Source organism: Schistocerca americana, chromosome 8 (genome assembly GCF_021461395.2).
Source record: "Schistocerca americana isolate TAMUIC-IGC-003095 chromosome 8, iqSchAmer2.1, whole genome shotgun sequence".
Taxonomy (NCBI): Eukaryota; Metazoa; Arthropoda; class Insecta; order Orthoptera; family Acrididae; genus Schistocerca; species Schistocerca americana.
Genome location: NC_060126.1, coordinates 407,254,312 through 407,510,582, shown reverse-complemented (window position 1 = coordinate 407,510,582; position 256,271 = coordinate 407,254,312). Strand labels below are relative to the sequence as shown.

General features: G+C 42.3%; 1 protein-coding gene across 1 annotated transcript; it reads right to left on the bottom strand.

Annotated features, from left to right (window-relative positions):
• Positions 1-15,698: 15,698 nt before the first annotated feature.
• Positions 15,699-186,866, bottom strand: LOC124544769 (UDP-glycosyltransferase UGT5-like). Its single transcript, XM_047123446.1, has 6 exons — positions 186,706-186,866; positions 77,562-77,820; positions 65,121-65,701; positions 44,735-44,957; positions 27,126-27,345; positions 15,699-16,059 (listed from the first exon to the last, which is right to left on the bottom strand). Exons 2-6 carry the CDS (start codon positions 77,818-77,820, stop codon positions 15,765-15,767), a joined length of 1,578 nt encoding a protein of 525 aa, XP_046979402.1. The 5' UTR covers positions 186,706-186,866; the 3' UTR covers positions 15,699-15,764.
• Positions 186,867-256,271: the final 69,405 nt, after the last annotated feature.

Genomic DNA, 256,271 nt, shown 5'->3' with positions numbered 1-256,271 from the left:
TTCCCTGATATGCCTAGGTTGCCATCTTGGGTTGTGATGTCATACATACTGTACCAGTATGCTTATTTCGCCATCTTTGATTGTGTCATCATACAGATCGTCCTAATATGTCCAAGTCGCCCTCAAGGGTTTTTAAACTTCACATCAAGAGGGCAATTGGCGGTCTCGCATTTTTTAAATTTCCTGCATTTCACACTCAGAAAAACTGCCCTACTTCCGCAGTGATGCCAGAGGGGTAGGGGGATGGCCTACTTTGAGTTTCCAATCATATTTTGAACTTCACACCCACATGCTGCGAAGGTGGATCGACCACTCTGTGTAAGTTTCGCTGGAAAGCCCATACACATCCTCCACACAGTTCCAATATCTCCCCATGTGATTTCCATATTTTTGTAGACCTGAAGAAAGACATTCATAGCTGTCGATTTCCTTTCTATGAAGAGGTACACGTATGGTTCTGAAGACCACTGCAAAAAATTTTTCATGAAGGCAATGGCTGTCTTCTCTCGTAATGGGATAAATGTATTAACAGTTACGGCAATTACTTCTGAAGTAGCAAAAAGTGTACTTACCTTTTATCCATCTGTCTCGTTTTCATTTGACTGCGGCTTATACTTCCACAAACAGACTCAAACTATTATGAACTGAACTGTGAGATGCTATAATTCCCTCACCATCCACTCAGTGTTGTTGACACATATTCCAATATTAAGAAAAATGTGCTAGACATAAAATGCCGCTCACCAGAGATGCGAATAACTGAAAAGTTAAAACAAATTCTCGAAGCTTGTATAAATCTGCATGTCAGGATACCAAAATCTCACAATTGCGAAAGAAGTGTCAGAAAGTCACAATGATATATGCCAGAGCTAGCTGTACAGCAATAAATTTGTCGAAATGTTCGTTCATTGGTTCTTTTTCCAGCTTTTTTCCCTCTTACAGTTGCTGTAACTTTGCAAAGTCAACACATGAACTACCTGAAAATTGCACAACAGGAATTTGGTCTTGTAATCAAAATGGGGTTCAATATTTTAGTACTTAGTTAATGTTTGTCCTGCAAATTTGTGTTAAAGTCGTTCAGGTTGTGTTAAAGTCGTTCAGGTGCTTGATCAGTTCAGTTAGAAATGCAAGTCTTCAGTCTTTTGGTTGGATTTCCTTTCATATCCATGATCTGCGCTTTGTCTCTATCCACATGTTGAAGAAAAACTTAGGAAACAACATCTCTATTCAAGCAACTTGCTGCACACAATCATTGTCACTCTCGAGATTTTTCTGGAAAGATGTGAGCGACCTGTGATTATGATTTTTGATTTAGAGCTACATCGATGACGCCATTTATATTGTCACATTTTCCTAGCAATAAAGAATGCAGTGTATTTCCTACTGGATACCAACTTGTTTCAAGTTTAGTCTAACCAAAGAGACGATACTAAACTTGTGACTAATCATTCCAGGAGATCCATAAATCGCAATCGAAGAAAACTTTTTCCAACAAAGGTCATGCTTGTCGATATGTTTTCTAAGCAAGAAAATATATATTAGGTCGTTGTTATCTAACGTACTGTGACCACATCAGTTTGAAGCAGCGTCAACACCTGTAATAAACACGTTCAATCACATTAAATACATCAGTGGTTGGTCCAGATCAAAGAAGAAGAAAATAAATCTGTATTTCTGTCTTTCAGCCGAGCTTTTTAGTACGCCTGCAAACTGCTCACATTGAAATAGAAACTATTTCGCAAAGAGGAATTTTCTGTGGACATAAAATTGTGGTGTGCTGAAAGGAGACCCTACTTTTACTATTTTGTGAGATATGCAGTAGCTTAATGTTATTGCAGCACCACTATGAATCGCATAACTTTCTTCCAGTAAGAATGTTGCAAGGAGGAATTACATCATGGGTGACACCACATATTGCGTTATTAGTAACGATAATAATTATACAAAAAGTGGTATTTACCTACTTGAATACTTAATTCTTTCTCTTTGGTTTGTCTTAGCTCAAGAATTTTGGATTTTCGTTTTTCAGCATTGAAACTAACTACTTATCTAGCAGTTGGAAATGTCGCATTATACTGCTTGGGCTCTTACAGTTTTATATCATAAAACAGGCAGAGAACCACATTATATTTAAATAAAAAAAGGAATTTCAGTGTAGGTTGAAGAATAAGGACTAATTAGGTTTTCATTTTGGGATTTTTCACTTGTCGTAGATGGTTTTCTTCTGGAACATTCTTTCCTATTACCGAAAACAAGACCACACGAGATGATAGCAACCAAAAGTCAACAGATCGCGTGGTCATCCGAGGTGCTAGAATGTTATGGGAGTGTAGGGGAATCGTTGCTGGTAGAGTGGAGGGGGGTGGGCGGGGGCGCAGGGAGACAATAACTATGTAGGAGTTGAGGTGTGATAACTGGTCATAACCGTCTGCAAATTGTCACTATTGTGTATGTGCAGCATCCTGATCGACATGATACATTTGTTCTCTTGTAGTGCTAGTTTACAATGCAAAAATGCCTTCAACGCCATGCTGGATTTTATCGTTACTAAGATAAAGTCCATTATTTGGTAAGTAAAATACTATATCATAACATGTAAGCTTTCATGGCTGGCGTCTTCATAAATTAAAACTACCGGTCTGAATTGCCGTGGTTCATATACAAAACTTTTTCTCCTTCCTGACGTGTCGTTGCCTACTGCCTGCAACATCTTCTGAGGTGAGTCGGCGACTGGCTGCTAGGCGCTGGAGGTCCCGCTTATGTAGAGCGCTTGGATGGCGCCACCACTCATCACGTGCTTTCGACTTTAAAACTATCTCTGGCTAGTGCCATCTCTCTCGATTACAGTTAATCGATTGTCACTTCGTTGGTACAAAGTCGACCACCAGACTTTGTCTAGTTTTAACCCTTCTTCTTTTTTATTAAAATTATTTTCATGCTTGTAGATCTCCAGCGCCTAGCAGCCAGTCACCGACTCACCTCAGAAGATGTTGCCCGCAGTAGGCAACGAAACGTCACGAAGGAGTAGAAGTTTTATACACTCCTGGAAATGGAAAAAAGAACACATTGACACCGGTGTGTCAGACCCACCATACTTGCTCCGGACACTGCGAGAGGGCTGTACAAGCAATGATCACACGCACGGCACAGCGGACACACCAGGAACCGCGGTGTTGGCCGTCGAATGGCGCTAGCTGCGCAGCATTTGTGCACCGCCGCCGTCAGTGTCAGCCAGTTTGTCGTGGCATACGGAGCTCCATCGCAGTCTTTAACACTGGTAGCATGCCGCGACAGCGTGGACGTGAACCGTGTGTGCAGTTGACGGACTTTGAGCGAGGGCGTATAGTGGGCATGCGGGAGACCGGGTGGACGTACCGCCGAATTGCTCAACACGTGGGGCGTGAGGTCTCCACAGTACATCGATGTTGTCGCCAGTGGTCGGCGGTAGGTGCACGTGCCCGTCGACCTGGGACCGGACCGCAGCGACGCACGGATGCACGCCAAGACCGTAGTATCCTACGCAGTGCCGTAGGGGACCGCACCGCCACTTCCCAGCAAATTAGGGACACTGTTGCTCCTGGGGTATCGGCGAGGACCATTCGCAACCGTCTCCATGAAGCTGGGCTACGGTCCCGCACACCGTTAGGCCGTCTTCCGCTCACGCCCCAACATCGTGCAGCCCGCCTCCAGTGGTGTCGCGACAGGCGTGAATGGAGGGACGAATGGAGACGTGTCGTCTTCAGCGATGAGAGTCGCTTCTGCCTTGGTGCCAATGATGGTCGTATGCGTGTTTGGCGCCGTGCAGGTGAGCGCCACAATCAGGACTGCATACGACCGAGGCACACAGGGCCAACACCCGGCATCATGGTGTGGGGAGCGATCTCCTACACTGGCCGTACACCACTGGTGATCGTCGAGGGGACACTGAATAGTGCACGGTACATCCAAACCGTCATCGAACCCATCGTTCTACCATTTCTAGACCGGCAAGGGAACTTGCTGTTCCAACAGGACAATGCACGTCCGCATGTATCCCGTGCCACCCAACGTGCTCTAGAAGGTGTAAGTCAACTACCCTGGCCAGCAAGATCTCCGGATCTGTCCCCCATTGAGCATGTTTGGGACTGGATGAAGCGTCGTCTCACGCGGTCTGCACGTCCAGCACGAACGCTGGTCCAACTGAGGCGCCAGGTGGAAATGGCATGGCAAGCGGTTCCACAGGACTACATCCAGCATCTCTACGATCGTCTCCATGGGAGAATAGCAGCCTGCATTGCTGCGAAAGGTGGATATACACTGTACTAGTGCCGACATTGTGCATGCTCTGTTGCCTGTGTCTATGTGCCTGTGGTTCTGTCAGTGTGATCATGTGATGTATCTGACCCCAGGAATGTGTCAATAAAGTTTCCCCTTCCTGGGACAATGAATTCACGGTGTTCTTATTTCAATTTCCAGGAGTGTATATGGACCATGGCAATTCAGACCGGAAGTTTTAATTAATAAAATACTATAGTTTGGTGCTAAGAAAATGCCATACTATGTTGCACTAACGCTTAAGAGAAGTATTGAAATCACGTTGTTTTTCTTGCAACATAATGTAGTAAACGTAGGGAAATGCCACGTCGATATATAAACGAGATAGCTACCATGTATTTCCGTTTTCAGATCCAAATTAAGCTACTTTTGAAGTTGTAAGGCATGAATCCTGTGCTTGCGTGGATATAATACAAAATAGCTACAGAAAGTATGTCCAGCTGAAGCACAGAAACCGGAAGACGGGAGACGAGCTACTGGTGGAAGTACAGCTGGGAGAATGGGCGCTTGAGTCGGTCAATCGGTGTACCATTAGCGATCGAAAGCCGAAGGTTCTAAGTTCTAGAGTCGGTCCGGCACACAGTTTTAATCTGCCAGAGCGTTTCCACTAAAGCAGTTTTAGTTGTTTGGAACAATGTTCAAAAACGCATTTTTCCTGTACTGTTATTTCTGTTTTGTTTATCCCAATTATTTTCCGAAAAGTTATGCAGATCTTGATGTATCAGGTACTGCACCGATGTATCAAGTTGCAAAGTCCCACTCACCTTGTGGTGAATTTCTTCTCAGACTCACACCTCCTTGAAGTTACTGAAATGAAGTCCTCAGCTGGAAAAAGCCGTAGAAAACAGCTGTATACCTCGTACCCACAAGTCACACTAAAAATTGTTTTGGAAGTGGAAGGAATGGTTAAATGACAGTATTCAAGTGCGCAAAATTACACTCTATTACGGCAGAATTGCACACACCATTGACTACTAAGCCTTACTCTAAGGTGTACAAAGTCTGAAAAGTCCACATGCACACATCATTCATAAACATAGCTACTTTATGCTAATTACTATCTATCTTTCACCGAAGTTTACACCGGATTGTTTCTTTCAGAATATCTCGCTGAAATGTTGCTATAATCAGTTTCGCGTAACAAAATGTTTATGTTTTTGAATACGCAATAGGCCACACGGAATTTAGAAAGTGTCACCAAGTGTTTTGAGTTTCACGTCGTCCATGAAAACGTACCCTCTTCCACACTTTACGGCAGATCTGACACATTTAGTACTGAAATATCAGAATACATATCACTAAGATATCCAACCCCCGACTCTCCTCCTCTCTCATTAAAAAAGAAATTTTTGGTTCTCACAATATGTGCGAATATGTTAATTTCCGATTGGCAGAGAAACATCACAACCATTCAGAAAACAGCAACCACGTGGTCTAAGGCGCTCGAACCAGCATCAAACCCACTCAGTTCTACGCATATATACAGGGTGGTCCATTGATAGTGACCGGGCCAAATATCTCACGAAATAAGCATCAAACAAAAAAACTACAAGGAACTAAACTCGGCTTGCTTGAAGGGGGAAACAGGTTGGCGCTATGGTTGGCCCGCTAGATGGCGCTGCCATAGGTCAAACGGATATCAACTGCGTTTTTTAAAATAGGAACCCCCATTTTTTATAACAAATTCGTGTAGTGCGTAAAGAAATATGAATGTTTTAGTTGGACCACTTTTTTCACTTTGTAACAGATGGCGCTGTAATAGTCACAAACGTTTAAGTACTTGATATCACGTAACATTCCGCCATTGCGGACGGTATTTGCTTCGTGATACATTACCCGTGTTAAAATGGACCGTTTACCAATTGCGGAAAAGGTCGATATCGTGTTGATGTATGGCTGTTGTGATCAAAATGCCCAACGGGCGTGTGCTATGTATGCTGCTCGGTTTCCTGGACGACATCATCCAAGTGTCCGGACCGTTCACTGGATAGTTGCGTTATTTAAGGAAACAGGAAGTGTTCAGCCACATGTGAAACGTCAACCACGACCTGCAACAATTGATGATGCCCAAGTAGGCGTTTTAGCTGCTGTCGCGGCTAATCCGCACATCAGTAGCAGACAAAATGCACGAGAATCGGGAATCTCAAAAACGTTGGTGTTGAGAATGCCTCATCAACATCGATTGCACCCGTACCATATTTCTATGCACCAGGAATTGCATGGCAACGACTTTGAAAGTCGTATACAGTTCTACCACTGGGAAGAAGAGAAATTACGGGACGATGACAGATTTTTTGCATGCGCTCTATTTAGCGACGAAGCGTCATTCACCAACAGCGGTAACGTAAACCGGCATAATATATACTATTGGGCAACGGAAAATCCACGATGGCTGCGACAAGTGGAACATCAGCGAACTTGGCGGGTTAATGTATGGTGCGGCATTATGGAAGGAAGGATAATTGGCCCCCATTTTATCGATGGCAATCTAAATGGTGCAATGTATGCTGATTTCCTACGTACTGTTCTACCGATGTAACTACACGATGTTTCACTGCATGACAAAATGATAATGTACTTCCAACATGATGGATGTCCGGAACATAGGTCGCATGCGATTGAACCGGTATTGAATAGCATATCTCATGGCAGCTGGACTCGCCATCCAAGCACCATACCATTTCCCGCATGTTCACCGGATCTGACGTTCCCGGATTTATTTATGTGAGGAAAGTTGAAGGATATTTGCTATCGTGATCCACCGACAACGCCTGACAACATGCGTCAGCGCATTGTCAATGCGAAACATTACGGAAGGCGAACTACTCGCTGTTGAGAGGAATGTCGTTACACGTCTTGCCAAATGCATTGAGGTTGACGGACTTCATTTTGAGCATTTATTGCATTAATGTGGCATTTACAGGTAATCACGCTGTAACAGCATGCATTCTCAGAAATGATAAGTTCACAAAGGTACATGTATCACATTGGAACAACCGAAGTAAAATGTTCAAACGTACCTACGTTCTGTATTTTAATTTACAAAACCTACCTGTTACTAACTGTTCGTCTAAAATTGTGAGCCAAATGTTTGTGACTATTACTAATCGGATGGTCCTTTTTAAGATAAACACTTTTTAATCCTGAGTGTAAGCTAACATTCACCCTGTAACTGTTCTACTATATTTTGGCTTTCTTCTCAAAAATTGTGAAATCTGGCGCTGTTCTGTTAAAAGTACAGAAATGGATGCTCTCGAGTCCTTCACACAGCATACAAAAAAATAGTGGAGCGAGTGTCACCAACGTCAGACAGGTGGCTTGTCTTTGGCGGAAAACCTGAGAGGCAAATTCAGAGATGTTTTCTTATATCGCGTAAACTCGCATATTTATTACTAAATAACGGTGTAATATTTTATTTTAGACAAAAAACAAGTACTAAATTTATGGAATCTTTCGAACCATACAAGCATCTAAATTATTGACGTAAGAAATTAGGGTGAAGGACGACCAGCAAGATTGCTTCTTGGTGCGAGCAGAAGACTGTGTGCTTGGTGTCAGAAGCAGGGAAAACGTTACCAGAGGCGGCAGCTCGCCACTGTGTGAGAGTGAGATACGAGTTGTCAGTAGTAGCCAGCATTGGATCGATGCCGACGGAGGACATAACACCTGGTCCACTCAACGCTGACGTCATAAGCGAGCCATCCGCTGCCGTTTTGGAGACACCATACAGAATTAGCTGCTAATTCAGCACGTAACTCTCAGGCAGCAAGGATTAGAAAGGTATCAGTCTCGAAAGTAAAGCTGACCGCCATTCGCTGCGTCACATGTAGGAAGCGACAGCTGCCATCTTGTAAAACGACCATGTCTCTTCAATCTTGCTGGAAGGACGCTTTATTAGAATGATGTACTGATGTTTCAGAATTTCATTTACCAGTTGATGAAAAAGTCAGTATAAATTTGAAAACTTAGTAAACCACGGAATAATGTAGATAGAGAAGTAAAAATTGACACACATGCTTGGAATGACATGGGGTTTTATTAGAACAAAAAAAAACACCCCATATTGCTAGATGCGTGAAAGATCTCTGGCGCGCTTCGTTTGGTGATGATCGAGTGCTCAGCCGCCACTTTCGTCATGCTTGGCCTCCCAGATCCCCAGACCTCAGTCCGTGCGATTATTGGCTTTGGGGTTACCTGAAGTCGCAAGTGTATCGTGATCGACCGACATCTCTAGGGATGCTGAAAGACAACATCCGACGCCAATGCCTCACCATAACTCTGGACATGCTTTACGATTCTGTTCACAACATTATTCCTCGACTACAGCTATTGTTGAGGAATGATGGTGGACATATTGAGCATTTCCTGTAAAGAACATTATCTTTGCTTTGTCTTACTTGGTTATGCTAATTATTGCTATTCTGATCAGTTGAAGCGCCATGTGTCGGACATTTTTTGAACGTTTGTATTTTTTTGGTTCTAATAAAATCCCAAGCATGTGTGTCAATTTGTACCTCTCTATCTACATTATTTCGTGATTTATTCAGTTTTCAAATTTATACTGACTTCTTTTTGATCACCTGGTACATTAATTGCTATTTTAAGGAGACGTCATGCATAGAAGTTATATGAGTCTGTGAGTTATCGCACTAACTCATTGTTAATTACTTGTGCTGTGTCCCTATTAGCTGAGTGAGTGGTAACGTGTTCGCCTACTATATAGTAGGCCCGGATTAAATTCCCGGCCGGGTTGGAGACTTTCTCCGCTCGTGGACTGGATGTTGTGTTGTCCTCATCATCATCAACGAAGCGCAAGTCACCCAATGTGCCGTCACCTGAAATAAGACTTGCAACCAGGCGGCCGAACTTCCCCGGTTGGGGACTCCCGCCCAACAAATCCCGAAAACATTTTTAGGGAGAGATATGGAAATGGAAATGAGCGTTTGGCGTCATTGGCCGGGAGACCTCTTGCGGGGCAGGTCCGGCCGCCTCGGTGCAGGTCTTATTACATTCGACGCCACACTGGGTGACCTGCGCGCCAGATGGGGATGTAATGATGATGAAGACACCCAGTCCCTGAGCGGAGAAAATCCCCGACCTAGCTGGCAATCGAACCCGGGCCCGTAATACGGCAATCCGTCACGCTGACCACTCAGCTATCGGAGCGGACAGGGAGAAATACAAGAGTATGTAAGGAGCTACCTGGTATCGCCTCGCAGAACTGATTGCTTTAAAACATCGCTAGTACGTGGATTTTCCGGCCACATAGAACTGTGACATGTACAATTTCAGACCATAGATTTAACTGCCTGGAATACCTTTTGCTTGATGAACTCGGTCACTGTTGTCTTGTTGCTGGAATGCATACTTTCCCTTTATCAGTTGCAAAATTAATCAAAAACTCTTTTCATCTTATTCATGCGTAATTGTAGGTCAGCTTCTTCCATGAGGCTGAGAGTCGCCTTTCAGCCTTGTTGGTCAAAGGAAGGTGTTCAAAGCTGAGGTGAATACAGACTAATCGTATGACTATAACAAGTTCTACTTTGTGACGAGTCGGTTTCGTCTACAAAGGCGCAATGTGTGGAGGGTAGATCAGGGAGGCCAAAGAGAGTGAAAGTTGGTTGGTTGACTGATTCAGGAAGGAGGGGAGTGTAATGTTATTGGATTTCAGATACTTAGCATATGAGATATTTGTCATAAAAGAAAAGGACAGCCAACGAGCTGTAGTTCGTAAAAATGTTGCATCACAGCGCGAGAGTAAAGAGACGAAATATTTTTATAATGTGCGCCTACACCAAGACGCGCGACCAGCGTTTAAATACTCTAAATTAGCAGTATGACCCACTGGGCGCAGATATTTAAAATCATTGCCGCAGCACTTGATAGCAAGAAGCTGAGAAACAGAAGAAAGAATAATCTATCTTTTGTTAAGAAATATTCTAGAGACTTCATTATCCCGGGTACTTTTGGTCACTGACGTGTTAAGACGTACTACATAGCATTGCTACAAGTGTCAAGTTGTATTTTTATTTTGTGTAAAAACTATGTGAAGCAACGAACAAACGTTTCGGTAACTCGGGTGAGGATATCATGTACTTACGCACACGCAAGGACATTTAATTTTAAGAAGGAACGGACTGACAAAGCAGCGATTATTGGACTGCGCCATGTACAAAAGAAATATCAGATGTAAATCATGTATTTATTGTGTATTTGGTTCAAATGGCTCTGAGCACTATGGGACTCAACATCTGAGGTCATCAGTCCCTTAGAACTTAGAAATACTTAAACCTAACTAACCTAAGGACATCACACACATCCATGTCCGAGGCAGGATTCGAACCTGCGACCGTAGCAGTCGTGCGGTTCCAGACTGAAGCGCCTAGAACCGCTAGGCCACCGCGGCCGGCTGTTCACAATATATTATCTTACGATGCAGTAATTTTCTTCTTATTCTTTTCTTTCACTAACCATAAATGATCTTCATATTGTATATGAGCTTTGTTACAGGTTCGCTCTTTATCGCGGTGTCTCGATTGTGTTTGGGAGACCACTAATGTGTTCAACTTCCGATCTATTAATCTTTCTCTTACGAAATTCCACTAATTTGCTTTCATTTCCATTTTTATATTCAGATAGGTCCCTTACGTATTTTCATCGAAGATTCTGATTGCTTGAAGGCAATCTGGGTCAAAAGATCAATTAAGAAAACCCCTTGGCGTAATCAATCCGTACGTCTCCTGAACATAATCGAGAACCGACGCATCGGTGATCAATCAATAATCTCTCTTTCCCTTTTTAAGTCGTACTAAAAAACGGCCACACAGGATAGCGTAAGTACGCAATCTAGCGTTAGGTTGCATTTTGTCAGTAAATATTACAAACCAACAGTGACACCATCACTATTATTATTTACTACTATTTCTTGTACAGAGTAAGCAAGTTCCTAACGCCAGAGGGCCAAACAGCGAAGCCATCGGTTCCATCGGATTAGGGATGGATGGGGAAGGAAGTCGACCGTGCCCTTTCAAAGAAACCAGCCGGTCATTTCCCTGAAGCGATTTGTGGAAATCACGGAAAATATAAATCAGGGTGGTCAGATGCGGGTTTAAATTGTTGTCCTCCTGAATGCGTGTCCATTGTGCTAACTATTGCACCACCTCGCTCGGTGAGAGAGAAAGCAGTGATGGTGGTTGCGGCCCAGTTTGTTGCAGAAAGTTTTTAGGAGGTGCATTCACGATCGCAACGTCGTAGTGGAAGAGTGCCAGATGTGTGCACAGAATGCACATTTCCATCGTCGATAACTTTTGCCTTGACTATATAGACGTTATAATATTAAAAGGCTCAATACTTAACTAGAACAAAATGCAATAGCTGAAAAATTGTTGTGACCTGAAGGAAAAGGCAGTTTTTGTGACAACTATTGCATGGCGGTTTGTAGAGTCGCGGTTTAAATGTCCTACGTGTTAGCAAACTTTGCCGTCCCAACATTTTAGTTGCAACGCGATCCACACCGTAAATATCTTTTATGAAGGGTAATCTATCATATTTTCTGTCGTAACTTTGGTTAGAAGGTCCTCCTGTGTTTTGTCTTTTACACTACTGGACAGTTTCGACTGTCTAGTCATTTTCAAGTATCTGAAATATGTATCATAAGTAACAGAGCTAAAAAAACATAAGACACTTAGCAATTTAGGTACCAGAATAAAAACTAAAATGAATTCAAGACAATTTAATTGTACAGCCTGAGATTTCATTTGGCTTGCCGTGCTGCGTTTTTCGATCGCCGCGACATTCTTCATTTTGGCAGAATCGTGGTGTCAGTGCAGTTTACCCATTGCTATTTGTTCATGACATAAAAAGTTCACAGGTATAAGGCCTGTTTGCACAAAAAGAGGCAGTCTAGCGATTTATCGTCAAAACCTTTAAAAGTGAGTGGGAATGATAGAAGAGATGGATAAGCATTCTCATTATCTATTATGTGATGTACGGTCTCATAAATTTGCAATGAAACGACATTATAATAGCAATACAGGAAGAATTTAAAGATTTAATGATGAAACACTAAAAATTTACAAAGATCAACTGACGGGATTAATCCTTTTGTACATAAGAAGAACTTTGTGTTAAATTTGTTCGTTATGGAATTGGTGGTACGAGAAGTAAGTTTTCTGAATTCGCACGCTTTATTCCATTGTCAGTTGCTACAGTATTCGATGGAACTGAACGAAGAGCGTGGATATTTTATATATTACTGCAAAGTATGTTGGTTAAGTCAAGGGGCATGCTTTGTTGGAACTGATTTGCGATTTAAAACCCGCCATTGCTAAATTCATGAAGGAAATAGAAAAGCAGGAAAGAAAATTGGAACATTCGGAATGGATTGTACACCTCGCACTTTAAGTGGACTTGGCTGCACACTGCCCACGGTAAGTCATTGCAAGGTGAGAAACAACTTATTTCTGATTTGATGGGGATGCTTTTAAAAAGAAAATCTTATTGTGGAAAGGGCCAACTTCTGACGCAAAACACTATTTCCGCACGTACACCGACGTTAAAAAAACGCAAAGTTTGAAAAATTGATTGTGGCCTTGAAAGAATTACAAGCATAGTTTTCTAAACGTTTTGAGGACACTGCCAATCTTACATACGTTCTCAGTTGTTTTCGATCCAATTTCCCGTGTCAGTTGAAGGCGCAGATGGACGTGATTGATCTGCAGTGTAATTCTCACTTAACAGAGAAGTTCTTTTATGTTAACACTTGCCGACCAGCGACACCACAGTGGTGTCGTGTGCACAGTATCGCGCAGTGGCCGGTGACAACACTTCAGTATCTTTTTCATTCTGTTGGTGTTTTTTTAGATAACAGTAAGCTACACGCGTCAACAAGTTTTTTGTTTTTATAAGTACTTGTGCACCTTCATCATGGCAGACGAAAGAGACGATACGATTATTTAGATGAATTCGCGGTCGTCTTGTCTGACGTTCCGGACGTCGATTGGGAAGAAGTCATGGAATATAAAAAAAATGAAAGTGAAGCAGAATCGACACAAGATAGTGAAATACATCCAAGAAGAATTCAGAATTCGGCGAACTCTACGGTTGCCAACTGATTCGGATGAATGAGACGATTTACTGAGGACCAATAATAAATTTGAAGGATCTCCGGGTCGACACGTATTTCCCAAAGATACGCAGAGCGTCGTGGATATCGTAAAAGTATATATTGGGAACGATGTATTTAAATATATTAGCAACGAAACCAACAAGTATTACAGTCAAAATTGCAATAGAAGGAAACTGGATGAAAAAGAAATGCCAAATTTGTCGACGTTACGGGCCCCGAACTTAGAAAATGGTTTGCGATTGCTATCCTTATGGGAATTCAAGAAAAAGTAAGGATCGATGATTACTGGTCAACAAATCTGTTGATAGACACATCGATATTCGCAAAACGTTGTCCCGCAAACGATTCAGACAAATATTATAATTTTTACATTTTTCCGATAACAACAATAAAGCAGAAAATGTCGACCGGCTTTTCAAAGTGCAATTCGTAATTGATTATTTTCCAAAAAGTTTAAAGAAACATTTAGCCTAAGTCAAAACATCTCAACTGATAAAGGAATGATACCGTGGCGTGGACAGTTAAATTTTAAAGTTTACAGTCCGTCGAAAATTACGAAATATGGCATACTCATTCGCATGCTGAGTGATTCGAGTACAGGATACATTTCCTCATTCAAGATATATTCCGGCGTTGGACAACCTTTAGCAAAAACGGAGATGGAACTACTGACACCTTATGGAAAGTGGCATCACATCTACATGGACAATTATATAACAGTGTAGAACTTGCAGAGAAGTTACTTGAAAAGAAAATTCGAGTTTATGGAACGATACGGAAAAATAGAGGATTTCCAGAAAAATTAAGGGGCGCAAAAGTCAATGTGTTTGAAGCTTGTCATCAACGGAAAGGTGACAAATGGCCGGCGACAAGCCAAGTGATCCGAATTGAAGCTGCCGGCGTTAAGTGAATAAATTTGTACGAGACGTGCGGACGGCAAAGTGTTAAAACTGTCCAAGTGTTCCAAGTTTTCTCAAAGAGAATTTCCACGTCTCCACAATGAGATTGCAAATACGACAACATATTTCGATAAACATGTGAAAGGGTTTTTTGGATTATGAAACTAAATAAGTCAAAATTAAGTTGCAACCTGATGTCGAAAATTTGTGAAATTGTCTGCGTCGGCACATAAGCCGACAGTCTATAGCTGATCAAAATTATACTACGTCTTCAGAGCACCACAAATAATTAAATAATACTGAAAAATCATTTTGTTTGTTATCTGTGTTGTTGAGAAAAGTGAAATATGAAATGAAGTCGTATGCACTGCGACTGAATTACCCTCTGTCCACCTCCACACCCTCCATCTCCTTCATCAGGGCAATTTCCAACGCTTCCTCCTTCCCGATGACGAACTTCCCTGTGATATACAGCCTTCCTTCCAACTATAACCTGTCCTTGTCCTCCCCCCCTCCCCAGGGTCCCCTTTTTCCTCTCCCCTCCTTCTCCCAGAACGTATTTTCCTCCTTGCTTCCCCCCTGAGACCCTGCACCCCATCCTTGCCTTTTTCCCTCCCACATCCCTTCCTACCTGGCCCTCTTCGGAGCGCCCCCTGCCCATTTCCCCCTCCTCTCTTCCCCTCCCTCCCTTCTTCCAGTTTCCCTCATCTCCTTGCACCTGGCAGATCCCCCATTTTGATCATCGTCAGTGTGCCACGTCAGTGTTGTGTTTAGTGCTGTTTCTCCTGTGCGTCGAGAGGTGCGACTTTAATTGTGTGCTGGTCTTGAACTTAGTGTTACTGTCAGTGTTTGTAATGTGCTACGCCATCTGTCGATACTTTTATGTCCCGATCATACTGCGCCTTGTGTTCTTTTAATTGTCCCAGTGGTTTTTTGTGTGTGCTACTTTTTTACGGTTTTTATCTCCATTTCACAGTCACCCCTTTTTTGTCTTTTGTCTTCCATGATGTTCCCCCTTTTTTATATCTATGTTCACCATGTTTTCTCCTTTGATATTTTTAAATGTCTTCTATTGTTTGTTCTATGTCTTTCGGCTGAAGAGCAGCGCATATGCAGCTGCCAGCTCGCCCCGATGGGGAATTGAAATGCAATAAAGGAAAAAAAAGTTTATCCTTCTTCCACTGCCTCGTGCTCAGACAGCACGGCGTGCGGTGGGTGGAGCGGTGGGTGGAGCGTGCAGTCAGGCGAGGCAGCTGCGGCATGTTTACCAGGCCACTGCTTGCGTGCCAAATTTTTGGCCGTCCCTGCTTTAGGAGCTTGGATGAAGTCATTGGTGGAAGAACAGGAGTAGTCGCATATTGTATAAATAACGATATATTTAAAAATAACCTCAGGAATTTTGTTCTTATTTGGTACAAGTGTTGCTATTTCTTTTTGAGTTTCTTCTTGGGGCTGTCTGGCCCCCGGCCGACAATCAGCCTGTGGACAGTCCGCAGGGCGACCTTGAGGACCCAGAGGACTGCAGCGGCAGCGGCCAGCGCCGCCGCCAGCACGTCCAGTAGCAGCCTCTGGTACCAGCACAGCTCCAGCGCGGCCGACCGCATGTGTGGCGCTCCCTTGTGGCGCACCACGTACTCCGTCCAGTACACCACCTCCTGCAGCGGCGTGCGGGGTCTGTCGTGGAACAGGCGCGACAGCTGCTGCGCCTTCATCCGGTAGCTGTGGACCAAATACTTCCAGTTAATGGTACATTGTGTAGATTGAGAATGTGATTATGTTAAAAGGAAATAGAGGTAATAATTTAGTCAATCAAGGAACACTTCACAATGTTAACTGGTACCAGCCTACACCGTTCGCCATCGAACAAAAACAGAAATTGGAGGAAAACGTATACAATATTTTGATTTGGCCAGCTGGAAAGAAAAAGACAGATCGACAGCTGAAGACGGGATATTAGTTGAGATGTGGAAACTGGGAGGGCAACGAGCAGCTGAAACTTGTCCGCCCCCAGTAGCTGAGTGGTCAGCGCGACAGACTGTCAATCCTAAGGGCCCGAGTTCGATTCCCAGTTGGGTTGGAGAATTTCTCGGCTCAAGGACTGGGTGTCATGTTGTCCTAATCATCATCATTTCATCCCCATCGACGCGCAAGTCGCTGAAGTGGCGTCAAATCGAAAGACTTGCACCCGGCGAACGGTCTACGCGACGGGAGGCCCTAGTCACACGACATTTACATTTAGCTGAAACTTTTTATGATGTTATTAAAGATTGCTGGAATAAATGAAGAAAACGGACGACTGGAAACAAGCCATGGTCCATCCAATAGTAAGAAGGGAGATAGTACAGAAACCAACAATTACCGAGGCATATCTTTGCTTTCAGTCACCTTCAGAACTGTGAGTGGTGATCAAATGAAACGGTATGGAATAACACTGTGGGTATGAATGTAGTCTTTATTCAAAAGTAATTACCAGAGGCCTGAGCACAACTATCCCACTGTTTCATGGGGCGAAGAATTCCCTGTTTCCGGAATTCCTGTGGCTGTGACAGGAACCAGTCCTCAACTATGTCCAACTCGTCGTCAGAGCTGAGGCGCTTCCATTAGAGACGTCTTTTTAGCGGGCCAAACACGTGTCAGGACGACGTTTCTGGGCTATAGGGCGGGTGCTCAAATTGCTTCCACTTGGACTTAGCCATCACACTCCTACATTTATATACATCTGTATCATACTTGGCAGTTCACAATTAACAGCCTGGCAGAGGGTTCATCTAATCTCCTTCGAGCTATTTCTCTACCGTTCTGCTCTCGAACAGCGTGTGGGAAAAACGAATACCTAAACCTTTCTGTGTGAGATCTGATTTGTCTTATTTTATCACGCTGATCATTTCCCCCTACATAGGTGGACACCGACAAAATATTTTTACACTCTGAGGACGGAGTTGGTGATTGAAATTTCGTAACAATATCCTGCTGCAACGAGAAACACCTTTGTTGGGATGACTGCCGCCCCAATCCACGTATTCCGTGGCGCTCTCTACCCTATTTCGTGGTAGTATAAAACGAACTGCCTTTTTTTGAACTTTGTCGACCTTCTCCGTCCATCCTCTGATGCGGATCCCACAGCAATACTCCAGAAGAAGACGTACAAGCATAGTGTAGGCAGTCTCTTTAGTAGCCCTGTTGCATGTTCTCAGTGTTCCAAATCTAGTCTTTGCTTTTCTTTATCCACAACATGCCATCTTTCCAACTTATATTATTCGTAATTGTAATTCCATAGTATTTCGTTGAATTTACAGCCTTTAGATTTGAGTAACAGAAATTTAGCGGATTCCTTTTAGTACTTATTTGGATGATTTCACACTTTTCATTGCTTAGTGTCGGTTGCCATTTTTCTTACTGTACAGATATATTTTCTAAATAATTTTGCAGTTTGTTTTGATTATCGGATGATTTTATGAGAATGTAAATGACAGTATCATCTGCAAACAATCTAAGGGTGTTACTCAGATTGTCTCCTAAATCGTTCACGTAGATAAGGAACAGCAGAGGGCTTATAACACTTCCTTGGGAAACGCCAGATATATCTTCTGTATTACTCGATGACTTTCCGTCAGTTAGTTCGAACTGTAACCTTTCTGACAGAAAATTACGAATCCAGTCGTACACCTGAGACGGTAATCTATCGGCACGCAATTTAATTAGAAGTCGCTTGTGAGGTACGGTATCAAAACCCTTCTGGGGTCTAAAAATATGGAATGAATTTGACATCCCCTGTTAATAGAACTTACCACTTCAGAAGATAAAGAAGTAGTTGTGTTTCACAAGAACGATATTTTCTGAATCCGTGTGGCTATTTGTCAATAAATCGATTTCTTCGAGGTAACTCATAATGTTCGGACATAATATATGTTCCAAAATCCTACTGCAAATCGACTTTAGCGATATTGGCCTGTAATTAAGCGGATTACCCCTATTTCAACTTTCGTGGTCCTGTCCTCCTCAGTTGCGCGTAATACTACGGTATGTTGATGATTTTCACTTATGGACCGTCTGACAGCAACTGAATAAAACACAATTTTAGTGCCATACGCGTTTCGCCTTTATTTTCTGCAAGGCATCATCAGTGGCAGGTTGCGTAGACAGTTTCCTACATATTACGCTCCTGTTGCATTTTTGGTCTTGTTCTTCTTCCTATGAGCGCCAATTTGCTGTTTTTTCCGCATTCCACAGCACTATGCACTGAATGCTTGTTTTAAACAAGGAATGTGTCAATAAAGTTTCCCCTTCCTGGGACAATGAATTCACGGTGTTCTTATTTCAATTTCCAGGAGTGTATATACAAACACAGAAACTTCAAAAGAGTTGAAACTTCCTGGCAGATTAAAACTGTGTGCCGGTCCGAGACTCGATCTCGGGACCTTTGCCATTCGCGGGCAAGTGCCGATTCGCAGAAGAGCTTCTGAGAAGTTTGGAAGGTAGGAGACGAGGCACTGGCAGAATTCAGGCTCTGAGGGCAGGACGTGAGTCGTGCTTTGGCATCTCAGATGGTACAGCACTTGACCGCGAAAGGAAAAGGTCCCGAGTTCGAGTCTCGGTCTGCCAGGAAGTTTCATATCAGCGAACACTCCGCTGCAGAGTGAAAATCTCATTCTTCAAAAGAGTTGACAAGTTTGACCCTAGAACACTAAAGAGGAAAAATGTAAATTTTACTATTCCATATTTTATCCAAGGGAAGTCAAAATTTATAGTTTATGCACTAGATAATTACAATGATAAGGTCAAAATAATTACAAAGTGTCATGTTTTATACCCTATACTGACACTACCAGATTTGTGGGAACCAAGAAATGCTACCAACTACAATTTTAAATTTTACGAGGATTAGGAATCTTGGTTTAAGTATTTGGGAGAATTGACGCCATCAAACGCGGGCAACATGGACTTAAGTAAAGAAAGATTAAAGAAAATGGAATCAGTATACAAACTCACCCAAAAGTGATTTACACTACTGGCCATTAAAATTGCTACACCACGAAGATGATGTGCTACAGACGCAAAATTTAACCGACAGGAAGAAGATGCTGTGATATGCAAATGATTAGCTTTTCAGAGCATTCACACAAGGTTGGTGCCGGTGGCGACACCTACAACATGCTGACATGAGGATAGTTTCCAACCGATTTCTCATACACAAACAGCAGTTGACCGGCCTTTCCCGGTGAAACGTTGTTGTAATGCCTCGTGTAAGGAGGATAAATGCGAACCATCACGTTTCCGACTTTGATAAAGGTCAGATTGTAGCCTATCGCGATTGCGGTTTATCGTATCGCGACATTGTTGCTCGCGTTGGTCGAGATACAATGACTGTTAGCAAAATATGGAATCGGTGGGTTCAGTAGAGTAATACGGAACGCCGTAGTGGATCCCAATGGCCTCGTATCACTAGCAGTCGAGATGGCAGGCATCTTATCCGCATGGCTGTAACGGATCGTGTAGTCACGTCCCGATCTCTGAGTCAACAGTTGGGGACGTTTGCAAGACAACAACCATCTGCACGAACAGTTCGACGACGTTTGCAGCAACATGGACTATCAGCTCGGAAACCATGGCTGCGGTTACCCTTGACGCTGCATCACAGACAGGAGCGCCTGCGATGGTGTAGTCAACGACGAACCTGGGTGCACGAATGGCAAAACGTCATTTTTTCGGATGAATACAGGTTCTGTTTACAACATCATGATGGTCGCATCTGTGTTTGGCGACATCGCGGTGAACGCACATTGGAAGCGTGTATTCGTCATCGCCATAGTGACGTATCACCCGGTGTGATGGTATGGGGTGCCATTGGTTACACGTCTCGGTCACCTCTTGTTCGCATTGACGGCGTTTTGAACAGTGGAAGTTACATTTCAGATGTGATACGACCCGTGGCTCTACCCTTCATTCGATCCCTGCGAAACCATACATTTCAGCAGGATGATGCACGACCACATGTTGGAGGCCTTGTACCGGCCTTTCTGGATACAGAAAATGTTCGACTGCTGCTCTGGCCAGCAAATTCTCCAGATCTCTCACCAATTGAAAACGTCTGGTCAATGATGACCGAGCAACTGGCTCGTCACAATACGCCAGTCACTACTCTTGATGAACTGTGGCATCGTGTTGAAGCTGCGTGGGCAGCTGTACCTGTACACGCCATCAAATGCCCAGGCGCATCAAGGCCGTTATTACGGCCAGAGGTGGTGGTTCTGGGTACTGTTTTCTCAGAATCTATACATCCAAATTGCGTGTAAATGCAATCACATGTCAGTTCTAGTATAATATATTTGTGCAATGAATACACGTTTATCATCTGCATTTCTTCTTGGTGTAGCAATTTTAATGGCCAGTAGTGTAATAATAACTGTTAATTATCGTTCCAGGCAGAAACTAAACATTATGCAAGAGTAATTAAAACTGAATCACTATAGGGATCTGAGTGCCTTATACTGAATTAAAGAGGTGAATAAGAAGAACTGGAATGCAAAGAAATGAAAATACTAAACAAAAAATTTATAATCACAAAAGAAGAAAGATAGCAACTGATGAAGAGAAGAATCGAATATTTATACAGAAACATAATCACAGACAAAATAAGGAAGAGGATATTAAAATTTTACGGTCGTATTGTGGTGTAACAGAATTTAGCGGCAGTGTGTGCAGGAGAGAAGATATAATGGTACGATAGGTATAATTATTGGTTTCCGAATTTTTTTTCCTTATTTAAAAATGTCGTTCTGAAATTTTTTTTACATTTATGTTTGTTTCTGTTTGTTTCATGCCATGAGGAAGAGTGCTACAATGCGCCGACGGCAGCATCTTCGTAGATAACAAATCGACCATAGCCACAAACTAATCGACGGCCAGCTTGGAGAAGAAGATTCTGCCGACGAGTATTACCGCTGTACCGAGCGAAGTATCGCAGTGGTTCTCACACTGCGCGACGATTCAAACCCACGTCCGGCGGTCTACATTTTCGTTTTCCGTGATTTCCGGAAACCCTCCAGGCAAATGGCTGGACTGTCCCTATGGAAGGGCACGGTCAATTTTCTTCTCCATGCTTTACACAATCAAAGTATGCGCTCCGTCTCTACTGGCCTCGACGTCGACTGGACGTTAAGCCCAATCTTCCTTACTTCCTGCTGCTCTGGGCCGTCTATTCAATTACTTACGAAAATAGTGAATATCGTTATGTTAATTGAGCTTCATGTATGGAGATTATGTATCAGTATGCTTGTTAATGTCTTGCTAGCAAGAACTGTTACGAACATCTGTGTGTTTGCTTCGATATAATAAAATCAGAAAGGAACGAAGACTATTTTATTTGATTTCTCATCCAAGAAGCTTACAGTAATTATTGATATTGCAAGAGATTATTGAATTTTTTTTCCTGCTGATGCTTAATGCAGAAATTCAAAATTTTCGACATTTGAGATTTACGGAAATTTGACAGTTCATCTACAGATCATTTAAGCGTTGCCCATTCCAACGATAGGTTTTAACAAATTCAACAGTTCAAATGTGTGTGAAATCTTATGGGACTTAACTGTCAAGGTCATCAGTCCCTAAGCTTACACACTACTTAACCTAAATTATTCCAAGGACAAACACACACACACATGCCCGAGGGAGGATTCGAACCTCCGCCGGTAGGTTTTATCATTTACAATTTTCGGTGAAGTTAATATTGTTATGAGGACAATTTGCTTTTGCTCAAGGTAGAGTCTGTCAAAGTACTAACAGGCTAAATGCTTATCAGAAAACTTCAAAGATTTAGTTGTAACTTACATTCTTTGGTAACAGAAATTCAAACATGGTCAAGAACGATTAAATCAAATATTTAGTTGAGTGAAAGACTGATTAACTGAATACTGAACAACTTTGCTACATCCATACTTCAGTACCAGGGGCGCTAACACCGCAATATTCATGGAATGAATGACAGTAGGCAAACCAAGATAATTCTCGATTTTCAGTCATAAACACAGGATAGCTGGAAGAGACAAGACGACATCTGATAAGACTTAACATCACAGAAAATACCATACAGAACAGGGAAAATTTCAGCCTACTGATCAATACTGAAAAATTTCCTGCCGGCCGAAGTGGCCGTGCGGTTCTAAGCGCTACAATCTGGAACCGCGCGACCGCTACGGTCGCAGGTTCGAATCCTGCCTCGGGCATGGATGTGTGTCATGTCCTTAGGATAGTTAGGTTTAACTAGTTCTAAGTTCTAGGGGAGTAATGACCTCAGGAGTTGAGTCTCATAGTGCTCAGAGCCATTTTTTGAAAAATTTCCTATACAAGAAAACTGCAACCTAGAAGAGTGATGTCAAATGAACAGAGACAAGCACTAGCCAACACATGGAGAAGTTGTAGGAAGATGAGAAGAAAAAGAAGGATGTATCATAGTCTTAGGTTCTAACTGGTCTAGAACTGGATAAATTCTGTAATTAAAAAAATATTATAATTTTGTAAGCTTTCCTGGCAGAGTAACTTCTCGTGTTTGCTGCCGGATCTTCACCTCAAGCCGACAATATTTTTGTCATTCACTTGACAGTTATCTCCAGATGATACGAAAACGTTGCTCAGTCTCGACAGACTGTTGCTTCTCGGAACCGGCGGTCCTATATAGGATGATTGTATTGTAGGTACAAAGGAAAAGGGCGAGCAGAGGACAACAACAAAGTAAATAATCCTAATAAACATAGTTCTACAAGCCAATGGTTTCCGTGATATGACACTCTGTGACTGAGAACATGAACATCTTCTAACGTAGTCCCCAACGATCCAGTCTGCTTATGCACACTTATGGAACATCTTTTGTAATGTGTTTATCCTCATGCCCACCCATCACGTCGAGGCATGCGTCAGGACATCTCCTAATCGACTTCTGCACACATTCAAAAAGCTCGGGTGCTTTGAAAACGCACTGACAGCCTCTCACAATGAATTCCAAGAGTTAATCGAAGCTCTCGAAGGGCCTGGAAAACTCCAAAGCTTTTTAATATCGCCCAATGAAAACAGCCAATAAGTAAGAGTCGGAGGACCTGTGGAGGCCATGATATTGACGATCCACAACCGATACTCATTTTATCGAAACGCTATTAACCACCACATAGGCATCCAGCACGAGAAAATCAAATGAGGGGTCTCTCCTTCCTCTGTCTGCCACCTCATTCTACCACCTTCACCTGTCTACCTCATCCTCTCTCTCTCTCTCTCTCTCTCTCTCTTTCTTTCTCTGCCTCTTCCATATATTCCTCCCTCCTCCTTTGACTATATCCACCTCTCTTTTCACTATCTCAACCTCCCTCTCTTCCTACTCTACCTGTCCACTACCCGTCTACACCTTACACCTGCCTCATGCATCTCTCCCTCCTCTCCTCTGCACTGTCCATCCCCTCATATCAACATGTCCTCAGCCACACTCATCGGCACTTGCAGCCTCTGTGTAGTACAGCTCAATAAGCAAGCCAATACTACTCCAACACGTCTGTCATGGACGGAAGTCTACATCAGGGGCTCAAAAAATCATTTATTTTCCCCTGACAAACAGACTACCATGCAAATCAGGTCTGTAAAGCAGGTCCTACTGTTACAGCACAACATACAGTGTCTGTTACACATGGAGGCCTACATGTCGAAACCTGGGAAACCACGACATGTAGATTGCCCTGCAGAGCACGTTGATTTGGCAGGCTGATACTGTCTCAACGCAACATGCCTGCTGTGCAGGACTGTCTATATGACAGGGGCTGGAAAAACACTTATTTGCCCTGTCTTCACTTCTGTTTGAGTTGGGAGGTTATAAACCCGACAGTGGTAATACTTATGAGGCCTACCAAATTTCGTTGAAATCGATCCAGGAGTTTGAGAGGAGATCCCAGACATACACTCATACATATCCTCTGTTTTGTATATACAACAGATTTCATTGTCGTTTATTCATCCCCTTTTGTTTGTACTCATAATATTCAAACACCCTCTACAGACCAGCGGAGAGCTGCCCCCACTGGTGGAAACCCTGGCAGTACCAGCACTGGTGAAGATCAACAGCTGTCTGCTGGCCTAAATGGGGGTTGCTGGAAGCAGAGTATCAACAGTTCGAAGTGACTCAGCAACTGCGATGTGTCACGTGAAGATGACGTCCAAATGGACCGTCAAAATATTGTGTGAACAACATTTTAAGATCCGACTGCAAACCTGAGAGAAATACCACAGTATATTTATAATTCTACGTGTGGATGTAAATGATGCGTCAACAAGTTTTTTGGCGTTGCTGTTTTCCACAGTAAGAGCATAAATATTCAAACGCCTTTCTCTTACTGCAGTATAACATTTAATATGTTTCAGTGTTTTATAATGAAGGCAGTGGAGTTTTCCAGAATCACATAATTTTTACATAAATTTTCCAGTAACATGTCTACAACGCCAAAATCTGTGTTTCGCTCCTATGTCTGCAGGATGAGAGTCATACTTTCATTTAACTTACGGTAATTTGGCATATATTCCGGCAGAAATCTTCATTTTATATTAGCACATTTTTTTTAGAGTAACCAAAGAGTAATGTGAAACACTTCACTGCCTAATCTGGCAACAATATAAGATTTGTAGTATGAGAATTTTGGCGATTAAAGAGGAGAAGCTATTGCCAGATTAGCGGTCGCATGTTTGACATTTAGTTACAGAGAAACAAAGCGTGAGAATATGAAGGCCAAAAGTTTCGACTTGAGTATGTGTTGAACTTCCATAAATGACGTGAAGATCGGATTGAATTCTGACCACATGATTTGAGACACTGACGTTGATGGACAGACAAGTAATTAAGAAATATTTACGTGAAAAATATAGAGTTAACTATTTCGAATCTGTATTACATGTAAAAAATTATAATTTTAGAGAAATTCACAGGAGATATGTATTTACTATAAAAAGGCGAAACGCTCCTGGACATTAAATAGCATATTATAGTACTGCTGCGACTTTAGAATTTAGAAACATATGTAAGTTAATTTTTCATAGAGCTGTAAAATGAAAGACGCAAGTAACGCTCACAATGACACGTAAGGGTTTATAGTCTACGTTGAGTGACAAAGATAGTGGCATTAAGTAGTGCTCATATTCTAAGTCCTCTAGTCATGCAGCAGACTTTTTGACAAAAATATAATAATACCTACTCCATTACAGAAAATCTTTTAATTAATAGTTACTGAAAATTTAAAGATGTTTCATATGAAATAAAATAGAGATTTTACTTGGACAATATAAAGCCCAAACTTCTTTTTTTATCTAACTGAGCCATAAATTCCCTTTTTTCGGCGATTCGCCACATTACAGTAACTTTATTAGTTACATAGTCTATCCACGTAATCCTCAGCAACCTCATGTTACACTTTTAAGCACATCGTATCCACCGGGCAGCACGTTCTGTGGAAGACGGCCATATGTTGAGTATATTTGTGTTGGGACTGCAAAATTTTTGATTCGAAAGGAAGTGCGTTTTCATGTAGTCAGTGGACTAAAGACTCTAGTGGCGTCAGAGTTACGCTGAATATTAGTTAATATGAAGTATGCAATTAATGTAGACGACAAGTAAGTAGTGGGAAGGTGATGAGAGGAAGAATCTTGATTGGTAACACGTAAAAAAATCTGGTAATAAGGTGTTACTAAGGAAGTACCGTTAGAGCTCAAGGTGGCTGAAGTGGTAGGGTTATTTGTATTATGAACGATAAACAGTGACTCTCCTATATGATGATTCATCAGAACTTCAGTGACTTTCACTGGGACTTTACAAAATAGCACTAACCAGAGTTTAAACGCGAATCAATCGACATATTGCATCCTGCTACAATTACCTCATGAAAATAACGTGGAAATAAAATAAGTGTTTCGAGCTCACATGGAAGCTTCCAACAGCCTTCTTTCCAGTGCACAATTCCAGTTGGAACAGGGTAGGAGGAAAATGACAATAGTAGGCCAAGTGATCTTCGCCGTACATCGAAAGGTGGTTTTCAGATTATAGTTGTGGATGTAATGCACACTAAATGGAAACAGAACAAAGCCATGAGTAAATAACGAAAAAAGGCTAGGAATCAATGGGCTTGTGTTATGCTGGAGCCAAAGTAGCCCCTGAGGGCCAGCAACCCATATTACACCACAGGGACAGGGTTGACTATGTCGAAGGCGTACCAAAAGCACCATAGTAAACACTGGCTATTTACGTAAAAAATAATGGAAACAGACATTCCGAGCACTATTTCCTGCTGGGGGAGCTCAAGCCACGGCCTGCAGGAAGTATCACTACGCCAAAGCCTGACTGGCTGGAGACAGCTATTTAGGGGCTAGAACCAGCCGACCTCGTGGACTTCGACCGCCGAATTGGACTTTTAATAGTGTGTGTATGTTACCACGAACCTTTGTGGAAAATTAGAAGTGAACTTCTTGTTTGCCTCAACTAGGAAACTTTTACTGTCATCCTTATTGTCACTTTCTTTTGTTGCTCAGTCATCAACCTTGTAAACATAAATAAAAGTTGTGTTTTGTGAAAAATCGCGAATTGTCAGTCACTGCAGTTTGTTAAATAAACTCTGCTCTATGTGAAGCTTTCTGGGAAAGCCGTGTATGAACCAATATGACAGAATGGGGTTTGTAGTCACTCTCCAAAAGCCTGCCAGCAAAGGCGCTCCAGCACTATACTGTTTTCTCGATAACTGTGTCGGATACAAAGTGGGACGTTCTTTTACCTGGGGTTGTGGAGCACTTCTGTGATGGCCCAGAAGAAGGATTCCGCCGTGAGGTTGTTGAACTGGAGCCTCAGCGCGTAGCCTTTCTCCTCCGCCCTGATCATGTTCAGCTCCTGGTCACCAAACACCGGCACCCCAACCACGGGAACGCCATGATACACAGCTTCAAATGTGCTCAGCAAACCGCCGTGAGTTATGAACACCTTCAGGTTCTTGTGTGCTGAAAATTCACAGGAAAAACGTATGCAGTAAATGGCACCGTAATAAATTTTCCAGCTTTTAGTAACATAGAGTTTACACAATACCCAATAAAGCTTCATCCACAATTCTTTAGAGAATCGAACTCCCATGTACAAAACGTCACATACCCCACACTATGTGTCGTACAGTAATATTATTTTGCAGATACATTCAGTGGTACGAGGTATGGCTATAAAATAACGGCACTGTAGCTGTAAAACATTTTATTTCAAAAACATACATATTTAGTTATTGTCGCCCTCAATATACTCTCGTCCTCTATCATTAGAACGGTCTACGTGAATTTTCTATTGACGGAAACAGTGCTGGAAGTATTCCTCTGCGAGCTAAGTGATGACGCGTGCGGCTTTTCCTTTCATTGCTTGAAATGACTGAAATCTTGTTCCTTTTAATGGAAATTTGTCCCTGAGAAATAGGCAAAAGTCACATCTACATCTACGTGATTACTCTCCCACTGACAATAAAGTGCCTCGCAGAGGGTTCAATGAACCACCTTCAAGCTGTCTCTATACTGTTCCACTGTCGAACGGCGCGCGGGAAAAACGAGCACTTAAATTTTTCTGTGCGAGCCCTGATTTCTCTTATTTTATTGTGATGATCATTTATCCCTATGTAGGTGGGTACCAACAGAATGTTTTCGCAATCGGAGGAGAAAACTGGTGATTGAAATTTCATGAGATGATCCCGTCGCAGCGAAAATCGCCTTTGTTTTAATGATTGCCACTCCAATTCACGTATCATGTCTGTGGCACTATCTCCCCTATTTCTCTGAACTTTTTCAATATCATCCGTCAGTTCCACCTGATACGGATCCCATACCGCACAGCAATACTCCAGAATAAGGAGGACTAGTGTAGTGTAAGCAGTCTCATTAGTAAATCTGTTGCACCTTCTATGTGTTCTGCCAATGAATCGCAATCTTTGGTTTGCTCTACCCACAACATTATCTATGTGATCCTTCCAAATATTATTTGTAATTGTAGTCCCTAAGTATTTAGTTGAATTTACAGCCTTCAGATTAGTGTGACTTATCACGTAACGGAAATTTAGCTGATTTCTTTTAGTACTCACGTGAATAACTTCACACTTTTCTTTATTCAGGGCCTATTGCCACTTTTCGCACCCCACAGACATCTCATCTAAATCATTTTGCAATTCATTTTGGTCATCTGATGACTTTACAAGACGGTAAATGACAGCATAATCTGCAAACAATGTAAGAGGGCTGCTCAGATTGTCTCCTATGTCGTTAATATACGATCAGGAACAATAGAGGGCCTATAACACTTCCTTGGGGAACGCCGGATATTACTTCTGTTTTACTCGATGACTTTCCGTCTATAGCTACAAACTGTGACCTTTCTGACAGGAAATGACGAATCCAGTCGCAAAACTGAGGCGATATTCCATACTCACACAGTTTGGTTAGAAACGCTTGTGAGGAACGGTATCGAAAGCCCATTTGAAAATCTAAAAATGTGGAGTCCATTTGACCTCCCATGTCGATAGCACTCATTACTTCATGAGTTAAGAGCCAGTTGTGTTCCGCAAGAACGATATTTTCTAGTACTAGATCAGGCCAATAATGTGGGTGACCTAACAGTGGGATGCTATGCTTCGCTAGAAACCGTTTAACAGACAATGCGGCATGGGCCAGTGCGTTGTCTTGAGGCAGAACCCATGACTTTTTCTCCCACAATGGGATAATTTTTCTCTTATTTTTTCACGGAGCTGAGCAAGAACCTCAAGATACTAATGTTTTTATTTATTTATTTAATCGTGTCTGAGCTACATCTGTAAATAATTATTAGACTATATCTACTAGGTTACAAATACAACTAAATAATAGTTATGCATTCACGATCTTTGTAAGTAGGCTGTTTATGTTTTCTTATTGGCAACGTTACGTAGCGCTCTGTATGAAAATCACTGGCTGTGCTGTGTGCAGTCTGTGGCTAGTTTTGCATTGTTGTCTGCCACTGTAGTGTTGGGCAGATGGATGTGAACAGCGCGTAGCGTTGCGCAGTTGGTCAGCCGCCAGCAGTGGTGGATGTGGGGAGAGAGATGGCGGAGTCGTGAAATTTGTAAGACTGGATGTCATGAACTGCTATATACATTATGACTTTTGAACACTATTGAGGTAAATACATTGTTTGTTCTCTATTAAATTCTTTCATTTGCTAACTACGCCTATCAGTGCCTTCCGTAGTTTGAATCTTTTATTTAGCTGGCAGTAGTGGCGCTCGCTGTATTGCAGCAGTTCGAGTAACGAAGATTTTTGTGAGGTAAGTGATTTGTGAAAGGTATAGGTTAATGTTAGTCAGGGCCATTCTTTTGTAGGGATTTTGCGTTGCGCTAAAAATATTGTGTGTCAGTTTAAGCACAGTCATGTACAATTTTTCTTAGGGGACGTTTCATCTTCACATATCGTAAGTCGTCATTATTGTCTATAGCAAGGCTCATATTTCTCTCCAGTGTTCGGCACACTTCACTGCAACGTCGTTGGCCAACCACAGGTCTTGGAAAGTGCATGGGGCCAGCAAGGATGTACAAGTCAACAGGTGTGTCATCGTTTATTTTCCTCCACATTGGCTCATTGGGAGGGCTCACTTGAACAGGTTACCCTTTGCTCTTCTTATCACACACCTATTTAAGCTCTTCCAGACCCTCCTTTCCAATTGTGATCCAGCAGGAAGCTTTTTTAATGTTCCAACTTTTCAAGCTGCCTTTATCCTATTTCTCTTTCCACATTGATTCTCTGGTTATACATTGATTTTCGTTTAGTGGACGTTCAACTTTTATGAAATCTTTCCTAGATTTAAGTCTTGCCAGCGCCGGCTGATGTGCGTACAGGGGATGTCTACTATCTTCACACTGCCTGCTTCGTTCGGCCACCGCCAAAGTTTGCCGTCTGATCTGTGGGAGGGGAGAGGGGGGGGGGGAGGCTATTCCAGAACACATATAAAGGAGATCACAGTTTGTAGGCTTCAGGCATCCCGTAATTAATCGACGTGAGTCATTCAGTGCTGCATTTAGCCTCTGGGCATGTGTCGATCTTCTCCATACGGGGCATGCATATTCAGATGGAGCAAAGCGCAGTGCCAGGGATGATGCACGTAGAATTTCAGAATTTGATCCCGAGCGTGAGTTGGTAAGTTTGTGGATTATACCTTTCGGTGTGTTGATTATCGCTTCAGTTTTTTCTATATGTTTCTTGTAAGACAATGTTCGATGTAACGTGACACGTCACACATATACTACGCTCTGTTGGCTATCACAGGTCCTACCTCGTCTAGCCCACTCACACTGCCTCAATCGCAGCCCCTAAAAAGCTATCAAACTGTCTTTGGCAAAAATCGCAAAAATGTCTTGTTGCTACTATGAGTACTGCAACTACTGAAACTAGGTACCTAAGTACGTCAAAGAAAGCGCTGATTCTTCTGATATTTTAAAGTAAATTTTCATTCGGTTTGCCTTGGACATCTTTAGTGTATCTTACAGCCATTGCGTAGGGACTTTTAACGAAAATAATATTAAAACTTATTATTTTACATCAGTCTCGAGGGCAATATCACTAACTTTTAACGTGTTTCCTGCTGAGAAACTCACTTTTTTCCGTTTTATTTTTCTTAATCAATCAAAGCTTACTCTTAAAATGCAAGACAAACAATAATTCAAATTGAATTTAATTAACAAAAAATCTGGCGCTCTCTCTTGAACGCTGTCAGTGGACGCCCATCCGATCATCTAAGAAGATAGTTTGAACAGTGGTAGTCTTGGAACCCGTGGCCTAGGGGTAGCGTCTTTGATTAAATTTTGATTAATAAACAGCATTGGTGGCCGAAGACTTCCGGCATAAGAAGTCACCCTCGTTCTGCCAACGTCCTTGTCAAGAAAAAAAAAAAAGGGCGGAGAGCGGACAGAGGTTCTGGGCACTCTCTTATCCTGGGGGTGGGAAACTGCCCCTTAAGGCGGAACAATCAGCAGGGATCAACGGCATGAAAAATGAAATGATCGTATGGCATTTATTGGCCGGGATGTCCCGTCTGAGGTTCGGCCGCTGTATTGCAAGTCTTTTAGTTGAAGTCACTTCGGCGACTTGCGTGTCAATGATGATGGACACACAACACCCAGTCCCCTGCCGGGAATCGAACCTGGATCCCCTTGCATGGTAGGCGGTAACGCTACCGCTACGGATGTGGAAGGCAAGGGAAACCACTGCATTAAAAACCCGATACGTGTATCCACAGGACATGTGGCCTGTAGCTGGAAAGTGCCATGATGATCTCTGTATTGGCAAAAGATTCCGGAATAGTCCCTCATTCGGATCTCTGGGAGGGGACTGCCAAGAGGGAGGTGACCATCAGAGAAAGATTGAATAATCAATGAAAGGATAACGTTCTACGAATCGGGGCGTGGAATATCGAAAGCTTGAACATAATAGGTAAACTATAAAATCTGAAAAGGGAAATGCAAAGTCTCAATCTAGATACGGTAGGGGTCAGTGAAGTGAAATGGAAAGAAGACAAGGATTTCTGATCAGATGAGTGTAGTATCCACAGCATCAGAAAATGGTATAATGGGAGTAGTATTAGTTATGAACAGGAAGGTAGCTCGTAGAGCAGAGAGTGTGTTACTGTGAACAGTTCAGTGATAGGCTCGTTCTCTCAGAATCGACAGCAAACCAACACCAACAACGACGGTTCAGGTAGACATGCCGACGTCGCAAGCTGAAGATGAAGAGATAGAGATATTATGTGAGGACATTGAAAGGGTGAGAGATCTGGAGAATATGCTGTCCAGGGCAGCAGTCGAATATTTTCTGGAGGAGGAGATTAGTGTTTAACGTCCCGTCGACAACGAGGTCATTAGAGACGGAGCGCAAGCTAGGGTGAGGGAAGGATGGGGAAGGAAATTTACCATGCCCTTTCAAAGGAACCATCCCGGCATTTGCCTGAAGCGATTTAGGGAAATCACAGAAAACCTAAATCAGGATGGCCGGAGACGGGATTGAACCGTCGTCCTTCCGAATGCGAGTCCAGTGTGCTAACCACTGCGCCACCTCGCTCGGTCGAACATTTTCTGTATCCAGAAAGCCCCGTAGAGGACCTGCAACATGCGGTCGTGCATTATCCTGCTGAAATGTAGGGTTTCGCAGGGACCGAATGAAGGGTAGAGCCACGGGTCGTATCACATCTGAAATGTAGCGTCCACTGTTCAAAGTGCCGTCAATGCGAACAAGAGGTGACCGAGACGTGTAACCAATGGCACCCCATACTATCACGCCGGGTGATACGCCAGTATGGTATGGCGAATACACGCTTCAAATATGCGTTCACCGAGATGTCGCCAAACACAGATGCGACATCATGATGCTGTAAACAGAACCTGGATTCATTCGAAAAAATGACGTTTTACCATTCGTGCACCCAGGTTCGTCGTTGAGTACACCATCACAAGCGCTCCTGTCTGTGATGCAGCGTCAAGGGTAACCGCAGCCACGGTCTCCGTGCTGATAGTCCGTGCTGCTGCAAACGTCGTCGAACTGTTCGTGCAGATGGTTGTTGTCTTGCAAACGTCCCCAACTGTTGACTCACAGATCGGGACGTGACTGCACGATCCGTTACAGCCATGCGGATAAGATGCCTGTCATCTCGACTGCTGGTGATACGAGGCCGTTGGGATCCACCTCGGCGTTCCGTATTACCCTCCTGAGCCCACCGATTCCATATTCTGCTAACAGTCATTGGATCTCGACCAACGCGAGCAACAATCTCGCGATACGATAAACCGCAATCGCGATAGGCTACAATGCGACCGTTATCAAAGTCGGAATCGTGATGGTTCGCATTTCTCCTCCTTAAACGAGGCATCACAGCAACGTTTCACCAGGCAACGCCGGTCAACTGCTGTTTGTGTATGAGAAATCGGTTGGAAACTTTCCTCATGTCAGCATGTTGTAGGTGTCGCCACCGGCGCCAACCTTGTGTGAATGCTCTGAAAAGCTAATTATTTGCATATCACAGCATCTTCTTCCTGACGGTTAAATTTCGCGTCTGTAGCACGCCATCTTCGTGGTGTAGCAATTTTAATGGCCAGCAGTGTACAATATGCACAAGAGCAAAGAGGGAATAATAAGAGTGGTCGACCAAAAACGATGTGCTCGGATAAAAGAAATGGTGTAAGACATGAATGTAGCCTTTCCCCCTACTGTTCAATATGTACATCGAAGAAGCAATGATGGGTATAAAAGAAAGGATCAGGAGTGGAATTAAAATTCAAGGTGAAAGGATATTAACGATACGATTCGCCGGTGACATTGCTATCCTGAGTGAAAGTGAAGAAGCATTACATGTCTACTGAACGGAATGACCAATCTAATGCGTACAGATTATGGGCTGAGAGTAAATCGAAAAAAGACGAAAGTAATGAAATACAGCAGAAATGAGAACAGTGAGTAACTTAACATCAGGATTGGTGGTCACGAAGTAGATGAAGTTAAGAAATTCTGCTACCTAGGTAGTAAAATAACGAATGAAGGACGGAGCAAGGAGGTCATCAAAAACAGACTAGGAATGGCAAAAAGTGCAATCCTGGCCAAGAGAGGTCTACTAGTATCAAACATAGGCATTGATTAGGTAAGAAATTTCTAAGTAAGTACGTCTGGATTTGGTTTTGGTTTGTTTTGGGGGGAAGAGACCAAACAGCGAGGTCATCGGTCTCATCGGATAAGGGAAGGATGGGGAAGGAAGTCGGACGTGCCCTTTCAAAGGAACCATCCCAGCATTTGCCTGGAGCGATTTAGGGAAATCACTGAAAACCTAAATCAGGATGGCCGGACGCGGGATTGAACCGTCGTCCTCCCGAATGCGAGTCCAGTGTGTTACCACTGCGCCACCTCGCTCGGTAAGTACGTCTGGAGTACAGCGTTATATGGTAGTGAAACATGGACTGTGGGAAAACAAGAACAGAAGAGAATCGAAGCATTTGAGATGTGGTGCTACAGGTGAATGTTGAAAATTAGGTGGGCTGATAAGGTAAGGAATGAGGAGGTTCTGCGCAGTATCGGAGAGGAAAGGAATACGTGGAAAACACTGACAAGGAGAAGCGACAGGATGATAGGACATCCGTTAAGACATCAGGGAATCATTTCCATGGTAGTAGAGGGAGCTGTAGAGAGCAAAAACTATAGAGGAAGACAGAGGTTGGAATATAGCCTCCAAATAATTGAGAACGTGAGTTGCAAGTGCTACTCTGAGATGAAGCGGTTGGCACAGGAGAGGAATTCGTGGCGGGCCGCATCAAACCATCAAACCTATTTTGTTAGTTACGTGTTCCATAGATGATTTGAACGATTTTTATGGACATTATGTGGAAAGTGTCAGTTTACAGGATATGCATACATAATTAATTTCAGTGGGCGGCTACATATTGGCTATTTTAAATTCTTATATGGCACACTGGGCTTAATTCGACATTAGCCAACGTCTTTCAGTGCTGTTCATGCAACTACATTTAAAACTTAGTCGTTTTTTCAGGCTACCGGTGCCAGTTATTAAATAAAAGCTTGTGTGTGGGATAAAAGTGGAGTTGCCTGGAGGAAATGATTTTAAGTTGGGTTTTAAACGTGAATTACTACCTTCCAGGCGCTGCTATTCCATACTACTTCCTGACGCACTGACAGCTTTAATTCTGAGTAGCGAAGGTCGTTTTTTTATTGTTGCAGGTATAGACTTCGCTATTCCTTACGAATTGTGAAAGAACATTTATGAAGAATTAATTTCATTATATTGTAAAACTTGGAATATTCTACCATGTTTATCGACTTGTCATGCGCTACACGAATTGCACGTATGACTATGTTGTACAGAACTAAATATAGTTTGATTTCTTAGACGTGAGGGACAGTTCATTTTCAAAGATCACACGTTGACTCTTTATCTTTTGTTAGTGTCTACACGTCCTTCCTCGTCTCTTTTTCATATATTACTCTTGCCTATTTTGTAACTACTCTGCTTTTAAGCTTGCAGTAGCTGTGAAATAAACCGCAGATACCTTGATTCCTGCCATTTCGGCCGCTCAACCCTCGCACCTCCTACAAACAGCCACTACCCTGACAATTTCACACGCACTAACTCTTCAGTTTACTTGTTGCCTTACTAACCCTAGAAACAGCCTCTGTCACTCCGCGGACGGTACGACCCGCCAGTAACAGTGGCTCAGTTTTTTTTTTTTAAATGACAGCTGCGACACGCCATCTCCAGAGTCTATCTACCCTGTCTCGCGATTTACTTTCTATCAAACTAGAGATTAGAGACGGAGCGAGTAAGAGTCAAGAGTCTAATATGCCGGTTCGCACACTTCGAAAATGAAGGCGTCCATGTTACATCAGTGTTGCTACCTTCGTTCCCACTGTACAAATTTCTGTTTGAATTTACCCCCCCCCCCCCCCCATATCGCAGTTCCGCCGGAGCTCACGAGCCGGCCTGAGTGGCCGAGCGGTTCTAGGCGCTTCAGTCTGGAACCGCGCGACATCTACGGTCTCAGGTTCGAATCCTGCCTCGGGCATGGATGTGTGCGATGTCCTTAGGTTAGTTAGGTATAAGTAATTCTAAGTTCTAGGGGACTGATGATCTCAGTGCTCAGAGCCATTTCAACTTTTTTTTTTTTTTTTTTTTTTTTTTTTTAGGTCGCGGTTGGTGTTTTTGAAAGCCATAGACATCTAGTAAATAGTCAGAACCTTAAAATGACTGAGATGTTACAGACAACTGCGGATTACAACCAAAGAACCGTGATTTCGAAAGTCTCCTCGGTGGGCGTTTGCCCACTGAAATAGTTCGATTCTTCGGGTACCCGAGATCAACTGTTTATGATACTGTGGCCAAGTATAATGCTTCGGAGAAGTCTGGGGAAGGTGCCGCTAACCCGGCGAGGAAACTTCATTCGAGGAAACGCCTGCCACGAACTGTGGCAGTCATCGAAAAGGCTCTGGCGCCGATTTCGTGGGACCCGGGGCAATCGCTGAGGAAATAGGCGTCAGTATTGAGTGTCAGCGAGCGAACAATGCGTCGGATAGCAGAGAAACTCATACGAGCCATTTAATCCAAAACTGGCTCTCGGATAACGTTGACACGTTTTGGTCAAATGAGTTCTGGCCACCCGAGTAGCCCGGATTTGAACCCCCTTGACTAATATGTTTGGAGTGTAGTCGAAAGAGTTACCAATAAGAGGAGGCACTCTAATGTCGCATCTATTGAGACAGCATTCCTGATTTTTTCCCGTTTATTGTTGTTTTTCATTCTCCTGTCCCATGGAGGCAGGGGTGGCCTGGCAGCGACACAATTCGTCGCTCTTCAGCCAAGAGATTACATAAAATATCACAGGAGAACAATACATGTATAAAACACAGGGATAAAATATGAAATTTGCACACGAGAAGAGGAATAAATTGGAGTTAAAGTATACAAGAAAGAGGTAGTTTGGCGAGGCACGTTTACATAAAATCCAAATTCAGTTAAAAAGGCACTCGATGAAGACATAGCACATAAACACTGGCGGCACGAATAGCACAATTAAAAACGGCGTTCACAGTATGGGACAATGACACTGAACACACACTGCACTTATGTTACAAACACGGCGAGCACCAAAACGTGACGAAGCAACTGCATTAAAATTTGAAAGGCCTGCCAAGGGAGGGGAGGTCAGAGAGGAGGGAGAGAGGAAAGAGAGATGAGGGTTGATGGAGGAGGCAGAGCAGAAACGGGGGGAAGAGGCGGAGTCGGCAGTACACCTAAGGGCAGGATATGGGGAGGCAGTGCAAGGACTGGGAAAGGAGAAGTGAGAAGGACAGGGGGAGGGGGAGGAAACAGCAGAGGGGAGGGAGGGAAAGGAGAGGGAGCCCAAGGGAGGAGAGGAGGGGGAGGGTCAGAGTTGGAAGGAAAGATAAATATCGGGGCAAAGAACCTCATCTGGGATGGGAAGACATTAGAAGTACCTTTGGGAGAGGAGATGGAGGGTGTGGAGATTGAGAGAAGATAGGTGACGTCAGTAAAGGCGCGGCAGCAGATGGGGAGTGAAGTGGATAGCAGACACTAGAGGGTGAGGGGGATCGAGGTGGCGGTTGGTGTAAAGGATACAGATGTGAGAAGGGGATGAGGTCATTGAGGAGACGGGTATGGAAAGAGAAGCAAAGTGCATAGCGTTCAAGGATTTGGAGGGCTTTATAGAATTTAGGAGGAACAGAGATCGAGGCAACCCTGGCACATCAAATGATGGGATGGATCAAGGATGGTGGAAGGGTGCAATTCCCATGTCGAGCCGGACCGGAGTTTCAGGAGCTGGGCTTTGCGTTGGATGGTAAGCAGATGGGGAGTCCACGTGAGGTGACAGTCAAAAGTGAGCCAAGGTATTTCAAGGTGGGGTAAGTTGGTTAGGGTGGTCATAGATGCTGAGGTAGAAATTATGGAGTCGGAAGGAGGGGCTGGTGCGTCCTATAACGATTGCCTGGGTTCTGGAAGGATTGATTCGAGCATTCGCGAATATGGACAAGATTGGTGGCGGTCATTGTGACTGAAAGTGGTTACATCAAGTACTTGTACTCTTGAAGGGTTCCACTACTTATACGTAAAAGGATAATCATTTTCTTTTGCATTTTGTTTTAATAAATCTACTTTTAAAAAAAATCATTTGTCCAGGTTTAAGCGCCGCACCCTGTAATTCCGTGAATGTGACGAGTCTCGTCGACACGTTCTCCCTTAATGAAGAACGTAGAAGCATGAGGTTAGCCGTGACTTATTGTTAGTACGAAGGATGAGTACACGATCTTGCTGCTGTGAAGTAGCACAGACAAGGCGAGATGACTGACTGGATCAGATGGCTTATAACGAAGCTGAGTTCTGTGAGCCAGTGGAGGGTGTACGTCGAAAACAAATTGATGCAGTGTTCACAATTGCAAATGTGTTCCGTTAGAGTAAGAGTGACGTCTAGAACAAGTTTTATACTATAGTCGAGGCTTGAGACAACAAAACAAACAAATGTCGTCCAACGCAAAGAAAATGATTGTATTCTTGTTTATTCCACCCCCATCATGAGAGAATATACAAACATCAAAAAAAGTTTTGCATCACCTCGGTTCAGAGAGTTCCGGAATCTGTACAGAAAACTGGAATATAGATCAACATAAACATCATTTCCTCCATTTTTATTGCTCATAAAAACCACACATTGCATGTTGTACCACCATACAGCGAGACCTTCAGAGATGGTGGTCCAGATTATTGTACACAACGGTACCTCCAATATTCAGTAGCACGTCCTCCTGCAGTGATGCATGCCTGTATTCGTCGTGACATACTATCCACAGGTTCATTAAGGCACTGTTGGCCCAGACTGTCCCACTCCTCAACGGCGATTCGGCGTAGATCCCTCATAGTGGTTGGTGGGTCACGACGTCTATAAACAGCTCTTTTCAATCTATCCCAGGTATGTCCGACAGGATTCATGTCTGGGGAACATGCTGCCACTCTAGTCGAGCAATGTCGTCATGTTGAAGGAAGTCGTTCACAAAATGTGCACGAATGGGAGCGAATTGTCGTCCATGAATACGAATGCCTCGCCAATATGCTGCCGATATGATTCCACTACCGATCGGAGGATGGCATTCACGTATCGCACAGCCGTTACGGCGTCTTCCATGACCACCAGTGGCGTACGTCGGCCACACATAATGCCACCACAAAACAGCAGGGACCTCCACCTTGCTGCACTCGCTGGACGGTGTGTCTAAGGCGTTCAGCCTGACCAGGTTGCCTCCAAACACGTCTCAGACGATCGTCCGGTTGAAGAGATATGCGGCACTCATTGGTGAAGATAACGTGATGCTAGTCCTGAGCAGTCCATTCTACATGTTAATGGGCCCATCTGTATCGCGCTGCGTGGTGTCGTGATTGCTAAGATAGACCTTGTCATGGACGTCTGGAGTGAAGTTGCGCATCATGCAGCTTATATGCACAGTTTGCGTGGTAACACGACGTCCTGTGGCTGCACGAAAAGCATTATTCAACACGGTGGCGTTGCTGTCAGGGTTCCTCCGAGCCATAATCCATAGGTAGCGGTCATCCACTGCAGTAGTTGCCCTTGCGCGGCCAGAGCGAGGCATGTAATCCACAGTTCCTGCCTCTCTGTATCTCCTCCATGTCCGGACAACATCGCTTTGATTTACTACGCCTGGACACTTCCCTTATTGAGAGCCCTTTCTGGCACAAAATAACAACACGGACGTGTTCGAACCGCGCTCTTGACCGTCTAGGCAATGTTGAACTACAGACAACACGAGCCGTGTACCTCCTGGTGGAATGACTGGAACTAATCGGCTGTCGGACTCCCTCCGTCTAATAGGCGCTGCTCATGTATGGTTGTTTACATCTTTGGGTGGGATTAGTGACAGCTCCGAACAGTCAAAGGTAGTGTGTCTGTGATACAATATCCACAGTCAAAGTATATCTTCAGGAGTTCTGGAAACCGGGGTGATGCAAAACTTTTTTTGATGTGTGTGTGTGTTGCGTCAAACTAAAACTGGTCACAGAGAAATGCCACTTCTATATTCCTGCGACCTAAAAGCGCACTATTTTTGGATTCTTCTGGTCATAGCCATTTGCTTTTATGAGTGAGTTGCGTAGCTTTGCCTATAATTCGTTTCTGTATGTTTTTCAGATTGTTACAAATTTATTTTAATAATTAATCACCACTTGAAGATTGGACTTCATCCTCATTTGCTGGAATCAACGATTAGTAAATATGTTAGTACCTAATTTCAGCAATCTTTCCTAGCTCATGTTCACCGACGATCTTTAGCGAGGCGAAGAGTTCTACAAAATTGGAAAAGGGTACAGAATTTGATGAAGAGAATTACAGAACAGTATCACTGACTTCTATCTGTTACAGAATCCTAGAACATGTTCCAAATTCATATTTCGACCTTGTAGGGAGAAAAAATTGCTCTCAAAGAATCAGCATGGATCCATGACATACCGCTCGTCTGTAACACAACTTCGTTATGTTTAGACACGTAATTGTACAAACAATACATACATGTTGAAAACTAGATTCCATCTACCGAAATTTCTGAAAGGCGTTGAACACCTTAAGACATGATCGGCTACTAAACAAGCTGAAATCGTCGCAGATATGGTTTGTTCCATGAATATTTAAAGGATTTCACACAAGAGCTATGGGTCGCAGCGATTCGTCGCATGAGTGACCGATCACTCCGTAGATCAGATGTGTGTGGGGGCAAATCCCAGCGATTGGTCTCTGATCGCTGGTCGCATGGAAATCCCAGGTAATCTAGTGGATCGCATGCGATTCGTGCACGCAATATGGCTGCCTGGCTGGTTAGCATCGGTGTGTGGCAATATGACTCCGACTCGTTTCTCTATTTATCAAGCATGATTGTGCAGTTTTGTTTAGTTTCATTTTGCCCACATTGCGCAAGAAATTTACGTTAGAATTTATAGCTACAGAGGAACCACTTACTACTCTGAGAAGTGAAGTTGGAGCTACGATTGCCATTCATATTAAGAAGAAATACAAAATATGCCCCCAGATCTTGCAGTGATTAGCATTTTGACTATTGTGCTACCAAAGTAGAACTGGTGGAAAGTTATTTATGAAATAGTTGTATGTGTTATTACAGTTATAACTTCTAGATAGAATGACATACGAACCTACTGAAATGTCAAAAGACATTTTAATGTAAATGTTCAGGGCAAATCTATTATACAGCTATACCCAAATTTATTGTCATATCATATAATGTAACTCTTCTTCATACAATTTGTAGCAAGAGTTACGGCAATCAGCAGTGCTGCTACTGACAACATTTTTATAGAAACATCGAATAAATTGTATAAATACTTGCAGTTAGAACTATAAGACTAAAAAATAGAAAGGGAACTGAGGACTAATAAACGTAAAACGAACTGTACTTTGCAAATCACTAGTGTGTGTGGTGTCAAGGTGGGCGACCGATTGCAGGCCATATCGCTAGGTGGGGCTCTTAACTAGTATAACCTACTACGAAGCACTGCCCGACGTATTCTACACAAAGTAACGTCGGTGTTCCCCGTAGAAGCACAATATGGGGTCTATAATGTTCTCAGTATACACTCAAAAAAAAAAAAAAAAAAAAAAAAAAAAAAAAAAAAAAAAAACCCGCAAAAATGGCTCACCGCGAAGGAATTATTCGAATGTGACGGAAATCTGCAGATGTTATGGGCGTGTACAGACATGCAAACGGTTACAATTTCAGAAAAATTGGGTGATTTATTCAAGAAGAAGAGCATCACAAATTGAGAACGTCAATAACGCGTTGGTAAAAATGCGTCTTTGTCAAACTATAGTATAAAATTTCTCTGAATTCTGGTAGTATTAATATCAGTACCGGTCATTTGAGTGAGGTTTTCGAAAATTACAGCATGCAACCGGACTTGCTGTGTGATTAACGTTTATCGTATTCTTTACGTAGCAATACACAAATTGAATTTCCGTTTTCCAAACCTGATTCAGTGATCATTTTTATTTTTCACTGCTGCAGTCAGTGTATGCTGCTGGTATTATATACTACGATACTCGCTAATTATTGATTCCAGCTATTGTAGCTAAGTACCCTATCGTTCGTTTCAACTAAAGCATTAAATTTATGTACGGACAATGGGACATCTCAAGGCACATTTTCAAAACCGGAAATGCTGCGCTGAGAGGAAACGTTAATTCATTGCTTAAGATCGCAGAGCGTAGTCCATAATACACAATAATTAGTTTCATGTCGTATGAAGTGGTTAGATGGAAACAATCAGATACTATTTAATTTATACTAATGTAAAGGTTGCAGTAAGTACTGGGAGATGAAGAAGTTTGCACAGGATAGAGTAGCATGGAAAGCTGCATCAAACCAGTGTCAGGACTGAAGACCACAACAACAACAACAACAATGTAAAGGATGTTCAGCGTCAACAAAATAATAATTTTGTGCAATAAAACTGGCTCAGAAGGACGCACTCAATAGTAGAAGATAATTAAATGTACAACATTCTTACGGCTCCATTCATCTTTACGACAATAATAATAAAGCGATAGTATTTTCTGCTTTAGGAGCACGTAATGCACAGGAAAAGGGCTACTTTGGAATAGTTTCAAAAGTAGAAGGGTGGGCAACATTCAGCGCGGTATATTTGAATAGAACCGACCAAGACGTTTATTTACTCACCTTACACGTTACATAAAATAAATCGCAAAAGTAAAATGATTTAAGGTAATTTCGGTTATGATTAACTCATAGGCTGAATGAGTACTGACTATTATTTATGAAATCTTTTACCATAAGCATTGAATTTCAGAATAACTGTAGAACAAAACATCACAGTATGAAAAAAAAAAAAAAAAAGAATAATTTCGTTTAAGTTCATAGGTTTCCACGGCAAATGACAACATCAGTAAAATCATTTTGGGTATTAGGCAGCATAATTATGAAACAATTAAAACAAATAGTCGCCTTGAAGAGGACCGCTGTAAAAGCGATCGGAACGTTGGAATTTTAGTTGGTTTTGTTTCATAATGATTCGGACTAATACTCAAAATGATTTTACTCAAATATTACCGAGCGTTTCACGGAAAATTATCTCACTCCCAATTTCAAAAGTACAATATACCCCCGTGTATTTCTGCAGATCTGTAGCTACTACACCGCTGACAATTATAACACGTGGTGAGGAAGTAATAACTAGAGAATAAGTTTCAAAATTTTTAGGTTCTGTGGTGGTATTTAAAATGGAAACATCTATTTCTGAGTTCATAATTTAACTCAGTTCAGCCACATTTGCGCTCCGAATTTTCACTCTTGGAGAGAGGAATCTGTAAGTCAAAACTATATTTCATCCATTAATGTCCTGAGGTTTCTCATATTTAGTGAAGAACATCTTCATTGCTCAAAAAGTGCTGTAAGAATATTATGTAATGCTCACCCACGTTCATGTAATAGGCATCTGATTGAAGAGTTGGTCATTCTGACTACTGCTTTACAGTATACGTATTTCCTCATGAACTTTATTGGAAATAATCCACTACATTGCAAAGGGAAAATTGATGTACATAACTACAACACAAGACAATCATCACCCCACATTAAGATTGTCGTTAGTGAAAAAAGGGGTGCATTGCCACCAAAATGTTTGATTACTTATAGAATGACATAAAATGCCTGAGTGACAGTGAAATTATATTTGGAAACAAATTAAAGTTTCTCCTTGACTACTGTTATCCCGTAGAATTAATTATTTTCATACTACTTAAAATGTGGTGGATAGGAACTACTAGTCCACTACTATTTACATATGAATGTAGTGGAGCTGATCACTGCACCTTCCTTCGTCATGTAGCGGAGAATTCAATACATACTCGTTCACAACACGAGTCAACAGTGCACAAATGGCAAACTTAATTTCAGCGTGGTTTAGGTGACATAACTAAAATGACGTTTTTTATAAACAGAAGTAGAAGGTGATTTTTTTATTTTCGTTAGTTGTACATTTTTCAAAATTTAGTGACCGATTTTAAAATTATTAGGATTATGTTTAATTTTTCTGCTATTGTTTTGAAAAATAATTGAAAAAGACATTTGAAATGTAAATCATTAATCGTTTGCAAATTGTTCTGAACGCACAATCGATATTTAAGAATCAATGTATTTCTATTTCAAGATATTCATCTTTGGTCGCTTTTGCGTTATCTTTGTTTTCATCGAGTTAGTTGTGTAGCAATGTGTTATGAGCTGAACGTGATTGTTGGAAGCACTCGGTGAGAGTTTGTTAATATATTTGTTCCTAAGTATTTCCAAAATACGGAATAAAATTGTTTCGAAGAGAATTCGGAAGCTTATATCGACATATTTTTCATTTGATGTATGGTATCAGTACACCAGGAATCGACTTTTGAATCCAGACAGGAGAATATTATTCACCAACACTGCCGTACCAACAATAATAGATACTGGTGGAGAAGGAAGATAAATTAAAATCCTTATAATGACTTTTACAAATGAAAATAATTTACTGAGCCCCTTCCCGCATCTTCAGAGTAATTGAAGCTGAGGATAATGAATTCCAACGTAACCATGGTGCGAGAGAACTTTGGAAAATAATTTTTTAATTTTCGAAGATTTTTTAATAGCGTGTGAGTGAGGATGATCTAGAAACACAATTACGATCTATCGTGCAAATGAGTCATGAAACACGAAACTACCTAAACTAAACGTTAAGTGGAAACATATTAAATCTCTAAGAATTACATACCGAGAATGTCGGCCTGTGGCAGCCACTTCTTAACCATGAGGTTGTCCGGTTTTCCAGGCAGTGTCTCTGTCTCCCATTTCCAGATAACGCGCTGCTTTAACTTGGAGAAGGCAGTCAGTATGGCCGTCCTCTTGTCTTCCCCCAGGTCGGCGCTCCGCAGGTTCGAGCCGAGGCTGAATACAACTGCCCCATCTTTCGCGCCGTCCAAGAATTTCTGGAGATCCTGCAAATTAAAATCCACCTCAAATACAAAGTAGTGTCTCCAGACTAAGGATTATAAAAGAGAGACATATTACCTCTTACAGACAATCTCAAGTAACTTCTCTGCTGGGCCTGCAGCTTGCAAAAGCTCATAATATGACATCTTCTTTATGCTTTTACAAAATTAGCTGCAAATATTTTATTTCTTGTTATTTTTACAAACGTACGGGACGAGCTTGTTTGTATATCATTGTCATATCCATTTATGGAGACGAAAAGAAAGGATATACGAACAGCTCATCAGCAATTAAACAATCTGCACCCAAAAATAAAATTTGCAGTAGACCTAAAGATAAACAATGACAATAACCAACACAAATTTACAATTTGCAGAAAACCTAAAACTACAGACATCATCATCAATAAAAATTCATCCCACCTCAAGTCGCATGAGTATGCATAATTCAAATCAATGATCAACAGAATCATTAATTTACCACTTGAAGAAAAAGTAATAAAATAACGAAATTGCAACACTACAATAAGCAGCATAAGAAAGAAATTACGATCCAGATATAATACTCTGAATCTACCAAGTTCATACTAAATCTAAAGCAGACAACATACAAAAAGAAATAACATTGAAAAGAGATAAGAAACCAAAGTCAAACCGATATATGTACCAACAAAAATATTGGCAACATATCACACAAAATAAATAAATCGTTCAAAATACGAAAATTCAACAAGCATTTCGAATTAGCAACAACTTACAAATAACGCTGAGATCAGGAAAAAGTGACTTCATTACCTTTTCTAATCCAGATGTATACAAAATTTCCTATAACGACCGCAATAGTTTTTACATTGGACAAACGGGACGAAGCTTTAGTATAAGATTTAAAGAACACACAAAAGACTGCGAAAGCTTCCTGTCTAGCTTTTACCTACATCTAAAAAATAAAAACCACACAGTGAACACAACGGAAAACGTTTTGGAAATTCTACATGACCAAAGGGTGAAACTAGGAACATTTTGGAAGAAGTAGAAACTTATACACACACGAATAGATATCTGAATGAAATCCTAAACGAAAACGTGGATCTCAAACATAAAAATTATCGGGTACACTTTATTATCATAATAGAAAAAGAAAAGCGATGAACACACGCTAAACAAAAGTTACACAACATTAAGATCACTTATCTACATAATGCAAAATTATCTCTGGCAAAAAAATCTGACTACCTAAGATATAATTTATTTGTAAACACAATGCATCAGTAGAACGACCTATCATTTGTTAAAGTAGCTCGATATTTCTATAGAAGGTAAATACGTGATCTATATTAACAAAGCAGAAAACAAAAGAAATTACGTTCCAAGACGTAAGTATAATATAAGACAAAAATCTCATATAACTGTTACATAGACGTAGAATAAAATGATTTATAAATGTAATGTCAACAGGAGTTGAAAATGGCACAAATGCCGAAACAAACTTGTCGTTTACCTTCGTAAAATCAACGTGAAATAAAATATTTGCAACAAATTTTGTAAAAGTATAATAAGGGATTCTCAACTTTCTTGGCTACGAAATTAATTTACTTTATTTTTTATAATTATTTGGAAATCATAAATTATACCGCATATCTAGGAGTAAGCTATGCTGACAAAATGTGCAGATAAATTATTCAAACGTAAATCATCAGTGAGGGGGAAAAACAGGAAATTTAGCACGGACGTTGGCACTTAAAGTATAATCGGCAAGCAGCGCTTTAACGCATTCGTTGGTGCGCAATGCGGCCTCCTGTCTAAAACTACCAGTGATATTTTTTAGTTAAGTGGACGGATGTTTTAGAGCTCACAGAATTGGTTTTTTAAACTTACTATACTTGCTATAAACTTGTGCAAAAATTTCTATGAACCGTATATCCATATGCAACTACTCGATCTTGTTAAATACTCTACCGTACTGAAACTCTAACAGAAACCTTTACTCTTTGTAGGCCAATCCATGGCAGCGTGAAGAGAGTTATCGAGAAACGCCTTGTGGTCATTTGTGCGGTGGACCCTTCAACAGAATTAATATTGAACTACAGCCAAAATTTGGAATTTAACGCTTTGGCAGTACATCAAGAAAACGTTTGAATGATAGCACCAACGTGACGAGCAGCGAACCGCCAAACAAAACAATTCTGTTTTCTGAGGTTAATTTTCGTCAGAATTCTTAAAAGGGATAGGGTCGCTAATGAAATTATATAATTCCTCTTCACTACCACAAGTTTCATTCTTCTAGACTGTTATGTCAAAACTGTTGGACTATAATTATGCGATAATTTTTGTTCAATTAGGAAGAGGAGGGTGCGTAGAAGAATGCTTTGCTGGACTGACTATGACGAGGCACGACATATTACTGGAACATACGATTTTATATCACTGGTGAATATATTTTTGTTACAAATAAGGAAAAATGAAATCATTCTTACGCTATTGGGCTTAGTGTTCTTGCGATTTTCTCCCTTGTATCGAAGTCCTTGAATACGCTGCATGTTAAAGATTCTGCTGTGACTTAACTTAGATATTCCGCAGATTTAATTGTTGAAAAATCGAAATATGTGCAAGAAATCATCACATATGACCCTTAGTTCAGAATCCTAACTCCAGTAAGTGATTGTTTGGCATCAGCGATGATGAATCACGCTTTAACACACAGAATCACGTTGTGTTTGTTGCCATTTGCATCTCAGCTCTAACATCTGATGCAAGTGTCTGCTTGTTTCAGTGTTTGTAGTTTGTATTAATTCAGAAGATGAAAAGGCTCGTATCTGTGTTAATAGTGTAAATACGATTTCTTATATCTGTGAAGAGCTAACAGCGAATTTTCAAAAAAGAAAACATGATAGTCTTTGTAACACTAACCTGATTTCGGGTATAAGGTTTAGATCAGGACAAGAATTGGATCCTCCCCGTATGCCATTCACATTTACTACATTCTTGGCTGGACTGTTGAAGATTACGTCATTTGTCTTTTGCTCTTGCGCGATTTGTAGGTTATCAGAAGACCATACGAAAATAGATTGAATTACCGCAAAAACAACGAAAATTGTGTAACATTCTACAAGGCTACAAGGCTTGTATGTCACAATGAAGAACTGACGATGTCAGTGACCCAAGAGAATGTGACATTGAGTGAAGACTCATACGGTGACGAACACGCAAACGACAACAAAGGAGATATGCATGCCGACAACGTTTCAAGACTACTGTGAATCATATAGTCATACCTTTTCTCAAGAGTATTTCAAAGATCATGCGCACAATATAAATTTGTCGAAGCAACAGGAGGAGCTTTTAGCTTCGGGAGTGACGGGGTTGACTCTTCTTCACGACAGAAAAGTGTTTATCTTGGTAGCCACATTGCTTTTTTCTTTACGTTTCTCCAGGAAGATGACACTGTTTTTTTAATGATAACGAGTCCTTTATGGAATCTGTTGATCGGTCAAGGCTGGTCGCAGAAACTTTTCGAGGGAAGGGGGAAGGAGGAGGAAGGGGCAAAGTGGGAGAGGAAGGGGGCGAGAGGGGGGGGGGGGAATGAGGGGAAGAATGTTAGACAGGAGGAGGAAAGGGGAAGGGGGAGGAAAGGGTTTATATACAAGCTCCTCACAGTTCGGCTATTTTATTTCCATAGAATGTTAGCGCAGCATATGGCAACATACCGCATTCGCACTCAATGAGTTGGGAAGAAAGCTCATTTTGCATCAGGAGATAAAAAACGTAGGTGATCCCACGTGGAATAAAAGAACGGTAACGCAGACTTCAACTGGAATATAAACAACTTATTTAGATTCCTATCTTCTCTTTATTTTACAAAAAGTCAGACTTTTGTTGTACACATAAAAGTTAAATATTTCGCTCCTGACTGAAGAGTACAGTTGTTTTTTTTAGATTCAGAACTAGATGCTAGAATTCCACAATATAATGGGTTAAAATCTTGAAGCATTATACTTCTGTAATTCTGCCCAATTGGTTTCGTGCCACGTACGCATTTACAAACGTTGACTAAGTATATTGGTCCAGGAAGGAAGTGACCAAACAACTCAAACGAAAGTTGGATACGCAAGCGAGGTTCAGTCGGCCTCGAGAAAGGGACGCGCATGTTTCACGTGTGCCACAGTATTTATTCGAAACTGAACGGGAGTCCACTTCGCGGAGTGTATGCAACACATCAAACAGGAAAGACCCTTGGAGTGCAAGGGGGGCGGGCCGGTATATTTTTAAAAAAATCTTAGTGACAAACAATTACGTTTATCCTTTCCTTCCAACAAAGAAGGTGCTGTTGATCTGGACTGAATTTCGTCCAACGTCGTTCGGTCGACGACTGTGAAACCGCCGTCATACTTTTAGCGTTGTTTGAAATGGGTCGGCCGTCGGCAGAATCGCCCGTTGTCGGCTGCACTGTGACTGTGTTCGTAACTAAAATGCGCAGTGCGAGCTTTGGCTCGTGTACCTCGACGTCTCCTCTTCACAGCCTTTCCGACTTCGCGAGGAAGACTTGACCGCAGCATGAAGCGCTTCCTGGTTAGTGAACGAAATGAAGACACCAGTGGTCCGTCTGCCGGTGGTGGGGAGGTATATACTCCGAAGGCGAAAACAAGAAGGGGCGACGCGAAAACGAAAATTTATGATGAGAACCGCTTATTGCTAGGCTTCACGTAAACTACAATGAGTGTCGACGAACGTCCCCAATGTTTAATTCGTTTAACCATTTTAGCTGCTAACGGCATGTAGCCTAACAAGTTAAAGACATGTGCTTAAACCAAACATCCTCTGTTAACGGTAAAACCAAACTAAATGTTTTATTGTCTAACCAGAAGAGCTTAGCTAAAATGACGAATGTGACTTCTAAGTTAGCCTGTTACCAGATTTCACATAGGACTGATAAATACAAGAAACCACACACGGTTACAGAAACTCTGGTTCTCCTAGCAGCGACTGATGTAGTTATTAACGGTGTTTGGCGATTCATTTGGTCAAGAGCTGAAAAGTATTCCTCTCCTTAATGACATAGTGCGTAGAAGAATTTTAGACTCTTCTGACGATTTACTCGAGCAGTTAATTGATAAATTGCGTAATAATTGTTTTGCACTTCAAGTGGGCAAAGCGACTGATATTCATAAAGATCCTCATTTGATTGCTTATGTTCATTTCGTTGATGACTTAAACATTCGAGACGAATTGCTTTCCTGTGACTCGATACTGCAAGCAGTTACAGCTCAAAACCTTTCTTACATTATCAATACTCTTTTTATAATCAAAACAGGGCAACATGGGATAGGTGCATTTGAGTATGCACCGATGGAGCTCGCTCAGTATCTGGAATACATGGTGGGTTGCAAGTGAAAGGTAAGGCTGCAGTTCATGTTGCAGTACAGACTCACTGCATGAAACATCTGGATGCTCTGGCTGCTAAAGAACTTCCCACCACTTCATGAAGTGCTGCAAACGGTCACAGACTCTTTTAATATTACTGAGGCAAAATCTATAAATTTAAGGCTTTGTAAAGTGCCATGGGAGGAGATGGTTCCACATCACACTCACCTGCTCTGTTTTAGTAACGCCCGATAACTTTCAAGGGATATAGCACTAAAAAGAATGTTTGTACTGAGGAATGAGGTATTCTGTTTCACAAAGGCGAAAAGTCACTCTATGGCAGACGGTTTCAGTGACGCCTATTTTCTGTTGAAAACTGCTTAACTTCATGAGAAAATAAATATTCTTAACTCTTCAAGATAATCAGGCAATTATCTTATCTTGAAACGAAAAAGTTAAGGCGTCCATAAAAAAATAGAGCTGTGGCAAACTCGAATGGGAAGTGGCATACTAAATTTGTTCTCTACTCTAGTGTTACTGTTAGAGGACGCACATAATCCGATATTTCCATGAAGATAAAAGCTTGCGTTCTCCATCGCCTTGCAACACTCAAACTTCGCTTCGAAAAGTATTTCAGCGACGATTTTGATAAATTTAATTAGATTAAAATCCATTCAAAAGGTCAGCTACACCATCAGGTCTAGAATATAAAGAAGTAAGGACAAATTACTGATGTCATTCGTGACACTTCACTGTAGAGTAAATTCAATAAAGTGTCTTTTTTTGGAGATTTGGATACACATTAGCAAGGAATTCCCAACCCAGAGCCAAAATGCAATGAAGATTCCGATTCCTTTTGCGACAACATACTTTTGCGAGACTGGATTTTCAGTTTTGGCAGCTCTGATGTCGAACTACACTTCAAAGCTAAAATTAAGCAAATAACTTCGAGGGGCTGTTCCTGCTATTGCACCAAGTGTTGAAAAACTTTTTTCTCAAAAGAGCGCTCATCCGCAACGACGTACTTTGTAATTTAAATTTTAATGCTCTTGAAATCCTTGTCTGATGAACTGTAAGTATTGTCCATTTCATAGTTCTTGATTGAATGAAAATTTGATGAAAGTAAACAATTTTTTCCGTCTTTTCATTATAATAATTCATGTAGTTTTGGTTTCTGTTGCGTAAAATCCTTCTAAACAGAATTTTGTAAAACAGAGAATAAGGCAAAGAAAATATAAAAATGGGTATTTTTGTAATTGAAAAAGGCTGCTGGGCTGTCAAATTTTTCCTCGCGAAGGGGGACCCAGAGGAAAAACGTTTGAGAAGTTCTGTGCTAGGTGACTCATCACTGCCAAGATCATCAACTTCTGCAAGTTCGCTCACGCCAGACATACTTGGCAGTATTCCAAGGCCATCGCCACGTATTGCATCATAAGGTACATAGAAAGTACATATCAGAAACAGCAGGGGTCCAAGCACTGACGCCTGAGGCGCATTGCCCGTCGTAGTCTTTCTCATTACTATAGGCAATGACTTTTCACTGTATATTCTTAAAATCGGAGAGGAACAAATTTTGAACTGCTGCTCTTATTCCATAACGCTCTAACTTCTGGAGTAATATTCTGTGATCAACACATGCAAACACCTTAGTCAAATCGGTGAAGATTTCTGATGTTCACATCTTTTCATTTAATCCACCCATTGCCTTACAGAGAAAAATATATAAAATTTTCAGTTGTTAAACTTTTCTAAAACCATGTAGCAAATCATGTGAACTGAAATGATCTGTCACTCTGATGCATACAGCCTTTACAATAGCTTCAGCAAATTGATACGGCATACTAATATGTCTAAAATTGTATATATTACCCCTTTCTCCTTTCTTCTAAGGCGGTTTCACTCTTGATTACTTTAATCGCTCATGAAGCTGGTCACTCCTAAAGGAAAAATTACAGATGTAGCTAAATACAGAGCTAACATATGCAGCCCAGTGCTTTAGTATCCTGCTTGATACTCCATCGTATCCGTGAGAGCCCTTGGTCTTCGGTTATATAATTATTGATTCAGTCTCCCCTCGCCAGTATCACGGAGGTATATTTCAGAATGCTGTCTTGGAAAGCCATTTTCTAGGAGATATGATTTCCTGTAGGAACTAAGTATTTATTTCGTTTACCTGCTATATTCAGGAACTCTACACACATCTCACTTACATTTTTACTACATACTGACTTTATATCCTCCACATTGTGCTGTTGGCCAGACACTTCTTTCACGACTGGCCATGTTGTTTGAATTTTATCCTGAGAATTAGTTATTCAGTTTACATAACACATGCTTTCGGACTCGCTAATGATATTTTTAAGTAATTTACAGTAATGTTAGTAATAGTCTGCTGCAGCTTTCAACGTTTCGATATAGTTCCCAGTTTTTTCTACATGATATCCTTATCTCAATCATCATCCACCTAGATTACTCGTTAAAGCATATTTATCATGTATGAACATCCTGCCACTCATGTTCTTTAATGAGGTTTAAAAAAGCCTCTGCTGCCCCTCGATTAAGTAGTTACTGAAAGCTCTCGTCCTCTGCTCGTAACCTTGTTTTCATAGCACAAGTTACGTTGTCATCGTGTTTAAAGTGTTTCCCACAGGGAATTCTAAACTGGCTCAAACGGTAGTCCGAGAGAGCCAGGTCTGGGCTGTAGTATAGACGAGACAATAACGTCGAACCAAATTCCCTGGTTCTGAGACGTACATGGGGCGCTGTCGTGTTTGATAAAATTCCTTTGGGATTCTTATCAGACGGTAAGGTTTCTTGAGTTTGTTGAGAGTGTATACATACGGTTCTGAATCAGTGGTTGGCCCTTTTAGTAACACTTCGACTAGAATGACAGCACTATTATCCCACAACTCTGTTGTCATAGCTTTACCAGCAGAGGCAGCTGAATTTCTTCTTAAATGGTGACTGCGGATGGTGCCACTTCGGTGACTGCATTTTTGTCTATGGCTCAAACTGATGCACCCACGTTTCGTTACCTGTACCGAACTGTGACAGAAGGGCTTCTCCATTGGTGTCAATATGCTCCAGCAGTTCAGTTGAAATGCCTTTTCTTTGAATCCTGTGGTGTGGCGTGAGCATTTTCTTTCAATATACAACAGTCTCGCCGCGCGGAGTGGCCGCGCGGTTTGAGGCGCCATGTTACCTCCCGTCGGAGGTTCGAGTCCTCCTTCGGGCATGGGTGTGTGTGTTTTGTTCTTAGCGTAAGTTAGTCTAAGTAGTGTGAAAGTCTAGGGACCGATGACCTCAGCAGTTTGGTCCCTTAGGAATTCAACACACACACACACACACACACACACACACACACAAGAGTCTCAGTCATTTCACGTGCGCTTCGAATGCTCACAGATAGCTGTAGAGCAAAGTTTCCCAAACTGTGTTCCTCGAACCAATGGTATTCCCTGGGAAGTGAATACGTGTTCCGCGAGAAACTGTTAATGGTACAGCGTTTTTCCGACTTTTGGCGATACTAATTATTTTTTAGTTTTATTATGATTTGTGAATTATTAGTTTTGATTTAAAATGGAAATAATCACTGAATAAAACAAGGTTTTTTTTACTTTTTAAAATTTTATTTAACTTCAAAATAAACGAGGTGTTGCATCAAAATACCTAGATTCTAAAAGTGTTCAGAGAGAGAAAAAGCTTGCGAACCTGTGCTATGAAGCTAACTGTTCAGTCGTGATGGCCCAGTCTGTGCGAATAATGGCATCCACGCGATTCACTATTTTGGAGCAGCAGCTGTGAATTAACATTCTAACAAGGGAACCTCCCCATCTCACCCCCCTCAGATGTAGTTATAAGTTGGCACAGTGGATACGCCTTGAAAAACTGAACACAGATCAATTGAGAAAACAGGAAGAAGTTGTGTCGAACTGTGAAAAAATAAGCAAAATATACAAACTGAGTAGTTCATGGGAAGATATCCAACATCAAGGAGACTGGAAATGCGAGAGCGCTGTGGTCTCGTGGTAACGTGAGCAGCTGCGGAACGAAAGGTCCTTGGTTCAAATCTTCCATCGAGTGAAAAGTTTAATTTTTTATTTTCAGTTTATGTGACAAACTTATGTTTTCATCACTTTTTTGGGAGTGATTATCACATCCACAAGAAAACCTAAATCGGGCAAGGTAGAAGAATCTTTTTACCCATTCGCCAAGTGTACAAGTTAGGTGGGTCGACAACATATTCCTGTCATGTGACGCCATGCCGTCACCAGTGTCGTATAGAATATATCAGATCTGTTTTCCTGTGGAGGAATCGGTTGACCTATGACCTTGCGATCATATGTTTTCGGTTCCCATTGGAGAGGCACGTCCGTTCGTCTACTAATCGCACGGTTTTGCGATGCGGTCGCAAAACACAGACACTAAACTTATTACAGTGAACAGAGACGTCAATGAACTAACGGACAGATAATAACTACGCAAAAATAAAGAAAGTAAAATTTTCACTCCAGGGAAGACTTGAACCAAGGACCCCTCGTTCTGCACCTGCTCACGCTACCACGGGACCACTGCGCTCCTTGGCCCACATTCTCCATGATGGAGCCTATGTGTCCCATGGACTACTCAGATTGTATATTTTGCTTATTTTTTTATAGTTCCACACAACTTCTTCCTGTTTTCTCAATTGATCTGTGTTCAGTTTATCAAGGCCTATCCACTGTGCCAACTTATAACTAAATCTCAGGGGGGTGCGATGGGGAGGTTCCCTTGTAAGCGTGGCCGATCACTGAGCTCAATTTCCCCACTTCCTGAATCGTTAACTCTCTTGACCCATCACCCGACTGTACTGTCAACTGCACCATTTGTACACGCTACACGCTACACACTGACGCTTATGGCTGTTCACTACGATTTCTCTTTCCGTTACCAATAATTAAGTTACAGCACGTTGTTTCTAAACAGGTGTCTTATGTAGACGCCGTTTTAGTGGCTCACTAAAGCTCTGCCATTTACCTGAATTCCTCGGAACTTCACATACGTGCTGAAAAAACAGCTTTAAGCTCCTAAACAGACGTCCTCTTACATACATATTAACAGCTGTAAAAATATGTGCATTATTGAAAGACCATCCTGTAATACATAGGCTGCAGCAAGCGTTTACAGAATCTCTTATTACAGTGAAACTAAGTTTGGTACACAACTTTTAAGACTATACTTGAATCCAGGAATGAATTGTATTACAGAAACGGTGTATATTGTTCTTGTAAATAAAAAAAAATATTTTTTTTTCGCCTAGTATAATCATGTAGGTATCAACGTGCGCTCAAAAGGATTCGTAACCAAATTTGAAAGAAGTGATCTCAGCATGGAATAAGAAGTGTGATATATAAATATTCTCATGATCACTATGCTTTGATATTCCCTCACTGCTTGCAAAAGTTAACAGTAACGTCCTTTTACTTAAATGTCCGTATATACTATGAATTAAGGAATTTTTGTTAAAACGAAAATACCCTCTTTCGATATTTTCTAAGAAATTCAATCATTCTCCTCCATGCAACGTTATACTTCTGGGATCAGACGCTATTCACCTGTTTCAGAGCCTCCAAACGCTTCCAGATGTGAAGTTTGCTGATAAGGTATACTTGAGGCGCAGTAATTGGTATACGACAGCTTTAAAATGTAGAGATGTGCCGTTTACTGTCGCATAAAGACAGAAATTTATATTTTGCTGCAAGGAGAATCCAATTTATTTGAAGAATTGGAAGTTAATCTGATGTAGGGTACTGTATTCGATTGGCCCACTTTTTAAGACTGACTTACTTCAGCCTCGATGAACCAGTCAACAGTCAACTTGTTACAGGTTGGTTTGTACTGAAATAACAACATTTGTGACTATTTTGGGGAATCTGGTTTCAGCAAGGCAGGGCAGCAATTTTTTTTTTTTTAAGTCATCGGTCTTCTGACTGGTTTGATGCGGCCCGCCACGAATTCCTCTCCTGTGTCAACCTCGTCATCTCAGAGTAGCACTTGCAACCTACGTCCTCAATTATTTGCAGGATGTATTCAAGTCTCTGTCTTTCTCTACAGTCTTTACCCTCTACAGCTCGAGTACCATGTAAGTTATTTCCTGATGTCTTAAACGATGTCCTACCATCCTGTCCCTTCTTCTTGTCAGCGTTTCCCACATATTCCTTTCCTCTCCGATTCTGCACAGAACCTCCTCATTCCTCGCGCTATCAATTCACCTAATTTTCAAATCTCGTCTCTAGCACCAAATATGAAACGCTTCTATTCTATTCTATTCTGTTCCGGGTTTGAAACAGTCCATGTTTCACCACCATAAAATGCTGTTCCAAACGTACGAGGGCAGTTCAATAAGTAATGCAACACTTTTTTTTTCTCGGCCAATTTTGGTTGAAAAAACCGGAAATTTCTTGTGGAATATTTTCAAACATTCCCGCTTCGTCTCGTATAGTTTCATTGACTTCCGACAGGTGGCAGTGCTGTACGGAGCTGTTAAAATGGCGTCTGTAACGGATGTGCGTTGCAAACAACGGGCAGTGATCGAGTTTCTTTTCGCGGAAAACCAGGGCATCTCAGATATTCATAGGCGCTTGCAGAATGTCTACGGTGATCTGGCAGTGGACAAAAGCACGGTGAGTCGTTGGGCAAAGCGTGTGTCATCATCGCCGCAAGGTCAAGCAAGACTGTCTGATCTCCCGCGTGCGGGCCGGCCGTGCACAGCTGTGACTCCTGCAATGGCGGAGCGTGCGAACACACTCGTTCGAGATGATCGACGGATCACCATCAAACAACTCAGTGCTCAACTTGACATCTCTGTTGGTAGTGCTGTCACAATTGTTCACCAGTTGGGATATTCAAAGGTTTGTTCCCGCTGGGTCCCTCGTTGTCTAACCGAACACCATAAAGAGCAAAAGAGAACCATCTGTGCGGAATTGCTTGCTCGTCATGTGGCTGAGGGTGACAATTTCTTGTCAAAGATTGTTACAGGCGATGAAACATGGATTCATCACTTCGAACCTGAAACAAAACGGCAATCAGTGGAGTGGCGCCACACCCACTCCCCTACCAAGAAAAAGTTTAAAGCCATACCCTCAGCCGGTAAAGTCATGGTTACAGTCTACTGGGACGCTGAAGGGGTTATTCAGTTCGATGTCCTTCCCCATGGTCAAACGATCAACTCTGAAGTGTATTGTGCTACTCTTCAGAAATTGAAGAAACGACTTCAGCGTGTTCGTAGGCACAAAAATCTGAACGAACTTCTCCTTCTTCATGACAACGCAAGACCTCACACAAGTCTTCGCACCCGAGAGGAGCTCACAAAACTTCAGTGGACTGTTCTTCCTCATGCACCCTACAGCCCCGATCTCGCACCGTCGGATTTCCATATGTTTGGCCCAATGAAGGACGCAATCCGTGGGAGGCATTACGCGGATGATGAAGAAGTTATTGATGCAGTACGACGTTGGCTCCGACATCGACCAGTGGAATGGTACCGTGCATGCATACAGGCCCTCATTTCAAGGTGGCGTAAGGCCGTAGCATTGAATGGAGATTACGTTGAAAAATAGTGTTGTGTAGCTAAAAGATTGGGGAATAACCTGGTGTATTTCACTGCTGAATAAAACAACCCCTGTTTCAGAAAAAAAATGTGTTGCATTACTTATTGAACTGCCCTCGTACATTCTCAGAAATTCCTTCCTCAAATTAAGGTCTATGTTTGATTTCTCTTAGCCAGGAATGCCCTCTTTTGCCAATGCTCGTCCGCTTTCGATGTCCTCCGTGCTCCGCCCATCAACGGTTATTTTTCCGCCTACGTAGCACAATTCCTTAACGTCATCTAGTTCTTGACCATCAATCCTGATGTTAAGTTTCTCAATGTTCTCCTTTCTGCTACTTCTCATTACTTCCACCTTTCTTCGATTTACTCTCAATCCCTGTTCCGTAGTCAGTTGATTGCTCATTCCATTCAGCATATCCTATGTTTCTTCTTCGCTGTCACTGAGGATAGCAATCTCACCAGCGAACCTTATAACTGATATCCTTTCACCCTGAATTTCAGTTCCACTCGTGAATCTTTCTTTTATTTCCATCATTCCATAATTGCTTCTTCACTGTGCAGATTGAGCAGTATGGGCAAAAGACTACGGCCCTGTCTTACACCCTTTTGAATCCCAGCACTTCGTTCTTAGTTTTCCACTCTCGTTATCCCCTCTTGGCTCTTGTACATGTTGTATATACCTCGTCTCTCCCTATAGCTTAATCCAATTTTGCTCAGAATTTCGAACATCTTGCGCCATTTGATATTGTCAAAGGCTTTTTTCAAGTGGACAAATCCGACGAACATGGCGTTATTTTCCCTTAGCCTTGATTTCATTATCAACCGCTGTGTCAGAACTGCCCCTCTGGTGCCTTTACCTTTTCTAAAGCCAAACTGATCATCATCCAACACATCTTCAATTTTCTTTTCTATTATTCTGTATATTATTCTTGTCAGCCACTTGGATGCATGAGATCTTAATCTGATTGTGCGATAATTGTTGTACTTGTCAGCTCTTGCAGCCTTCGGAATTGTGGATGATATTTTTCCGAGAATCAGATTGTATGTCGCCAGACTCATACATTCTACACACCAACGTGAGCAGCTATTTTGTTGCCACTTACGACAATGATTTTAAAAATTCTTCTGCCTTATTTGGTCTTAATCCTCCAAAAATCTCTCAAGTTCTGATTCTAATATTGGAGCACCTATCTCTTCTAAATCGAGTTCTGTTTCTTATTCTATCACATCAGACACATCTTCTCCCTCATAGAGGCTTTCGATGTATTCTTTCCACCTATGCGCTCTCTCCTCTGCATTTAGCAGTGGAATTCCCGCTGCACTCTTAATGTTACCATCCTTGCTTTTAATTTCACCGAAGGTTATTTTGATTTTCCTATATGTTGAGTCAGTCCTTCTGACAATCATTTCTTTTTCGATTTCTTCACATTTTGCGTGCAGCCATTTCGTCTTAGCTTCCCTGCATTTCCTACTATTTTTATTCCTCAGCGACTTGTATTTCTGTCTTTTCCTGAACATTTTTGTGCTTCCTTCTTTCATCGATCAACTGATGTATTTCTTCTGTTATCCATAGTTTCTTCGCAGTTTCCTTTATTCGTACCGGTGGTTTTCTTTCCAACTTTTGTGATTGCTCTTTTTAGAAATGTCCATTCCGCTTCAACCGATCTGTCTATTGAGCTATTCCATGCAGTATCTATATCTTTAGAAGTATCAATCATATCTCTTTATTCCTTCGTACATCCGTATCCCATTTCTTTAAACTTCAGCCTACCCTTCATCACTACTAAATTGTGATCTGAGTCTGTATCTGACCCTGGGTATGCCTTACAATCCAGTATCTCTATCTGATCATGATATAATCAAACTGGAATTTTTTCGCATCTCCCGGCCTTTTCCAAGTATACGTCCTCCTCTTGCGATTATGGAACTGAGTATTCGCCATTATTAGGTGAAATATGCTGCAAAAATCAACTAATCTTTCTTCCCTCTCTTTCCTTGTACCAATGCCAAACTCTTCAGTAACCCTTTCTTCCATTGCTTCCCCTACAACCCCGTTCCAGTCTCCCATGACTATTAAGTTTCCGTCTGCCTTTACATACAGAATTACCCGTCAATATCCTCATATGCATTTTCTGTATCCTCATCTTCTGCTTGCGACGTCGGGATTTATGCCTGAACTGTCGTTTTCGGTGTTGGTTTGCTGTGGGCTCTGATAAGAGAAACCTTATCATTGAACTATTCACAGTAACACACTCTCTTCTCTATCTTCCTATTCATGACGAATCCTACTTCCGTTTTACCATTTCCTCTGGTGTTGAAATCACCCAATACTCATCCGACCAGAAATCCTTGTCTTATTTCCATTTACCTTCACTGACCCCCACTATATCTAGACTGAACCTTTGCATTTTCCTCTTCACATTTTACGTTGTCGAAGGCTTTTTTGAGATCGACAAAGACTATGAACAGGCCTTGATTTTTCTCTAGTCTTGCTTCCATTAACAACCGCAATGTTGGAAATGCCTCTTTGGTGCATTTATCTCTTCTAATGCCAAACGCATCGTCACCTAACACATCCTCAATTCTCTTTTCTATTCTTGAGTATACTTTTCCTGAAATGCATGACCAATTAAGCTGACTGTGCCATAATTCTCGCACTTGTCAGCTCCTACAATGTTCGGAAATATGTGGGTGATGTTTATCCGAAAGTCAAATGGTGTATCGCCAGACCCGTATATTCTACAAGCCAACTTCAATAGTCATTTTGTAGCCAGTTCCCCCAATGATTTTAGAAGTTCTGATGGAATGGTATCTATGCCTTCTGCCTTATTTGATATCAAGCCTTCCAGACATCTTTTAAATTATGTTTACATTACTGGGTCCCCTGTATCATCTGCATTGACTCCTGTTTCTTCTTCTGCCTCATCAGACAAGTCTTCCTCCTCAAAGAGGCCTTGAATGTACTCTTTCTGATATGGCGCGCGCCGCTAACCTGTGATCTTGTTCAGAGCGCGCACTGTAATCTATAGTTCGCTGTCCTAGTGCGGGTGGCGCTCCGGTGGCGATTTGCTATGACGTCGCTGGCGTGTTTTTGCGGTGGCCGGCGGAAAGCGAGAGGGTAGTTGGTTTTCCGGGGGCTGGACGGAACGTGAAGTTCGCTCTGCCTGACCTGCTAGTGACTAGCGCTAAGGGTGTTCTGCCTCGCAATATGAGCAGAGTGGTCTGGGGCGGAGGCGACTCGCCGCTGTGCTGGCCATGCGATGGTGATTAATTGGAGTCTGCGTACTTGTTCTTTCTGCCTGTCTGATGTGGAGGTCCGGTGGGGTCCTGAGATACTCTGGCCCGGAGACAACTAGTTGCTGAATTTTGGAGTCGTCTGCCAGGTTATGGTGTGGGCTCGGTTGGCTCTTCAGATTTTCCTATGGAAGCTCCAGCAGCGTTTTCTGAACTTTTCTGATGTGGGACGGTGTTGTTGGAACCTTTTGCTGTGTGTGTGGCTCGTTACGATATTTGTTGGTACTAATTTATTTGCTCAACTGGAGTCCTGCCCGGAGTTGCGTTCATGTATGGTACATTTGGCAGTCGATGTGTTAGGTAAAGTCTGCCCAAGAAGGGCGGTTTTGTACAGTATATACATAGTAAATTACTGCTGCTTGGTATATGGGGTCTTCTGGGACCTGAACAACACGATCTAGTCAATTTGGTTGTGTAAAAGCATTTAGTGGTATGTTCTGTATTTTTTTATTGTGCTATTATTAACTTGGTGGAATAGTCGCGTTTGGTGTCGTTAAGGCACTTATAAGACTGTGGTTTGACTATTCTTGTGCGCTTGGCTTTTATTGTTTCGTTTTAGGAAGCGAGAATTGTTTATTAAGATTTGTGTGTGTTGGCTTCCGGCACTTGTTAAGAGCGCCCGAGTTAGCGGCGCTGTGGTTATCATGTGCTGTCGGGATGTTATACTGTATTATTTGAATTTTATCTTGTGTTGATATTATCTGTCGTGTGTTACAGAACATAACCAAGGCGCGTAAGTGATGGACAGTTGTGGGCGGCATGTCGGGGAGCTCTCAGCGGTTTATTTCGGGGACTGTTTCTAGTGGGATGGTTCCGAAGTGTTGAGAGCTCGCTCTTCTGTGATTGCGTTGGGAGTTGCCCGCGCCCTTTGGTTGTATCAAATTATTTTGTTATTATATTTATTGGTTGTGTGTTGCGCTTCTTTCATTTTATGGTGCCAAGCGCCATTATCTTAAAGTTTTTTGTGTACATCATTTTAAATTGTAATTCCAAGTTAACTTATTATTGGATTTTGTCTTTTGGATAAACTCTAAAATCACTATTGTAAAAGGTTCCTGATTTTATGGTGGCAAGCTGCCGTTATTGTTTTTTTTAAAGCTCACACTTTAGCTATTTGTTAAGTTTTGTAAGTTATTTAAAGGAGATTAGTACTGGTAATTTAATAAATTGTGTACAGAGTCTGCTGTTTGGATATTATTGGGTGGAACTTCTTGGATAGTTGTCCTATAAGAATGCACATTTCACTTTCCACCTATCTGCTCTTTCCTTTGCATTTAACAGTGGAATTCCCATTTGACTCTTAATGTTACCAGCCTCGCTTTTAATTCCACCGAAGATTGTTTTGACTTTTCTGTATGCTACATCACACCTTCCATCCAGCGCAGCAGTCGGACAGAACGAGTGGCAGCCTACCCCTCAGGAGGACACCCAACATCTCTGTCAATTCGATACTAATTGTAAGCCGAATACTGCTTGCATGAGGGCAAGAGGAAGACCAAAACGCTATTGACTTGCTCGATTTGTGAAGCTCTTTCTCTTGAATAAATTACCCAATTTTTCTGAAATTGAAATCATTTGTTTATTTCTACATGTGCAGAATGTCTATCGATTTCCGTCCAGTGTGGATAATTCCTTGGTGGTCCATCGTTTTTCCTGTCTTAGAGTGTATTTCACAAAACATTTACTGGAATATATTACGTATGTGTTCGACGAGAGACGAATTGGGAGAGGGTTACCGATGTCATTGGAACCTCTGACATAACCCTTTCTAAGTTCTGATCTGATCCAGTGATAACACACTAAGAGAACCAAATATTAACTGAGAACACCAAATAACTGGGAATCTGAACGATCCTGTATGCAATGCATTTGTTTCCAACATTCCAGCAAAAAGGGTAGAAAAACTAATTCTGCGGTCAGGTCCTGATGACTTCTCTCAGCGTCATTTAGGAGAGGCACGGATGGGCATGTAGTCAGCACTCCCCCCCCCCCCCCCCCGCCCCCTCCCCCCTGCCCCCCCCCCCCTGTAGTTGACTGCTTTACGATCTCTGAACCGATACGTCTCATTCAGGCTGCTTCCCAACTGGTCGTACGAGACTGGAAGAAAACTGTTCCAATTCTACTACAGAAATATCGTAGAAAGTATAGGGAATCGAAATATGATACAGTGCACTATGTGATCAGAAGTATCCGGACACCTGGCTGAAAATTCCTTACTAGTTCGTGGCGCCCTCCATCATTAATGCTGGAATTCAGTATGGGGGTAGCCTTGATGACAGTTTCCACTCTTGCAGGCATACGTTCAATCAGATGCTGGAAGGTTTCTTGGGACACGGCAGCGCATTCTTCACGGAGTGCTGCACAGAGGAGAGGTATCGATGTCGGTGGGTGAGGCCTGGCACGAAGTCGGCGTTCCAAAACATACCAAAGGTATTCTATTGGCTTCAGGTCGGACTGTACAGGCCAGTCCATTACAGAGATGCTATTGTCTTGTAACCACTCTGCCACAGGCCGTGCATTATGAACAGGTGCTCGATAATGTTGAAAGGTGCAGTTGTCATTCCCGAATTGCTCTTCAACAGGGGGAAGCAAGAAGGTGCTTAAAACATCAATGTAGGCCTTTTCTGTGATAGTGCCACGCAAAACAACAATTGGTGCAAGTCACATCCATGAAAAACACGACCAAACCGTAACACCACCGCCTCCGAATTTTACTGCTGGTACTACACAAGCTGACAGTTGATGTTCACCGAGCATTCGCCATACCCGCACCCTGCCATCGGATCGCCACATTGTGTACCGCGATTCGTCACTCCACACATCGTTTTTCCACTGTTCAATCGTCTAACGTGTGCGCTCCTTACACCAGGCGATGCGTCGTTTGGCATTTACCGGCGTGATGTGTAGATTATGAGCAGCCGCTCAACCATTAAATCCAAGTTTTCTCACCTCCCACTTAACTTTGATAGTTCTTGCAGTGGATCCTGATGCAGTTTGTAATTCCTGAGTGACGGTCTGGATAGATGTCTGCCTATTACACATTATGACTCTCTTCAACAATCGGCGGTCTCTGTCAATCAACAGGCGAGGTCGGCCTGTACGCTTTTGTGCAGTACGTGTCCCTTCACGTTTCCACTTCACTATCACATCGGAATCAGTGGACCTATGGACGTTTAGGAGTGTTGAATCTCGCATACAGACGTATGACGGAAGTGACCACGTCCGAAGTCCGTGAGTTCCACGGAACGCCCCATTCTGCTCTTGGTTGATTCAAACGGCTCTGAGCACTATGGGACTTAGCGTCTGAGGTCATCAGTCCCCTAGAACTTAGAACTACTTAGACCTAACTAACCTAAGGACATCACACACATCCATGCCCGAGCCAGGATTCGGACCAGCGACCGCAGCAGTCGCGCGGTTCCGGACTGAAGCGCCTAGAACCGCTCGGCCACCGCGGCCGGCTCATTCTGTTCTCTCATGATGTCTAATGACTACTGAGATCACTGATACGGAGTACCTGGCAGCAGGTGGCAGCACAATGCACCTAATATGAAAAACGTTTGGTTTTGGGGGTGCCCGGATACTTTTGATCACATAGTGTGTATGGTAGTCAGATGTGATACGGGGTACGCTATGCAAACAGAATCGCTAGCTTTGCCGGGTTGATTTCACAGCGCTTCTGTAGGATAATATCACTGCTTCATGTACGCAGGTCGTATAGGGTGAATGGCACTTAAATCTCAGCTCAAATATACGTGTGGCCTTCTCATCATACACACGCTCTTGGAAGAATACTTCACACAGCTGTCTATTAGGTAGATGGGAAGTAACGCCACTTTTTGCGTAAACGATACAGTGAAGTATCAAAGCTAGGATTTAAGTATGCCAACATCACTAAAGGGACATCTGGCATTTAATTTGTCACTCACCTCTGGCAGCTTCTTGGGAGGGCTGACATGCATTCCTCCGACCTCGACCATCGCTGGAAGGAGCGGCCTCGGGTGCAGCACACTGAAATGGCTGTTCGCCAACACCATCGACGACTTCCTCTCTATCTCCAGCAGACTGGGTAAGGTAGGATCATCCACGTACCGTCTTACGATGGCGTCCTGGCTGGGCATGTAGTACAAATTTCGAACTACCCTGCAGTAAGTGCTGAACACCGTGTTGTGCAGCCGCTGGAAGAAAGTCATGTGGTCGGAGTATTCCAGGAATGGTTCGGGGACGTAGGCGGGCGGACTTGGATTGCCGACGACGTCGCCCATCCACGCAGGTGGAGAGAAAGTGGCGAACTGGATCACTGGTATCTTAAATATGTGAGACAGGGCCAGGAAGCACTCACAGAAGAATATTTCTATGATCATGACATCGTACTTTTCGTTGGAGCTAAACAGTTTCTTCACGTTCTCATGTTGCAGAAAAGTTTCACAGGAGTATGTTCCGAATTTCTGCAACTTGAGGAGTACTGCAAAATCACTGGCGGTGCCAAGGTCAAACAGGCCAGCTGTATCTGGAAAGACAAATAGGAAATCAGTCGTTTGTAATAGGCATGTCAGTTAGTTATAGTATACAAAAGACACAACGTCCGGCACCTAATAGTGACATTAATATGGAGTGTGGCTTCGACTCTGCTAGCGACTCTATGATGTGTCAATGTCTGAAAGTAGAGTAGCCCATGATTCTACAAGAGCTGACACCAGAGGAGGTAGTGATCTTGGGCGCTGTGGTCTGTAGAGAAGTCGACGTTCTAACTCATCCCAAAGGTGTTCCATTGGGTTCAGGTCGTATCTGTGGGCAGGCCTGTCAGTTTAAGGAATTTTGCTGTCCACAAACCATTGTCTCATAGACGCTGCTTTGTGACTGTTAATACAATCATCGTCTCCAGACTGTCCCTCTACTGTACACAGTGCAAAGTGCTGTAAAATGATTCATATCTTTCAGCATTTAGTGTTTCCTTAGCCACAGTAAGGGGACCATCCATCTGGATAACCTGTGGAAATACCACGTTTGTGGATTATTGCATTAAGTAGATCTTTCATTGGACGAACGAGATGAGGTGTTGCCCCATCTTGTATCGAAACAGTGGTTTTCGCACCGTTGCACTCTTCCAAAGCAGCAGTCACATACTGTACAAGGAGGTCTTGATAACGTGCAGACGTCGCAGCATACTTGACAGGCACTATGGGTGAATTCTCTTCAAGGAAGAACGAATGAGAATAAAGGTGCTTGCGAATACACACCACACAGTCACGTCCAGCGAGTGCAATACCTCTTTGTGCAGAACAATTCGGCAGTTCTGACAAGGGGAGGCCACGACGTTTGGGACGCGGATTTACTGTAAACTTCGTACACTCGTAGTACTCCATGAGGGCAACAAAATGTGTAAGCAGTAGCGCGTACTTCTCAAGCGTTATTGAGAAAACTGCAAGATAATTTAGGTCGTCAAATATATACCCGTGCGTGGCCATTTTTACCAGGAAGCGATCGAGCGAGGTGGCGCAGTGGTTAGCACACTGGACTCGCATTCGGGAGGACGACGGTTCAATCCCGTCACCGGCCATCCTGATTTAGGTTTTCCGTGATTTCCTTAAATCGCTTCAGGCAAATGCCGGGATGGTTCCTTTGAAAGGGCACGGCCGATTTCCTTCCCCATCCTTCCCTCACCCGAGCTTGCGCTCCGTCTCTAATGACCTCGTTGTCGACGGGACGTTAAACACTAATCTCCTCCTCCTCCTCCACCAGGAAGCGGCGACATCCGAGTGGTTAGCGTTCAAGCCCCGTAATCGCTGGATCGCAGGATCGAGTCCCTTACGTCAGTCTTTTTTATTCCTAACACAGTCATTTTCTTTACTATTTATATTACAATTGATATAATGGGAAAAACACGTGTAATCGGATGAACTTTTATTAAATTTACAATGTTATTTGGCAGTCTACAATTTTTATTATCACAAATAATATAATATTCATAACTATCGACTAGTAAACGACGAAACGCATAAAGTGATACTGAAAATGTATGCTTGTTCGTGATTTGAGAAATTCCTTATACCTGGAAGGAGCCCGAAACGACTTGTTACCTCCAAGTTTTGGCCGGCACAGACGGCTTTCGAAAGATGTACAATTAATCGTCGCTTTCGACATTACGAGTACAAGTTGCAGGATGGTATTTTTCGTAAAAACATGGAAAACAGAAAAGTTGAACGGCTCCAGCGGCATTGAATAAATGCTATGTTTCCGCATATGCAAGGTCTTTTGAGGTTTTCCGTGGAAAAACAAACCTCGTTAACATTTTCAAAAACCTCTCTTTCAGCCGATGATTTGGAAGCAAATCATGCATAACGCAGCATTTCCTTAAATATCGGCGCTGATAATGGGTCATGCAGCATCGAGTGTATTTTAATAGCGCCTTCACGAGAAGCAATTTCTCGTTCTCTTTCGATTAAATAGGAACAATTTTGAAGACACGGACAAGCATACATTTTCAGTATCAGTTTATGCGTTTGGTCGTTTACTGGTTATAGTTATGAATATTATATTATTTGTGATAATAAAAATTTGTGGACTGCCAAATAGCATTGTAAATTTAATAAAAGTTCATACGATTACAAGTATTTTTCCCATCAGATCAACTGTAATATAAATAGTAAAGAAAATGACTGTGTTAGAAATAAAAAAACTGACGAACGGGACTCGATCTTGCGATCCAGCGATTACGGAACTTGAACGCTAACCAGTCGGCTGCCGCCGCTTCATGATGATAACGGCCACGCACAGGTATATATTTGACGACCGAAATAATGTTGCGATTTTCTCAAAAACGCTTGAAAAGTACGCGCTACTGCTTACACATTTTGTTGTCCTCATGGAGTACTACGAAGTTTGCAGTAAATCCGCCTTCCAAACGTCGTGGCCTCCCCTTGTGAGTATTCACTGCACCCTCTTAACTCCATAGAATAATGCCCGGCTACATGTCATCAACTTCGATTCGTACCAAAAACCAAAGACAAAATTTAAAACATTGCTGCCGATCATGAGGTTTCAGTTGCTGCACCATCTGGACCTTGAAAGGGTACCATTGTAAAATCGATCGCATAACTTTCTCTACTGCTGAACCTAGGATGGACAAGTCTCGTAAACTGTGTAGTCTCTAGCTCCACTGCGGCGCGTGCTGCACGGTCAGTTACAGCGAAAGTATGCTCATCAACAGGTAGTGCGCCTTCCTCTTCCAGCTGCCACATCAAGCTCAGCCATGTCTTCTCTAAACCACTCCTGTCGTCAGGCCTTTCAGTCGGCGATGCTCTCTCAATGCAGCACTGTAAAACAGACTCAGTAACAGCGCACGGTCTCTCTTCTCGATAGCCATACTGCTCACTGATGTTACGGCCTGTCAAACGACAGCGCGGTATCGTACCGTCATACAAACAGTGTACAGTACCAGATTTGCGCCTGACGTAGGCCACAACTGGAATTTGTTGTCCAGCGTAGAGCGGTTCCGCATTAACGCATTAGCGTATCTACCATTTGACAAGCCATAACGTGTGTGAACAGTATGTCCATGGAGAGGAGGGTCTGTACACTGTTAACGAAACTGTTTCATGCGAACGGCAGTAATTACGGTGCTGCATTGAGAGAGAGTCGCCGACTGAAGAGGCACCCGAAAACATTATAGTTTAAGGGGGGACGTTGATGAAAAACACGCTCTATTTAAAAAATTGTCAAAATCCACAGTTTTGGAAACATCGCAATGAGATTTTGTACCACGCTTTACATAAAAGTAACAAATTTACATATAAAATCCTTTCATTATACATATTCAACTTTTTTTGAATGAAATTTGAAGTTTCATTTTCAAAAAATAATGTATGTTACTTTTTCTCAGGAAGTATTCAAGAGATTTCTACAAAAATTTCTCTGTTTCATCTCTTTACATGTTGTAAGCTTCTCTTATGAGGTTTTTGGGATAGGTCAAATAAAAGAATTTTCATAATTTTTAAATTATAATTCCACAAGTACAATTTTAAATTCATGCAAAATTCCGAGCACTTTGCTCCATATCTCAGCTTGTAATCAGAATTTCAAAATTTTCTCTTCAGACAACGTTTATTAGGTTTACAGAAATATGTACTCTGGGTCGTCTTTCCCTTCAAGACTTCTCTTCTGGTTTCTTGTTGTCTGTCTTCTTTCCTTTACCCGGTCTTCAACTGACTTTTCAGCTGCAGAGACGCGCTGTAAATCTATTTTTCTCAGAATATCTTGAATAAAATTTCCTATCTTGAAGCCCATTCTTTCTAATGCCTCCATCATCCCGACGGTCGCATCATTAAATACAATAACTGCATCATAAGTTGCAATTCTGGCAACTGTAGAATATGCAAATGTGTTTTTAGGGCATCGTTTCCATATGAGTGAATTTAGAGACTCATTTGGATTTTGAGTTTTGCCATGAACACACTTTTTGAGAAGTGCAGGCTCGGCGAGAAACCTGTAAATGGGCTTGATGTATCCCGCACACGTTTGGTTGAAAGTAATACACAGAATCGTTGACCACTGAGCTTTTATTGAAGTGCTGCTTCAAAACGTGGGCAGTGAGGCCGCGTCACACTTTTAATTAAGTTTCAGGCACTTCGGATGCGATTTCAACATTGGAACTTTGGGAACTTAATGTCAATGAGTTGTACTAACAAATAAAAACTAAATCGAAAATTGACATTTTTTGGTCAATTTCACCAACGTCCCCCCTTAAAGGAGATGATAATGAAATTCGAAAAGACGGGTGAGTTTGTTGTGCAACTGGAAGAGGAAGGCACCCTATCCCGGTCGAAGTTACTGACAACGTTGCTGTTGCTGTAACTGACCACGCAGCACATGCCCCAGGTAGTGCTAGCGCTCCTGCAGCGTCGCAAGACTTGTCCATCCCATGGTTCACAGTACACGAAATTTTGCAGTCTGTATTATACTGGTAGCTATGCCTGTCCAGACGGTGCAGCAACTGAAACCTCATGATCCGTAGCAATGTTTTAAATTTGCCCTTGGGTTTCTGGCATGGCCTGAAACTGTTGACATGTAGCTGGGCGATATTCCATGGAGTGAAGAGCCACATTTTACACTACAGGGTGCAGTGAATTGTCAGAACTACAGTATTTCGGGTACTGTTCAGTCATGTGTTGTGCACAAAGAACCACTGAATTCAAAATGACTCTGAGCGCTGTGGGACTTAGCATCTGAGGCCATTAGTCCCCTAGAACTTAGAACTATTTAAACATAACTAACCTAAGGACATGACACACATCCATGCCCGAGGCAGGATTCGAACCTGCGACCGTAGCAGTCATGTGGTTCCGGACTGAAGCGCCTAGAACCGCTCGGCCACAACGGACGGCCCATTGAATTCGCCGGATGTGACTGTGTGGTGTGTAATCACAAGCACTTTCAGTCTCGTCCTATCTCCTTTGAAGACAGTTCACCCACAGGGCCCGTCAAGCACGCTGTGACGGCTGCGTGTTATAGAAGCCTCCTTGTACAGTGTGTGATTCCTGTTTTGAAACAGTGCAACTGTGTGGAAACCACTGATTTCATGCAGGATGGGACAGCACAACATGTCGCTCGCCCAGTGGAAGATCTCCTTAATGCAACCCTCCACGAATGTGTCATCTGCACAGGGTATCCAAAATGCATGGTCCGCAAGATCATCTACCCTGAATCCACGATACTTTAGCTCTTGGGATACCTAAAACAAGGCGTTTACCAGGGGACACGTTTGGCCTCTAACTGACCTGTAGGCCAATTTACAGAAACACGTTGCTCAGACTTTACTGGAACTGCTGAGAGCGACTGTTGATCACCTCGTTTTATGGATGCAGCATCTCATCGACTTCTCTGGTGCTCAGATTGAACAAAGTATGTGAGCAACGGTTGATAATAAAATCAACATTATACCTTAGTCACTTCTTTGACCTTTTCTGCCCACTTCCTTTTCCTAATCCGTTACATGTGGAATCATTTCTATACTTCTTTCTTACATTCACAGTGCCAGATTTGCCCCTGGTGTCCAAAATTGGAACTAACTTTCATGTGGCCTAAACAGTATTGTGAAATATGTTCATGATTTAAAAAATCATGATGCTGCGCCACGAATAAATACAGACGTGAATTTGTGGAATTCTTGTAAATTTCGCACAGCACACGCGGCGACCACTTAGCCGTCGTGTGACTAGGAGTGATGCGTCTGCAAGGCTCCATGACCAGACGACGATGCGCAAATTCCGGCCATGGCATTGGCGCTGACCCACGTATGCACGCCGCGCAGCTCCATCACCGGGATCAAGGGAAGGCCGATTATGTAGCTGCGATGCAATAAAGTCAGTGACAAACTTGCCGGTGTTTCTCTGCATGCTTGGGCGTGAGCCACTCCTCTCTCCCAAACCGTACCTGTCAGTCGTTCTGATATATTACACTACTGGCCATTAAAATTGGTACACCAAGAAAAAATGCAGGCGATAAACGGATATTCGTTGGACAAACATGTTATACTAGAACTGACATGTGATTACATTTTCACGCAATTTGGGTGCACAGATCCTGAGAAATCATTACCCAGAACAGCCACCTCTGACCGTAATAATGGCCTTGATACGCCCGGGCATTGAGTCAAATACAGCATGGATGGCGTGTACGGGTACAGCTGCCCAAGCAGCTTCAACGCGATACCAAAGTTCATCAAGAGTAGTGACTGGCGTATTGTGACGAGCCAGTTGCTCGGCCACCATTGACCAGACAGTTTCAATTGGTGAGAGGTCTGGAGAATGTGCTGGCCAGGGCAGCAGTCGAACATTTTCTGTATCCAGAAAGGCCCGTACAGGACCTGGAAGATGCGGTCGTGCATTATCCTGCTGAAATGTAGGCTTTCGCAGGGACCGAATGAAGGGTAGAGCCACGGGTCGTAACACATCTGAAATGTAACGTCCACTGTTCAAAGTGCCGTCAATGCGAACAAGAGGTGACCGAGAAGTGTAACCAATGGCACCCCATACCATCACTCCGGCTGATACGCCAGCATGGCGATGACGAATACACGCTTCCAATGTGCGTTCACCGCGATGTCGCCAAACACGGATACGACCATCATGATGCTGTGAACAGAACCTGGATTCATCCGAAACAAATGACATTTTGCCATTCGTGCACCTAGGTTCGTCGTTGAGTACACCATCGCAGGCGCTCCTGTCTGTGATGCAGCGTCAAGGGTAACCGCAGCCATGGTCTCCGAGCCGATAGTCCAGGCTGCTGCAAACGTCGTCGAACTGTTCGTGCAGATGGTTGTTGTCTTGCAAACGTCCCCATCTGTTGAATCAGGGATCGAGATGTGGCTGCACGATCCGTTACAGCCATGCGGATAAGATGACTGTCATCTCGACTGCTAGTGATACGAGGCCGTTGGGATCCAGCACAGTGTTTCGTATTACCCTCCTGAATCCACCGATTCCATATTCTGCTAACAGTCATTGGATCTCCACCAACGCGAGCAGCAATGTCGCGATACGATAAACCGCAATCGCGATAGGCTACAATCCGACCTTTATCAAAGCCGGAGACGTGATGGTATGCATTTCTCCTCCTTACACGAGGCAACACAACAACGTTCCACCAGGAAACGCCGGTGAACTGCTGTTTGAGTATGAGAAATCGGTTGGAAACGATCCTCATGTCAGCACGTTGTAGGTGTCGCCATCGGCGCCAACCTTGTGTGAATGCTCTGAAAATCTAGCATTTGCATATCACAGCATCTTCTTCCCGTCGGTTAAATTTCACGTCTGCAGCACGTCATCTTCTTGGTGTAGCAATTTTAATGGTCAGCAGTGCATATTACAACCCTTGAGCTCGGGGGGGGGGGGGGGGGGGGGAGGGGGGTAGTAAAAACGTACTACGAATAAGATTTGTGCGATACTTCTTTGAACAATTTATTTGCTAGTGAACTGTTCGGCAGGTTTTTTTTTAAATATTATCACAAGCTACACTGAATCTACATCTACATATAGATCTACACACCGAGAGCCACCTTGCGGTGTGTGGCGGAGAGTACTTTACGTACCAGTGTCACGTTCCCTCTTTCCTGTTCCAGTCGCGAGTGGTTCACGGAAGCCTGATTTCCGATAAGTCTCTGTGTGGGTTGCAAATCTCTCTAGTTTTGTATTCATGGTCTTTCAAGGCAATATATTTGATTCCTTCTAGAAATATACTCTGTCGCTACTTCAACAGTAAACTTCTGCGAGATGTAGAATGATTCTCTTCTAGTGCCTTCCACTGGTATTGGTTGATAATTTTCGTGACGCTTTCATGGACACTAAACGAGCCTGTAACTGAAATGTGCTACTCTGCTTTGGGTCCCGTATCAATCCTAACTGATACAGATCCCAAACCGACGAGAAATATTCAGTTCGAACGACGGTCTTTTATGCTGCATCCTACAGTTCACTGCAGGCCTGATAGTGAACTGCAGGAACAGCCCAACATTCAAACTCAACAAAATGCTCTTCAAAATTCTCAAAGAAGCATACACATTCAATAATGGGAGAACACTTAAAAAACACAGTAGAATTTATACTTGTTAAAAACATGTAAGTACCTGATTGAGCCACACTTGTTTCATTTGACATACAAAACCTTTATCCCTCTGTGCGAATAGATCCCACACTACAGATAATCAATGGCAACCTACAAAAGCAAAAAGAATTCCCTTCAACTCACATTACTACTAATGGGCCAGCTCGAATTCGCACTTTTACACAACTACAGGGTGTTTATAAATCAATATCGGAGTTTTAGCGCTTTATAATATTTGTTACATTACATTACATCGCATGGCGTTAGGTCGGGTGAACGTGGAGGCCATGCAAAGCAAGCCCTGTCATTGCGCCCCTTGCGGTCTATAAAGCGCTTGGATACAATGAAGTTCAACCAGTCACGTACTTCGGCATGCCAGTGAGGTGGTGCACCCATCTTGCTGGAAAATGAAGTTCAACTGAGGGAAGAGCCATTGCTCATGGTAAGAAGTGCCAGTTACAGTAGGTTCACCAAAAAAGAAAGACCCATAAAATTTCCGTCGGGATACGGCACAAAAAAACAGTCACTTTAGGGGAATCTCGTTGCACCTGTACCACCTCGTGAGGATTTTCTGAGCCCCAGATGCGCACATTGTGAGTGTTAACATGTCCACTAAGGTGACAGCTCGACTCATCACTGAAGACAACATGATCCAGAAAATCTTCATCGTGATGAAACAACATTTCGTTACCGAAGTTGGTACGTAATCGATGGTCTGCCGGCTTTAGAGCCTCTAATAACTGTACACGGTAAGGACGTAGTTGTATGCGTTTTCTTAAAACTTTCCAAACAGCGACTGGTGGAAATTCACTGTACCCAAGCTCTGGATAGGCCGCAAGGGGTCCAATGACAGGGCTTGCTTTGCATGGCCTCCAAGTTCACCCGACCTAACGCCATGCGATGTTTTCCTTTGCGGCTTCATCAAGGATCGTGTGTTCGTGTCTCCGCTACCAGCAAACTTCATTGAATTAAGAAACCGGATTGAAGCAGCTGTTGCTACAATCACTGAAGACACACTTATCAACGTTTGTGAAGAACTCGGCTATGGACTTGATGTGTGCCGTGTGATAAATGGTGCTCACATTGAACATTTATAAGGTTCTTGGTAAAACTGTTTGAGTTGCTATTTCATTTGGCATATCATTTTATCTGTAAGTTTAATGCAATAAATATTATAAAGCGTTAAAACCCAGATATTCATTTATAAACATCCTGCATTATAAATTTAACAATAAAATCTACAAACAGATGGCCTCGCAGTCGGCTCAGACCTTTCTGGATTGTCAGGTGAAACATTTGTAAGTAATTTAGTAGACAAAATCCTGAATTCCAATCACAGCCTCCTCAAAAATATCATCTACTACTACAGACATGTAGATGATACCATTATTTTAATCAGAGGCACAAAAGATAACATCAATGAGTTGAATCAATTATTCAAGAACTCACATGAAAACATAAAATTCACATAATTGCTTAGGCTTCCGTGGCCAGAGTCAGTCGACGTAAAAGTTTTCTGGATGTGGTACCGCGTCATAATGCAGCGGCAGTAGATTTATACGTTATGACGCGGTACCACTCCCAGAAAACTTTTATGTCGATAAATTCACAGTTGAGCACCAAGTAGGTGACAGTATAAACTTTTAAAACCTTACCATTATAATAAAGAATAACAGACATCAGTTTGAAGTTTATCGGAAGCCTACTACAACACATACTACAATTCACAACTCCTCTTGTCACCCATAGCCCACAAAATGGCAGCATTCCGGTACATGATCAATACACCGATCCAAGTGCCACACTCAGAAGAGAAATGTGAACTAGAAATTGAAATAATAAAACAAACAGCTATGGCAAATGGTTATAACAGCTCCATAGTAGACACCCTAAGCCACTCAATAGTGGCAAAGCAATCATATCACAAGAAACAAAAAGAAAACATCTTCCACACAATCCCATTTTTAGCTAACATTTTATATCAGATTGTCAATGTTTTCAAACGAAAAGGCATAAGCACATCTCTACCACAGACAATAAGATTGGACAGAAGCTACCCCACAATATTAGCACACAAAACCCACTTCATCATACAGGTGTGTACGAAATCGAATGTTGGAACTGTGACTGCTTCTACATAGGCCAGACAGGCGGATCATTTAAAATTAGATTCAGAGACCACTTGGTAGCACTAAAAACCAGAAAATACCACATATCAGCAATAGCCATCCATCTGCATGAAACAAAACACCACGGTAACTAGTATCAGCATCCTTCACATCCAACCAAAAGGCAAAAAACTAGACCTTCTTGAGACATTCCAAATATACAAACACCAAACAAAACAAATGACATTATTTACAATAGTATCATCTCTGTTTTCAGCAACTGCCGACGTTATTAAACTCTCAATGCACACACTCTCTCTCTCTCTCTCTCTCTCTCTCTCTCTCTCTCTCACACACACACACACACACACACACACGCACACACACCTTAACATTTACAATAAATATTTAGTCATACAAACAAATGTAAATTCACCTGATCATACAGGCTTAACCCTTTGAAACACGTTGTGGAGATAAATAAACAGTGAATGGTAACACTAAACTATTTGTTTCATTTAAAGAATTAGATCAAGTTATGCTGAAGGAATTAGATTAGGAAATGAGACAGTTAACGTAGTAGGTCAGTTTTGTTATTTGGGTAGCAAAATAATCGATGATGATCGAAGTAGAGGGGATATAAAATGTTGGCTGGAATGGCAAGAAAAGCGTTTCTGAAGAAGAGAAATTTGATAACATCTAGTACAGATTTGAGGGTCAGGAAGCCTTTTCTGAAAGTATTTGCATGAGTGTAGCCTTGCATGGGCAGGAAACATGGACAATAGACAGTTTAGACAAGAAGAGAATAGAAGCTTTTGAAATGTCATGCTACTGAAGATTAGATGGGTAGACCACATAACTAACGAGGAGGTATTGAATAGAATTGAGGAGAAGCGACATTGTGGCACAACTTGACTAGAAGAAGGTATCGGTTGGTAGGACGTGTTCTGAGGCATCAAGGGATCATCAATATAATATTGGAGGGCAACGTAGAGGGTACGAATCGTAGAGGGAGAGCAAGAGATGAATACACTAAGCAGATTCAGAAGGATGTAGGTTGCAGTAGGTACTGGGAGATGAACAAGCTTGCACAGGATAAAGTAGCATGAGGAGTTGCATCAAACCAATCTCTGGACTGAAGGCCACAACAACAACAACTTTAGACAAATGACTTCACAAAACAGTCACCAATTTTTTCAGTTTTTTTAGATGTTTTAACAAAAAGTGATTGCCTTTTGTTTGTGTATGCACACTTGGTAGTGACCAGTAGTGTCCAAATAGCCTCCATAGATATGTGTACGTGCTTCACTGTACTGGATATTCAACCAGAACCTTTTAAGTCTTCTAACTCTTAATTTTCTCCATAACCTGTTCTTGATGCATTAGCAACCATTGCAGTGTTTTCGATGAACGTTGCAGGCCAATGTGATACTTTGCACACTGAAAGAACATTGGGGAACAGTCTACTGAAGACTGTCCCTTTACTGTACCACGCAGTTCTGAAGAAAAATTCTCGCAACGAAATAATCTAAGCTACGTTCTTGGTAAGCGGCCTCTGATGCTTCGGTTTAATAGGCTGGTAACGGAAGGAGGTGAGGAGGAGGAAGAGAAAGAGAGAGAGAGAGACAGGCAGAATTTGGTAGCTAACAACATACTTACGGCCAAAGAAAGACATGGTGTTGGGTAGCGCGACATCTGTCCAGTTATTTGGCGGTCCTTGCCCAGGGAAGGGCGTGACGGCGGTGATGCGGTGCCCTTGTGCGTGCAGACCCTTGGCCATAGCTCGTCCCAGATTCCAGTGGCTGGGCGAGCCCACGGGAAACACCATCAGCACGTGCGCAGCACGTGTAGCCTCTAGCAGGCTCAGCAGGAGCAACAGCGCGATGGCCGCCATCTGCTCCCTCCGCGATGCTCCCATCTGAAAAAAATAAAAACCTATACAGTAATGGCTTCTGCAAACGAAACGTATTGCATCCCTTGATAACATTTTAAAATGCTGGTTAACCGGCTCGTTACAGAAGATCTTGTTTGCCTTATTTTCAAAAATGGTTCAAATGGCTCTGAGCACTATGGGACTCAACATCTGAGGTCATCAGTCCGCTGGAACTTAGAAATACTTAAACCTAACTAACCTAAGGACATCACACACATCCATGCCCAAGGCAGGATTCGAACCTGAGACCGTAGCAGTGACGCGGTTCCGGACTGAAGGGCCTAGAACCGCTCAGCCACCGCGGCCACACCTTATTTTCATGAGCAACTGAATCACTTATATCTGCGTAGTAGTGAGTGGAACACCCTGACGATGGTTGCATGGATTTTCCGGATTTATTGACAAGGCCGTATCATCCATTCGTTTTGACCAATGACGTCATCAAATTTGACTAACCGCTGATCGAAAACCAATATGCGTAAAATAAAACGTCTTCGGTTCATTGGTAGAATTTTGGGAAGATGTGGTTCATCTGTAAAGGAGACCGCTTATAAAACACTAATACGACCTATTCTTGAGTACTGCTCGAGCGTTTGGGATCCCTATCAGGTCGGATTGAAGGAGGACATAGAAGCAATTTAGAGGCGTGGTGCTAGATTTGTTACTGGTAGGTTTGATCATCACGCGAGTGTTACGGAAATGCTTCAGGAACTCGGGTGAGAGTCTCTGGAGGAAAGGAGGCGTTCTTTTCGTGAATCGCTACTGAGGAAATTTAGAGAACCAGCATTTGAGACTGACTGCAGTACAATTTTACTGCCGCCAACTTTCGCGGAAAGACCACAAAGATAAGATAAGAGAGATTTGGGCTCGTACAGAGGCATATAGGCAGTCATTTTTCCCTCGTTCTGTTTGGGAGTGGAGCAGAGAGAGAAAATGCTAGTTGTGGTACGAGGTACCCTCCACCACGCACCGTATGGTGGATTGCGGAGTATGTATGTAGATGTAGAAATACTCCAGAAGTATTTGGCAGAAATGTAGTTGATGGACACGATTCCTGGCAGCGGTGGTCACGAGGACGTACGCTCGCAAGGAGACCGAGTTCCGGAATGCCACGTGTCACTACTGGGAGGGAGACCGTCTGTTCGGCCTTTGGATCTGGCACACCGTACTGCATGTACAGCAACAGTATGACCAGCAGATGGCAGCACAGTGGCGCGACCAACTGTTACCAATCGGTTACTTCAAGGACAACTCCAAGCCAGACGTCTCCTGGCGTGCATTCCACTGATCCCAAACCGCCGCCAATTACGAATTCAGTGGTGTCAAGCGAAATATCATTGCAGGAAAGGATTAAGGTCTGTTGTGTTTTCTGATGAAAGCTGGTTCTGCCTCGGTGTCAGTGAAGGCCGTGTGTTGCTTAGAAGGAGGCCAGTTGAGCGCGTGCCACCAACCTGTCTGCGGACTAGGTTCAAATGGCTCTGAACACTATCGGACTTAACATCTGAGGTCATCAGTCCCCTAGAACTTAGAACTACTTAAAGCTAACTAACCTAAGGACATCACACAACACCTATGCCCGAGGCTGGATTCGAACCTGCGACCGTAGCAGCAGTGCGGTTCCGGACAGAAGCGCCTACAACCGCCGCAACGGTCGGCTGCGGCCTAGGCACACTAGACCTGCACCTGGAGCTATGGTCCGGGCTGCTGTCTCTTATGACAGCAGGGGCACTCTCGTGGCTGTCCCTCGAACTATGACTGCAAATCTGTGCGTCAGTGTGGTGGTTCGAGCTGTTGTGCTGCCATTCATTAACGGCATTCCAGGCGGTGTTTTCCGACAGGATAACGCTCAACCACAAGCCGCTGTTGTAATCTGACATGCCCCACAAAGTGTCCAAATGTTGTATCAGCCTGCTCGATCACCAAATCTGTCTCCAAGCAAGCACATAAGGGACACCATCGGACTACAACTGCTACTTCATCTGTAAGCAGCATTAACAACCGTCCCAAGTGCAACAGGCATCGAACTCCATCCCACAAACTGACAACCACCACTTGTACAACAGCCGGCCGGAGTGGCCAAGCGGTTGTAGGCGCTACAGTCTGGAACCGCATGACCGCTACGGTCGCAGGTTCGAATCCTGCCTTGGGCATGAATATGTGTGATGTCCTTAGGTTAGTTAGGTTTAAGTAGTTCTAAGTTCTAGGGAACTGATGACCTTGAAGTTAAGTCCCATAGTGCTCAGAGCCATTTGAACAATTTGAACTTGTACAACGCAATGCATGCATATTTGCATGCTTTCATTCAACATTCTGGGGTTTACACAGATTATTAATGTGCCTGCATCTCACATTTACAATGGCTTATCTCGCACGTACATCAACGTTTGCTAGTGTAATGGTAATCACTTACTCTGCATGAAATGTTTTTTGGTGCTGCGACTTTTTCTTCCGTCTCGTATTTTGCTATCACGGGTAACTGCCAGATACATTCTAATACTACAGTCAATTTTTTAATAGTTATGACTGGTAATATGAGAAAAAAAAAACATCTAGAACTAAGGGTGCAACGTTTCTGGCAGTTTTCACCATCTGGCATTTCTTGTTCCAAGGAGAACGGTAGATAACGGCGAAGGAGTTTTGTGTACCCCATATACACCATAACTGACAGAGTAGTTTTTCCATGTTAGAGGGGCAAAGTGTCACATAATTGTCATTCTCGTATCTCCTGACTGATAGCGCGGTATCATTTCACTGATTCTGATTATTGTGAGAAGTCTTCAGAAACATACACGTATTGTAATAAACAGAGGTAGGAATCGATTAGAAGAAATAATTACTAATCAAATTGTAAGCCAAGAGTGTGGACTATCACACACTCTTCTTGACATTTACATTGACTTCACTCTTTGTAAATGGAAGTGGAAAAAAAGAAAGGAATTGTGATAACGAATAAGGAATATCTGAAGGTATTTCAGTTTGCATATGATATTGCTATTATTCAAAAGAAAGAAGATGATCTCCAACGACTAATCTACCAATTGAACGAAATATATGCTATAGATACAACTTTAAAATTTGTAGTAGTAAAACGAAAATAACGGATTTCTGAAGAGAATATCCTGTCGGATTAAAAACTCTTGGATAATTCAGTCTTAGAGCAAGTCTCTCAAATCTCTTATTTAGGCTGTGCTATAAGTTTTGATTTCGAGTCTGGTACTGAAAATGAGATACACAAATTCCAATCTGTCTGTGTCACCATTAGCAGAACGGTAGGGCATAAAGTAGAAAAAAGAGATCTTCATGAAATTCTATTAAGTGATGGCGGCTCCTGTGTTATTCTATGGAAGCCGGAGGCTGGGTTACGAAAATAAAGAAAAAAAAATGGACAAAAAGCGACACGATTAGAAATGAAGACACTGAAAGTGAATTATATAGTTTCAACATGAATGAAACAATTCAAAAATGTATTAAAGATTGGAGACGACAGCTCATGAGAATGCCAGGCCATAGAATTCTGCTGAAGAGCTTGAATTATGGGAATGAGTTAGTTTGTGAGTTGGGGACAGGAAGAAGCCTGATCCTTGCAAGGAAAATAATGGTAATGATGATTGTGACGATTCTGTGTGTGTGTGTGTGTGTGTGTGTGTGTGTGTGTGTGTGTGTGTGCGTCTGTGTGTGTTTGTAACAAAATATCTGTAGTAACAATAATAAAAGTTAGCGCTAAAGGAAAGCCATGCTACATACATTTTTGTAACAATATATCTCTTCTTCCATTCTTGGTGCATCTTGTACCACTGAGATACCAACTGGTATCGGAAATTTCCACCACAATAATTTCTTCGTTGTTGTTGTTGTTGTTGTCTCAGGGGATACGGAATCGGATTTTGGGTTAAAAAATCGAATTTTTTTTTATTGGCGTATTATATTCTGCCATGTTTCCTCTTTAAAATGACGTATCATACATAGCTCTACTACAATTATAACTATTTTATTTTTATATATTTGTGAGATCGGGTATTGCGCTTTTGTTATACACGTCTCTCGTGGCTGACCATGAACTTTTTGGCAGTACCTTTAAAGTGACATGAATTCAAATATCCCGGTTTCCAGCGACTATTTATACACTAGTTGCCCGAAAATGTTTCTCTCTGGTTTCCTCAAGTTACTCTTTGACTTTGTGGCGGGACTGTTTTGTAAACAGTGTGATATAAGAAAGTAGTTGTTGTTGAGTTATTTCGTATTTAGTGCTTCATTTTTCGCAGTGAAAATGCCTAGAGCTAAAGCAAAAGTATTTAAAAAGCGTGTGAACTGGCAAAAGAAAAGAAATAATGATTCATTAGCAAAGCAAAGCAGTTCATCATCATCACTGTTGGAAAATGTGAATCCACTTATTACTGATTTGCCGAACGAACTTACACCAAATGAAAACAGTGCTTCTCATAAAAAACTAAGAGATTTGGAAGAGAAATATAATTTACTTGATAGAGGGAATGAAGTTTTTGAACTCATTGATACGAATATATTGTGTGAAGCTCTTGAAAACAGTTTGTGCTGCAAAAAATGTCATGGAAACGTTTCTCTGAAAGTAGAATCCCATGTTGGCCTGGCTGCCCAGTTTAATTTAATATGCAGTGTTTGTAAATACAGCTGTAAGTTTCCAAGCTCGGTTTCAGTAACTGTAAATAATGGATACAAGAAAACTGAACTTTATAGTGTAAATATTAGGTTAGTTTATGGATTGCGAGCAATTGGTAAGGGCAAAGCAGCTGGTGATATGCTATGTGGTGTTCTAAATCTTCCAAGTGCACCTTCAAAGTTTGAAGCTTACAATTATGTACTAGGATCTGCAGTTGAAGATGTAGCACAGAAGTCAATGCAGGTTGCTGTGGAAGAAGCAGTGGAAGAAAATGACGGCAGTCGTGACCTCACAGTGGCGTTTGATGGCACGTGGCAGAAAAGGGGCCACACCTCCAACAATGGTGTTGTAACAGCAACTAGTGTTGATACTGGCAAGGTTATTGATGTTGCAATAATGTCTAAATACTGTAGGTGCACAGGCAGGCTGAAAAATGAACACAGTGATGACTGTATTGCTAATTATTATGGTAGTAGTGGTGGCATGGAGGTTGCTGGGGTGAAGAAAATTTTTCATCGCTCTTCACAGTGGTATAATGTTCGCTATGTCAAATATCTGGGAGATGGTGACTCTAAAGCATTCAAAGAAGTTTTGGAAAGCAAACCATATGGGAACAGTGTAAATATAAGCAAACTTGAATGTATAGGACATGTGCAGAAGAGAATGGGTGCCAGGCTGAGAAGGTTAAAATCAGTTATGAAAGGGAAAAAACTAGATGATGGGAAAACCTTGGATGGCAGAGGAAGATTGACTGATTCCATAATAGACCACATTCAGAACTGCTATGGCCTTGCAATCAGGCAAAATACAGGCAATCTTGAAGAAATGAGGAGAGCTATATGGGCTTTATATTTCCACACCGCATCCACGGATGAGCATCCACAACATGGTTTGTGCCCCAAAGGTGAAAACAGCTGGTGTAAATACAATAGGGGACTAACAACAGGAGAGAAATACATTCACCACCACAGTCTACCATCAGCCATCATGGCAGAAATAAAGCCCATTTTCAGAGATCTGGCTGACAGAAGTCTTCTGATGAAATGTCTTCACGGAAAAACGCAGAACCCCAACGAGTGCTTGAATAGTGTGATATGGCATCGTCTCCCAAAAACAGTGTTTGTCGGAATTAATACACTACATTTTGGTGTGTATGATGCTGTGGCAACCTTCAATCTTGGAAATATAACTAAATGCCAGGTCCTTCAAAAGTTGGGTATGTGTGTTGGTTCCCGTACGGTACGTGCTATGTTCTTTTTAGATCAGCACAGACTAAGGCATGCTGATAATATAATCAAGACATTAGTGAAAAAAGCAAGACAGGTGCAGAGGGGTGCCAAAAGAAGACTTGAAGATGATTATGAAGACTGTGAAGGGGGTATTAGCTACGGATCAGGAATGTTTTAATCTTCTTTCTCCGTTTCCCGTAAGTTTACTTTTTACTTCATCTAGGAACATTATCTCAGGTACTGGTCAACCTAGAAGTCTGAAATTTTTATGACGTAGTGACATAGGTCCCTATTACATACTGAAACAACGATTTTTTAATTACTTGATTTACAAAAGACTTAGGGGTGATAGTCTAGTAAAAAGCGATGGAAAAAATTTACTTAAAAATAAATGTACAATATCTCTGTAAGAAAATACTTTGACAATAAACTGTTGTTTCAGTATTGTTGTAACATATGAATGCACATACAGTAAAATTTTTACCTCTCTGTCTCCAGTAGTTTGTGAGAAAATGTTCCCTATAGTAGGCATATATTAACATTGCGGGGATAGGTGATTCCGTATCCCCTTCAGTCCTGAGACTGGTTTGATGCAGCTCTCCATGCTACTCTATCCTGTGCAAGCTTCTTCATCTCCCAGTACTTACTGCAACCTACATCCTTCTGAATCTGCTTAGTGTATTCATCTTTTGGTCTCCCTCTACGATTTTTACCCTCCACGCTGCCCTCCAATGCTAAATCTGTGATCCCTTGGTGCCTCAGAACATGTACTACCAACCGATCCCTTCTCCTTGTCAAGTTGTGCCACGAACTCCTCTTCTCCCCAATTCTATTCAATGCCTCCCCATTAGTTATGTAATCTACCCATCTAATCTTCAGCATTCTTCTGTAGCACCACATTTCGAAAGCTTCTATTCTCTTCTTGTCCAAACTATTTATCGTCCACGTTTCACTTCCATAAGAGGCTACACTCCATACAAATACTTTCAGAAATGATTTCCTGACAGTTAAATCTATACTCGATGTTAACAAATTTCTCTTCTTCAGAAACGCTTTCCTTGCCATTGCCAGTCTACATTTTATATCCTCTCTACTTCCACCATCATCAGTTATTTTGTTCCCCAAATAGCAAAACTCCTTTACTACTTTAAGTGTCTTATTTCCTAATCTAATTCCCTCAGCATCACCCGACGTAATTCGACTACATTCCATTATCCTCGTTTTGCATTTGTTGTTGTTAATCTTATATCCCCCTTTCAAGACACTGTCCATTCCGTTCAACTGCTCTTCCAAGTCCTTTGCTGTCTATGACAGAATTACAATGTCATCGGCGAACCTGATAGTTTTTATTTCTTCTCCATGGACTTTAATACCTACTCCGAATTTTTCTTTTGTTTCCTTTACTGCTTCATCAATATACAGATTAAATAACATCGGGGACAGGCTACAACCCTATCTCACTCCTTTCCCAACCGCTGCTTCCCATTCATGCCCCTCGACTCTTATAACCGCCATATGGTTTCTGTACAAATTGTAAATAGCCTTTCGCTCCCTGTATTTGACCCCTGCCACCTTTAGAATTTGAAAGAGAGTATTCCAGTCAACATTGTTAAAAGCTTTCTCTAAAACCACAAATGCTAGAAATGTAGGTTTGCCTTTCCTAAATCTATTTTCTAAGATAAGTTGTAGGGTCAGTATTGCCTCACGTCTTCCAACATTTCTGCGGAATCCAAACTGATCTTCGCCGAGGTCGGCTTCTACCAGTTCTTCCATTCGTCTGTAAAGAATTCGCGTTAGTATTTTGCAGCTGTGACTTATTAAACTGATAGGTAGGTAATTTTCACATATGTCAACACCTGCTTTCTTTGGAATTGGAGTTATTATATTCTTCTTGAAGTCTGAGGGTATTTCGCCTGTCTCATATATCTTACTCATCAGATGGTAGAGTTATGTCAGGACTGGCTCTCCCAAGGCCGTCAGTAGTTCCAATGGAATGTTGTCTACTCCCGGAGCCTTGTTTCGACTCAGGTCTTTCAGTGCTCTGTCAAACTCTTCACGCAGTAACGTATTTGCCATTTCATCTTCATCTAAATCCTATTCCATTTCCATAATATTGTCCTCAAGTACATCGCTTTTGTATAGACCCTCTATGTACTCCTTCCACCTTTCTGCTTTCCCTTCTTTGCTTAGAACTGGGTTTCAATTTGAGCTCTTGATATTCATACAAGTGGTTCTCTTTTCTCGAAAGGTCTCTTTAATTTTCCTGTAGGCAGTATCTAACTTACCCCCAGTGAGATAAGCCTGTACATCCTTACATTTGTGCTCTAGCCATCCCTGTTTAGCCATTTTGAACTTCCTGTCGATCTCATTTTTGAGACGTTTGTATTCCTTTTTGCCTGCTTCATTTACTGCGTTTTTATATTTTATCCTTCCATCAATTAAATTCAATATTTCTTCTGCTACCCTAGACCTCTTCTTGTTACCTACTTGATCCTCTGCTGCCTTCACTACTTCATCACTCAGAGCTACCCATTCTTCTTCTACTGTATTTCTTTCCCCCATTCCTGTCAATTGTTTCCTTATGCTCTCCCTGAAACTCTGTACAACCTCTGGTTTAGTCAGTTTATCCAGGTCCCATCTCCTTAAATTCCCACCTTTTTGCAGTTTCATCAGTTTTAATCTACAGTTCATCACCAATAGATTGTGGTCAGAGTCCACATCTGCCCCCGGAAATGTCTTACTATGTAAAACCTGGTTCCTAAATCTCTGTCTTACCATTATATAATCCATCTGATACCTTCTAGTATTGTAAGGTGTCAGGCAAATCCAACACCTTCCATGAAAACCCTGACATGATAAGCATCCAGTAGCATGTCACATAGCTCCGAAAAAATCGTGACATTAAATTAACCAAAGTAATACGAGTAACAAGTGAGCAATGGGATACCACAGACTAACACAAGAATGCCTAAATGCATATCATACCTTTCCACCGTGAGACAGACGCAGTTCCGAGGGGAGAAACGAGAACAGAAGCCGAGAGCAGAACCGTGTTAAGCGAGAAGGCCCTACGATAAGGGACGGACGGACACCCACGTCGCCAGCTAACTGCTAGGACCACACCACCCGCAAGTTTTTTAGCGTGAGACTTTTTCGCGTCTCTGTTACGTCAAGACCACCCCCAGCCCATGTTAAAAGCTGGAGCCCTCCAGAAGAACAGTATAGATCTTACGATAACACAAAAAGGTCTACACCACCCCCAAGTTTTAGCGTGAGACCTTTTTCGCGTCTCTGTTACGTTAGGACCACCCCCCAGCCCATGTTAAAAGATAGAGCCCTCCAGAAGAACAGTACAGATCTTACGATAACGCTGAAAGGACCACACCAGCTGCAAGTTTTAGCGTGAGACTTTTTCTCATCTCTGTTACGTTGCACACTTTAAAAACATTGCCCCACCACGAAAAGTATAACGTTTCTCATTGGTTAGACAGAATTTTTGTAGGTGGAGTTTAAGGTTAACATTGAGACCCTGATTGGTCAGATGAAAACACAGCCAGATAGTTTTTTTTAAACCAACTTCGTTAAATTGTAGTAAGGAGAAGTAAGGAGAGAGTTGCTTCCGAGACGGCGAGGTGAGCGGAGCTGTGCTGTCTGCCGCCCCGTGACGAACACCGACAAGGTAATGAACGCACGCGATGCCGCATTTTTGAGCGCATAAGGCTTCACTCAGAACTGCAGAAGTCTCATCTGTTACATTCCCTTTTTGCGTAATACTAGTGTCGATCGTCAATTAAAGCTCATGGTGTTCACATTTGCCACTTGAAGTAAAAATCTGAAACGCGATGATTTTTCTGTTTTATAGTTATTGAGAAGCCACATCAGCCACTGTAATTTTCGACAAGTTAGATAAGTAATTAAAGATAATTGAGGGTCACTGTAGACCATTTTGATAGTTTTCTCTCTTGTGAAACTTAATTTAAACCTAGATTGTAGATGTGATATGGCATAGGTCATCCTTCGATCCATTGTAGAACTTGGAAACCCATTCAGGGAATATTCGTTCACATTTTTGTTGAACGCAGTTGGTTTTTACCATCCTGTATTAAAACATTTCCTTTTATCAATAGTGCAATTTATAAACGATGTTTTGTGAGTAGAATAAAATTTCCAATCGTAAACTTAACTGCTTTTTCGACGTTATTTTACCAGCTAACTAAAAATAGGAAAGCCTTGAACCCCTTCCACTAAATTTAGTTAGTATTAAGATTCCTTTACAGGGAGTGCAGTGGAGCTGACACTGAAATCATTAAGTATTTGGTTATATCATCGCTAGTCTCACTGAACTCTTCTGAATTCTACATGTCATGTGTGGTCTGACGTCTCCTTACCAGCAACAGGTCCCAGGTTCAAACTAGTCAATTCCCTAAAAAACACGCTCAGAGCGTCGTTGCGCGAAAGTGGTAGGGAGACACGATATAGAACAAACAGACACCATGCAGAATGTTTAGAAAATGGCGGCCCTGCCAGGATGGTAAAATACCATGATTGAAGGTCGACCACATGACTAACTAGGTCAGAAAAATATCCTGTTGAAAAATTTTCGTAGAAAAATTTTTTTTTTTCTTAAGTTATACATAGTCGAAAACAGTAGCTGCAGCGATAGATAGTAAAAGTATTCAATAGAAAGTGGGTCTGGCAGAAACAATAGCATAATTAAGTTATGAATTTTAAAAATTGTTAGCATTAAGTTTAGTCCACAGCTCGTGGTCGTGCGGTAGCGTTCTCGCTTCTCACGCCCGGGATACCGGGTTCGATTCCCGGCGGAGTCAGGGATTTTCTCTGCCTCGTGATGACTGGGTGTTGTGTGCTGTCCTTAGGTTACTTAGGTTTAAGTAGTTGTAAGTTCTAGGGGACTGATGACCAGAGATGTTAAGTCCCATAGTGCTCAGAGCCATTTGAACCAGTTTTTAGAATTAAGTTTTCTCCTCAATGCATGCGAACAGGTGGCGGATACATCGTTGACAAGTTGGTTCTGACCCAACAAGTAAGTGAATGGATTGTCAGTCTTGGTAGTGTCAAGTCGTGTGAACAAAAAAGTTTATGAAACGCGTGAGATCGTATGAGCGCATGTTGACTCGAAGTAGGGCGCGTGAATTGCTTTTAAAACAGAAAATAAGGGATTCGGAAAGATCAGCAATGGCAGATCGAGACCTTGACCGAATTGAGGTAGAGACCCAGCATGAAAATGGACAGAGAATAGAGGACAGTACAACAGACGATGCAGTATCGCGAGAAATAGGACATATAACGCACCATAACGAGGATAATTTACGTCAAGGCACAGAAAACTTAGGTCAGCATACGACAGAGGAGCAGGAAAGTAGAGAGACAGTCGATGAGGATTCTAACTTGCGTCTTGAATACGTAGAACCCATAGTACAAGTAATCAGAGCTCCCTCACCACAGAGTACAAGGAATGCGAGCAGAAACGCGTCACTGCACAGTGCAATGCAATCGGTTGCGAACCAACACTTGGCCGAAAACACAGAGCGTAGAATGTTGGAAGAAAACGCAATAGGACACACCAGTCTGGCAGAATTATTACAAAAAATTACGGAAACCATGACAAGGCAAAATAAAGACATAGCGAACCAAATTCAAATTCACATTGTAGAAACCACGAGACAAATGCGTGAGTTTAAAGAACAAAACAAAAAAAATCAGTTACACCTAAGTCATACTGAAGACGAGACAAAATAATCTCGAGAAGTGATAGGAAACTTAATAACAGGTCACAATCAATTGAGAACAGATATTGACAAGGTACAAGCGGACGTACAAACATTGCTTAATGGTATTCAGTACGAGATCAAAACATTACGTAACAACACCCAGGGAGAAGTCAAGAAACTAGAGAAACAGATAAACGTAATTACTAGACAAGCAGCAGGTACAGCGCGTGAAGTTGTTGAAAACAGTGTGTTACACAAACGTATCACAAAAGCAGCGCTGAAAAGATATGATAACCGCATAGTCAAAATAGAAGCGCAAACGAAGCGACAATTTCAGAAATTGCGAACAGAGTTGTTGCAAACAATTGAAGAGCGTAGTGAACAGGATCGAACAAGCACAGAGTCTGCAACCACATCCATATCTGTAACAGCACCGGAAAAACAAGCAATTGACTAAGATATTACGCATTTGCGATTCCAATCACAGGCGGAAAGTAACATACGTGACAATGGAAAGCCAGGTCGCGAAGAGTACAGTGCAATGCATTCAGCTACACGTTCACAACCGATGGAAGAAAATTATTGCGTACCACTCCAACGATACTACGCAAGGGTAGGTGAAAGTTACAGTGGACAATATCCAATGGATCTACCACAACCGGAAAGAACGACGGGAGAAATGATCAGAAACAAAAGTGGCGAAGAATCGCGAATTTCATATGGAACTATGACGAAGTACGACAACGATCATTTCCTCACAGTCAGAAAATTTCAACACTTTCGAGAAGGAAAATTACATCCACGAACTTTTATTGATCAATTCCGAGTAGGATTACCAGAATACTGGACGCTAGCACACAAATTAGACTTTATATGTGCACACATGTCAGGAACAGTCGCAAAAACCATGCAGAATGTTGCAGCGACATGCCGATCGTACGAAGATTTCAGAGAGAAGTTTCTCTCACGATATTGGTCCAGCGAAGCACAGAACAGAGTGAAGTACGAATTATTACAGAACCCATATTTTGAAAATTCAGGAGAGAAGAGTCCCGTAAAATTTTTCGAATTAATGGCAAAGAAAAATCAATGCTTAGATGTACCATACAGTGACGGAGAGTTGATTAAATTATGCGCGATGGAGCTACCATTGAAATACCAGCAATCATTAGTAGGTCGCGGAGGCAATGACGTCGAAGCATTTAAAGGTATTCCAAGGGAACTAGAGTTCATATTTTTGGAAGATGACGCAAGAAAAAGACGAAGCGCACATGAAAACGAAAGCAAAAAGCAGTGGAATCCACAAGACACAGTACGAAGAAACTATAATTACGAACCATGTGATAACTTCACACCAAGAAACGACAATAGATTTCAACAAAGAACCGGTTATGGATTTAGAAGAGAATATGGCAATAACTATAATTCACCCAGGAACGGCAACAACTATTACAGAGGGAATAACGACAACCAGAACGGGTACTGGAGAACCAATAGACCGACAAATTATCAACAAAGAAACCACTATCAACAAGCTGAAAAAGAAAAGAGAATAAAGATAGAAGAGGTGGAGGTAAGACCACCAAACCCCGATAAACGTTCGAATTGACAGCTAAGCGCCCATGCCAAAGAGAATGACGCACCGACCCAGGACAATTGTAGCGCCTTGAACAGAGAAGTAAAAATCTTATCACGAGAAGAGATGTAGTAAGAAACAAATCCGCAGGGACCAGATGAAAACGAAGACAAGAAAATAACAATATCATGTTGGGACGAAATTAATTGGGAGAATACTGACGAGGAAGATGAATTACCAGAGGCATGCACAACGAATGTAGGAGGAAAGGACGAAGTAATGAGTATTGCAGAGCTATTTGAGATGGAAACCAGGGAAAGCGAATTCAATGAGGATAATGCGCAGTCGACAGAAGTTGAAAATAAGTTACGAATGGGCACACAACCCAACGTATATAATGAAGGAAGTTATGAAGCGATAATTAGAGCATTTAGATGCGATTATGTGGAAGTAGCGACGAAGAAGGAGAGGATGTTGAAGAAAGCGTAAATGAAGGAAGAAATAGAGAAGAGGAAATACAAGAGAGACGAGTAGCAGTCGACGCTTATCCTACAGAAAGTTCGAATTCACAAGGGAAATTCCTAAAAAGACTCATGTATGATTCAGTGGAGGATTCGTTGATGCAAGAAGAAGAAGAACAGAATGAACCCTTTCAAATTCAACCAATTGTGAAGGCCATGGTAAAGCATATCCCAGTCAATATTGTAATTGATAGTGGAAGTGAACTGACTGCAATCTCAGAAAATTTAATCATGCAGTGTAATGCCAATGAGGAATTGCCAGTTCTGAAAACACGTAAGATTAAAGTAAGAGGTCCTATTAGAAACAATGCTGCGGAAGTTACGAGACAAACAAGGTTAACTCTTTCGTGCCAAGGTCAAAAGATCGAAGCCAGCAAGGACGAGATGCAACGACCCACAAGTTGCAACGCGAGAAGTATCAAGAAAGAAAAGGATGTAATTAGCAAGACATGATTCCTACAAGGCAGAAGCATCGAGAGAAGGGAAAGGACAGTGAGACCAACAGAAGGCCCTTGTAACTGAAGTGGGCAATAAATTTGCCCACTAGGCGGAACCCTGCTGGGACGGAACACCCTGCAGTGACGCGACGGGATGCCGAACGCCAGGTCTCCGATCGCCCCGAATGAACGGAGCGAGCAAAAAGCGGCCCAACGAGAAGACCACTTGGGCAAGCCACCACTGGCAAAAAATGTGTAAAAGTCACACTACTGCTATTAAAGAGCACGCTGATGCACGAAACTGGAGGAAATGTCCACAAAGTAAAAATGACATGTCCAAACAATTTATCAAACTGTTACTAGGAGGAGAACTTCAAAGCGACTAGTTATCAATAAATATTTCCATATCCTGCCCAGAGAAGAACCAAGAATCAAGTAAGAAGCAGAGAAAAAGCAGGAAGAACAGAAGTTGAAGATTCGCAAGATTGAGATCAAGAAAGAAGATGGGTGAAAAATAGATGACATACCTTCCCAAATCCCTATCCTATTGTAAACTAGTCGTCTGCGGAGTATTACAACGAAAAACGACCGCTTTCAGTGACACATAACAATGACTTTCACGCATACAAAGCCAGTAAACCACGAGATTCTGCACTCACAGCTCCATTCCATTATGGGACCTCCACAACAGCAACACATACTTGCAAAGCCAACAAGGAACGACGAACGAAGCTGTACATCAAATACTTGCCCACATCCATCTCGCTCAAGCCCATCACCTTCGTGCAAAAGCATTCGCCAACCTCATGCTTGAACATTCATAGGATTGTGTGAATATGAGAAATCAAATTATGCGATGTAGGAATTGTGTAAAAGAAACATGTGAAAAACTAAATAAGTTAAGCACACCAGACAGCTAATAAACTACAAAATAACAGTCATTGACTATGGACTTAAATAAAAAATAGACTATCGATAAAAATAAGTCATTAGTTCTGAAATGGACAGTATATAAATAACAAAAGTAAGGCATAATAAACACTAATACTATATGCCACTTATTTTCTCCTCATAAAAAATAAAAGAATAACTATATTTTACTTATTTTCTCCTTACAAAATCAAAGAATAAAAAACTATCTTGTTGGATGTTTTCCCTTGTTTTTTTTTAACATTTGTACCATTTGCTAGGATAATATCTCAATACTTGTGTATGTATATTTCTTTGTCAAAGCAATTCTTGGAAATAATTCTTATTTGTTAGTGTCACAATGTTGAAATTAGTGTCAAGAAACAAAAACATTTTACTTGTTTATGGTATTTAGAAAATGTGTTAGGAATAGATTTTACTTAATTACTACATTTATAAAAAAAATATATTTCTAAGAGAACTTCTTAAAAAACAAACTTCACACTTAAATAAAGAAAGAAAATAATTAAAAATTAATAATAGCATAAAAATATTCTTCTCTTGTCATTTTTAATTATTTTGTGGAAGAATATAAAAATATAAATTAGTAATACAAACTAGCATAGAACAGAATAACGTGGCTGCACAGTAGGCAACAAAATTTAGATCAATTAATAATTTTTGACTGACTTAGACAACGATTCAATCATTGCCTAACTTCAGTGCAAAAATTAAGTTCGAAGGGTGGTGATACGTAGGGTGTCAGGCAAATCCAACACCTTCCATGAAAACCCTGACATGATAAGCAAATCCAGTAGTATGTCACATAGCTCCGAATAAATCGTGACATTAAATTAACCAAAGTAATAAGAGTAACGAGTGAGCAAATGGAATACCACAGACTAACACAAGAATGCCTAAATGCATGTCATACCTTCCCACCGCGAGACAGACGCAGTTCCAAGGGGAGAAACGAGAACAGAAGCTGAGAACAGAACCGTGTTAAGTGAGAAGGCCCTACGATAGGGGATGCACGGACACCCACGTTGCCAGCTAACTGCTAGGACCACACCACCCGCAAGTTTTTTAGTGTGAGACTTTTTCACGTCTCTGTTACGTCAAGACCACCCCCCCAGCCCATGTTAAAAGCTGGAGCCTTCCAGAAGAACAGTATAGATCTTACGATAACACAAAAATGCTACACCACCCGCAAGTTTTAGCGTGAGACCTTTTTCGCGTCTCTGTTACGTTAGGACCACCCCCCAGCCCATGTTAAAAGATAGAGCCCTCCAGAAGAACAGTACAGATCTTACGATAACGCTGAAAGGACCACACCAGCTGCAAGTTTTAGCGTGAGACTTTTTCTCATCTCTGTTACGTTGCAAACCTTAAAAACATTGCCCCACCACGAAAAGTATAACGTTTCTCATTGGATAGACAGAATTTTTGTAGGCGGAGCTTAAGGTTAACATTAAGACCCTGATTGGTCAGATGAAAACACAGCTAGATAGTTTTTTTTAAACCAACTTCGGTAAATTGTAGTAAGGAGAAGTTAGAGGGAGTTGCTTCCGAGAGGGCGAGCTGGACGGAGCTGCGCCGGCCGCCGCCCCCAGACGAACACCAACAAGGCAATGAACGCACGCGACGCCGCATTTTTGAGCGCATAAGGCTTCACTCAGAACTGCAGAAGTCTCATCTGTTACATCCCCTTTTTGCATAATACTAGTGTTGATCGTCAATTAAAGCTCATGGTGTTCACATTTGCCACTTGAAGTAAAAATCTGAAACGCGATGATTTTTCTGTTTTATAGTTATTGAGAAGCCACATCAGCCACTGTAATTTTCGACAAGTTAGATAAGTAATTAAAGATAATTGAGGGTCACTGTAGACCATTTTGATAGTTTTCTCTCTTGTGAAACTTAATTTAAACCTAGATTGTAGATGTGATATGGCATAGGTCATCCTTCGATCCATTGTAGAACTTGGAAACCCATTCAGGGAATATTCGTTCACATTTTTGTTGAACGCAGTTGGTTTTTACCATCCTGTATTAAAACATTTCCTTTTATCAATAGTGCAATTTATAAACGATGTTTTGTGAGTAGAATAAAATTTCCAATCGTAAACTTAACTGCTTTTTCGACGTTATTTTACCAGCTAACTAAAAATAGGAAAGCCTTGAACCCCTTCCACTAAATTTAGTTAGTATTAAGATTCCTTTACAGGGAGTGCAGTGGAGCTGACGTTGAAATCATTATGTATTTGGTTGTATCATCGCTAGTCTCACTAACCTCTTCTGAATTCTACATGTCATGTGTGATCTGACGTCTCCTTACCAGCAACAAGTCCCAGGTTCAAACTAGTCAATTCCCTAAAAAACACGCTCAGAGCGTCGTTGCGCGAAAGTGGTAGGGAGACACGATATAGAACAAACAGACACCACTCAGAATGTTTAGAGTATCTCCAGGATTCTTCCACGTACACTACCTTCTTTTATGATTCTTGAACCAAGTGTTAGCTATGATTAAGTTATACTCTGTGCAAAATTCTACCAGACGGCTTCCTCTTTCATTTCTCTCCCCCAATCCATATTCAACCACTATGTTTCCTTCTCACCCTTTTCCTACTGCCGAATTCCAGTCAACCATGACTATTAAATTTTCGTCTCTCTTCACTATCTGAATGATTTCTTTTATTTCATCATACATTTCTTCAATTTCTTCGTCATCTGCAGAGATAGTTGGCATATAAACTTGTACTACTGTGGTAGCCGTGGGCTTCACATCTATCTTGGCCACAATAATGTGTTCACTATGCTGTTTGTAGTAGCTTACCCGCACTCCTATTTTTTGTTCATTATTAAACCTACTCCTGCATTGCCCCAATTTGATTTTGTGCTTATAACCCTGTATTCACCTGACCAGAAGTCTAGTTCCTGCTGCCACCGAACTTCACTAATTCCCACTATATCTAACTTTAACCTATCCATTTCCCTTTTTGAATTTTCTAATCTTCCTGCCCGATTAAGGTATCTGACATTCCACGCTCCGATCCGTAGAACGCCAGTTTTCTTTCTGCTGATAACGACATCCTCTTGAGTAGTCCCTGCCCAGAGATCCGAATAGGGGACTATTTTACCTCCGGAATATTTTATCCAAGAGGACGCTATCATCATTTAACCATACAGTAAAGCTGCATGCGCTCGGGAAAAATTACGGCTGTAGTTTCCCCTTGCTTTCAGCCGTTCGCAGTACCAGCACAGCAAGGCCGTTTTGGTTAGTGTTACAAGGCCAGATCAGTCAATCATCCAGACTGTTGTCCCTGCAACTACTGAAAAGGCTGCTGCCCCTCTTCAGGAACCACACATTTGTCTATCCTCTCAACAGATACCCCTCCGTTGTGGTTGCACCTACGGTACGGCCATCTGTATCGCTGAGGCACGCAAGCCTCCCCGGCAACGGCAAAGTCCATGGTTCATGGGGGTTACGAAAACAATAAGCTCCACAACGAGAATACATTAGTATCACCATTTCTTCCAGAAGACGTAGGAGGGTGTAATAAACTTCCAAGTTTGTCCCGAATCAAAATGACCACTACTCTTCTCACAAAAAGTTCTCAAAAACATGTGCTATATATCTGCGTAATGTAAATTTGTTATTGTGTTGGAAATAGAATATGAGATAATAATAATAATAATACAGATCGTTAACACGTCAAACGGGTCTTACAGATTATAATTCTGTAATAACTTAGATTCTTTTTAAATACACTATATAAGACGTAGGAAGTTTGGAGTTTAACTTGTAGAGGATTTGTAGGCCATTGAACATGAATGAAACAACCATAATATTATCAATGCATCTCATTTTCCTTGACGTTGGCAGAGGTCTTCCCTCTTTGCTGCTTCAGTTCTCCTGCCTATCTTGTGGGACTAGCACTTAGAAAAGTACGGATATTGCATCGAAATGTCTTAGTCACAGCCTAAAGGATTATTTGCAGAATGGAATTTCACTCTGCTTTTAATCTTCGTGGAATATTAAAATCCTGTGTTAGCTCCGCACAGTATGCTCAACTTCTGCAAAGGAGAGGCGTACCGAGTGAAGCAAAACTGAGGGAGGGCTAGGATGGCGCGTGGATAGCTCAGTAGAGCAACTACCCGCAAAAGCATTTTCCAAGTTAGGTTAGTTTTCAGGATATTCCTGAACCAACACATTGTTTTAATCTACCACGTTCATCATAGGGGTACCTCATCATTAGTGTCGTCATCAGAGTATATTTAACGGTAACATCAGAAGCACGCAGACATAACTGATGGGACACAGGACTCTCTTTATTTCCATCGTTTGAGATTATCCAGCTAGAATCGAGTTCCAACCTAAAATCTTCCTTTTCTTTTTCTTTCTTTCCTACGTTACCAAACTATTTTTCATCTTTTCATACGCTATCATCTTTACTCTGCTTCCAAATTAATCTCAGTATCTTACTTTTACTTCTTGGGGATTGTTCTACGAGGGACAGAGACAGAAACAAACTGACAGAGAAAAAAGCTGTATTTTTAGAAAATTAGACTTACTACTTTTCAACACAATCCTCACCAATATTAATATACTTGTCCCAACGATAAACTAGTTTCCCTACATATGATGCAAAGAAGTCTTTGTGTTGTTGTTTGAGCCACTTTGCCCCAAGTTCTTTGAGGCCCACGTTATTGTGGAACTTTTCTCCATGTAATACTTCCTTGAGTGCGCCAAACAAAGGAAAATTCGAGGAAGCCAATTCTGGACAGTAGTCAAAGAACTTGAGGCCCACGTTATTGGGGCACTATTTTCCATGTAATACTTCCTTGAGTGCGCCAAATAAAGGAAAATTCGAGGAGGCCAATTCTGGACAGTAGAGGAGGATGAGGTTGTATGTCCTAACCCATTTTTTCGATGGTTTCTCGGGTCAGATTGGTGTGGGAGGGGGGGGGGGGCAAGAAATATCACGCCTTTTCTTTGAGATCCTCGTCTGCCCCGGTAAGCCGGCACGGTAGCTCAGTGTGTTCGGTCAGAGAGCTGGCTGGCCTCTGTAATTAAAAAAAAAATAAAAAAAATAAAAAAAACTGAGTGGAGGGATCAACAACGAACTTCAACGGATGTCATGTGACGTCCGCTACGACGAAATATAACGAACCATAACGAACAAAATGAAGAAAAAAAAAGATAGCTGAGTGGTCAGCGCAACAGGTCGGGGATTTTCTCCGCTCAGGGACTGAGTGTTGTGTTGTATTCATCATCATTTCATCCCCATCCGGCGCGCAGGTCGCCCAATGTGGCGTCGAATGTAATAAGACCTGGACCAAGGTGGCCGGACCTGCCCCGTAAGGGGCCTCCCGGCGAATGTCGCCAAAGCTCATTTCATTTTATTTTTTTGAAATCCTTGACGTTTGCCTCTCGTTACTGGCTTTACTTTGTTCATCAGCATGTCTGAGTAATAGGCACGCTGATGTTCCAAATAATTAAGAAAACGACACCTTGGGCAGCCCAACAGACAGTCAGTATGACTTCCCGTGCTGATGCTTGCGTTCTGACTTTGTTTGACAGGTGCGCTGGTGTGCTTCCATTGAATGCTTTGTCTTCTTAACTCTAGTTCAAAATGGTGAACCCAAGTTATATCGGTCATTAAAATCTTGGAAACGGATCACCTTCCCTTTTGTACCGTTCTTTCACGTCTGTAACCATTGTTGCCTTGTGTTGTGTTGTAAAGGAAGAAACGTAGTTGAAAAGTGCTGAATGTACTCAGTTATTCCGAAAACAAATTATTTGGAGTCGGGATCACAGTAGGAGCATGATAAAGAAAGATAGTATGTCAATGCGTGGTGTCTGTCCTTTCGAATATGTCTGGAAGAACGGAGACCACGTGGAATTCGCATATTATGTAAACTGAAAGGGGAGGGGGGCGGGAGGAAGGAAAGGAAATGGAGGGAACTAATGATATCAGTTGCATCGGTACTTTATGCGTAATCAGCGACGACATGTGAAAATGTGTACCTGAGCGGGACTCGAACCAGGATCTCTTGCTTACTAGGTATTCCCACACATCTTCAACCATGAATGGTTTGGGTTCTCGAGCTGTCCATAACGGTTTTATTGATTTGAGACGCGTGCAGGGTGGATTGAGCAGTATTTCCTGGGCGGGCAGCCTTTGGGGAAGCTTTTCGTCATTCATCTTTTCCCGTTCGCGGGCCGCTGCTTCTTGTCATCTCAAATGAGGTGGGGCGATGCTACTGAGACAGCCAAGGTAGTGGGGCTGATCTCAGGGTGCCCGTTACAATTCTCGTGGTGTCATTCAGCTGAGCGTCTACCTTACTGGCATGCACACTCCTCTTCCAGACAAGTGCACAATATTCAGCCACAGAGAGATAAGGCCGCTGTACGGAGAGCATCAGCTTGTGCACCCCAGGAAGTTCCAGCTAGTTTCCGGATAATGTTGTTCGTGGTGTTTAACTTTTCTACTACTGATGTGAGGTGAGTCCTGTACGTAAGTGATCTGTCCAGTGTGACAGCAATATGCTTAGGATGGGTGTTGGTTTTAACTGATTTGTTACAGAAAGTTACGTTTAGTGGCTGGTTTGCTAATCGGTTGTTGAGGTGGAAAGCTGTCACTTCAGTTTTTGTAGGGTTAGGGCACAATATCCAATTGCTGTAATAGTCACCGAATATTCTAAGGTCGTGTGTGCGCACATTTTCTCCCTCCTCTAAGTGCTTACTTTGATACCCAGTGGCGGTATCGTCAGCGTAGCAGAACTTCCTAGATATAGTTTCTGGCATGTAACTTATGTAGAGGTTGAACAATAGTGGGGCCAGGACTAATCCTCGTCGCAGGCCGTTCTTCACTTTATACGACCTGCTAGTTTTGTCATGAAGACAGACTCGGAAATATCGATTTTTCAACATGTTGGACAGCAGTGTTGCTAGTCCTAAGCATGGAGCTGTTCGCTTTAGCTTTAACATTAGTCCTCCAGCCACACTCTGTCGTAAGCAACGTGTAGACAATGTCAAAGATGATGCATCCAATGCAACGGACTGTTAAAGGCTACCAACGTCGAACTAGATCTCGTATCTCTAACGGCCAAAATGACATGCAGCGACCCCACAACGGCACTTTTAAGAGCCAGTTTTGATTAAACTTCCAAATCAAAATGAAAGTTTTCCGTTGTCTGATTTTTTAGCGGTCAGGTTCAGATTCGTTGTTGGGGGAGCAGATTTGCTTGGTGACGGTGGGCCTTGATAGTATAAGTACAATACGGCAAAATGTTTTGCGTTATACAAAAAACATTGATCGGACTTCGTGACAAGAAATATAGACTTCACAGTTCGACTTTTAAAGAATGAAACTCTGCATACAATGGCGCGTGAATGGCACGCTAATCGACATGGCACGATAATCGACACGTCACCAAATCAACCGCTTCCCAACGCAATTTGAAACAGAGATAAAATGCGGACATATAATGAGTAACATTGGGATACTATAAAATAATGATTCAAATACATCCGAATACTATTGTTATTGTTTGTAACAGCATAAGTAACAGGGAAATGCGTTCTTACGTGAAGGTGGGCGAAAGAAGAAAGACAATATTCAGGAGTATATGAGTGCTTCACTTATTTTTTAAACTGAACAACGAAAATAAATCAAGGATTTTAAATAGGCACTGACATTTCCCACCCGCTATTCGCTAATGGAACTGTGTTGGAGGTCTCAGTAACTGGCCACCATTAGGTGGCTTGCGGAGTATGATGGAGATGTACATACATGGCACAAATGGATCTTCGGTTTGGCACATCAGATTAATTTATAAACGTTTTATTAAATCTTTCTGGACCCATCTGGTTATTATTTCACTGTACATTAGCTTATTACTATTAACGTTGTGAACTGTGCCTACGCTTACAGCAACTGTTTTTTCTCTATTTCAACTATAATAGTCCTACTTCAGGAATAATGTCGTCAACGCGGGTTTCAAGCAAAGGAGTTGACACTTCAACCGGGCGACCAGGACGTTGCCCGTCGATCACTGAGGTTCGACCGTTTTTGAACTGTTCTACTCACTCGCGGAAGCTTTCATGGTTAGTACAAGTTTCACCATAATGTTAAATCATTCGAAAAAGGATTTTAGCCTCTTTTTAATCTTCAGAAACAAAAAAAAGAACGGATCACTGAACATTGTTCCGTTAATGTGGAAAGTTCAAAAGGAAAATTCCTTCGTAAAATGCAATATTGGATAATGAACAAAACAGCTTTTAACCTTCAGCTGTTCTCAGTTCATCCCAGTGACGCCAACATTAAATCATGAAAGTACAGAACAGCTCATACAAATTGTTTCATTTCTACATCAGTTTGTATCTTTAGTTACTGAAGTTCGCTTCGTAAACACAGTATTCTGCACCTGAAAGTAAATATTCTTTTATGTAAGTCTTGAATAAGATTTTCTACCGATAAGTTCTAAGTTCTTGATTCCTGTACTCCAAAGAAATTGAGAATTTTAGTCAATTATAGTGTGAATGTGTCAATAGATGAGATAAACCTTGCTGTTTCTTCCTATGTTGCCTGTGTAGTTCGTTGATCGTGATAATATTAAGTACTTTAAAAGGTTGGCCTTAGCATTCCATTTCAGCACTTTTATCCGTCAGCTGTTCTCAGTTCATCCCAGCAACGCCCATGAAAGTGCAGAACAGGTCATACAAATTGTTTCATTTCTACATCAATTTGTATCTTTAGTTACTGAAGGTCCATCATAAACACAGTATTCAGCAACTAAAAGTAAATATTCTTTTATGTAAGTTTCGAATAAGATTTTCTACCGATAAGTTCTAAATTATCGATTGCTGTACTCCAAAGAAGTTGAGAATTTTAGTCAATTATAGTATGAATGTGTCAACAGATGAGGTAAACCTTGCTGTTACTTCCTATGTTTCCTGTGTAGTTCGCTGATCGTGATAATATTAAATACTTCAAAAGGTTGGGATTAGCATTCCATTTCCTTCGAGGGCACTAATAGTGAGCCAGCAAGACCTAACGGCGCCACCGACTATGTCAGGCAGGCCCAGTTCTGTACGAAATGCGGGGAACCGAGAAGTTTCTTGGATCACGGCCACACAACCCGGAATACTCACCGTTGTTGTTGTTGTTGTTATGGTCTTCAGTCCTGAGACTGGTTTGATGCAGCTCTCCATGCCACTCTATCCTGCGCAAGCTTCTTCATCCCCCAGTACGTACTGCAGCCTACATCCTTCTGAATCTGCTTAGTGTATTCATCTCTTGGTCTCCCTCTGCGATTTTTACCCTCCACACTGCCCTCCAATACTAAATTGGTGATCCCTTGATGCCTCAGAACATGTCCTACCAACCGATCCCTTCTTCTAGTCAAGTTGTGCCACAAACTCCTCTTCTCCCCAATCCTATTCAGTACCTCCTCACCGAGCGAGGTGGCGCAGTGGTTAGACACTGGACTCGCATTCGGGAGGACGACGGTTCAATCCCGCGTCCGGCCATCCTGATTTAGGTTTTCCGTGATTTCCCTAAATCACTCCAGGCAAATGCCGGGATGGTTCCTCTGAAAGGGCACGGCCGAATTCCTTCCCCATCCTTCCCTAATCCGATGAGACCGATGACCTCGCAGTCTGGTCTCCTTCCCCGAAACCAACCAACCAACCAGTGCCTCCTCATTAGTTATGTGATCTACCTATCTAATCTTTAGTATCCTTCTGTAGCACAACATTTCGAAAGCTTCTATTCTCTTCTTGTCCAAACTATTTATCGTTCATGTTTCACTTCCATACATGGCTACACTCCATACAAATACTTTCAGAAACGACTTCCTCACACTTAATTATTTACACGATGTTAACAAATTTCTCTTCTTCAGAAACGCTTTCCTTGCCATTGCCAGTCTACATTTTATATCCTCTCTACATCGACCATCATCAGTTATTTTGCTCCCCAAATAGCAAAACTCCTTTACTACTTTAAGTGTCTCATTTCCTAATCTAATTCCATCAGCATCACCAGAATTAATTCGACTACATTCCATTATCCTCGTTTTGCTTTTGTTCATGTTCATCTTATATCCTCCTTTCAAGACACTGTCCACTCCGTTCAACTGCTCTTCCAAGTCCTTTGCTGTCTCTGAAAGAATTACAATGTCATCGGCGAATCTTAAAATTTTTATTTCTTCTCCATGGATTGTAATACCTACTCTCAATTTTTCTTTTGTTTCCTTTACTGCTTGATCAATATACAGATTGAACAACATCGGGGAGAGGCTACAACCCTGTCTCACTCCCTTCCCAACCACTGCTTCCCTTTCATGTCCCTCGACTCTTATAACCGCCATCTGGTTTCTGTACAAATTGTAAATAGCCTTTCGCTCTCTCTATTTTACCCCTGCCACCTTCAGAATTTGAAAGAGAGTATTCCAGTCAACATTGTCAAAAGCTTTCTCTAAGTCTACAAATGCTAGAAACGTAGGTTTGCCTTTTCTTAATCTAGCTTCTAAAATAAGTCGTAAGGTCAGTATTGCCTCACGTGTTCCAACAGAATCCAAACTGATCTTCCCCGAGGTCGGGTTCTACCAGTTTTTCCATTCTTCTGTAAAGAATTCGCGTTAGTGTCTTGCAGCCGTGACTTAGTAATCTGGTAGTTCGGTAATTTTCACATCTGTCTTAGCATTTCATTTCCTTTGAGAGCACTAATAGTGAGTCAGCAAGACCTAACGGCGTGCACCGACTATGTCCGGCACAGTTCTGTACGAAATGTGGGGAACCGAGAAGGTTCTTGGATCACTGCCACACAACCCGGAAGACTCACCAACAAATACAAAGAGTGAGCGTTGCGTGTTTTCCTGGGAAACATATTAGGATTCACACACGAACAGGCGCCGGACATATTTACACTCTGCAAGACGGCGTTCAGCGACAAACAGGAAGAGATGTCGCGGCGCGGTCGGTCTTGGCCCCGTTCGACACGTGGGCAGATCGGATAGGTCAGCCTTGAGCCTCCCAAGGGCTCGTGGCGGCAGGGCAGTGTCACCCGGCGGGCACAGGTCAAGGCGCAGCAGCGGATCGTGTGGCGTTCAGAGCAGCGCCGCAAAACGCTCGCAGCTGCAGCGCCCTGATCCTGGGTCGCTCCGGCTGGATGCAAAATTATGTTACTTACAAATCCAAGAAAAGGCATATGACCGGGTTCCTAGGAGGATGATATTGTCTGTTCTACGGGATTATGGAATAGGAGGCAAACTTTTGCAAGCAATTAAAGGTCTTTACATGCACTACTGGCCATTAAAATTGCTACAACAAGAATAAATGCAGATGATCAACGGGTATTCATTGGGCTAATATATTATACTATAACTGTCACGTGATTACATTTTCACGCAATTTGGAAGCATAGATCCTGAGAAATCAGTACCCAGACAACAACTTCTGGCCGTAATAACGGCCTTGATACGCCTGAGCATTCAGTCAAACAGAGCTTGGATGGCTTGGCTGCCCATGCAACTTCAACACGATACCACAGTTCATCAAGAGTAGTGACTGGCGTATTGTGACGAGCCAGTTGCTCGGCCACCATTGACCAGACGGTTTCAATTGGTGAGAGATCTGGAGAACGTGCTGGCCAGGGCAGCAGTCGAACACTTTCTGTATCCAGAAATGCCCGTACAGGACCTGCAACATGCGGTCGTGCATTATCCTGCTGAAATGTAGGGATCGAATGAAGGGTAGAGCCACGGGTCGTAACACATCTGAAATGTAACGTCCACTGTTCAATGCAAGGACTATGGTATGAAGATTAGCATCTCCAAAACGAAAGTAATGTCAGTGGGAAAGAAATATAAACAGGTTGAGTGTCAAATAGGAGGAACAAAGTTAGAACAGGTGGACGGTTTCAAGTACTTAGGATGCATATTCTCATAGGAGGGCAACATTGTGAAAGAACTGGAAGCGAGGTGTAGCAAAGCTAATGCAGTGAGCGCTCAGCTACGATCTACTCTCTTCTGCAAGAAGGAAGTCAGTGCCAAGACTAAGTTATCTGTACACCGTTCAATCTTTCCAGCAACTTTGTTGTATGGGAGCGAAAGCTGGGTGGATTCAGGTTACCTTATCAAAAATGTTGAGGTTACGGATATGAAAGTAGCTAGGATGATTGCAGGTACAAGTAGATGGGAACAATGGCAGGAGGGTGTCCACAATGAGGAAATCAAAGAAAAACTGGGAATGAACTCTATAGATGTATCAGTCAGGGTGAACAGGCTTAGATGGTGGGGTCATGTTACACGCATGGGAGAAGCAAGGTTACCCAAGAGACTCATGGGTTCAGCAGTAGAGGGTAGGAGGAGTCGGGGTAGATCAAGGAGAAGGTGCCTGGATTCGGTCAAGAATGATTTTGAAGTAATAGGCTTAACATCAGAAGAGGCACCAATGCTGGCACTGAATAGGGGATCATGGAGGAATTTCATAAGCGGGACTATGCCCCAGACTGAACGCTCAACGGCATAATCAGTCATAAATGATGATAATGATGACGATTACAAGTTCAGAGTACCGGAGTGACAGAATGCTAAACCAGATTTCCACTCTGCCTCTTTCACAACTGTGTTTTGGCTGTGCGACATTGACTTCTCCTCAAGAAAAGCGTTTTTCCTTACTGCTACTTGAAACCATGAACTCTTGTGTGAGACAGCAACATGTTTATTGTTCAAAACAGTTCTTCTCAAAAAATACGTGTCAGATTTTCTATAACGAAACACCGTTGAATTCCTCTAATTCAGAACGTTTATACTAAGAGAAGAAATTGCTACTGTATACAGTCCCATTCGAAAAAAGATATCAATATCGCTTTACTGGCAGGCCCAAAGACAAGTTGGAGAACTTAAAAGTCACCTGAGTGAAACGAAAATGAAGATAACTTTTAGGACAGCGAAAATGTGTGTACAGGGTGGTCCATTGATCGTGACCGGGCCAAATATCTCACGAAATAAGCATCAAACGAAAAAACTACAAAGAACGAAACTTGTCTAGCTTGAAGGTGGAAACCAGATGTCGCTATGGTTGGCCCTCTAGATGGCGCTGCCATAGGTCAAACGGATATCAACTGCGCTTTTTTAAAATAGAAACCCCCATTTTTATAAAATATTCGTGTAGTACGTAAAGAAATAAGAATGTTTTAGTTGGACCGCTTTTTTCGCTTTGTGATAAATGGCGCTGTAATAGTCACAAACATAAGGCTCACAATTTTAGACGAACAGTTGATAACAGGTAGGTTTTTTAAATTAAAATACAGTACGTAGGTACGTTTGAACATTTTATTTCAGTTGTTCCAATGTGATACATGTACCTTTGTGAACTTATCATTTCTGAGAACGCATGTTATTACAGCGTGATTACCTGTAACTACCACGTTAATGCAATAAATGGTCAAAATGATGTCCGTCAATCTCAATGCATTTGGCAATACGCGTAACGACATTCCTCTCAACAGCGAGTAGTTCGCCTTCCGTAATGTTCACACATGCATTGGCAATGCCCTGGCGCATGTTGTCAGGTGATGTCGATGGATCACAACAGCAAATATCCTTCAACCTTCCCCACAGAAAGAAATCCGGGAACGTCAGATCTGGTGAACGTGCGGGCCATGGTATAGTGCTTCGACGACCAGTCCACCTGTCATGAAATATGCTATTCAATACCGCTTCAACTGCACGCGAGCTATGTGCAGGAAATCCATCATGTTGGAAGTACATCGCCATTCTGTCATGCAGTGAAACATCTTGTAGTAACATCGGTAGAACATTACGTAGGAAATCAGTATACATTGCACCATTTAGATTGCCATCGATAAAATGAGGGCCAATTCTCCTTCCTCCAATAAAGCCGCACCATACGTTAACCCGCCAGGGTCGCTGATGTTCTACTTGTCGCAGCCGTCGTGGATTTTCCGTTGCCCAGTAGTACATATTACGCCGGTTTACGTTACCGCTGTTGGTGAATGACGCTTCGTCGCTTAATAGAACGCGTGCAAAAAATCTGTCATCGTCCCGTAATTTCTCTTGTGCCCAGTGGCAGAACTGTACATGACGTTCAAAGTCGTCGCCATGCAATTCCTGGTGCAGAGAAATATGGTACGGGTGCAATCGATGTTGATGTAGCATTCTCAACACCGCCGTTTTTGAGGTTCCCGATTCTCGCGCAATTTGTCTGCTAATGATGTGCGGATTAGCCGCGACAGCAGCTAAAACACCTACTTGGGCAACATCGTTTGTTGCAGGTCGTGGCCACGCGGGATTAGCCGAGCGGTCCAGGCGCTGCAGTCGTGGACTGTGCGGCTGGTCCCGGCGGAGGTTTCCTGTCCTCCCTCGGGCATGGGTGTGTGTGTTTGTCCTTAGGATAATTTAGGTTAAGTAGTGTGTAAGTTTAGGGACTGATGACCTTAGCAGTTAAGTCCCATAAGATTTAACACATTTGAACATTTTTATTGCAGGTCGTGGTTGACGTTTCACATGTGGCTGAACACTCCCCGTTTCCTTAAATAACGTAACTATCCGGCGAACGGTCCGGACACTTGGATGACGTCATCCAGGATACCGAGCAACATACATAGCACACGCCCGTTGGGCATTTTGAACACAACAGCTATACGTCAACACGATATCGACCTTTTCCGCAATTGGTAAACGGTCCATTTTAACAAGGGTAATGTATCACGAAGCAAATACCGTCCGCACTGGCGGAATGTTACGTGATACACGTACTTATAGGTTTGTGACTATTACAGCGCCATTTATCACAAAGCGAAAAAAGTGGTCTAACTAAAACATTCATATTTCTTTACGTACTACACGAATATGTAATAAAAAAATGGGGGTTCTTATTAAAAAAAAAAGAAAAAAGAAACGCAGTTGATATCCGTTTGACCTATGGCAGCGCCATCTAGCGGGCCAACCATAGTGCCATCTGGTTTCCCCCTTCAAGCTAGACGAGTTTCGTTCTTTGTAGTTTTTTCGTTTGATGCTTATTTCGTGAGATATTTGGCCCGGTCACTATCAATGGACCACCCTATAATAGTAGATTACGTGATTCACTGGTGTCTTTCGTAAGAATCGTTAGGTGCCGTTTTCTGATACCATTGAAGATCTTTTTGCGATGCATTGATATTGTCAACATAGGCATAGTGCTCCTGGCATATCACATGATGTCTAGCAACAGTGGAAAACGTAGTTTGTATAATTATGTATACAATATATGTTCCAATTGTTTCTACCCGTTGGATAGAGCGTCTGCTGTGAAAGTGTGCAGCGTACCCCCCGCTATGCACCAAACGCTGCCTCGCTCCTTGTATACACGTAGTAGACGTAAGATATCAATTAATGAAACTGTTTTTATATGGATTAAAGGTAAAGGTACCTGTGAATATGTTAAATTTGTTGGAGATTGTACATTGTATTTTCATTTTAGATGTAGATACAGATCTGGTTTGGAGGTGAAACACATTTTCAGTACCCTTGGTTAATGTTATTGGTGATAAAAGAAAGTGCGCTATTTTTGTTCGACAAGTTAAGGAATCTTTTCGGGGAAAACTTGCCGTAGCTAGAGAATACAGAAGAGTTAGATGAAATACGTCTGATATTATTACGCTGCAATTTTCTATAAATAACTCTTAAAATCTTAGTACTTTTACAACTGTTTCATAACTCACGCACAAACACACACTCGGCCATGTTAAATATCGTTAACAATATTTCTCTTCTTGCAGAAAGTAGTAAAAAGCATGATTGTAATACTATGTTTAACTTTGCATAGTATTTAACACTAGCACATAAATGTCTAAAAACTCAAAAGCAGACTACGACTTCTCACATCATATTTATAATATATAATAATAATTAGAAATCCAGACTTGTATTAATTTAGTCATCCCAAGCACACTGTTCATGGGGTATCACAGAAATCCACTAGCAATGAAAAACTGTTTTTGCTCATTATGGATACAACATTAATTCTAATTTTATGTGCCCGTCAGATAGAGCAGCCTCTGATGTAATATCATGCGAAACGGAAATTAATATTTTACCATGGTTAAGTCCTGATCCATAGCATTTTCTGTTTCCAAGGTTTGTTAAAAATGATGTAGTTTGTTCCAATATAATTAAAGTTGTACGTCTGAGAGAACAAGAGAACAACAATGACGCATTGCCATACTCTGCCAATAGGTTCCTTCACCATTTTGTGCGTAGGGAAATGCGAAGGTTTCATTCTAAGAATGTGACTGTAGAGCCGTATGAAACATCCACACAGGGCGCATCGTGCGGAAGATGGGAAAACTTACATACTCAGAAATAAGTCGACTACGAATTAATATTATCGCTGCAATATTGTAATATTTCATAACGGAGTAGTGTACTGCAGTTAGAAAAAGATTTTATACGTTCACCTCGGACTTCTTTTCCAGCGATTCAAAGAAATCGCTGATTCAACTGGTAAGCACATGCAGTAGCGCTCAAAGCTATTTTGTAGTTGCGGTGTTATGTCGACAGTTGTGTACGCATGCAATCACAACAGAGCAATGCATATAACTGTATCACTCCATCAAGAGTTTCACGCCACTGTGGTTACATGCCTAGTAAACAAGCAAGGTCATACAAGTACAATGTAATTATATATTTCTTTAGCTGAAAAGTGTTTAATACCTTGCTTTAGCGGTACAGTATTCATTAACTAATTTCACTTAGCCATTGAGACCTATTCGTTTGTTTGTAGAAACAACTAGGAGTATGCCAAAACACAAAGAATACTTGATTGATGTAAGACAAGCTGCTTTGCATGCTTTCATGTAGGGAAAGCAGCAGACTAGCGTTCCTAGACACTATGGCATATCACTACAACTAGTAAGTCTGTGAAATAGACGACAAAAACAGGAGGGACCAGTAGTCAATTAGCCAAGGTTGGATCCTCGAAATACAACAAGGAGCAGAACAGGATGTTTTATAAGCAGTTGACTGCCGATCAAAGAAAATCAGTTTCACAAATTAGGGATGATCTGGAGCAGTTTCATGGACTCAACGTACGTGTGTGTACCGTAAAACATCGCCTAGTAGCAGTTGATCCAAATCGTGGGCCACCATTACGTAAACCAACCATAATTGTTTTTTAAAAAAAGAAAAGAAAATTTCGAAGGTCAGAACAGAGTTTGCAAAAAAACATCAAATATGGAATGCTACAGTTTGGTCTAAGGAATGGGTGGCCAATAATTCGACTCATCACCCGTACCCTGGCTCAAATGGCATAGCACTCAGCCTAGCTGGCACACTTCCCCCATAGCAGCTCCACCCTGTCTGGGCGGAGCAAACTGCGACAGCGTCGCATTTAAATAGCAAAGCAGTCGCACTGTTTACTGCTTGGTTTTCTGTTTTACATTTATCAACAACACAGATCAAAAACAGAACAAATTTGAAGTATTATTTAATAACTGTTGATCCGTTGAAGACATAATATACACAGAAGAGCCAAAGAAACTTGTACACCTGCCTGATGTCGTGTAGAGCCTCCGCGAGCACGCAGAAGTGCTGCAACACGACGGAGCATGGACTCGACTAATGTCTGAAGTACTGCTGAAGGTAACTGACACCATGAATCCTGCAGGGCTGTCCATAAATTCCTAAGAGTACGAGAGGGGTGGAGATCTCTTCTAAACAGCACTTTGCAAGGCATACCAGATACGCTCAATAATGTTCTTGACTGGTGAGTTTGGTGGCCAGTCGAAGTGTTGAAACTGAGAAGAGTGTTCCTGGAGCCACTCTGTAGCAATTCTGGACATGTGGAGTGTCGCATTGTCCTGCTAAAATTACCCAAGTCCGTCTGAATGCACAATGGACATGAATGGATGCAGGTGATCAGACGTAATGCTTACGTATGTGTCACCTGTCAGAGCCGTATCTAGACATATCAGGAGTCCCGTATCATTCCAATTGCACACGCCCCACACCATCACAAAGCCTCCATAAGTTTGAACAGGCCCCTGCTGACACGCAGGGTCCATAGATTCATGAGATTGTCTTCATACCCACAGACGTCCATTCGCTCGATACAATTTGAAACGAGACTCGTCCGACCAGGCAACATGTTTCCAGTCATCAACAGTCGACTGTCGGTGTTGACGGGTCCAGCCGAGGCGTAAGGCTTTGCGTCGTGCAGTCATCAAGGGAACACAAGTGGGCCTTCCGCTCCGAAATCCCATATCGATGATAATTCGTTGAATGGTTCGCACGCTGACATTTGTTGATGACCCGGCATTGAAATCTGCAGCAGTTTGCGGAAGGGTTGCACTTCTCTCATCGTTGGTCCCGTTCTTGCAGGATCTTTTTCTGGCCGAAGCAATGTCAGAGATTTGATGTTTTGCTAGATTCCTGATATTCACGGTACACTCGTGAAATGGACGTATGGAAAAATCCCCACTTCATCCCTACCTCGGAGGTGCTGTGTCCCATCGGTCGTGCGCCGACTATAACATCACGTTCAAACTCACTTAAATCTTGATAACCTGCCATTGTAGCAGCAGTAACCGATCCAACAACTGCGCCAGACACTTGTTGTCTTATATAGGCGTTGCTGACCGCGACGCCGTCTTCTACCTGTTTACATTACTCTGTATTTGAATACCATTGCCTATACCAGTTTCTTTCGCGTTTCAGTGTAATTTTTATCTGTTACAAACTGTCAGCATACTGGCAGACGTAGGCAGTTTCAGAAACTTCCGCACTCAGTTTTCCACGTAATCGTGACTTGCTTTGTTTCGTTATCTAAAAGAAATGAATGGCCAAATGAAACATGTTTGGACAATTCTCCTGTGCGAACGACTTCAACTGCCATACCAGACTGGACAACAAGAAATTGAATGGAAGCAATCTGCTTAAATTTTGCCTGTTTTTCCTCTACGTCCATCTTACTGGAACAACGTGATTTTAATTCACTGTCTAAGTGAGATGCTAACAACTGCTTCTCACTTAGACAGTGAACTGACATCTGTTTGATGCTGCGTTATTGGGTGAATGTTCAGGATTACCAAGTGAACTACAACAAAAGCTTGTGGATTCAGTGCCAAATATATGAGCAGCTGTTGTCAAAGCCCATTGCTACGCAATGAAATACCGATTTGTTCTTCATATTCCAAAATATGTTTATTTTATTGTTACATATTTAGAAATGAAATGATAACTAAATAGACACCCTAGCTGCAAGCAGGCGTTGATACACTTCATTGGGGACATGTTGAAAATGTGTGCCCCAACCGGGACTCGAACCCGGGATCTCCTGCTTACATGGCAGACGCTATATCCATCTGAGCCACCACGGGCACAGAGGATAGTGCGTCTGCAGGGACTTATCCCTTGCACGCTCCCCGTGAGATCCACATTCCCAACATGTCCACAAAACTACATTCGTAGTGCGCCTAATAGATGTTTGCCCATCATACTCATTACTCGTGGCAGATTAATCTACCAAGTCCCGTAAGAGTTCGGGCACAGCGTGTGCGTTCGCACAAGAAGGTCAAAGGCCGGGAACCCATATTTTTAACTATATATGACGGAAGTATCTGTTCCCGAAAGAGCAGCTACCGTGGATAACCATGCAGCTTTGCTAGAAATGAAATGATAATTAAATAGACACCCTAGCTGCAAGCAGGCGTTGATACACTTCATTGGGGACATGTTGAAAATGTGTGCCCCGACCGGGACTCGAACCCGGGATCTCCTGCTTATTAGGCGCACTACGAATGTAGTGTTGTGGACATGTTGGGAATGTGGATCTCACGGGGAGCGTGCAAGGGATAAGTGCCTGCAGACGCACTATCCTCTGTGCCCGTGGTGGCTCAGATGGATAGAGCGTCTGCCATGTAAGCAGGAGATCCCGGGTTCGAGTCAAGGTCGGGACACACATTTTCAACATGTCCCCAATGAAGTGTATCAACGCCTGCTTGCAGCTAGGGTGTCTATTTAATTATCATTTCATTTGTAGCAAAGCTGCATGGTCATCCACGGTAACTGTTCTTTGGGGAACAGATACTACCGTCATATATAGTTTACATATTTAGACCTAACAGTTACTTCTGAGTCAGAAGGATCATCATTTACTCGTTGATGTAAGATAACTTTGTTTACATTAGATGTAGTTTTGTACCAAATGGTTTATAGTTACATACGCTGAGATTGCAAAGCTCATGGGATAGCGATATGCACATATACAGGTGGTGGTAGTATCGCTTAAAGGAGTTAAGAAAGGGCAGTAGACTGGCGGAGCTGTCATAAGTGCTCGGGTGATTCATGTGAAAAGATTTCCGACGTGATTACGGCCACACGACGGACTATGAACGCTGAATGGTAGCACGAGTTAGATGCATAGAACATTCCATTTCACAACTCGGGGAATTCAGTGTTCCGAGATCCACAGTGTCAATAACGTGCCGAGAATAGCAAATTTCAGGCATTACATCCCATCACGGACGACCGAGAGGAACGCATTTGCGTAGTGTTGTTAGTGTTAACACCCAAACAACATTGCTTGAAAGAATCGCAGGAACCAATGTGGAAGTACGCCGAACATATTCGTTAGGCGAGTGCGGCGAAATGTAGCACAAATGGGCTATAGCAGGTGACGGCCGAAGCGAGTGCGTTTGCTAACAGCACATCATCGCCCTCAGCGCCTCTCCTTGGTTCGTGACTATATCTGCTGGACACTAGACGACTCGAAAACCGTGACTGGTCAGACGAGTTTTGATTTTTAATTGGTAAGAGCTCATCGTAACGTTCGACTGTGGCGCAGTCTCACGAAGCTGTTGACTCAAGTTGTCAACAAGCTGATTGTGATTCCATAATCGTGTGGACTGTGTTTACATGGAATGGGCTGGGTCCTCTCGTCCAAATGAGCCGCTCATTGACTGGAAATGTTCGGCTACTTGGAGACCATTTAAAGCCATTTAAGGACTTCATGTTCCCAAAGAACGATGGAATTTTCATGGATGACAATGCGCCATGCCACCAGGCCACAACTGTTCGCGATTGGTTTGAAAAACATTCTGGAAAATTCTAACGAATTATCTGGCTACCCATAGCGCCCAACATGAGTCCCATCGAACATTTGTGCGACAGAATCGTGAGATCAGTTCGTGCATAAAATTCCGCACCGGCAACAATTCCGCAATTACGGACGGCTATAGAGGGAACCTGGTTCAATATTTCTGCAGGGGACTTACAACGACCAGTTGAGTCCATGCCACGTCGAGTAGCTGCACTACGCTGGGCAAAAGGAAGTGCGACACGATATTAGGAGGTTTCCCCGTGTCAGTTTATATTCTGAAACTTCCTGGCAGATTAAAACTGTGTGCCGGACCGAGACTCGAACTCGGGTGCTTTGCCTTTCCCGAGCAATTGCTCTTCCAACTGAGCTACCCAAGCACGACTCACGCCGAATCCTCACAGCTTCAGTTCCGCCAGAACCTCGCCTCCTACCTTTTCAAACTTCATAGACACTCTTCTGTGAAGTTTGGAAGCTATGAAGGTAGGAGAAGAGGTACTGCCGGAATTGAAGCTGTGAGGACGGGTCGTGAGTCATGCTTGGGTAGCTCATTTGGTAGTGTCCTTGGCCGCGAAAGCCAAAGGTCCCGAGTTCGAGTCTCGGTCCGGCACACAGTTTTAATCTGCCAGGAAGTTTCATATCAGCGCACACTCCGCTGCAGAGTGAAAATGTCATTCAGTGTATATTCTGTTGTGTGTTCCCATTTGAAAGTTTATCTGTTATTTTTTTCTGTTTTTGATATTTTCTTCACTTCTTTCACATCCAAAAAGTGTTAATATCTAAAGGAGTATGAACAATTTGTTATTATTGTTTCTCTCCTTTCTCAGACGTTATGTCTGGTTATAAACGGAAAGTGGCGCGGACCTTGATCAAGCGTGACTTCCTTTTAACTGTACGGTATATGTTACAATGCATTTAGGAACTTTCGGGTAATTCAACATGTATCAATAATTACAGATTTCTGTAGTTGTATATATACGTTTAGATGTAGCTGTATTGCGTTGATGTACTGGTGGATATTGTGTGGTATGACTCCTGTAGTTGACAGTATAATTGGTATAATGTCAACTTTATCCTGATGCCACTGCCCTTGACTTCCTCAGCCAGTTGGATGTATTTTTTCAATTTTTTCTCCTGTTTTCTTCTGTATATTTGTTGTATTGGGTATGGCTATTTCGTTTAGTTAATTTCTTCTTTTTATTGGTGAGTATGATGTCAGGTTTGTTATGTGGTGTTGTTTTATCTGTTATAATGGTTCTGTTCCAGTATAATTTGTATTAATCATTTTCCAGTATATTTGTGGTGCATACTTGTATCTGGGAACGTGCTGTTTTATTAATTTTTGTTGTATGGCAATTTTTTGATGTATTATTTTTGCTACATTATTATTATTATTACTATTACTGCCTTTGGTACCAGAGAAACCATGTTTAAAATAAAGAAAATTTAACGTAGATGGACACATTAAGCCCCCTCACCCCACCCCTCCCCCCCATGAACCATGGACCTTGCCGTTGGTGGGGAGGCTTGCGTGCCTCAGCGATACAGATAGCCGTACCGTAGGTGCAACCACAACGGAGGCGTATCTGTTAAGAGGCCAGACAAATGTGTGGTTCCTGAAGAGGGGCAGCAGCCTTTTCAGTAGTTGCAGGGACAACAGTCTGGATGATTGACTGATCTGGCCTTGTAACACTAACCAAAACGGCCTTGCTGTGCTGGTACTGCGAACGGCTGAAAGCAAGGGGAAACTACAGCCGTAATTTTTCCCGAGCGCATGCAGCTTTACTGTATGGTTAAATGATGATAGCGTCCTCTTGGATAAAATATTCCGGAGGTAAAATAGTCCCCTATTCGGATCTCTGGGCAGGGACTACTCAAGAGGATGTCGTTATCAGCAGAAAGAAAACTGGCGTTCTACGGATCGGAGCGTGGAATGTCAGATACCTTAATCGGGCAGGAAGATTAGAAAATTCAAAAAGGGAAATGGATAGGTTAAAGTTAGATATAGTGGGAATTAGTGAAGTTCGGTGGCAGCAGGAACTAGACTTCTGGTCAGGTGAATACAGGGTTATAAGCACAAAATCAAATTGGGGCAATGCAGGAGTAGGTTTAATAATGAACAAAAAATAGGAGTGCGGGTAAGCTACTACAAACAGCATAGTGAACACATTATTGTGGCCAAGATAGATGTGAAGCCCACGGCTACCACAGTAGTACAAGTTTATATGCCAACTAGCTCTGCAGATGACGAAGAAATCGAAGAAATGTATGATGAAATAAAAGAAATTATTCAGATAGTGAAGAGAGACGAAAATTTAATAGTCATGGGTGACTGGAACTCGGCAGTAGGAAAAGGGAAAGAAGGAAACATAGTAGGTGAATATGGATTGGGGGTAAGAAATGAAAGAGGAAGCCGTCTGGTAGAATTTTGCACAGAGCGTAACTTAATCATAGCTAACAGTTGGTTCAAGAATCATAAAAGAAGGTTGTATACATGGAAGAAGCCTGGAGATACTGACAGGTTTCAGACAGATTATATAACGGTAAGACAGAGATTTAGGAACCAGGTTTTAAATTGTAAGACATTTCCAGGGGCAGATGTAGACTCTGACCACAATCTATTGGTTATGAACTGTAGATTAAAACTGAAGTAACTGCAAAAAGGTGGGAATTTAAGGAGATGGGACCTGGACAAACTGACTAAACCAGAGATTGTACAGAGTTTCAGGGAGAGCATAACGGAACAATTGACAGGAATGGGGGAAAGAAGTACAGTAGAAGAAGAATGGGTAGCTTTCAGGGATGAGGTAGTGAAGGCAGCAGAGAATCAAGTAGATAAAAAGACGACGGCTAGTAGAAATCCTTGGGTGACAGAAGAAATATTGAATTTAATCGATGAAAGGAGAAAATATAAAAATGCAGTAAATGAAGCAGGCAAAAAGGAATATAAACGTATCAAAAATGAGATCGACAGGAAGTGCAAAATGGCTAAGCAGGGATGGCTAGAGGAGAAATGTAAGGATGTAGAGGCTTATCTCACTAGAGGTAAGATAGATACTGCCTACAGGAAAATTAAAGAGACCTTCGGATGAAAGAGAGCCACTTGTATGAATATCAAGATCTCAGATGGAAACCCAGTTCTAAGCAAAGAAGGGAAAGCAGAAAGGTGGAAGGAGTGTATAGAGGGTCTATACAAGCGCGATGTACTTGAGGACAATATTATGGAAATGGAAGAAGATGTAGATGAAGATGAAATGGGAGCTACGATACTGCGTGAAGAGTTTGACAGAGCACTGAAAGATCTGAGTCAAAACAAGGCCCCGGGAGTAGACAACATCCATTAGAATTACTGACGGCCTTGGGAGAGCCAGTCCTGACAAAACTCTACCATCTGGTGAGCAAGATGTATGAGACAGGTGAAATACCCTCAGACTTCAAGATGAATATAATAATTCCAATCCCAAAGAAAGCAGGTGTTGACAGATGTGAAAATTACTGAACTATCAGTTTAATAAGTCACGGCTGCTAAATACTAACGCGAATTCTTTACAGACGAAAGCAAAAAACTAGTAGAAGCCGACCTCGTGGAAGATCAGTTTGGATTCCGTAGAAATATCGGAACACATGAGGCAATACTGAGCCTACGACTTAGCCGGCCGGAGTGGTCGTGCTGTTCTAGGCACTACAGTCTGGAGCCGAGCGACCGCTACGGTCGCAGGTTGGAATCCTGCCTCGGGCATGGATGTGTGTGATGTCCTTAGGTTAGTTAGGTTTAATTTGTTCTAAGTTCTAGGCGACTGATGACCTCAGAAGTTAAGTCGCATAGTACTCAGAGCCATTTGAACCTACGACTTATCTTAGTAGCTAAATAAAGGAAAGGGAAACCTACGTTTCTAGCATTTGTAGACTTAGAGAAAGCTTTTGAGAATGTTGACTGGAATACTCTCTTTCAAATTCTGAAGGTGGCAGGGGTGAAATACAGGGAGCGAAAGGCTATATACAATTTGTACAGAAACCAGATGGCAGTTATAAGAGTCGAGGGACATGAAAGGGAAGCAGTGGTTGGGAAGGGAGTGAGAGAGGGTTGTAGCCTCTCCCCGATGTTATTCGATCAGTATATTGAGCAAGCAGTGAAGGAAACAAAAGAAAAATTCGGAGTAGGTATTAAAATCCATGGAGAAGAAATAAAAACTTTGAGGTTCGCCGATGACATTGTAATTCTGTCAGAGACAGAAAAGGACTTGGAAGACCAGTTGAACGGAATGGATAATGTCTTGAAAGGAGGATATAAGATGAGCATCAACAAAAGCAAAACGAGGATAATGGAATGTAGTCGAATTCTGAGGGAATTAGATTAGAAGTTTGTGGCACAACTTGACTAGAAGTAGGGATCGGTTGGAAGCACGTGTTCTGGGGCATCAAGGGATCACCAATTTAGTGTTGGAGGGCAGCGTGGAGGGTAAAAATCGTAGAGGGAGACCAAAAGATGAATACAGCTAGCGGATTCAGAAGGATGTAGGTTGCAGTAGGTACTGGGAGATGAAGAAGCTTGCACAGGATAGAGTAGCATGGAGAGCTGCATCAAACCAGTCTCAGGACTGAAGACCACAACAACAACAACAACAACGGATACATTAATTGAAAATGTAAAAACAAATTAAGAAAGAGGGATTTCAAGGTCTACGAAGAATATAAGCGGACATAACCAAGAATTTCTACTATGTATAGTTTTTAGAAAAGATTACTAAACTATTTTAGGGTATTAATTTTTCTAAAGGTATGCACCTAGAGTAGCAGCTCGTACTGCTAATTTTACGCTTTTGCACGTTACTCGTCTTTTACTGATCGTCCGTTCACATTCTGTGTCTGGTCCACAGAGCCACTGAAAAGGCTGGTGCTCGGTTCTTTGATTTCTCGTAATTTCAGTACTTGTTTATCGTGACATAATTTTTTTGCCAGATTGTCCATTCTGTTGTTGTATTTGGTGGTTTGGTTTACCATGCGTGTATGCTCATTAGCCTGTTGTAGTTATACCCCAGTTCCTGTGGAAGTAAATGCGTTTAATGTGTATGCTTGCTATTTTGGCGGATTATGCCCATCAACTGGTCCATGATTATTTTGGTAGGGACAAAGACGTAGCGGTCGACATGCCTTAGGTAACATTTTAGAAATTCGTCCCCCTGAAGGAAGAAAAATCGTGTCACGTCTCATTCTTGTTCCTGCTACATTTTTTTTCTGATAGTATCTAACTACCTGTTCGTCATTGCAGTAACGCTTCGGATCAACCAATCAGCCTTCTCGTTCCTCCTACCATCCATTCACCTACCTATTAGTACCACCCATCTCCATGCTATTTTCATTACTGGCAATAATTACGTCTTCCGTCCCCTGATCAATCTGTTTCCGTGTTCCTCAGTGGCTCATATCACGAATCGTTTCCTTGTTAGCAGAGTAATGCACAGTTTTCGTATGAATTTTGCATTAAATGCCAATCTCGCGCTGTCATGAATTAAAATGGCAACACTGGTTCCAATCATCCCCTTCCCGAAACTTCCGTAGAATTGTTTTGAAATAGCTACTCAGTTTACGAAAAGACTAGGATGTTTTTGCGCTCTCTTTCCACCCAGTCAGTCATTTCCTTCAATGGCCCTAAATACATTCATCCTCTGCTTCTCTAAACTCATCGTTAATCTGTACTATCATATTTTCAGTATATACATTGTTTTAGTTTTGTTTTACCTGTTGAACTAGCCTACTTTCAAACTTACACTGCTATGCTTTTGTTTTCCAGTATTGGAGGCTAACAGTACACTATCACCGCTAAAACGGTGGTAGATAAGGCCCGTTCTTTGAACAAGTTTGTTAACTGCCGAGTAGTTTTCGTTTAAAGATACGATTTCACTATGTGTTGCAGTGTTTTCGCTGAGTCCTGAAATGTTAAAATATTCATGCAAAAAGCGCAAATTTTTGGTGGATACCGACCGCTTCGAGAACTGCCGCTTCGTAAACTAAATACGAAACAAATGCGTCAACGGCGTCACGCCTCTTCCCGTACCGAATCACAATTATTAACGATTCAGAATCCGATGCCGAATGCATGCGTGCCTACAAAGCGTACTCTTCAAGCATAATACGGTTAAACTGTTCCCTTTCTGGCAACAAAAGTATGTTCTATGCTTTGCCCAAGTCGAAAGCCGGTTTGTGTTAGGCCACATAACCTCCGGCAAAAACAAGTACGGTTGAGGAGAATTTTTCTCAAAATTCGATGTATGCAAAAAAACCTTCAAAACTGAGTTAGGTGTGGTAATGGCATAATGTTGATATTTTACATCAACCCCTGAACCATGTTTTAGCAAAAATCGACTACTGCCGTGTACATGAACAATCAAAATCGAAAGGTTTTAGCAAAACACGCTGTATGCAATCTAACAGTAACAGCAAAAGTCGACAAATGCAATATAATTACTCTTTCGTGCCTAGGCCCTCTTTCCGTAACAAGCAGTTAACAATAATGGAGTATGCTGGTTGGTTTAAGCGATGTTTCTCATTGTTGTAACAATATTTACCGGCAGTAATAGTGTTGCAACGAGACTTCATTGACATCGGAGCACCTGCAACTTACTTTTAGACAAGTATTCACTTGACACTCACGCGTACGTCTACAAAGAATATTGCACGCGAAATCAGAAAGGATGATGATTCTTGTGATTCGGAAAACGGCACACAGGTTAAAGAATGTTCCGAAGGGAGGAAATACCTATTCAAGATCATATTACATGGACCTGAAACGCAAAACAAAAACTGTAAAAAGGAAGTTATCATTAAATGCGATCATGAACTTGAGGCTTCGCCTTCAAAAGCTACAAAAATGAAAAAAAATGCAAATCTGCTGAATTCTGCTATGAAGATATTTCTCACTTTCATCATCCATGGCATCATTCAATAAAATGGATCAAGATAAGTTTCTGTTAAAAGTTTTTAATATTTTTTCACCTCAGCGCAGAGTAGAATGCAAACAGGAGAATAATAGTCACACTGAAGTACACAATTAGAGAAAAGAATAGTGAAGTAGTGCCTGTTTGTGGTGCCACTTTTCAGGGACTATATGGCAGGTCAAGGGACGGGTTATCCTATGTAGCAAGCAGGTTCCATGAAGGAGGATGGTGGCCAAAGGAAAGGAGAGGAGGCGACAGAACAGAAAAGGATCATGAGGAGGTAACTATTTCCATTAAGAATAATGTAAAAAAGTATAAATGCAGAGAGAGCTACCGTGAAAGGGGAAGGCCTACGAGATGTTATTTCCCTTCAGTCTATAAAATGTTCAAGCGATCATATGACGAAAGAAAAAGAATTGGACTGAAACAATGTTCCTTACCGAAATGCAAACATATATTTTACAAATATTTCAATCTGTCATTCAGGACACCTTACACCGATACCTGATCCACTTGTAAGGTTGGCTTAATGAAAATAAAAGATGAATCAAATCTGCAGAAGAAAAATGAACTACGAACTAGACACAGGTTACATAAAATTCGTGCAAAGCGGTTTCATGATACAGTAGGGAGATAGTGCTTCTGTCATTAAGATTTGCTTTGACATTCAACAAAACCAGACTATTCCAAAACTATCATTCAATGAGGTTTTCTATGCTAGACAAGTATGGTTAGCCGTCCGGAGTGGTCGAGCGGTTCTAGGCGCTACAGTCTGGAACCGCGCGACCGCTACGGTCGCAGGTTCGTCGGGCATGGATGTGTGTGATGTCCTTAGGTTAGTTAAATTTAAGCAGTTCTAAGTTCTAGGGGACTGATGACCTCAGATGTTAAGTCCCATAGTGCTCAGAGCCATTTGAACCATTTGAAGTATGGTTATACAATCTGTGCATCGTGACCCATACCTAGAAGCACAAAAGGGAAAGAAACATTTTCTACGTGGTAACAGAATCTTCAAGAGGATGCACTGCAGCTGCTTCGGCTTTGCCGGACTTTCTTTCTGACTGAGATAGAAAACAACTAAATGACGGCACCAATATTATACATCTATTCTCAGATTCTTCCAACAGACAAAATAAAAACAGCTGTATGATGGTGACGCTTACAGCGGTCTTGGAAAACAGCACAAAATTCAATAATATTCGTGACTTCTTCCCTGTTCGTGGCCATAGGTACATGTCTCCAGACCGAGTGTTCGGTAGAATTAAGAAGTGTTACAGAAAAAAAGAAAGCTTCGTGTCTCCTAAAGAACATTACGGTATTTTAGAAAAGTACGGAACTCTCAAAGGTCTAAATACAGACTGAACTGTTAAAAATCTAAAAGATAGTGCACAGAAAGTACTAAAATTCAAGCCGTTATTCGAAATGAACAGCTAGCGTGTCATCTCACACAGGAAAGCAAAGGAAATAGTTAATGTGTCAGTAAATGATACACACTCTGGAGGTGCAGCACAAGATGGCGTCGTGAGACGAATGAAACCATGCCATCCAACAGTACTAACATCCACCCTCTTACCAAAATAAAATGTGGTAAGCAAAGAAAATATTGAACGTCCATTTGCAGACGATTTTGTTGTAATATCCAAAAATCAAGTAGATGGAGAAATAAAAATTAATCTGCCAGGAAGTTTCATATCAGCGCACACTCCGCTGCAGAGTGAAATCTCATTCTGGGCAAATTAATCTCTTAGAACAGATAACCAATAGAATATGTTAACGAATCTCTGCAGAGAAAACAAATTTGTAACTAACCAAAAATGCACTAACATGTGGCGATAGTATCGCGTACGCAAGGTATAAAAGGGCAGTGCATTGGGGGGAGATGTCTTTTGTTCTCAGGTGATTCATTTGAAAAAGTTTGTGACGTTATTATGCCACACGACGGGAACTGACTGGCTTTCAACTAGGAATGGTAGTTGGTGCTAGACGCATGGGATATTCCATTTCGTAAGTCGCTAGGGAATTCAGTATTCCGAGGTTCAGGAGTGTGCCGAGAATACAAAATTCCAGGCATTGCCTTTCACCACGAACAACGCAGAGCCCTTAACGACCGAGAGCAGCGGCGTTTGTATAGAGTTGTCAGCGCTAACAGAAAAGAAATCAGTGTGGGACATACGACGAACGTATCCTTTAGGACTGTAGTTAATGGGCTATGGAGCAGAGGACCGACGCGATGCATTTGCTATTAGCATGACCTCGCCAGCAGTGCCTCTCCTGAACTCTTGACCATACCGGTTGGACCATAGGCTACTGGGAAACCGTGCCCTGGTCAGATAAGTGCCGATTTCAGTTATTAAGAGCTGATGGTAGGATTCGAGTGTGGTGCAGAATCCGTGAAGCCATGGACCCACGTTATCAACAACGCACTGTGCAAGCTGGTGGTGTTTCCATAATGGTGTGGACAATGTCAAATTGAATGGGCTGGGTCGTCTGGTACAACTGAAGCGATCAATAACCGGAAATGGTCATGTTCGGCTACTTGGAGACCATTTGCAGCCATTGATGGACTTCATGTTTCCAAAGAACGATGGAATTATTCTGAATAACAGTGCACCATGTCACTGGGCAGCCGGCCGGTGTGGCCGTGCGGTTCTAGGCGCTTCAGTCTGGAACTGCGTGACCGCTCCGGTCGCAGGTTCGAATCCTGCCTCGGGCATGGATGTGTGTGATGTCCTTAGGTTAGTTAGGTTTAATTAGTTCTATGTTCTAGGCGACTGATGACCTCAGAAGTTAAGTCGCATAGTACTCAGAGCCATTTGAACCACTTTTTTGTCACTAGGCCACAATTGTTGGGGACTGGTTTGAAGAATATTCTCGACGATTCGAGGGAATTATGTGCTCATGAATTCCATCGAACATTTATGAGACATAATCTAGAGGTCATTTCATGCAAAATATACTCTACCGGCAACAGTTCCGAAATTATGGACGGCTATAGAGGCAGCTTAGTTCAATATTTCTGCAGGGGACTTCCAGCGACATGTTGAGTCCATGTCACGTCTAGCTGCTTCACTACGAGGGGGAAAAGGGGGTCCGACACGATATTAGGTACAAAATGGCTCTAAGCACTATGGGAATTAACATCTGAGGTCATCATTTCCTAGACTTAGAACTACTTAAACCTAACTAACCTAAGGACATCACACACACTCTTGCCCGAGGCAGGAATCGAACCTGCGACCGTAGCAGCAGCGCGGTTCCAGACAAGCGCTTAGAATCGCTCGCTCATATTTTGAGGTATCCCACGACTTTTGCCACCGCAGTGTGCCATAAGAAGTGCGTGTCAATAAATAAATAAAAAAACAATACAACACTGCAGTGAAACTAGGATGCCTCAGCGCAAATGGCACCTAGCATGGAATTATATGTTAGGCAAACTAGAAGTAGCAGGATTATCATGAGGAAGATTTTAGGTCCTATAAAAAGGAGACCAGATTGGTATCTGCGCAGAATTTCCACTACGCTTCCACTACGTGCCTCGTTTGACGAAAAATTATGAGCGCAGATAACAGTGATTAGGTAGCAATTATTACATGAAGTGGTATGTTCTTTTATATAAAAGACGAGGACTTCCGTCGCACATATGCTATATGCAAACATGGTTGGCAGAAATTTCCTTTTAAAAAGAACAATATGTTTTCACTCACTTCATGCAGAGCTATCACTTGCGAATGGCACAATAAGCAGAAATCACGATCGTGTTGAATAAATACATTTCGTAACTGTCCAGTAGGAAAATGAAGCCCCTTCGAAAATATCTTCTGTGAGCTACTTTTATACCATTAAGTATGTATGTTTCAACCACTTGTGCAATCTCGTTCGTTCTCTTAATCCACAAGTTCTCCATTCAGCGTTACTGGACATTTTCATACCCGTTATGAAATTCATACTCTTGTTAACTGGTACTGCTGTATCATGATGGAACGTCAATACTACGAACAAAATTTATGCGCGGTGATTACGTCAAAAGAGCAACTCACTGACCCTTGTAGGAAAACTGATAAGGGCAAGCGCACTAGTTCAGACCACATTTTCCCGATGCTACACGAAATGTCTTGTGTGTGCTCTGTTTACAATAGCAATTTGCTTCGTAACCCACATGACAGTCGACGGAAATATAGTGAGGAGGGGATGGTAGAGGCATGTGGCTTCATTGTATTTAATTTCCCGATCGAAAGCGAAACATATCAAATCAACGGCTTTGAATACAAATTTCGACGAATTTTAGATAAATCGCACAATTACGAGGACGAAAAATTGAGAATTGATTAAATGCAGGTAATGTAAATATTTTCTGTACTGTTGTAAATCAAAACGTAATCTCCTTTACTACAAATTGTTAACTGCTGATTTTCGGAAATTATGCGGTGATGTACTGTTATGATATCGAGGTCCATAACCAGTTCCAAGCGGTAAATGTCGTTACATGTGACTAAAAAAGTGTATGAAATGGCTTTCAATGCAGCATTGGGAAATGTTACTGACTGAAATATTCTGATCCATCTGGCAGAAACAAGTAAAACGAGAACAGAGATATGTAATCGATGACAAACACATTGAAGTACTTACGTTCAGCCGCGCCGTATCTCTCAGCCTAAGTTTTCGATATAAATTTAGATAAAATATTTAAAATCATTAATTGTTTAAGGACATGTAGTGCCCCATCAGTAAAAATTGACTATATAAAATCACTTAACAGGACCAGTGCTCGTATTCACAAGGAGACAAGTCTGAACTAGACTGAAGACTACCACTCACAGGAATTCTTAAGTCCTACTAAATACTGCACTGATATCAAGTCCCGCGCTCTGGACAAATGCTTTCAAAGCTTAAATTATTTTGCACCCACGGTATATTTCTGCTCTCGCATTGCCAAGCATAAAATTGTTAGTTATTGTGGTTTTATTTTCTGTGGGAAATAACTTTGATTAAACTCAGTGAACACTACACAGGAACAATATCGCGGTCATTGCCCGCGAGGGATACAGCGGGTGGAATTTTGAAGTGTGTAAATTACCATCACGGCTAAAATTGTCTGAAATGTGGAAAGTGTGGAGACTATCCACATTTTATAGATTCATTATGCCAAGTCATCATCAGGCTTAATAGCAGTTGTCAGCCGGATTATAATTTCTGCAGTGAATGAACTGCTCAACAGTGTGTGGTGAAAAGCATCTACAGTTCTGTAGCCCACAAAGGCGGATCAAATGTGTGCTAGTTACTCGCAGGAGTATGTCCTATGCTACACCTTTCTGTTGACAATCTAATTTCTTCCGAAGTCTTGTCACCTCGTTGCGGAGGCGATAAACAAGATTAACAGATCATTTAATCACTATACATTCCTGATTTACCACCATGTTAGTTTCGTTCTTTTGGTTTTTATAGACTGACAGTTTTCCTTTGGGATGACATTGTGGACATTACTGTCAGCATTTTGAGTGTTGCTTATTCCACGTTCTGAGGAAAACTGCTTCTGCTTCCCTCTCTACAGAAGTTGGAATCGAACATGCGCTGCACATATTCGCTGGTTTCATTCACATACGGCTTTGTGAGACCACATTTTCGATCATTACAAATGGTTTCATTGCACACTACTCTTCCGCAGTTTAAAACTAATTTGTAACTAACAAAATTGCTCTGGATGTTCACTCTTTGCAGTCAGTACTCTGTTTTTTCATTTGCGATCCTCTGTTTTGGGAGTAGCGACGGTAACTGTGTCCTTAAGGAAACCTTGTTTAAGTGTATAGTGATGTTCACGACACCACTGAAGACGGTTAAAAAAAAAAAAAAGGACGGAGTTTGGTGAATGCGCTACAGAGAAAAAGAAAAAATAGCTGTGGCAGTTATTAACTGATGGTTAATTTGCAGTCGGTATATCTAAGTTCATTGGTAACTAACTACGCCCCAGCCCCTAAGCTAGCTGAAGAAATGGGAATAACACTCACTGGTTTTTACATTCGGTTTTCTGGCCTTCGGCAGCCACTTCAGGGACGCAAACTGTACCCTTTACTTCCAAATGCACTCAAGGACCACATAGCCTGTGGAAACGCATTCCGCCTGCTATTATTATTGTATAGACTTGGTAAAACAGCAGAAAATATCTGGCAACTCTTCAACTGTTTATAATTTATATTCATTTCCAGTCAATAATATGAGTGAATTTTCACTTTAGTATTCATGGTTTTCAGTGCAAGAAAGGCGTTAAAGCAGAAATTACAACTAAGTTCATCTTTTACGCTGAGAATTATCTGTATTAGCCACTACAGGGGCAATGGGGGAGAAAACAACTGCAACTATTCGCTAGCTGTGACATTCAGTTCCAGTCTCAAAGCAGATAAAGATTTTTACCTTTATGACGGAGCTAAAGGCAGCCACATCAAAATCAGTAATGAAAAACCTAAGAAAATTTCCCCATCATACGTTTTCACGCTACTTCCAGTACCCCGTAGTATAAGGTTGGAAATTCTATGGTATTGCACGCTTAATACTACCTGTGTTTTCCGTCTTCTAGCAGGATAATTTTCTGTTTTCTGTGAATACACAATTGTGACACAATGGAACTAGGTTTTTTCGTGACTCTTCTGAAACTTCCACCTTTCCATATTACAGTATGACAAAGGTAAACGCATACAGGGTGCCAATTATTGAACTATACGTAATAAAATCGTCATAACGTCTGAATGGTTTGCGTTAGGCCGTTCAAACTGCACAGTTGGCCGAGGCCATGAGGGTAATTTGTATGCGCATGCATGGTTAAGTTTTTGCGACGAAGCCCACTTTCATTTGGATGGGTTCGACAGTAAGCAAAATTGGCGCATTTTAGGGACTGAGAACTCGCATTTCGCGATCGAGAAGTCTCTTCAACCTCAACGGGTGAGTTTATGGTGTGCAGTTTCTAATCGGTGCGATATTACTTGATGGCATAATGACTGCCGAACGGTACGTGAAAGTTTTGGAAGATGATTTCATCCTCATTTACCAAAGTGACCCTGATTTCGACAATTCGTGGTTTGTGCAAGACGGAGCTCGACCCCATCGAAGTAGGAGAGTGTTTGATGTCCTGGAAGAGCACTCTGGGGACCTCTTTCTGTCTCTGAGGTACCCAGAGGCCACTGGCATGGGCGTCGATTGGCCGGCATATTCTCCGGATCTGAACATTTGCGACTCCTTTCTGTGAGGCTATGTTAAGGACAAGATGTACAGCAATAACTCCAAAACCATTGCTGAGCTGAAAACAGCCATTCAGAATGTCATCACCAGCATCCACGTTCCGACACTTCAGCGGGTCATGCAGGATTTCGCTATTCGTCTGCGCCACATCATCGCCAAGGATGGCAAGCACATCGACCATGTTATAACCTAATTCCTGATATCTGTAGTGACGTTTACATGTTGAATAAAATATGTGCACGTCGTAGTTTGTAACTAATTTACATTTTTTTCAATATAGTTCCATAATTGTAACTCTTTAGATGCAGGCCATTTCGACGCCAAAATTGCATAATGTATAAGTTTTCTGTGATGATTAAGACACGCTCGTATTACAGACACTGTTTGTTGAAATATAATTTCGTCTTAAGTTTACCATACTAAGTTTTAATGCGTTTGTATCAGTGCAGTGCATACCTTTTTAAGGTTTTCCCATTACTTTGTTCAGAACAACAGTAAACATTCTGGTGTCAAACATAGGTCTTAACTTGGGGAAGAAATTTCTGAGAATGTACGTTTGAAGCACAATATTTTACGTTAGTGAGAAATGCACTGTGGGAGGACCGCAACAGAAGAGAATCGAAGCATTTGAGATGTGGTGCTACAGAAGATTGTCGAAAATTATGTGGACTGATAAGGTAAGGAAAGGGGTGGTTCTCCGCAGAATTGCCGAGGAAAGGAATATATGGAAAACATTGAGAATTAAAAGGGACAGGATGGTAGGATATCTGTTACGACATCAAGGAATAACTTACATGGTACTAGAGGGAGCTGTATAGAGTAAAAACTATGGGGGGGGGGGGGGGGGCAGAGCTTGTAATACACCCAGCAAGTAATTGAGGCTGCAGGGTGCAGTTGCTACTCTGAGTGAAAAGGATGGATGGCATAGGACAGGAATCTGTGGGGGGGTCGCATTAAACCAGTCAGAAGATTGACGACTCAAAAAAAAAAAAAAAAAAAAAAAAAAAAAAAAAAAAAAAAAAAAAAAAAAAAAAAAAAAAAAAAAAGAGAGAGAGAGAGAGAGAGAGAGAGAGAGAGATAAAATTTTCGTGGAATGTGATATCTGCACGCGGTATTCTCTTCCTTTGACCGATTATGGTACATTGTAAGATAGTTGTGCTTCCTTAAAATTGTTCAAGGATACCTCAGCCTGCCGTAAACGCTTTCCAAAATTTCGTCGCCGTAACTATACTGTCTTAGATAGCTACATGCATATGGATTATTTCGACTTACAGTCCCTCCAGTAATATGCAATTCCTGCTACAGTCGCAGGTTCGAATCCTGCCTCGGGCATGAATGTGTGTGATGTCCTTAGGTTAGTTAGGTTTAAGTAGTTCTAAGTTCTAGGGGACTGATGACCACAGATGTTAAGTCCCATAGTGCTCAGAGCCATTTGAACCAATATGCAATTCCATACTCTGATGTCTAATTTTTTTATCTTTTATTCCCAACATTTTCTTTTGACATGAATTTACGTGCAAAGTATCAAATACCTACATTCGAGACAGGCTGCTGCATTGATTAGCCTCTTAATGTCAGTTGGCTATGCGTTACAAAGAGTTTGATCAACCTCTGTTATGCACAGAGTGCAATAGACAGTGGCAGTATTCAAATGGTTTAAATGGCTCTGAGCACTATGGGACTTAACATCTATGGTCATCAGTCCCCTAGAACTTAAAACTACGGAAACCTAACTAACCTAAGGACATTACACAACACGCAGCCATCACGAGGCAGAGAAAATCCCTGACCCCGCCGGGAATCGAACCCGGGAACCCGGGCGTGGGAAGCGAGAACGCTACCGCACGACCACGAGATGCGGGCAGTGGCAGTATTGACCTAGAGCATCAGTAACTAGATTCGTCAGTCAGTGCACTACCGTTACTTTTGTAAGATTTCGCTATGAGCTTGCACAGTTCAGTGAGCACATTTTACTACCTAAGTTCGAAGTGCTTGCTAAATGGAGCTACGATTTTCTCAAGAGCTCTCCTAACTCGTACTCGTGTAATTTACTGTCATGTTTATTAACAAATAAAGAAACCACCGTCCGAGTAGCTTGCCTACAGGTGTATTTCCACGTAAAGCCGGAGGTAGCGCTTACGTCATATGTGAATCATCCTGCGTGTGATAGAACAATTGAATACTTCTCTGGACGTAGTCCTGAGGTTTATCATGTGAAGGCCTGACACTGTACAAAGAAAGGCTATAGAAAATAGTCAAATAAGGATATATAGGCGATTTAATAAAAACAAAAAAAATTGTAAAAATTAAACTACGCTTGCTAGTAAACTAACCCAGAAGGAAATCATTGACATGGAGGTATGCCCAGTGTTTTCGGTATTCAGGGTGTGTATACGACCAGCCCTTTGCGAACAACAATTCTGACTAAGGATTTGTCCTTGGGTAGATTTTAGATATTACCGTCTCACTTGATTACAAAGAGACCCTTGCACAAACTGGAGAAGGTTTCTTCTGTAAATATCTCCACAAAAGAGTAGTTTGTTTATTGTAGTTATTTAAAGATGTAAATCTTTCACAGATAATTCCCCAGTTAGATTAAAGACGGTAACAAAAAAACTGCATTGGCCAAATACTTGGCTTCCGTAATTTAGTCTCATTATTCACAGTATTCTTAAGTTATCGAAGACATCACACTGAAATTTAAAATCGACTTTAGCTGCACGCGTTTAGCCGGCTGGTGTGGTCGAGCGGTTCTAGGCGCAGGTTTGAATCCTGCCTCGGGCATGGATGTGTGTACTGTCCTTAGGTTAGTTAGGTTTAAGTAGTTCTAAGTTCTAGGGGACTGATGACCTCAGCTGTTAAGTCCCATAGTGCTACGAGCCATTTGAACCATTTTTTTGCACGCGTTCCGAAGTACAAATGCGAAAATGGGTACGTAGAACAAACGAAAAATAGTTCTGAAACGTCTGGGCTTCGCATTCCCAGTACAGATATGGTAACAGCTCCGTTTGTTCAGTTTGTAGGATGGAACAGAAGATGATAAACGTAACACCGACAGAAGTAACTCTACAGTTTGGTATACAGAAACGCCTGGCCAAACTATTACGGAAACTCGGCGAGAGCATAAGCATTAGAGTGAGTTTGCTAACGGCTTGTCTGAAAAAAAAAGAAAGAAAAATGCAACACCTCCATTTCTCTAATAACAGACCATCACTGGTTTTGACAACCACACTGTTCATATTATGATCAAGTCCATTATCTGATTCTCATTGTCGCAACTGGTGGTTATAAGCACTACCTCTCTATCTTTAATCCGCCCCCCTCCCCCCCGCCTCTCTACTATCACCAAAAAAAGCCCGCACATGCACGCACGCACACACACACACACACACACACACACACACACACATACGCGCGCGCGCGCGGTTTGACAAGCGCGCTATAATTACTATCAGTTTTTCAGACTGTCCTTGAAATGTTATGCATTGCGACGTACATCCAGTGACAAAGCGTTGCCTAAGGCGATGCCACTGGTTATGCAACTCTCGCATGTCAGCCTAACAGTTTCTGAGATTCTTACAACTATAATTACTAACACAGCTGACGAAGTGTACTGAGACACATGTGATCACGTAATATGATCCACCAGTGGTTTGTTTGAAGACACTGAGTACGTTACATCATGCACTGTGTTGAAGCAACAATAATGTCTCTGTCTCAGAGATGCTACTGATATTGATCAAATTTTAATTTTGGTTCGTTGTCCGCCCATATTTCTTTTAGATTCTCAGATGAGAGTTTAAATACTGGGATTGAAACCAACATGAAACAAAAGCAGTATTTTAAGGATGCCCGGTGTTGACTTGAACTTACGCCAAGCAGTAAAAAACCGAGGAGAAATGCGGATGAGAAATGAATAGTCAGAGAGAAGAAAAAGAACAGAACTGCTGTTGTTAGTGAGTCCACTTGGAGAACTGGTTGAATAGAATGGATACCATCTTCAGCGGAGGTTATAACATGAAGACGAATTAAAATATTACAGAGATAATGCCACGTAGTGTAAGTCACCTAATGCTGAGAGAACTAGATTGAGGCATGAGACAGTGAAAGTAGTGGACAAATTCTACTAGTTAAGAAGTAAAGTGACATGTCAGGAGTAAGAAGGATGTACAATACAGGCTGTCAATACTAAGAACATTTCATAAAAATATAGTAACATCAAATTAAGACGTCGTTCGTTATAGTAATTATCTTGAGTGTTTCCTCATACAAAAGTGAAATATGGGAGATAATTGTGAGAGCAAAACTTTTGAAATGTGATGCTATGGTGGAATGCTGAAGATCAGATTGGTAGATAAAATAGCCAATGAGGTAGTACTTAACCCAACAGGCGGAAAAAGAAATTCATTCCAAAACTTAACTGAAACAGGGGATCGCTTGATAAGACACACCCTAATGCGTCAAATCTGTTAGTAGATGGAAGTATCAATGTAGGGAAAGATAGGAGTTTTTCACTTCTACCACTTCTTGTGCAACTGTTAATAGTGACTCTTATTACTTCTCTAGTACTACAGAAATTATTCGCCGATGTCTTAAATATACTCCTGGAAATGGAAAAAAGAACACATTGACACCGGTGTGTCAGACCCACCATACTTGCTCCGGACACTGCGAGAGGGCTGTACAAGCAATGATCACACGCACGGCACAGCGGACACACCAGGAACCGCGGTGTTGGCCGTCGAATGGCGCTAGCTGCGCAGCATTTGTGCACCGCCGCCGTCAGTGTCAGCCAGTTTGCCGTGGCATACGGAGCTCCATCGCAGTCTTTAACACTGGTAGCATGCCGCGACAGCGTGGACGTGAACCGTATGTGCAGTTGACGGACTTTGAGCGAGGGCGTATAGTGGGCATGCGGGAGGCCGGGTGGACGTACCGCCGAATTGCTCAACACGTGGGGCGTGAGGTCTCCACAGTACATCGATGTTGTCGCCAGTGGTCGGCGGAAGGTGCACGTGCCCGTCGACCTGGGAACGGACCGCAGCGACGCACGGATGCACGCCAAGACCGTAGGATCCTGCGCAGTGCCGTAGGGGACCGCACCGCCACTTCCCAGCAAATTAGGGACACTGTTGCTCCTGGGGTATCGGCGAGGACCATTCGCAACCGTCTCCATGAAGCTGGGCTACGGTCCCGCACACCGTTAGGCCGTCTTCCGCTCACGCCCCAATATCGTGCAGCCCGCCTCCAGTGGTGTCGCGACAGGCGTGAATGGAGGGACGAATGGAGACGTGTCGTCTTCAGCGATGAGAGTCGCTTCTGCCTTGGTGCCAGTGATGGTCGTATGCGTGTTTGGCGCCGTGTAGGTGAGCGCCACAATCAGGACTGCATACGACCGAGGCACACAGGGCCAACACCCGGCATCATGGTGTGGGGAGCGATCTCCTACACTGGCCGTACACCACTGGTGATCGTCGAGGGGACACTGAATAGTGCACGGTACATCCAAACCGTCATCGAACCCATCGTTCTACCATTCCTAGACCGGCAAGGGAACTTGCTGTTCCAACAGGACAATGCACGTCCGCATGTATCCCGTGCCACCCAACGTGCTCTAGAAGGTGTAAGTCAACTACCCTGGCCAGCAAGATCTCCGGATCTGTCCCCCATTGAGCATGTTTGGGACTGGATGAAGCGTCGTCTCACGCGGTCTGCACGTCCAGCACGAACGCTGGTCCAACTGAGGCGCCAGGTGGAAATGGCATGGCAAGCCGTTCCACAGGACTACATCCAGCATCTCTACGATCGTCTCCATGGGAGAATAGCAGCCTGCATTGCTGCGAAAGGTGGATATACACTGTACTAGTGCCGACATTGTGCATGCTCTGTTGCCTGTGTCTATGTGCCTGTGGTTCTGTCAGTGTGATCATGTGATGTATCTGACCCCAGGAATGTGTCAATAAAGTTTCCCCTTCCTGGGACAATGAATTCACGGTGTTCTTATTTCAATTTCCAGGAGTGTAGTTCTGTCATTAGAGCTCTATTCTAGTAAGTTTACCGTATATACAGGGTGAATCAACTGCTCCTACCTATAGGTTTGATGCAACCTAAAACACCTTCAAATATCATGTGGAAGATATTCATATTCTCTCGCTCGCTACACACAAACTACACTACTGGCCACTAAAATTGCTACACGATGACGATGACGTGCTACAGACGAATTTCAGAGCATTCACACAAGGTTGGCGCCGGTGATGACACCTACAACGTGCTGACGTGAGGAAGGTTTCCAACCGATTTCTCATACACAGACAGCAGTTGACCGGCGTTGCCTGGTGAAACGTTGTTGTGATGCCTCGTGTAAGGAGCAGAAATGCGTACCATCAAGTTTCCGTCTTTGATAAAGGTCGGATTGTAGCCTTTCGCGATTGCGGTTTATCGTATCGCGACATTGCTGCTCGCGTTGCTCGAGATCCAAAGACAGTTAGCTGAATACGGAATCGGTGGGTTCAGGAGGGTAATATGGAACGCCGTGAAGGATCCAAACGGCCTCGTATCACTAGCAATCGAGATGACAGGCATCTTTCCGCATGGCTGTAACGGATCGTGCAGCCACGTCTCGATCCCTGACTCAACAGATGGCGACGTTTGCAAGACAACAACCATCTGCACGAACAGTTCGACGACGTTTGCAGCAGCATGGACTATCAGCACGGAGACCATGGCTGCGTTTCCCCTTGACGCTGCATCACAGACAGAAGCGCCTGCGATGGCGTACTCAACGAAGAACCTGGGTGCACGAATGGCAAAACGTCATTTTTTCGGATGAATCCAGGTTCTGTTTACAGCATCATGATGGTCGCATCCGTGTTTGGCGACATCGCGGTCAATGCACATTGGAAGCGTGTATTCGTCATCGCCATACTGGCGTATCACCCGACGTGATAGTATGGGGTGCCATTGGTTACACGTCTCGGTCACCTCTTGTTAGCATTGACGGCACTTTGAACAGTGGACGCTACATTTCAGATGTGTAACGACCCGTGGCTCTACCCTTCAATCGATCCCTGTGAAACCCTACGTTTCAGCAAAATAATGCACGACCGCATGTTGCAGGTCCTGTACGGGCCTTTTTGGATACAGAAAATGTTCGACTGCTGCCCTGGCCAGCACATTCTCCAGCTCTCTCACCAATTGAAAATGTCTGGTCAATGGTGGCCGTTACAATACGCCATTCACTACTCTTGATCAACTGTGGTATCGTGTTGTAGCTGCATGGGCAGCTGTAGCTGTACACGCCATTCAAGCTCTGTTTGACTCAATGCCCAGGCGTACCAAGACCGTTATTACGGCCAGAGGTGGTTGTTCGGGGTACTAATTTCCCAGGATCTATGCACCGAAATTGCGTGAAAATGTAATCGCATGTCAGTTCTAGTATAATATATTTCTCCAATGAATACCCGTTTATCATCTGCATTTCTTCTTGGTGTAACAATTTTAATGGCCAGTAGTGTCTTAGCAATTTAACAGATTGTAACAACACTTACTTTTTTTATTGGAGCAGTGTCTACTGACATTAACAGACTAAAAGCATGGTGTCTGTGGTGTCTGTTGTAGGATTCTAGTACGAGTCGTTTACGAGATATCGTCTTTTCAAAAGTTTCCTCACCGAAACTTGTACAGTACCTGTGATAGCATACTAGAGAATAACACAAGTGCATATACTAGTGACGTAGATTCTGACCTGCAACGAGACAACCGACCATCACAGGTTGTGTTCAAAATGACCACCGGCAGCAGCAATACACGCTTGCCGACTGGTGCACACATGGCAGGGTTTCAGAGGAGATGGTCGATCAGGCTGCAATGAAACGTTGTTGCACATCATCGCGTGTAGCTGGTTTGTCGTTGAAGATAGCGTCATTCAGATTCCCCCCCCCCCCCCCCCCCCACCCTCTATAGTAAAGCCTACACGCGGCAAATCCGGAGTACGGGCCGGCCAAGGCACAGCTTCTTCTCGTTCAATCCAACGATATAGAATCAATTCGTAAAGACATGCTATAGTATTTCGTGCACTATGAGCTGGACAGCCATCATGTTGGTCCACAGGTTTCCCCTAGTCTGTAGAGGAACGTCTTCTAGCATCTGTTAGGAGGCCGCTATGCTTGTGCGCCTTCAGAGTTCCATCTATTAAAATCGAGTCTATGAGTCGATAGTTCGCTGTCCCACACCACATGTTCACATTTCATAGACGCTGACGTTCCACCCGACTGGGCCAACTGAGTTTGTCAACTGACCTGTAGTGTTTGTTTCGGCGGTTTACCTGGGCATGATTGGTAAATGTAGCTTCATCACTAAACAAGACACAACAAGTACATGATACACCTGGATTATCCTGTCTTAATGCACGTGTAGAGAAGCTTATACGATTCCCATAATCGTTTCTACGCAGCTCTTGATGGAGAGAGATGTGACAGAGATGGAACCTATGTCACTGGAGAATGCGTAGGACAGCCGGCCGCGGTGGCCGAGCAGTTCTAGGCGCTACAGTCTGGAACCGCGTGACTGCTACGGTCGCAGGTTTGAATCCTGCCTCGGACATGGATGTGTGTGATGTCTTTAGGTTAGTTGGGTTTAAGTAGTTCTAAGTTCTAGGGGACTGATGACCATAGAAGTTAAGTCCCATAGTGCTCAGAGCCATTTGAACCAATGCGTAGGACACTCACATGACTCATGCCACTTCCTTGGGTGAATGCGCGGAAGCTAGCGTGCGAACCAACTGCAACAACAGCAAGAATATCAGTATCCCCCTTTTTTGCCGTCACTTTCTTCCTTCTGTTACCTTATCTAGGTGTTACACTACCACTTTCATGTAACTGGTTGAAAAGATTGATAAATACACTCCTGGAAATGGAAAAAAGAACACATTGACACCGGTGTGTCAGACCCACCATACTTGCTCCGGACACTGCGAGAGGGCTGTACAAGCAATGATCACACGCACGGCACAGCGGACACGCCAGGAACCGCGGTGTTGGCCGTCGAATGGCGCTAGCTGCGCAGCATTTGTGCACCGCCGCCGTCAGTGTCAGCCAGTTTGCCGTGGCATACGGAGCTCCATCGCAGTCTTTAACACTGGTAGCATGCCGCGACAGCGTGGACGTGATCTGTATGTGCAGTTGACGGACTTTGAGCGAGGGCGTATAGTGGGCATGCGGGAGGCCGGGTGGACGTACCGCCGAATTGCTCAACACGTGGGGCGTGAGGTCTCCACAGTACATCGATGTTGTCGCCAGTGGTCGGCGGAAGGTGCACGTGCCCGTCGACCTGGGACCGGACCGCAGCGACGCACGGATGCACGCCAAGACCATAGGATCCTACGCAGTGCCGTAGGGGACCGCACCGCCACTTCCCAGCAAATTAGGGACACTGTTGCTCCTGGGGTATCGGCGAGGACCATTCGCAACCGTCTCCATGAAGCTGGGCTACGGTCCCGCACACCGTTAGGCCGTCTTCCGCTCACGCCCCAACATCGTGCAGCCCGCCTCCAGTGGTGTCGCGACAGGCGTGAATGGAGGGACGAATGGAGACGTGTCGTCTTCAGCGATGAGAGTCGCTTCTGCCTTGGTGCCAATGATGGTCGTATGCGTGTTTGGCGCCGTGCAGGTGAGCGCCACAATCAGGACTGCATACGACCGAGGCACACAGGGCCAACACCCGGCATCATGGTGTGGGGAGCGATCTCCTACACTGGCCGTACACCACTGGTGATCGTCGAGGGGACACTGAATAGTGCACGGTACATCCAAACCGTCGTCGAACCCATCGTTCTACCATTCCTAGACTGGCAAGGGAACTTGCTGTTCCAACAGGACAATGCTCGTCCGCATGTATCCCGTGCCACCCAACGCGCTCTAGAAGGTGTAAGTCAACTACCCTGGCCAGCAAGATCTCCGGATCTGTCCCCCATTGAGCATGTTTGGGACTGGATGAAGCGTCGTCTCACGCGGTCTGCACGTCCAGCACGAACGCTGGTCCAACTGAGGCGCCAGGTGGAAATGGCATGGCAAGCCGTTCCACAGGACTACATCCAGCATCTCTACGATCGTCTCCATGGGAGAATAGCAGCCTGCATTGCTGCGAAAGGTGGATATACACTGTACTAGTGCCGACATTGTGCATGCTCTGTTGCCTGTGTCTATGTGCCTGTGGTTCTGTCAGTGTGATCATGTGATGTATCTGACCCCAGGAATGTGTCAATAAAGTTTCCCCTTCCTGGGACAATGAATTCACGGTGTTCTTATTTCAATTTCCAGGAGTGTAATTTCTGAGGTAGTTGATGTCTATTGGAAAATCTTGCCGCACACGCCTTACAAGAAAGAACTGCATTCTTTCTACACTCTCCATACGCCATGAGCATGCCGGATATTTCTGCATTGATAAATCCCATCGTCCACTAACAACCTACTCCTTGAAATGTTGTACACTTTTTTTTTAGTAGATCTTATGGGACTTAACTGCTAAGGTCATCAGTCCGTAAGCTTACACACTACTTAACCTAAATTATCCTAAGGACAAACACACACGCCCATGCCCGAGGGTGGACTCAAACCTCCGCCGGGAACAGCAGCACAGTCCATGACTGCAGCGCCGTAGACCGCTCGGCTAATCTGTTGTACACTAACTGACTAGCAAGTCGCAATGCACACAAGGAACACACAAGCACACTGTGAGCAAACATTGTACCCTGCCACTTCACAGGTCTAATGGCACAAACGTGTGTCATTAAGGAAACTTTTCAAAGTACTATATCTCGTAAACGACTCGAACCAGAATCCGGCAACAAACACCAGTGGCATTCTATTTTACCTTGCTTTTAGTTTGTTAATGTCAATACGCACTGTTCCATTTTCAAAAAACGTTTGTGTTTGAGGAAAAAAAACACCTTTTAAGTATTATTACAGTCTGTTTATTGGCTAACAATACGAGCCCATGACTACCAATAAATTCTGTGCAAACCGCACGTCAATGTCACTTTTCATTTACGTCAATATTTGCGGAATACGTTTTAGGTGATTCACCCTGTACTTAGAGGGAGTTATGATGGTGAAACGCCTGCTGGTGTGGCCGTGCGGTTCTAGCCACTTCAGTCTGGAACCACGTGACCGCTACGGTCGCAGGTTCGAATCCTGTCTCGGGCATGGATGTGTGTGATGTCCTTAGGTTAGTTAGGTTTAAGTAGTTCTAAGTTGTAGGGGACTGATGACCTCAGATGTTAAGTCCCATAGTGCTCAGAGCCATTTGAACCATTTTTTTTAAAAGGTGAAACGTATCGTCGAAACCGGTTGTCAACACACTTATAATAAAATTATGGCTGATGGTAGTGTTGAAAACTGTAATGTTATTAAGTTACTGTCATATGAGAAGACTAAAAGTTTGATTTATCCATTGTCTTCGAGAAACTGGTTGTTCATGTAAAGTTCAAGATTAGGCTGCGAAGGCTTTAATCTGCAAAACTGGGTTCTGTTAGGGAAAACTGGTACTTCGTGCGTTTCGTCTGACCTCCGGAAGCTGGTGTTGAGCATAGCATAGAGATGAACTGATGCTATAAGTCTTCCATATGTAGTAATGAAGACATGAGTCCTAGGAGGCTGCGAAATCTGGAGATGAGCAGTATGTATTGGTTCCTGCGCTGAATTAGTTATTAGTATCTAATATTGGTTTCAACCTGTGAAAAAAAAATTCTGAGAACTTGTGTCTGGAGCACAGCACTGTTTAGAGGTGTATCGTGGACTTTAGGAAAACTGGAAAAAAGGGGGAGAATTTAAGAGTCTATTACATGTTATAGAAAATGAAAAAGAGGGAACCCCACCATCAGGCCCCGAAGACCACCCGACAGTCGACCGACCGCCGTGTCATCCTCACTCATGCATCAACAGGTGCGGTATGGAGGGACACGTGCTCAGCAGAGCACACTCCTGCCCGTTACCGACGTTTCGACTTTCGAGCCGCTACCTCTCAATCAGGTAGCCCCTCACTCGACATCACGAGACTAAATTCACCCATCCTAGATCTCCTACCAAGGAAAAGTCGCTGTTAATATCGGGAACCGAACCCGAGGCCTCCAAAAGAGGACTTGCCGCGTTGCCACTCCGCTGTGTTATCGAAGGATGTTGAAAATTTGTTAGACTGGCCAGATAATAACTGAGGAGGTTCTCTTCAAAGCAGAAGAGGTGAAGAATGTGGAAAATAGTGACAAGATGAAGGGACAAGACGATAACAAATGTGTTGAGACGTCAGGAAGCATCTTCCATGGATTTACAGGGAGGTGTATACGGCAAATTTGTCAGGGAAGACTGAACTTGGAATACGTCCAGCAAATAATCGAGGACGTTTTATGTAAGTGCAACCTGAGATATTGAGGTCTGCACAGGAGAGGAAATTGCGGTAGACAACATCAAACCAGTCAGGACGTAGGAAGCAGTGGACAGTGGTTGGAGTAGCAAACAGCTGAGGCGCGAGCAGTCGAGCAGCTGGCCTGTTACGTAAGCAGGCGTACTTCTGGTATGAGGAAATATGGGAGAAGTAACTGACGAAGTTCTGAAACTTAGCGAAAACACTCATAGAGGAGTAGTAGCAAAAAACACCTCTGGGGGTGAGCATCCCTTTCCCCTCTTGTTAATTCAGTTTCCTTACCTTTTATTCAATTTTTACGAAAAAAGTTCATTTTTCGAAGATATATGTTACGACAATAATATTTCTAATGAAATAGTGCTCATAGAAAGCCATATGCATGTTTAAAACAGATAACCTGTTTCTGAGCTATTCTATCTGGAAGATTAAAAACCAAGCAGTCTATTAGTCCGGCATAATTTTCAACTTTGATTTTAGTTCAGTTAAATCTTTCACTGTTTCTCCACAACTACTTGCCTTTTATACATATCGAAATGAATATGGAGCACATCAATGTTAGTACTAAAATCTGAAGGTAAAAAAGAGAGTGAAATTCCTTTGAAAATGGACATTTATTGATTCAGAAGAATTCTGCTATACAGTTTTGTGTTCAATGTTATGCACCTTGACATTCATGTGGGGATGAAAATCATTTGTCATGAGAATCAAGAATTATCGCGGAATTAATCAACTATTCATACAATGTAAGCTTTCACGGTCGGTATTGTCTTCACTTAAAACTAAGTTGAAATTTCTGTACTAGCGAAAGGAGGCAATTTTGCTATGACGGCCCAAAACGTACCCACAGAAGACATTGTAGCAAATATTGAGGCAGGTATCCGTCAGCTTGCACCGCAGTCCCCTGACGTAATTAGGATGGAAACAGCTAGCATTTTACGTACATGTTAGCCACCTTAAAAGTAATTTGTCGCAGGCTCAAAGGAAGGCGCTGAGGGATATAAATACAAATAAAAACATTATTGTTCTTAATGCAGATAAGGGTAATGCCACCGTCATACTAAACAGTAAGGACTATCATGGGAAAATCAGCCGGCCGGAGTGGACGTGCGGTTCTGGGCGCTACAGTCTGGAACCGAGCGACCGCTACGGTTGCAGGTTCGAATCCTGCCTCGGGCATGGATGTGTGTGATGTCCTTAGATTAGTTGGGTTTAATTAGTTCAAAGTTATAGGCGACTGATGACCTCAGAAGTTAAGTCGCATAGTTCTCAGAGCCATCTGAAACATTTTTGGAAAAATCTATGCTATTTTGGTAACCCTTCAATTACAAAAACTCCAGAAAGATCCGACTATGAAGGTTTTAAGAATGACAAATCGACTGGTGAAAGCGTCTTCATTTGGCTCCGACGATAAGAAGCTGCTTTGTAAAACAGAAGCGTACCCACCTAGACTTTATGGCTTACCCAAAGTTCATAAACCTGGGATGCCGGTTAGGCCAATTGTCAGCGCTATAGGTGGCCCAACACGAGTTAGGTAGACACCTTGCCTCAATGCTGCAGCCTTATGTTGGTAGGACGGACAGTCATTTTAACAATTCAGCTCATTTCATTGACAAGTTAAAGAAAACGAGCGTGAGCCCAGATGATATCCTCGTCAGTTTTGACGTTGTGTCGTTATTTACCATGATCCCGGTAAACGAAGCTATCTTATGCATAGCGGATATTTTTCCTACCGATATTGTGGCATTATTCCGACAGTGCTTCACCACAACCAACTTTCAATACAATAATAACTTTTATGAACAGATTGACGGGGTGGCTATGGGCAGTCCTCTTAGTCCTGCTGTGGCTAACTTATTTATGCAGACTTTTGAACAACGGGGTTTGCAGACTGCCAGTAAGAGACCAGCCAGCTGGTATCGCTATGTCGATGACACGTTCGTAGTATGGACACACGGAGCAGAGGAGTTGGATGCCTTCCTGACACATTTAAACAGCATTAATCCGAAAATCCAATTCAATATGGAGACGGAAAGGAATGAGCAATTGAATTTCCTGAATGTGTCTGTGATTAAACGACGGGACGGAACGTTGGGCCATAAGGTGTATAGAAAACCCACACATACTGATCGTTATCTACATAAAGATTCAAAACACCACCCTAGGCAAAAAAGAGGTGTAATGAAAACTTTGGTACACAGGGCGTACAAACTTTGTGAACCTGTTTATTTAAAAGATTAGATTGAACATCTGCGGTCAACTTTCGTGAAGAATGGCTTTTCTAGCAAGGATATAGATCGAGCACTTCCCTCTAGGCAGAGAATCAGGAGTAACGACGAACAACAGTCGCCCAAGGGCAAAGTTTGTCTTCCGTTCATTAGTAAGGTCACAGATCGCATTGGGAAAGTTTTAGGCAAGTATGGGGTGGAAACTATTTTCAGACCCACTACGAAAATAAAAGAATTTTTAAGGTCGGCAAAAGATGCACGACACACTTTGGCTACACCGGGGGTGTATAAAATTCCTTGTAGTTGTGGACAGGTTTACATCGGTACCACAAAGAGAAGTGTGAACACCCGTCTTGTTGAACATAAGAGGAATTGCCGCCTGGGTCACACGGATAAATCGGCCGTAGCATAACATGTTTACCAGGAAGGTGATCATGAAATAAAATTCAGCGAGACGAGCGTCATATCAAAAACCTCGCATTATTATGCACGCTTGTATAGAGAGGCTATCGAGATTGATAAACATCGTAATAATTTTAACAGGAAAGACGAAGGTGTTAAACTGGATAAAATTTGGATATCAGAGTTGCACCGCAAGCGTGGCGATCGATTACTTTCAATCGAGAATGTTGGCATTACCAGAGACAATCCCATAGCCGACGCCACGTGATCGACAGTGGCGCCCTCTGTACTGCCAATGTAATCAGCGCTTTCTCGAGTTCTCTTCACAGTTCGCCGCTTTACCTCCGAGGATGTCTCCCGCAGTCGGAGACGAAACCTCAGGAGAGAGTTTTATACTTCGACCACGGCCTATCAGCCCCGAAAGTTTAAGTGATAATCAACTACTACTGCCTTTAAAATACATTTGCAATCATCATGTGTATAACACCTATACAACTAAAAATACTACAATATCTATTGAATAAATTAGCTGTTTTACGTAATTATTTACAGAAAACCATCCTCCAAATGTTCTCTCAAATCACGGCGAGTCACATTAGTGGACCTATGTTCTCTAATGATTTTACACACTGTGGTGTAGCGTTAGTCAGCCTTCACACAGTTACCTTCCCTTCCGCGACCTTGAGCGCAGTCGCCTGATATCAGTAGTAATATCTTGTTTGAGCCTCATCGTCGTTTCACGTGGATTGCAGAGAGGCACGAGTCTGAATCGCTCCAACCCCAGTGAGCCGCGGTGCCATTGTGTTAGTGGACTGTTGTGTCTGACGCCCCTGGCTCAGGTGTAGTATGAACTATCCCACTTGCGGCCCCATTGCCAATATCTATGAGGAAGAGTTGTTATCTGTGGGTTGTGCCCTTAAGCTGGGTTTACACTAGCAAGTCGCTTGCAGAAGTTATTACTGCAAGTTATTGCTAGCCACCTGCAGCTGTGTTTACACAGCAGCGGAAGAGTTAAGCAGGATACTTGCGCAAGTTCTTTGGCAAGAAACTTGCGTCAACAACTTGCTGATACTGTTTACATATGCTTGCAGTACCACTACGAGTGACAGCCGATGTGTAAAATGACAAGTAGGCGGGTGAGATATGCTGCAGCTCTTGTAATTGTAATGGAAAACGTGAAAAACAAAAACAGAAGTATTTGGGTTAGAGAGAACATAATGAGAAGATCGCAAAATGGTGCCTATAATAAGCTTTTGCAAGAACTTAGTATCGATAGTATGGATACTTTTGAAAACTTTTGCAGAATGTCCTCAAATGGTCTGGAGTATTTGTTGATGTTATTAGCGCTCGTCATATCAAAACGAGACACAAACTTCCGTACTGCTATTTCAGCAAAGGAACGTTTGCCAGTCACTCTACGATTTATAGCTACCAGTTTGCTACGAATAAAATAGGTATTTCATTTATTTATGTGAAACATACAACCAAAAAAAGTATGAATTTTGAAATCTTTTCTTTGTAGGAGACTCATACAGGTCCCTAATGTACATGTTTCATATTCCCGTCAGCTCGATTTCTCTAATCGTACCCGATGTATGTAGAGCCATTTTTAACGTCTTGCAAAGGGAAAATTATTTTAAGATATGTGAAAACACAACAATGAAATTAATTTTTTATTGAAATAAACTGCATTTTCCAGAATGATATGCTTATAAAAATGTTTTTTTTTTCTAATGCTCATAAAGTGGAAATTGACAAGCTAATTAAATAGAACATGTAATAATTACACATCGTCTTTTTCTAGACTCCTAAAACAACAAGCGAGCGGATGTAGGTGGCAAAGGGGTTGTCTCTTCAAGTTATGCTACTTTCTATGTACTTCTTTCGCAGATGTGTCGAATATCGACGAGATTTCATTTAATGCGCTCATCTTCTTCACGCTATCCTTAAAGTCTCGGTTATGCACGTTCCATATTTCTGGATAGCTCTCCACGGCTTTAATGAAATGTTCTGTAACCTGCTTCATCCATTCCAGTTTCTCCTCCAGTTCTGAAATTTGTTTGCATATAATACATACGTAAGCTGGTTGCATAAAATTAAGTCACCACATAGAGTAAAATGTTAAATATGAGTGTTATGCAGACGACATACTTACTATAACTTGCGCTTCCTACTTGCAGGAAATAGAAATAAATCTTAAAAGCTGCAAGTTACTTGCAGATACTTCTTGCGTGGTGTTCGCACTGGAAGCGGAAAACGTGCAGCAAGTCACTTCCGCAATAAATTGCTACGGTCGCAGGTCGACTTGGCGATACGTTTACACTCGCAAATCGCGCGGCAAGTGCTTCCGCGCAAGTACATTGCTGCAATAACTTGCTAGTGTAAACCGAGCATTAGAAGGTCTTTGTTGATATACGGGGCTCGAGGGCCCGACTAGGGGGCACGGAGTTCGGGGATTGGCGGTAGCGTCGCGACAAGAGGTGGTCACGAGATTCGAGTGGCCGAAGCCACGAGCTACGCAAGGGGAGCCTTCGCAGAGCGAAGATACCAGAGTACTTCACCGGGGTCAGCGTCGACTACAAGCAGCAGGCCGACATCCCGTCAGTTGGTTGGCAACATTCGTGTCGGACGACCGCTCGTGGCCTGGCTGCCCTCTCCTACCTGCCTTTCATCGGCACCACTCAGTAACCGCCGTGGATCCATGGAACTTGGTTCAAATGGCTCTGAGCACTATGGGACTCAACTTCTGAGGTCATTAGTCCCGTAGAACTTAGAACTACTTAAACCTAACTAACCTAAGGACATCACACACATCCATGCCCGAGGCAGGATTCGAACCTGCGACCGTAGCGGTCTCGCGGTTGCAGACTGCAGCGCCTAGAACCGCACGGCCACTTCGGCCGGCTCTATGGAACTGCGTGCTGATAAAGGGGAGTAACATTCTGTAATCCTCGTGGTGATTTGTGTCATTGTCTACCTGGCCTCCTTATTATTTTCTGGTTTGTACCCGACCCTTAGAGTTACTCAGTCGGCTCTTTGGTCGTAAATATAGGCCGTAGAATTGTACTAAGACACTAGTTGTCGTTTAAAAATTTTTCCCGCTGTTATATTGCCTTTCCTTATTATTATTTACTGGTTTGTACCCGACCCGTGGCAGTTGACCTTAAATAGCGAAAAGTGTGAGGTCATCCACATGAGTGCCAAAAGGAACGCGCTAAACTTCATTTACACGATAAATCAGTCTAATCTAAAAGCCGTAAATTCAACTAAATACCTAGGTATTACAATTACGAACAATTTAAATTGGAAGGAACACACAGAAAATGTTGTGGGGAAGGCTAACCAAAGACTGCGTTTTATTGGCAGGACACTTAGAAAATGTAACAGACCTACTAAGGAGACTGCCTACACTACGTTTGTCCGTCCACTTTTAGAATACTGTTGCGCGCTGTGGGATCCTTACCAGATAGGACTGACTGAGTACATCGAAAAAGTTCAAAGAAAGGCAGCACGTTTTGTATTATCACGAAATATGGGAGAGAGTGTCACAGAAATGATACTGGATTTGGGATTGACATCATTAAAAGAAAGGCGTTTTTCGTTGCGACGTAATCTTCTCAAGAAATTCCAATCAACAACTTTCTCCTCCGAATGCGAAAACATTTTGTTGACACCGACTTACACAGGGAGGAACAAAAAAATGTTCAAATGTGTGTGAAATCTTATGGGACTTAACTGCTAAGGTCATCAGTCCCTAAGCTTACACACTACTTAACCTAAATTATCCTAAGGACAAACACACACACCCATGCCCGAGGGAGGACTCGAACCTCCGCCGGGTCCAGCCGCACAGTCCATGACTGCAGCGCATCAGACCGCTCGGCTAATCCCGCGAGGCTAGGGAGGAACGATCACCAAGATATAATAACGGAAATCAGAGCTCGTACAGAAAGATATAGGAATTCATTCTTCCCGCGCGCTATAGGAGATTGGAATAATAGAGAATTGTAAAGGTGGTTCGATGAACCCTCTGCCAGGCACTTAAATGTGATTTGCAGAGTATCCATGTAGATGTAGACCCTCAGAGTCTTACTCGGTCGGCTCTTTGATTGTGAATATAGGCCGTAGTATTGTACTAAGACACTATTTGTCATTTGAAAATTTGTCCCACCATTATATTTCCTTTTTGGTTTACACCCGATCATTAACGTTCCAATGAATGAGTTCCAAGTTGTAAATACAGCCGGAACAATTGTACTAGGGCACAGGTTGCCGTTAAACAAAACAGGGGCCTTGTGGTTAGAATTAGATGTTAACTGGTTCAATTATTTGATTATAATTAAATTTCTAAGTCATTAGTTATAATCTGAACAACCTATTGTACTAAGCTGTGCGTTGCTGTATTCGACTGAGTTATTATTGGTGAATTTTAGCTGGATCTTGTGGTTCCGCCGTGTGAGTTCTCTTGTAATAAGTGTTCTCAAGGAATGTTTTAAAATGTTCCTTCAGAGCGATCTCAATAACTGACAATCAGTTTAGCTTTGAAAATATTAACAGCCAACCAGTTGATGGTTGGAGTGCTGACACCTAAGTTTTCAGGTAGTCTGCGTAACCAGTTATGTTGGCCACTAATGCGGTATATACAGGGTGTTACAAAAAGGTACTGCCAAACTTTCAGGAAACATTCCTCACACACAAAGAAAGAAAATATGTTATGTGGACATGTGTCCGGAAGTGCTTACTTTCCATGTTAGAGCTCATTTTATTACTTCTCTTCAAATCACATTAATCATGGAATGGAAACACACAGCAACAGAACGTACCAGCGTGACTTCAAACACTTTGTTACAGGAAATGTTGAAAATGTCCTCCGTTAGCGAGGATACATGCATCCACCCTCCGTCGCATGGAATCCCTGTTGCGCTGATGCAGCCCTGGAGAATGGCGTATTGTATCACAGCCGTCCACAATACGAGCACAAAGAGTCTCTACATTTGGTGCCGGGGTTGCGTAGACAAGAGCTTTCAAATGCCCCCATAAATGAAAGTCAAGAGGGTTGAGGTCAGGAGAGCGTGGAGGCCATGGAATTGGTCCCCCTCTACCAATCCATCGGTCACCGAATCTGTTGTTGAGAAGTGGACGAACACTTCGACTGAAATGTGCAGGAGCTCCATCGTGCATGAACCACATGTTGTGTCGTACTTGTAAAGGCACATGTTCTAGCAGCACAGGTAGAGTATCCCGTATGAAATCATGATACCGTGCTCCATTGAGCGTAGGTGGACGAAACTAAAATGAGCTCTAACATGGAAATTAAGCGTTTCCGGACACATGTCCACATAACATCTTTTCTTTATTTGTGTGTGAGGAATGTTTCCTGAAAGTTTGGCCGTACCTTTTTGTAACACCCTGTATAGGGATCGTGTCAACCCATCCAGCATCAACTACAGCCTGAAGATGGCGCGTTGAAGCGCCAGAACTGGTGGCTTCAAAATAAATGAAATCATGAGGAAGGATGTAGGCGTTTCGATTTCTGTGAATAGTAAACGGCCGACGTCCCCAAGACCTCCTGTCAAAAGGATGGACATACAAAAACTTGGTTGTGCTATGGATCCCGCACTTATCTGCTCTTGATATGCTCGGATCCTCGGAATTGTACGGATGATTTTTTCGGAGAAATCTGATGGTACGTCGGCAGGCTCATAGACTTTACACACATACTTGAATAATCGATTGCTTGCCACCTTCCCCAATGATTGCACAATTCCGATGGAATCTTATCTATCCCTTTTGAGATATGTGACCTCAAATCTTCCGGAACTCTTACATTTGGACTAATGCTAGATCCCCTGTTTCATCTAAAACGACTCCAGTTTCTAGTTATATCCATTCGGCAGACAAGTCGTATCTCATAGAAGCTTTCAATGTACTTTTGCCACCTATCCGTTCTCGATTCTGCGAGTCACAATGGTATTCCCGTTGCACTCTTAACGCACCACCCTAACTTTTGAGATTTACTGAATGTTGTTTTTACTTTTCTATATGCTAAGTCAGGTCTTCCGGAGACCATTTCTTTTTCGATTTCTTCACATCTTTCCTGCAGACATCTCGCGTTGGCTGCTCCACACTTTCTATTTATGTCACTCCTTAGGGATTTGTATTGCTGTGTTCCTGTCTTTCCCTGAACGTTTTTGACTATCCTGCTCCTGTCGATCAGCTGAAGTACTTTTATGCAAGGTTTCTTCGCAGTTACCTTCCTTACACCTATGTCTGACCGCCCACTATTTGTGACTGTGCTTTATAAGAGATGTACATTCCTCTTCATCTGAACAGCATACGCTGCATGCTCTGTAGTCTCCTAATCATCAACAACGATGCTTTTCTGACAAAATTTTTAGCGAAAAATATTAAAGTGAATGCTACATAACCCGAACAATCATTATTATACTGTGGAAAGGTTTAACTCGTTTCTGTCGGTAAAATCAGTACAAACTTTCATAGCAGTTAAAGCCGCACTAGTTACTATGTGAAGATAGAAGGTAGCATATTTCTGATTGCGTTCATTGGCATTTTGTAGTGAAGTCATGCGCTGGATATTACGTTGTCACCACGCTCTGGTACCCACTAAAACCAGTACAGTATGCGAATAATTTAACTATTTCTCCGTGAAATGCCAGAAATATACCGGGTGATCAAAAAGTCAGTATAAATTTGAAAACTGAATAAATCACGGAATAATGTAGATAGAGAGGTACAAAATTGACACACATGCTTGGAATGAGATGGGGTTTTATTAGAACCAAAAAATACAAAAGTTCAAAAAAGTCCGACAGATGGCGCTTCATCTGATCAGAATAGCAATAATTAGCATAACAAAGTAAGACAAAGCAAAGATGATGTTCTTTACAGGAAATGCTCAATATGTCCACCATCACTCCTCAACAATAGCTGTAGTCGAGGAATAATGTTGTGAACAGCACTGTAAACCATGTCCGGAGCTATGGTGAGGTATTGGCGGCGGATGTTGTCTTTCAGCATCCCTAGAGATGTCGGTCGATCACGATGCACTTGCGACTTCAGGTAACCCCAAAGACGGACTGAGGTCTGGGGACCTGGGAGGACAAGCATGACGAAAGTGGCGGCTGAGCACACGATCATCACCAAACGACGCTCGCAAGAGATCTTTCACGTGTCTAGTAATATTGGATGGAGTGCCATTCTGAATAAACATCGTACGTTCCAGCAGATGTTTATCAGCCAGGCTGGGGATGATGCGATTCTGTAACATATCGGCGTACCTCTCAGCCGTCACGGTATCAGTTACAAAACCAGAATCACGCATTTCCTCGAAGAAAAAGGCCCGATAACGGTAGACGTGGTAAATCCAGCCCACACCGTGACTTTCTCGTCGTGCAATGGACTTTCCATGACAGTTCTAGGATTTTCGGTAGCCCAAATTCTGCAGTTGTCGGCGTTGACAGACCCTCGGAGCGTGAAATGAGCTTCATCGGTCAACAACACGTTACTCAACCAATCGTCATTTTCCGCCATCTTTTGAAACGCCCACACCGCAGATGCCCTCCGCTTCACTAAATCACCAGGTAACAGTTCATGATGCCGATGGATTTTGTACGGATAGCATCGGAGGGTACGCCTAAGTGCCAACCAAACAGTAGCGTATGGAATGCCGGTGCGACGTGCGACTGCACGAGCGCTGACTTTCGCGTGCATGTTTCAAATGGCTCTGAGCACTATGGGACTTAACTTCTGAGGTCATCAGTCCCCTAGAACTTAGAACTAATTAAACCTATGGACCCTAAGGACATCACACACATCCATGTCCGAGGCAGGATTCGAACCTGTGACTGTAGCGGTCGCGCGGTTCCACACTGTAGCGCCTAGAACCGCTCAGCCACCTCGGCCGGCTCCCCGTGCATAGACGAACCCGAAACAGTCTCCATTTCTTCCTGAACTGTCTCAGCAGCATTACGCCTTGTTCTCGGTCGGCCACTATGGGGTCCATCGTCTAAACAACACGTGGCTTCGAACTTCGAAATCATTCTCGCCACAGCTGCATTTGTCAACGGACCTTTACCCATTCGAATCCCCTTCCTATGGCGATAGGATCGTAACGCTGAACTAGAACATTCCCCATTCTGATAATACAGCTTCACTAAAAGCGCCTTTTCAGGTAACGTCAACATGCTGCGACTGCTGGCGCATCTGATTCTCTCTCTCATTACAGCTCCTTTTATACACAATTATCATGCGCAGTCACTCACGTTTTGCTGTCCAGCGCCATCTGTCGGAAATTTTGTGAACTTTTTTTTTTTTGGTTCGATTAAAAACCCATGTCATTCCAAGCATGTGTGTCAATTTTTACCTCTCTATCTACATTATTCCGTGGTTTATTAAGTTTTCAAATTTATACTGACTGTTTGATCACCCGGTACATATGCCGAAGGAAGGAAAAAATGAAGCAGCTTTATTCTTTGTCGACGTGAATACTGTTGGGATAAAGCATTCACAGTTTAAGGACTGGGAAAGAAATCACAGTAAAAAGTCTACGCAAGAAGTAGTACAGTGGAATTAAGGGAACCCTACAACTAAATGACAGTGCGAATATCTGAATTCAAGTCCTCCTTAATGAAGGGGGCAACTTTTTAGTAACCACGTCCACGCACGTGCACGCCACAACACATGACTACGCAGGGCATGCTATTTACAACCGCATTTAGCACTCTGGGTCTCCCCCGTGGCTCTGGCACCAATCCAGCTGGCAGGTGATTCGCAGCCCCAGCCTTTCTGCTGAAGGCTATGCAAACGATGTTACTTAAGCGGTGTTAAACCTCTGGTTCTAAGCGGTAGTGGCTCTATGAACACTCAATTCTTAATTGTTAAACAATTTTTCGTTATTTTTTCGTTTTCTCTTTATCACGTTACAAATATCCCACAATTAGAAATGAATTCTGACATTCGACGATTTGCTGTAGTTAGAGGAAGACTGCACTGTAGTTCCTTCTCTAGATTGTCGCACAGATGACAAAATGGTAGATATCGAAATAGACGACAGAGGGATAGAGAAACAATTAAAATTGCTCAAAAGAGGAAAGGCCGCTGGACCTGATGGGATACCAGTTCGATTTTACACAGAGTACACGAAGGAACTTGACCCCTACTTGCAGCGGTGTACCGTCGGTCTCTAGAAGAGCGTAGCGTTCCAAAGGATTGGAAAAGGGCACAGGTCATCCACGTTTCCAAGAAGGGACGTCGAACAGATGTGCAGAACTATAGACCTATATCTCTAACGTCGATCAGTTGCAGAATTTTGGAACACATATTATGTTCGAGTATAATGACTTTTCTGGAAACTAGAAATCTACTCTGTAGGAATCAGCATGGGTTTCGAAAAAGACGATCGTGTGAAACCCAGCTCGCGCTATTCGTCCTCGAGGCTCAGAGGGCCATAGACACGGGTTCCCAGGTAGATGCCGTGTTTCTTGACTTCCGCGAGGCGTTCGATACAGATCCCCACAGTCGTTTAATGAACAAAGTAAGAGCATATGGACTACCAGACTAATTGTGTGATTGGATTGAAGAGTTCCTTGATAACAGAACGCAGCACGTCATACTCAATGAAGAGAAGTCTTCCGAAGTAAGAGTGATTTCAGGTGTGCCGCAGGGGAGTGTCGTAGGACCGTTGCTATTCACAGTATACATAAATGATCTTGTGGATGACATCGGGAGTTCACTGAGGCTTTTTGCGGATGATGCTGTGGTATATCGAGAGGTTGTAACAATGGATAAATTGTACTGAAATGCAGGAGGATCTGCAGCGAATTGGCGCATGGCGTAGGGAATGGCAATTGAATCTCAATGTAGACAAGTGTAATGTGCTGCGAATACATAGAAAGATAGATCCCTTATCATTTAGCTACAATATAGCAGGTCAGCAACTGGAAGCAGTTAATTCCATAAATTATCTGGCAGTATGCATTAGGAGTGATTTGAAATGGAATAATCATATAAAGTTGATCGTCGGTAAAGCAGATGCCAGACTGAGATTCATTGGAAGAATCCTAAGGAAATGCAATCCGAAAACAAAGGAAGTAGGTTACAGTACGCTTGTTCTCCCACTGCTTGAATACTGCTCACTGGTGTGGGATCCGTACCAGATAGGGTTGATAGAAGAGATAGAGAAGATGCAACGGAGAGCAGCGCGCTTCGTTAAAGGATCATTTAGTAATCGCGAAAGCGTTACGGAGATGATAGATAAACTCCAGTGGAAGACTCTGCAGCAGAGACGCTCAGTAGCTCGGTACGGGCTTTCGTTGAAGTTTCGAGAACATACCTTCACTGAGGAGTCAAGCAGTATATTGCTCCCTTCTACGTATATCTCGCGAAGAGACCATGAGGATAAAATCAGAGAGATTAGAGCCCACACAGAAGCATACCGACAATCCTTTTTTCCACGAACAATACGAGACTGGAATAGAAGCGAGAACCGATAGAGGTACACAAGGTACCCTCCGCCACCTACCGTCAGGTGGCTTGCGGAGTATGGATGTAGATGTAGATGAAAGCGTTCACAGTCAATTTTCAGGAAGATCACAGCAATACGCCTGTGTCTCAGGAGAACATGTTTCGTTGGTGATCTTACAAAGAGCTATTTAGGTTTCTGCACTCCGTTTCCTTCAAGTGGCAATGACTGGTAAGCATCAGAACGCATACACTGATGACACAATACATTATGACCACCTGCTTAATAGCTTGTCTGCCCGTCTTTGGAACGAAATATATAACTGATTCTGCGTATCACAGATCCGAAAGCTTTATGGTAGGTTTGTGGAGATATGTGGCATTACATGTCTACGCACAGGTCATGTAATTCGCTGATTTGCGTACACGGTGACGGAGCTCCATAGCGAACTACACTCATGCTCATAAATTAAGGATAATTGCAGAATGTGGTGCCACACAACGTTGCACTACACAAAACTGGTGCTAATAGCATAGGCACATAGGGAACACACACAACACGGATATGTACGTCCAAGGTATTGGTGATAAGTTGAGAAAACCGTCCCGAAAGACATGTGCTACAAAACGCCACTGTTTCCTGCGCATGTACCCCGACATCAATATGAGATATGATCACCATGCACACGTACACAGGCCGCACAACGGGTTGGCATACTCTGGATCACGTAGTAGAGCAGCTGCTGGGGTATAGCCTCCCATGCTTGCACCAGTGCCTGTCGGAGCTCGTGAAGTGTCATAGGGGTTTGAAGATGTCGACCGAGAGCATCCCAGACGTGCTTGGTGGGGTTCAGATCTGGAGAACAGGCACTCCATTCGCCTGATATCTTCTGTTTCAAGGTACTCCTCCACGATGGTAGCTCGGTGGGGCCGCGCGTTATCATCCATCAGGAGGAAGAAGGGACTCACGGCACCCCTGAAAAGGCGGACATACTGGTGCAAAATGACATCCCGATACACCTGACCTGTTACAGTTCCTCTGTCAAAGACATGCAGGGGTGCACGTGCACCAATCATAATCCCACCCCACACCATCAAACCACAACCTCCATACAGGTCCCTTTCAAGGATATTAAGGGGTTGGTATCTGGTTCCTGCTTCACGCCAGATGAAAACCCGGCGGGAATCACTGCTCAGACTATACCTGGACTCGTCCGTGACCATAACCTGGGACCACTGTTACAATGATCATGTACTATGTTCTTGACAACAGGCTTTACGGGCTCTGCTGTGACCAGGGGTCAGTGGAATGCACCTTGCAGGTCTCCGGGCGAATAAACCATGTCTGTTTATTCGTCTGTAGACTGTGTGTCTGGAGACAACTGTTCCAGTAGCTGCGGTAAGGTCCCGAGCAAGTTTACCTGCAGTACTCCGTTGCCGTCTGGGGGCACTGATGGTGAGATATCGGTCTTCTTGTGGTGTTGTACACTGTGGACATGCCGCACTGTAGCTCCTGGACACGTTTCCTGTCTGCTGGAATCGTTCCCATAATCTTGAGATCACACTTTGTGGCACACGGAGGGCCTGCGCTACGACCTGCTGTGTTTGACTAGCCTCCAGTCTCACTAGTATTCTACCCCTCATAACGTCATCAATAAGTGTTCTTTGAGCCATTTTCAATACATCATTAGCACGTCTGAAAACGTCTGCACCGCTGCACCGTACTCTGTTCCAGGGGAATATCGTCCAGACGTATCTTATCCTTTGTCTGCCAGAATTATTATAAACATAACTGATAAAGAAAGGAAAACACGAATTTTGTCACTACTCATGAAGTCCTCCACACAACCTTTAAACGTGAACAATTTCGTAAAAAATTAGTTTTTCTCTAAAACTGCGTAGATGTAAGCCAAAATAGGTATCAATTTTTCTTGTCATGGAATAGCATGAAATTTCGAAGAAGATACCCAAAACTGCTAAGCGCCCTCTCACGTTTATCTCTAAGATTTTTTTCTGAGAGCAATGATGTCCATGGTTGGACTTATCAGCACATTTAGGTTATCCATACCTTTTATGTTTGCCTTCATCCAAATCCCACATTGGAAGTAATATGTTTCAGTCTATAGTCGAAATTTTTATTTTACCTAGAGGCTGCCTGTTTCGGTACATAGTGCCATCCTCAATTCATCCGCCCCTGACACGCACTCGTCGAACACGCTTCCCACGTAAATGTGTCGAATACTATTTGACACAAATACTATTTGACATACCTACTAGCGAAGCGAGCCTGAAGACTGCGTGCCAGGGGATGGTCTGAGGACAGAACTGTGCACCTGTAGACTAAAAGACTAAAACATGTTGTTTCTAAGTATATTGACCGCTGTTACAACCGACAGTATGTCGAGATTATGCAAACGCCAAATATCGCGTGGGGAAGAGGTCCAGCGTTCATCGTAGCTATGACCAATCTATCGGTTAGGGCAAATGAGATTTAAAAGTTTAAGAGGTATGGTAGAATGTAGGGGAGAGGGGGTTGCATAATGCCACAATTACGCGCTTCCAGTATCAACGTATGCTTGCTACAACGATTATTGAAGCAAGGACATTTGAATCTTACTTGAATATACTACAATATAAGCACTTAACACCATCCAGTCGTCCTTAAAAATACATTCAACTAAGAAGCTCCACACACTGTGGTGGGTAGAAGACTTCAGCAATAACTTAATGGTTGCAGGTACAAGTGACAACATGATAATCAGTATCGAGTGAACATTTCGGAATGGATAGGTGTATTTTTCTTGTGAGTGGTGCCACAGTGCGTTAGGAGGAGAGAGACTTAATTCTCTCACATGAGAGCGAATCTTAAAAAAAGAAACCACAATACCAATGACTAAGTTACACTACGAGTCCGTTCCACCATCGGTTCTACAAGAAGACGAAACACTGTAATAATATCACACAGTTATCGAAAAACAAGTTTCTCACCAGAACACTGTATGTGTCTTCATCTTGATGTGTGGATAGAGACCAAGCAGCTTCGAACAGATCTTACCTCCCCTCCCACCTCCCCTCATCCCTCCCTCTCCTCCCCCTGTAGGTAGGAATACCGGTTTTGCAGGCCTGCTCTATCCTGTCGCTAACTGCACACAAAGAGCTCCACCCACTGCATGTGCTCTGCTTTGGTCAGTGTTGGGTTGAGAATAATATAACGCTTCCGGTCTGCAGCTGGACCCTCCCATAGCTAGTGGTTCTCCTTTCTCAGGCCCGTTCTACACTTTCACTGATGGTACACAAAGAGATCCATCTGCCAGCAATGGTCTGCTTTGGTTGGTGTTTGGCTGAATGATATATCGCTTCAGGTCTGCAGAAATCAAATATATTTCCAGGAAATGCCGCCCCCTGGAACATAGCAAAACACTTCATGTAACTATCAACAGCGCGTTATGGTCCTCGTGATGATAACAATAAGCACTTTCCAGAGAAGCAGAAGCTGTAACTGGGCGTGCCCAGTGACTGGCAGCCATTGAGGCCGCTGCAGACCGTCGTTATTCTATTCGCTGGCCCTGACACACACCCTCTGCTGATGCCATCCACATCCAGCAGCATCTGATAGCCCAAGAACTCAAAATTAGTTTGTGTGGTAGTCATGTAAATATATTGCCATACATGTGGGTGTGACATACATTTCAGATTCATAAATATCAATACAGAACAGCGGCTTTCACACTATCTAGTTACACGTCGGAAAAACAAACAGACATTTTTACACCCGACAGCAAGGTACAATTCGAATCCCTCCCTCCTCGTTATTTCGTAACATCCAACTCTGTAAAACTATGAACGTGGTCTATGATACTGTTATCGATGATGGATGAGCCAACTGCCGAGGTTGGAACTCTACAACAATAATTTTTGTGGTATTTTTCCACAGTTCTACGCATTCTCCACCAATTTCGCAATTTTATCATGTTTTTACCCTAATTTCAACGCATTTTATCGAATTACTCGACTTCAAAACCATTCTCCTCGACAACTTCTCGCCAGCAAAACGCCGATCTCTTGATGCCATCAGCCAGCGACATTGCAGCATGGTTCTCAATTTCTGTATCATCGCTAAACCTCCCCATCTATTACTTTGTGCTATGTAAATGTGGTCATATCATTAACACTGTTACACTGCCTACATCACATGACTCAGTGTCTCCCGCGTGCATATGAGAAACTGCCCTGGGACATTCTGCCATCACAGGCGACACATTCGGAGCCAGTGGAGTGCGGGAGAGAGGTCCCCACCTGGGAACCCAGCACACGTAATTGCGTTATGTTTACAGCAGAATAACGTCAGCCCTCTAACCCCAAAAAGCGATCCATGTACATATGTTTTATCTACGGATTGAAGATGCCCTGGGTGGGCTCGAGGCATGCATCAGATGTATGGTATAAATAGAAATAGCAGACTACACCTGGTAAGAGCATATACTCACGGAAAATTGAAGTAGCAGCAGGAGCAGCAGGAGAAATCAGCTCCATACACACGTCAACTCCCTACACATCGGAATGGGAATCAAGTCAACATGCAGAACTATTTCCAGACTTTGAGGTTCCGTCAACTACACCACTACATTAGTCTGTGGACATGTCCTCTGATGTATTAACGTTGGACACTGAATTGTTTCCGTCACATGCAGCACTCTCTCAGTATCGCATAGCTACGAAACGAGGGTTACCATACTTTCAGCTACATATTTCGATTACTTTCAAGCTGGTCTCACTCGAAATGCATGCATGTGGATCATTAGCAGATGGAAATTCTTAGGAGTTTTTAGTAGACTGCCGAATATTATCTATATAAAATCAAGTCAATCTGGTTATGTTAACAGCATGAATATATACCTATAGAAAAAATATGGAAAAAGGGACATAAATTCGGTAAAATTTAGAAAATTGACGGAAAATACATATAAATTGAGGGAAGATACGACCAAATGAGGGAAAATTGAGGGCGAGTGAGAGAGTAGTTACATGTCTGCTTGATGCAGGAAAATGCTGACAGCAAGATAAATAAAGAAAATCTCTATGTGGTAGCACTGGGAACCAGGGAAATAGTAACTGATCTTGGACAGCGATAAGACGGTTGGAATAGACTGTTTAACGTAGATGTCCACTAAATGTAGCGTAATAAATTTATATATGTCGGGCCACAAGCTCACATATGACCCTGAAGTTATTGGCACCCACCTTATAAATTTTTATAAAGTTTCCGGACATGTGACTACTATAAACTTTATATCCTCCTTAGATAAACAGCACTGCGTTACGAGATTGGGGACTGCAATATACAGTTACAGAATGGATCGAGTGTTTAACCCTGTGCAAGACTGTTTGACAAACAGTATTTACAATGTGCTTATCTGTATTCTCTACCAATCACAACCAAGTGGTGTCAGCTAACAAGTACCCTACAGAACAATTTCTGCACAGTCTCTAACAACGTCCCACAGTATCTTTAGTGAGGAGGGACGGAAACCTCCGTCTGCACGTTTGGACATGTTGGTTGATGGGTGTGTTCACCCAAACAGGAGGAAACCACATGAGAGAGACAGAGACAGGAAGCGAGTCTGGAATTTCCCAATCAACAGGATGCCGACACCTGATGCTTTGTTTGAGACTGTGAGACCAAGGTGGGCGATATCCAGTCCACGGTCGGTGGTTTTTAGTATCACGATCAGGAATTGCGTCACTGGGCGGTTTTCAAACTCCGTGATAGTGGGTGGACGACAGACACATGTATGGGCGACCGAAAACAGCGGCTAATATACCGTGTATCATTCCATTCCTTGCTGCATCTGAGCAGTAAGGACAGTGGGGTACTGATGTGGCAGATGTGAGCTCTGCTCAAGTGGGGGATCCCTGGCTCTCACAGACTTATTAAATAGAGAATATGCAATTGAATTGAACAATATAGTACTGACATTGATTTGAATTTCGTATCGTGATATCCTTCCTCTCCAGGATGAACTGGCGCTTACTCCCACTACTTTCCAAGTGGGCACAGGCGGCAGTGGGAAGTGGGGGCGGCTGTAGAGCAACAAGGTAATACACAAATGAAGGCAGACTGTACCCTATGCCCTTTTTGTCCAGCAGCTCAGCACATTTTCCAGATGGGTAAGGGTAGGGGAGGGCTGGGGGATTTCCCAGGAATGAGAGATGTGACTCAGAAGTGAACTGGGTAGGAGAGACAAAAAAGTGTCCCTTTTCCCAGATGAGTGGGGCTAGGAGGAGGGGCGGGGGGAGGGATGGGGGGTTTCTCAGAAGGACGAAATATCCACAGGGGTCACAAATCAATTATCACAACAATAGGTATTCCCAGGGAGTCATTGAGCAATTAGCATAACAATAGAATAAGGTCAAAAATCAATCAGCTGTCATAAATTTAATCAGTTAGAACATCAATTTGCCGGCCAGAGTGGCCGAGCGGTTCTTGGCGCTTCAGTCTGGAACCGTGCGACTGTTACAGTCGCAGGTTCGAATCCTACCTCGGACATGGATGTGTGTGATGTCCTTAGGTTAGTTAGGTTTAAGTAGTTCTAAGTTCTAGGGGAATGATGACCTCAGAAGTTAAATCCCATAGTGCTCAGAGCCATTTGAACCATTTAGCCAGAACATTAATTTGTATCAAGTGCGCTGGACCCCCTTTATTTCACTGCTTCTATATAGACACAAAAAATCTGATGGACAAGGTGAGCAGCAACATGACAGCTGATGATGCTGTTGTGAATGGGAAAGTGTCTTTGGGAGACTGTAGGACGATACAAGACGACTGACACTTTCTATGTGGTGTGATGAATGGAAGCTTGCTCTAAATGTGGAAAAATATTAGTTGAAAAAAACAACAGTCATATTGTAACACACTACTAGTGGTGCACTGATTGACAGTCACATCGATTAAATATCTCGGTGTAATGTTGCAAATCGTTATGAAATGGAACTAGCACTTATGGGGGTAGTCTTCTTAGAAAAATTCAACATACCGATTTTTTTTTGTCTTAAAGTGGTTTCTACGTTGTCTACTTTATGGTAGTGTTCCTTAGAAGTTCGTCAGAAACTCCGTTAGCGAGTTACGAAGCGATTTGTAAAAAAGTCTCACTGAAGACTATTCACAGTGGGATAAAATAGTCGACATGTAATTTCAGTGACGGTCTAACAGGCATTATGGAAATTACTGACGTGCTCAAACTGAGATCGGACCAGCCTGTTACAACTTGTGCACAAAATCGGACGAAAAGGGCATCGAGCGAGCAGAACAGTGGACAACAGCAGCTGCCAAAGAGGTCCACAGGACCACCATAGCCTGGTAGAAGACAGAGGAGGATAGAGGAGGGTCTCCCCTTCATCAGGGAGCTTTGCTGTATGGTCCATTGACCGATGACTGGAAACGTAACTACGAAAAACGTAACCACAACATTTTATACGCTTTTCTCCAAGCATATTTCTCAGATTGGCAGAAAACATAACTAGAGCACTGTATATAAGATTTTGAGACGAATTTGATGCCGGCCTTCTGAACTGCATTCTCTATCAGCGATGGTGCGATTTTGCGATATCTTCAAAAGTCTAATTTCGGCTCAGGCTTTTATCTCGATTTTCGTGGGTGAAGAAAATGGCATTTGTTTCAACACTGCACCATTTTGTTAGACTGTAATAGTTTTCGATTGTCTGACATACGATGACAGAAAATATATTCAAAAGGACGTATACAAATCTATTTCGTTACAGGTCCAATAGCAGGGCTTCGCGAGTTCCAGCAGATGACAAATGTTCTGGCTACTACGGGTCGTTACACCTGTTGCGGCGATCACAGGGAGCGACGGTGTGGACACAGAAGGATTTCTTGATGACAACAGTGTAAGAAATAAAATTATCTCATCAGGTTTAGCATTAATTTTTATTTTACTTGAAAAAATAACGAATATTTTCATCCGTTCAAAGAGGAGTATTTCCTCAAGGTCGTTTCTAGCCAAGGCGAAATGGTCGGCATCGGTTTATTGGGGGATGGAGGATTTCTAGGAAAGTGTATATAATGTAGGAGACGCAATATATAACACTTACGCGAACAATTCTTGAGTACTGTTCGAGTGTTTGGGATCCTTAATAGGTCAGATTAAAGAAAGACGTCGAAGAAATTCGGAGGCATGCTGATAGCTTTGTTAGAGGTAGATTAGCTCAAAACTCGAGTATTACGGAAGTGCTCGGTGACTCAGATGGGATTTCCCCGAGGAAAATCTTTTCGTGAAACATTACTGAGAAAATTTAGAGAACAAGCTTTTGCGTCAGATTGCGTAACGATCTTCATTTTGGCTTGGCTTCCACTGAAGAGTTTGAGTGGAGCGTAGTGTGTTTGATTTGTTACTCACTTAATTACTGTAAGTTTGTTTATTTAATGGGGAGCAATAATGATACGTGTTACAAACCGGACACAATGGGAAGGATCAGGCCCCTTTGCTTTTTTTTTCTTTTGTCACTCGTTTATTACATCAGAGAAATACACATTTAAGACAAAATTTAACTACATGAACTATTGTTCGCAGTAAAGGTTAATATAAGTAGTGACAAAACTTATTTGTCTTAAGGGTTCCTGCTGGCAACAAATTTTAAGGAGGCAATGTAAGGTTTATACCAATATAGCTCCAACACGTAGCTAGTGATTGAATCACGACACAGACACTTCAACAATTTCGGTAACAAATAAATAGCGTGAATTTGTACTCACAGTAACCAACTAATCAACAGCCTTGCCATTGAATAACTAGTAGGCCATTTGGAACGAAATGGCAACACCCCGCAACTAGGGGAGTTAATACCAACAGTCTTTAAATGTCTTGCTCCCCATTAAATAAACAAACTTACAGTAATTAAAAGAATAACAAATCAAACACACTACGCTCCACTCAAACTCTTCAGTGGAAGCCAAGCCAAAATGAAGATTCCATTAACTGACTAGCACTGAAGTCACACTAAAGCTCATCTCTGTGTTCTCAGACACACATGGGGCAAACTTATACAAGACAAGATTTTGAAGGGAGCACATCAGAAAGACCGGTAGTGGAGTTAACCCGTGCCACTGAAAATTAAGGTACTAGACCGGGGCGCAAGGTGGTATACAATGAGGTTGCCTTAGTACTATACTGCGCTCCAAAATATTAATTCAAATGTCCAATTCAAAATTAAGTACACATAAATCAGCATTAATTAGCGAGGAGTGACACGAGGCAGCTCGAAGGGATGACAAAACTTAATGGAAAAGACAAATGCCGGAAGCGGCAGTAACATCAAACACCCTCTCCGAGTTTTAACCAGGAGTCACTTCCCGCTATACAAGTAAACATTTAACCAAGCACAAGGAAGGAACCCCAAAGAGAAAATTGAAATAAAACCCCCAAAATATTATAAAGGACATTTAAATGTAAAAGAATTAGCTCTCCCCATAGGCAGTGTAAACGCGAAGGCCACATTTAAGAGGCCACCAAAATTGGTTACAAAAGGTCTTATACATGTGCTCCTTTTCTTTAAAGAAACACAAGGCTGCTTAACTTCTGCTGGACGTCCGGTATGGCTCGTGTAGGATACACCAGGCAAGCAACCCAAGCTAGGCGGTCGCAAGGCACGGTGAGCAAAATCAGGAGAGCAGACAGGCAGGCAGCCAACACATATCCTTCATGCTGAACCGGCAGACCGCGTACAACCAACTCCACGTATACGTGGTTGCTTCCCACCTCGTACCTCGCGGCGCCTCAGCAGGTAGCCACTCGCCCCGCGAAAGTGGAAAACAACAAGGCAAGCAAAGATAAGAAACATCGAAGGATCGATAATGGACATCCAAGAGACTGGCTCGCCAGTAACGAGCGCCACGGCTCAGACTAGTATATGTAGTTGAGACGAAGCAACAGATTAGCACAAGTTTATCTGAACATGAAAGATACATCAGCCTAAGGCAACACACCGGGTCAGCGGTGGCGGAGTACCAGGACGAGAGCGGCAAACCTATAGTACTCCGCGATGCCCGCGATTGGCGGAACAACCATTTACCTTGATGAGGAAGATTAGAGAGATGATAGAAATAGCCAAGAGACCGACCAACATGAGTAGAGAAGAACGGTACAGACACCCAGCGACTTGGCTACCAGCAGTAACAGCTCTACGGGACAACAGCTCTCGCAAAGCAACCCACACAGGCGCCTGAGTCCCCACAGCGGCCGTAGGTGCACTGAGTACTGGCACACCTCAGCCGGCACCAGGCAGCGTGTGAGCAGGGCCACTTCACAACTGCCGCTCGTTCCTCATTTCACCAATGGAAAGACCCCCAACATTCACAGCAGTCATCAAAAAGGTTAACTCAATCTACAGCGACGAGAGATCGAGAGTGAACTCAACTCGCAACCAGGAATGAATATGCGCAAGGCGCCCCAAATTCAAAGTGGTAATGGATCTCTCTTCTTAGTAGCCACGCAGGGTAGTCGCGTGGTATTGGGCACGTTGCCACGGTCCGCGCTGCTCCCCCCGTCGGAGATTCGAGACCTCCCTCGGGCATGGGTGTGTGTGTGTTGTCCTTAGCGTAAGTTAGTTTACGTTAGATTAACGGATGACCCCAGAAGTTCAGTCCCATAGGAACTCACCATAAATTTCCAAATTCCTTCTTAGTATGAGTATTCTCAGAATCACTCGACAACACAGAAACACTTATCAAACATGGCACCTTGAGTTATCGGATGAAGCTTCCTGTGGAAGCGTTTCGATCATCTCCATAATCGTCAAATGCCAGCGATGCCTCCAATACAATGACCACCTAAAAGAAAATTGCAGGAACCCAACCGCCTGTCCTCACTACAAGCAAAATCATCTTCACAAACAATGCCCAAACCTTAACTCCCCACATAACTGCAAAACCAGCGACGAGTCTCACACCACTTATTCCCACAAATGCAAATCCAAACCCTCTTCTCAAAACCCTGAGCCGTGCGGAGTGGCCACGCGGAGTGGCCGCGCGATTAGAGGCACCATGTCACGGGTTGCGCGGCTCTTCCCGCCGGAGGTTCGAGTCCTCCCTTGGGCATGGGTGTGTGTGTTGTTCTTAACATAAGTTAGTTTAAGTAAGTAGTGTGTAAGACTAGGGACAGATGACCTCAGCAGTTTGGACCTTTAGGAATTCACACTTATTTGAACAAACACTCAAAAGCCTGAACTCACTATCCACATACGCACAATTAATACACCAAACCACACAAACAACTCTCTCCATCCTCCGTCCACCGTTGAAGACATCATCCGCTCAGTAACATTAATAATTAATACTGCAAACCATACACCCTTTTGAAAAACCCCACATCCTACAACAAATAACCCTTGCCACCCGGCCGGCTGCTGTGGCCGAGCGGCTCTAGGCGCTTTAGTCCGGAACCACGCGGCTGTTTCGGTGCAGGTTCTAATCCTGCCTCGGGCATGGATGTGTGAGATGTCCTTAGGTTAGTTAGGTTGAAAGGTGGCTACACTGTGCCACTGCGCCAGAGATTGCGCCAAAGAGTACTATTAAGCCGCCTCCACAGTGCTTGTCGAGAGCTCGTGGCAGTGCTTGTGAAGAGATCGTAGAAGTCAGTGCTTGTTAGGAGATCGTAGAGGACAGTGTGTGGGCAGAGCTCGTAGTAGTCAGTGCTAGTAGAGAGCTCGTAGAGGACAGTGTGTGTTAAGAGTTCGTACCGAGATGTGCTAGTGGGCAGTGCCTGTTGTGAAGTCGGAGTAAGATGTTGTAGTAAAGAGTGTTGTTCCATGTTTTATGCAGTTATTTGATGGGAGAGATAGCAGATGTTATTGTGTGCATTTCGTCAATATATATGAAGGTAAAAACCACAATGTTCTTTTATTATTTGTGTATCTGAAATAATGCGTCATTACAGGTTCAGTCAACAAAGCATCTGGCTTGTGTTCTTGGATTAGAGTGTAATTGTGATTCTCTTGAGTAATTATGGTATTTTTACTTTCTTTAATTAATTCAGTATAAATGTTAATTAAAAATTCTTGTGTTATTGAAGAAGAACCGTGCCAGATGCGTACGTTGAGTCACACTCCCACATACAGAACAGTTACTTTTGTGCTTATTGGTTTCGTAGATTTTATAGTTGCTGGGGACTTAATTAATTAACTGTGTTCACGAAAATTTTCGTACATTGTTTGTTGCAGTCAGATTGCGTAATAATACTAGTCAGGGCCAACCGTTTACGAGACTTACGTAATCGGACATACAGTTACTAAATACAAAAAAAAAATATTTTCAAATAATATTTAATTAAGCCCCCATGCACGTGGCGACCGCTGCTTCGGATCGTCCCTTGGATTCTTCTGATTGTGAAAATTGTAGACTGTAGTATTGTTGTAGTAATTTGTAGTTTAGTAATTGTAGGTTATATTGCATGTGTAGATTTGGTAATTAGCATTCTTCTAATGATATTTTTTTCTCAGAATTTGATTTGTTGTCTTGTTTACGCGTTTGACAATCTAGTGCAATTATTTCAATTGTTCGATTGATCGTGTTTGAGGGAGACATTGCATGTAAATGGTATTGTTGGAAATAAGGAGTTCTTGTGTGTAATTTTCGTACAGTGTCGAATTTTTTGTATGTTTTGCAAATGATTACGCGATCGATGAAAAAGGGAAAAATGATGAATAGTGAGAATGGCAAAATTGTTGACATGGCGAACTCGCCAACAGAGGAAAACAGTATGGTGGATAATGAGGTGGAAAACAGTGTAATAAGTCGGGAAAATAGTCCGGAACCATTTCAAAATTTTTCGCAATCAGATAATCCACAGAATCCGAGATTAACGATAGATGATTCTGGAATAGTATCGAACACTGATAGCTTTACAGCTATGACGAAGGAAAATGGTTTTGCGGGAAATGTTAGGGGCGAAAAGAATTTAGAACAAGTTAATATGGAGCAGTTGATGGGTGCAATATTAAATCTGGGATCACAAATGGGAACAATGGTAACACGAATGGAAACAATGGAAACACGGTTTGGATCTGAGTTAAAAACACAAAGGGGAACAATGGAGCAGTTTCGATCTGAATTTAAAACAGAGATAGGAACAATTAAAACTGAGATGGGAACAATGGAAACTCGGTTAGGATCTGAATTTAAAACAGAGATGGGAACTTTGGAAACACGGATAGATTCACGAATAGGGACATGTTTCAAAAATATGAAAGATGAATTAAAGAAAGAAATCAGGGAAGAAGTACAACCGATTCTGAATTCTCACAATAATAGATTAATTGCAGTAGAAATCAGACAAAGGGAACAGGATAGAGAACAGGAAGAAAGAGATCGCGTGATAGTACAAAAATTTTCAGAGTTAAATTTACAACGTGCAAACGATAAGAAAGAAATATTTGAAAGAATCGAGGAATCCGTACCAAATGACAGAATAAATAATCTAACACGACAATATGAACAGTTAACTACCAAATGTGACAATACTGAAACCCGAGTCGCGACACTTACGGAAGACGTAAATAAACAGAAAGAACAATTAGGTGACTTATCGGAAAGAGTTGAGGAAATTTCAGATAAATTGACAAATCTTAGTTTACATGGGGACAGAGATTCAGATGATACAGCTCCATTGCCATTTGCAGAAACCGAAGAATACCAGAACATAAATAAGCATGTTGAAAATCAGGGAAAATTTAATGAACGCGTGAAAAAGGAATTTGAGGCATTACGGAAGCAAGTCAAACAAATTGAAGGCGAAATAGTAGGAAAGGACAGTAGAAGGAATTTAGAATCACAGGTAGCAGAGGGGTTTGAAGAAAATAATTTGTTTCATTTACGGGATGCAACAAGAGATCGCCAGGCGCGCGAACTTTACAATAATCGACATTCGGACTGGGACAGACGCGGTAGGTCTTTGTCGCCACGAGGCGAAAACTTTGACTATAAACACTTTTTGACTGTCCGGAAATTTAAGATCTTCCGCAATTCTAAGAATGACATACATCCATGTGCATGGTTAGATCAATTTATGTACGCACTTCCGCCAGATTTGCCACAAAGTCACAAACTAGAAATTATGTGCGGCTATTAAAGTCCTCAGGGGATTCACTACTCTAAGTGAATATGTGCCGTAGCGAGCATAGGGCCCCGAGCTGTAGTGGTGCTATTTCTCTTTTAGTCTTCTGTACCGCTGCCTACTCTTTTACTATTCTTTGCATCTGTCAACACAACTCTTCGACTATCAATCTATCTAGTGAGTAAGAACAATAACCGGATATGATTGTTTTACCCAAAAGTGACTTTGGAAATTACCGATTGGACTTACTGTACCTACTGCAGCATTCATTCGTAGTTTAAACGAAATGTTACCTGTTTCTCTTCGTGACAATATTACTTCGTATGTTGACGACTTTCTTATTGCTAAACGTTCTTGGAGTGAGCATAACAAAATTTTGGATTCATTATTACGTATTTTTGCACGAATTGGCATTACAGTGAACTTAGAAAAAAAAAAAAAAATCTGGATTTGGTCGTTCTCAGGTGAAATTTCTCGGTCACATTATTGCTACAGAAGGTATTCTTCCTGATCCAGAGAAACTAGATGCTATTCAGTTCGCAATGACATTCTTTTTAAACGAAAATCGGTCGACAGCTTTGTTGGTTAGTTTGTATTCCTGATGAGTGGGTTAATAAGCTGATTTGGTATACGCATTTCAGTTATGCGCACTTTGGTCCCAGAAAATGCTTTCATAAATTACGAGAAAATTGTTACTTCAGTAATATGGAAAAACGTATTCGATCTGTTCTTGCCAAATGCAAATTATGTCAAATGGCTAAGCCTACAACGATTTCTCACAGAGCACCGTTGTTTCCTATCATTCCAGCGAAATTAAAGGAGATGGCTGCAGTCGATTTGTTTGGTCCAGTGGTTCGATCTACTAATGGTTTTGCGTACATTTTCGTAGCAGTGGAACTGACATCAAAATATGTGTGTTTTACACCTTTACGCAAAGCAACAGCTCGTTCAGTATCTAATGCTTTTATCAAACATTTTCTTAAAGAAGTCGGTCACGTTGACAAGGTTATATCAGATAATGGATCACAGTTTCGTTCTAAAATTTGGCTTCGTACTCTTCAGCGTCGTAAAATTAAACCAATTTTCATTTCACTTTTTCACCCTCAATCTAACGCTTCAGAAAGATGGATGAAGGAAATCAATAAATTGTGCCGTCTTTATTGTCATCAGAATCACAGAACTTGGGATCAGTATCTTCATATTTTTCAAAACATTCTGAATGAACTTCCTAATGATTCAACTTCTTTACCGCCTATAATGATACTAAAAAACAAAGCACCGACAAATCGCATATCTGAAATCATTCCTTTTCCGCCTTCACGGAAACTGCGGCATTCTGAAGTTGTCAACCTGGCTCTGCAAAATATTGCATCTGCGGCTGCTAGAAGAGAGAAATCAGCTAAGCGTCCTGGTCGTTTAAAAACTTTTTCAGTTGGTCAGAAGGTATTAATTAAGTCCCACCGTTTGTCTCACAAAGGAAAAGGCTTGTGTCGCAAATTTTTTCTGCTTTATAACGGTCCATATAGAATTCGCAAAATTATACATGATAACACTGTCGAAGTAGAAACTCTTAAATCTCGACGCTCTAAAGGAATACATCATATATCAAACGTTAAAATTTTTGTGGAATGACATACTTTTGAGAAACCAACAGCTACATGTAAACATGCGGAGAGTACAAGGATACCGCGCTGTGTTTTGGCGGCGGCACATACTCAAAGCAACAGTCAAGTCTGCGCGCCGCACAAGGCAGTCGTTGACCGCGAACAATAGCTTCCTACGTCATGCGCCTACAGCTGATCGAGCGCTCAGTGCGAATGCACTGACAGCCGTAAACAAACACACAGTCTAATTTCTCCGACTAAATTCAGTATAAAGCTATAAGGACTTGTTGAATTGTGTTATTAACATTCAGTATTTTGCAGGATACGGTGTATAAAGTATTTAAGACCTTCAGGTAAATTCTGTGCGTGTCCGACGTTAAGACGACCTGCTATCGAGAAAATTTCAGGAAGAATGTAATTTCGAAGAAGAAACTAATAAACTAAAAAAGGGTAACTATTAATTGAGTTCATTTTACAGGTAACCTATTTCCACTTAGGTACGTACTTTAGACGTAATTTGCTGCTCGCGATTATGTGATTCATACTTTGTGCTAATTTCATGTTCTATGAATTTACTTGTGAAGCGACGTGCTTGTGTACATTTACTGATTTTGACAATTATTGATTAATGAACTGGGTTGTAACTTGTATATATTATGCATCGCTTGGCTGCACTGCTTTTTCACTGATGTCATTTTTTTAATTATGTGCCTGCTGTGCTTATTTATTTAAATTATAATTGTCACCTGATTAATTGTGCTGATGTGGTTAGGTATGTAAGTTATACTATGTGATTTATCTGCTTGCGCATTCATGTTTACTTATTAAGATGACATATGAACATTTATTTGCTTTTGCTGATATGATGCTAATGACATGTTTACTGCTTTACGTATGGATTATAATTGTAACCTTATTAATTGTGCTGACTGTGATTATGTATGTAAGTTATACTTTTTGAATTTATCTGCTTGCGCATCCATGTTTACTTGCTAAGATGACATATGAACATTTATTTGCTCAGGCTGATATGATGCTAATGACTTGTTTATTACGTAAGATATATGTTTGCTGCTTTTTGCATGGATTACATATTTACACATTTCTGTTTTGTTGCCATAACTACTCTTTAATTTGGTGTATAGAAATGCTGATATACTGTGTATAAACATAGAGTTTAGGTCACACTACTGTATTAATCATAGATTGTTCGCTTGGCAGAGCCTCGTTGTAGGAATTGTGCTGCATCCACTTGTTGACATTCTGTTCTCTACTGGTATATTTACTCGCTATTGCATGTTTTGCTTACGCTCAGTGCCTTATATTTTTAAGATAAGAAAATTAACTGCTATAATTGGACGAACGACATTGGTACAAAGAACTTCGTTGAAGTCACATGAGCTGAGGTTTTATGGAAGCTGTATAAATTTATGCTAATAGGAAGGAAGCTAACGACATGACATACCAAAGCTAGGTTTAGACCATTAACAGTTATTACACTGCATTTTTCGTGAGCAATTGAAATAGGAAGTGACACTTGACACAAGAAATACTCCACATGTTTGCTTCTGTCTGCCATAATTCTTGAAGTGGTGTACACACTGTGAAACATTATGATTATTCACACTCCGTAATCTTACTTAATTACTGAGAGTTATTCGAACTAAGTCTGTTAGAGGTCAGGTATGCATTTCTTTTATTTTATGATGGACAAGGAACCAAAATGTATCTTATAATTTATAATGAGTAGAAGATTGGGCTCAGATGGATTACACAGAGGTTGTGTGTGGACACTGTGTCTTCGGATTGTATGGGATGCTGAATTGAAGTTGCATTAGGATTTTATCTGTACTTGTTCGAGGAGACTGACTAGAGGAAAGAGTTGTTATGGAAGTGAAATGATATTGGTGCTGAGGTTTATATTTATCGACGTATTATTATAGGTATTGAGAGTATATGAAGTTGATGATTATTGGAGTTTTTGTGGACAAGAGGTAAGGTAAATGATATTGATGATAAGAGTTATATGTATCGACGTATTGAAGAAGTATTAGTGACGTATTGAGATTAAGTTGGTGATTATTGGAGTTTTGGTGTATAAGAGGTAAAGTAAGTGAGGAGCATATTTTTTTGTTGGTCTTATGGAACAAGGAGGATGAAGATAGCAGACTAGAACATTAAAATAGAAGGAAGATAGTCTATACACACACTTTGTTAAATAACTAAGCAGTATATACTTTTTTTGAAGAGAGGAAGTAATTGCATATCTTGGCTCACTGACAGTTGTTCAACAACAGTACATTTGATCTGGCTTGGCAAACATTGGTCTTGACATGATGACTATGACGTTGACTAACTATTATTGACTGTTATACATTGCTGCCAGTACTACTTGATACACATGATGAACATCAGATTTTGACAGAATTACATTTACACAATTAACACTATTCAGTTACACAGTAGTACTTAATGTGGATGAGAGATGAGTGAGTGTGTTCTGTGTGTTTTCCTTTACTAATCCTAACCACCTATCTCCTAAATATTATTTTATTTGTTGGTAGTGGCTTGCACTGACACCCATGAATATTATAGGTTTACTGGTATTTGTGTATTGTAATAGTTAATAGGACAATTATCTGACATCATTTGTGTGTTTGTTATGATTTGTATGTTACTGTAAAAGCATTTGTATGTGTATTCAAACTATTGTTCATGCCTGGACTGTCTGATTAGTGAAGATAAATATTCTGAACTGTTACCTGCACTTTTCAACATGATGTGTGACATTTGGTCGTGTTTAATTTCTGCTGATGAACTGTGTGATCAGTGATTGTAAAAAAAATTATGGACTGTTACTTGTACCTTTTCTACATGATTGGTGCCAGCAGGACATGTTTAATTTCTGCTCATAAACTCTGATGAACAGTGTGATCAGTGCTAGTGAATTTTATCGAACTGCTTCTGCTGAGAGAGGTGACTTTTTGCTGTCTGCACCTACTCAACATTGCTGGGTGCCTCTGATGGACTGCTTCTACTGAAATGATGTCACTTGTTGGTGTCTGCACCTACTCAACATTGCTGGGTGCCTCTGATGGACTGCTTCTACTGAACTAATGTGACTTGTTGCTGTGTGTACCTCTTGAACTTTACTGGGTGCCACAGATGGAACTGCTTCTACTGAAATAATGTCACTTGTTGCTGTCTGCACCTGCTCAACATTGCTGGGTGCCACTGATGGACTGCTTCTACTGAAAAGATGTCCCCTGTTGCTGTGTGCACCTGATCAACATTGCTGATGCCACTAATGGACTGTTTTTACTGAAATGATGTCACTTGTTGGTGTCTGCACCTGCTCAACATTGCTGGGTGCAACTGATTGACTGCTTCTACTGAAATGATGTTACTTATGAACTGTTTCTACTGAAATGATGTCACTTGTTGCTGTCTGCACCAACTCAACATTGCTGGGTGCCTCTGATGGACTGCTTCTACTGAACTAATGTGACTTGTTGCTGTGTGTACCTCTTGAACTTTACTGGGTGCCACAGATGGAACTGCTTCTACTGAAATAATGTCACTTGTTGCTGTCTGCACCTGCTCAACATTGCTGGGTGCATCTGATGGACTGCTTCTACTGAAAAGATGTCACCTGTTAGTGTTTTTTTTTTTTTTTGTATAAACTAATCATTGAAAGCATTTTATGTGAACATTTGTATAAATTGATTTTTTGTATATTGTGCAAACTATTATGTAAAGCTACATGTATGAAAATAATTTGTATTGCCTACTGTATTTTATATATTAGGTTAGTGAAAGGTCAGTGCAAAGCCAAAATTTTAACTAATTATGTGATATTTAGGTATTAATATTATCTTTTATTTTTGTCTGTATTTTTGTGGACGAATTTGGTGGTATTTTCACCACCAATGCTGGCAAAAATACCATCAAATTCTGGCCTGTGGAGGAGGGGCATATGAAAGGTGGCTACACTGTGCCACTGCGCCAGAGATTGCGCCAAAGAGTACTATTAAGCCGCCTCCACAGTGCTTGTCGAGAGCTCGTGGCAGTGCTTGTGAAGAGATCGTAGAAGTCAGTGCTTGTTAGGAGATCGTAGAGGACAGTGTGTGGGCAGAGCTCGTAGTAGTCAGTGCTAGTAGAGAGCTCGTAGAGGACAGTGTGTGTTAAGAGTTCGTACCGAGATGTGCTAGTGGGCAGTGCCTGTTGTGAAGTCGGAGTAAGATGTTGTAGTAAAGAGTGTTGTTCCATGTTTTATGCAGTTATTTGATGGGAGAGATAGCAGATGTTATTGTGTGCATTTCGTCAATATATATGAAGGTAAAAACCACAATGTTCTTTTATTATTTGTGTATCTGAAATAATGCGTCATTACAGGTTCAGTCAACAAAGCATCTGGCTTGTGTTCTTGGATTAGAGTGTAATTGTGATTCTCTTGAGTAATTATGGTATTTTTACTTTCTTTAATTAATTCAGTATAAATGTTAATTAAAAATTCTTGTGTTATTGAAGAAGAACCGTGCCAGATGCGTACGTTGAGTCACACTCCCACATACAGAACAGTTACTTTTGTGCTTATTGGTTTCGTAGATTTTATAGTTGCTGGGGACTTAATTAATTAACTGTGTTCACGAAAATTTTCGTACATTGTTTGTTGCAGTCAGATTGCGTAATAATACTAGTCAGGGCCAACCGTTTACGAGACTTACGTAATCGGACATACAGTTACTAAATACAAAAAAAAAAAAATATTTTCAAATAATATTTAATTAAGCCCCCATGCAAGGTTTAAGTAGTTCTAAGTCTTGGGGACTGATGGCCTCGGATGTTAAGTCCCATAGTGCTTAGAGCCATTTGAACCTTGCCACCCACCCACACCATCTTCCATATGAACACCTACATGACATTCCCAAAATGAAGCTCAGTTCATTTTCTATCTATAACAACCTCTCAAACACATTATTGTTTTATTGAAAATGGATCAGCAGACATACAACGTACTATGCCAAAATATTATTTCCCTCCATGAACATCATCTTATCCAGACCCTCCAACGACATGAAATCCATGGCCTCTTTCTCAACGAAAACCTTATCCAACTACTCAATTCCTTATACATGTCTCCTTCCTTACATCCTACAAAGTACTGATAATCTGAATCCTGTTGCCCATGGTGGAGTTGCCATCGTCCTTCTCCAATCACCCATTCTACTCCCCAACTGCTCCTCAATGATCCAACTGATCCCTTCATCCGCGCCATCTCTCCCCTAAAATACATTTTCCTTGCCCCTATCTACATCCAACCTAACCATTCCATCCACTACAATTTCCTAACTCATGTAGTTTGAACCTTTATCACATACATAATCACATCCAACCTTAACTTTCACTCCGGCAGACCCGCCGCAAAACGGCGGTCGCATCAGTTTTTTCAACATCCTCAATGGCCACGATATCTATATCCCTGACCACACTTGTCCTGACATTATGTGTCCCACGACCTCTTGAGGTCCTTCTGCAAATCTCATGCTGTGTGCCAAACCCAATCTGTCTCACTCCTCATTATCCACCCTGACATATCCAGAATTATTCCCATGCAGACTGGAATGTGTACCATGTCCAAATTCATACCGTAATCGAAAGCCAAAATTCCAAACTTCTAAATCCTGACGACATCCAAAGCGAGGCTGACTTCCTACAACACGCCGTCTCGGATGCAATTTTCGATCATATCTTACTCCGAACTCTCCGTATCGTCAATGGCGCCGGCTAGCGTCGAGTGATCGCTTTGTTAAGGTTGCCTGTTCGGAGTTGTGAACCCACATATACCTCGTTGGATACGCCAAAGTTCTTGGTGGCCTTGGTTATTACCCAGAAATCAGCTAGTGTTGCAGGCCTAAGGCAAGCTGATTGTTTCAAGAGTTCGTGAGCGTGGTGGCTCCAGTCTTGCTGGTCTCCTGTATTTAATCAGAGCTCAGACATATGACAGTTCATGAGCAATACTGCATATCTTTTTAAACTGTGTTCGTAAAAGTTGATGGTTGTTGTGCTATGCAAAAATTTGTGTTGCAGAGTTCTAATGCAGTTCATGTCACGGCTGTATTTTCCATGAGTGGATAGTGAGGGATTTATTGGTTATGAGTTTTAAGCATATTGTTTTATTATAGCGCTTTTTCTAAAATTATGGTTGATTGCGTTCTTTTATTTGCTGAGAAAGTTGTGGAGGTGTATGAATGTCATTGTTTAAAATTATAAATGGTCTTAAATTGTGATATCCTGTTGACTGGAGGAGAATTTTTGCTTATGACTACTGTTTCGTTCTTTCGGGGGAGTCGTTGATGTAATAACGGTCCAGTCACATTAATGTCGCCAACTGTTGGAAGCCTTTGCATTGCGGACGTGTAGGACGGGCGTCAATGAGGTTGTGGAAGGCACCGACAGGGGCCAGCTATGCCAGGTTTCTCAGTTGAGGATCCATGGCGTGAACAGCCCAAACGAGATGGTTGCACAGATTCTCGACTACGCTTCGATCTGGAAATTTGGTGGCCAGGGAGTCCGTTACACACATCTTGGTGTTCTTCGAACCACGAATGTACACTGTGAGCTACGCGATACTCTGTATTGTCCAGTTAGTAGGTACCATCTTGCCGATGTCTTTATAAAACTGCCTGTGGGGGTGGTCATGGTCCCCAAGGGTAGCTACATTTTTTTTCTTAATCCAATTTGCCTTACGGAATGACGAGATCACTTAGGGAACGCCGCGAAAATAGACTACACTACTGGCCATTAAAATTTCTACACCTCGAAGATGACGTGCTACAGACGCGAAATTTAACCGACAGGAAGAAGATGCTGTCATATGCAAATGATTAGCTTTTCAGAGCATTCACACAAGGTTGGCGCCGGTGGTGACACCTATAACGTGCTGACATGAGGAAAGTTTCCAACTGATTTCTCAATCACAAACAGCAGTTGACCGGCGTTGCCTGGTGAAATGTTGTGGTGCCTCGTGTAAGGAGGAGAAATGCGTACCATCACGTTGACAAAGGTCGCATTGTAGCCTGTCCCTATTGCGGTTTATCGTATCACGACATTGCTAATCGCGTTGGTCGAGATCCAATGACTGTTAGCAGAATATGGAATCGGTGGGATCAGGAGGGTAATACGGAACGTCGTGCTGGATCCCAACGGCCTCGTATCACTAGCAGTCGAGATGACAGGCATCTTATCCGCATGGCTGTAACGGACCGTGCAGCCACGTCTCGATCCATGAGTCACCAGATGGGGACGTTTGCAAGACAACAACCATCTGCACGAACAGTTCGACGACGTTTGCAGCAGTATGAACTATCAGCTCGGAGACCATGGCTACGGTTACCCTTGACGCTGCATCACAGACAAGAGCGCCTCCGATGGTGTACTCAACGACGAACCTGGGTGCACGAATGGCAAAACGTCAGTTTTTCGGATGAATCCAGGTTCTGTTTACAGCATCGTGATGGTCGCATCCGTATTTGGCGACATCGCGGTGAACACACATTGCAAGCGTGTATTCTGGCGTATCACTCGGCGTGATGGTATGGGGTACCATTGGTTGCACGTCTCGGTCACCTCTTGTTCGCATTCACGGCACTTTGAATAGTGGACGTTACATTTCTGATGTGTTACGACCCGTGGCTCTCCCCATCATTCGATCCCTGCGAAACCCTACGTTTCAGCAGGATAATGCACGACCGCATGTTGCAGGTCCTGTACGGGCCTTTCTGGATACAGAAAGTGTTTGACTGCTGCCCTGGCCAGCACGTTCTCCAAATCTCTCACCAATTGAAACCGTCTGGTCAATGGTGGACGAGCAACTGGCTCGTCCCAATACGCCAGTCACTACTCTGGATGAACTGTGGTATCGTGTTGAAGTTGCATGGGCAGCCAAGCCATCCAAGCTCTGTTTGACTCAATGCCCAGGCGTATCAAGGTCGTTATTACGGTTAGAGGTCGTTGTTGTGGGTACTGATTTCTCAGGATCTATGCACCCAAATTTGCGTGAAAATGTAATCACATGTCACTTTTAGTATAATAATTATATGTGTCCAGTGAATACCAGTTTATCATCTGCATTTCTACTTGGTGTAGCAATTTTAATGGCCAGTAGTGTATAACGCTCCCCCTTGGCAGCCGGGTGTTTACTTTTAGACGTTGCACGCCGTACACGCCAACGGCCATCTGTCTGATAGAGCATAAAACCTGATTCACCTTAACAGGTCACCTGTCGCCATTCAGCGGACGTCCAGTTGCGTAATTGGCTTGTAAATTCCAGCCTTCGTCGCCAATGAACAGCAGTTAGTGCGGATGCATGAACTAGATGCCTGTTGCGGAGGCCCATACACAGCAACGTTCGCTGAGACGCTCTTCGTTGCCCCTTTGGTTCATCTGTGTGGTCAGTCGCTCAACAGTTGCAGGGCTATTCGCCCTTACAGTCTCCACAGCAGTCATTCACTCTCGTCATCTTTTGCCCGTTATCTGTCATAATTTCCTCGACATTTTCCTATCAACGGTTTCCATCCCCCTCCCCACTCCACCCCGGCGTGCCTTATATACCCTCCACTGCTAGCGCTGCCGTTTGTGAATGGTTGCTGCATGTTTACGTCGAAAAGGGGGTGGTGATCACTTTAATGTGATCGGACCGTGTAAAATTAAAATGCAGTTTGAATGAAAAATATCACAACCTCTTGGACCTCGTCCATCGACTCACCTGCTTTGTAGCACGAACAAAATCTTGCATCCGACCTTAGCTTCAGCAAGTAGACCTGTCTCTCAGGGTCCAGGGCTGCCGTTCCCCTCTCCACCAACATCAACAGATAGATCTGAATTTTTTCAACCGGAGGAAAGTCATGAAACAAGTGAACCTGACTATTCCGAAGATGGTGCCGATAGTAATGCAAAATCTGTTGTTCCAACAGAAGGCAATAATTTAGTGAAAGATTTGGGACTCTGAAAGGACGCAGCAAAATTTCTGCGATCACGTCTCAATGAAAATAATTTAGTTGTACACGGCCAACAGTATTCAGTGCACAGAAATCGTAATAAAGGCTTCAAGATATTTTTTGTTGAAGATTGTCTAATAGCTTTGTGCAAAGATATCGCCGGATTAGTGGCGAAAGTGGGAGCTCAGACACTTAAAGCAAAGTTTGAAAGCTGTAATGGCACAACCGGCCGGAGTGGCCGAGCGGTTCTAGGCCCTACAGTCTGGGACCGCGCGACCGCTACGGTCTCAGGTTCGTATCCTGCCTCGGCCATTCCTTGCATTGCCGTCAACAGCAATGCTAACATACTTTCCACTCCTCCCTTCTCATCTGCTTCTCTTCTGACACCTGGTTCCACTTTCATGTCTAATCCTTTATCTACCTTTTCCTTCCACTTCTTACATGCAAACTGTGACCCATTGTCGGATAATATGCCTTAGTTTTGCCAAACATCACAAAAGAATCACCTTCCTATTTACTCAAAAGGGCTTTTGCAGTAGCTCTACGTAGCGGGTAAAGTTTTATAAATTTAGAAAACACCTTCAACACTACAAAAACGTATGCAAAACCTCGCTCGGTTTTTGGTAACTTACCATAAAAATCCACAGGTAACAGTTCCATTACATCATTCAGTTTAATATTTTGCATAGGGAACCTACATGTTTGGTTAGTAACTTTGGCTCTTTGACATTCGTCACATGTCTTAATACGGTTATTCACTCTCTTTACTATGTTGTCTAAAGATACACCTTCCCTCAATTTCTGTACACACTTCTTAGCACCTACATGTCCAAAACGCAAATGAATATAGTCTATTGTCTCATCTATATATCCATGGGACCAACGTACTTTCCAATCTTCTGAATTTTCATTAGTTCATCTAATCAACACTCCATCGTGAATTTTGTAATACTTTGGCGACTTATTGTTACTATCTTTCCTTTCCAGTTCACACTTCACCATTTTCCACACTTCATCCTGATTCTGAAACCTTCTCATGTTTTTGCAAATACCTTCAATTTTCTTCTCTCCTTGAACACCTTTTATATGAAACAACTTTACATGCTCTTCACCAACATCGTACCCCGTATCATTACCTTCACTCAATGGTAACCTGGATAAAGCATCTGCTACTTTGTTTTGTGAATCTTTAACATACTTTATCTCAAAAGGAAACTGTTGTAAGAACAAAGTCGATCTCGTTAACTGTCTATGTACTAGCTGAAACTTTTCGAAAAATATAAGGGCTCTGTGATCAATATATACGAAAGTTTTATTCCCCCATAGGTAATCTCTGAGCTTTTGAAATCCCCAAACTATTGTCAATCCTTCACACTCAGTCACAGTGTAATTTCTCTCATACCCGGTCAATGACCTACTTGCAAAGGCTATGGTCCTATGATCTTCATTTTCTTCATCTCCAAAATTTTGAATCAATTCCACTCCAATACTGCACCCACTCGAATCAGTTCCCAAACAGAATGGTTTACTAAGATCAGGATGGTGTAAAATCTTTTCCTCTTTCAAAGTTTCCTTAAGTTCATTAAAGGCTTTCTGACACTCTTCTGTCCAAACATAGTTCACTTTAGGACTCAATAACTTGTTCAGACATGGGATATTAAAAGCTAGCCCTGGCACAAAATTCCGGTAAAAATTACACATACCCAAAAATGATTTCAACTCTTTTCTCTTTCTTGGGGATGGACACTCTTTGATTGCTTTCATTTTGTCTGGATCCATCTTAATACCAGTAGTTGACAAAATTCTACCCAAAAACTTTATCTCTTTGCAAACAAATTCACACTTTTTGAGTCACAGGGTCATGCCCCCTTTCCTTAAGGCTTGAAACAACTCATTTAATAAACAACAATGTTCTCCCCATCACTCAGTGGCAACTAATAGGTCATCCACATATATTTTCAGTTTTGAACTCAACTCTGGTCCTAATACTTGGTCAAGGGATGGTATAAAAACAGACACACTAATATTCAGCCCAAATCGGACAACACTGTATTGATAACACTTCCTATTTACCAAAAATGCTGTATACTTCCTATATTCCTTAGCAAGTGGCACCTGCCAGTATTCGCAGGTCAGATAGAGACTACTAAGATAGTTTACTTTGTGATACCTCTGTAGCATCCCCTCCATAGTAATACTGTCTTTTCGAACGTGTCAATCTTAGGATCGATTATTGAATTTTGGAAGAGTGAAAATTGTATTGTTTCGTTTTGTGTGGGTTACCTTTTGTAGACAAAATGACAATCAAAGAAGATGAGCGTGTAGCTAGTTTCAAGGTGTGGGAAAGTGAGCAGGGATAAATAAAGAAGAAGAGTTTGTTATGGAAAAGGTAGATAAAGGATAAGACTTTAAAGTGGAACCAGGTGTCAGAAGAGAAGAAGATGAGAAGGGAGGAGTGGAAAATATGTTAGCATTGCTGTTGACGAAAATGGAAGGAATGAAAACAGAAGTGAGTGGAAAGCTAGAAGCTCTCAGCAAGTCACAGGAAAAAGTGGGTGAAGAAATGAAACAGCTAGATAAAAAGTTTGAAAAACGTCTGAGGGGATTTAAACAGGAAACGAAAGGTGGGTTGGAAAAGAAAATCTTGGGCTTTAAGTCAGATGTTGATAAAGATTTTGAGAAGTTTAAAGATGACGTTAAAGAGACTTTTAAAGAGACGGAGTTTGAGTTAAATAAGAAGCAAGAGATGTTTGAAAACATTATAACGGAAATTGTAGAATGCTTGGATAAAAACATTAAAACCCAAGCTACTGAATGTATGGAGGGGAAGGATGAAATTAAAGATTATTGGAAAGGAATGTTCCGTGAATATAGACAAAAGAAAGAAGGCCTTACCAATCAAGGAGTTACAGTAATTTACACATCAATGTATCATCCCCAAGGGAATCCAGTAGAACATTATATGAGGGTGACTGGCAGATTCTGCCGTACTTATTGTAGCAATAACCATAGTTCATGGGGAGACATAATAGGATACATTGAGGATGTAATGAATACTGTTGTTCATGAGGTAACAGAGTTTACTCCTCAGGAGATTATGAAAGGTGAGAGACAAAAAAGTCTGGTGGAGGAAAAGTTATCTTTCCCTGTCAAGGAGAAATTGAGTCGGGGTGAAAAGAAGAAAAGGGTAAGAGAACTGGTAGAGAAGAAACTGTTGTAAAGAAAAAAAAGACATGATGATAAGGTGAAGGGTATTGATATAAGGATAGTAGATTTGGTTTTGGTCAAGACATATGACAAGTCAAAAGGGATAAATAGTGAGATTTCTAAATTTCTTGATGTATACAAAGGACCATTTGAGGTGGCTGGTATACCCCACCAGAATGCATTCTATCTGATTTAGCCCAAGTCCAAGAAGCAATTTGCCCTTAAGAATGTGGTTGATTTAAAACCATATAAGGCAAGAACAACACACTAATACGTTTGCCCACTTGCTGTTTTCAGACGAAATAAATTTCAGTGTAAACAGTGTAAAGATCTGATTATGAACTGTAAATAAGAAGTGTTTTAAGAATAATTTCTTGTATACCATTATATAAATTTCTTTTTGAAACCAGATAGTTTTTTTTTACATGTTTGATGATGTGAAGAGTCAAGTAGTCATCAGATTCAAGCAATCAGATGTGAGTTGTTATAGTAGACTGTGGCTTTACTTAGAAATTCTTCCAAAGGCACTCCAGAGTGTGTGATGATAAGTAGTATATACAATTGTCAAGAATCTAGCAAGAGTAATCTGCAGCAGCGTTGTATAGGTTTACTGTAATTATTTGTTCATCCTAGAATTCTGTTTGTGCTGTAACTAACACCTGTCTTAGTTTTCGTCTTTACTATATGAAATATTCATTTGTTAATTTGGTTTGCTTGCTTTATGTCAGTATTCACGAAGAATAGCGTAAAATACTGTTTCATTGTTGTATGTTTATTTGTACTGTTATATGATGTATCCAAATATTCGCATCAAATATTCTGAATAGAAATTTGAATACTTTAGGTCAATATATACACCCATGACATGACATAGCTTTATGATGTTAGTTGTCTCACGTGAGTCAATGACATTTTATCTTGAGAGGTTCCTGGGAACATCTCATGCTAAAATGGGGGGCATATGTGAAGGCATTGCCAATTACACATATAAAATTGTTTTCGTGATTTTCTTTAGATTTCTATTCTTTTTCTCTTGGTCATATTGGCATTTCTAATTGTGATTATGTAGCATTCTACTGTGGTTTTTAAATTTACAGATGTAATTGTGATTATTTCGTTTGCCAATGGATAAATATGTTTCTTGCTTTGTACCTCTGGTAAAATTTGTAAAGTTCTCTTTTGGAATATTATTAATTGTGAAAACTGCAGTCAATAACATTTATAAAGATTTATGTAATTTACGATAACGATATAACATCTATAGACAGGGGACAGCGATAGTGATATCGATAGTCGAAAGGTTGTTGTGCATTAGAGGGGATGGTGGATGGTTTGTCTCTGAAGCGTGCGTGGAAAAATAGTACTGTGTTTTATGAAAAGCATACGTAATTGTATTGACAGTGATACCGAACTATCAGATTGTTAATTCTCTTTGCCACTGCGGTATGCAATGCCATCACCAGCGAATTTTAAAAGCAAATAAACCGGACTGTGAAAGTGCAGCTAACAATACTTTGTTGTGGCCGACACGAACAGTGCTTTTATGCGAATGAACTTTGCTGGTATTGGTTTTGGGTGGTGGAACTGTTGTCTATCACATTCTGTCAAGCCGTGAAAGTCAAGACTTTAATTAACTGTGCAATATAAATGACTTTCAGTGACGTTGTCGAAGTTTGAAATGCGAGAACAGAGTGGACATTATTTACAGTGTGCTTCACACACAAGAACAATTCTATGAACTGTGTATTTGTAGCTAAGACTATATGAATGTGATGAACTGTGTAATTATGGAAGATAGCGTCATGGACAGTGCATAGAGTGTAAAAACGAGCGATGTCTACGTAATGTACTTTGAAAGAGAGGACATGTCAACAACGGTCGTATACTGGCGTCTTGTGGTTTGCTAATCACCACGGGGTTAACGATACGGCTGTTCCGTAACTTTATTTGCGTTTCGCCGGAGAAGATTAACCAGGGAACTGCCTGTATCCTGCTCTCATCATCGTAACCCGGCGAATTCTTGCTGCCCAACGCAACGCTTCGTATGCAACAAAAAGTTAAGAGATTTCGCCGGACGCTATCCCCTGACCTAGAAACTTTCATTCTCTATTAAAAGTATAAGAATTACAAACTCTATTCAAATAAATTCTATGTTTAGTTTATCTTTGCTTTGTGCTAACAAAAATGAAATTACAATCAGTGAATTAAAAGTTGCCTGGTAGTCATTGTTGAAACGCCAGTAAATATAAACTTCTTCCTCTCATTAGAACTAATTCTCCCTGCATGTGAAAATTATTGTAGTTATTTTATGTAGTTTTATGTATTGTTATGAGACTAGATATATGCCACTTACTAATAAGAGTATTTTGTCGCGAAATATGGCGTCGCGCGAAAATTACGGCGACCGCCATAATAGCTTGCGTTCTGACCAACAACATAAAAGCTGCTACGCCCGTGTTGGTGCATTTCCTGACGTGAGCGTGAATTATAGATGTCAGCTGTCAAATCACGTAGGGACTGTTTACCCAGTAATAAAAGTTTTTGATATTGTATTGCTACGAGTCGTAGTATTAAGAGACACTGGTTATACTCAAATGTGGGTAGATGAATGGTGAACCCCCCCCCCCCCCCCCCCAGTGTTCATGAAATTATTAACAGTATTGTGTGTGATTCACGAAATTTTGTCACTTTTTCTAATTCCTTTCAGATATTGTCTTGTCATTGAAGTTTCAGAGAATATATACACAATTTTGTCGGTTCAGTCCCCTAGAACTTAAAAATGGTTCATATGGCTCTGAGCACTATGCGACTTAACTTCTGAGGTCATCAGTCGGCTAGAACTTAGAACTAATTAAACCTAACTAACCTAAGGACATCACACACATCCATGCCCGAAGTAGGATTCGAACCTGCGACGGTAGCGGTCGCGCGGTTCCAGACTGCAGCGCCTAGAACCGCTCGGCCACACCGGCCGGCATTTACTCTGTATTTCATCGTTTGGAGGTCAGTTATTTTCACATAGGGCGCTTCTAACACTGTTTTCTACCGTATGGCAACAACACACAAAAAATACTTCGCCACAGTGGAAGAATAAAAATCGAAAACGGACGATAATGTAAAGTGCATCTTGGAAATCATGTGAACAACCGTCTGATGATGAACTTGCCAGTTCGAAACCGGTGACGGCGCTATTTACCTAAATAAATAGCAGTATTAATAGTGGCTGGTTGCTGTCTTCTTCTTTGTATGAATTAACCTACATTCATTAGCATCTATTTTTTTCATCATAATTGTTAACAAAAAACTTTCAAACGAGCCTTCCTAAAGACTGAACTTGCGACCTCGCTTTCAAGGGGTTCCTTGTCAGGCTGTAAAGGTGTCTCTCATTGTTCTTAAGCAGCGATGAAATGGCACTGAAAATCCGCTGACTAAGCAAGCCCTTCACTTATCTGCGTCATGAACTGGAAACGCGGGGCGAACCGACATTGTCGGAAATGTTCGAAAATATGTACCGGGCAGAGCCTCGCTCTCTCTCCCACGAATTTCTTCCGCGAGCAGGATTTAAGCAAATGGCGGACCAGATCCGGCCAGTTATGGCCGATTCTGTGGAACAATGCAACGATAGTAAATTTGTAGCAAACGGTTTTAGGAAGGCACATAGAAACCGTAACCCAGAAAGCCCTACAATTATTAAATAACCTGATTTCTATAGGACACAAGAGATTCCACCTTCCGCCTCATTTAATCAAACTCTACCACAATAGTATACTGACATCCATAGTGGGTTACGGCTCAGGAGTCTGGGCTCACAGGCTCACGAGGGTGGTGCCTGCCATGACGGTGAGGAGAGTACAAAGAAACATGATATTAAGGTCCGTAGGAGCATATAGAACTTCTCCGGGTGGAGCACTGCTAATCATAATGGGGCTCTGCCCTTTAGATATTAAGATTAGGGAGCAGGCCGCTTGGTACTGGGCCAGAAAGGGTATTAACACGAAGGTAGAGGAAATTATGGGGGTAATAGTCAGGGAAAAGGGAGAGATAAGGGAAAGAGGGATAGATCTATGGCAGGAGATATGGGAGCTAGATGAAACTGGTAGAAGAACCTTTCAGTTCCTACCAGACGTCAAGGAAAGACTAAAAATGAAGTATTTTGAGCCAACTAGGGGTTTGTTCCACCTCCTCACCGGTCATGGCCCATATCCGACTTATCTAAGTCGGTTTGGGAAAAGGGCGACGCCTGCGTGCGACTGTGGTGCACCGGAGGGTACTCCTGACCATGTGGTTTACGAGTGCCCCCTTTTCGATGATGTAGCCCGGACACTTAGACGACAACTACCAAATACAAATACTTATGACCTTTTGAGACAAGAGGAGACTTTTCAAAGACTAAACATACTAGCCAACGAGGTATCACAAAAAGTATTAAAAGCTTTTTTGAGAGACCTACAAGCCTAGTTAAATAAAAAACACTGATTGCGACCACAGCTCCGGTCCCATACCGCCCGTTCGTGGATAGGTCGACTTCACAGTTGGAATCCGCCACGACCGGGACTAGGGGGACTGGGGTAATCCCGAATAGGACAACGCACCAACTATGACGTAGAATAGGAAGTAGATTTAGGCAATTAGAATAGGATAGTAAATTAGGAACCTGCAGCGACAAACCATCCTCGCCTGCCCTGTGCCAGGGGCACGCCCATAGGGATTAGCTCTATGGGCAAGGCTTCCAAAGTAGGTTTATATAATTACACTGGCACAATTGTAACGCTGCAGGCAGTTAGTACTAACCCTTTCGTAGTAACTAGAAGTCAAGCTAACTTAGAATAAGAAGTAGTCTGCCTAGTACTAACCACATAACTGTCTGTAATTAAGTATAATGTAGAAGCTGCTATTGTATAAAGTAGGAACATAGGACCCACTAATCAATAAGGTGGTGGGTCAATCTTGTATAATTATTATTATTGTGTTATAAATAAAGAATTAAAAAAAAATAACGGTTTCTTAACCTCCTCAAATGAAACAGACGGACGTATATCGCGCGTTTGTAAGGTCAGTAACATGTGCCGGCTAGCAGCAGACCGGCTGCTGGTAGGCTTACCTGCCCGGCTAGAGACGACACACGGAGTTGCCAGCAGCGTCCGCTCCGGCCGGCTTCCGCACACACACTGGCCGGCGCTGCCTCACGGATCGCGAAGGCTTCCAATCCTCTGTGACCGCGACCTCCACCAGTGCGCGAACGGTGCCAAGCGGAGGCGACCGACCTGCCTCACGGCCACGCAAACGCCCGCAGTCTCTGCTCTCCATTCACAACCGGGCGCAGGCGACGGCGGAGCCCTTCCTACGGGAGGGAGTCTGTCTATACGGGAACGTTTATGTTGCAGCCGAGACAAACGCTAACAGCGCCGAGGAGCACAGCGACTATAGCGTACTGTTGAAAGGTCTCTGTTGGATTCCTTTCATGTTAATTTCTTAAATCTGTTGTTATTTACGGCATACGTTCCACTTCTAAATTTACTGTGGTGTTTCTATCTGGGAGGAGACTGGACAGTGGAACGTGTTACTTTTACACACAAACAAGAACGATCTGTCGCACTACTGTACTTTAAAACACAGTTTATATGTAATTCATGTCACACAGTCTCATTTGGAACCTACATCTGCTTTCTTTTATATACCGTACATGATAAGATACTGTCATCCCCCTTCCCTTCTGTGTGAAAGGACGAATGAGCCAATGTATTTCTTGTTGCATGCTTGATGGCAGCAGACAAGCCTGTCTGCTAGAGAACAGTAGCACCAACGTCGGAACAGGTATCTACGCTTTCTAAAAGCAAAGAGGTTTCTATTCTTAGTATGGTCCTGTCCGTCCCTTCTCATGTTGGTATAGGAAGCTGCCTCTCTGGTCACTTCCGATAGTATCTGTGTCCGTAGGACAATGGATTTCTTAAGTTCAGCTTAACTGAAAATTTAATCACCTTTATTTCAGGTTTAGATCTAAAATATCTAATGTTATCTTAAATTGCAACGCAGTGTAATTCGAGTGTGAAGTTCAGAATATCTTCTGGTTGTTGGTTTGTCATTATTTTGGGAGTAAAGTGGAACCACGTGTTGACGATCCGTAACTCTAACTAAGATCATCAATCTTAAATGTGAATGTGCGTGAGATTATAACGTCTCGTCTTGACAATATTTTTCAATATAGCAACTTTTCTTTATGTTCAACCCACGTGGGGTGTACTTTGTGAGACCAATACCACGTGCTTATACAGTTGTCTGACCCATCACGTTAATAGTAAGACGATAACAACCAGTCCGAGGGCTTTCTTTTGTAAATTGCGTTTCGATGTAATTTATTTTAATTATCAAAATTATTGTGGAGTTACACTCTTCGTGTAAACCAAGTTGACCACGTGAAGCATGTGGTGTAATCATCAAAGTAGTCCTCAGCTATTTTTTTCGGGAAGATTTCACAGAGAGTTAGTATGAATTTAGTATACCAGTATGTGGTAATTTCATGACAGACAGGATGCGCTACGAACGTAACTTCTTTGGGTGAAAATTGAATCGGTTGGTTGTGGTTAATTTCCTCTTGCATATGTTTCAACGTTCTTCGTGTGTTATTTTATGAATGCGGTGTTCTATGCAGTCTCCCAATCTTGGCTCCATATTTGATGTGTTCTGTAAGATTACAAACTCACATTTTCACAATCCTAAATAAGGAACCAGTTTAGTTATGAATCAAGTTTAATATGCTGAAATTTTAACGGAACAATGATCAATGTTAAAATAAATGTCCAAATATAAACTGATTTATTTCTTTCTATTTAAATTCTCTTTTTATATATATATCACCGGTTGTCGTAAGATGACTATTAAAAGATTATAATTAATGTTAGTCCGGTTGGGAATTTGGTAAGCTACACTGGATACCTGGTGAAACAGTTGCTCAGTAATGCAAGGTTAACTTCCCCAGATAGCTCACAGCTTTTAACCCGCTTTTATTGTCTTGAATATCAGCACCGCTTTTAGAACAACTTAATGCATCAACATTACACTGTAACCCCTGCAATGTTTAGCAAGACGGAGCTTCAATAACGTTGAGGACATGAGTACTGGCCAGTTAAGTCATTTTGACCTCGAATGGAAGTCAGCCATAAATTTATCACGTAAAATTTACCGTTTATGTTGCACAGCGGGAAAAGAAAACGATGTGCGGTTGACAGTACATTACTCTTGAGGAGCACAGTGGATAGCTACACCGAAGAGCCAAAGAAAATGGTACATCTGCATAATATCATGTAGAGCCCTCGCGAGCACACAGAAGTGCCGTAGCCCGACGAGGCATGGACTCGACTAATGTCTGCGGTAGCGCTGGAGGGAAATGACACCATGAATCCTGCAGGGCTGTCCATAAATTCGTAAGGGTACGACGGGGTAGGGGTCTCTTCTGAACTGCACCTTGCAAGACATACCAGGTATGTTCAATAAATTTCATCACTGGCGAATTTGGTGGCCAGAGGAAGTCTTTAAACTCAGAACAGTGCTCCTGGAGCCACTCTGTAGCAATTCGGGACGTTTGAGGTGTCGCATTGTCCTCCTGGAATTGTCCAAGTCGGTCGGAATGCATAACGTACCTGAATGGATGAAGGTGATCAGCCGCGTGGGATTAGCCGAGCGGTCTAGGGCGCTGCAGTCATGGACTGTGCGGTTGGTCCCGGCGGAGGTTCGAGTCCTCCCTCGGGCATGGGTGTGTGTGTTTGTCCTTAGGATAATTTAGGTTAAGTAGTGTGTAAGCTTAGGGACTGATGACCTTAGCAGTTACGTTCCATAAGATTTCACACACATTTGAACATTTTTTGGAGGTGACCAGTTATGATTCTTACGTACATGCCACCTGTCAGACTGGTATCTTGACGTATCAGGGGTCCCATACCACTCCAACTGCTCACGTCTCACACCATCGCCGGCAGGAGTGGCCGAGCGGTTCTAGGTGCTACAGTCTGCAACCGCGCGGCCGCTACGGTCGCAGGTTCGAATCCTGCTTCGGGCATGGATGTGTGTGATCTCCTGAGGTTAGTTAGGTTTAAGTAGTTCTAAGTTCTAGGGGACTGATGACCTCAGAAGTTAAGTCCCATAGTGCTCAGAGCCAGTTGAACTCACATCATTACAGAGCCTCCACCAGCTTGCACATTCCCCTGCTGACATGCAGGGTCAATTGATTCATGAGGTTATCTCCACACCCGTACACGTCTATCCGCTCGATACAGTTTGGAATGAGACTAGTCCGACCAGACAACATGTTTTAAGCCATCAACAGTCCAATGTCGGTGTTGACGGGTGCAGGCGAGGCGAAAACCTTTGTGTCGTGCAGTCATCAAGGGTACACGAGTGGGTCTTAGGTTCCGAATGCTCATTTCGATGGTGTTTTCTTGAATGGTTTGCACGCTGACACTTTTTGATGGCCCAGCACTGAAATCTGAAGCAAATTAGCGGAAGAGTTGCTCTTCTGTCACCTTGAACGATTGTCTTCAGTTGTCATTCGTCCCATTCTTGCAGGATATTTTTCCTGCCGCAGCGATGTCGGAGGTTTCATGTTTTACAGGATTCCTGATATTCACGGTACACTCGTGAAATGGTCGTAGGGGAAAATCGCCACTTCATCAATACCTCGGAGATGCTGTATCCATTTGCTCGAGCGACGACTATAACACTACTTTCAAACTCGCTTAAATTTTGATAACCTGCAATTTTAGCAGCAGTAACCGATCTAACAACTGCGCCAGGCAATTTTTGTATTATATAGGCGTTGCCAACCAGAGCGCCGTATTTTGTCTGTTTAAACATCTCTGTATTTGAATACGGAGTGGTCAGCGCGACGGAATGCCATGCATAACGGCCCGGGTTCGATTCCCGGCTGGGTCGGAGATTTTCTCCTCTCAGGAATTGGGTGTTGTGTTGACCTTATCATCATCATTTCATCCTCATCGACACGCAAGCCGCCGAAGTGGCGTCAGCTCGAAAGACTTACGCCAGGATAACGGTCTACCCGACGCGAGGCCCTACCCACACGGCATTTCCCTTTCCATCTTCAATTGAAGTACGACCGCATTTGCGCTCAGTTTAATAAGTTGAAAATAAATGGGCAGCGTCCTCACAAGCATTCACCAATTTTATACATTAAATTTTTTTTCTCAATTGCGAATAAGGACAACTATCAGCTGTAGAATGATATGACTACAATAAAAAATTATGCCGGATTTCCCGCCTAGCGCATGCAGTCACCTTACTTTTCTTTTTCTTCTTTTTTTTTTTTTTTGCTTAACTCATTTTGTTAATGTTCAAATAACTTACGGGTTTGCTGCCGGGTGACGTCGTCGAACACTGCCGATATTTCGACAGGAGCACACCCTGCCATTCTCAAGGCACAAATGCAAGTAAGAAGAAATGTGCAAGCAAATTTAATACCTCGGTTCACAGACGAGAAACAAGGAAGACACCACACACAGAACAAGTGTCAACACAAACAAAGATAACCAACATCAGAAATATCGATAGTTACTATTGATCAACAGGTGAGGTAGCAATAATTCTGTCCCTCTGTTTTTTGATGAGAGACAGAACCGGATTCCAAGCAGCATTTAAACAAAATCCACCATCTCTGTTATTAAGGTTGATTTAGAGTCTGATTTCAACACCTTCCTTAATAACACTATCCCAATAGCTGGGTGTGCAAGCCAGAATCTCCGTGTTGTTGTATTCCATAGGATGACCGATGTCAAGGCAATGTTCTGCAATAGCGGATTTGCTCGGCTGTTGTAAGCGTGTGTGACGCTTATGTTCAATGCACCGGTCTTCCACAGTCCTGATTGTCTGACCAATATATGATATGCCACAACTGCAAGGAATACGATAGACCCCAGCCTTACGCAAACCAAGATCATCTTTTACGGACGGGCATGCAGCTTTACTGTATGACTAAATGATGATGGCGTCCTCTTGGGTAAACTATTCCGGAGGTAAAATAGTCCCCCATCCGGATATTCGGGCGGGGACTACTCAAGAGGACGTCGTTATCAGGAGAAAGAAAACTGGCGTTCTACGGATCGGAGCGTGGAATGTCAGATCCCTTAATCGGGCAGGTAGGTTAGAAAATTTAAAAAGGAAAATGGATAGGTTAAAGTTAGATACAGTGGGAATTAGTGAAGTTCGGTGGCAGGAGGAACAAGACTTTTGGTCAGGTGAATACAGGGTTATAAATACAAAAGCAAATAGGGGTAATGCAGGTGTAGGTTTAATAATGAATAAAAAAAATACGAATGCGGGTAAGCTACTACAAACAGCATAGTGAACGCATTATTGTGGCCAAGATAGACACAAAGCCCACGCCTACTACAGTAGTACAAGTTTATATGCCAACTAACTCTGCAGATGACGAAGAAATTGATGAAATGTATGATGAGTTAAAAGAAATTATTCAGGTAGTGAAGGGAGACGAAAATTTAATAATCATGGGTGACTGGAATTCGTCAGTAGGAAAAGGGAGAGAAGGAAACATAGTAGGTGAATATGGATTGGGGGAAAGAAATGAAAGAGGAAGCCGTCTGGTAGAATTTTGCACAGAGCATAACTTAATCATAGCTAGCACTTGGTTCAAGAGTCATGAAAGAAGGTTGTACACATGGAAGAATCCTGGAAATACTAGAAGGTATCAGATAGATTATATAATGGTAAGACAGAGATTTAGGAACCAGGTATTAAATTGTAAGACATTTCCACGGGCAGATGTGGACTCTGACCACAATCTATTTGTTATGAGCTGCAGATTAAAACTGAAGAAACTCCCAAAAGGTGGGAATTTGAGGAGATGGGACCTGGATAAACTAAAAGAACCAGAGGTTGTACAGAGTTTCAGGAACAATTGACAAGAACAGGAGAAAGAAGTACAGTAGAAGAAGAATGGTAGCTTTCAGGGATGAAATAGTGAAGGCATCAGAGGATTAAATAGGTAAAAAGACGAGGGCTAGTAGAAACCCGTGGGGAACAGAAGAAATATTGAATTTAATTGATGAAAGGAGAAAATATAAAAATGCAGTAAATGAAGCAGGCAAAAAGGAATGCAAACGTCTCAAAAATGAGATCGACAGGAAGTGCAAAATGGCTAAGCAGGTATGGCTAGAGGACAAATGTAAGGATGTAGAGGCTTATCTCACTAGGGGTAAAATAGATACTGCTTACAGGAAAATTAAAGAGACCTTTGGAGAAAAGACAACCACTTGCATGAATATCAAGAGCTTAGATGGAAACCCAGTTCTAACCAAAGAAGGGAAAGCAGAAAGATGGAAGGAGTATATAGAGGGTCTATACAAGGGCGACGTACTTGAGGACAATGTTATGGAAATGGAAGAGGATGTAGATGAAGATGAAATGGGAGATACGATACTACGTAAAGAGTTTGACAGAGCACTGAAAGACCTGAGTCGAAACAAGGCCCCTGGAGTAGGCAACATTCCATTAGAACTACTGACAGCCTTGGAAGAGCCAGTTCTGACAAAAGTCTACCATCTGGTGAGCAAGATGTATAAGACAGGCGAAATACCATCAGACTTCAAGAAGAATATAATAATTCCAATCCCAAAGAAAGCAGGTGTTGATAGATGTAAATTAATCGAACTATCAGTTTAATAAGTCACAGCTGAAATATACTAACGCGAATTCTTTACAGACGAATGGAAAAACTGATAGAAGCCGACCTCGGGGAAGATCAGTTTGGATTCCGCAGAAATGTTGGAACACGTGAGGCAATACTGACTCTACGACTTATCTTAGAAGAAAGATTAAGGAAAGGCAAACCTACATTTCTAGCATTTGTAGACTTAGAGAAAGCTTTTGACAATGTTGACTGGAATACTCTCTTTCAAATTCTGAAGGTGGCAGGGGTAAGATACAGAGAGCGAAGGGCTATTTACAATTTGTACAGAAAGCAGATGGCAGTTATAAGAGTGGAGGGAAATGAAAGGGAAGCAGTGGTTGGGAAGGGAGTGAGACAGGGTTGTAGCCTGTCCCCGATGTTATTCAATCTGTATATTGAGCAAGCAGTAAAGGAAACAAAAGAAAAGTTCGGAGTGGGTATTAAAATCCATGGAGAAGAAATAAAAACTTTGAGGTTCGCCGATGACATTGTAATTCTGTCAGAGACAGCAAAGGTCTTGGAAGAGCAGTTGAACGGAATGGACAGTGTCTTGAAAAGAGGGTATAAGATGAACATCAGCAAAAGGAAAACGAGGATAATGGAATGTAGTCGAATTAAGTCGGGTGATGCTGAGGGAATTAGATTGGGAAAAATGATTCAAATGGCTCTGAGCACTATGCGACTTAACTTCTGAGGTCATCAGTCGCTTAGAACTTAGAACTAATTAAACCTAACTAACCTAAGGACATCACACATCCATGCCCGAGGCAGGATTCGAACCTGCGACCGTAGTGGTCGCTCGGTTCCAGACTGTAGCGCCTAGAACCGCACGGCCACTCTGGCCGGCTTAGATTAGGAAATGAGAGGCTTAAAGTAGCAAAGGAGTTTTGCTATTTGGTGAGAAAAATAACTGACGATGGTCGAAGTAGAGAAGATATAAAATATAGACTGGCAATGACAAGGAAAGCGTTTCTGAAGAAGGATAATTTGTTAAAATCGAGTATAGATTTAAATGTCAGGAAGGCGTTTCTGAAAGTATTTGTATGGAGTGTAGCCATGTATGGAAGTGAAACGTGGACGATAAATAGTTTAGACAAGAAGAGAATAGAAGCTTTCGAAATGTGGTGCTAGAGAAGAATGCTGGAGATTAGATGGGTAGATCACATAACTAATGAGAAGTTATTGAATAGAATTGGGGCGAAGAGGAGCTTGTGGCACAACTTGACTAGAAGAAGGGATCGGTTGGTAGGACATGATCTGAGACAACAATACAATTTAGTATTGGAGGGCAGCGTGGAGGGTAAAAATCGTAGAGGGAGACCAAGAGATGAATACACTAAGCATATTCAGAAGGATGTAGGCTGCAGTAGGTACTGGGAGATGAAGAAGCTTGCACAGGATAGAGCAGCATGGAGAGCTGCATCAAACCAGTCTCAAGACTGAAGACCACAACAAACAACAACAGGGCCTTAATCTTAGGTGGTCGAAAAGCACATTTCACATCATATTTCCGCAAAATACGTCCAATCCTGTTGGAAATGCTTCCTGCGTAAGACAAAAAGGCCGTAGACTTAGGTGCCACTTCGTTGCTATCGTCACTCATCCGTTGCACAGAATGCTGATGGCGCAATGCACATTTGATCTGCCTCTCACTATAACCATTCTGACGAAAGGTGACTTCGAGATGTGTTAGCTCAGCTGCCAAAATTTCAGGGTCTGAGATAACGTGGGCCCTGTTATCCAAGATACGAAGTACTAAAAATGGTTCAAATGGCTCTGAGCACTATGGGACTTAACATCTATGGTCATCAGTCCCCTAGAACTTAGAACTACTTAAACCTAACTAACCTAAGGACAGCACGCAACACCCAGTCATCACGAGGCAGAGAAAATCCCTGACCCCGCCGGGAATCGAACCCGGGAACCCGGGCGTAGGAAGCGGGGACGCTGCCGCACGACCACGAGCTGCGGACTACGAAGTACTCCTTCACGCTTAGCTGGATGGTGACAACTATCAGCTCGCAGATACAAGTCAGTGTTGGTAGGCTTTCTATAAATAGAATGTCCCAACGTACTATCAGTCTTCCTTTTGACCAACACATCAAGGAAGGGAAGGCATCTATTCTTTTCCACCTCCATAGTGAACTGAATATTCGGGTGGCTTGAATTCAGATGTTCCAAAAACCGGTTTAAATTCTCACTACCATGAGGCCAAACAACAAAAGTATTGTCTACATATCTGAAAAAACACGCAGGTTTCATGGTTGCTGTCTCCAATGCACGTTCCTCAAAGTCCTCCATAAACAAATTGGCCACAATAGGTGGCAACGGGCTTCCAATTGCAACTCCATCAGTCTGTTCGTAGTACTGACCATTGAATAAAAAGTAAGTGGAAGTCAGCACATGTCGGAACAAATTTATTAACTCGACACCAATTAGCTGCAACGAATCAGAGAGAGGAACGCGAGTGAAAAGAGAAACCACATCAAAACTGACTGAAATATCAGAGTCATTCAAACGCAATCCCTGCAATCGACGACCATGAAACCTGTGTAGATGATACTTTTGTTGTTTGGCCTCATGGTAGCGAGAATTTAAACCGGTTTATGGAACATCTGAATTCAATCCACCCGAATATTCAGTTCACTATGGAGGTGGAAAAGAATGGCTGCCTTCCCTTCCTTGATGCGTTGATCAAAAGGAAGACTGACGGTACGTTGGGACATTCTGTTTATAGGAAGCCTACCCACACTGACTTGTATCTGCGAGCTGATAGTTGTCGCCATCCAGCTCAGCGTGAAAGAGTACTTCGCACCTTGGTTCACAGGGCCCACGTTATCTCAGACCCTGAAAGTTTGGCAGCTGAGCTATCACTTCTCGAAGTCAACTTTCGTCGGAATGGTTATAGTGAGAGGCAGATCAAATGTGCGTTGCGCCATCAGCCTTCTGTGCAACGGATGAGTGACGATAGAAACGAAGTGGCACCTAAGTCTACGGCCTTTTTGTCTTACGCAGGAAGCATTTCCAACAGGATTGGACGTATTTTGCGGAAATATGATGTGAAATGTGTTTTTCGACTACCTAAGATTAAGGCCCTGTTGGCGTCCGTAAAAGATGATCTTGGTTTGCGTAAGGCTGGGGTCTATCGTATTCCTTGCAGTTGTGGCATATTGGTCGGACACGCAGGACTGTGGAAGACCGGTGCGTTGAACATAAGCGTCACACACGCTTACAACAGCCGAGCAAATCCGCTATTGCAGAACATTGCCTTGACACCGGTCATCCTATGGAATACAACAACACGGAGATTCTGGCTTGCACGTCCAGCTATTGGGATAGTGTTATTAAAGAAGGTGTTGAAATCAGACTATCAAGCAACCTTAATAACAGAGATGGTGAATTTTGTTTAAATGCTGCTTGGAATCCGGTTCTGTCTCTCATCAAAAAACAGAGGGACAGAATTAGTGCTACCTCACCTGTTGATTAATAGTAACTATCGATATTTCTGATGTAGGTTATCTTTGTTTGTGTTGACACTTGTTCTATGTGTGGTGTCTTCCTTGTTTCTCCTCTGTGAACCGAGGTATTAAATTTGCTTGCACATTTCTTCTTACTTGCATTTGTGCCTTGAGAATGGCAGGGTGTGCTCCTGTCGAAATATCGGCGGTGTTCGACGACGTCACCCGGCAGCAAACCCGTAAGTTATTTGAACAGTCAATTCACCGGGAAAAGTTAAGGTCTCATTTTGTTTATAATTGTTCGTTGGATATGATCGGGGCGGATGTCAAATGACACCTGTTAAAGTTCGTCGTTGATCCGTTCACTCAGTTTTTCATTACAGATGGCAGCCAGCCCTCTGACCGAACACACTGAGCTCTCGTACTGGCGCACCATTTGGCTATCCGTGCACGATTCATAGCCAGACTCAAATTTCCATATGTCGTCAACCATGCATCTACGACCTGTACTTTTACATCCATAATGTTTATTCCTATACAGGTTATACGTCGTACTTGAAAGTCGCCTGCCCAGTATCGGCAGCTACTTACGATATTGCTGTGTCCGTGTTACTCTGATTACGATACAAGGTTCATTTGGACATGCATGCATGTCGAAAGAAACTTTGTATCGTAATCAGAGTAACAGGGGCACAGCAACATCATTTTCATCAATTCTGGATAATTTTCCACTCACGATAAACGGTTTAAGACAATAAAATTTTGATGTAGTATTCCAATTTATTCACTTGACAGTGCCGAACCAGCAGGGCACGTTCTTTAAAAATGAGATTAACGGAAGTGTAAAGAAGAAGCTAAATCATAAGGGACGAGAGAGACGTCATGAAATCTAAACACTAATAATGGTAGGAAAACTGATCATGTAACACATTTCTGGCTGCATCCTTAAGCTCATCCTTGTCTATTGCTGACACCAGAGTCAGTTTTCAGGACTAGGCGAAAGGTGGCTTTGTTCAATCTGGAGCTGACTGACCAATCCTTATGTAATATTACTAAGTAGTAGTAAGAGTGTTATGCCGCCTTTTGCGTCTGTAAGAAGTCTTGTTTGGCCCAAACGTGTGTCTCTTCATTTAAAGCATCGCCTCTGATCACTGTAACAATTCTTTCTTACAAATCGGTTTTACGCGATCAAAAATATAGTTCTTATACTAGAAATAATTTTTTAGTTCTCCCTTTTTTTGGCTCCTGCTTATTTCGTACATACAGACCCGATTTTCAACACACTGCGCTCCACAAACTGTGTGTTTACTCGTTTTCAAGGTTTTATCCGGGGCGGTTTGCTAATTGGGCAAAAACTGCAGGAAACGATCTCTGAGATAAGGCGCAAGGAAGGATTGTAGACATATGGCTTCAAATACGTTCCAAGGGAGTCGTACCCACTTGAAGGTGCAGATAAGAGGCGGCAAACACTGTAGGAAACGACCTCTCTATCAGCGCTAGACAGGTAGCCCGCCAGCATGGGGTACGCCAAATGACTGTGTGGGTCTCCACGACAGGTGTTATTATCCATATCACTTTCACACGTGCAGGCCTCGTTACTACAGACTTGTCTCCGTGGCGACGGTGTTTTCGCTGGTTCGTAGCACTAGCCACTATGGTTCTGAGGATTCCGTCACCGTCCTATTTATATATGAGTTTACCTTTACGAGGGACGGTATAGTCTGTTGTGGCTGCGTCCTCTTGTAATGTTTTGTAGTTCCTCGCTGGATAAGGAAGGGGTTGTATGATAAGTGGGTGGCCGCTTTCCCCTCACTGCAACACAAAACGCACACGTGGTTAAAATCCAATTTTCTAAAGGAACCAACTGAGTACTTCAATGATGTCCAATTTGAAGTTCTCTGGTTAACAGCAATCAAATAACACGTACTAATTCTTGAATCTTTTCCGTGTTCATATCACAACTACACTACTGACCATTAAAATTGCTACACCAAGAAGAAATGCAGATGATAAACGGGTATTCATTGGACAAATATATTATACTAGAACTGACCTGAGATTAGATTTTCACGCAATTTGGGTGAATAGATCCTGAGAAATCAGTACCCAGAACAACCACCTCTGGCCGTAATAAACGGTCTTGTTACGCTGGGTATTGAGTCAAACAGAGCTTGGTTGGCGTGTACAGGTACAGCTGCCCATGCAGCTTCAACACGATACCACAGTTAATCAAGATTAGTGACTGTCGTATTGTGACGAGCCAGTTGTTCGGCCGCCATTGACCAGACGTTTCCAATTGGTGATAGATCAGGAGAATGTGCTGGCCAGGGCAGCAGTCGAACATTTTCTGTATCCTGAAAGGCCTGTACAGGACCCGCAACATGCGGTCGTGCATTATCCTGCTGAAATGTAGGGTTTCGCAGGGATCAAATGAAGGGTAGATCCACGGGTCGTAACACATCTGAAATGTAACGTTCACTGTTCAAAGTGCCGTCAATGCGAACAAGAGGTGACCGAGACGTGTAGCCAGTGGCATCCCATACCATCACGCCGGGTCATACGCCAGTATGGCGATGAAGAATACACGCTTCCAATGTGCGTTCACCGCGATGTCGCCAAACACGGATGCGACCATCACGATGCCGTAAATAGAACCTGGATTCATCCGAAAAATCTGACGTTTTGCCATTCTTGCACCCAGGTTCCTCGTTGAGTACACCATCGAAGGCGCTCCTGCCTGTGATACAGCGTAAAGAGTAACCGCAGCCATGGTCTCCGAGCTGATAGTCCATGATGCTGCAAACGTCGTCGAACTGTTCGTGCAGATGGTTGTTGTCTTGCAAACGTCCGCATCTGTTGACTCAGGGATCGAGACGTGGCTGCGCGATCCGTTGCAGCCAAGCGGATAAGATGCTTATCATCTCGAGTGCCATTGATACGAGGCCGTTGGGATCCAGCACGGCGTTCCGTATTACTCTCCTGAACCCACCGATTCCATATTCTGCTAGCAGTCGTTGTATCGTGACCACCGCGAGCAGCAATATCGCGATACGATAAACCGCAATCGCGATAGGCTACAATCCGACCTTTATCAAAGTCGGAAACGTGATGGTACGCAGTTCTCCTCCTTACAACGTTTCACCAATCAACGACGGCCAACTGCTGTTTGTGTATGAGAAATCGGTTGGAAAATTTCCTCATGTCATTACGTTGTACGTGTCACCACCGGCGCCACCCTTGTGTGATTGCTCTGTAAAGCTAATCATTTGCATATCACAGCATCTTCTTCCTGTCGATTAAATTTCGCGTCTGTAGCACGTCATCTTCGTGGTGTAGCAGGTTTAATAGCCAGTAGTGTATATACAATGACTAACGTTTTCTTACAGCTAACTAAGATGCGAGGCGACGACTATCACTGTGGAAGACTGGAGCACAGTGCGACGTATTGAGGTGCAATGCGAACTGAGCCCCGATGCGACGTACTCAGTTACTGAGATTGAGAGACTGAGACATCTCGGTCGGTGGCTTCGATCTATATGCACGCTGCCCAGGGGGCGTTATCGGCGCATAGCCTGGGGGCGTGTCTTGGTCTTCTCTTGTCATAGGTGCGCTTAGTTCAGCGCCTGCTATACAATGTTTCCTAGTGCCGAATGGTGTCCTGGTCAAAGCGTACGCCAGCACATTCCTCCCCCCCCCCCCCCCCGAAAAGCCGCACCGTTGATGTGTACTCGAGATGCGAACGACAACAGGGTGGGGGAGTGCGGGGTGCAGAGATGAGGGGCAGCAAGCTGGACGTAGAGATGAGACCGGAGCCGTAGCTGTGGAGGACGGCTTATAACCCCCCCCCCCTCCCCTTGCTTCCCGGTATTTTCGAAATTACAAGTTAAAAATGACCGTGCATTACGAATTTTGACCCATGTTGGGATAAGGCATCAGAAACCGAACTAAATAATGATTATTCCCCGGGAAAGACATGACTAAGTTGTAAAAGCAATTAGAAAGTCGGTCGCCAGCTCAACTGATGAGCGACAGTACTGTTAAGTACGTGAATAATTGTGTCAAAAATAAAGTTTACCTGTTTGTAGCGCAGCAGGTGCAATGGGTACTTTTACGTAAGTGTTGTGTCAGGCTCAGTAGTCATAAAATAATGTCATAACAATCTAACTACACTTAAACATCAACGGTTAACTTTCAATAAGTAAGTTATTTTGTTCATAATTTGTTAGCTAAGTGCAATGCTGACAACACAGATAATTATCAATCGAGATTTTGAATAATGGACTGTCATTCTGTCTTTAAAATTACGTACTTTGCACAGTTTAATCTACTGATAATGAAATATAATGCCAATAATTGATTAACTATGTTTTGAATGATAATAATTCATTAATTGGGCGATTGGCAGTTGGAATAAGCTTTATAGTTTCTTGAACTAACTTCAGCTGAATATGCATTGAAATAAATCTTAATAATCAAATTTATTACTTCAGTCTGTTATTAAATTACTACGGTTAGCGTAAGCTTATTAAGTGCAACAATTAGCTACAATAACCAATCGTTCAAACCAGTCTGACACGCAAATAATTTGATAATTAACATATATGCTCTTGATAATGGTGTGACACACTCGGTTCAATAAGGTAAGGATCGGAAGGATCCTACTTGGTGCTATTGTAGGGTGGAATGTAACTGCAACACTCCGATTATAAAGCGCTTGTTATTAATTTTTCAATTTTAGAGAAAAGCACAGTCACTGGCAAGCATTCTACAATTTTATCCTACGAAAATTAATTAGATCTCACTTCTCTCGTGATCGGCGGATCGAAGGAAGTCCGCGCCGGCAACACAATATGACAGCGGGCTTTTACTGTTGCGACTTGGGCCCACAGTGCGCTTCACTTTTAAGTCCTCGTTTCTTCAGCACTATGCCCATTAATCCACAATGACTTCCCCGGCCTTGCTTCCAGATATGCCGACCATTACTTTCCCGTCGTACTTAGATCCACACACTAGCCGTTAGATGTAACACAGCTAGGAGTAGCAGCACTCGACCGTACGTCTTACTCTGAGCTCGGCGTCACTGCTACCACTGCCCGCTGGCGCGCTCCCGCGCCCAGCGGCACCACAAAACAATCTCTATGACTTCAACGTTAACTAAATATGCCCTGACTTGCCAGTGTTAAATATTACATAAGTTAAAGATAGTATTTACAATACATATTTCCACTAGATAATACATCGTATAGGAACAGTTCCATGCGTTGCAGCGTCACAGGCCGTTCAAAAAATAGCTCTGAGCACTATGGGACTTAACTTCTGAGGTCATCAGTCCCTTAGGACTACTTAACCTAACTAATCTAAGGACATCACACATATCCATGCCCGAGGCAGGACTCGAACATGCGACCGTAGCGGTCTCGCGGCTCCAGACCGTAGCGCCTAGAGCCGCACGGCCACTCCGGCCGGCTACTCCCGGCCGTGCTCCGCCATCTCGCTTACTAGAGCGGAGGAACGTCCTCCCAAAAACACTGCTCTAGAATATACGTCCAATCATGAGGACGTCTCCTGGGGCGATGACGGCGACGGCGGGTCCAGGTCCATCATGACGGAGAGCGGCGACGGCGGAGGCGATGGCGCGACGTCCATTGGGTCGTCCTGGGCTGCACTGCCGGTACGAGCGAGCGGCTGCGACGGCCGCGAGGTCCCGTGAGGCCGTGAATCTGGGGAAGAAAAGCCGTAGAACCACAGGGCAAGCGACAAACGCTAATTTAATTCTGGTGACGGCGCTGCAAACCATAGGGACCTGCAGTTAGATACATATGTGCCAATACATGACAGCCTTGGGAGAGCCAGTCCTGACAAAACTCTACCATCTGGTGAGCGAGATGTATGAAACAGGCGAAATACCATCAAACTTCAAGGAGAATATAATAATTCCAATCCCAAAGAAGGCAGGTGTTGACAGATGTGAAAATTACCGAACTATCAGTTTAATAAGTCACAGCTGCAAAATACTAACGCGAATTCTTTACAGACGAATGGAAAAACTGACCTCGGGGAAGATCAGTTTGGATTCCGTAGAAATGTTAGAACACGTGAGGCAATACTGACCTTACGACTTATCTTAAAAGAAAGCATTTGTAGACTTAGAGAAGGCTTTTGACAATGTTGACTGGAATACTCTCTATCAAATTCTGAAGGTGGCAGGGGTAAAATACAGGGAGCGAAAGGCTGTTTACAATTTGTGCAGAAACCAGATGACAGTTATAAGAGTGGAGGGAAATGAAAGGGAAGCAGTGGTTGGGAAGGGAGTGAGACAGGGTTGTAGCCTCTCCCCGATGTTATTCAATCTGTGTATTGAGCAAGCAGTAAAGGAAACAAAAGAAAAGTTCGGAGTGGGTATTAAAATCCATGGAGAAGAAATAAGAACTTTGAGGTTCGCCGATGACATTGTAATTCTGTCAGAGACAGCAAAAGACTTGGAAGGGCAGTTTAACGGAATGGACAGTGTCTTGAAAGGAGGGTATAAGATGAACATCAACAAAAGCAAAACGAGGATAATGGAATGTAGTCGAATTAAGTCGGGTGATGCTGAGGGAATTAGATTAGGAAATGAGAGGCTTAAAGTAGTAAAGGAGTTTTGCTATTTGGGGAGCAAAATAACTGATGATGGTCGAAGTAGAGAGGATATAAAATGTAGACTGGCAATGGCAAGGAAAGCGTTCCTGAAGGAGAGAAATTTGTTAACATCGAGTATTGATTTAAGTGTTAGAAAGTCGTTTCTGAAAGTATTTGTATGGAATGTAGCCATGTATGGAAGTGAAACATGGACGATAAATAGTTTAGACAAGAAGGGAATAGAAGCTTTCGAAATGTGGTGCTACAGAAGAATGCTGAAGATTAGATGGGTAGATCACATAACTAATGAGAACGGATCACCTACTTGGTACTGGAGGCCAGCGTGGAGGGTAAAAATCGTAGAGGGTGACCAAGAGATGAATACACTAAGCATATTCAGAAGGATGTAGGCTGCAGTAGGTACTGGGAGATGAAGCTTGCACAGGATAGAGTAGCATGGAGAGCTGCATCAAACCAGTCTCAGGACTGAAGGCCACAACACATGTGCCGATGCCTTTCTGGATCTCGCCTCGCTCCCAGCGCTGGTGTCACCCCAAAAACCCTGAAATAAACAAGATCACGCGGTGCAAAGTGATACTTGCGGACAATCGGCGACTACGGTTGCTGCGGTGGGTGGATCAAGTGAAGCAGCGTCCAATGGCGGTGCTCGTGCAGAAGTTCCGCCGGTGATGGTCCGTCGCGTGAGTGTGAGAGACAGAAGGCGAGAAAACGTTGCAGCGCCTGTTTTCGTGTGTGAGAGGTGCGAAACATTTAAAAGTGCGTACGAAACGCTCTGCTTCTACATTGGACTGGGCGTGGAACAGAACACCTGTTGGATGACGAATGCCATTTTGTTCACAAAATTGTTCAAAGTCACGTGACGTGAACTGAGGTCCGTAAGAATGACTTCAAGCAATCCTTCAATGCAAACAAATTGAGGACAATACTTGGATGGTGCTACGTGACGTGGTAGAGTTCATAGGCATCGCAAATTGAAACTTGCCAAAAGAGGATACCACAATAAGGCAGCGAGTGCTCCGGAATGGTCCTGCAAAGTCAATGTGCACTCGTTGCCATGGTGGCTGAGTCCTAGGCTAAGCTGCGAATGTCTGTGGCGGAGCTAATTGATTGTCTGCGCATGCACGACACTGTGACATCATCTGTTCAATATGGGTGAACACGTCTTCCCAAGTACAGTGCCAGCGCGCTAACTGTTTAGCGCGTACAATTGCGACATGTCTTTGTTGAAGCAGTTGTATCACATTCTTTTGCAACACTCTGTGAATGAGCACATGCGATTGTCCACTGTCGGAGTTTATTAGGATCACATCTTGTTGTACTGAAAGGCTATGCCGACGAGCAAAGTATCGGCGCACTACTGATTTCTGAATAAGGTTCAAGGAGCGGGGCCTAGACGTGCGAATGTAATGCATCAAAATCTTCAGATCAGGGTCCGCTTCCGTGGCCTGTGCAAGTTTTCTGTAATTCAATGGAAAAGACTGCAGCAATTCAGAGAGTCGGGGCCGATCGGAAGGCGAGAAAGGGTGTCAGGATTTCCATGCTGTGCCGTAGATCTGATACTGAGATACTGGGATAGAAGCAAAAACCCAGCGTTGCAGTTTTTGAGCAGTACGTGTTGGAAACAAGGAATGCAACGGCTTGTGATCTGTCACTAAATAAAACTTGCGACCAAACAGATAGTGATGCAATTTTGCCACACCATACACAATAGCGAGAGCTTCTTTTTCAATTGGTGAATAATTCCACTGAGTTTGAGTTAACAACTTTGAGGCAAAATGAATAGGTCTGTCTGTTGCTACAATTCTGTGCGAAAGCACAGCGTTGATTCCATGAGAGGAAGCGTCTACTTGCAAAATCACTGGTTTGTCAGGATCAAATTGTACTAAACGTTTGCCCTGAGCAAGGCGTTTCTGTGTTTCTGAAATGCATCGTAACACAAAAGGCACGTATTTCCTACGCAAGCGATGACATGGGGCCGCGATCTGTGAAGCGTTTGAAATGAAACGATTGTTGTATGTCAACCTGCCTAGCACTGACTCCAGTTCAGGTACATTGCGAGGAACAGGCAGGACACGGACTGGAAGCAAATGAGTTTGCAGGTTGTGTACACCCTGACTGTTTATCACACGACCCAAATACTGAAGTTCTGTCTGAAAAAAGTCAGTTTTCGAGACGACACTTGAGTCCTGCATCTGACAACACTCGAAAAAGAGTACGCAATTTGGCAATATGGTCCTCTGGCGTACGGCTTGAGACGACAATATCGTCAAGGTAGTTCGAACAGAACGGTAAGTGAGCCCGTCAGCTATTCCAAGTAACGTTGAAAAATGGCGGGTGTGGAGGCACTGTCGAAGGGCAAACGCAAATATAACAATACACACTTTTGTGATTCTTCATCTAGTGGTATTTGCAAATAAGCACCACGCAAATCTATCTTAGAAAAGTAAGGGCCCTCTCCAAGCCTGTACATAAGTTCCTTTAGGGCGAGGCAATGGATAAGTGTCAATTATTGTCTGTGGATCGACTGTAGTTTTGAAGTCAACACAAATGCGAATGCGACCGGAAGGCTTGGGCATCAAAACCAATGGACTTGCCCACTGACTAGCTTGCATTGGAGCAATCACACCATTGTCTTGAAATTCTTTTAATTCACTGGCTACTTTGTCTCGTAAAGCAACGGGAACGGGTCGAGCCCGGAAAAGCTTAGGTTGTGCATTGTCTTTTAGGGTAATTTGCGCTACATAATTACTAGCTTTTCCAAGTCTTCAGAAAAGAGTTCAGGAAATTCCTTAAGCAAGTTAGCTACACTGTCTTTTGGATTAAAAGCAGTCACTGAAGGTGCATTGTCTCGGATACTAAGACCAAACAAATCAAACGAATCTAAGCCAAAAATATTTACGCTGTCTCTCGTTTGCAACATAGTAAATTTCACTGTCGTAGCGTGAGATTTGTAAGTAGTAGGCAAACTACACTGTCCAGGTACTGGGATTTCCTGTCCGTTGCAGTATGCAGTGAGGTGCGTGCTAGATTTTGACAGGCGTGGTGTGCCTAACTGTTGGTACGTGGCACAATTAAGCAAAGTTACAGAAGCATATGTGTCCAATTGAAAGTCAACGCGACGGTTGGTGTTGACAGGCTTCATTTCACATCTGCACTTGGCAGTTTTTGGGATTCTGCGTTATTTTTTGTGTTGCACTATTCACAATTGACTTTCTTAACTGTTTTTCCTTTCTTCACAGCCACAGTATGTATGCCTACTCGTTTGTTTTCGTTGAGTTGGTGAGTGTTGCCAACCTATGAAACGAATTTGTATGTGTGTGTGTGTGTGTGTGTGTGTGTGTGTGTGTGAGAGAGAGAGAGAGAGAGAGAGAGGTTTTCTTCTGTTTCTTTTCTTTTCTTTTAAGCAGGTGGGAGGGGGGGGGGGTGGGATAGGAGGGAGGAAAGGAAAGACAGGGATGGGCCTGGCCAATGATTATAGGAATATGGGAGGGAATGGAAGTGGTAAATGGAGCCTGTGGTTATATATGTACTTTTAATGTTATATTAAGTGGTCAATCAGTTTAAAGAGTGTGTGGTTTGCCAAGTTGATCTGATCCGTTAGGAGTTGTTTCTTTTCTGTTATGTTTTTTGGATGTGGTAGTTTTCTTGTAAGGAGAGGTGTTTTTTGTTGCTTACCCTTAAGATTTCCATGTCTGGGTCTCTGGTTATAATTTTATGTTGGTGTAAGTGTTTACACCAACACCAACATACAATTACAACCAGAGGGTGGTATGATAAGTGGGTGGCCGGTTTCCTCTCACTACAACACAAAATGCACATGTCGTTAAAATAGAATTCATCACAGGAAGCAATTGAGTACTTTACTTCGTTATTGGCCAATTTGAAGTTCTGTGGTTGAGAGCAATCAAATAATGGGTGCTAATTCCTGAATATTGTCCGCGTGTGTATCACAACTATATACAATGACTAATGTTCCCTTTCACCAAGCTAAGATGCGAGGCGATGACTATCACTGTGGAAGACTAGAGCACAGTGCGACGCATTGAGGCCCAGTGCGAACTGAGTCCCGATGTGACGTACTGAGCTGGAAGATATTTTTTTCTTGGTGTATTTCAATTCCCTCCCAGAGGGGGAGGGGAGGGGGGGGCTGGCAGCCTACAGATAAAGTTAAAACACATAATGAGGAGATATAACAATAAAAACATAGGTGATAAAACAGTGGCTGCTTAAAACGAATATGGTGAAAAGTTGCGAAGAAAATATAAAAAACAAAGGATGTGTGATGCTGATTAAAACACGTAGTAACTAGACAGGCACAATTAAAAAACACGACGATAGTCTGGTTTCTGTTCGCATCACTTAAAAAGGAGGACGCACAACACTGAACACTCACGAAAAACACTGTACTATAGAGTACAAATGTAGATGGAGGGGAGGGGGGACCTAGACAGATGAGGGGAGAGAAAGGAAGGAGGAGAGAAAAAGCAGAAAAAGGGGGGAGCCGATGAAAGGAGAGGAGACAGAAAACAAGGGGGCAGGGTGGATGCGAGATGGAGTGGGGAAAGCAGTGGTGGGGAAAGAAAAAGGACTTGGGGGAGAGACATGAGTCAAAGAGAGGGTAGGAGTGGAAAACAGTGTGGAAGGGGGCAGAGAAGGAGCCTGGGAAAAAAGACAGAGGGAGGGAGGGGGAGGATGTTTATTAATCAGCCAGTTATTAAAAGCATAAACTCAAAAGTATAAATAAAATCTAAAAAGTAATTTCAATTCAATTCAAAATTAAATCCAAATCACAATCTTTAAAAAGTCTCACGCCCACACATTTTAGTTTACAATGAGACTTGCGCCCAACGTGGGGCTCGAATACGGTACTATTATGACTCTTGTAATTATGTATATACATGTTGTTGTTGTTGTGGTTGCTGTTGTGGTCTTCAGTCCTGAGACTGGTTTGACGCAGCTCTCCATGCTACTCTATCCTATACAAGCTTCTTCATCTCCCAGTACCTACTAAAACCTACATCCTTCTGAATCTGCTTAGTGTATTCATCTCTTGGTCTCCCTCTACGATTTTTTCCCTCCACGCTGCCCTCCAATACTAAATTGGTGATCCCTCGATGTCTCAGAACAAGTCCTACCAACCGATCCCTCCTTCTAGTCAAATTGTGCCACAAGCTCCTCTTCTCCCCAGTTCTATTCAATACCTCCTCATTAGTTATATGATCTACCCATCTAATCATCAGCATTTTTCTGTAGCACCACATTTCGAAAGCTTCTATTCTCTTCTTGTCTGAACTATTTATCGTCCACGTTTCACTTCCATACATGGCTACACTCCATACAAATACTTTCACAAATGACTTTGAGACACTTAAATCTATACTCAATGTTAACAAATTTTTCTTCTTGCCATTGCCAGTCTACATTTTATATCCTCTCTACTTCGACCATGATCAGTTATTTTGCTCCCCAAATAGCAAAACTCCTTTACTACTTTAACTGACTCATTTCCTAATCTAATTTCCTCAGCATCACCCGACTTAATTCGACTACATTCCATTATCCTCGTTTTGCTTTTGTTGATGTTCATCTTATACCCTCCTTTCAAGACACTGTCCATTCCGCTCAACTGCTCTTCCAAGTCCTTTGCGGTCTCTGACAGAATTACAATGTCATCGGCGAACCTCAAAGTTTTTATTTATTCTCCATGGATTTTAATACCTACTCCGAACTTTTCTTTTGTTTCCTTTATTGCGTGCTCAATATACAGATTGAGTAACATCGGGGAGTGGCTACAACCCTGTCTCACTCCCTTCCCAACCACTGCTTCACTTTCATGTCCCTCGACTCTTATAACTGTCATCTGCTTTCTGTACAAATTGTAAATAGCCTTTCGCTCCCTGTATTTTACCCCTGCCACCTTCAGAATTTGAAAGAGAGTATTCCAATCAACATTGTCAAAAGCTTTCTATAAGTCTACAAATGCTAGAAACGTTGGTTTGCCTTTCCTTAATCTTTCTTTTAAGATAAGTCGTAAGGTCAGTATTGCCACACGTGTTCTAACATTTCTACGGAATCCAAACTGATCTTCCCCGAGGTCAGTTTTTCCATTCGTCTGTAAAGAATTCGCGTTAGTATTTTGCAGCTGTGACTTATTAAACTGATAGTTCGGTAATTTTCACATCTGTCAACACCTGCTTTCCTTGGGATTGGAATTATTATATTCTCCTTGAAGTTTGATGCTATTTCGCCTGTTTCATACATCTTGCTCACCAGATGGTAGAGTTTTGTCATGACTGGCTCTTCCAAGGCTGTCAGTAGTTCTAATGGAATATTGTCTACTCCCGGGGCCTTGTTTCGACTTAGGTCTTTCAGTGCTCTGTCAAACTCTACTCGCAATATCATATCTCCCATTTCATCTTCATCTACATCCTCTTCCATTTCCATAATATTTTCCTCAAGTACATCGCCATTGTATAGACCCTCTATATATTCCTTCCACATTTCTGCTTTCCCTTCTTTGCTTAGAACTGGGTTTCCATCTAAGCTCTTGATATTCGTGCAAGTGGTTCTCTTTTTTCCAAAGGTCTCTTTAATTTTCCTGTAGGTAGTATGTATCTTACCCCTAGTGAGATAAGGCACTACATCTTCACATTTGTCCTCTAGCCATCCCTGCTTAACCATTTTGCACATTTATATACATAACCATTGTAAATTGTTTGTGTAAATTTTCTTATAAGTACACCAAACCATACGCTGAGGCTAACCGGAGAAGAGAAAAACTATAAAAAGAAAACGAAATTGATTGAAAGAAAAAGGAAAAGCTAAGGCTTATTGTGCAAGAATGCTAAAGATTTGTGTGCGAAATATTCAAGCCATACACACATTAGATCCCTTTGGTACAGAACAGTAAGTAGTGAAAATTGAAGAGAGTGTATTTGTGTATGCATTTGTATGTTTATTTTGGAAGGGATATATGTACATTTGTGTTAATGTTTGAACTTGTAATTGTGTCGAATTGAATGCACTATAGGTAAAGTAGGGAAGACTAAAGCACTTTTACCGGACGAGCAAAATTTGCTCGACATGGACAGTGAAAATCATACTCAGAATGGAAACGAATCCCATGCCACCGCCTCGGAAAACATACCTTCCGAAGAGAGAGGGCGGGGGGGGTGGGGGGGGGGTTAGGGTCTGTGGACGCCAAATGATGCTCCACAGCAGAATGACAATGAAATATTAGTGACTCCTCTGCATGTGCAGATGGGGGCAACCAAGTGTTAGACAAGGTGGGGCATCTGTGTGCTCGCCTATCGCAGATACTTTCGCAGAATTTTTGCGAATTCTTGAGGAAAGAGATAGAGAAAAGGAAAGACTTTTAGAATAGAAAGAACGGGAGAAGGAACGAATTTTAGAACAGAAAGAGCGGGAAAAGCAACGAATTTTAGAACAGAAAGAACGAGAAAAGGATAAAAAATTAGCTCAAATGCTCGGTGAGCGAGAGTAGAAATTATCTCAAATGCTCCATGAGCATGAGCAACAAAGAGATAGAGAAAGAGACCAAAAATTTAGCTCAAAAGCTCAGTGAGCGGGAACAACGTACAGAATCAAAACTAAGTGGTATACAAAATGAACTTGTTGAGATGCGTGATGTGTGTAAGGAGATACCCGATCTTGTACAAATTTTGTTTAGTGAGATGCAGAAATCGCAAATATCTCATACCAGTCTCAAAGACGATGTTCAGAACCTAACAAATCGTGTAGACAATTCAAAACTTTGATGAGTATTTAGAAGGCCAAGCACCCAAAGTTGAGAAGGAACTTGACGAATTGCTAGAACTTAAAAATCGCGAAATCTCATCAAAGATAGAGAGCGACGTTAAGTCAACAGTGGAGCAAGCGACAGCGGCTCTGAGCGTAAACACTGACGCCAGCGCTGTCGCAATACAAGTCTAACTAGCGCAGATAAAGTCACGTGTGCCGGCAGAGTTACCAATTTTTCAACGAGATGTCACACGAAGGCTATCTAAGCTAGAAAACCAAGTAAAGAATGGATGACTGACAGCCAATCAGACTCCACGTACAGATAGTTACGACAACATAAACAGTGTGCAAAGCGCTTACTCGCAGACACAACCAGCTGTCAATAACAGACATTAACAATATGCAAGACCATGTAGTTCACAACACGAATTAAGAAACTAAACGGGCAGTAGCAATCCACTGTACCAGAAGGAGGATAATGTGTTCAAACGTGTGTGAATTCCTAAGGGACCAAACTGCTTAGGTCATCAGTCCCTAGACTTACACACTACTTAAACTAACTTGTGCTAAGAACAACACATACATCTATGCCCGAGTGAGGACTCGAACCTCCGGCGGGAGGGGCCACGCAGTCCGTGACATACGCCTCAAACCACGCTGCCACTCCGCGCGGCTGAGGATAATGTGATCAAACATCGAACCTTTCAGACTTTCAATAGTGAGAAGCGTAATACCCACTCAGTTGTTTTTATCAAGAGCTTTCGTAATATTTTTCCCAGGAGTTGGACAGAAAGGCAACGCATACAATTCGTAGTCTCTTATATACAAGGTGACACGTCACTGTGGGAAACAGATGTATCTGAAATAAGCCACACCATGCATCAATTCGAGTGTGCATTTTTGCAGAAATTTTGGTCAGACAGTGTACAAGATAGACTGCGTAAAGAACTATACAGCCCTGAAATGTACAATCCGAAATTAGGAACTTTGCGCAAGTACTTTGAAAAATACATAAATAAGACTAGGTATTGGGACGAACCCATGTCTGATTGTGATGTGATCAGACTGATGAAGATGAAATTAGCAGGTGATATTAAGAAATATTTTATCAACGTACCCGAGAACGACAGTGAACAATTCATGGACATAGTTGACTTCGTGGATTTGTTAATAGAGTATATGAAAAGTGAAAATAAGTGGAATCATGAAGGTTGTAACCAGCAGAAAGCTGATTACAACTTCAATAATAATAACCCAGTACTAAACGGTAACCGTAACAGACAAGAATATAGCCAACCGATTCGGGGGCCAAACAATAATAACGATTATACTGATCAAAACAGAAGGCGTCATGACGGGTGCATAAGTAATGGTTGCAATGGTAACGGCAATCCGCAGTGGCGGAATAACCGGAACCAGTGGCGCGGATATAAAGAATCACCAGAACAGTGGCAACAAAATGCAGCGTCACAGTGGAATACAAATTGAGGTGCAGAGATGTATGGCTAGGAAAACGCTGCTACAAGGAAAACGCTTTTATGCAACTTAGGCTACAATATTCCTAGTGCTGTGATGTCGCTACACACTCCCCTCATGCATGCGGCATGGAGGCCCCACTGACGACCGTGGAAGCTGGATGTTGGTGACATGGCTGGCTGTGACGTCCACTCCCAACGATGGTAACACTTGTTTAGCCCTTTCAGCAATGCGTGTTCGTGTTTGCACAACGCGGCGTCATGCATCAAGCGTCAGCCGCGCCTATGGCTACCAGAATTCTCGCGGAGAGCATCAGAACCCAGAAGAAGAGCTTGCCCCAGCGGCGACGATGGCGGGTGCTGTAGTATTTGCCCTTGCCATACTGCTGTCCAAGGCAGTTGGGCTGCTGCTGTAGAGAGCCTGGGGAAAAAACTAAAATAAAGATGAGCAAACTTTTTGTTCACGTTAAAGTTACTTTAATATGAACCAGTCTAGAAACAAATTGCATTTAAATTGAAAACTGAAATAATATTTTTGTATTTGCCTCGGCTAATATTTTCAACGAGCATGAGTTCTTTGTTATAATTTGCAACTGCCCACACACAAATAACAAATAATTGAAGTTCGAGTCGTGAATCTGGATCTCGGCTAGTAACCGAAAATAAAAATCTTAAAAAGTGTGTTTTCTTCCGCTGCGTCAGGCGACTGTGGAAAAAATATTTGTTATGTTTGGAGAGGGCGATCTCTTCGCTTTCACTAAAGCAGTGAATTAAAAATGCCACATAATGGCGTATGTTGCTGCTGCGGCGGCTGCAACTGGTGAGCTGAAAATTACTCAGAATACTGATTTTAAACGGAAACGGACATGACACAGGGCTCTCCTTCTAAAACTAAAGGTGAACAATAAATTTAAACTATTATATTACTGAATTAATATCATAAATGAGCTGATATTCGTCAGCAATAAGAAACATGTCCGACCTCTACCACATCAGACAAGAGAAACAAAAATAGATAGTAGAAGAACAACTGAACACTGTTGTTCTTCACATTAAACTTACATAGATTATATTTTGCATAATTAGTAATCTTTGTACTCAAATATTGAAATCAACGTTTTACATAATAATAATACGAATGAGAAAAATGTTTTGCCGTCTGTGCGGCCAGTATCGCACTCAATATAATATTTCGCATCGAGATAAAAGCTCTCGTCCATATTAAATCTTTTTAATATTTGCGATTAGTTTTTTTTTTCAATATTTTCGCTGGGGACGGCTCGATCAGTTAAAACTGGCATCTGCTGTGAAATCTAAGGATTTCTGTTAGGCTTTGTCTTTTCATCTACGCGATTCTCGGCTGCATTCTCTATTTCAACTCTCAAAGATATGCATTCGTCATCTGTTGTATTTCCTTCTCCTTTTTGAGTCAGTAGTTGCCTAATCCTCCCTTTGAAACTAACAAACACCTGTGGTTCTTTCAACTTATCCTGGTTCCCCCCCCCCCCCCAATTTTTTTCTTATCTTTTTTTTCAAATTCTTCAGTTTTGCTCTATATTTCATAAGCAATAAATTATGGTAAAGCCCATACCTGCCCCTAAAAATGTCTTACAGTTTAAAATCTGGTCCAAAATCTCTATCTTATCGTTATAAAATCAATCTGAAACCTTGTAGTTTGTCCAGGCGTCTTCCACTCATACGGCCTTATTTCATGGTCCTTAAACCAAGTGTTAGGGATGATTAAATTATGCTCTGTGCAGAATTCTACCAGGTGGCTCCCTCTATCAGTCCTTTACCTCATACCATCTTTTTCTGGCATATAAAGATGTTTTATTGTGGCAGGTGTTGGCTTCGTGCCTGTTTTGGCTACGATTATGCTGCGTTCACTATGCTGTTGATAGTGACTCACTGACACTCCTATTTCCTTATTAGACCTACTCTTGCATTAGCTCTATTTGATTTTGTATTTATAACCCTTTACTCACCTGACCAGGAGTCCTGTTCATCCTGCCACCAAACTTCACTAAGCATCATTATATCTAACTTCAGTCTATCTAGTTCCCTTTTCAAATTTTCTAACCTACATACAGGATTAAAGGATCTAACATTCCACAGTCCTGAATATGATTTTCACTCTGCAGCGGAGTGTGCGTTGATATGAAACGTCCTGGCAGATTAAACTGTGTGCCGGTCCGAGACATGAACTCGGGATCTTTGCCTTTCACGGGCAAGTGCTCTACCATCTGAGCTACCCATTCTGGAAACATCCCCCAGGCTGTGGCTAAGCCATGTCTCCGCAGTATCCTTTCTTTCAGGAGTGCTAGTTCTGCAAGGTTCGCAGGAGAGCTTCTGTGAAGTTTGGAAGGTAGTAGACGATGTACTGGCAGAAGTAAAGCTGTGTGGACGGTTCGTGAGTCGTGCTTGGGTAGCTCAGATGATAGAGCACTTGCCCGCGAAAGGCATAGGTCCCGAGTTCGAGTCTCTGTCCGGCACACAGTTTTAATCTGCCAGGAACTTTCATTCCACAGTCCTGTCAGTAAATGCCAATTTGATTTTTCCTTGTGACATTCTCCTGAATAGTCGCTGCTCAGAGATCCGAATAGCGGACTATTTTACTAGCTGATAATTTTACCCAAGAGGACAACGTCATCTTTTCACCATAGAATATAGATGTATGTCTTAAGGAAAAATTTAAGGCTGTAGTTTTGTCTTGCTTTCAGCCGTTTGCAACACCAGTACAGCAAGGCCGAACTGGCTGATGTTACAAGGACAGATCAGTCGTGGAGACAAGCGCGTCGTGTCACCGTGGTAACGGAGGCAGCGAGTTCGGAGATGACGTCATAGGACCCGCCGACGATTTGAAAGTGAGTATACCGAGCTCATTTCTGAACCCTAGTGCCTGTATGGTGGCAGCCTTTGGTGATACTGCTGTGTACCGTATGAATACATACACAGCGTAAAGACTGCATCTTACATTTTAATCAAAGACTACAAAGTTGGGCGTCAGTTTTTCCAGAATTAAGTACCTCATAAGTTATTGATGCATTTGTGTCGCGGATTAAATAACTACAGTATTAATTAAAAACATAGGTCTTTTGATGAGACAAATTATCTGTATCGAGGTATTTCGTCCTTGTACGAGTACATCGACTGTGCTTGATTGCTTCAGAATACTTTTGAAAGAAAGTATAATACTTTCATATCAGGCTTTTTGTGATTAGTTCATGGGAGCTGTCCCACGCAAAACCTATTACGTCACTACAAACAAGAGGTGATTCTGGCTACGAATGAAAAGTAATGCTGATGATAATATCTAAAACAAATACGAAAACTTGAATCACTCCAAATAATCTGATAAAGTAAATAGCAGTTAAAATCTCGGAACGAGTAGAGACTGTTAATCAGTTTGATGTGGTAGCCGAAAGTGCTTATGTTACGTGTGGTCCAGTTTTACTACGCGGTTGGTCTTCCTTCCGTAGCAGTCGCTTAACTCTGTAGTTCGAGTGCTTGCAATTGATCTTTGGTTTACACACACACACACACACAAAAGACCGCTACGTAGTTGCTTATAGGAGAGATAGAGTAACCGAGAGAAAAACAATTTTTATTTATTGAAAAACCACATCAAGAGGTTCCATTATAACAGCAATACATCGGTGATGTAATTAAGCTACCTGCTACATGGGCCAAGAGAATGATCATGTATTTCGTATATTTATAATTTTACATTAATAAAGATTGTAGATAAATATTTGTAAATTTCAAGGAAATTGTGCTGTTCCTTTTTTTTTTTTAATAGAAAGAAGAACCTCTACTTGTCAATAATGGAATTGAACTTCCCGTATAAGTCCGCTGTCACTGTGAATATTTTGTGAATGATATCGTCTAGATCGCTAATGAAAATTTCTTTTCTTTATTTATTAAGCCGTTTGGCTGCTGCCGCCATCAGATATCTTCAGGTAAGATTAGAGGCACATAAAGAGCGACAGAATTTTATATGCAACAATAAGGTACAAAAGATGAAAAATGAAGAAGTTAAAAAAGTTAAATATTTTTAAAAAATATTTTCACCAAAAAGATACATGTCCTAGTAGTCAGTTGGTGCTAGTGTGGAGCCACATTGCTTCAAATTTTGTCTCAATATTATCTGACAAGCTTGGCATTGCCTTGGTATTCATTCCGCCAGTCTGCTATTGGAAACGAAGCCGTATATGTTACGCTGCAGTGTTCTCGGTGTGAGATGACCCCGAACTGTTTCTGTAATCTGCTGCTTCACGTGTCTGCAACGTGATTTTGTAAACGTCTCCATGGCAACGTCTCTCCATAGATGCTGCTATTTCCGTCTACAGCAGCCTGTGTTTCGCAGTAAAAAGCTGTCAAAAGCGTTGCCTAGTGTAAGGGATTTTCTTAAGTTGTCTCGACTGCAGGAGTGACTCAGTAGTAAAGATTAAATGTGCATGGCGCGGTATTTTTCACGCATCTTATTGCTTATGACGTCATACCTCTTGAAATATGTGCCGTGCAATGACATATTTGTGTAGGTACGTTCAGCAGCATATGTGGATACTGTGGTGTCACCGCCAGACACCACACTTGCTAGGTGGTAGCCTTTAAATCGGCCGCGGTCCGTTAGTATACGTCGGACCCGCGTGTCGCCACTGACAGTGATTGCAGATCGAGCGCCACCACACGGCAGGTCTAGAGAGACGTCCTGGCACTCGCCCCAGTTGTACAGCCGACTTTGATAGCGATGCTACACTGACAAATACGCTCTCATTTGCCGAGACGATAGTTAGCATAGCCTTCAGCTACGTCATTTGCTACGACCTAGCAAGGCGCCATTACCAGTTTATATATACTTTTGTATCATCAAGAGCGATGTTCTCTAATTATGGATTAAAGTTAAGTATTACAAGATTTTCGTACTTTATTGCAATTCTCAAGACATTGTCCTGTTCCAGACCTCACGCCAGTCTGCGTGTATTTAAACGCGTGCATTTCGGCCTCCTCTAGCAACACGGTGTTGGCTCTTCTGCCAACACATCAGATACTGTCTCGATATACGTTGCGAATGAAGTTAGTCGCAAAGAAATGATAAATTTAGACGTCATGAATGATGCGGCAGTTTCTCACGTACCTCAGTATTTATGACGTCATATCTCCTGAACAATGATAGGTAGGTCGTTCTTACCCCAAACAGCTGTTGCTTGACAATAACGGATATGTGTAACAGGTCTGTTTGAAGTCGGTTCAATAGTTTAGGAGGAGATGTGGCACCTACAGCCATTTTTAAAATATGTATGGATTTGTATTTTACTCTCTCTTCGTACTTATAGAAAGACTTTCTTAAAATATAAATATTCACAGTTAAATCGTGCAATACAATTTACATGGGAACAGATACGTTCTCATCAAACTAGCTTTTCAGATGAAGCCAAATAGCCCATGTACAGTTTATTAAATAAGCGGCACATAGATACTGAATGTGCTACATAGTAGTATCCGTATAAGAGTTGCAGGAACTCAAGTATAGAATGCATTGTGCATTGGCAAGATATTGCGCTTATAAAAATAGAACTAGCTGTTGTACTTACGCTTATTTGACAAATAAAATACTGTGCCCTACAACCTAAAACTTAGCCAAACAATACTCAAATATGTACATACTTGTAAAACGTACAATAAAGAATAAAACAATTAGGCTACTAAATTAAAATAACTTGGAAGCTAGCTCCATCTTGTGCATTCCTGGAAAAAAGAAATGAATTTATCGTCTTTCTCACATTCACTTGATTGCCTGGGCAATTTTCTTCCCAGCCACTTATTTTTGTTCGTTATGTTGTGGTCTGGATCTCATTGATACCATAAGCATTTACGACACCGTGTAGTTCTATCAGCAACGTTATATTCTCTTCCGACAATTTCATTTATCATGCAACTCCAATAAGGAAAGAAGTTCGTGCGGAAAACAGAAGCGTGCGAGAGCGAATACTGCCTGCGTTGTTCACAAGGAGGTGGATGACTAAGCGGAGAGAGAGCGGACTTCATTTTATGGTTCACTGAAGTACCGACTACCACTGGAACGCGAGCGAGCTACAGAGATTGCGATCTGGACGCTGATGAATGCGGTTTGCTCACTTTCGTATACATTTGATATGACAGAGAATGTAGATTCACGTTCGAAGAGAACCCGTTTCTCACCCAAGTCATAAGAAACCATCTCTTCCAATTCTGCAGTAGTTAAATAAATTGAAAGCTAATGCTTTTCTTGTCTATTTTCTCCTCTGTCAACATTCGTAGTATTAGGGGTGAACAAACCTTTCTGTGATGTACTTTATCAATTGTCGTAATCACATTTTCAGAAAGATAGAAACACACTAAATCAGCTGCTATCTTGTAATCAACAAGAATGTTGTCATAGATATGTTAGCTGTCTAGTGCAGTCAGTACAGTGGTGGACTGGTCTCTGCTTTTTGGATGAGCAGCTTTCACACGGCAACAACCGCAGATTATAACTGTGCCGATATAGACGGTAGTATCTGCAGAGAGATTACACATTTTGAGACACTTTGGTTTCAGCTTCACCATTTAGGTGCGAATCTTTTCATTGATCGATTGTAATACGAAAGCAACGTCATAACCTGTCTCACCAGCCGGATTTACCGTCTTACGTTAGCGCCAGTTTGAATGCTGCGGGTGGGAGACCTTCTCTTAGCTAGTGTTCGGCCTGCAAGTGCAAGAGATGGAAGGAGCAGTGTACGTGATCACCAGACTTGGTGCAAATGTCCTGGATTAAATTCCAAACATGTCCGCAGTATCTCATGGAGTAGGGTCATATCACACTAGTGTCGCTGAGTTGTTGTCCGGGTGGGCACGTTAAGCTCGGCAGGACCCCTTTGTTTCACGCCACAGGACTACGCTAGGTTCCGACACCGTGCTTTCTTCTTTCCTTTCTTCCTCGTCGCCATCAATAAAGGAGTCACACGCTAAATCTTCACTCTTGTTTATCATAATGCTCCCACTTAACATGTAACAATGCAGTGTAGCTTTGTTCATGTAAAATACATGAAATTATTTTGACGTTATTGTAATTTCTTTATTTATTGATGCTTGCTGCACTCACCATGTAACCAATACCTTTTACACAGGTGGTACGACTGAAGATTAAATGAGGACATACAGCGTGAGTAATAACTGTTAACAGAGAGCAGTAATAACATAACAATCATATACAACCATTCCCTCGATGAAAGATCCGTACCGAGAAACTGGAAAGTTGCACAGATCACGCCAATATTCAGAAAGGTAGTAGAAGTAATCCACTAAATTACAGGCCCATATCATTAAAGTCGATATGCAGCAGGATTTAGGAACATATGTTGTATTCGAACGTTATGAATTAATTCAAAGAGAACCGTCTATTGACACACAGTCAGCTCGGATTTAGAAAACATCGTTCTTGTGAAACACGACTAGCTCTTTACTCACACGAAGAGTTTAGAGCTATTGGCAAGGGATTTCAAATTAATTCCGTATTTCTAAATTCCCAGAAGGCTTTTGACACTGCACCTCACAAGCGGCTTGTAGCGACATTGCGTGCTTATGGAATATCGTCTCAGTTACGTGACTGGATTCGTGATTTCCTGCCATAGAGGTCATAATTCGTAGAAATTGACGGAAGGTCATCGAGTAAAACAGAAGTGATTTTTGGCGTTCCCCAGGGTAGTGTTACAGGTCCTTTGCTGTTCCTTATTTATATAAACGATATACGAGACAATTTGAGCAGCCGTTTTATGTTGTTTGCAGATGATGCTGTCTTTTATCGACTAGTAAAGTCATTAGAAGATCAAAACAATTGAGAAAAGATATCTGTATGGGTCAAAAATTGGCAATTGACTCTAAATAACGAAAAGTGTGGGGTCATCCACATTAGTGCCAAAAGGAATCCGTTAAACTTCGATTACAGGATAAATCAGTCAAATATAAAGGCCGTAAATTCAACTAAATAACAAGGAATTACAATTACAAACATTTAAATTGGAAGGAACACACAGAAAAGGCAAACCAAAGGCAGCGTTTTATTTTACAACATAACTCTCATCTTTCGCGAGAGATAAGTGCCAACACCCATGAAGAAGGGAAAACTTTCAAATGAAGGCACTGAACTTACCCTATGGGGTGTCCCAGCCAAACATGCTATTCCACTTCATTCTACTTCACCGAACGTTAGACATAACCTGAGACGTCGCAGTGCTGCCTGACATTCCTTAAGAGTGTAGAAGGACGTTGGACGATCGTCACCAGAGTCACTACATTATAATATTTTACGAGATAAAAAACAAGCGCCTTGCTACATATACATCTGCATAGTTACTCTGCGGTTCTCATTTAAGTTCCCGGCAGATGGCTCATCAAACCACCGTTAAGCTATTTCTGTACCGTTCCACTCACGAACAGCTTGTAGGAGAAACTAACACTTAAGTCTTTCCGTTTGAGCACTGATTTCTCGTATTTTATTATGATGATCGTTTCTCCTTACGTACGTGGGCGCGAACACAATAACTTAACAATCTGAGGTGAAAGCAGGTGATTAAAATTTCACAAGATCCTGTCGCAGCAAAAACGCCCTATTTACTATTAAAAACAGTCTTTATCACGATTTATTTATTAAGGTGACCGGTTGCGAACACTACTGTGGTCATCTTCAGACCATTGGGTAGGAACCTCTTTCTGCTGGAGAATGATGAGTAGTGATTCTCCAGCAGAAAGAGGTTTCTACTCAATGGTCTGAAGATGACCACAGTAGTGTTCGAAACCGGTCACCTTAATAAATAAATCGTGATCAAGACTGTTTTTAATAGTAAATACTTGTAACACATTGATCACTATCACTCCCATAATGTATTCAAAGTAAATAAAAAACGCCCTAATTCGCGTATCATATCTGCGCCACTCTCTGCCCTATTCTGCGCTACCACAAAACGAACTACCCTTCTTTAAACTTTTTCGATATTCTCCGTCAATCATATCTGATGTGGATCCCATAATAGTCTTCCAGAAGAGTACGGACAACACACTGTGGGCAGTCTCTTTGCGAGGCCAGTTCCATTTTTTAAAGTGTTGAGCCAGTAATTCTCAGTCCATGCGATCTTTTAAATTTAATTTGCTCTTAATAGCACTGAGGGATTCCTAAGTACTTATTTGAATCCACAGCCTGTAGATTTGTGTGATTTGTTGTGTAGTCGAAATTTAGCTGTTTCTTTTCAGTACTCATGTGGATGACTTCACAATGTTCGTTATTTAGAGTCAATTGCTACGTTTCGCACCACGCAGATATCTGTCTGCACCAGTTTGCAATTGGTTTTGATCATCTGATGATTTTCGAAGGCGATAAACGACAGAATGATCTCCAATCAATTCTAGGGGACTACTCTGACTGTCTCATAAATCATCTATCTAGATCAGCAACAGCAAAGGGCGTATAGCACCTCCTCGTGGAACGCCACGTACTACTTCCGTTTTACTCGATAACTTCGCGTCAGTTACTATGAATTGTGACCTTTCTAACAGGAATTCAAGAAACCAGTTGCACAACTGAGACGATACTCCATAGTCACGCAATTTCATTAGAAATCTCTTGTGACGATGTCAAAAGCTTTATGGAAACCTAAAAATATGGAATCAATCTGACATCCCCTGTTGACCGTACTCACTTACTTTCAGAATCTCCCGTGTATCCGTTTTTGCAAGGTTCCTATATATAATGAGAGAAATAATGATTTATATCAGTACACATTCTGATAACACAGAGAAGAAATGACATTAGGAACGACTGTACCAAGTCGATGCTGTAGTCTTCAACTGATTGGTGGAGTGCTCCACGGTAGACTATCCACAGCAGGTCTCTCCATCATTGCATATCTGTATAGTTACCGAAAACTACAACTTTTACCCCCTCCCACCCCTGCGTCCCAACACACACACACACACACACACACACACACACACACACACAAACAGACATACACACGCACACGTCTGCCTAAAACCAAATCAACTATTCCTTGGTGTTACAGAATGTGTGTATGATGCTATCCCTTTTTTTAGTCAAGTTGTGTTTCTTTTCTCAGCGATTCGACTCGTTTCACTACCTTTTCATTAGTTATACGTTCCACCCACCATAGCATTTCTAAACAGCAAACAAATCTATTATTTAGTATACGTTTGTGGGGCGGCGGGTGGATATTTTTGTCGATGTTATGTTGTTTATATAAATGTTAGGTTTGTAGAATGTTAAACCAGTTCCTATTATTTAGAATGTTATTTATGCTGTCTTTCGCCGTTCTCAACACTGGCTCTCTAACTACAATATTGGCAACCAGAAAGTGATTAGCAAAACGTGAAGGCTGTAATTAGAATTCCTAGTGCCCACTTCATCTGAGAATACACTTATAGTTACAGCTTATAGCTCTGATGAATTAGGAGATTGTCTGGGATTTATAATCAAAAACGGTCGTAAAAAAAACGCTCTGTATTCTGAAAGTCACAGATGAAAACAAAAGAATCCACACAATCTAACTAACATAGCAGTTCAGAGTCTAATGCGCTGATGCAACTATAAATGTCCAATTTAAATGTTTAAATGAATGCTCGCCATAATTTGATGATTAGGTTCATCAAACACCACGCTAAATAATGGTAGAATGTTTGTCCCGCGGCGGCACGTGAAAATACGACAATACGCAAACTGAAGATCGAGAGTTAAAGTCATCCCAGAATTAACACTTCACTCGAAAATGCTTTCATGGTACGCGTATCCCGAGTAACTTAATACGGCATCCGAGGCTGTTTGTAGCAATGATACTGACGCGACGCGACTCCCGACACAGATGGCGCGCTATTCAGCGTCTGGAGAGAACTAGGGTCTTGCTTCCTCGCGCAGCGTTCTTATATATAAAGCCGCGGTGCGGACGGCTAAGGGAACGCCTGATCAAATCGGTTCTCCCGACTAGCCGCTGGACTAGTAATGCACCACTTTAGGTTACCGAATAAATCATAGCTTCTTTTGCTGATGGCCGATGAAGCTCTCAATTTAAATGTGCATTCAGCACACAGGTAAGTAATCATAATAAAAATTTGACGTGGCTAAGTTAAATATTTTGGGCGAGAGAATTAATTTAATTACACTGCACGCAGTAGACGAGCTCTGAACTTGCCCTTTGGAAATACGCTATCGCTATAGTTTTCTAGTTATTCATATGAAACTTCTCACATCTTTATGATTATAGCGGATCTCCAATCTACTTAAATATAAACATCCTACCCTTATTTATTAGCCTACTTAATCTATCTTGCTTCCTTAATTCTTAAGACAAAAACCAGAAAATCATGAATTTCAACTAAAATTTTAATTTGTGAGATCCAAAGTACTGTTTCTATTAAATTATTATTGAAAAGGAATCTAAGTATAAATTTTTAAATCTCTAGCTCTTTTCTGTTGCGCCAATGATTTTTACAGAAAAACGTCCAAATTTCGAAAATGGTTAAAGTTATTGAACTGATATTCAACACATATTAATTTAGTATTACTCCTGACATGCTAGAAACATTTTAGGTTATTTATTTGATTTTTAAAGTATTGCGCAACCTTTACGACGTCAGAGCTAGTTACAGCGGACTGGCTGGCACACATTGGAAAGACTGATATGAATTTACTACGGCGTGAGTAGGCTGCTTCCCTACACATTGTTTATTAGTCACTGGTGCTTCTGCTCTATGGTTCATTCACTCATTGCGTCATCACACTAAAAGGAAGTATACAGGGTGTTAAAAAAGAGTGTTCAGTATTTTGAGAGGTGGTAGTACTCACCAAAACCAAAAATAAAGTCCAGTAAACATGGGCTCTAAAATGCATACCTTAAGAGCTATGAGCACGTGTTCAATGCGATAGATGTGTTTCACAGTATCTAAGAAGAACAATTGCTCATAGCTCTTAAGGAATGCGTTTTAGAGCCCATATTCTTGGACATTTTTTACTTGTTTTGGCCCGCAATACTTCTTAAAACATGGGAAGCAAAGAACTTGCATTAGAAGAGATCTCTTTCATAGTATCGAAGATGAACAAGTGCCCATAGATCTTAAGGTACACATTTTAGAACCCATGTTTACTAGACTTTCTTTCTTCTTTTGGTGAGTACTACCACCTCTCAAAATACTGGACAGTTTTTTTAACACTTTATATAGTCAAGACTTAAATTTTTTAGTTAGATCGCTGCCTTCGTTTCCACTTACGAGAAGGTTATGTGATCGATTTTCAGAAAATTCAAATCACAGAATACGAAAGAAACGGTTGAGAGAAAAGGAGGGAGGTGGACTGAAAACTCAAAAAATGTGCTCTGTTTATGTTGCACGCTGATTTGTTGTCGAGAACACGAAACATGTGCTCGACATGTGATAACTGTAACAAATTTTGCGGAGAAAAGCTTCTTTTCTTTCTAACAAAGAAAAAGAACGATACTAGTCGACAGGACAGTCTACAGTAAAACTGGAAAATATCTCTTTCGGACGTCTTCACCTTTCCTGCGTGATATGTATTCTCTTTTGACTATGATTCCATGTAGTAGGTGATCGTGACGAATAAACTTCGGGTGTAGCGTTGATTTTGAGTTGACGATGGCAAATCTGAGAACTCTATAGGAGCTTTTTTCCTTTCTGTCCGCTTGAGTGTGACCGCCTTTCAAAATATTTGCATAAAATTTATAAAAATATGTACTTTTCAATTATCTCTGGTGGTCATATTGTGGTCAAATTATTGAGGTGATCTGTTTCGGGTGTAGCTTTCGCTTAGTCGATTTTGACTTCATTGGTTTGCAAAAAATCTTGTAAGAGTGAAAATACGTAGAAGAAACGGTGTTTCACTTTTTAAGCCCTCGCTAAAGATTCGTTATATTTGCTTCTACGTTGTCGTACACAACAAACTTGTGAAAGTCTTTGCCCTACATAATTAACCTGACGTGAATGAGGTAGAAATTGTTACACCAGTTATGACGTGGGTATGAGTAACCCGAGAATCTGATGACGAATTTTTGATACTATAGTCGTGTATTAAGTATTTTTTACTTAGAATATTAATAATGGTGTCTATTAAACAAGATGAGTATGGAAAATACTATGTTTAAGATACAAAACCTTTTTTGGATGAAATAATGAACTGTCTATACCTTCTCATAAAAAGTACAAGTTTCAGAAGTTTAACATTTTTTCTAACAAAATTCGAACAAAATTACAGTTTCTTTGATTAATTAACATAATAATATTATCTTCTAATTATAAAATAGAAAAAGAAAATAAAAGGTCTTATGAGATCAATTAGCTCAGCACTATAATTACACCTACAGATCAGCACATTCTCTGCATATAAAAAGCTCATGCTCCATACATATTGGCTTCTCACACTTCGAGCAAAAATGTTTTGATTTCCTGTCAGTTTTTTCAGTACAGTCACCACACCTGACATATATACCAGTCTTTTTTTGGAACTGGCGATGAAGTTTCTCCCAGTTGATCAGCAATCCTCTTTCTAATTTCCCTTCTTGTCTAATGCGAAAACTGTCATTTATCAGATTCAAACCTAAATTATGAATGAAATCTCGGTGCTTCATGCGCGTTTCGTCACCTCTGTTATTTTCTCTGTGGACTCTGATGGCATTTATGGCAGCCATATTGAGTATACCACAAAAAATTGTCATAGGCCAACGTTTGCTGTTGCGGGCAACATCATAAGTGGCACTCAATTCATTTGCGACGTCGACACCGGATTTAGTTGCATTGTAATAACTAATCATTTCCGGTTTTCTTTTATCACCTGTTGATTGGTCTATGATTTTATCACGGTGTAAAGTTGACATAACGAGCACAACTTTACTTTTTAGGGACAAAGGATACCAATGTTACGTCATTCTGGAGCCCAAATAGAGAACTATATACTTCTGTTCCTTTTTTGAAAATCGCAGGTACACTTGCCTTTTTTTTATGGACTGTGCCGACAGAAGTCAATGAATGTTCTTTCAGGAGATAGATCATAAGGCGGTAACTAGTAAACCAATCATCGAACATCAAATTCCTATTTGTTTTCGTTACGGGCTTCACTAAACGGTTTCTAATATCATATGCTTTATTACTGAGCTGGTAAGGTCCTGGTGGTTGTTTCCCCGAGTATACTTCCAGTTATAGGATATAGAATGTCTTCGCATCTACAAGAGCATATATTTTTATGCCGTATTTGGCTGGTTTGTTCGGCGTGTATACACAGAAATTACATCTCCCTCGGAAAGATAACAGCATCTCATCAATAGTAAGGTTCTAAGACGGCGTATAGTGTTGTTGAATATTTTCAACAAAATTATCAAAAATATCTCTTGTAACAGCCAGATTATTAGTCTTTTTCCTTTCGTCCCATGTGTTCTTATCATCGAATTTCAAACAATTCTGGAGAAACTAAAACCTCTGGAGTAACAGTGTAATCTGAAAGATTGCAACTCCAGAACCATCTGTACATCACAAATCGTTCAAGTTTTGTCTATTTTAGCGGTATAGGCCCACTATATGCAAAAGTCCCACAAATGCCTTAAAATCCTCCAAAGTAGCATCGTTCATGTGCTACTGCTGTTTACTTTTTGGATATTTTCACCTGATATTCCTTATTCGATTATTTGTGTATGTAAGTACAGCATTCAACATACTGTTTGTTATAAAGAGACTCCAACATTCAGTCTCTGTTTTGGTATCTTTTGCAGTACCTTTCACACCTTGAGAATTGATAATAATATCCTCTGAACGAATACGAACACTTTGCCTAGGACAATCCTTTATCCATTTTGTACCATCTTAGGACGTATAAAAAATTCTAAGTATCTCAGGTAATTGACTAGGAGCCACTAAGGCAGATTTGGTATCTTTCGAATCATACAAAATACTCCCTTGCTCCAAATCACTTTCTTCACTTCCTTGAGAAACTTTGTCAATCTCTTCATTGCTCTCGGAGTTACAGGAAATGGAATTTGGACAGTTTTCTAAAACTCCTTCTAGTAGTTCTTGTAGACGACGTTCATTTTCTTCATAAGATATCTTGAGAAATATAAAATCTAAAAATAAATCAAAGATCGCTATGGCGTTGACGCAACAATAAACTCAACACTGCATCTAACCCCCCCTCTCCCTTACGTCCAGCTACTGTTACAACAAGATTTGTGTTGCAACAATGACATTCAGTAATAAGAGCTTCAAAACACCTCGGGTATGACATACCTGATCTCACTCATTCCGGGACAAGAATGTTAAGGACACCGAAAATATCAGCCAAATATCCCACAGTGTGAATCAGTTTTCATAAGTCATACACTCTAAGAATTAACTTGCAACTTTTGCATCTCAAACTCCAACCATAAGTAAAATCCTGTCCATATTTTACCCGTCGACAGCCGCTGAACTTCACAGCGATGTAGAAGCTGTGTGTGTTCACTGCCCAATTCATCACGAGAAACACAAAACAGACTCCAGTTTTTAGGTGTTGCTTTCATAAAATTTATGATTTCTACTGCATCTTCAAGAGCTTTTTTGACAATCGTCCATATCTTTAACTATTAAAGCCTCTCTGTGTATGTTGCACTGTGTCCCCTGAACCAAGAAAGCAACTGACCTAACTTTGGCGATGAAGTTAGTATGAATAACAGACATAGCACGTGCCCCCATCAGTTGTCAGATCTATTCTCTTTCGAATCTACTTTATTGTCTTTCATAAATTTGTCAACAGATTTGAAAACCGCCTGGCCAGTTGTTTTTGTTGGAAAACTACGGCAAAACAGTTCTTCTTCAGTACTGCCATTCAACTCGTATCGACCAAGCTAATAACTTTGTCTGACCAACAACGTCTGTACTCGCATCGTGCTGCAGCGAAAAGTATTCGCTTTGTTTGAAAGCTGTAATGACAGCTTATTTCAGATTTTCCGACATTCCATCAATTCTTCTCTTCAAATTTGTATTTGGTAACGGAATTTCACTTAGTTTTTGTACATATTTTCCATCAAACACTGCATTACTTATTACTTTTAATGCAGATGTGCTAAGTTCTTATCCAACGGTGTGAGCTGACGTCTTCTTTGCAATTAGAAACAGATCATAAGAAAGTTAGTATGTTCCACTCTGGGGGCTTTTACATAGTGGATTTAATCGTAGAAAAATTTCTTTTGACAGCTTGAAACAAATAAAGACCTTCCTAAACACAGGATGTTTAGTTAATCGATGCATTTCAACTTGTGATTCATTGATACATCCGTTGGATAGCGTTTCGAGCCAAGTCACACACTAAGACATACACTATGTGATCAAAAGTATCCGGACACCCCAAAAACATGCGTTTTTCATATTAGGTGCATTGTGCTGCCAATTACTGCCAGGTACTCCATATCAGGGACCTCAGTGTTCATTAGACATCGTGAGATAGCAGGATGGGGCGCTCCGCGGAACTCACAGACTTCCAACGAGGTCAGTTGATTGGGTGTCACTTGTGTCATACGAGATATCCACAGTCCTAAACATCCCTGCGTCCACTGTTTCCGACGTGATAGTGAAGTGGAAACGTACAGCACGAAACCGTACAGGCCGACCTCATCTGTTGACCGACAGAGACCGTCAACAGTTGAAGACGATCGTAATGTGTAATAGGTAGACATCTATCCAGACCATCATACAGGAATTTCAAACTGCATCAGGATCCACTGCAAGTACTATGACAGTTAGGCGGGAGGTGAGAAAACCTGGATTTCATGGTCCTCCGGCTGCTCGTAAGCTACATATTACGTTGGTAAATGACAAACGACGCCTCGCTTGGTGTAAGGAGCATAAACATTGGACGTCTGAACTGTGGGAAAACGTTGTGTGGAATGACGAATCACGGTACACAATGCGGCGATCCGATAACAGGGTCTGGGTATGGTGAATTCCCGATGAACATCTGACAGCATGTATAGTGCCAACAATAAAATTCGGAGGCGCTGATGTTATGGTGTGGTCGTATTTTTCATGGAAGGGACTTGCACCCCTTGTTGTTTTGCGTTGCACTATCACAGCACAGGCCTACACTGATGTTTTAAGCACCTTCTTGCTTACCACTGTTGAAGAGCAATGCGGAGATGGCGACTGCATCTTTCAACACGATCGAGCGCCTGTTCATAATGCACGGCCTTTGGTGGAGGTGTTACACGACAGTAAAATCCCTGTAATGGACTGGCCTGCTCAGAGTCCTGACCTGAATCCTGTAGAACGCTTCTGGTATGTTTTCGAACGCGTCTTCGTGATAGGCCTCACCGACCGACATCGATACCTCTCCTCAGTGCAGCACTCCGTGAAGAATGGGCTGCCATTCCCCAAGAAACCTTCCAGCACCTGATTGAACGTATGGCTACGAGAGTGGAAGCTGTCATGAAGGGTAAGGGTGGGCCAACACCATACTGAATTCCAACATTATCGACGGAGGGTGACACGAACTTGTAATTCATTTTCAGCCAGGTGTCCGGATATTTTGATCACATAGTGTAGGTTCTACCTCGGCACCATAACATACAAATCCGAGATTTGAAAAATTGGAGTTGTATTTACGAAAATATCTTTTAGTCTTCTTTGCGATTTTGCTACTACTTAGACTGGACTTTGACGATCACACTGCATACAGAATCTGTTGCCACAGTTCCTTCATCGCAGCACTGCTTCGTTCTGTCCGTAAACGAGCGTTCATACTGAGGTGAAGTACCAGTAACTAACAGCAGATATAACCCTAAGATACAACACAAAATAACTGACGAATGGTGTATTTCCACATATAACTGACACAGCAGTACCGTGACTTGCCCGTGATTCCACCGACATGTTTGGAGATATTATTCTTGTAGGAATTTAAATGGCAGTGTTCGCACTCGTCCGTGGCGTGACCAAGACAATCCAAACGTGCTCTCGCCGTCGTCGTATCTACCTGTGACTCATTCTCTTCCGTTCCATATTAACGTATTCCCTCTTTAACGAGTTTCCTTATATTGCCAGAAATTCTGTGTCGTTGCTAGATGCATTTTGACACACTGGGAAACCACAACGTTAAATTCTAGTTACACGACAACTCGCCTCAGTTGGTAGGGAGCTCTTCTGTCTCCATTGTTAGTAGACCTAGGCATTTTTAAGGAAATTAATAGAAAATAGTATTTTCAAATCACTAAAACCTCAGTCATTATAGTCAACCATACTGTTTCCATTATGTCTCTGAAGTTTCCAAATCTCATTAAATCCGCGTCTGCAAACGGTACATGATGACGTTAATGCTTCCTCTGTTGCAGTTTTATACAAAACTGTCGAATATAGTGAACGAGACCCAAAGGTGTCGAATGTCGACTGTAAAGCGCATAAGTAATATACACATTGACTTCTGAAATTTTACCTCTGAAAATTACAGGCGAAGTTCAGTAACACTTTTCTCTCATTATTTTGCAACAACTGAGCTATAAAAATTATTGTACAAGTGAAAATGCCAGTATCTATGTCAATATCGGCTCTAAAAGTATGCTCAAATACAATTTCTATTAGCAACCAAATATGAAGAAAATCCAGTAAATAGTAACTCAGCATTATCTCTACCGAAATTGAGCCTGATGATGTGGTGGCTAATGCCCTCAACTGGCATTCGAGAGACCCGGGTTTAGTTCTTGGGTCGGTCATCCAGACATTGGTTTTCTGCTGTCAGCGGTGCAGATGCCGCTTCCCTGCCCTCCAATAGTAAGAAATCCGAGCCAAGCTCATTCTCTAACAATCTACAATAATCTGAGCTTCCTTTCTTCTTTGTTGTCTGGATATTAAACGAGCTAACTCAAGTGAGTTCTTGTGAACTGTGTCCCAGAAACTACCAACTCGACGAATTAAGAGCCGAATGTGAAATGTTGCCGACCAGGGTGGCCGAGCGATTCTTGGCGCTACAGTCTGGAACCGCGCGACCGCTACGGTCGCAGGTACGAATCCTGCCTCGGGCATGGATGTGTGTGATGTCCTTAGGTTAGTTAGGTTTAAGTAGTTCTACGTTCTAGGGGACTGATGACCTCAGAAGTTAAGTCCCATAGTGCTCAGAGCCATGTCAACCATTTTTTGTGAAATGTTATGTGTTTACGCTATGAGCCCTGTTGCGCCCTCTGTAGGGGTGTATGCTTTTAGCCGACTGATATGGCTCTTATTTGATTCTGTACTCGCTGACCTTGATAAACAGATGACTGAAACGCACAATGGCCCCATAATTTATGCCCTGTCTACGACTCTTGGCCAACGCTCACGGCCCAATGTGGGCAGCGGACCTTGGGTTGGGAACAGCTGCTCTAGAATCTGGAACAAGTTTCTAGCGACAGGACCAGTTGAGGATCGTCACAGAAGTAACCGCAGAAAAAAAAAAGGTGTGCAGGACAGAAATCTACATGTAACTGCAAACAAAAACCCTGAGTATAACGCTAGGTGTCTACGGCGGCAGTTCAAAACAGCTGCAGGAGTGCAGGAGACAACACAGACAATACAAAATAGGCTCCACGAGCAGGAATTACGTGCCGGACCGCTTCTCAAGGCTCCTCCTCTAAATCGGATAAGGAGAGGGGCTCATGTGGCAAGGGGACGAAACCACTCTTTGTGGATTTATAGCAGGCAACAGTGGGACACAACATTCTTTTGTGACGAGATACATGGTGGTCCGCACCATAACAATCCTGATGTTTGTGTGCGGAACCAACGAGAGCAATTTTACATCCCAAATGTATCGTACACCGCCACTCTTATCGAGGCGGTTTAGTCATATTTTGGGGTGGAGTCACTTATGGTCGGAGGAAACCCCTTGTGCTAATACATGGGAGGACGACTGGTATTAAGTATCTGGTTGACATCCTTGCACGCATTGTGATTCCATTTGGTGAACATATTGGAGCGGGATTCACGCTGATAGACGACAATGCAAGTTCCCATCATCACAATCTTGTGAAAACTCTCCTAGTGGGTCATAGAATCAATCGGATGAAATGGCCTCCATGTTCTCCAGGTCTCAATTGCGTTGAGAATGCATGCACCATGGCAAAGCGAGCGGTTTGCAGTCGTCCTGTCCCACCAGACCTTACAGCGTTACAGAGCATCACAGAGGCCGCTGTCGAGGAATGGGACAATATCCCACAGCCTTATCTGGACAGTTTGATGAGGGCTACATCTAACGGCATTCGGAAGTGTCCCCAATTATGTGGAGGGCCAATTCGTTCATAAAAAATGTGTGTTATACAAGATGACAGTGAGAAGGAACTGTTGTGTTTGCATTGGGAATCTTTTGAAAGATTTTTTTTTTTGCTCTTATACTTTCTTGTGACTGTGCACGACAGAACAAAATCAGTATCGCTTCCTATTATGTCCAGTATTGACAGTATAGCAATATGCGACATTTATTGTAACTACTTTCTAACGATTAGTTAACATGAGTGTAGTTTGTCCTTACAGAAGTTTTTGTATCTTCAGACGTACCATCCGTGAAAGGTGCTGGTTGCATGGCAAATGTACCTAAACGCGATAAATTTAAAAATTACGATAATTTTGTATGGAGTTCAAAATTATTACAACAAAATTAATACTGAACAATGCTACACTGTATTTATGCTGGACACTAGGATAGTGGGCAACAATGGCGATGATTTGCAGCAACATACTGTGGACACAGAATCACGATTTGATCATCTACTGCCACGTACGACCTCCGAAACCTACAATACAGTGCACGACAGAGGACACCTTGTACCACGGCAAGTCATTCCCTTTTCTGCTCTTCTCGCAAATGAAGCGACAGGAAAATTACTGCCTGTATGCCATCAGCCACAATATAAGCTACCATTTAAGTGTAGTGAATTCTGCGAAAAGGCAACACGAACACCACACTTTGTAGGATCCTGTTGCTGGTGCTGAAGAACATCTAAAAACACACACACAGAGTCGCTCTTTCCGCTCTGTGTTACATCACTCTGAGAACACAGTGGCCTGGCAGCTCGAGCGGAAATGTGAGACACTAACATCCTTTTGTTCCACTATAGCGCCATATCACAGTCGACGCATGTTACGCAATGCCTCTCATTTACATGTGAACAGTGAAGGTCATGGAGCAGAAAACCAAATTAATACTCAGTGTGGCGTAATTATAGCATTTCTTCGTTGACTGCAGTTGCAAATTCTGTTCTCTTTCGGTGAATTGTACTAAAACGATACATGTTACGACACCGATTTACAGTGAGAACTTGGCTAGCGTAAACTCAAATTCACTTGGCAAATCCACTATCCTAGTGTTATCACGGTCGCAATGACTTCTTCAGCTGACTGACTGTGGCTTTTCTTCCTGGTTCTTAAACATTTGTGAAAATGCTAAGTTGTGATTTACCTGTTACTGTGCACCGTGGGCCAAGAAATGAAATTGCCAAGAGAAATGTTTATTTTTAGATTCTTAACCCCACTGCCACAAACAGCTAATCTACATAACCCATCAGCTGATGTATAAGTAACTGTATAATGCACCTGATGATGGGAGCATGCTGCCGAAATGCATTGTGCTAATAAAATGTTAGTAAAAGTGACTGCAGCAGTATAAATTATTCCACATAATACTCAACATACTGCTTTCTAAGCTCCTCGTTTCGTGGATGAGTAAAATTTCCTTAGGATTCTTCCAGTGAATCTCAGCCTGCCGTATGCTTCCTGTCAAAAGTTTTATGCGGTCGTCATATAAGGAGCAGTCAAATGGAAACGAGACAGATTGGAAAAAAGTGAGTAAGCTGTTTATTATTTCGAAACTAATCACCGTAACTATTAACACATTTATCCCTCTGTGAGACAAGACGGTTAACGCCTTCACAGAAAAACGTTTGCGGTTGCCTACTATAACGGAACCAATTAAGGGCTTTACTTTACCGAAGTATGCGATAACCTCCAAATTCAACCAGTTTAACGAGTATTTATGATTATAGAAAAGTTGTTGTGTATGTTAACAATGATTGCATAACATGTCTCCATAAACAGTCAACCCATTAAATTATACTGAATAACTGACCACACAAAAGTTAATATCACTTGATCACTGATACAGCAAATGTCATCATGCAAAAACACTAAGTTCATCTTAAATAATTAATATGAAGTACAAAAAATAGTGGCCAACTCAAGTATTTTGGATCTCCTTAAATAAAAATCGCCCAGTGAAGCCTATTTGTTCACTAGGACCGTTTTCACTCAGTATTCACGTAAACACTCCTATTTTAGACAAAAACCAATGTAATTCTTAATAATTCATGTTATTTACTTATTTATGCAAATTAGAGAAGTCAACTGACAAACTTCTAAAAAACGGCCTTTTTAAACAAAGAATTATTCTGTCAAGTCAACAAATCTGTCTGTCATTTTAATAACCTGTTAAATTATGTCACTCGATGTAAATTAATAACTTTTCTGCACAAATTACAATAACAGATGTACATGCGACTTATAAACTGTATCTCTTTTTAGTAGTTCTTTGACAAGGGTATAAATACAAGCAGCAGGAATGGTTGGAGCGCAGTCGAAATGTCACTTTGGTAATGTGTGTTTGTGTGTTATTGTTCGAGGTGGATAAACAATGCAAAGAACATGTAAAAGAAGTACTACTTTGTGATGTGTCATTGTCTTTGGTGGACAGTGGAATTAAGATGGCCACCAGAGTAATAAATATTTGAAGTCTAAATATTTGATGGTTTCGCTCGTTATTTATCATCAAAAGCACATCAAAAACACGGGACCTCATCTTTTTATCCCTAGACAACCAGATTTAGAGCCAGTATCAGCATCGAGACACAGCAGCGATCCAGCAAGAAGCAGCGATTACTACAGTGCATTTTAATGGCGCCAACCTAACATCAAGTGCTAACAAGCTCCGTAAATGGGAGTGAAATAGTGCGGTTATAGCAATATCTACGACTAGGCGACCATTACATTACGAAACCGTGACTGCACCCAGGCGTACACATCTTCGTCCGATGTAAATAGACGACCACGAATGTCATTCTTCAGGACTCCAAAAATATGTAAATCACATGTGGAGAATTCGGCACAGTACAGAAGATGCGGGGCAGACCTACGTGTTGGCAAAGTTGTCTCGACTACGCAGCAGAAGTTTCGCTGCGAAGCCCTTGCACATCCTCCGTAGACCAGATCTCTCCTCATGCGTTTTCCATATGTTTTAAGCCCCAAAGAACATTCTTGGACGTCTATTTGCTTCGGACGAAGAGGTTGACACCTGGATGCAATCATGGTTCCGTAGGAAACCACAAGCATTTTTCCACGAGGGCGTTGACCGTGTTGTCTCAAATTGCGATAAATGTATTAACAGTTATGTCGATTACTTTTGAGATAAAAAACAGTTTTCAGTAGTTTTCGAGAACATTTCTCGTGGAGAAACAGCGGTCTGGCTAAATGTACTTTAAAAATGGACACAGTTTCGACCGCAAAAACCTTTATTTCGTTGGAAACTTGTTTCAGTCAGGTTTTGGTCATCCTCAGACCCTCATACCATGATCGTAGGCGGCGGCGGTGAATGGACCGGGTGTTGTAACTCAACGAACGTCAACACCCGGTCCATTCACCGCCGCCGCCTACCATTTTTTTAAAAAAACGGTTTAGTCACTTTTTCCTACCTGTCCCGTTTTCATATGACTGCCCCTTATACTTTGTGTCACTTGGGATGGTTACTTCCAGAGATTTTGCGGTTGTTACTATTTTCCATAAATTTACCACCAGTGGTGAAATCGAATACTGATGAGTCTTAAGAGAAATGCTTTTCATGGATCATTTCTTATATTTAATAGCAATACATTACATTTATTTACGTTGAGGTTCATCTGCCAGGTCTTGCAGCAAGCGAAGATGTACACATTTCTACCTGCATTTCGCTGTAGACTGCCGTTGAGACTTCGCTGTACACAACAGAGGCATCCATGGTTTGCTTTAGCAGTCTACGTATGTTATTCGCCAGGTAATTTATATATGTAATGTGAACAGTAAAGGATCTATAGATCTTGCTTGGGTATCTTCTGAAGTTATTTCAGCTTTGGAGTTATCGCTCCGTGGACTATGGAACAATGATGTGTCGAGTTTCGAACCAGGTCACAAAGTTGTTTCCGTAAGCTGGTGCATTGTTCACTAAACATGGTGCAATATCCAATCGAAAGCTTTCTGGAAATCAGAGAAAACGGTATCCACCTAAGTGTCATCTATGGAACTCAGTCTCGGAAGGAGAGCGTTTCGTCACAGGGTTATTTGGTAACCGTGATAGCGTTACGGAGATGTTTAGCAAACTCAAGTGGCAGACTCTGCAAGAGAGGCGTTCTGCATCGCGGTGTAGCTTGCTCGCCAGGTTTCGAGAGGGGCGTTTTTGGATGAGGTATCGAATATATTGCTTCCCCTTACTTATACCTCCCGAGAAGACGACGAATGTATAATTAGAGAGATTCGAGCGCGCACGGAGGCTTTCAGACAGTCGTTCTTCCCGCGAACCATACGCGACTGGAACAGAAAAGGGAGGTAATGACAGTGGCACGTAAAGTGCCCTCCACCACACACCGTTGGGTGGCTTGCGGAGTATAAATGTAGATGTAGATGGGTATTTTCTCTCTCTCTCCCTCTATCTCTCTCTCTCTCTCTCTCTCTCTCTCTCTCTCTTTCTCTTTCTCTGTTTCCCTCTCTTCTAAGAGTCCTTCATGTTAAGCATCGCAGATTGATGAACGATATTAAAAATCGGTCGAACAAGCACCGTGTAAACCACGTCTTTAGAGAGTGAACTACATTTCCTTAAGCTTCTCTTATGAATCTCAGTCTGTCATCTGCTTTTCCCACTATTTGTTTCGTGTTGTCATTCCACACCTAGATATTTTATGGTGGTTAATGTTTCCATCAATTTGTCATCAGTAGTGTAACCGTACGACAATGGATTTCTTTTCCTACATATGAGAATCATGTTACGTTTACTTACGTCCAGGGTCAACTGCCAGAGCCTGCACCATTCATCAGTTCTCAATAGGTCCTTCTGCAAATCGTTACTGTCTCCTTGCACATGCACATTACCTGCGAACAGCGTTAAAGAGCTTCCGACGCATTCTGATAGATCATTTACATACTTCTAAACAGTAACGTTCCTATCCTAGTTTCTTGAGGTGCTCTAGAAATTACCTTTACATCTGTCGAGTTTGTTTCGTTAAGAGCGACATGTTGAGTTCTGCCTGCAAAGGAAATCTTAAATCAAGTCGCAAGTCTGGTCCGATACTCGATAAGCTGTTTTTTTCATTAAACGCCACTGCGGCAAAGTGTCAAATATCTACAAGAAGTCGAGAAATAAGGCATGAACTTGAGCGCTGATTATACAGCGCTGTGGATCCCCTGGAGGAACAGAGCGAGCAGCATTTCGCAAGGTTTCTATTTGCAGAATCAATGTGGATTTTCATTCTCCAAAAAGTCCTAGTACATGAGCAAAAAACGTATTCCATGGTTCTGTAACAGACGGATGTCAACGATATAGACCTACAATTACGTGTACCCGTCTTACAAACCTTCTTCCTATTTGCTCCTAAAGTAGCAGAATTTCTTCACTTGGCCTACAACAATATCATTTCTGCTAGTCCTTATGATTATCATCTTTCTTTGATTTACTCACAACTCGTTTTCTGTGGGCTTTTCCGTCCCATTCAACAAGTTCTGAAATTATTCGCCTTCACAGAGGACAGCAGTGTCATCAGCGAATCGCATCACAGATGTTCTTTCACGGCAAAGCTTTTATCTGCTTCTTGACGTTGTTTTCATTCCCTTCATTGCTTTTCGATTTACGCCATCTTAATCCGAACATCTGTCTTTTGGTATTCCACCCGTATACTGAGGTGACAAAAGTCTTGGGATACCTCCTATTATCGCTTCGGTCCCCCTTTCCCTGGGTGTGTTGCAGCAGCTTGACGTGGTATGGACCGAACAGTCGTTAGGAGTTCCCTGCAGAAATATTGAGCCATACTGCCTCTGTAGGCGACCATAGCTGCTAATGTGTTGCCAGTGCAGAACGTTGTGCCTGAGCTGGTCTCTCGATTATGCCTCATTAATATTCGAAGGGATTCATGTTGGGCGGTCTGGGTGGCCAAACCATTCGCACGAATTGTTCAGAAAGTTCTTCAAACCAATAGCGAACAATTGTTGCCCACTGACATGGCGCATTGGGAACATGAAGTCAATGAATGGCTGCAAATGGTCTGCAAGTAGCCGAAGATAACCATTTTCAATCAATGATCGGTTCAGTTGGACCAGAGGGCCCATTCAATTCCAAGATACACAGCCCACGCCATTACGAAGCCACTATCATCTTACGTAGTGCCTTGTTGATCACCTGGATCCAAGGCTTTGTGCGGTCTGCGCCACATCCATACGCTATCATCAGCTCCAACCAAATGAAACCGGGACTCATCTGACCAGGCAACGGTTTTTCCATCGTCTAGAGACCAACCGACATCGTCCCGAGCCCAGGAGAGGCGCTACAGGCGGTGACGCGCTCTTAGCAAAGACACTCGGTTCGGTTGTCTGCTGCCACAGCCAATTCACGTCAAATTCAGCCGCACTGTCCTAGCGGATACGTTCGTCGAACATCAAATTAATTTTGCGGTTATTCCACGCAGTGTTGCTTCTCTATTAGCACAGACAACTCTCCGCAAACGCCACTTCTCTCGCTCGTTAAGTGAAGCCCGTCGGCCCCTGCGTTGTCCGTGGTGAGAAGTAGTGCCTGAAATCTAATGTTCTCGGCACACTCTTGAAACCGTGTATCTCGGGATACTGAATTCCCTAACGATTTCCTAAATGGGATGTCCCATGCGTCTAGCTTTAAATAACATTCCGCGGTCAAAGACTGTGAGGCCATAATCAAGTGTGGCAAAATTTCACATAAATCATCTGAGTACAAACGATAACTGCTCCAATGCACTGCCTTTTCATACGTTGAGTACACGATACTACCGCTATCTGTATGTGTGCGTATCTCTGTACCTTGATTTTTGTGATCTCAATGTGTTGTTTCCTCTTCGCTCCAGTGCACACTGTATATTACTCAGTATTCTCTGTAGACTACACCTGTGTCTGCGGACGTGAAACATCACTATTTTACTCAGTCGAACGCTTTTGCTGAGACAAAAGTTCTGTGAAGGTTCCTTGCTATTTCTTTAGTGTAATTTGTCTTATCTCGTTACCTTTCCTAAAAGCAAACTGATCATCATCTAAGAGATCCTCAAATCTCTTTTCCGTTCTTGTGTATGTTATTTTGGACAGCAACTGGGATACATGAGGTATCAAGCCGACTACGCGATGGTTCTCTCGTTTATCTGTTCTTGGTGTATTAGGGATAATGTAGATAATCTTCCTCCTTGTCTCCAGTCTCATAGATTCTACACACTTAGTTGCATGTCCCCCTCATATATATAATGACTTAAAAACTCTTTTGGAATAAGTTTTGATCATATTCTTCCAAACATCTTTAAAACTCTATCACTGTTGCACCGCAGCTATTTGTGCACATTGACCGACTCCAATTGTAAGTCACTGATATTGTGATCATACATTATTAGTTTTCTGCGTTTTCTAAAGTACACAACTTTACATTTCTGCACACACACACACACACACACACACACACTCACTCACTCACTCACTCACTCACACACACACACACACACACACACACACATATATATATATATATATATATATATATATATATATATATATATATATATTAAACGAAATCTAATCTATTTGCATAATCGTAAACCACTTTGAAGTGCAATGCGGACGGTACGAACTGACCAACAAATATTCGATGGGATTCAGGCGATCTGGATGATCAAATCATTTGCTCGAATGCCCAGAATGTTCTTAAAACCAATCGCTAACAATTGTGGGCTGGTCACACGGTGGATTGTCATCCATAAAAATTCCGTCGTTTTTCGGGAACAAGAAGTCCATGGATGGCTAAAAATAGTCTCCAAGGACCCAAAAATTCCATTTCCAGTCAATGACTGGTTCCGATAGGCCAGAGAACACAGTCCATTGCATGTAAACACAGCCCACATTATTATGGAGCCACCACCAGCTTGCGCAGCGTCTTGTTGACAACCAGGTGCCATGACTTCATCGGTCTGCTCCACACTCGAAGCCTACCATCGGCTCTTACTAGCTGAAGTTGGGACTCATCTGACCAGGCCAGTCGTCTAGGGGCCACGAGATATTGTCATGAACCCACGAGAGGCGCTGCAGGCTATTTCGTACTGTCAAGCAATGGCACCACGGCGATCGTCTGTTGCTATAGCCCATTAACGTCAAATGACATCGAACTGCCTTAACGGACATGTTCGTTGTACGTCCCACATTGATTCCTGCGGTTAATTCACTCAATGTTGCTTGTCTATTAGCACTGACAACTCTACACAAACACAACTCTTCTCGATCGGTAAGTAAAGGGTGTGGGTTACCGCGTTGTTCGTTGTGAAAGGTAATGCCCGAAATTTGGGCGTCTCGACGCACTTCTGACACAGTCGACCTCGGAATTGTGGGCGGCTATAGAGGCAACATGGCTCGATATTTGTGCAGTCCATGCCACTTGGATTTGCTGCACTACGCCGGACAGTGGAGGTCCGACATGGTATCAGGAGGTATCCCTCAACTTTTGTCAGCTCAGAGTGTGTTACCTACTGCCCTGGACTCCGTTACCCAACTGTCTAGCCAATGTTAGTAATAAATGTTATTTTAGTACGATCCCTTGCAACTTCACGACAATATACTTTGGAATTGCATATCGATAATATCCTAAATTCTTTAGACGGGACAGTTGTACGCTGTTCCATGTGTACTTGTGTACTCCTTGTGATTCGACTGCAAACAAATGATTACGCGTTGTTTCTGGAATTTAATGGTAAGGTTTTCCTTCTCACTGTTGGTGGTTATTCTTGATTATTTATATTGGTTGTAATTACTGTTGCTTTCGTTGCTGCGACTGTTGACGGCGGTACCATGTGTAATATGTACTGCATGTGAATTTTGATGAATACTTAATAGGGGAAAAATCATATCTGTTCAGATGCAATTTCACAAAGTATTTGTTAAAAAGATAGATTCAGACAGGTTGTAGAGACTTCCGTTTCAGTATGTTGCTTCTTATGTTGCAGTAGTACTTGAAAATCAACTTAAGCTTCGAACTTATTAGTAGTGTTAACTGAAATATTGATTCAAACAAATATTCTTGTAGTAAATACGCCTTTCTTTGTCTAAAAGATTAATTTTCTTTGCGAACCTCTTTTTACAATTTACGTATCTTCAGTTAAGTTATTACTGTCACTGTTGTGTACACTTTCCACATATTTATTCCGATTTGTTAAAAAAATGGCTCTAAGCACTATGGGACTGTGACATCTGAGGTCATCTGTCCCCTAGACTTAGAACTACTTAAACCTAAGGACACCACACACATCCATGCCCGAGGCAGGATTCGAACCTGCGACCGTAGTAGCAGCGCGGTTCCGGACTGAAGCGCCTAGAGCCGCTCGGTCACAGCGGCCGGCCCGCTCTACTACCTGTGTAATTTTTATCTCATTCTGTAGCTATTCCATCATGACTCTAACGTACCTGACAAAAATATAGGCATAAATTCCATATTTTCAAATCTAAATTTACGTGCGGTCTTTTAGCACACTCTGCTTGTCCCACACAAGAGTCACAGTAATTTAAAGTCCTTCCTTAATGTGTCATTAGCTTGTACGCTTTGTGCCAGTTTTTGTGCTGCTTCACTTGGATACATTTTTTTAATTATTCATTTTTTTTGTCGGTTATGTGACTGTGAGCAGACATACAGCATCATTGGGAGAGGTGGCGAAAGAAATCTGCCTTTGGCACGTCATCGACGTAGACGAAACCCGTGGTGATGACTGTGTGCCCCATTGATATCAGCGTCAGTCAAAGAGCAGCAGCATACTAGCTGAAGAAAGGTAAACGCGACAAGGCACCTGCAATTATAGGAGAAGACATCATAGAAAGGACTCAATTAAACCGCTGCCGAAACAGTACATGACAGGGAAAACGACAGAAATGGGTTGTCACGTCCACACCTTCTTCCCAAGCATCAAGGGACGAATGAGGCTATAAAATATCGATCCCGTGCACGTCATGGCCCATTTCCTCACGGGTCACAGTCCATATGAAGAATACCTCCATCGGTTTGATCTGAGCCGAGCACCTATACGTACTTGCGGAGAACTGGGAACTTCTGAACATGTCACTTTACACTGTGACAGACTCGCACACACATGGTCCCGAACTTAGTATGACAATGCAGGACAAGTTCTACCCCAGACGGACGACTGACGCGTACTGAATGTCAGTACCGATGATTTGCCACGTACCTTACAACAATCACATACAGGAATAAGGGCAGGCACACTAACGCGGAAATAGGATACTTAGGATGACACAGACACAAACACAGACAGACACACAGAAACAGACTCATATGCTGAAACAGATACAAACAGTGATATTAATATACAGACATAGATATAAGACAAAATTAAGAAACACAGAAATGGATCAACTGTCATTAAACATATTAATAAATGTGGAAATGTCTTGTGTAATACTTGTCAGAGACAGCAAAGGACTTGGAAGAGCAGTTGAATGGAATGGACAGTGTCATGAAAGGAGGGTATAAGATGAACATCAACAAAAGCAAAACGAGGATACTGGAATGTAGTCAAATTAAGTCGGGTCATGCTGGGGGAATTAGATAAGAAAATGAGATACTTAAAGTAGTAAAGTTTTGCTATTTGGGAAGCAAAATAACTGACGATGGTCGAAGTAGAGAGGATATAAAATGTAGACTGGCAATGACAAGGAAAGCGTTTCTGAAGAAGAGAAATTTGTTAACATCGAGTATAGATTTAAGTGTCAGGAAGTCGTTTCTGAAAGTATTTGTATGGAGTTAGCCATGTATGGAAGTGAAGCATGGACGATATATAGTTTAGAGTAGAAGAGAATAGAAGCTTTCGAAATGTGGTGCTACAGAAGAATGCTGAAGATTAGATGGGTAGATCACATAACTAATGAGGAGGTATTGAACAGAATTGGGGAGAAGAGGAATTTGTGTCACAACTTGACTAGAAGAAGGGACCGGTTGGTAGGACATGTTCTGAGGCATCAAGGGATCACAATTTAGTATTGGAGGGCAGCGTGGAGGGTAAAAATCGTAGAGGGAGACCAAGAGACGAATACACTAAGCAGATTCAGAAGGATGTAGGCTGCAGTAGGTACTGGGAGATGAAGAAGCTTGCACAGGATAGAGTAGCGTGGAGAGCTGCATCAAACCAGTCTCAGGACTGAAGACCACAACAACAACAACAATACTTGAAATGTAAATGATATAATTGTTTATTATGTTTAGAGTACTAACCATAATAAATACAATATAATGGGTTACCAAGCTTAGATGAAGTTTTACATTGTAAAAAACACATTCACCATGCCCACAACACGTACCACTAAAGAAGTCAAAGATACACAAATAATGTACCAATTACGCCCTGTGTAAAGCACACATGTCACGTAACAAATGTAAAATAAGAGTAATACTGTACAAATACACGTCTTTACACAAAAATTTATCAAATGAATACACACAAATTTATCAAACGAATATTAAATATATATTTTTTATGCTACCATGAATGCGATAGGCACGACAATTTTTCCGAGTCCTCACATCCGAGATAGCTAGGTGGTGGAATCTCTAACAAAAATCTGTGTCAGAATTAATGATATACCATACAGCTGTAATATGACACAATATCTTTTCCGTCGTCCTAAATTTCTATCTTCTATACATAAATTTTAGGTGTTACCTTTTATTAATTACTTTTAGGTTAAGTATTTGAACCTGCCATCTTGTTAAATCTTATCAAAAATAAGAAGAAATCAGATAAATTTAACATTTTGTATATTTACAATTTCATGTTGTGAAAATATGACCTGTCTTAGTAACAACGTGACAGTTCTTTTATAAATGACAGCAAACAAAATAAGTACTTTCATGGTAGTCAGACAGTCCAGTTCTGCATCGTGCATTATATACACATTAGGCTCCAGTTTATCTTGTCTGAACAGATGATATATACGTAGAGTCTGTTCCAGAACGACGCATAAATGTTGCAATAACTATTTTCGCAGAGGAGCCGCAGTTTTCCTCTGCCACTCTCTTTACCCACAATTGACGTTATATGAGATTTTCACTTCTAATCCCAATACAATGTTTCTACTAGGCAATTTGCATTGTGGGAAATACTCTAATTGTGACTTGGTAACCACATAGTCAATGTTTCCATACTGAAAGTCTGCACAACATATTTATGTTAGGAACTATTGATAGTTTATTTAGTCCGTTGATATTTTGTGAAGATTTAACTTAATACTACTACAGCTTTTTTATGCAATAACGATACCTCAAAGGCAATCAGGCTGTCTGCTAATTTCGACTAGGTAATTGATAAGAATTATAATATTCCATTTCTGGCATTTCTCAATATGATCTGTGTCTATATCTGAGTCCAGTGCGATTTTCAGTTTTCAATATGTTTTCAGTACAGTTACATTCGTCGATTTCCTATATGAACGTATTTACGTTAGAAGGTGTTATTATGGATCCAATTCTATAGCTTTACGAAAGTTTAGAAAGTGGAGTCATCTATGTCTGTCAATAAATCATGTGTAAAAATCTTTAATTAAACTTTGTACTATTGAAGTTGTCGGATCCACTGTGTTTGACTTGAGAAGATCATTTTGTGAGTCACGGAATGTGGCACAGTTACGGTAAAGGTTGCATACTTTTCTGACACTGCATTTAATATGCCGTTGGTCTGTAGTCGTGCGTTCCTCACGTCGTCGAGTTACTGTACTTCCTTCAAAACTAAAAAGAAGAAAAACAGAAACAGAACATTTATTTGTTTGACAGTGCTACAACTAACAAAGGCAGCGTGAATAGCAATTGTCACAAGCCGTATCTCACATAGCGAATTGCGCTGTACGTGAGTAATCTCCTTTGTTTTTTTTTTAATTACGAGCCGCTCCTGGAGGGCGCGAGGACTGAAGGAATGCCTGCCGACCGTCGTGTCATCCTCTGCCTTGCGGCTTCATGCCGATGAGGTCAGCGCCCTGCTCTCCGGTCGTGTTGCAAACACGGCAGACCCTGGATCCGATGCTACTCGTTCAGGTAGGTACTCAGATGATTCTCGACCCTGAGCACGTCCCGTAGCAGTACGCCACTAGTATCGGGAATCGAATCCTGGTTCTCTCCATAGTAGCGATATAAGTTGACCACTCAGTACAGGGGGACAGTTACTTCGAATAATGTCGGTTTGGCGTGATTGTGTGTGTGACGTAAGTGTGGACACCTCGTATCTCAGGGCCCGGGAGCGTAGCGAGAGCAGTGTTTATTCTTGCTACTTCCCAAGGCCGTACACACACTGAACAAACCATACAGCAGTACGTATTTCCAATACCAAATCTACTTTGTTGGCGATAAGAAGCAGAAATGAAGGCTCCATAATGATTGACAATCATACACTATCTGATGAGAACTATCTGGACATTACCACTTAATGCAGAGCTGACCGACAGATGGCACGAGAGGTGGACAGCCAGAATAACAGGAGGCGGGAAGTACTGTGTTGTCAGTAGAGAGGCAGGAGAACCCAGTGACTTCGAAGGTGCACTATTCATTGGTTATCACCTCAGTAACAAATCCATGTGGTACATTTCAACCATTCTAAAGCTGAACAAGTCTATCGTTAGTTTATTTATTTAATTTATTTAATCGTATGGCTAGGGCGCCCTGTCGGGCAGACCGTTCGCCGGGAGCCGGTCGTTCAATTTGACGCCACTATGGTGACCTGCAGTCGATGAGGATGATAGGATGATGACGAGGAGAGCACAACACACAGTCCCTGGTCGGAGAAAATTCCCCGACCCAGCCTGGAATCGAACCCGGGCCCAGAGGATTGTCAATCCGTCACGCTGACCATTCAGCTACCGGAAACGGACAACCGTTAGTAATGTTACCGTTAAGTCGAAACGCGGAGGAGCAGCCACAGCTAACAAAGAACAGCTAGACTTCTTGTACTGACAGACGAGGACGGTCGAGTGTTGCAGAAGTTGGTTGTAGAACATGGCACGAAATCAGCGGAAGGAATCACTGGTGAATTCCAAAGAGCTACCAGTAGTCCATCTGACACATTGGCTTTGCGTTTGGAATAAAAAAGAAGGGGCTACAAAGGTCTTGCAGCTCCTCAAAAGCTACATATTACTATTCCGAATGCTAAGCGATGCTTGAGATGGATGCCACTGGATAGTGGATGACTAGAAACGAGTGTTTTGGAGTGAAGAATCGCGCTGTACCCCTTGGCAATGCGATGTAAGGGTTTGGGTTTAGCGAATGCCTGGAGAACGCTGCCTGCTGTAACGTCTAGTGCCAACAGTGAAGTACGAAGGAGGTGGTGCTGCGGTTTCCTAACATATCTTGTTTCATAAGAAAAAAATTTAATTTTTTAAAGTTAATTTGTTTGTACCTAATTTTCGGTGGGTTTTCCGGTATTACAGTATGGTCCCTTATTGCATTTTGGTAAACTCTAAATGTGGAAGGATATGAATTCATTTTACAACACTGTGTACTGCGTACAGTAGAGGAACAGTTCGGGGACGATGACTGATTTTTATTATCGTGGCAGTGCACCCTGTCATGAAGCAGCATCTGTGAGGCAATGGTTTGTGAACTGTAACAGTCCTGAAATTTAGTGATCTGCCGAGAGCCACGACCTGAACCAAATGAGACACCACTGGACGAGATAGATAGCTGACTTCGCTCCAGACCCTACAGTCCACCATAACAACCTTCTGTGGGTTATGCTCTTGAGGAATTCTGTTCTCCAGAGACATCCTCAGACAGCTTAATTGAAAGTGGCCCAAGCATTCAATCCATCGTAAAGGTGAAGGGTGCAATCACCTGATATTAATTCTCAATGTGTTATAGATATCCGCATATTTTTGATCAGATAATGTACACTGTGTACTGTCCATTGTAAATATCCCAAAATCGCAAATAAATCCAAGCTCAGATAATGCACAGAATGGTGTAACAGCCGTAAGTGACTGACAGAGCAGAGTGAGAGTGTACACGTGGGCACAGGTGACTGATCTCTACACTTCCTGGACGGAGAACTCTGGTCTCGGTGCGTTGAGATGGAGTGTGCTTACAGGTTCCTCTCTTCTGTTATCGTCCTCCATGTTATAAATAGGCAAAACAGTAAAACTGTGTGATTAAGCGTTATGTACCAATCTCTTATTATCAGCCTTATGCCAATGACTGAAAGAATGTCTGAAGCAGATCATCTGGATATTGCAGTACTTCCTTAGAAGACACCCACAAAATCAGAATAATTGCTTCCTTCATACAAGCTGTAAATTTTCTCCCTGCAAATGGTGGCAGAAAATTTAACACTCCGAAAATATTCCTACTGCTTTTCCTCTTTACTATTACATCCTCCAGAAAATTGGCGTGCATTTAAAACCTTTCACTAAAAGATACTATCTTTTGAAAATACCGTTACGGAGTGGGAGGAGCTATTCTTTATGTTGTCAGGTCGTATTTGGCTCCCACCAGCAGCATTTTGGGTTCGATGGGCAAGCGCAGGTAGACCGGAGTCTATGCTTGGTGGCTGCAGAAAAACAGTCAGTAAACATAATTCTTTATTATCCCCCTACTCATGAACAAGTACCGGGTGATCAAAAGGTCAGTATAAATTTGAAAACTGAATAAATCACGGAAAAATGTAGATAGAGAGGTACAAATTGACACAAATGCTTGGAATGGCATGGGGTTTTATTAGAACCAAAAAAAAAAAAAAATAGAAAAGTTCAAAAAATGTCCGACAGATGGCGCTTCATCTGATCACAATAGCAATAATTAGCATAACAAAGTAAGACAAACCAAAGATGATGTTCTTTACAGGAAATGCTCAATATGTCCACCATCATTCCTCAACAATAGCTGTAGTCGAGGAATAATGTTGTGAACAGCACTGTAAAGCATGTCCGGAGTTATGGTGAGGCATTGGCGTCGTATGTTGTCTTTCAGCATCCCTAGAGATTTCCAGAATGAGATTTTCACTCTGCAACGGAGTGTGCGCTGATATGAAACTTCCTCGCAGATTAGAACTGTATGCCGGATCGAGATTCGAACTCGGGACCTTTGCCTTTCGCGGGCAAGTGCTCTACCAACTGAGCTACGCAAGCACGACTCACGCCCCGTCCTCACAGCTTTACTTCTGCCAATACCTCGTCTCCTACCTTCCAAGTTTTGCAGAAGCTCTCCTGCGAACCAAGCAGAACTAGCACTCCTGAAAGAAATGATATTGCAGAGACATGGCTTAGCCACAGTCTGGAGGATGTTTTCAGAATGAGATTTTCACTCTGCGGTGGAGTGTGCGCTGATATGAAACTTCCTGGTGGATTAAAACTGTGTGCCGGATCGAGACTCGAACTCGGGACGTTTGCCTTTCGCGGGCAAGTTCGAGTTGATCACCCGGTATACGTGCGCATCGTTCTCTGGGACCAGCATTTTGTGCTGGCGTACGCTGGCGTCAACACACCGTGCGGCATAAAGGTTACGAGAGTATCGATAGAGGCCAACGACAAGACTCACTGGAAACACGCCGCCAACGCCCTCTCAGCCGCCAGTATTTAACATAGCAACCGCGGGCTGGAGGGCCAGTTCGTTAGAGTTTAGCCAGTCAGTTTAGCCAGTTACTTCTAGACTGCTACTCCGAGTTACCTAGTTAGTTCGTTCCAGATAGTTCAGTAGTTCGAGTCTGTACGCCGAGGAGTTCGAGCGTGCCACCTAGATGAAGCCGAAGATTTAGCCTGTAGTACAGAGACAGGCAGCACATAGCAACATTATAGTGAATACAGCGGACTTCTACTTCAACAGCATTGAGACTACGTGGACTGTACAGAAGAGAGCTTGTACCACAGCACATGGAAACCTACGTTAAGTTTATTAATAAAGAACCCAGTTTGTGTTCTAGAAAGAGGATACCGGCCAGCAACAAACATCGTCTCCTTGCTTCTCATGGTACAGCTCTGCACCACGAAGATGACGTGCTACAGACCCAAAATTTAACCGACACGAAGAAGATGCTGTGATATGCAAATGATTAGCTTTTCAGAGCATTCACACAAGGTTAGCGCCGGTGGCGACACCTACAACGTGCTGACATGAGGAAAGTTACCAACCTATGGTTTCTCATACACAAACAGCAGTTGACCGGCGTTGCCTGGCGAAACGTTGTTGAGATGCCTCGTGTAAGGAGGAGAAATGCGTACCATCACGTTTCCGACTTTGATGTAGGTCGGATTGTAGCCTATCGCTATTGCGGTTTATCGTATCGCGACATCGATGCTCGCGTTGGTCGAGATCCAATGACTGTTAGCAGAATATGGAATCGGTGGGTTCAGGAGGGTAATACGGAACGCCGTGCTGGTGCTGGATCCCAACGGCCTCGTATTACTAGCAGTCGAGATGACAGGCATCTTATCCGCATGGCTGTAACACATCGTGCAGCCACGTCTCGATCCCTGTGTCAACAGATGGGGACGTTTGCAAGACAACAACCATCTGCACGAACAGTTCGACGACGTTTGCAGCAGCATGGACTATCAGCTCGGAGACCATGGCTGCGGTTACCCTTGCCGCAGCATCACAGACAGGAGCGCCTGCGATGGTGTACTCAACGACGAAACTGGGTGCACGAATGGCTTCATGGGCAGCTGTTCCTGTACACGCCATCCAAGCTCTGTTCGATTCAATGCCAAGGCGTATCAATGCCATTATTACGGGTTCTGGGTACTGATTTTTCAGGATCTATGCACACAAATTGCGTGAAAATCTAATCACGTGTCAGTTCTGTTATAATATATTTGTCCAATGAATACCCATTTATCATCTGCATTGCTTCTTGGTATAGCAATTTTAATGGCCAGTAGTGTAGGTGAATGCCGACACCACTAATGCTGACATGGTGGCGGTGGTCCTGGTACTCGGCTCAGCTTGCCGTCCAGCGGCATTTGAGCAAAGACTACTTGCATTGCAACCCTGTATCTCATTGGTGCGACAGACAGTGGGGCTGCCCGTTGAATGAACCCGGGACCATTGATTGCAGCGTTGCGTCAGGCAGTGTCGACCACAGCACCATGGACCTGGAAGGGTCTCCTTTAGTGAGACCGCAACATGGAGAGGGCTACCTGAGTGCGAGGCCATCAGACAGTGCTCGTTGGTTTGCAGTCTAGCTGTGACGAAGATAGCTATGTTAGTTGACGTCGTCGGCTCCACTACAGAGACTGGTACATGGATGGCGCTGATGTGCAGCGCTGATATGCTCTGCTCTGCTGACTCAGGTACTTATACAGCAAGATTCCGTGGTGGTGTTACAAACTTTCAGGGATGACGGAGAAAGGTAAATGTATCAATTTGAGGTTCCGAACCCTGCGCCGGAAATGATTGAGTCGAAAGTTACAAGCAGAAATCTTTCTGACAGTGGAAAAAATGTACTGGCACCGTAGCCATGATTGGACCAGTGAGAATCCCACGTTACAGTTGTGAAGAGCCTTCAGTATAGATTATCAGTGAACGCCTGTGCAGGCGTAGTCAATGATTTGTACTAGGCCCGTTTCTTCTTTCTTCTTGCTTAAGTGCACTGTCCACAGTGTTTATCAAAGACATACTACCCAGGTTCCTGGAACATATTCCACTGATTATTCGACAGCTGATGTGGTTCCAACGTGATGGAGCTCCACTTCACTTTGGCTTGAGGGCTTGTGAACACCTGGAACATACATTGCCTGAGAAGTGGATAGGCAGAGGAGGTCCTGTTTGGTGGCAAGAACGTTCACCTGGTCTGATCCCATTTGATTCTTTTTTTTGTGGGGCCAGGTGGTAAGTGTTGCGTACGGAACACCTGTCGAAACTGAAGAGGCTCTCCTGGCAGTAATTATAGCTGACTGCCGCACTGTTCAAAAGTAGCAGGGATGTTAGAAAGGGTACGGCAGAACTTTGTGAAATGACACCATGCGTAAATTGACGTTGGAGGCACCATTTTGAACAACTGTTGTAGATGTAGCAGTCTGTGAAACTTGAGCAAGTAAATAGAATTATTTATTACTGTATCGTAGACTTAGGATTTTCACTCTCTCTGACATCAAGTTACGTGCGCCGTTACTAAGGATATGGGGAGAATTCAGCGGGATTCTGTACGTCATGTTCAAGGTTCAGAGGTTGGGGCCCTTAGTACCAGTGCTACTCGAGGCTAAGGCGAACTTCACTCGAGGCTAAGGCGGACTTGAGCACATTCACCCTTCTCCATCATCCCTGAAAATTTGTAACATCGTCATGATATCACCTTGTCTTCGGTCAGAGCGAGCTTTTCAATGAACAAGACAAGCACTGCCGTACATTTTCACTGTAGTCGATCTTCCCTGGTCAAGTGGACGATAAGTACTTCCATGTACTTCAGGAACATCGACTCTTCTTAAAGTCTGGCCTCAGAGGAAGCGACCATTGTGTTGAAATGCTGCATCTGCTAGCTTCGGCTAAGTCTGGGATACGGCTCTGGGTCCTGGGTTTAGCCTCTGCCGTTATACTTTCAACGTCTGCATGTGTACCTAATATGGAAATATATGGTGCACAAAAGTACGTGTTAGCTTTCTGAAAATCCGATACTTGCGAGATACTGATAAAAGAAAAACATTTCTGTGTTTGAAGTCTTGCCTCTGTGACATTGGGTCGCTACGTGAATGCATCCTTCGCGTGCCAAGTGTGTAAAATTGTTTCGCTCTAGAAAGAAGGAGGTAATCCCAGGCATTTTAATGCAAGTTTATACTTAATGACAATTTGTTTTGTTGATTCTGTAAGGATGTAGATGGGAGTGGAGGTGTGGTGGAGCTTCAGAAGATGCAGGCAGCCAGTGGCTGGCTATCTGTCCACATACTTATTTGATAAATAGGTATAGAAAATGCGGATCAACATGAGGCTAGTAGCAGGATGTCAGCGCTGAACCTCAGGCCAGCGTGGAAGAAATTCGATACTATAATACGGCCGTCGGGCGAAAAACATACAAAGGTCGGGCAATGTGAACAAAATGTTTGTATACTTGATTGCTCCACCTCCACAAAGAGAGAACATACGTGCTACAATAAACAAAAAAGAATACAGAGCAATGACACTGTCATGCCCCTGCGACCAAAACGGGCACTACTCGTGTATTCTTTCAGTCACGGAAACTTGTGCTTATAGCAAGTTTCTAGATTTTTCGAAGACAATGAAAATTTATTTTAATAATTGATCGCCGTTTAGAGAATACACTTCACCTTGTGTCCTGTTTTCTTGTACTGTCCTCACAGAGTCAGTAACGTGTCGACAGTGTGTATAGCAATTTAATTGTCAGATGGTCTCTGAACAGAGATTAAATATTAAAACAAATTTAAGCAGTCTTGGAAAAAGATTTATATAGATACCTACCTACAGCGTGTAAGGTTATAAGTTCAGATATTTCTATTGGTGACTGAGGAGGGTGTAATGAACAATATTACATCAGTCTTCAGGTCACTTATGGACTAATAACTATAGCTGTTATAAGTCTTTTTTTTAGGTTGATTAGTACCTGAAGAATGTGTGTCTAGAGCAAGACATTAATGCTTACTTTCCCCTGGGCAGCAGGTCAGGTGTTGAAGTTCAGATAAGTACTCTCAAGACCGCTAGTCTATACTGAAAGGTGTAGTCCATTTAGTGGAGCAGTTACGACCATACAGAAAACATCAGGTCGTAAGGTTTGTGACATGTCTGTGGGAATACTGATCTACGCCGTGAAAAACATCCAACACAGTGATGTATGTACATCTTAAGGTACCACATATAAAAATATCTGCTCTTGTGCCTGTTACAGTTCTATATACATATCACACATACATAAACATACAACAATACTTACTTACAATTACAGGGGTTTCAAAACTCAAAGGTAACATTTCCAGAATGGATACCTCGTACAGCAAGAAGAAGAAAAAATCCATCAAACATGGGTTCCAAAATGCATCACTTAATAGCTACAAGCACCGCATCATCTTAGAGAATGTGAAACAAATTTCTTCTATAACAAGCTCTACGCTTTCCATATTGTGGGAGGAGATAATATGTACCAAAACAAAAGAAAAAAAATTCCAGTAAACATGCGCTCTAAAATGCTTATGCTATGAACACTTTTTCGTTAGAAGAGATGCGTTCCACAGTAACGAAGATCAACAAGGGTTTGTAACTCTTAAGTATGCATTTTGAGCCCCTGTTTATGGGACTTCTTTTCTTGTGTTGGTCCAAATTACCTCCTGCCAAAATATGGAGAGCAAAGGGCTTGCAATAGATAAGATATGTTTCATAGTATCGAAGATGAAGCGGTGCTCATAACTCTTAAGATACGCGTTTTAGAGCCCAAGTTTATTTGAATGTTTTTCTTCCTGTTATGTGAGGAATCCATTTCCGAAATTTTGCTGTTGAGTTTTGAAACCCCCTGTTTTTATACATACATAGAGATACATACATGCATGTCAACATAAGCATTTGTGACACGAACAAAGCATACAGCGCGTCCCAAAAAATAACACCGACAATGCTTAGTATGTTGTGTTGGAACGCAAAGTGATTAGTTTCCAACAACGAACCCATTTCCAGAAACGCAAGGCTTAGGTGCTGGAGAGCTGGAGAGCGTCAAAGTCTAAGAACGAACGGTTCTGTTGGTTTGTTAGAATTAGGTTTGGTGTCTAAATACAGAAAGTATGCAACCCTTTAGCCATCTGTGTACTGCGACTGGACGACCTAATAACATTCCTGCTACATTCTTCCACACAGCTCTTACGTTCTTCTAGCTGCGCACCAGGGGTGGTCCACCAACTCAGTAACATTGTTGACAACAGTACATAGCTGCAGAAATGACCGACATGGTACTTGCACATGGGAAAGCGGATTTCAATGGAAGAGCGGCTGTCAGATTATATATAGAATGTCTTCCTAACAGATATACCGTTTGTATCCGTTGCGAGAAGGCTCATAGAAGCCAGAAAGTTGTGCATAGGTATTTTCGCTGAGATGTGTCCATTATACAGTAACGTAATAGCACTTTGTGCTTGGTACTTAGGTGCCCAAACTGGATGCAGGTCGTCCACGCTCGGCTCGAATACTACAGTTGGAGGACATGCTGACGGTGTTCAAAGAGCACCCAGCTACCAGCACTCAGCAGGTGGCACAGGCTCTGCATATGGGTAAATGTGTAGTGTGCATGTTGACCATGAACATCGGCTCTATCCACACCATCTGCAGAAAGTCCAGACATTACGGGGGAGCATTACCCATGACGGGTACAGTTTGCGGACTGGTATTTACAACAATGCGTACTAAGGCCACAATTCTCGAGCTTGGTGCTGTTCACGGATGAATGAACATTTACTAGAGACTACGCATGAAACTTGCCCAACATGCATGTTTGGGTGGACGAATCTCGGCCTATACACTTATTCAAAATCACGAACTTAGGGTAGGCGCTAACAACTGGGCCGCGATAATTGGTGACCATATCGTTAGGTTGTATCTACTGCCAAACAGATTAACAGAACTGATTCTTTTTTACCTTTTTGAGTCGTCAGTCTTTTGACTGGTTTCATGATGCCTGCGACTAATTCATCTTCTGTGCCAATCTCTTCATCTCAAATTAGCACTAGCAAATTACGTCCTTAATTATTTGATGGATGTATTCCAATCTCTTTCTTCCTGTACAGTTTTTAATCTACATCTCCCTCGTGTGCCATGGAAGTTATTGCCTGAAGTCTTAACACATGTCCTAACATCCTCTCCCTTCTTCTTGTCAGTGTTCCTTTCCCCTCCGATTCTGAGCAGAACCTTATCAGACCACCTAATTTTCAACATTCGTCTGTAGCACCACATCTCAGATGATTCGAATCTCTTCTGTGCCGGTTTCCCCACAGTCCTTCTTTCACTATCATACAATGCTGTGCTCCAGGACGTACATCGTGAGAAATTTCTTCCTCAAAGTGAGGCCTATGTTTGATATTAGCAGATTCCTCTTGGCCAGGAATTTCCCTTTGCCAGTACTAGTCTGCTTTTAATGTCCTCCTTACTCCGTCCGTCATGGCTTTTTTTGCTGTCTAGGTATTAGAATTCCTTAACGTCGTCTACATCGTGACCATCCATCGTGATGGTAAATTTCTCGGTGTTATCATTTCTACTACCACTCATTACTTTCGTTTTTCTTCGATATACTCTCAATCCGAATCTGTACTCATTAGACTGTTTATTCCATTCATCAGATCCTTCAATTCTTCTTATCTTTCACTGATAATAGCAATGTCATCA

What these genes read in the sequence shown, in the direction of transcription:
- LOC124544769 (XM_047123446.1), bottom strand. Translation starts at nt 77,820, where the DNA reads ATGGGAGCATCGCGGAGGGAGCAGATGGCGGCCATCGCGCTGTTGCTC. An exon ending in CACCATGTCTTTCTTTGGCC is followed by an intron (nt 65,702 to 77,561) that starts GTAAGTATGTTG and finishes TTGTCTTTCCAG; the next exon opens with ATACAGCTGGCCTGTTTGAC. An exon ending in GAAGTGCTCCACAACCCCAG is followed by an intron (nt 16,060 to 27,125) that starts GTAAAAGAACGT and finishes TTTGGTCCACAG; the next exon opens with CTACCGGATGAAGGCGCAGC.